Source organism: Dipodomys merriami, unplaced genomic scaffold, assembly GCF_024711535.1.
Source record: "Dipodomys merriami isolate MVZ:Mamm:240054 unplaced genomic scaffold, mDipMer1.0.p SCAF_40, whole genome shotgun sequence".
NCBI classification, from domain to species: Eukaryota; Metazoa; Chordata; class Mammalia; order Rodentia; family Heteromyidae; genus Dipodomys; species Dipodomys merriami.
Genome location: NW_027205604.1, coordinates 7,923,746 through 8,159,595, shown reverse-complemented (window position 1 = coordinate 8,159,595; position 235,850 = coordinate 7,923,746). Strand labels below are relative to the sequence as shown.

At 42.7% G+C, this 235,850-nt stretch overlaps 4 protein-coding genes and 1 non-coding gene across 6 annotated transcripts; 2 read left to right on the top strand and 3 right to left on the bottom strand.

Moving 5' to 3' along the window:
- Positions 1-11,491: 11,491 nt before the first annotated feature.
- On the bottom strand, positions 11,492-13,045 carry LOC138806525 (basic salivary proline-rich protein 2-like). The gene has a single exon (XM_069991958.1). It carries the CDS (start codon positions 13,043-13,045, stop codon positions 11,492-11,494), a length of 1,554 nt encoding a protein of 517 aa, XP_069848059.1.
- On the top strand, positions 12,266-43,465 carry Skil (SKI like proto-oncogene). Of its 2 annotated transcripts, none has more exons than XM_069991903.1 (7): positions 12,266-12,461; positions 14,043-15,802; positions 32,097-32,194; positions 33,926-34,158; positions 37,056-37,285; positions 37,857-38,081; positions 39,159-43,465. In XM_069991903.1, the coding sequence occupies exons 2-7, from the start codon at positions 14,714-14,716 to the stop codon at positions 39,315-39,317; spliced, it is 2,034 nt and encodes a 677-aa protein (XP_069848004.1). In that variant the 5' UTR covers positions 12,266-12,461; positions 14,043-14,713; the 3' UTR covers positions 39,318-43,465. The 2 variants fall into 2 exon arrangements, with proteins under 2 accessions (XP_069848004.1, XP_069848005.1); XM_069991904.1 differs by lacking the exon at positions 12,266-12,461 and adding an exon at positions 13,033-13,098.
- A 1,133-nt stretch (positions 43,466-44,598) lies between these two features.
- Positions 44,599-44,725, bottom strand: LOC138806548 (small nucleolar RNA SNORA40). The gene has a single exon (XR_011365919.1). It is a non-coding gene; the product is annotated as a small nucleolar RNA SNORA40 (small nucleolar RNA).
- An 8,826-nt stretch (positions 44,726-53,551) lies between these two features.
- On the top strand, positions 53,552-68,172 carry Cldn11 (claudin 11). The gene is made up of 3 exons (XM_069991902.1): positions 53,552-53,977; positions 56,740-56,904; positions 66,840-68,172. Exons 1-3 carry the CDS (start codon positions 53,752-53,754, stop codon positions 67,070-67,072), a joined length of 624 nt encoding a protein of 207 aa, XP_069848003.1. The 5' UTR covers positions 53,552-53,751; the 3' UTR covers positions 67,073-68,172.
- Positions 68,173-94,259: 26,087 nt separating this feature from the next.
- On the bottom strand, positions 94,260-202,325 carry Slc7a14 (solute carrier family 7 member 14). The gene is made up of 8 exons (XM_069991901.1): positions 202,234-202,325; positions 143,392-143,850; positions 125,132-125,368; positions 122,571-122,788; positions 114,577-114,723; positions 110,570-110,778; positions 107,253-108,130; positions 94,260-95,167 (listed from the first exon to the last, which is right to left on the bottom strand). Exons 2-8 carry the CDS (start codon positions 143,693-143,695, stop codon positions 94,845-94,847), a joined length of 2,316 nt encoding a protein of 771 aa, XP_069848002.1. The 5' UTR covers positions 143,696-143,850; positions 202,234-202,325; the 3' UTR covers positions 94,260-94,844.
- Positions 202,326-235,850: the final 33,525 nt, after the last annotated feature.

Below are 235,850 nucleotides of genomic sequence, written 5' to 3'. Positions count from 1 at the left end.
AAAAAGAGTAATTGCACTAATGAATCAAAACCAGCCCTTCAGGTCAGGCTGTGTCAGGTTAAGTCCTTGAGGCCCTAGCGAGGGATTGTGAACAGGGTGGTGTCTTTTATTTATGTGTTGTTTGTTGTGCCAGTCCTCAGGCTTGAATTTGGAGGGTGGGTGCTTGTCTCCAGAGCTTTTTCACTCTAGGCTAGCACTCTACTCCTTGAGCCAGAGCTCCACATCTAGCTTTTTGGTGATTAATTGGAGATAAGAATCTTATGATGGGGGAGGGGGAGGCTGGGAAGGGATGTGAAGGGTAAACAAAGGAGGAGGCTGCAATGCTTGATAAGAAATGTACTCATGGGCTGGGAAGGTGGCTCAGTGGTAGAGCGCTTGCCTTGCAGGCCTGAGGCCCTGAGTTCGATTCCTCAGCACCACATAAGCAAAAACAAAAAAGCCGGAAGTGGCGCTGTGGCTCAAGTGGTAGAGTGCTAGCCTTGAGCTGAAGAGCTGAGGGGCAGCGCCCAGGCCCAGAGTTCAGGCCCCACGACTGGACCCCCCCCCCAAAAAAAAAGAAATGTACTCATTATCTTGCCCATGTAATTGTAACCCCTCTGTACAGTATGTTCACAAAAAATAAAAATTTAAATTAAAAAAAAAAAGAATCTTATGAGCTTTCCTGTCTGGGCTGGTTTCAAACTGTGATCCTCAGATCTCAGCCTCCTGAATAGCTGGGATTACAGGTGTGAGCTACTGGCACCTAGCAATCGCGGTGTCTTTTAGAAGACCTTGGTAGAGCAGCATGTATTATGTTTTTCTCTCTAGTAAACAATACTAATATATGTCCTTGTTATTTCCATTTATTCATCCACTAACATTGTTTGGATGACTTTTGTAAGAGTACCTATTGAGTCAGAGAGCATGTAAAAAACATTTTTATTTATTTACCCTGATATACTTTTACTATTGTTTTTCTTGTTCTGATCATACTGTATTGAACATACCATGAATATAATGTCCCTTTTTATATGTGTAGAAACATACAAGAACTCTACTCTGTGTGTGTGTGTGTGTGTGTGTGTGTGTGTGTGTGTGTGTATCATCAAACCCGAGGCCTCAGGTACACCAGGCAGGCCTTCCTGAATCAGAGCTTCACACAAGCGCCAAAGTTTATTTTTGTGATTGGCTCACAAGAGGAACCTTTGCAATCTTGTTGTGTTCCTTGGTTTTATGTGGAGTGGTTTAGGAAAGAAATTTAATATTATTCTGAGAAATAGGCTGATCTCTAGAATGTTTATTATTATTTTTTAACTGAAGAAATGGTTAGGGCAGGATGACCATTGTGAGGGAGATTAGAATAGGAAACAGAAAAAAGGGTGTGGGGTGGGGGAGGAGAGAAGGAGAGAGGGAAGGAAGGAGAGAGAGGGAAGAAGAGAGGGAGGGAGGGAGGGAGAGAGAACAGAGAAAGCTAGTTAATTACATGTGGTTTCTTTAACCTAATTTTGTAAAATTTTTTGCCAACTGCTGTGGAGATGCAGAGCAATGAACAGGACTCAGTGGGCAGTCTGGGCGTCCTGTGCCACAGTCTGTCCTTGGTCATTTTTTATTTTTAAACTTAACTTACTGTGGAGCTTCTCAAACTTAAAAGGAGAAAAGTACATAGGAACCCTTTGGTAGTACAGATTCCTAGCCAGGCTCTGGTGGTTCACATCTGTAATCTTAGCTATTCAGGAGGCTGAGATCTGAGGGTAGTGGTTTGAAGCCAGCCCAGCAGGAATGCCATGAAACTCTTATCTCTAATTAACTACCCCCCCCCAAAAGCCATAAGTGGAGCTGTGGCTTAAGTGGTAGAGTGCTAGCTTTGAGCAAAACAGCTGGGGCACAATGCCCAGGCCCTGGGTTCAAACCCCAGGACCATCACAAAAGAAAGAAAAGAAAGAAAAAGGAAAGGAAGAAAGAAAGAAAGGAAGGAAGGAAGGAAGGAAGGAAGGAAGGAAGGAAGGAAGGAAGCAAGCAAGCAAGCAAGCAAGCAAGCAAGCAAGCAAAGAAAAAAAAAAGGAAGGAAGGAAAGAAGGAAGGAAGGAAGGCAGGCAGGCAGGCAGGAAGGAAGGAAGGAAGGAAGGACACATTTCCTGCAGCCATCCCCTTAAGTTCTAATTCAGAAGTTCTGGGCTCATACTTAAATGAAGCTCCTCAAATGGTGCTGGGAGAGATTCTTGGTACATCCCACTTTGAGAACTATTGCTTTGGGGATTTGATAGGTGCTGTGTAATAGGAAATTAGGATGATAAATACTATTTAAAAACACTGGTATTGCCAGACACCAGTGGCTCATGCCTGTGATCCTAGCTGCTTCGGAGGCTGAGATCTGAGGATCAGGCTTCAGAGCCAGCTCGGGCAGGAAAGTCCGTGAGACTCTTATCTCCAGTTAACCACCAAAAAGTCCATAAATGGAGCTGTGGCTCAGGCCACAGTGCTAACCTTGAACAAAACAGCTCAGGGACAGCAGTCAGGCTGAGGTCCAGTCCTAGGTAGCTGAGTCGCTGGTGGCAGTTATAGGGTTGGATTGTGTGGCTCACAATCTGGAGTTCAAATCTCCAATATAGGAAAACAAACCAAAAAAACCCTAAAGAAACCCTACTGGTTATCAGCTGGGTATGGTGATTTCCACCTGTAATCTTAACTACTTAGCAAGCTAAGGCAGAGGGAGACTGTGCCTCAAAATTTGAAAAAGAAACTAAAACCTTGGATGTCAGTTCTGGATCTCAACAAACAACTTTCTTACAGAATATATGAAGATTTGTGTTGCCAGTACTTCCCAGGTAAGAACACTATCGGCTCTTTCCAGGACCTTTTTTCTTTTTAATTCCCTCCCCCTACTCCCCTACCCCCGCTTGTTTGGTGGTTTGAACTCTGGACCTGGGCACTGTCCCTCAACTCTTCAGCTCAAAGCTAGCGCTCTACCACTTGAGTCACAGCAACATTTCCATTTTCCTGGTGGTTAATTGAGATAAGAGTTTCTTGCCCTAGTGGCTTTGAACCTTGATCCTCAGATCTTAGTCTCTTGAGTAGCTAGGATTACAGGTGTGAGCCATCAGGGTCTGGCTATTTTTTTTTTTTTTTTTGTATGAGTTCTTTTATGTTATCTAGGCTGACTATAAACTCCTGGGCTTAAATAGTCTTTATATCTTGGCCTCCCAAGAAGCTGGGATTACAGTCATATACCACAATGCCAGGTTTTCTATCATCCTTTATATTGGCCACATCAGTCTCATAGTTTTCCATTTTTAATCTTTCTTTTCTCATGTTTAAATTGGGCCATAACAGGACCTTTGGAGAATTTTCAGTTTGTCTTTCTCCTGCTTTGGGAAATACTGTTTTGAAGCTAAGTCCCTGGGTCAGGTCAGGGAGTTGGGAGGTCATCTGGCTGTCTTCCAGGGATCTGACCAGACTGATGTTATCTTATAACCTGGCTCTTTGCCTTAAAAGTTCAGGCAGCTGATTTTGTCAACAAACATTGGATCTGGTCTATGAGCAGGTTCACATTAACCAGACTCCTAGCGTTAGAATCACACAACCTCATACCATGTCTTTGTTTAATTAATTAATTAATTATTTTTTTGGTCCCAGGTTTGGGTTGAACTCAGGGACTGGGTGTTATCCCTGAGATTTTTTGCCTAAGGCTGACACTCTGTCATTTGAGGGACAGTTCCACTTCCAACTTTTTGGTGGTTAACTGGAAATAAAGAGTCTCAGGAACTTTCCTGCCTAGCTTGCTCCTTCGAACATGATCCTTAGATCTCAGCCTCCTGAGTAGCTAGGATTAAAGGCTATGCTACTGGCACCCAGCTGTTTACACTTAGGAAAAGAGCTACAATATTTACATTGGCACAGAATCTCCTCCCCCACATGCAGATGGCTTATTCTTGGCTTATGAAGCCCAAGAATAAGCAAAGTTACATCACAGGTAGGAAATTAGAATAAAGAAGGCTAAATTGCTTTCAGAATACCTTTTGGCTAATTAATTTCCTCAAATGAGAAAACATTGCCTTTTTGTGTGTGTGGGTACTGAGACTTAAACTCAGGGTGCTGCTTCTTAGGGTTTGTTTTTTTTTGTTGTTGTTGTTGTTTTATCTTTGTTGTTGTTTTTAGCTCAAGGCTGGCAATCTACCATTTGCATCTCATCTCATTTCTGGAGATAAACGTCTCACAGACTTCCTGCATGGCTAGCTTTGAACTACAGCCCTCAGGTTGCAGCCTCTTGAGTAGCTAGGATTACAGGTGTGAGCTGCTAGCATCCAGTGTAACTTTGCCTTCTGAGGGATATATTTACTTTATAGATTTAGTAATGCAATTGAGTGGGTTCAGTTTTCACTCTTAATATCTCACAATGAAGATTAAACTTCAACATGAACTTTGGGAAGAACAAACAATCTGTATTCAAACCATGTCATCATCTTAATATATACTGCTCCCCAAGTTATTGTCCTTTAGTGTTTCTGCAATACTCACTTCCAGTTTTCTTTTTTCTCCCTCTCTTTTTTCCTTCTTTGCTCTTCATTTTGTTTGTTTGTTTTTTGTTTTGCTCAAGGCTAACACTCTACTATTTTTGAGCGATACCTCCTCCACTTCTGGCTTTTGTTTGTTACCTACAGATAAGAGTCTCCTCTTCACGGCATTTGATTCCGGTGCCCTGCAGCTTGTATATACATTTTCTAATTTGGGGAGGGGAAGGGAAATAACAAAATGCTGAAACAAGGATACAGGTTGACCCATTGTAACAGTGAGAAGTACAAGACACTATGTTGAAAATGAACTTTACAACTTGGGGGCGGGGAGGGAGGAGTTGAGAAGGTGGGGAGGGAAGGGGTGATAGGGGAAAAACAAAGGAGCGGGTAACAATGCTCAATAGGAAATATACTCATTACCTTACTCATGTGACTGTAACTCCTCTGTACAGTATCTTTACAATTAAAAAATGTATATTAAAAAAAAGAGTCTTGCCGGGCGCGGTGGCTCATGCCTGTAATCCTAGCTACTCAGGAGGCTGAGATATGAGGATCGTGGTTCAAAGCCAGCCTGGGCAGGAGAGACCATGAGACTCCTATCTCCAATAAACCACCAGAAAACCGGAAGTGGCGCTGTAGCTCAAGTGGTAGTGCGCTTGCCTTGAGCTGAAGAGCTGAGGGACAGCGCCCAGGCCCAGAGTTCAAGCCCCACAACTGACCAAAAAAAAAAAAAAAAAGAGTCTACTGGACTTTTCTGCTCAGGGTTGCTCATTGAACTTGGATCCTCAGATCTCAGCCTCCTGAGTAGCTAGAATTATGGATGTTACCATGCCTAACTCACTGTCTGCTTCTTCTATACAAGAAATCTTTTCAATATTCGATAACAATTTAATATGATAGTTACTAGCCACAGCAGCCACATTTTAAATACTCAATAACCACATGGCTACATTGGATGGGGCAAGACTTATAACTCAACATTCTGTACAGAAGGTTCTATTGGAGAGTATTGGTTTAGAATCTACATTTAAAAGAAGCAGCAAGAAGATCCTTAAATATTTTATATTCTAAGCCAAAGGCAAAAAAGTGTTATAATTATTTGATTTGACTAAGATTTGGCCTTTATAATTAAATCCAGTGATATATAAAATTGAAGTGGGCAGATATTTGCTGGCACATTCCATCCTTCTACTTCTTTCTCTGAGCCTGTTACTCTTAAATCACTTAGGATTCTCTGGGCTGAAGACCATAGATTCACACTATTGGTTTAAGCCCAGAAGAGTCGGTTCAAGGTTGCAGAACTATCCAGAGATAGAAATTCAGCTCAGCCTCTGGAAGAAACTGGAACCTAAGACTTGAGTCTTATCAGCACTCTGCTTCTCTCTGGCATCTGCTGCATTTAGCTCTAACTCTGCTGATTGGCTTACACTGCTCTCTCACTCCACAACATAGTCAGAATGACTGCCAAATGCTCCTAAGATTATATTTCTTCCATTCAATGCCCCAGCCAGGCTATAGTTCTCTCAGCGGTCATTCCAAACATCTTTGGGAAGGTACTCATTGGTGAGGATTGGCTCAGGCATCAATTCCTGGTTCAACTGGGGCTGGGGCTGAGGACAAGCTCAGCTTACACTGCTTGAAGTCCTGTTCTTCCTGGTGATGTGTGTGTGTGTGTGTGTGTGTGTGAGTGTGTGTGTGTGTGTGTGTGTGTTTGCGCCTGCATGTGCACTCTCACATGTTTATGTGTGTGTGTGTGTGTGTGTGTGTGTGTGTGGGTAGCCAATGCAATTGCCACGCTACCATTTGGGGACACAGTAATCCTCATTTGGCCTATCACACGAGCTCATTTTCCCTGGGCTTAATACTTCTTTTTTTTTTTTTTTTTTTTTTTTAAGTTTCTTTGTCATGTGTTCCACTACAAGGGGCCCCTGCTAGATGATTACTTAATGTGATACAGACAATAAACCATAGTAAAGAATTCAGTTGAACCCCACATAAGTTTTCTCGCTGAATAAATGATGATGAAATTGCCTACCTTGAAGATTCCTGTGAGGTTTAGAGACTAATGACAATATTATTCTCTTCAAAGAAAAAACGCTTTCCATTTAACCTGGGTATCGGAGCAGGAGAAGAGTGCTTGCCTAACATGCAAAAGGCATTGGGAAAGAAGAAAGAAAGAAAAGAAAGAGAAAGAAAGAAAGAAAGAAAGAAAGAAAGGAAGGAAGGAAGGAAGGAAGGAAGGAAGGAAGGAAGGAAGAAAGACAGAAAGGAGGGAGGGGAGGGAGGGAGGGAAGGAAGAAAGAAAAAAAGAGAAAGAGGTGAGGGGAATGTAAGAGAGCTGGTGGCTTATGTTTGTAATCCTAGCCACTCAGGAGGCTGAGATCTGAGGGTCTCAGCTCAAAGCCAGTCCAGGCAGCAAAGTCAGTGAGACTCTTATCTCCAATTAACCACCAAAAAATGCAGAAGTGGAGGTGCAGAGCTAGCCTTAAGTTTATGCCCCAGTACTGGCACTTGCATGCTCTCTCTCTCTCTCTCTCTCTCTCTCTCTCTCTCTCTCTCTCTCTCATCTCTCTCTCTCTCTCATCTCTCTCTCCTTCCTTCCTCCCTCTCCCTCTCCCTCTCCCTCTCCCTCTCCCTCTCCCTCTCCCTCTCCCTCTCTCTCCCTCTCTCTCTCTCTCTCTCTCTCTCTCTCTCTCTCACACACACACACACACACACACACACACACACAAACTTGGGCCTCAGTGGAAACAATAGATGAGAGAGATAGAATCTTTTAGTAATGCAATCCTCAAATCATACAACATAAACTTTCAGATCCTTTTTTCCCTTTTTATATCCAACTTGATCCTGCCTAGAACTCAGATCTGAAAATCAAGTAAAAACCCTTCACACATTCCAAGGGTGAGAATGTATCCATCTGTGATCTAGGCAAAACTTCATACCCCTTTCCTCATCTGTAAAACAGGATAATAGCTACTAGTTCATAAAAGAATTATGAGAATTAAGAGTTATGTAAAGTGCTTAGAACAGAGCCTAACAAAGTTAGACACTACATAAATGTCAACATTGATTGCTATCATTTGATTCCTTAGTTAAACTTCAGGTTGCAATATATTAGTGGTGGTTGGAAATACAGAATAGAATAGAATAGAATATCAGAGTGCTTGCATATATGAAAGTATTGTTATGGGTTAGGAATGTACCCAATCTGGGAGGTCTAGCATTATTTTTCTTTTTGACTAATTGAAATTGGTCCTAATTGCTTATTCGCATGTACACTAAGAGTTAGAGAATGAAGAGTAGAAGAAACTCCATGGGTGTTGTTCAAGTTCATTTGGTTCTAATTCTAGACCTGCCAGTGCTGAGCAATGTGTTTTTGGCAGATGACCTAAACTCTGCCTCACTGTCCCTTTTCTTCATCTTTTTTAGGGCCAGACAGGAAAGGTACTGACTGACTCTCTTACTCATTGGCTAGTACTCTACCAACTGAGCCATGCCTCCAACCCCCACCATCCCTTTTTTCTTTTTGTCAGACATGGGCTTGAGACTCTGGGCCTGAGCACTCTTCAGCTCAATGCTAGCACTCTAGCACTTGAGCCACAGGGCCACTTCCGTTTTTTCTGGTGGTTAGTTGAAGATTAAGAGTCTCATGGACTTTCCTGCCCAGTCTGGCTTTGAACCACAATCTCAGATCTCAGCCTCCTGAGTAGCTAGCATTTTAGGCATGAGCCACTGGCACCTGGCCATCCCTTTTCTTAAAGGAGTTAATTTCTAGCATGTATTACAGAAATAGTGAAATATTTTGAACTGCTCAGAATCCCACATTTCTACAGAGAAACCTCTCTCAGCTTGAAGCCTGGCAACATCACAGGCAAATGATTCCTGTCTTTTTAAAACCTTTAATTTGGAATAAAAAACTTCACCAAACTTCCTAAACATTTATAAAATTCATAGAAGTGACAATGAAATACAATCTAATGTGATGCTATTTTTGTTTGCAAATTTTAAAATGGAAAGTTTGCATATTTCTTTCTTTCTTTGGTCGGTCATGGGGTTTGAACTCTGGGCCTGGGAGCTGTCCCTGAGCTCTTCAGCTGAAGGTTAGCACTCTAGTGGTTATTTGGAGGTAAGAGTCTCCTGAACTTTCCTGTCTGGGCTGGCTTTGAACTGTGAATCTTAAATCTTAGCCTCTTGAATAGTTATGATTACAGGCATGAGCCACTGGCAACCAGCAACCCCCAAGTTTGCACATTTCTTTTTTTGGGGGGGGGGTCCGGTCATGGGGCCTGAATTCTGGGCCTGGGCGCTGTCCCTCAGCTCTTCAGCTCAAGGCTAGTGCACTACCACTTGAGCCAGAGCACCACTTCTGGCTTTTTTTCTTTTTGCTTATGTGGTGCTGGGGAATCGAACCCAGGGCCTCATGCATGCAAGGCAAGCGCTCTACCACTGAGCCACCTTCCCAGCCCAAGTTTGCACATTTTTAACATGATCTTTCTCTGTCCTTTTTGGCTATTCTTTCTGACTTTTCTCTTTTTTTTTTTCCTTTCTAATCCCCCCCCACCTTCCAACCTGAACTTATTTCCCCTGACATATATATATATATATATATATATATATATATATATATATATATATACACACACACACACACACACACACACACACACAATGCTATACCAACGATTTCAGTTGAACCCTGAATACATTTTCTCGTTGAATAAGTGATGATGGAATTGTCCTTTGATGCTAGGCCTAATCTTGTTTCTGTAATAAAGATAATCATTTGCTTTCAATGTTTTAAATTTTATATTGTATGATAAATTTCACTGATAGTTTCTGAAGATCCTCAGATAAATCTTAAAAACCGTGACTCAGAAAGCCACCCCAGCGGCACTTTCCCTGTACCTTTGAGGCCAAGACCTTGCAATTCAAGGGCAAAGTGAATTTTAATTTGGTACATCTTGTATTTTGACGAATCAATGGAAAAATATGTCCTCAAAGCTTGATTGGCTCTAGCTACATTTGCCTCTTATTTTTTCAAACTATTATACATAAAATCAGAGGCACAAAAGATCCTTCCAAAAACAGATTCCTTCAGAAAGCAAATCCAAAGGAGAGAAGAGACAGGGAATGCATCTGATTTTTCCCAGGTCTATTTACTGTTCAATTTATTTTGATTCTTAGGTCTCTGGACATTCCAGCAAGTACTTTTGTGGTTGGTAAGATGGCTACTATTTATCAACTGCAGTTTCAAAATCACTTCATTTATTTTTTTTAAACTATCAGTTATAGTGCTTTCTCCTCGCTAGACACAGGAGTCGGATGCAGAGAGCTGGCCAGACGCTGAGTCTCAGGACGGTCTGGCCGTGGGTCCTCAGCTCTTCAGCTAAACCTTCAGAACGTTCTCGGGTTGGAACATCCATTCCCCCAGACTCACAGATGCCGTTTCTCCATCCCCCCTCCCCCGCCCCCCCCCCCCCCCCGCCCGGCTCTGCACAGACATCATTATCTTTGCGGTGCTTCTGTCTCTATGGCAATAACAGATGGGAAATGCTGGGGAATTATTCATGTTCAGCAAAGGAGGCAGGGAGGGTGGGGGGCGGGAGAGGGGGCACGACCTGGGGGCAGGGCGGCGGGGGCGCGGGGAGGCTCGGGTGAAGGCTGGCTGTGGGGAAGGGGAGAGGGAGACTCAACGAGCCCGAGGAGGGCTTCCAGTCGGCCGATTCCAAACGTGGACCCCCCCCCCACCAATAGGGACCACCTCAAAACTGTAAAACAAGCATCGGACCACAACGGGGGCACACGAGGCTGCGGGGCGGTAGAGACAAAGCGCCCGGGTCCCCGCGGTGCCGCTCCCCGGAGGGTTTCAGTTCCTGGTCATGAGACGGGGTACAAAAAAGGGGGATTTCTTGAGGTTTCCAAATGTGACAGCAGCTGGGCGGAGCTCACCCCTCAATGCGGCCGGGTCACCCCGGGCGCGCGGCCCACGGAGACCCCGGATGGTCGCGGTCGAAAGCTCTGAGAGAACCCCGAACCCAGCCCCCCGCGAACGGTCACGTGTGGACCCCCAGCCCCCGACTAGGCCGCGTCGTTCGCCGCTCCCTTTCCGACCCGGAGAGCGGTCCGGCGGGGTGGGAGCTGGGAACCCGACCAGATGTCTTCTCTCGGTTTCGCCGGAACTTTGGTCACCGTCCTCCACGCCCCAGTCCTCTCCGGGCCCGGTGCTGCGGGAGGTCGTCCCGTCCCCCCCTCGGGGCTGAGGGAGGTCATCCCGCCCCCCCCCCGTCTGCCTAGCCCAGTACTGAAGGAGATCGTCCTGTCTACCACCCCCCCACGCCCGGCCCGGTAGTGGATAGAGACCCCCCCCCAGACCCGCCTGCCCTCCCCTCGGTGCCTAGATCGGTGCTGAGGAAGATCTCCCCCCCCCCCCCCCCCGCCTGCCCCGGTGCAGAGGTCGTTCCTCCCCTCCCCCCCGCCCGGTGCTGAGGGAGGATGTCCCGTTCCCCCTCCCATCGGTGCTGAGGGGGGACGTCTCGTCCCCCCCCCCGTCTGCCTAGCCCAGTACTGAAGGAGATCGTTCTGTCTACCCCCCCCCCCGCCTGGCCCGGTGGTGGATAGATCTCCCCCCTCCCCCTTCCCCCCCCCCCCCCCCCCGCCGTCTGTCTGGCCTTAGTGATAGAAACTCCCCCTCCTCCCCCTTCTGCCTAGCCTGGTGCTGGGGAAGGTCATCCCGTCTCCCGCCCCACCCCCGGGTCTGGCCCGATGATGGATAGAGGTCCCCCCTCCCCACGCCGCGCCCGCCTTGGGGGTGGATAAAGCGCCCCCCCCCCGGGCCTCGGCCCGCCGGGCCCGGTGCCGGATGGAGATCGTCACCCCCCCCCTCCCCGTCTACCCCGGTGGCCGATGGGGGTCGTCCCGTTCCGTCCCCTCCCCCCGCCTGGCCCGGTGCCGGATGGAGGTCAGCTGGGGGGAAGGCGTCTGGGTGGAGGCTGCCCGGGCTAGGCGCGGCCAGGCGAGGCGGGGGCCGCCGGGGCGGGGCGGGCGCTGCGGCGGCAGCTGGCAGGGCGGCCTCGGGCCGGAGGCCCCGCGGGGGCGGGGGGCCCCCTCGAGGCGGGCGGGCCGGGGCGCGGGGCCAGCGCGGGGAGCGAGGCCGGGCGGCCGCCACCCGGCCACCTCCCGGGCGGGGCGGCCCAGCTGCGGTCCGCGGGGCGGGGGAGGGCGCCCGCGCCCGACCGCGGGCGGCGGCGGCGGCCGGGGTCGCGCACAGTGCACTCGGCCGCCCTCCTCGGCTTCCCTCCCGCCCGGGCCGTCGTGCGGCGGCCCCGAGGCCAGGGCGCCCCCGGGTCTGGCCCGTCACCACAGAGCGGCGGGTGGGGCGGGGGCGGGGCGGCGGCGGCGGCGGCCCCAGACAGCCGGCTGGGCGACTCGAGGAAGGAGGGCGGGCGGCGGCGGTGGGGGCGGGGCGGGAGGGAACATCCTGTCTGCTCCGGGTGCGCCGCAGACAGCGCCCGCGCCAGCCGCCCAGACGGCGCGCGGGGCCGGGAGCGTGGGGCGCGCGCCCGCGTGGGGGCGGGGCGAACGCGCGTGCGCGGCGGCAGGGAGGGGGGGAGGAGGGAAGCCTGGGGAGCCAGGATAGGCAGGCGGCGCGCGCGTCCCCGGGCAGTGGGGGGGGGATAACTGGCGCGCGCGCGGGCGGCGGCGGCGGCGACGCCGGGTGGGGGCGCGCGTGCGCGCGCGCGGGGCCGCCGCTGGCTGCGCTCCCGTCCCCTCCCCCTCCGCCGCCCTCGCTCTCCCCCGGGCGGCCGGAGACGGCGGCGGCGTCTGCGGGAAGCCGAGTGTCTCCGCAGTGACGTGGGCGGGCCGAGGCCCGGTGACGTCAGAGGGCTGTGTGTAGCGATGTGTGTGGGGTTCGGAGCGGCGCCGGCACAGCCGAGGGGAGCGGGCGAGCGGCGGCGGCGGCGGGCACAGGTGCGGCCCCGGCTCGCGGGGGAGGGCGGGAAGGGGGGACGCGGCGGGAGGCCAGGGGAGCGCGGACCCCGGGGAGCCCGACGGCGGTGGCCGGGGGGGTGGCGGGGAGTTGACAAAGCCCGTCGGGCTTCCTGGGTGCGGAGGCCGGAGTCGGGGTCCGGATGCGAGGGTCCGGAGTGAGGTCGGGGGTCGCCTGGTGAACCCCCCCTCCCACCGCGGCGCTGGCCTCGCCGACCCCGGGCTTCAGACTTGACCGGTGCCACGGGGACCCGGGGGACCGAGACGCCGCCGTGCGCTCCGCGGGAAGCCCTGGGCGCGTCGGGGTCGGGCGGCGCGGGGACCTGGGCTTGGCGCTGGCTCGACCGGGTTGTCCCGGGTTGCCCCGGGCTCGGGTCGGGCGCGGGGTGACGGCGGGCGGCAGCCTTGGGGGGGGGGCGCCGAGGTAGCCCGCGGGGAAGTTGGGGGGGGCGGTGCGCGGGATTTCCGTGGCCCCCGCAGCCGGGCGGACACTTGGGGTTCCCCCAAGCTCGTGGATGGGGGTGGGCCTGGGTGGGGAGGGGTCTCTGACGCCCCCACCTCTCCATCCTCCCTGAGGTCCCGGGCCCCGACTTCCGCGCGGCTGTCGGGTGCGAGATGGGTGAGTGGCTTTTCGTGGCTGAGGGTTTTGGGGCGCCCCGGTTCTAGGTCCTGCCTCCTGCCCTCTTTCTCAGCTTGCCTTGGCTGAGGTGTCCCTGTGGTGGCGAAAGTCAGCCCGTGATGGCTGGTGGCTTTCGCCCTTAGTCCTTGGCGTTTGTGTTCAGGGAAATGGCTCCGAGTTTGGAAAGCAAAAAAAGAAAATAAATTATATTTTTTGGGGGGGGGAGTTCACTCACGGAGGAAATGGAAGAACCTTTTCTCCCTTCCCCCCCCCCCCCATTTTCCTCCGTTTGCATCCTTTGTGAGGTCTTGTCTGCCTAGTGCTTTTTGTCCCGGATTAGTCTTGTTCAAGGATGGAGATTCCCAGGCGAGGAGTCTTGGAGCTTTTGGCCTCCATTAAGCATTCGCTCACCTTTTGAAAGGAAAGTTAATTTTTTGCCCACATTCCAGAAGGGTAGTGTACACTGACCGGATGAATTATGCACTTGAGATTGTAAATTAGTTACATATGGTAGATACGTTAACTTGTATTTTTTTTTTTTTGGTGGGGGAAAAGGGGGCTGGTTAAACTGGTGAGCTTTTCTTTTGTAATTATATGCGATTGGAGAACTATGTAGGAGGTTTAAAAAATTAGTAAGATGGCATAGCTGATAAATCCTCTGGACAAAGTTTTGGAAGTGAGATGGTTGAATGGTTTTCCATCTCTGAATCTGTATAGCCTTCCTCCTCCTGAGGGATATATTGCTCCTTTTACTCACCAGATTGCTTTTCCATGTAAATGAAAATAATTCTGGTTAACAGGTATGTAAGTTGAAGAAATCACTAAGTGTCACCTTTGGTAAAGTGAACTCAGGTTAAGATTAAGGAACTGGTTTGAAACTGACCCTTTGGCCTCAGGAACAAACTCAACTATAACTCTCCTCCATCCTCTCTCTCTTCTTCCAGATTAATTAAAAGAAGAATGAACTAAACTCTGAAGATAACTGGGCAGTTTTTCTTTATCTTTTTTTTTTTTTAATTATAGAAATTCAAGGGGAGTCAGAAGTGGTTCTTACTGGCTTGGAGGTTTATACAAGTCTTCAGTTTGTCAGCATAGACCAACAGACCATCATTTTTAGTGGAGATATTTTCCTTCTCCTTTTTTGGTGTCCCTGGTGGCAAAAACTAAAATTGATTACATCATTTTGACTTGTATTTGGGCCTAGGTTTTATGACACAGTAATAGCTTACATTTTCCACATGCTTTGCTTAAAAACAACCACTAAACACAATCATTGTGTTGAACCTGGACATCTTGAATGGAGAAATTGGTAGCTTTATTTTAACACATATATTTGAATAAATCAAGAAAACGAAAGCCTTTTCAGATCTCTGCTTATGATTATGTTCTGTATTACAAGCAAAATGAGGAATTTTATAGCATTTGCAGTGACCTTGTACTAGAGGATAAGCAGAACCAATGCCAAGTTGCAAAATCTATTAGGAAAATTTCTCCTTGGAAATTAAAATTTCCTATGAGTAAGTCACAAGTATTCATTCACATTATTGTTTCTCTATAAGCAACAAAATGCAAATGCAAACCTCAGATTTAATTATTTAACCCAGTTAACGTAGCAATGGAAAATCTACAGACAAATTTCTCCTTGGTTCCGGGCTCAAATAAACTGAACGGGATGGGAGATGATGGCAGCCCTCCAGTGAAAAAAATGATGACAGACATTCATGCAAATGGGAAAGTGGTGAACAAGGTGCCAACTGTAAAGATGGAACACTTGGATGACTATGGCGATGCACTGATGGAAACGGATGGCGAGCATGGCAAGCGAAACCCTGTGACTGAACCTTTACATTTAAATCCCAGTTTGAAACACACACTGGCACAATTCCATTTAAGTAGTCAGAGCTCTTTGGGTGGACCAGCAGCCTTTTCTGCTCGCTATTCCCAAGAAAGCATGTCACCTACTGTATTTCTGCCTCTGCCAGCCCCTCAGGTTCTTCCTGGCCCACTGCTCATTCCTTCTGACAGCTCCACAGAACTTACCCAGACTGTTTTGGAAGGGGAGTCGATTTCTTGTTTTCAAGTTGGAGGAGAAAAGAGACTCTGTTTGCCCCAAGTCTTAAATTCTGTTCTCCGAGAGTTTTCACTTCAGCAAATAAATACAGTGTGTGATGAGTTATACATCTATTGCTCTAGGTGTACTTCAGATCAGCTTCATATCTTAAAGGTCCTGGGAATACTTCCATTCAATGCCCCTTCCTGTGGGCTGATCACATTAACTGATGCACAAAGACTGTGTAATGCTTTATTGAGGCCACGGACTTTTCCTCAAAATGGTAGCATACTTCCTGCTAAAAACTCATTGGCCCAGTTAAAGGAAACTGGCAGTGCCTTTGAAGTGGAGCATGAGTGCTTGGGCAAATGTCAGGGTCTATTTGCACCTCAGTTTTATGTTCAGCCTGATGCTCCCTGTATTCAGTGTCTGGAGTGTTGTGGAATGTTTGCACCCCAGACATTTGTGATGCATTCACACAGGTCACCTGATAAAAGAACTTGCCACTGGGGCTTTGAATCAGCCAAATGGCATTGTTACCTTCATGTGAACCCAAAATACTTAGGGACACCTGAGGAGAAGAAACTGAAGATAATCTTAGAAGAAATGAAGGAGAAGTTTAGCCTAAGAAATGGAAAGAGAAGTCAATCTAAGGCAAGTTTTTAAAAGTAGTAATTTGGGGGTAATGGGTAATGCTTTACTTTGAAATTGAAATTTTTTATAACTTTAAGAAACGTAATTGCTTATGCAATAAGAATCTTATCAGTGGTATGTTTGTATTGCAATTTTTAAGCTATAAAATATTTTTTGTATGTTTTCTCTCTTGAGTTCCCAAATAAGCAGGGAGAAGTAGGCTTACTGCCATTTTCAGATAAAGAGTGAAGCCAGAGACCGAGTGAGTGAGAGAGAGAGAGAGAGGGAGAGTGTGTGTGTGTGTGTGGGGGGGGTCGGTCTTGATCTCAGGTCTGTGAGCTCTCACTTGGTCTTTCTGCTTAAGGCTGGTGTTGTTCTACTTGAGCCACAGTTGCATTTTCAACTTTTTGGTGGTTACCAGGAGATATAAGTCTCACAACTTTTCTGCCAGGCTGACTTTGAACCTGTGTCATCAGATCTCAGCCTCCTGAGTACCTAGGATTTTAAATGTGGAGCCAGGCAGAGTGACTTTCATGTAGATAAGGAGTGAAGGAATTGGGACTTTGGTTCTCCTTGGCACATCCTGCTTCTTGATGACTAAATATGCTTTTCTAGGACTCAAGGTAATTTACACTGTGGTGTTATCTCCCTTTGCAAATGTTGTCATGGTTAGCCAAAACAGTTCTGGTGGTAGGCTCAGGGCACACCTGTGGTTCTGATGCTTTTGTGCTTGGATGGTCAGCTTTGATCATGTTAAAAAAAATAGAACATGTTTCTCTGAAGAATTTTCATTCCAGAAGTCAAAAATAATTTTAAAGCTATAATTAATATTATGATACAGGTTAGAATACATTTTATTTTAAAGTCTAGTGTAAAATCTTATCAGCTACTAAGAGATCTTAATATTCTCATTGAATTATCCTATCTAGTAGGATAAGCTAGTATCTTAATTCTGATTAAGATTTTGGATGCCTAGGAAATAGAGAAGATTTGATCTAGTTAATTTTAAGTATTTCCTACTTGATTTAAAATGGGTATTACATAATAATAACATAGCACAATCTGTTTAAAATGTGTCAAGCATTGTTTTTTTTTAATTTTTTTTATTGTAAAGATACTATACAGAGGGTTACAGTTACATGAGTGAGGCAATGAGTACACTTCCACTTCCTCTTGAACATTGTTACCCCCTCCATTGTTTTCCCCCTACCATCCCAAGCATTGTTTTTGAGCTGTTTCATAAATAAAATTTTATTTAAGTCTTACAGGAAAAGATTGACCATGATTTAAGAATGTTAAAATTTCTTCACTATTCTGATCCTTTTAAATAATGCTGTCACTTTCTGTACACGGAAGAAATGAAGTATATCAAATAACTGCAGAACATTCATAGCAAAGTCAGAGTTTAGATAGAATTTAAGACTAGGTGTTCCATGCCTTATGATTGTGCTCTTAAGGTCTTGAGGGAAATTTAGCGTAGTTTTTAACGCAGTAGTTTTTAAGAGTGAGTAGTTTGCTTCTGAAGCTTAGTAAAGGCAATTCATTGTAAACTAATTTAGCAGAGGGTACCCTTGAAATTTCTTGCCAGTGGCTACTAGATAAGTTTATATTCTTCAGGCAGTTATTAACTGGTTTTTAAGCAGGATTGACTTGAAGCCAGTACACCACAGTAGGAAACATGCTTACAACTGTACTTGTGCAGGGCTGATATTCCTGCCCATGGATGATACAGGGCTGCAAATGTGGAATGCCCCTTTTAATACTTCTGTCTTGCCCCCCTCCCAGGCTACCTGGGGGCTTAACCCTTATAAAGGCATAGCTAGCTGCATTATTTTCCAGATACTCTCATTCTAATCTTCATTACTCCAAGCATTTTTGGGATAAACTACCTTGCCTGTTCCTGTTCCGTGTTTGGATGAAAAAAAATAGCTAATAACAAAAAACAAAAAGACAGTGATGAATTCACTTGGGTATATGTGCTAAAGTTTGGTTAATTAAAGTCATTCCTCATTTTGGTTGAACCCATGTATCATTCTATTATATATTAATATAAATACATTTTTTATTTTGGCAAAGTGTTTTTCTCCTCCATTTCTTTTCTGGTGAAGATATGCTGTAGTTTTGTTTTGTGGTGGTCGGGGGGGCTTGAACTCAGGGCCTGGATATTGTCCCTGATACTTGTTTTGTCACAGAGCATTCTACCACTTGAGCCATAGTACCACTTACAGCTTTTTCTGCATAGGTTATTGGAAATAGGAGTGTTACGGACTTTCCTGCTTGGGTTGGCTTTGAACCTCAATCCTCAATCCTCAGGCTCACAGGTGTGAGCCACCGGTGCCCAACTATGTTGTGATATTGCTTCTAATTTTATGTGAATTGGAGAAATTAGGAGAATTAAGGATACTTGTAACAATCAGATCTTTTTAAGAAAATAATTTTTGATTTGTGATTAATGAATACTTGAGTGATTTTCTTTAAAAAAAATGTCACTGTACGTATAAGCTTACTCCTGAAAACATTATGAGGTGAAGGTTTGTGAAATTATTTCCTTCCCACAGGTGATCTGGGTGTATAATGGAGAAGAATCAGTTGAATGCAGGTTTTCTGACATGAAATCCAGTCATTTTTCTGAAGCAAGTACAGTAGTAGAAACTATATTTTGAACAATGTTAACTTTTCTTATCAATTTACTTTAGTGGTTCTTAAATTCTTCACTAACCTGTACATATAAACTAAAGTATTTAATTGGGAATGGGGCAGATTGATAATCCTTGACTGAGGAATATTTTATTTCATTTTTATTTAATTTTATTTCTGTTTGTGTAGTTGGTTGCCATAACTCTGCCCCGGTGGCTCACATCTATAATCCTAACTATTCAAGAGGCTTAGATCTGAGGACCAGAGCTCAAAGGGAGTCTTGGCAGGAAAGTTTGAGACTCATTTCCAATTAACCAGAAAAACAAAAACTAAACCAAACAAACCCTTAACATCTAGAGCTCAAGCTCTGACTGGCGCGCGCGCGCGTGCACACACACACACACACACACACACACACACACACACACTCTCTCTCTCTCTCTCTCTCTCTCTCTCTCTCTCTCTCTCTCTAAACCAGGCCTTTTAAAAACATTTAATAAGACTGTGCTAAATATTACATTAACCTATTATATAAAGGACCTTATGTTTAGTGTGAATACTAATGCAGTTTTGTATGCTTATATAGTTTATATAGTCAAAAAGAAACCTGAGGAAGTGGTGCTGTGACTCAAAGTGGTAGAGTGCTAGCCTTACCCAAAAGAGCTTGGGGACAACACCCAATCCCAGAGTTCAAGCTCCATGACTGACAAAATGAAAGAAAGAAAGAAAAAAGAAACCTGAAGCCGGGAATTGATGGGTGATGCCTGTAATCCTAGTTACTTAGGAGGCTGAGATCTGAGGATCCCAGTTTGAAACCAGACTGGGCAGGAAAGTCTATGAGACTCTTATCTCCAATTAATCACAGAACAAGCTGGAAGTGGCTCTTGGGCTCAAGTGGTAGAGCACTAGCCTTGAGCAAAAGAAGCCCAGGGATAGTGCCCAGACCCAGAGTTCATGCTTCAGGACTGGTAAAACAAACAACCAAACAAACAACCAAACAAAAACAAAACCTGAAACTCAGTAGGCACTTGTTTGAAATGTAGCAACTTAAGGGATGGAAATTGTATTTATAATATCCACTAGCTATTTTTACATACCTAATGGCTGTTTTGTTTGCAAAGCTAGGACTTACAGGTAGGAGGAATAAGTTGAGTAAGGTTAGTGTTATAAGTGAAAACTTGAATTTATTCTTGTGAAAACCTGAATTCTTTGTAGAAAGAAAAGATGTGTGTATGTGTGTGTGTGTGTGGGTGAGAAAGCTTGTGTACACCTGTGTGTATTTTAATTTTCTATCACATAACATTTCTAATCTTCACCTGGAAACCTGATGTAGTCAGTTGTGTAGCCTCATTTTACAGAAGAGGAATTGGAGGCACTAGGAGGCTGGGGATCAAATTCAGGTGTTTCCGAGTCTGGATGCCATACTTTTTTTTGGTTGTGGTACTTGGGGCTTGAACTCAGGACTTCTTGCTTTTGTTAGGCAGGTGCTTTCACTTGTGTGGAGTGAGCCATACTCCAGCCCTTTTGCTCTTGTAACTTGTGAGATACAATCTTGCTTTTTTTTTTTTTTCCTGGTCCTGAGGCTTGAATTCTGGGCTTGCTTACTATCTCTGAACTTCTTTTGCTTGGGGCTAGTGCACTATCCCTTGACCCACAGCTGGACTTCAGCTTTTTTGTTAGTTGTTTGTAGATAAGAGCCTTTCCAGGCTGGCTTTGAATCACAATCCTCAGATCTCAGTCTCCTGAGTAGCTAGGATAACAGGTGTGAGCCACCAGCACCTGGCTTGATCTTGCTTTTTTACCCAGGGAAGGTTGGACCCTTTTCCTCCTACTTATGTTTTCTGTATGTCTAGGATGACAAATGCGTAGTGCTGTGCCTAGCTTTTTATTAATGCAGCTGGGGGTCTTGTTGAGTTTTTGCTGAACCTTGTTTGGAAACTCTAGCCCTCTGATATATGGAGTAGCTGATGGCATTACAGGCATTAAGTACAGCACCTGACCCACCTCAGACACTTGACCCAATTCAGTGGAACAAGGGGAGACTTCAGTTGAAAGAGAGGGTATTTGGCCATGTCTTCCAGGAAGCTTCTCACCCACAGACATAGGGTGTTTGATCCTGAACACTTGTTTATTCGTCATTGATTTGCCCTCCAGCTATGATATTTGGGTATGGGGGAAGGATGCCCATGAGTACTAGGGTTGGATGCTGTCTTATTCAGCTTGGCCTGTCAGAAAAAAGCACTACAGATTGGTCAGGTGGAGGGCTGAAACAACAGATACTCCTTTCTCACAGTCCTGGAGGCTGGAAGTCATGATCGAGGTTGGCAGGGCTGTTTTCTGGACCCCTAGAAAGTACCTTTTAAACTCTCTTGTTATTCAAGTCATAAATATACATGATTTTAGACTTGCCTAGGTTTTCCTTGCTGACTTTGATCTGAGCTATTTGTGCTTTTTTTTAAAACCAGGAAATGATTATTGTATTTAAAATTGTACAAATAAGCAAAACAGTTGCATTCCCAATTATTTTTCACATCTTCAGTGAGTATTCAGCTAAATCAGAACTAGATCAAATACATTTTTGTCTATGGAAAAAAGGTTACAAAGTGAAGCTATCATTTGTACATAAAATTTGAAGGGTGGTATTTACTTAAGATTATTTTCAAGTACATTAAAAGAGAACCTTTATAGTTGAGTTTGGCCAAGGTCAAGGGAACAGTAGATAAACACATTATAAGTGATTCTTCACTGTTAACAGCATATGACTGGAAATCTTTTGTTTTGGGTCCGGGTCGTGGGCCTGACTCTGAGCCTGGGCGCTGTCCCTCAGCTCTTCACATCTTCACCTCAAGGCTAGCACCACTTCCGGCTTTTTTTTTTCTTCTGCTTATGTGGTGCTGAGGAATCAAACCCAGGGCCTCATGCATGCAAGGCAAGCGCTCTACCACTGAATCACCTTCCCAGCCCTCTTTTATTTTTTAATTTTTATTTTTTTAAAATTTTCCTGTTATGGGGCTTAAACCTTGGGGTCTGAGCTCTGTCCCTGAGCTCAAGGGTAGCACTCTACCACTTTGAGCCACAGTGCCACTTTGGGTTTTCTGGTAGTCAGCTGAAGGTAAGAGTCTCACAGACTTTCCTAGCTTTGAACGGCAATCCTCATATCACAGCCTCCTGAGTAGATAGGATTACAGGTGTGAGCCAACAGCACCTAGCTGTGGCAGTCCATTTTTTTTTTTTTTTGGGTCCAGTCGTGGGGCCTGAACTCTGGGCCTGGGCGCTGTCCCTCAGCTCTTCAGCTCAATGCTAGTGCTCTACCACTTGAGCCACAGCGCCACTTCCGGCTTTTTTCTTTTTGCTTATGTGGTGCTGAGGAATCGAACCCAGGGCCTCGAGCATGCAAGGCAAGCACTCTACCACTGAGCCACCTTCCCAGCCCATGTGGCAGTCCATTTTAATAAGTGTATTACTAGTATATTAAAACTAGAATGTGTAAAATTCAGATTGGTTTTAGATAAAATCATATAGTTTTTCTTTTTTTTTTTTTTTTTGGATCTGGTCGTGGGCCTGAACTCTGGGCCTGGGCACTGTCCCTCAGCTTTTCAGCTCAAGGCTAGCGCTCTATCACTTGAGCCACAGCGCCACTTCCGGCTTTTTTCTTTTTGCTTATGTGGTGCTGAGGAATCAAACCCAGGGCCTCAGGCATACAAGGTAAGCGCTCTACCACTGAGCCACCTTCCCAGCCCCATGTAGTTTTTTTTTTTTTTTTTTTTTGTCGGTCGTGGGGCTTGAACTCCCCATGTAGTTTTTATACTGTACTTTCAGAAAAATAATATAGAGCATCTGATGCATATAGATGTTCTAAAGATAATCAACTTAAAATTTTTTCTCTGGTTGAGTGTGAGGCTCAGTAGGAGACTATAGGCTTTTAGCATACATGAGGCCCCGAGTTAATTCTTTAATTTTTTTTTTTCCTTTTTGGTGGTGGTACCTGGGTTTGAACTCAGGCCCATGTGCTTACCAAGCAGATGCTCTTATCACTTGAGCCACAACCCAGCCCTTATTTATTTATTGCTTTCGTTATTTTGCAAATCTGGTCTAGGGCTGGCCTAGACTACAATCATCCTAATGCTGCCTGTGCAGCTGGAATGGCAGGCCTAGTTCATCATGCTCACCTTTTTTATTGAGATAGAGTGTTACTAACATTTTGCCTTGGTTGTCCTTGTACTGCAGTCCTCCTTATCTGTACTTCCTGAGTAGCTGACATGACAGCATGACAGGCATGAGTGCCCTCTAAAAGCATGTTAATAATTTCATTTCGTTTCATAGTTCCATTTATTTTTGCAGAGATCATTGGAGTTAACATAGTAAAAAAAAAATCCTCCTCTTGTACTTTAGGCTAGAAGACATGTTTCTTGGTATAAACCTAAAGAAGATTAAGCAAGTACACTAGAAAAAGTTTGTTAGCTACAAAGTGTAGTTAGTTCAAGCCCCAGTTTCTCTCTCTCTCTCTCTCTCTCTCTCTCTCTCTTTCTCTCTCTCTCTCTCTCTCTCTCTCTCTCTCTCTCTCTCTCTCTCTCACACACACACACACACAGAATGGTTTGCATTAAAAAAAATGCTGGTGGCTCATACCTGTATCCTAGCTACTTAGGAGGCTGAGATCTGAAGATCCTCATTCAAAGCTAGCCTGGGCAGAAAAGTCTGTGACACTTACCTCCAGTTAATCAGTAAAAAATATTGGACTGGAGGTGTGGCTCAAGTGGTAGAGCTCATAGTAATAGAGTGCCGAGTGTCAGAAGAAAAACCTGAGCAAGAGTACAAGGTCCTGAGTTCAAGTCCCAGTACCAGCACAAAAAGAAAACAAGAGCCGGGAGCTAGTGGCTCATTTCTGTAATCCCAGCTACTCAGGAGGCTGAGGTCTGAGGATCAAGGTTCAAAGCCAGCCCGGGCAGGAAAGACTGTGAGACTTTTATCTCCAATTAACCACTCAGGAAACTGGAAGTGGCGCTGTGGCTCAAGTGGTAGAGTAGTAGCCTTACGTTGAAGAGCTGAGGGACAGCTCTCAGGCCCAGAGTTCAAAGCCCCATGACTACCACTACCACCACCACCACCAACAACAAAAAGAAAACAAGGTCTTAGGATAAAAAATGTAGGAAGTTATCTCTTTGGTCTATTTAGCAACACTGTGTGTTGTGAGCGTGTGTACACACACACACACACACACACACACACACACACACACACACTATCCAACACACACACACACACACACACACACACACACACACACACACACACACACACACACTCTATCCAAGTAGTCTTTCATGAGAGAAGTAAGCCTTGCAGAAAATGATTTCAGTTCTCTCTAGAGTAGTACCGAGGACCATTCAAAATGTGTTTTAGAAAGGCTAATTTATTATATGCAATATATGCTTTGGGGCATTTTTAATTCTCTTTAGAACTTTTAACTCTTGGGACTTGAGAGGGTCAGGAGGGTCATGAAATCAACTTAATGGGTTACCAGGACTAAAAAAGAAACATGAAATAGAATAAAAAAAGAATGTATATAGTGTGTCTCCTGGTCACATGTGTATGTGTGTATATATATATATATATATATATATATGCTATATATAATAAAGTAATATATATAATATATAGCATAGTATATTAAATGTTATTTGTAGCTTATAGTATTTGAAGACCATAATTAAAAAATATTCTAAAATAAGGTGGAGATATAAAGCTTTAGATTTCTTTTTTTTTTTTTTTTTTGGGTCCGGTCGTGGGGCCTGAACTCTGGGCCTGCGTGCTGTCCCTCAGCTCTTCAGCTGAAGGCTAGTGCTCTACCACTTGAGCCAGAGCGCCACTTCTGGCTTTTTTTTTTTTTTTTTTTTTTTTTTGCTTATGTGGTGCTGAGGAATCGAACCCAGGGCCTCAGGGCCTCAGGCATGCAAGGCAAGTGCTCCACCACTGAGCCACCTTCCCAGCCCCAAAGCTTTAGATTTCTATACATTAAATGTTCTGACAAATTTTTTCAGTAAAAATGTGTTTATGATACTGAAATTTCCACATGGTTAGCTAGATAGCTAGTGATAGAATGCTTCTAGCTAAAGGCCCTCCCAGTACAAAACCAAAACCAAACTGAAAATACAGTCCCCTGGCCCCCCAAAGCACCAGGATAGCCACATAGTTTTAATATTAAATGGATTGAACTCTAAAGAATTACAGGATATATATTTTTTTAATTTTGAAAAGTCTAAGGAGTTAGGATTTTTATCAGTTCCTTCATCTTATGAGGGGAGTGCTACAACACACTTTGCCAGAAGGATTTTAGGTAATAGTTGTATGCTTTACTCTAAGAGCTTGAGCCCTTGCTTTGCTCTGGAACATCGTTCAGCACTTCAGCCTAACATAGGTTTAGTGAAGTATGAGGTGAGTCTGATCTTGCAGCCTGTGGGGCAGCAAACATTTCTGTGACTTCTGAAGATGTAGCCTTGATGAGTTAGCACATACCTATTAATGATTACAATAAAGGGAGCCATAAGACTAACCCTTAAAAATCTCCTACTAGCTATTTGTTATCTTGCCACACAATTCATTGCAGTTGTGGAGACATGTCACTCACATGTTGGCACTATTGAGGAAACTTGAGATCTGAGGTATTTGGTTTCTTTCAGTAGTTGTTGGCAGCCGTTTGGTGGGGTGTGTTTTATATACTTCTTAAAATCATTTGACCACTTGTATGTCTTAATGTTGTAGATGGTGGAAAGATCATGATAGGAACAGTCACTTTATACTTAAGAAGTTATTTTCTAGTTATATATCCTGCGATGTATTTAATAAGTTTGCCAGTGGTTTATTTGGGGCTAGCCCCAAAATAATGTGGACTTACGTTAAATAGCCCTTATGTATTCAGTAGGAAGCTAGACTGTTAAATTACCAAACTACTTGTTTTGAATACAACAATTTAAAAATGAATTTTGAGTTGTGCATCAGTGTATGCCTGTAATCCAGCTAATCAGGAAGCTGACATCTGGAGCATTGTGGTTTGAAGCCAGCCCAGACAGCAAAGTCTGGTAGATGCATTTCTAAAATAACTAGCAAGGGGCTGGGAAGGTGGCTCAGTGGTAGAGCGCTTGCCTTGCATCCATGAGGCCCTGGGTTCGATTCCCCAGCACCACATAAGCAAAAAGAAAAAAAGCCAGAAGTGGCGCTGTGGCTGAAGTGGTAGAGCGCTAGCCTTGAGCTGAAGAGCTGAGGGACAGCACAGTGCCCAGGCCCAGAGTTCAGGCCCCACGACTGGACCCCCCCCCCAACAAAAAATTAGCAAAAAAAAAAAAAAAAAAACTGGGCTAAAAGTGTGACTCAAATGGTAGAACACCAAACATGCAAGCTAAGTGGGTGCAAGGCCCAGAGCTCAAATCTTAGTACCTTCCTCACAAACAAGACTTTTAATCATTTGTAGAACTTTAAAAATTCTATTTTTTAAAAATAGGTTTTTTTTTTGCCAGTCCTGGGGCTTGAACTCAGGGCCTGGACACTGTCCCTGAGCTTCTTTTTGCTCAAGGCTAGCAGTCTTCTACTTGAGCCACAGTGCCACTTCCAGCTTTTTATGTTTATGTGATACTGTGGAATTGAACCCAGGACTTCATGCATGCTAGGCAAGCACTCTACCACCAAGCCAACTTCCCAGTCCCTAAAAATAGTTTTAAAAGTTGATTTTTGTTGGGATTTTGGAAGTCATATTGAGCCATTCTCAATTTTTTTAGTTCATCAGTGTTTGTCATTAGGGCTTAAAAATGATAATATTCTGATGTAATTAAAAACTAGAATGTCACTTGAAAGCAAGGTTTTTGAACGTTAGTCTAGGACTTACAAAGTTTTTTTTTTTTTTTTTGGGTCGGTCATGGTGCTTGAACTCTGAGCCTGAGCTCTGTCCCTCAGCTCTTCAGCTCAAGGCTAGAGCTCTACCATTTGAGCTACAGTACCACTTCCGGTTTTCTGGTGGTTTATTGGAGATAAGAGTTTCATGGATTTTCCTGCCCAGGCTGGCTTTGAACCGTAATCCTCAGATCTCAGCCTCCTGAGTAGCTAGGATTACAGGCATGAGCTACCAGCGCCCTGCTACAAAGTTGTTTTTTTTTTTAAAGCACAACTTGGATATTTGTATAAGAATAGTGATGAGTTTAAAAAGTAGTGACAAATATGACTTTTTAAAATGAAATGAAGCCCTATATTTGTCATTGTTGTAAGACTAATAACTGTGTCATCAAGATACAATAGTTCTTTATTAAGAAATTTGATTATCAAAGGATAATGTGCATAAAGTCATAGTTAGGATGCAGGATTTAGAGAAGCATCAGTTAAACATTTCCTAATTTTCACTTGTTAAAAATTAACTTTCTGTGCATATTGGTTTGTTTAAATTTTGCTTTTATAGATATTATTTGGTGTTTAGAAAAAGAATCTTTGGACTGAAATAACATATCTGAAATGTTGTTTATGTGTGTAGAGATGCCATCTGTTCATTTGGGGAAAGATAATGGTGGGAAGTTGAACAATCAAAGCATTTAAAATACTGAGGCTCTAATCTGTCAAATGGTATACTTTTCTTTGCTGAGCAGTGTACTGTATTTTAATGTGTAAACACACAAAAGAATAAATTTTCTGATGTTGAAAGGTAACACAAAAGGCAATAGATTCTCCTATCTTGGTATCTGATTTCTATTTATGATCATAGCCTTACTGCTGTGCCATTTAATTATATTCTTTTTCTGAAAACCTAATTTGTATGTTGACACAAATGCAGAATAGATGAGAAAATCTGGCATGTCTGTGAATATTTTGTTGTATAATATGTGCTTTTCTTAATTGTTTTTAACGTGCAGTTAGGATAATTTGTAACAAATGTGTTTATGGTTTCCCATAGCATATTAAGGAAAATTAGCGTGCAGCACTTTATCACTGTTAGTGCTGTGCATTTTCCCATCACTTGTATTATTTAATTTGTATATCTGATAAAAGGCAGCCTAGAGACTTTCTGGGTCCTTCATTGAGGAGAAAGGTACTAAACGTGAAAAAGACTGTCTTGTGAATTTTACAGTGGCTAGTCATTGTGATTTCATAGTCGTGTGTGTGTGTGTGTGTGTGTGTGTGTGTGTGTGTGTGTGTGTGTGTGTGTGTGTGTGTGTGTGTGTGTGTGTGTGTGTGTGTGTGTGTGTGTGTGTGTGTGTGTGTGTGTGTGTGTGTATTGATTGTGCCTGGGGGTGGTCTAATCCAAGACCCTACACATACTAGGCAAATACTCTGTTCCTGAGATACCCTCCCCAAGTGTATTAAAGTCTACCCTACAAATTAATGAGCCATACTGTCCTTCAAAATTCACTCAATAGGGCTGGGAAGATGGCTCAGTGGTAGAGCGCTTGCCTTGCATGCCTGAGGCCCTGGGTTTGATTCCTCAGCACCACATAAGCAAAATGAAAAAAGCCGGAAGTGGCGCTGTGGCTCAAGTGGTAGAGCGCTCGCCTTGAGCTGAAGAGCTGAGGGACAGCGCCCAGGCCCAGAGTTCAGGCCCCACAACTGGACCCCCCAAAAAAAAAACCCAACAAAATTCACTCAATAAATTGATTGTTCTCTACTGGGTGATAAGTAGTACTGATAATACAAAAAACTGTGTGTGTGTGTGTGTGTGTGTGTGTGTGTGTGTGTGTGTGTGTGTGTGTGTGTGTGTGTGTGTGTGTGTGTGTGTGTGTGTGTGTATTTAACCTTAAATTGCTTTTAAATTGTAGGCTGGAATCAGACATTGGGTAGGGACTACATTTTTAAGATTATTAAGGGAATTTCCTTAGAGCCACTGATCTGGGACTCTCAGTGGATTACTGTAGGAATAGTGGGAATTAAGAGGGATATGTGCTTAAATGGATGTACTACCTGTTATTTAGATGGAGTGTACAGATATAAAACAATACTGGGGTTGGATTATGAGTAATGAAAATGACTAAACTTGTCAGATTTCAAGCCAAGGTCTTTAAAGAAGTGTTTGCTTGCTTTCTGAACATTTAGACTCCCATAGCTATACTAGGAAAAGCTTCACTGCAGAAGTCACTTTTAGCAATTTTTCTCTTGTTAAGATATTGGGGTTTGAACTCATTGGGGCCTTCTTGCGCTTACGACAAAGCAGGTTCTCTAGCCCTTTTAGCTTTTGTTATTTTTCAAACAGGATCTCACTTTTTAGCTGGGCAACCTGGACTGTGATCTTCCTTGTTTTTCCTCCCTGTGTTGCTGGGATGACAGATGAGCAACATTGTGCCCAGGCTTTTATTGATTGAGAAGGGATCTTGGTGACTTTCTGTCTAGGCTGGCCTTTAACTGGGATCCCCGCCCCCTCCAACTTCAGCTCCCTAAGTAACTAGGATTACAGGTGTGAGCCACTGTTCCTAGCTTAGCTTTCCAGATTTTAACTTAAAAGGTCTGAAAATGATTTATTGAGCAATATGTCTAGAATTGTTTCAGATGTAAAACTGATTTAAAAAAGGCATTTTCTTCATGGGCTTAACATTAACCATTGAATTCAAGATGCCCTTTGATGTCATGGATTTGTTAGAATAACTTATACATGCCTTTTTTAATACTGTTCCATCATAGATGATTGGAATAAAAAGTATTCTACCAATTAAGCTACTATTTTTATACACTAAGGTTTTTAAAAATTTAAATGGAATGCAGGGCAAGTGCCCTACTGCTGAGCTATTACTTTTTAATTTTTTAAAATTATTTTTAAATTTTTTTGTGTGCCAGTCCTGGGATTTGAACTCAGGTCCTGGACTCTGTCTCTCTGCTTTTTTTTTTTTTTTTTGCTCAAGGCTAGTGATCTACCACTTGAACTACAGCTTCACTTCTGGGTTTTTGTGGCTAATTGGAGGTAATAGCCTCGCTTGGAAACGTGATCCTCAGATCTCAACCACTTGAATAGCTAGGATTGTAGACATCATCCATCCATGCCTAGCCTCCAAGATTAAAAAAAAATGAATATGTTAAATTAAAAAAATTATTATTACAAAGGTAAGTACAGAGGAGTTTCAGTTACATAAGTCAGGTATTGAGTACATTTCTTAATTTCTTTTTGGACAGTGCCACTCCTCCCCACATTCCCAGTTTTTCCCTCCCACCTCCACCCACAAATGTCTAGTGAGTTACTACTGCTACATTAAACTTTTTTTTTTTTGGGGGTCCAGTTGTGGGGCCTGAACTCTGGGCCTGGGCGCTGTCCCTCAGCTCTTCAGCTCAAGGCTAGCGCTCTACCACTTGAGCCACAGCGCCACTTCCGGCTTTTTTCTTTTTGCTTATGTGGTGCTGAGGAATCGAACCCAGGGCCTCAGGCATGCAAGGCAAGCACTCTACCACTGAGCCAACTTCTCAGCCCCAACATTAAACATTTTTAATGCATTAATCTAAGTGGTATACAAAACATAATTTAAGTACATCATATTGTTTCAAGACTTAAATACCAATTACTATACTCTTTTTAGAAGTATGGGACAATTGAGATATATAAATAATTCACCTGTTTCAGGGGTCTCAAGTTTTTGCTCATTGAGGTAGTTTTTGTGTTTACATTTTATCTCCTTTTTAGGCTGTTAGCTGTTAGTTAACATTTATTGCTGTCATTTAGTATTTGTTGACAGAAGCATTTCTTTTTATAGTTTACTACCAAAACGGAGCTGTAGGCTGAGAAAACAAGTGATTGCTTTATTTTATAAATAAGCTGTTGAATTTGTTCTTATTCTCAGTTCCAACCTAATGATCAGAACTGTGATGCATATTTGGATCTTCAGAATATTTGATCAGTATTTTAAAAATATTTATTTACGGGGCTGGGAAGTTGGCTCAGTGGTAGAGCACTTGCCTTGCATGCTCGAGGCCCTGGGTTCTATTCCTCAGCACCACATAAGAAAAAGCCGGAAGTGGCGCTGTGGCTCAAGTGGTAGAGCACTAGCCTTGAGCTGAAGAGCTGAGGGACAGCGCCCAGGCCCAGAGTTCAGGCCCCACGACCGGACCCAAAAAAAAAAAAATATATATATATATATATATATATTTATTTACATGTAGTCTGGACCTTCACTGGAATAGTCAAATCCATTCGAAGTATTATTTTCTTTTAATCTTGTGATCTCATTCTTTCAAATTCCTTACTCAGTAATTTTTAACCAAAAATTTAGATCTCTCACTAACACCTCCCCCCCCCCCCCCCCCAGCGCGCACGTGCTTGCTTGCTTGCTTGCTTGCTTGCTTGCTTTTTCCTGTTTTGGGCCTGGGTGCACTGTTTTTGAGCTTTTTTTTCCCCCCCCTTAATGCTAGCATACTACCACTTGAACCCTAGTTCTAATTCCAGCTTTTTTTTGGTGGTTAGTTGGAGATGAGACTTTCCTGCCCTTGATGGCTTTGAACTACATTCTCATCAGCTCTCCTTTTTGACTTATTCTGCCTTTAACTCTTTCTTAGTCCTGTACTAAGAGTTCTCACTGTACTTGATTTGTCTGATCATCAACTCTCTCTACTGTCCACTGTGGTACCTGTCAGCTACTTCTTTCCTCTTCCAACAGTGAGGCTTGTTTTTAGCAAGACATTCTTTTCCTGTAAGCTTAGGGTAATGACTGTAATTTGAAGTACTTGGGGAAGCTTAGCAAGGGAGAACAAAGTATAAAGCAAGTCAAAGTAAGGGAGACGTTAGTGACCATAGGTGATTTATACCCTTTTTGCCTCAGTTTCCTAACTTTGGTTGTTTTATTTAAATATGTAAAATGGAGATAATGATACTTCCTTTGTGTGTACATGTGTGCTGATGTGTGCCCACCCATGTGTGGTTGGAATTCTCAGCAAGTGAATGTGTACTAACTTGCCAGTTCCTTTATCCTTTGTTTATAAGTATATAGCTTCAGTGCTTAAAAATTTGAAAGAGATTTCTAAGTTTCTGAGGAAAGATGGTTTACTGATACTTGTTGACAAAGAGATTTTCAGAGTTAAATTGGCCAAAGCACTTATTGCTCTAAAAGGTGATCTAGTTAGTATTCTAACAAATACTATGGGAATGGTATATTGTGTACTTGATTATAGTAGGAAGAATAATCAGAATTTCTTAACATGGTACATTTTCAGAGTGCTGTTGTTAAAAATGAGGAATTTGTTGTAGCCCATGTTAACACACTGAAACTTGGGACACGACAGCCCTAATGAGTCTTTGAGTCAAGGTGATTAGAAGGATACACAGCTCAGTAGAAGATGGCCCTTTGTGCTGGGCACCCATATCTCATACCTGTAATCCTAGCTACTCAGGAGGCTGAGATCTGAGGATGATGGTTTGAAGCCAGCCCAGCCAGGAAAGTCATGAGACTCTTATTTCCAGTTAACCACCAGAAATGCTAGAACTAGAGCTGTGGTTCAAGTGCTAGTATTTTACCCTTGAGCACAAAAGCTCAGGGACAATACCCAGGTGTCTGAGTTCAAGGCCCAAAACTGGAACTAAAAAATTTAAAGAAAGAAAGAAAAAAAAAAGATGGCCCTTTGGTGGTAGAGAACTTGCTTGGAATGGGCACAGGCCCTGGATTTGATCCCTAGAACTTCAAAAAAAAGTTGCATTTTACCCTCAAAAAGCTTACCTTTCCACATTTTTCTACAGACTGATACACCACCAGGAATGGAATTACAGTCATGGTATCCTGTTATAAAACAGGAAGGAGACTCTGTTCCTCAGACACATTCATTTTTACACCCCAGGTGAGTGGATATGCATTCATCCAACAGCTTGTTGCCATTTACTGGTCTAGGAGCTTAGTTTTAAGGTTTCTCTTTAATAGATTATCTTTGAAAATTCACAAGCAAGGAATTTAATATCTTTTGTCTCTTTGTCATCATAGGAAAATCATAGGGAATTCGTATTGGTTAGTTACTCTTATTAGATAAAGCCCAAAGAATCTAAAGAATGTTAATTGTACTGAATATGTGAGACAACCGTTACTGGTGTTTGTATGCTATTTCTAGAAATAGGTCATTTCCTTTCTGTCCCAAGTGAAACATGAAAGTTGTCTTTTTTATTTAATTAAATGGCTTTACAAAAAGGTTGCAGTTCCACGTGTCAGATGAAGAGTTAAACCAGTTCTTCATGTTGGTGTGTAACTTTTAAAACTAGAAAACTTGGAGCTTTTATAATAGGCACATCTCTCATATTTCATATTTTATATTTTCACATGGGTTATAAGTATAATCTTCTGTTTATTGAATCCTAGATTTTGATATGCTGCTGTAAATCTGATCTCTCCAAGCATGGGGAAGAATTTCAGTCTTATTTATTATTGCGCAAAATCAGTGATATATCTATTGCATTAAAACTTGTCAGGTTTTTTTTTGTTTTAGCAGAATACTCTGCTTTCAGATGGAAAGTTCATGAGATTGATAGGAACAATACAGATGTCCTATACACACATAAGAGGAGCTTATCTGATGAAGTATTAATTAAATAGTTGCATATTGTTTTGGTAAAGATTACATGTTATTTAAATACTTAGCTCAGATTTGTTTCATGGTCCTTGCAGGTAATCTAGGCACTTTTATGTGAGCTTTGAGAAAATGGAGCAAAACTCAGTCTTAATTTTGTACAACTTGTTACCATTTTATAGGTAGAAAGTACAAATTGTATTTTTATTTTATTTATTTATTTTTGCCAGTCCTGGGGCTTGAACTCAGGGCCTGGGCACTGTCCCTGAGCTTCTTTTGCTCAAGGCTAGCACTCTATCACTTGAGCCACAGTGCCACTTCCATCTTTTTCTGCTTATGTGGTACGGAGGAATCCAATCCAGGGCTTCATGCATGCTAAGCAAGCACTCTAGCACTATGCCACATTCCCAGCCCTAATTGTATTTTTAAAAGATTGCCTTGTTGGGATTGATAGTAGGAGAACTGCCTAGCAGCCAGGAAGCATCCAGAGTGCCTGTTTTCTCTCTGAGCTGTTAACAGTGGACCCTAGAAGCTTGTCATTGGCCTGTGTGGGCCCGGTTATAACAGTGTAGTGGGTGATTAAACAAACTGACAAAGACAAGTGTTCTGCCTTTAGAGATCTGTGGGCAAGAAAATACTCTTCAAAGTAGCATGTAGCCTGTTCTCTTTCTAGAGTAAACTTGACCTACTCAGCTGCTAAACAGCTCTGGAAAGTACTTCATGCTTTAGTTCTCAGCTGGGTTTATAGGAAGAGGAAAAGACTCCTTTTCTTTTCCATCAAGTATAGTTAGTGCTTAGAAATAACTTGCAAAATGATAATTCTAAGTAAGTTTTGGTCTCCTAAAGTGCTGCTAATTTCCATTTATCATGGATTCTTTATTTTGTGAATTGCTAGATTGTCTTTTTGGTAAATGAAAAAAAATTGAGTTTAACTGTAGAAAGATAGCACACATCATATTTTTACCCAAATGTAGTATGTAATATTTACCTTATTTTGTCTTTCTTTGTTTTCAGCTACTACTTGTACATGTGTGATAAAGTGGTTGCCCCAAATGTGTCCCTTACTTCTGCTGTGTCCCAGTCTAAAGAGGTCACAAAGACAGAAGCAACTAAGACCATATCAAGACAGTCTGAGAAGCTTCACAGCAGTAGTAAACATCAAAAAACAGTGTCTTATCCAGATGTCTCACTCGAGGAACAGGAGAAAATGGATTTAAAAACAAGTAGAGAATTATATAACCACTCAGGTAAGTATTCAGGAGGTATATTTAAAAAATGAGATGTCTAATAGAAAGCACACTTATTTTGCATTTTAAGAGAAGTTTTTTATTCTTTGAACCTCAGTTGTTTCACGGGTCTAGAATTTTCCAGCCTGTGGAGGCTATAGAAAGACTGTGTTATGTGGCTTCATACTGAAAGTGATTCTTGTAGTTTTCTTCTTTTGGCCAAATTTTGCAATAGGTTTCTATTTTTCTTAATTTTCTATGGATTGATATTTAAGAAATATATCGGTGACAGTGTCCAAAAGGAAATGTATTTTTTATTAACTTTTTTTTTTTACTAATTTTTATTGAGATTAAGTGAGTACATAAATTTCACACTATTGTGAGATAGTGATACTTAAAAGTCACAAACAAATTTTAACCTTCACAAGGCAAATTGTCATTATCATGGTCTATAATGTTTGTGAATTTTATGAGCTTTGACAGTACAGCTATTTCTTCCACATTGGGTGATATGTACATTTCTTTCCTTTTGCTTAGTGTAAGGTGTTAAACTTTCCCTCTCATTCCCTCCCTCCCATTGTTGCCCTTGAGTTGCTTAGTTCATTTTCATCAATGTCCAGTGAAGCTGATGAGCCCCTCTGTTGTATATTTTCCTATTTCTCTCTGATTCTGTGTCCTTCTCCTAGCTTCCCTCAGATAGATAGATATAATAACAATTTTTTTTTTAAATTGTGAGAGCACTTAGTTGTGGAACTCAGGGAAATGTCAGACTCAGGAACTGAGTGCCCTAGGAATCAGGCAGATGTCCGAAGTTTAGAATTCTGAGTGGTCATCTCAGAAAAAAATCTGCTTATTCACTACACCTTGTAAATGTTGTGGATAAAACAAGACCTGTCCACTCCACTGCCTGTTCTCTTCCACGTTAAAAAAAAAAAGTGGTACAGCTTTGCTTAGTGCCTTGCTTGTGTGAATTATTTTAACTATTTTCATAGGGAATTGAGATTCTTGTTTTTTTTATTTTTTTTTTGGTTGGTCATGGGGCTTGAACTCTGGGCTTGGGCGGTGTCCCTGTGCTCTTCAGCTCAAGGAGAGCGCTGTACCACTTGAGCCACAGCGCCACTTCCAGTTTTCTAGTATTTTTTATTGGAGTCTCATGGACTTTCCTGCCTGGGCTGGCTTTGAACCGCTATCCTCAGATCGCTAACTAGGATTACAGGCACCCAGCTTGGGTTTTTGTTTTTTGTTTTTTAATATATACTTTGACTTTTTTACCACTTGGTTTTCCTTTGGATTGAGATATGGTAAGCAGTAATTCATTATGCATCATTATGTCATATTTGCATTGTATTTTGTTTCCCAAATGAATTTCAGTAATTTAAAAATAATTGGAATGTAATTTACATGCCATAAAACTTAAAGTGTACAGTTCATAACTGTCACTATTTAATTGGAGAACATTTACATCACTCCACAAAGGAACCAATCCTCTAATGACTCCTCAGGCTCCTTATTCTGTTTTCTGTCTTTATGAACTTGCTCACTCTGGACATTTTCTATAAAAAGAATTATATAATCTATGTTGCACGTGTTGGTACTTTTTTTGTAGCTTAATATTTCATTGTATGGCTGTGTCATATTTTGTTCTTCAGTTGATGGGCATTTGTAATGTTTTCACGTTTTGCCTATTATGAATGATGCTGCTATGAATACTTGGGTACAAGTTTTAGGGTAGACATATGTTTTCATATTAAAGGCTGGAATTGCTGGGTCATATGTTAACTGTGTTCATACTTTGAGGGACTCTGCAATTACTCTCCAAAGTGACTGCACCATTGTGCATTCTCTAGCAGTTTGAGAGAATTTTGAGGTTCGCACATTTTTGTCAACATTTGTAACTATGTGTCATGATTATTGCATTGTCAGGTGGTACCACGTGGTTTTCATTTGAAATCCCCTAATAATTGATGATCTTGAACATTAAAAAAAAAGTTTTCCTGGGTACTAGGTATTTTCTCAGAGGAAAGCATAATTTAGATCCTTTGTCAGGATTGGCTTGTCTCTTTTCTTTTGAGTACTAAATTGGGTTATATGTTACTTTTGAGTACTACGAGTTATTTTTGTATTTTGGATTCTTACCATGTAAATAAGTTGTCGTTCTGTCACCTTTTCATTTTATTGATAGTGACCCTTGAAGCATGTAAGTTCTTAATTTTTGTGATTTTTAACTTTCTTAATTGTGATTTTTTTTTTTTTTTTTGGTCGGTCATGGGGCTTGAACTCTGGGCCTGGGCGCTGTCCCTGCGCTCTTCAGCTCAAGGCTAGCACTCTACCACTTGAGCCACAGTGCCACTTCCGGTTTTCTAGTGGTTTATTGGAGATAAGAGTGTCACAGACTTTCCTGCCTGGGCTGGCTTTGAACCGAAATCCTCAGATCTCACTCAGCCTCCTGGGTAGCTAGGATTACAGGCGTGAGCCACTGGCTCCCAGCTTTAATTGTGATTTTTAATTTCTTGATTTCTGTAGTCTTGTAGTAAGCTTTGAAATTGGAAATGATGGGTCCTCAAATTTAAAATAAGCTTGTCAGTTTCCCTGCAAATATCTGAATGAGGATTTTTGATAGAGATTGAATTGAGTAATGGACCAGTTTGGGAAGCATTGTCCTCTTTACAGTATTGCCATCTACTCTGTTCATTCCATGAAAATGTGATACCTTTCTATGTATTTAGGTTTGCAATTCTTTCAGTAGTATTTTGTAGTTATCATTATAAACATATGACACCCATTGTTAATTTTTCCTAAGCATTTTATTTTTCTTGATTTATATATAGAATTGTCTTGGATTTCAGTTATGGATTGTTACAGTGACTTTTAAATGGTCTTATTCATATTTTCTAACTTGATTTTTTTTCTGTTCAAAGATCCATTGATCTCAAATAATTCTGCAAGTAAGAAGAAATCTGAACCTACCATTGGCAACTTAGTAAGAGACACAAGGAAGCATGATGCTGCAGCCTCCTCTCCACTTCCTGTCAGAGATGTTACTTGTGAAGATGATAAGGGAAAAATCATGGAAGAAGTAATGAGAACTTACGTAAAGCAACAGGAGAAGTTGAACTCAATTTTACAAAAGAAGCAACAGCTTCAGATGGTAAAATTTGTATTTAAAGTTCTATCTAAAGTTCAAGCCCTATGACCAACAACAACAAAAAAGAATAATTAATAGTTGTTAAAAGATAATTTCTAAGGGTTTTAGTGTGAAAGTCAAGAGGAAATGGTGAAACTGTACTTCAGATTATTTAGTTTTATATTTATAAGCATTTTTGACATGTTATTTTTTTTGTTGTTGTTGATCATGGAGTTGGAGTGGGTCTGGGCACTGTCCCTCAGCTTTTCTGTTTAAGGCTAACACTCTACCACTTTGAGCCACAGCTCCACTTCATTTTTCTAGTGGTTAATTGGAGATAAGAGTCTAATGGACTTTCCTACTTGGACTGGCTTTGACCTAGGAGCCTCACATCTTAACCTCCTGAGTAGCTAGAATTACAGTGTGAGCCCACCCAGATGACATTTACATTTTTAGCAACAACAATTTTAATAATTGCTTCAATAGAGAAGTAATATATTACAGATGTTAGATATTCTCTGACGTAGTTTTTCTTGAAGTGATGTTTTAAATATGCAAATGAAGTAAAAATTGTGACATGATTTTTATATTATAGGAAGTGGAAATGTTGAGTAGTTCAAAAGCTATGAAAGAACTCACTGAAGAACAGCAGAATTTGCAGAAAGAGCTTGAATCTTTGCAAAATGAACATGCTCAAAAAATGGAAGAATTTTATGTTGAACAGAAAGACTTAGAGAAAAAATTGGAGCAGGTAATGAAGCAAAAATGTACCTGTGACTCAAATTTAGAAAAAGACAAAGAGGCTGAATATGCAGCACAGGTAAGAATAATTCAGTTTGTATATTGATGCCCTTTCAACAAGGAAATGGAAACTATTACTTTTTAATTTAAGGAGTTACGTTGTCTGTATTGTAGTTTGTAAAATAGTTCATTGTGGTAAATACAACTTTATTTGATATTGTTCACAATTATTTTTTGACCTTTTTTTAACATTTATTAATTTTCTGTAATTCATAATTTACTTGAATTACTAATCTCTAGTTATTTGATTATAAAAGTCTATGTTGTTTCTGGCTGGAACTTTAAATGCTCATAGAGCACTTGCTTTGCATTCACAAGGTTTTGGATTGGATTCCCAGCATCAAATGCATGAATGAATGAGTAAATAAATAAACCAACAAAAAACTAAGTTATGTAAAATGTATACACATAGATATTTAGGGCCGCAGTAGTGGGGTTGAACTCAGTCTTTATCTTGTAGGTAGGCCCTCTTACCACTGAGCCATGCCTCTAGCCCTGATTTTTGCCTTATGTTTGAAATAGGGCCTCACTTCCTGCTCCCCTGCTCATCTGAACATGATCTGTTTATGTAGATTTCCCACTGTAATCCAGGATCAAAGGCTCACCCCACTATGTTTTAACTCTCTATTAAGGAATCTTGGGGACTTTTCTGTCCCAGTTGGCCTTGAACTATGTTCCTTCCCATCTCAGCCTCCAAAATAGGTAGAATTATAGGCATGAGCTACCAGCTCCTGGCTAAAATTGTATTACTTTAATGTAGTATATGGGCTTTCAGGTAAAATAAACAAAGATAAACTGTTGGCTGCTACATTGAAAGTTCTGGTGATAAGTAGTAGTGGCTTGCATTGTGGAGAACAAATGCACAGGAGCTGGCTGTAATGAGAGGTGTAGGAGAGCATGGGGTAGTGAGCATGCAGGAGGTGTATTCCCTCAATCCATTGTCATGTCAGATGTAAGAGGACTTAAGGGATTGTGTAATATGCACGAAATAGCTGATTTTGTAAAAGGTAATTTATTTATAGGTCTTAACTATAAGGAGATTAAATGGGAAAAGAAAACAATGAAAGCTGACAGATTTTTTTTTTAAATCACATAGTTGGCGGAACTGAGACAGAGACTGGACCATGCTGAGGCTGACCGGCAGGAACTCCAGGATGAACTGAGACAGGAGCGGGAAGCAAGGCAGAAGCTAGAGATGATGATCAGAGAGCTAAAGCTGCAAATTCTGAAATCATCGAAGACCTCAAAAGAGTAGAAGTGGTTGAGAAGGTTCATCTGTGGATTATGGACAGCGTTTCTTTTTGTTTGTTTGTTGCTTGCTTTGGTAATTGATTTCTGAGCATCTTATCTGCATGAAGATTAGACATTCTGTTAATTTGTAGATCAGAGAGCCAGAAGAGATTATATATTAATACATACATTTTTACATTTTCCAAATGAATGAAAATGTGGTTTCATTGTACTTTTTTTCCTTGTCAGCTTGGTAACAATACTATATAGTTTCAACTAGTAGATAATCAACCTGTATTTCTAATGCACACTTGCAGTTGTATACTTTTTAAAGAGCTGAATTATGTGATGGAAGACAGCTGGGTCAATTGCATTATCCATCTTTCACACTGAATTTTAGATACAAGTAGTAGCATCCGAATTCCAGTATGTAACAAAGTGCTACTCCAGGAGTTGAACCTGTTTTTCTCATTAATAGTGTCTCCTAAGTTGATACAATATACTTATTATTATATACCACATTTACTTTGTTTAGACTATAGAACAAATTTCCACCATTTTTCTTTTTGATGTCTCTTAGAGGCATTCTGTTAATGAAGTTACAGCACACCCCCTGGACATGACGGGAAGGGTTACATGCTTTAGTATGCTATGCTGCTAAACACAAGAAGCAGCTGTGATTTAAGTGTGGTTTTATTTAGAAGAGAGAGAGAGAGAGAGAGAGAGAGTGAGTGTGTGTGTGTGTGTGTGTGTGTGTGTGTGTGTGTGTCTATGTTTTGAAGTGACTTCAGAAAAAAAAATTCTGAACTTTTAATAGTGATATTGACAATAATGTTCTTGAGAAAAGTGGATGCCATTGATGTACATTAGTTTCTATATAGTCCATAATCCTCCTGTACAGTTTTATATGTAGTCTTATGTGGATCTTAACTAAAATTTATATAATGGATTTGTTCCTTTTAAGTGATAAAATATTAAACACCTCAAAGGTTATTTTGGACTTTTGTATGTTTAAATATTATGTTATCAAAATTGCACGAATGGACCATTTTCAATTGCTCTTTAATAGAAAACCATGAATTTACAGACAGCTAATAGGTTATTATAGAATACTTTAAATACCTATTATTGAAAGGTTTATAAAATAGATTTCAGATGACAAAGGAATTTCATAAGTTGGGGAAGGGCCACACCTGCACTTTGTTTTTTCTCTCATTTTCTTTTTTGCACAGAAAAGTCTATCATTTTTAATATTAAATATCACATTAATAATGAGTAATTCTTAGGTTAAAGTTACTAGGTAAAATTCTCAGTCTACAGTTATTTTAAAGAAAAAATTTTGACTCCCACAGCACATTATCCCATCAGGTTTTTTCTTAAGGTACTAGATGAAACTATAAAAAGCTGAATTTACTTTAAAAAGCAATTAGCTTGATGAAGGTTATGTGCTGTTTCAATCGTAGGTCCTCTGATGGTTTAGGACTTCAAAACTTACTAGGTTATAGTGATTGGTTTTATATTTTGCTTCATGGTACTCTCATCTGCAAAGGACACCTTTGTATTTCCCCAAATGTAGTTTGTTTTCTAAATATTTTCTGATCTAAATATGTACTTTGCATTTACCATATTAACCCTATAATTTAATTTGTTGATTCTTGGAATTTCCTCAAGGAGGAAAAAAAATGTTAAAATGACCATGTACCCCAGTGCCATTTATGTACACCTGGAGAAAGAAAAACAATAGACACATAAAGTAGTTTTAGTTAGGTTGTGAATTGATTGTAAACTCAAGTACCTGTAATTTCATTCATCTAATTAGCTCAAAACCTTTCTGCTTATGCTACTTAGCAAATGATAATCTTTAAGTTTAAACCTAAAACTTCCAAGATACTTTGCTTATTCTTTGAATTATATTTTAAAATTCTAAGTGGGCATCGAAACACCATTAAATTATACACTGTTAAACTAGAATTGAGTAAAGAAACCTTTTTTTCTAGTCTTTGATGACTTTGTAAGATCTTTACTTTCCCCAGAGGATATATTGATTGATGTGCCATAGGTTTCTGTCTACCTTCCTTGAAGATTATTTTTTGTCAATATGTAAATATGTCTTATTATTAAAAGTAACTTTAAGTTAAATTGCACCACATAGCTTGAAAAATAATGTAGAGATTTTGTAATACTTTAAAACTGACCTCTGCTAAAATGTTCATTTAACACCCTTCTATTCTTTGCATGCTCATGTCATGTGCTAGTTGCTATCTTAAAGTTTGTTTTGGTGTTTTGTGTGCTATGCCAAGTTCACTAAACAAGCAGATTTTCCCTTAGATTTCATATTTCTGTCTATATATTTATATATGCATTTATATATATGCATATATTTTAAGGTAAAACAAGAATGGTTAAAACGTACATTAAGTAATGGCCTATAAAGTTTTCTGTAGCCTTTCAGGAAGAAAGACAATATTGGAAGTGGGTGATGAGTGATATTAAACTAGTTTGGGTGGTGATAGTTTTGGTGGCCTAAACTTTTGTGAGGAAAATGAACTAAATCTATAAAGGGTGTAACTGTCACTTAGAAGCTTGTAAACATGCTCACAAGTGCAACTTCTAACACTCAAAGAATAATCAATGACTTAGGTTTGGTTTGTGCTTTAATTTTTGTAAAGTATATTCTTTTGCTTGGAATTTCTGTGTCCTCTGTAGTTAGGATGTTTTTGCTTCTTGAACTGATTTTTATATTTAATATATTACCAGTTTAGATATTAAGCCATTTGTACAGGAATAAGGAAGAGGGAAAAAATCATGTACAGACTGAATTATAGAGCTGTCACTATAGTAGGCAAAATAGACCAAGTACTATGATGTTTGCAGGTGGCCCCTTCTGGAGATCATAGCAGAAGGAACCCATTCATTTGCACATCTGTGGCTTCTGTATCATGGAGCATGAAATGATAAGAAACTCAAGTAATACAGAAAGTGTTTCCCTGTAAGTAGTGGCAAAGTAGTACTGAGGAATTTTTAGTAGCTTCTGAAGCTTTCTTCTCAATAATGACCCCGTTTGATTACTTAGGGAATCTTTTTATTTGCCCTTTATGCATTTAATTCACAACAGGAAATTAAAAATTTATATGAATTTGTGCTCATACTGTACATCTATTCCTGTGCTTGGAACTACTTGTTAATAGTTTTTATTGAAGCTATCAGCAATAAGGAACATAAAACTGCTGTATTATACGTTGTGGAGTTGAATAATTTAAAACCAGCTTAATTTTTTTTTCTAGAATAGAATACTTGAGCATTTCCACTGTGGAAGAAAGCATATGGGTATTTTGTATTGCATCTTGTTTTAAAAGGACAGTCCTTTTTTTTTTTTTTTTAATCCACTTAAATGACTTCTAAAATGTGTAGTGTAATTTGGAGCCTCTTTAGAAATAGAATTAAATATGTAGTGCTACTGTTTTGAATTAGAAAGTGATCAAATGTAAAAACATTTAAAAAATTAAGCCCAGAAAACAAATAGTGTTTGAACTTAGTTTAATATAAATTTGTAAGATTTTTTCTTCAATATAGATACCTCACTTGAAAATAAAGGAAGCACAGCATACTTAAAGTAGTTCTTAAAAAATCATCCTATTAAAACAGTTGCTAAATTTAGGACATCTTTTGGGAAGTTAGAGTTTATGAGAAATACAATATACCTGCTTTTAACTATCTTGTTAGAAATACTTGTTTTATCCTGATAATTTTAAGCCAACACGGTAGTCTTAAATTGTTTCTGAATTTCTAACTGGTGAAAGCAGTCAATGAACGATTTGTTTGGCAACTATTGAAACAACTTGATGACTATATTGACCACAATTCAACTTATAATTTTGCCAATGATGTACAGTTTTCTGATTAAAATTGCTGTGTTGGTTGCATTACATGACACAGAACTGTCCTCTACCTCACGTGAAATAAATATTTTATATGGTTTTACTAAAAATAAGACTCATCTATCTGGTCATTTAGTTTACAAATTTTGAATTCTATTTATTGAAACATGACATACTGTGCTCTTAGCTTATACCTCAATTGTATTTTGTGCTGTTTTCCATTTTCATGCCTTGTAAATAACTTGTATAGATTGTGGATGAAATTCCAAATAAAAAAGTTTTAATGCCAATGAAATTTGATCCCGTATTAGGCTAACTTTCCTGTTCTCAAAGACTGACATTTTCTCCATTTATTTCTTTGCAGTCTATGCATTACACATTAACATGGAAAACCTATTTGATTATACTATTTTATTATAAAAGAGAACATTTCATATAATTCTAAATACCAGCATTTTGTGACAATTGGACTTTTGTTTTAATATCTTTCCCAGGTCACAATATAATCTTATCTATGAATGATCTATGTTATCCATAAATTTAGTAATTTAAAGCAACAAATGTCTCAGTATCCAAGGGCCAGAAATCCCTGAGCAGGTTGGCCGAGTGGGCTGAGGAGCTGATCTAAGGGTACCGGGTCCAGTTGGGGTACAGTCAAATGAGCTTGATAGCTGGAGGCTCTGTTCTCAAGTCACAGCTGTTGACAGGCGCACAGTGTGTATGTACCTACCTATGTACCGCATTCATTGTTCTTGTCACAGCCTCCAGGGGGCTGGCTTACACAAAAGCCATCCCTTCTGAGTCACACACAGTCACTGTTGTCCTGTGTTAGGGGTAGGCCCTGAAGTCCAGTTCTGCTGAATGGGAGGAGGCTCACACAGGGACATGAAATAGCAAGAGGTGGGGACCATCGCAAGGCATTTTAGATTATGGCTCCAAGACTCTATCTTAATTTTGTGTGTGTGTGATGTATGAACAAAATTGGCCGACTTAGCTATTTTAAACATACTTAAGTGGCAATTAAGGATATTTATTGTGTTCCAAACTTTTATCCCAGATTTTGTACCTTTCACATAATAATTCCCCATTTCTTTCTCAGCCCTGATAAGTAATTTCTGTCTGTGGATTTACTTCTTGCACATAGGTAGAATAAAAATATTTTGTTTTTGGCTTATTCCATGTACCATGATGTATTCAGAGTATATCCTTGTCACTTGTATCAGAATTTCATTCCTTTTTGTGGTTCATTATGTATTTATATCCCTTTATATATAGTTATTCCATTGATGGACACTTCTTTCTACCTTTTTTTCCCAGATGAAAACTAAAATGTTACTAAGTCTCAGAAGTATAAATTTGCTTTACAGCAACTTTATTCTCAGAGCAACTGAGTTAACAAACCCTCACATTGCCAACTGTTGGAGGAATCAGATTCCTTCTTACATGTACCAAAATCTCATGTCAGCAATGAGTTCTGGGTTGCAAAAGAGGATTTACTATTTACACCTGTCTGTAAGGCTTTGTTACAAATTAGACAGACAGACAGACAGACACACACACATGTGCTCTCTTTCTACTTTTTAACTTGCAAATAGTGCTGTCAATGTTGACTGACAAGTACACGAAGTCCCTACTTTGTGTATGTTTGTGCTGATCCTGGGGTTTGAGCTCAGGGCCTGGGCACTGTCCCTGAGCTTCTGTGCTGAAGGCTAGCACTTTATCACATAAGCCACAACTTCACTTCTGGCTTTTTGCTGGTTAGTTGGAGATAAGAGTCTCATAAACTTTCCTGCCTGGGCTGACTTCCAACCGCAGTCCTCAGATCCCAGCCTCCTAAGTAGCTAGTATTACAGGCGTGAGCCATTGGTGCCTGGCCAGTTTTACAAGTTTTTTTGTTTTTGTGTTTTCCATTCAAAATCTATTGACAGAAGTATAGCTAGGCCAGCACTGGTGGCTCACCCATGTAATCCTAGCTACTCAGAGGGCTGAGATCTGAGGATTACAGTTTGAAGCCAGCCTGGTCAGGAAAGTCCGTGAGACTCTAATCTCAAATAAACTACTAGAAAACCAGACATGGCATTGTGGCTCAAAGTGCTAGATGCTAGACTTAAGCGAAAGTCTCAAGGACAGCACCTAATGCCTGAGTTCAAACCCCACAGCTGTCAAAAAAAATTTTTTTTTAAGAGAAATATATCTGGCTCCTTCAATCTTGGTTTCTGTTTGCATGGAATTTCTTTTTCTCACTCCCTCCTTTATTCCCTCTCTCTTCCTCAGATCTCAGCCTACTGAGTAGCTAGATATCAGGAATGAACCATCAGTGCCTGGCCCCCTGTGTCTATTGTAAGCTTACCTGTAAGTTTCTGCCCTGTGCATTTCTGAGGAGGCTAGTAGCAGACGCAGTATTGTACTTGAGGAAAGTTTGGTCAGACCCAGAGCTCACTATTGGAATGTGGATGACCTATATTTTGGTGAAAGCAGGCCTGAGGTGCTGTGGGGGTTCATAGGAAGAGGCCAGGAGGCCCGAAGTTAGAGATCCTTGTGCTAAGCAAAACTTTTTTTTTTTTTTTTTTTTTTGGGTCCGGTTGTGGGGCCTGAACTCTGGGCCTGGGTGCTGTCCCTCAGCTCTTCAGCTCAAGGCTAGCACTCTACCACTTGAGCCACAGTGCCACTTCCGGCTTTTTTTTTTTTGCTTATGTGGTGCTGAGGAATCGAACCCAGGGCCTCATGCATTGCAAGGCAAGCACTCTACCACTGAGCCACCTTCCCAGCCCTAAGCAAAACTTTTGAATGCATAGAGAGTGACTGAATGGAGAATGCTAAGGAGTTGTTTGGGTGGGATGGATGTTTCATGGGGAAGGTGTGTGTGTGTGTGTGTGTGTGTGTGTGTGTGTGTGTGTGTGTGTGTGTGTGTGTGATGTATATGTGTAGCTTGAACTCAAGGCTGCACACCCTCATTTGGCTTAAAAAAAATCACTGAAGGCTGAAAAGCAGCTGCTCCATTTTGGGCCTTTTGCAGGTTAATTGGAGATAATCTTTTGGATTTGTTTGCCCAGGCTGACTTTGAACTGTGATCCTCAGATCTTAGCCTCCTGAGCAGCTAGGATTACAGGAGTGAGCTACCAGTGCCCAGCTTAAAATATTTTCACTTTAAAAACTAAAATGGAACCTGGAGCAGGTGGCTCAAACCTGTAATTGTGGCTACTCGGGAAGATAAAATCTGAGGATCCTGATTTCAAGCCTGTGGGGCAAGACTGTCTCTGAGACTCTTATCTCCACTTAACCACTTGAGAATTGGAAGTGGTGTTGTGGTTCAAAGTGGTAGAGCACTAGCCTTGAGCAAAAGAGGCCCTTAGTTCTAGCCCTATGACCAAAAACAAACAAACAAAAACACCCAAGACAAAACAGCAACAACCAAAAAAGGTAAAAGTGTCCAGGCACTCTTAACTGAAATGTAAATAAAAAGAACTTAATTGAAAAATGTCATAATTTTATTAGATAAATGTTTCTAAGTGGGAACAAAGAATATATTTTTTAATCTTGATACATATTGCAAACTACTCTGGAAATGGGGTGTGTTGGTGATGTTGATATTTTGTAATTTTTAGTTTGGTGTTAAAAATAAGCAAATAATTTTTAAAGCATTATTGCATTTAGTTTTGATGGCTACTTTATAAACACAATTTTACTAGTTCTCTAATGTATTTAAATTATACAGAGGCCAATGTAATTAAAAATGGACACAAGTGGTTTTTCCTTCCTTGCTATTGTTTCTCACGTATTTTTAAGGTACCATGTGATTTTTTTTTTTTTTTTGCTTTGTATGTTCTTCCCCCATGGTATATAACCCCTGTTTTCACTTTATTTGATGTTGGTATAATTTGGGAAGGGGAAGGGAAAAAACAAAATGTTTAAATAGGGATACAGATTGATCCATTGAAACAATGAGATGTACAAGACGCTATGTCGAAAAATGAACTTTACAATTTAGGCAAGGGTGTGGGGGGTAGAGGGGTGGGTTGGGGGGGGTTGGAGGGTGTAGTTGAGGAGGTGGGAGGGACGGGATGGTAGGGGAAACATAAAGGAGGCAACAATGCTGAATAAGAAATGTACTCATTACCCTGCTCAGGTAACTGTAACCCCTCTGTACAGTATTTTCACAATAAAAAACATTTAAAAAAATGAAGTAGGACATGAATTTTTAACACTGGGCGTACACAGAGAATCTCTAAATGAGGTTTGTTCAGGACAAAATTACTCACTGGCGGTACTTGAAAACCTATTTTGTGTTAAGATTTTATGTCATAACTGTGAGTGTAATTCCCAAGTAGAGCCTGCTACAGAGTAAGTAAAAATCTTGCAATTTAATGGTCCTATCTCCAAAAGTAATGTTATAATGACCTGGTAGTTTTATATCCTGAAGCCTTTCTCCTATTAAGAATGGTAAAAGCCCAGTGTCAGTGTCATACTACTCACCTGAAATCCCCAGCAACCTAGGAAGCTGAAGCAGGAGGAGGATCATAATTTCAAGACCAGTCTGGGCTGCAAAGTGAGAGTCAAAGTCCAAAGGTCTGGTCATGGGGCCTGAACTCTGGGCCTGGGTGCTGTCCCTCAGCAATTCAGTTCAAGGCTAGCGCTCTACCACTTGAGCCATAGCACCACTTCTGGCTTTTTCTTTTTTCCTGCTTATGTGGTGCTGAGGAATCAAACCCAGGGCCTCATGCATGCAAGGCAAGCACTCTACCACTGAGCCACCTTCCCAGCCCATTAAATAATTTTTATCTAGTATTAATAGGGACTACAAGAGCCCTCTAGTGGCCTAGGTAAGTTTTGCAGAAATATCTGTGGAATTAAAAAGATTTGAATTCAACCTTTATGGCTGTGAAGGAGGCCTAGAATGATCTTGGCTGCTAAGGAAACCTTATCTTGTAGTTAGAACAAAGGGATATCATTTGATTTCCTTTCCAATTCTTGTTTATGTGCTCCCTGGTTATGAAACACTTTCGATTTCACTGACCTGTTTTACAAACACTGTGTTTATAAACAGATTTACAAACGACTGGTTATTTTTGGAATAGAAGCTAATATTTATTTGCTTACTTATATATTTATTTGTTGTGACTGGGGATTGAACTCAGGGCACTGGCATTATGGCGAGCATTTTTCCACAGCCATGCCCCAGCTGAATGAGCTAATATTTATTGAGTACTCTGTGTTAGTATTCCCCCGAGCATTTTACATACATGTGACACTTGCTTCTCACAGTTATGATGAAGGTTAATAGAAGCTGACAGCTGGTGACTCACACCTGGAATCCTAGCTACTCAAAAGGCTGAGAACCGCCAGCCTGGGCAGGAAAGTCCATGAGAATTTTATCTCCAATTAGCCACCAAAAAGCCAGATGTGGAGGTGTGGCTCAAGTGGTAGAGTGCCAGTTATGAGCAAAAAAGCTAAGTGAGAGCTGGAGGCCCTGAGTCCAAGCTTCAGTATCAACATATACATGCACACACATACATATACACATATACACATGCATACACATACAAACATACATACATACATACATGCACACACATATACATACATACACACACATATACATACATATACATGCACACATACAGATACACACATACACATACATATATATACATACACAGATACATATACATACACACATATACACACATCACACATGCACATACACACATACACACATCTACCCACATGCATATACATATACACACATATATATACACACACACACATATACATGTATGCACGCACACACATATACATACACACATACATACATATACATGCACACATACATATTCATAGACACATATACACATACATATATACACATATACATACACAGATATACATACACACATATATACATACACACATATACATACATATACATGCACACATACATATTCATAGATGCACACATACACATACATATATATACATATACATACACAGATACACATACACATATATACATACACATATACATACATATTACACATACACACACACAAGGCGAGAAGACTCAAACCTGAAACAGATTATTATGTCTGTTCATGATTTTGGCTTATCTACAAGCAGGAGGAGGACAAATTTGGGATAAAATGGCTTCTGTAGTGATTGTATTATTAATGTATGATGAAGGCCAAAAAATGGGACTTTGAAAGACACTTTTCTCTAGTAGTTCATTTTTATTTGATTTGATTTTTGTCAGTCATAAACTTGAACTCAGTGCCTGGATGCTATCCCTGAACTTTTGTGCTCAAGGCTAGTGCTCTACCACATTGAGCCACAGCACCACTTCCGGTTTTCTGGTGGTTAATTGGCAATACGTGTCTCACAGATTTTCCTACCTGGGCTGGCTTTGAACCATGATCTTCAAATCTCAGCTTTTTGATATAGGTGTGAGAGTCACATAGTGCTGAGCTTGACTTTTATTTCCTTCCTCCCTCCCTCCCTCCCTCCCTCCCTCCCTTCCTCCCTCCCTCCCTCCCTTCCTTTTCCTTCTTTGTCTTTCTTTCCTTCTTTCCTCCTATGGAGTATCTCTAAGTTTTCCTAGCTAATCTTTAAACTTCTGGGCTCTAGTGATTCCCTCATCTCAGCCTAATGAATGCTGGAACTACAGGCAAGCACCACTGTGCTAGGGTTAATATCTAAATCTGAAGTCCTAGATGGAAGTATTATGTAAATATGATATATTTTGCTGGTGGAATTGGCCAGAATCTCAAGATAACTGTAAAGCATTTCTTCTTGTTTTATTTGGCACACATTAGTTAACATGGGGGATTTCATTGTAACATTGTCACCCATGCCTATAATATATTCCATTCAATCTCACCACTCTCTCTCCCCTCCCCCTTCCTAACATGATTTCAACAGGTTTCATTGTTCTATTTTCATACATTCAAACTATCTACTTTGACAACTATACTCATCTTAGTTCACCTTATAACTGGGGACTTAAAAAAAAATTGGTCATGGGTCTTGAACACAGGGTCTGAGTACTGTCCCTGAGTTTTTTTTTTTTTTCTCTCAATGCTGGAGCTCTACTCCTTTGAGCCAGAGCACCACTTCCAGTTTTCTGGTGGTTAACTGAAGATAAGAGTCTTATGGGCTTTGGTGTGAGGGCTTGCTTTGAACCACAATCCTCAGATCTCAGCCTCCTGAGTAACTAGGATTACAGGTGTGAACCACCGGTGCCTGGAAGTAACTAGGGACTTTGAAAACTGAGAGGTGAGCAGCACATACCTTTCCCATTGAGAAAGCTCTATTTGTCTAGAGGTTTCACTTTTCTTCCTTATGTGCCCTTATATTGCCACCCTGGCAAAACTTAGTGTTTTGCAAACTCAATTTCTCTCTCTGTCTCTCTCTGTCTCTGTGTCTGTGTCTGTCTCTCTGTCTCTCGCTTGTTTTGACATATTCTCTATGCTGTGAATTTGTACTCTAATTCTAAAAATATATACATGTGGAGTTTTGTGTCATCAAATACTTAAAATCACAATTTATCTTTAAAAAGAGGTCCTATTAGGACTTTATTTGTAAATGAGTAATCTTACATAAGTACTTTCATATGCATCTTCAGGTCTCATGTTTGGTTTCCTGAGGAGGTGTACTTTCTTCAGGACATGGAGAAGGCTGTCATAGACACATGCATCTTGCAGTTAAGTCTAATTATTATTTGGCATATTGAAATTGTTTCTGTGCAAGACAGGAAATGTTTTGTCTTTTTTTTAACCAGCATGCAATGATCAAAGATAACCACTAGTGGGCGCTGAGAGCTCACTCCTTTGGCCCAGTGCTCTCTGAGGGAGAGTAGGAGTCTTTGCCTTGCAACCTGCATTAGCAGCTCTAGTTGGTCTGCTATTTTTAGATGCAAATGGTAGAAAAAGAGCTAGCCCTGACCTTTTCTTTGTTCAGTACACATCTGCATTTTGGAACATTTGACTGACCCTCTACTCATCCTCTTGAAATAACTTCAAGTAACAATGAGATGAAGAATCATTTGCTAAGTCATAGACTCACATTTTCCCTAATGAAAAGAACACTGGGCTCAGGGTCAGAAGTCCTGAAATCAGATCTCATTCATCCATTTCTAGTTTTGTTATGGATTGTGAGGAGGTGGCACAATACAGTTTCCCAAGAGAAAAACGAACTGAGGTCTTCCTGTGTTTGGCTAGTCTGATCTGGGATTCCTGTGTGCAGAGAGACTCACTGCCACATTGAAAGGGCATCTGGGGCTGTGTGGGTGTGGAAAGGCTGGTCCTAATCAGAAGGACTTGAGGAGTAGAGTTACAGCACAGACAGGCATGTGGATGATTTTAGCACTGGTTGGTTTCAGCGACTTACTGTACAGAGCAGCTTGCTGTGGACCTGCGTCTTCAGAGCCTAAGAGCAGAGAGCAGGTGCTGCTGATAGCCAAGGATTCTCTCTGCTTCTGTCTAACCCGTAGCTCCAAGTTTTCTGGGCTTCTATGGTCGTCTGACTTCCTTTTGAATATATACCTTTTCTCTCTTTATAGCTCATTTATTTAAACATCTTTCTGACATCCCAAAGTAGCATTTTTGTCCATTACACATAGATGTAATGACTTCTCTCATTCAATAACGCTAATAATAACCTAATTGTTTAGCTTCATCTCTTTCCAAGTAGTAGAGGCTGGCTTGTTTCTGTAATTCACTTGGCTCCTGAGTGATCACTGCCATCCTCCCACTGGCGTCCATCACAGAGGCGGTTCTGTTTGGGCATTTTGTTTCTTTGCTGTTTCCATGGAAACAGATACTCTTCTCAAGGCTAATCTTCTCTTAAAGAGTTGACTTGTAATGACCCCAGCATTAGAGACGATAAGGAAGGGACACTCAGTTCTCATGATTTGCCACCCATCTCTCAGGTTTTAGAAGATACAGCAGGAAGTTTACATGCTTGCTAAAATCCTTCACACTTTCAAATTGATTAATTGAGGTGTGTGTGTATGGGGGGGAGCAGTGGCCCAGATGGACTCATCAAGGGATAGATTAAGATGCTTGGCACTGGAGGCCCATGCTTGCAATCCTAGTTACTTAGGAGGCTTCGGTCTGAGGATTGAGTCTCCAAGCCAGCCTGTGAGTGTTTGTGAGACTCTGATCTCCAATCAATTACCAAAGAACTGGAAGTGGAGATCTGGTTGAAATGGTAGCACACCAGTCTTGAGTGGAAAAAGCTAATGGGCAGTTACCCCCCGCCACACACACACACAAAGGAGAGAAAAAGATTATTAAGATAAATACCATTCAAAGAGGTCTTTTCCACGTGATGGAAAGATGCAGATAAAGAGGACTTAATTATTTTGGGTTTTGGTTCTGTTTTGGCCGCACTGGGCTTTGACCTCAGGGCCTCCCATTTGTCAGGGCCCAGACTTGAGTCACATTCTCAACCCCTTTAAACAGGGCTTATTTTTGGGTGCAGGTCTTGGATGCTGTCTCTGAGCTTTTGTGTCCAAGGCTAGTGCTCTACCATTTGAGGCACAACCCCACTTCCGGCTTTTTGGTGGCTAATTGGAGATAAGAGTCTCAGGGAGTTCCCTGCCCGGACTGGCCTTGAAATGGGATCCTCAGATCTCAGCCTCCCAAGCAGCCAGGACTACAGACAGGAGTGCGCCACCAGCCCTGGCCAAAGAGGGCTTTCTTGAATGCTCAGACAAGGCGGTGCTGTGTCTCTCTCTAGGGCCGGGCGGGAACCTGTGTGCAGCCCGCCGGGCTCCCGAGGTGTGGAGGTGCTCAGAACCTGGCCGTCCGTTCTTGCGCACGCAGTGGGCCACGCGGTCGCGCGGGGCCGCCTGAGGCCTGGGCTCCCTCTGGAGAGGAGCCCCGCTCCCCATGCCGGTTACCGCGGGGCGCTGGTTGCCCAGCCTCCGGTAGCAGGTAGCGGTGGCTGACATCAGGGCGCCCGCGGAGCCCTCCGACTGGAGACAAGGCACGGGAGGGGAACGGAGGCCCGGAGACGCGGACCGGAGGGGAAGACCTCTCAGCGTCCCGCGGGGCTCGCCCCCCGCCCCCACGTCGCACCCCGGGATTCGCCCCCCACCCCAGCCCCGCGCGCCCCGCGCCCTGCACACTCTTCCCCGCCGGGCGGGGGCGGGGCACCCCCACAACCAGCCCCGCGATTGGCCATCTCCCCCCGCGGCCGCCTCCGATTGGCGTTCGCTGTCCGGGGGGCACGGGATTTTAAACAGGGGGCGGGGCGCCCCGTCCACACCCCGCCCCGCGATTGGCCGTCTCCACCCGCGGCCTCTTCCGATTGGCGCTCACGGTCCGGGGCCCCGGGGTTTTAAAGAGGGGGCGGGGGCGCTGCGGCGCTTGGCCGCTGTCCCCGCCGTCCCCGCCGTCCCCGTCGGAGCCGGGTCCAGGCCGCTTGCAGGTTCGCCCTCCCGCCCGCCCGTCCGCCCGTCCGCCCGTCCGCCCGCCAGCGCGTCGAGGGCGCACCGGAGCCGGCGCCGTCCAGCCCGGGGCAGGGGCGCAGCCAGCCAGGCTCGAGGCGCGCGCGCGTGCGGGGCACGACGTCGCGGCGGCCACCATGGTGGCCACGTGCCTGCAGGTGGTGGGCTTTGTCACGAGCTTCGTGGGCTGGATCGGCGTCATCGTCACCACGGCCACCAACGACTGGGTGGTGACCTGCGGCTACACCATCCCCACCTGCCGTAAGCTGGACGAGCTGGGCTCCAAGGGGCTGTGGGCCGACTGCGTGATGGCCACGGGCCTGTACCACTGCAAGCCCCTGGTGGACATCCTCATCCTGCCGGGTAAGCCCTCTCCGGGGCCTCGGCGGCCTCCCCCTGCCCTCCCCCCGGCCTCCCCCTGCCTCCCCCCCCCCCCCGCAGGGGTCTGCTCATAATCCAGCCGTGGGGACGGCGGTGGGGCAACAGACAAACCTTCTAGAAACATCGGTGAGGGGGGGGGTTCAGAGACCTAGGGACTCATGTCTGACCCCCCCTCCCCAGCTCCACTAAGCCCCGAAGGACGCACGAATTTGGGGGGTGATAGCGGGGATCTGGCCGGTGGGGCTCCGTCGGGGAACATCGCCGTCGCCCCACTCACCGCAAACAACTCCCCCGCGTCCCTCCCCCGCCACCGACGGCCCGGGCCCCGCATCCTCCCTGCACACAGCCCTGACCCCTGGGGGTTCCACCCGCGGATCCGAGGGGAACGGCGGGGGAAAGAGCGGAGCGACCGCGGCCGCCCCGACGCCGCCCGCGCGGCCAGCGTCCCGGCCCGGCGCCGGTTTGAAGTCACACCCCGGCCGGGTGAATATAGCCAGGGTCCCCGCCGCCCCGTGGACGGACGCTCGTCCCGCCCCACCCGGGGCGCCGGCCGGCGTGGACGGCGGGCGTTGAGGACGCGGAGACTCTCAGCGGTGAAGTTGCGGGGCTGGGGGGGGGGGGCGCCGCTCTGCGCATGCTCCCCAGACCTGACAGATGGCGCCAGTTCCTCCTTCCCGCTAGCTTCGCGATCGCGACCCTGTTCTCTCTCATCTTCCGTTGGATTCCCGGGCTCCCGAGCTAGGTTCTCGTATTACAAGCGGTGCCCTGCCGCTGGGCACCCTTTCAGGGTCCCCGTGGGTCCCCACCCTCCTCTCTAGTCCCGATCGTCACGCACGGAGACTGGGCGCGCCCGGCCTGGAGTCAGCTTCCGAGTTGTGGATTTGGTAAACCGGGCTAGGACCCCGGGCAGAAAACCAGATGACCTAGGACTGCGTGTTAACCTAAGGCGCTGTCTTCTTCTAAATATTAGAATCGCTTTAAAAACCGAGCCAGGACTTCCTTGAAGGTAGTAGATGCTCCATAAATGGTAGCTCGAATTTTCTATACAGGCAAAAGCCCAGGTGGCTCACGCCTGTCATCCTAGCTACCCAGGAGGCTGAGATCTGAGGATCACAGTTTAAAGCCAGCCGGGGCAGGAAAGCCTGTGAGACTCTTATCTCCAGTTAGCCACCAAAAAGCTGGAAATGGTAGCATGCTAGCCTTGAGTAATAAAGCTAAGGGAGTGCACTCTCTCTCTCTCTCTCTCTCTCTCTCTCTCTCTCTCTCTCTCTCTCTGTGTCTCTGTCTCTGTGTGTCTCTGTCTCTCCCTGAGAGCACCCACAGTGTTAGTGTGCCCTTGTCTGTCTGCTTTTTGTCTGCTTGTCTGCTTCCTTACTCAATATAACTCCACCAAATTTTCTTTAAAAAAGAAAAAAAAAGCTAAGGGACAGAAATTAGGCCACAAGTTTAAACCCCAGTACTGGCACACACACACACACACACACACACACACACACACACACACACACACACACACACACACACACACACACACACCTTTGACTGTAGCATAAAATTATTTTCTGCCTCCTTCCTCTGAAAATGAGGCACACTGAGCCGCATTCAGCGCTGAGTGGTTTGCTTTCAGAGAACACAGGCTAAACTGAACAGGAGGAGTACATTTTCTGGCGGACCTCCAATCTCTCGTTCTCTCCCGTCCCTCACACTTTGGATGGGGGCAGGGACAGTCCTCAGTCTCCATCTTTTGGCTTCCAGGCATAGACTTGGCACTGTAGCATGTGGACAGGCTGTGCCATGATTTTCAGACCTTGGGTTGCTACTGTTGCTGGGCTCCTTTGTGTCCACTCTGGCCATCCTCCAAGCTGCAGGGAGGGGTGGGGCCTCCAGTCTTGGGGCTCCTCCCTGGGGGCCTCCAAGTCATTAGGTACTTGAGTCTCATTAACACTGAGGTGGAGATGGGCAGTGGTTGAAAGACAGGATCTTGCACAGCCTACCTTGCTGAGAGACAGTGTTGGAATTGAGATTTGGTGCCTGAGACAGATTGACTGGGTTTGGTATGAGGTTCTCGCCTGTGACACAGAACTGTGGTCCATTTCTTGACTTTGTCACCAACTCTGTCTGCCTCACTCCCACTATTAGCTCTAACTCTACCTGAACAGAGAAAATAATAAAGGCAACTTTTTTTTTTAAGAGGGGGAAGAGTGTCATAATGAGAATAAATACATTTAAAAGTGAAGCAAGAAACTGAAGTCTGTCAGAGCCTCTTAGGACCTTGGCAGATTTAGTCTACAGAAATATTGTATCTCTTATGGTTTTTCTCTGTGTGTCTGTCTCTGTGTCTCTCTTTCTGTCTTTCTTTTTTTGTGCTAGTACCAGTGCTTGAACTCAAGGCCTGGGTGCTCTCATGTGGATTTTCCACTCAAGGCTGGTGCTCTACCACTTGAGCCACAGTTCCATTTCTGGCATTTGGCCAGCCCGGGTTGGCTTTGGACTGAGACCCTCATGAGCCTCCTGAGGAGCTAAGATTATAGGCCTGCGCCATGGGCGGCCCTGGCCCTTTCCTCCTTTTGATCTTGAGTTGCTTCACAACAAGATCCGTAGAAGTGCTACGGATCTTGGGCAACTTAGCACATGCTTAATCTAGGAATGGGAGAGAAGCCAGTGGGGCGATTTCCTGTGTCGTGGGATTGGGGCTCTTAAGACGCCCACTGGCTGCTGAACCCTGTCTGTGCTCTCGTTCCCAGGTTACGTGCAAGCCTGCCGCGCGCTCATGATTGCTGCCTCCGTTCTGGGTCTGCCGGCCATTTTGCTCCTGCTGACGGTGCTCCCCTGCATCCGAATGGGCCATGAGCCTGGCGTGGCCAAGTACAGGCGGGCCCAGCTGGCTGGCGTTCTGCTCATTCTGCTGGGTAAGCTTCCTGCCTGACCTCCTGGCACCCGACCGCCCAGTGAACCCCAAGTGTCGCAGAAGCGGCAGTTGCTGCTTCACGGAGTTGAAGAGAAACATGAAAGGAGGTCAGGAGGCTCAATCCACCAGCTGACAGACTCCCCGAATCAGTAACTCCTTTCTGTGCCCCAGAAGTTCACCAGAGGGATAAGAAATGTCCCTGAGGGGCACTGAAGGTGGAAAGTTAAGAAGAAAAGATTCTCAGGCCTTGTGGTTCATGGATGTAATCTTAACTGCTCAGGAGACTGAGATCTGAAAATTCACGGTGTGAAGCCAGACAGAGCTGGAAAAAGGAAACAAGTCCATGAGAATTTTTCCCCCCCAGTCATGGGGCTTGAACTCTGGGCTCCCTTTTTTTGCTCAAGGCTAGCACTCTACCACATGAGCCACAGTACCACTTTGGCCTTTTCTGTGATTCATTGGAGATAAGAGTCTCACAGACTTTCTGGCCAGGGTTGGCTTCAAACTGCGATTCTTAGATCTCAGCCTCCTGAGTAGCTAGGATTACAGGTGTGAGCCACCAGTGCCCAACTCCATGAAACTCTTACCTCCAATTAACCAGCAAAAAGCCAGTAGTTGAGCTGGGGCTCAAGTGATAGAGCATTATCCTTGAGCAAAAAAACCTCAGAAATAGTGTCTAGGCTCGGAGCTCACGCATCAGGACCCGCACACACACACACACACACACACACACACACACACACACACAAGACAGGAGGAGCACAGCCACATGTTTTGAGAATTGAGAAGGTGGTCAGACCATGGATGGAGGGAGAGACAGTTGAGTCGGAGGGCAGAGCCTGTGTTCTCCATGTGTGCGGTGAGGCCTACACACAGAGGACTGATTTAATAATCTAGGAAGGGTTCTTCTGGCTCTGCTGTCTTTGGGGATTTCATTTCTCTCCATCCCCCCCTCACTCTTAGACTCAAATTTTTTTAGCATGTTCCAAATCCATATAGCTGATAGAGGATATGGATTTTAAGAGCAGGAGCGTGTGTGGCAATGTGTACATCAAGTTGGAGAAAATGGCCTGTGTATAGGTTAGATATGAAGTCACCTTCTCCTGGGCCCAAATTCCCATTTCCCAGTGAACCCGTCAGATGTGGCATGAGGGGAACAATGCCATTTGCTGATGTCACTTCCACCTGGCGGTGACACCAGTATGGTGAGAGGATGTGGGGGGGGGGTGTCATTTCCCAGGGTTGGAAATGGGTGGGGTTTGCAGGGGCTGGTGAAGCCTTGGAGAATTCAAATGTGTGTGTGTGTGTGTGTGTGTGTGTGTGTGTGTGTGTGTGTGTGTGTGTGTGTGGTGAGCCAGGCGCCCATGACTCCTAACTATAACCCTAGTTACACAAGAGGCTGAGACCTGAAAGATCAAGGTTCAAAGCCAGCCTGGGATAGGAATGTCTACAGGATTTCATCTATAATTAACTACCAAAAAAACCCCAACAATGCTGAACTGGAGTTATGGCTCAAGTCAGTAGAGCACCAACTGTAAGCAAACAAGCTGTGAGAACTTGAGCGAGTCCCTGAGTTCAAGCCCCAGTATAGGCATGAGTGCCTGTGCACAGGTGTGCATGTGCATACACACACACACACACACACACACACACACACACACACACACACACACACACACACACACACACACACACACACACCCCAAATCTGTGTGTGCTGCACAGAACAGCAGAACACTCACCACCCTCCAGTTTTGTCTAACTTGCATGCACTCCTCCTTTTCATATTGATTTCTTGCGGCCATGTCTCTGGGTTCAATTCCCTTTTCAACAGGAAGGCAAAGCTGCCCAGGTGGATTGGGCTGTGGAATGAGGAAGAAGCCCTTTGTGTTCTGCATTCTTGCTGCAAGGCTCTGTGGAGGGCAGACACAGAGCTGAAGGATGGGTCTGTAATCTTACGTGTTTACCTTTAGAAATTCTGGCTTTTCACTTGAGCATTATGAAGGTCCACAGTGGAGAAAAAAACCTATACAAACAAGCAGAAGCCCCACTGAAGATAGAGGGATAAAAGCAAGGTATAGAGAGACATTTTTTTTAAAATTCCTAAAAACAACCAAATTGTCTGGTTATTTGAGGATTAGGGGAAGTTCTCAGTGTTTTGAAATTTCCTAACTTAGTTTATCTTTTTTTTTTTTTTTTTTGGATCCAGTCGAGGGGCCTGAACTCTGGGCCTGGGCGCTGTCCCTCAGCTCTTCAGCTCAAGGCTAGCGCTCTACCACTTGAGCCACAGCGCCACTTCCGGCTTTTTTCTTTTTGCTTATGTGGTGCTGGGGAATGGAACCCAGGGCCTCATGCATGCAAGGCAAGCACTCTACCACTGAGCCACCTTCCCAGCCCCTATCTTTTTTTTTTCTCTTTGTATTGGTGCTGGGGCTTGAACTCATGGCCTGGGTGCTGTCCCTCAACTCTTTTGTTCCAGGCTGGCACTTTACCACTTGAGTCATGGCTCTACTTCCAACTTTTTGCTAGTTAATTGGAGCTAACTAAGCTGACTTCAAATGACGATCATTCGGATCTCAGCCTCTTGAGTAACCTGGATTGCAGGCGTGAGCCATTGGTGCCTGACTTTTAGTTTAACTTTTAAAGTTGGTCTCAAAGAAGAATTATGTGACATTGGGCCAGGGAGTGGGTGTGTATCTCTTACTCCCTGTTTACTGTGTCCAGTGAACTGACGGGGAATGTATCCTTGAGTGATCTGCTCCCCCCTCTTCCCAGCTGCTCACAGTTACATCTGCCGTTTTCTCTGCCTCTTGGATCTCTGATTTCTGCATGGGTCACCGCTGGTCTCTGGGCTGGATATTGTTTTGTCTGGAAATGTAAAGCTCATTGTCTCAAGTGTGGCACCTGCTGATGTCCTCCAACTCGTTCCACCCCAGAGCCCAGCGCCTTGTTTTCTCTCTCTTGGTGGTGGGTGGAGGAATCAGAGTGAAGGCTCCCTTTGTGTCGCTTTGCCTGAGAGAAGCTGGTGCTGGGCCCGTACTGGGTGCTGGGGTCACCTGATGGTGTTCAAGCTGACCAAAGGAAAAGGATTCACCCTGGAGTAGGGGACCTGGGAATGAGGTCCTTAGCTGTGTCATCCATGGTCTTGAGATGGTAGCTGGAAATGCAGTCGAAGCCAGTTCCCCCTTATCCTGAATATCTGTAGCTATTTTTTTTTTTTTTTGCAAGCTCCATCTTAACAGCGTGGGTGTGATGGTGTGAGAATTCCTGCTGTGATGAGGGAACAGGAGGCCTGAAGCAGTGGCTTCTTAAGCCAGATGAGTAGCTCAAGCAACAGCAGGTGCCTCAGATCTGGGGGGAGATCTGAAGCGAATCGGCTCTGTATGTGGCTTCACAGGAGTCCCTGACAAGGTGGGAGGTACGCATGCCCTGCCTGTTCTAGCTTGTTCGAGGGACTCAGACCCAAGCGTACTGACTCAGGAATCCACTGCTTTTTAGCTGTGTGCATCGGGACACTTACTTCACGGCTCAGCTTTTCTATACAATGAGAACAATAATGCCTCCTTCTCAGATTGGTAAGAACAGGGAAACGATGCATGGAAATAATTTAATTGGGACATAGGAAGTGCCCTGTAAGTGGTTACTCCCATTATTATTATTATTATTATTGTTGTTGTTGTTGTTGTTGTTGTTGTTACTGTTGACTTCTAGAAGATCTAGTGCTGACCCAGAAGATATCTGGGGATTCTCCCAATCACATCTAAGTTCTGCTGGGCCTTCTCCACACACAGAACTGGTGAGGAGAGAAAAGAACCTGTTTCTGGAAGCATTAGTTCAGGTCCTGGCCTGATAGAAATATTTTCTTGGGTTATTCTGTAGAAACTAGGATGTGGGACTCAATAGTTGGAAACATTTGCTTGTCTTTATCATGAAAAGCCATTATGAGGCCGAATCTAAGTTCTCACTCAGAGTGAATGATTCTTACCTGGCAACCAGTTAGAAGGGACTTTATGTGGATGTTTTTTTTATGAAACAAGATGGGACTAGAAAGGATAGAATTGCTTCTAACTGGATCTCTTACATCTTTTTTTTCTTTTAAGTATCTGGTCTCAGTAATACTTTATTTGCAGTAAAAAATTATTTTTAACATGGATCGTTCAGAGCAATAGTGAATTGTAGTCCATTCGAGGGAATGGGCAGATATGATACAAATTCATATCTTTATCTATAGATATATCTATATTTATCGATGTCTATCTATGTCTCTGTATAATTTTTTGCCACTACTGGGTCTTGAACTTGGGGCCTAGGCAATTTCCCTTAGTCTTTTAGCTCAACCCTACCTCTCAACCACTGGAGCCACAGTTCTACTTCCAGCATTTTTTTGGTGGTTAATTGGAGACGAGAGATAAGCCAGCCTGGGCTAGCTTCAAACTGTGATCCTCAGATCTCATATGCCACATAGTTTCTACCACCCAGAGAGAAATGAATTAGTTGAGGGAGTATGTGTCTAAAGTGGATGAGTTTGGATTGAGATGCTTTTTTTTTTTTTGGATTGAGATGTTTCTAACTAGGCTCCTTAATGTTCTAAATGAAAGATCTCAGCATTCTTTGTAAATTCAAGGATTCCTTCTCCCTGTAGGAAATCTGATTCTGGATGTATGACAAACACAGAGTGCTGGGTACTGGTGGCTTGTGCCTTTAATCCTTACTACTCAAAAGGCTGAGATCTGAGTGGAAGAGCCAAGCCAGAGAATGAGGCCCTGAGTTCAAGCCCCTGGACCAGCACACATACAACCACACACACACACACACACACACACACACACACACAAAGGCACACACACACACACACACACACACACACACACACACACAAAGGCACAGAGAGAGATAGACAGAGACTCTAGGAAAAAAGATAATGATACATGGAATAAAAAATAATGGGAAAATATTGGAACTAGGCCAGGAAAAAGAGAGATCCAAATATTCCACTGGTTTGATGATGAGTGTAAATACCAGATCTCCCTAGCGCTTGCTTGTATAAGTGCAGTATCACCTCTGACAGCTGTGTTTTCTTATGTCAACATTTTAGAAAATGACAAATGAGAAAAAGAAAAGCTAAAACTTTTCTAGTTTCAAAGGAGAAGAGAGCAACAAATTAACTTAAAAAAAAAAAAAGGAATCTGAAAAGTCTGAGTGGTAAAATTCCGATCTTGTTTCTAGAGACTTAATTGAAAAATAAATTCTAATAACATAAAATGAGAAAGCATGAAAATTTCCCTTCCACTTTTCAGTGTTCTTGACCTTATAGGTAACTGATTTTTTTTTTTTAGGAAAACTCTTTCTTTGTAGTTCATAGATAACAGAACTGTTCCATACTTTCTTTTTCTTTTGTCCACAAATAGAAGTATGTCTACCCAGCTTCTATTAAGAATGTCAAAAATTAGTACTAGTTTTATTACTATTTTACGTGGTTTAATAAAGCAGTGACTTGACTTGCATTTGTTGCTGGTCAACACATATCGCTTTCTCCCTTTAAGCCAGTGCTAAAATTGAGCGAATTCTCTTTTTTAAAGTTTTTAAACAATTCTCATCTCAAGTTCAACTGAAGGTTACTGTTTCCAGCAAGCCTCTACTTTCCTTTCATGTTGTGTGGTGGCCTGTCCTCTCTGAGTGGTTTTGATGTGGTTCATTGCTGAGAGCCACAAGAATTCCACCAGAGTTCATTTATCCACTAGGAAATAAAGGGCCTACTGGTATTCATTTACTTTGTTTTGCATGCATTAAGAAGGAAGTTTTTAATGAGGTAATTCATGAGCCAGTGGCTCTTATCTGTGTTGAAGTCACATTAAAGTTTACAATTTTGGAAGTTAGCTGGGCTATGTAGAAGGGGAAAGTACAACTGAAATAAGAATACCTCTCACTTGTCCACCCATCCACCCATCCATCCATCCATCCATCCATCCATCCATCCATCCATCCATCCATCTGTCCATTCATCTATATACCCATCTGTCCATTCATTCATCCATCCATCCATTCATCCATCCATCCATCTGTCCGTTCATCTATCTATCCACCCATCTGTCCATTTATCTATCCATCCATCCATCCATCCCATCCCATCCATCTTTCATCTATCCATCCATTTATTTACCCATCCCTCTTTTTCTTCTCTTCATGGAGTCCAAACAGCAAAACAGTGAATGTTTCTAATACACTGTCCTGCTTTGCCTCATGTATATGGGCTTAAGGTTACATTTTAACATGTCCCTATTTCCATATAAGCATAAAATGTATGCATATATATGTATAGTGTATTGCTCAGATTCATACTATTATTCTCCTTCTCCTGGTCTTGCCAAACATTTTTCCTGGGTCTCCTCCCTATCCTTCCCTCCCCTCTCCTCTCCTCTCCTCTCCTTTCCTTTCCTTTCTTCCCTTCCCCTCTCTTCCCTTCCTTTCCTCTCCTTCTGTGTGGGTCCTGGGTACTGCCCTTGAACTCATTTTTGTTCAAAGCTAGTTCTCTATCACTTGAATCACAGCTCTACTTCCAGCTTTATTGTGGTTAATTGGAGATAAGACTCTAGGGACTTTCCTTCCTGGGCTGGCTTTGAACCTCAATCCTGAGACCCCAGCCTTCTGTATAGGCAGCTGGCATTAAGGGTATGAGCCACCTGCACTTGGCTTTCCCCTTTTCTAATGAGTTATATTACAATAACTTAGCAAAATCTCTGAAACATGTAAAACCAACTGTTGGTTACTTTTGGAATCTTAAGTCTGATTCTTTTCTTACCTGAAGGTAATCTTATTTTATTACTTTGCTTAGGAAGTGGGAAAGAATTAAGTGAATTGAGAGGCAGCATTTTGGTCTTACTCTATAAAATCTAAACTAAGGCTGAAAGTTGTTTTGTGAAATGTGGGGAAATCTTTTGTGATGGCATTGTAGGAGTTAACACAAAGTAATCAAAACAACATAAAACTTAATTTGAACCATAAGCTGTTTTGAAATAAGTTAATTGTTTATGGAGATTGATTGGATGGACTGTATGTAATCAGTTGTTTGGGAATGAAACCTTTTTCCTATGTAATTTAGCTTGTCACTCCCTGCTCTTTTTCTCTAAACAATTGGTGTTTGGAAGTTCTTGCCCTCAGCAGATCAGATGCCCACTTTGGGGGGTCTGGTGTGGGTGCCGGATTGTGTGTTGCTGTGCGAATCTATGGTAGTTGTGGATTCTGAGTTCTCTCTGGCTCGAACATTTTAGGAAACGATTTCTGGTCCTGTCTTTATAGAGAAAAATGCTATTATCTGTGCCTCATCGCAAGATTGACACAGTAGTCAAGAAATGCTTCAGGAGTGCCTGATTTGGAATTCATGGCTAAAAGAAGAGAGAGAAAAAGAATCCTCCCTGTCTACGAAGTTTTGGCAGCCCTGGGCTTGAACAGGGGTGGGTGTTGGGGGAAGGAGGAAAGGCACTCTAAATGTTGGTCTTTTTTTTTCATGGAAAGAAAATCTCTCCTCTTGTGGTATCTCCTATAACAATGTTACAGAAATAGGCGTGCTTGTGTTTAATCTGTAAGAGAAAGGAAACCATTTACTGAAAATATTTTAGCTTTTTAGGGCAGGTCCAGTGCGCTAGTTTGAGGCCAGCCAAAAATTAGCAAGACCCTATCTCAAAAATTTAATACACAGAGCAGCAGAGAGGGAATTTAGCCTTTCATTTAATCAATGCAAAGTCCTTGTGTAGATCATAATTAATGGGGTGAACTTAGGATGCTAGCAAACTATATTTGGACAATTAAAAGTTCCTTAAATCTCTTCTCTTGCCAATCACTTCTACTTGTGGGTTTCATACTCTTTTGTGGTGTGTGTGTGTGTGTGTGTGTGTGTGTGTGTGTGTGTGTGTGTGTGTGTGTGTGTGTGTGTGTGTAACTATGTTACAGTCCTCCTGCGTCAGCCTCCTGAGGGCTGGGGATTACAGGTGTACACCATCATGTCTGTCTGGGCCTGGGATCCAGAACATTTTTAGGATTGGAATCACATCTGTTTATTTATATTCAGCATGGGCATGGTCTTCAGTCTGTTGTTAACAAAAAACTCAGTGAGATAGTTTAAGGTATTTCAAAGCCTGTAAGACATCAATCTTCCCTTCAGTTTAAGAACAAATGTATAGGCTATTCTATTTGAGAGCTTGTGTTAAAGAAAAAATGTATTATTTTCTCAGCGGGCACAAAGGATAGGTTAGAAAATTAGTATGAGTAAAAATTAGGGAAAAAAATCCTGCTGAGCTAGAAGTGACAAGGCACCCAAAGTGGCAATGCAGTGTGTCATCTTGAATTCAGGGCCTGGTGCTCTTCTGCTTGAGCTACACCTCTACGCCTGGATTTTTGCCCCCCCCCACCCCCCGGACCAATCATGGGCTTGAACTCACGGTCTGGGTGCCATACCTGAGCTTCTTTTGCTCCACTTCTGGTTAAAAATTTTTTTTGAGTAGTTTAGGGAGATACAATCTCATGGACTTTCCTACCTGGGCTGGCTTTGAACCACGACCCTTAGCTCTCAGCCTCCTGCGTAGCTAGGATTACAGCCGTTAGCCACCAGTGCATGACCGGCTTTTTGCTGTTTAATTGGAGGTAAGTGTCTCAGCTTTGTCTGTCTGGGCAGGCTTCTAGCTGTGACTCTCAGATCTCAGCCTCCTGAGTAGCTAGGTTTATCGGTGGGAGCCATCCAGTGTATAGCATCTTAACCTATAAAATTAGAATCTAAACCTTGGTGAAAGATCTTAAGTTCTACCATCATGAAAAATATCATTGTAAAATTCTTGTGTAGATGAATTCTTTTTTTAAATTTTCTTTTCTTTATTTTTTATTGTGAGAATACCATACAGAGGAGTTACAATTACACGGGCAAGATAACGAGTACATTTCTTATCAAGCATTGTTGCCTCCTCGTTGTTTCCCCTTCCCATCCCTTTGGATAGATGAATTCTTTTACTCACAGAACTGTTCATTTGTGTGTTGGGATTTTGTGATTGTGAACAGCAGAACAAAACTAACTCAGATACTCACCCGGTCCTCCAATCATGTCCAACAATGTTTGCTGTAGCAAGAAAAATGGCAGCCGCTTCTTCAGGTCTTTGCCATGTGAGCTGACAGAAGTAAAACAAATCAAAGGGAACACTGAGGTGGGTACCATCTTGCTTCCCAGCTCTGATAGCTCAGGTCATCTAGTCATTCAGCTAGTGTACACTGAGATCATATAATGTGCCTGGCATGAGGAGATAGTCTTCAGGAAGGACCCTTGCCTTCAAAGAACTTACAGCCCAGCACATGGGGAATACATACGCAAAGAAAAAATGATAGTATGACTAGGTAAGTGGAAGAATTAGAATGGTATCTAAACATATAGAGATAAATATATATTGTTTTGAACCTAAATGATGATTTCTAGGTTTGCACTGGGGGATTTCTTGTCTTTGCCACCTGTTGGGGAAAAAAAAATGAGACCCTATAGTTTAACCCATTTTTTTTCCCCATTTCATTTTTGTTTTTGTTTGTGTTGGTTATGGGGCTTGAACTCAGGGCCTTGAGTTCTCATTTGGCTTTTTCCCCTCATACATTCCACCACCTCCACTTCCAGCTCTTTACTGGTTAATTGAAGATAAGAGGCTCACGGACTTTACATCCCCAGGCTGGCTTTGAACCTCGATCTTCAGGTCTCAGCCTCCTGAGTAGCTAGAGTTCCAGGCGGGAGTCAATTCATCCTATAGATTCGCACTTGGAGGTTGCCCTGGCCGAGAGAGAGCTGTATGGCTAGTGTTTCGGGGTGGGGTAGGCGCCTGGCGGGTGTGTGTGCCCGGGGGTGGATGCCTCTGCGGGGCGCATGCAGGGGTTCGCACCCATGTGGAGGACCTGCTCTCCGTGTCTCCCCAGCTCTCTGTGCCATCGTGGCCACCATCTGGTTCCCCGTGTGCGCCCACCGCGAGACCACCATCGTGAGCTTCGGCTACTCCCTGTACGCGGGCTGGATCGGCGCGGTGCTGTGTCTGGTCGGGGGCTGCGTGATCGTCTGCTGCTCCGGAGATGCCCAGTCTTTCGGTGAAAACCGTTTCTACTACGCTTCGGGCTCCAGCTCTCCCACTCACGCCAAGAGCGCCCACGTGTAAGCGCGCTGCGGCTCCACCCAGGTGCTGTCGATTGGGGGCCCTCCCCTGGGCCTTGGGTTTGCTTGCTGCAGTGTGTGTGTGTGGGAGGGGAGGAGGGTAAGGCGGGGAGGGCTCCCCTTGGGCCAGGCACCAAAGCCACAGATCCAGAGGGCACCCGGCCTGGCATGCTCTGTAGTCTTCGCGCCTCTCCGCCCCACCGCCCCTTGGGTTGCCTTAAGAGAAATTTCTAGTTTAGGTCACGTCCATAGTATAGTTTTCTCATGTTCTCGCTCCTCTTCCTTTTTTTTTCTCTCCCTCTCCCTTCTTGGACGTTCCTTTGTTGTTGATTAAAAAACACACGACTATTTCGTTTCTCTCTAAATACCTTGCAAACATTTGCTGAATCGGGTGTGGATGGGGGGAGAAATAAAAGACCACGTTTCCAGCCGTTACACAGGACAATGGCCACCTCCGAAGACCTGTGCATCCCAGGTCCTCTCCTCCTAAGAGATAGCAAAGGCTTGAAGTAGGAACATGCGTGGGAGGGAAGGGAAGGGAGTTGGGGAACTTTCTCTGCATGGGAAAACTTCCCTATCTTGAAGGGTGAGAACCCTTAGTTTGTGATCTTCCATTTATCTGTACATACTTTTTCAAGATGGATCTTTTTTTTTTTTTTTTTAAAAACACATAACCATGGTCTTCCTGAATTTCTCAGTTCATCAGTATGAAGGAAATGAACCAAGCAGACTTTTAACTATGCAATACATAACAATACAAGTGAGTAGACCTTGAGCTGACATTCCACCATACTTTTTTTTCTTTTGATTTCCCAGGTTTGTATGATGATATCTTTATTGTTTCAATCCTACTTTTTGCATATGCTTCAAATTAACACATTTTAAAGCTTTTTTTCCCCCCCTCCCTGTCTTGCTTTTCATTCCATTAGCCATGTTGAAGTGATATGTGTAACATAAGCTGTACTGTTGAATTTGGCTTGTACGGGTGTAAACACTCATGGTGTATCAGTTTCTGAGACACCCCCCCTTCTATTCTCCAAACACGGATGGTGCATTTTGTTCTTCAAGTGAAATCTGTGCAATAAAATAACAAACTCTGCAAAACCAGTCTTGGCTCTTTTGTTGCATCCAGAAGTTTTATCTTTGGATTTGAAAAAAAAAAAAGCTCAGCAATTGGTTAGATTGAATCTGATCAGTAATTGAGAAAAACCATTCTATGCTGACTTGAATAAATTTGGATGTTATATTTTATTAAGTGTATCATGGTGCTAATGTGTGATCATAAAGATACAAACCAGAAGTTCATAGAGTTTTTTTCTTTTTTGCTGGTCCTGGGGCTTGAACTCAGGGCCTGGGTGCTGTCCCTAAGCTTTTTTGTTCAAGGCTAGTGCTCTACCACTTGAGCCACAGCTCTGCTTCTGGCTTTTTTCTTTTTGGTAGTTTATTGGAGATAAGAGTCTCATGGACTTTCCCGCCTAGGCTGGCTTTGAACTGCAATCCTCAGATCTCAGCCTTCTGAGTAGCTAGAATTATAAGTGTAAGTCACGCGCTCATAGAGTTTCTTAAATGGAATAACTTTATGGTTTCTTGATATTATGAATATTCAGCCACAGCACATCAAATTTTAAGTCTGATACAGTTAAAAATCCTTAATGTCCTTGGAATATTTAGTACAGAAAAATAAACCCATTATATTGAACCTTTAGTTATAATACTCACATGGACTTTGTGCAAACATAAATATGTAGGTCTTTGGAAATTTTGAATACAAAGACACATTGAGTTGACTTCTATTTTGCATTCCAGTGTTTCTGTCAATTTATAAGAAAGTGGATTACAATCTATATTGGCAAATTTCTCCCAAATAGAATACTAATTTCATTAACTTGTAGTTTAACCATTGGCAAACATTTCTTTGCAAATAGTCATTTAGGATAGTCATGTGCAGAAAATTGTGTGCATTAAAGCTATTATAGCCTACTTTAGACATAGTTATATCTAAATTACATAGGCAGAAAAGACAAGATTCCTCTTTACACAAGTATTTGTCTTGCAATGATCCAGTTTTCATAAGGATCTAAGTCATGTGACTCTATTAGAGGGCCTTTCTTACCTCATTAGAACTTGTTAGAGGCAAGGTACTACTGGTAGCTCATGCCTGTAATCCCAGCTATTCAAGATCAAAGTTCAAAGCCATGAGACTCTTATCTCCAATTAACTAGCAAAAGCTGGAAATGCAGCTGTGGTTCAAGTGGTAGAGTGCTAGCCTTGAGCAGAAAAACTAAGGGACAGTGCTCAGGCCTTGAGTTCAAGCCCAGTACCAACACAAGAACAACAACCACCAACTTGTCAAGGTAGTCTGCAAATCTGAATGGAGCAAATGGCTAAAGGGGAAGGAGAAGTAAAGCGTTAGGTCCACTTGCTTCTTCATCACAAAGCAAGGGCATCATCAGGCACTGTAAGCCCTCCTCTCTTCGGGACTTGCCACATCTCACGTGCTTCCTTCCCTAGTCTGCAGGGGAGCTCCCTGAGTTCCAGTCCTCCTGAAGCATGAGAGGGGAACCTCATGTGTCCCTTAGCTTTTGTTGTCCAACAATAATCAGGGAATCCCATTTTGTAAGTGGAGGGTAAATGTTCATATAGTCAATTTGAAATGTTCTAGAAGCCATCCTTTTTTTTTCTTCCGATTTTTGTGCCAGTGTTGGGGCTTGATCTCAAGGCCTTGTGCGCTTACCTGGCTTTTTCATGTAGGCCTAGAGCTCTACCACTGGATCTACACCTGCACTGTTGGCTTTTGGCAGTTTACTTGGAGATGAGTCTCTTGGATTTGTCTGCCCAGCTGTCTTCAAACGTTGATCCTCAGATCCCAGCATTCTGAGTAGTTTGGATCATAGGCAGGCTCATGCCTGGCTACAAGCCACAATTAAAAAAATAAAACCATACAAGTGAAATTAATGTGAAATCTATTTTACTTGATATGGTACATCAAAAGATGATTGTTTCAATGTACGATCACTTCATGAGATATGCTGCCTTTTTTATGTTGCGTGTTTTGGTTCCAGGGTGTTTTTTTTTTTTTTTGTACTTACAGCATATCTCAATTTGTACTAGCCCCATTTCAAGGAGGCTAGAACACTGGCTATTGGACTGGATAGCACATTTGTGAGACAATTCTGTCTTGGTAATCGACAAGAGGAATTCAATCTTGTTTTACCTGCTCTCACAGAGTTCTCTTAGACTTTGGCAATTGTAAGTTTTTGAACAATTAGAATAAAGCTGAAACAAGAATCTCCCAATCATAGGTAATGACAGTCCCAAAGGACTGGAGCTATGCAGTTGAGACCTGTTTGTGTCAGGTGCTGCCTATGTTTAATCTTTCCCCCAGTCCTGATAGAAAGGAGGAAAGTGAGATGTAAAGATAGGGTTATGGCTACTGTGAAGATCTAGAAGGGATGCAAATTGAACAATACTCCATGGGAAGAATTCTTTCTCATGTTTTCCTGGGGTGTGATTAGCTGATCATTCCTTGTCCTCTCTCTAAGGGTCATTAGGTTTTGGGCAGGCGATTTTGAGAATCAGAGAATCCTGGCTCTCCTCTTTCCCTGGCCTGTTCTGCAGAGACACCATGCAGAAGAGCTTTAGATTAAAATGACCCAGCCCTCTTCCTGCTTTCCAAGAATTGGATGGAAACTAAATTAGAGGGGGGAGGAGAGGGAAAACTGTGAATCGAGTCACAAAGACAGCACTAGAAAGCAAAGCTTGTGTGAAGAACACAGCTTCCATATTTGCGCTGAATCGGTGACTTGCCCAACAATAGAACAAGGTTTGGCTGTGTCTGCGTGGCACTGTGTCTCTGTACAATGTCTACCATGCGATCGGTGCTGTCTTCAGTGTTTGTCAGGACACTTCTGCTCATGACATCATGCCGGGAGCACAGGGAGGCCACTGTGGGCCGGCCTCAGAGCTGCCATTGAGGCCTTCCCACAAAAGGCTGTGTGAGGCCAGATGTGCGTCTGCCCCGGAGAGCGACCCCAGCGGGCCCAGCGGGCCGGGGACCCTGGCACATGCTGCTGGGGCTTGAATAACAGCTCTTGAGGAATGGACACCGCAGGCTCTGCGAGCTCCAGCTCTGTGGCCCCTTCGGGAGGGGGAGGGAGCGGAGATGGAAATGGAGAGCCTGGAAAGGAGGAGCCAAGGGAGCGCACCAGGCCAGCCTTGCTCACTGCACAGCCCTGGATCGCCACAGCTGGGGGGGGGGGTCTTGCTTTATTTTCCTTAGGTTGAATTCTATTCAGCTGTGCCTTTCCATCTGGGATGAGAGCCAGCAGAGATCACCTGAGATCTCGTGGGGACCCAGCTGCAGATTCCGCAGGTGCATTTCTGAACAGGCTCTGAGAGAGCATGCTTCTGGTCCCGGAGAATACCTCCAGCTGGCCCACAGGCCGGCCGTCCTTAGGCACATCCATAGCAAATGGTCCCTTTCTAGAGGGTGACCCTGGAATAGTGCTTTGCCTTTTAAGATTATTTTGGAACTTCACTGATCAGTGCTGATTCTGGTGTAGAACCAATCATTTGGCTTCAGAGTTTTGTTCCTCACAAACAGAAACACCTGGTTGGGTATGGTAGTACATGCCTGTATCCCCAGTTAGTTGGGAGAATTGAGGTTTGAGGTCAGCATGGACAAAATGTTAGATTTACTCTTATCTCAAACAAATCGGGAGCCTAGGAATCTGCATTCTACTCCAGTTTCTCTCCAGATAGTATCAGTCTTTTGCCTTTTACTAAATGGCTTGCCAGTTTATTCTGGTCCATCCTGACGTTGGAGACTCATGGAAAACAGTTGAGTGAATGAAGGCCAACGTAGTTAGTCCAAAGTCATGTTGCTAAGGCATCATTTCACATTTCCGGGGACTTTATTTGAGTGTGGTGGTTTGTGGGCTTAGAGAACTGTTTCTGGAGCTACTCCAGTAGAGTGAGTGCTGCCTTTGTCCTAGTGATCTCTCATCCTGGTGTTGAGTTCAGCATCTCATTGAGGTTAGACCAATCATGGTACCTTTCACCATTGAGGTGACTGTGACTGGCCCAAGAGATCAGAATTTCATCCAATCAGAATGCACCTGAGCACATCCTTCATTGGGGCTGTGAGTGAGGGCACAAGTCCTCCTTGAACTGAATAGAACTGAGAGGAGTTGAGCCTGGAAGCTCTCAGTTACTGTTGTCCTCGCTGTGGAAAAGCTGAATGTGGGAAAATGAGGTAAAGATGCAAGGAGAAGTAGAAGCTTAAGAACGTGAGTTTATAGTATACAGGGGTGGGGACTGATTTCACTGTTGCTGAAGCCAGCTTCATAGATTACCCTTTGGATCTACAAACCAGAGGTGAACACTCACTGTACCTTCTACCCTCTACATTTTTAAATTTTTAACTTTTAATTTTTTGGTGCCTGTTCTGGGGCTTGAACTCAGGGCCTGAATGCTGTCCCAGAGGGCTATTTATTTATTTATTTATTTTAGCTCAAGGCTAGCGCTCTACCTCCTGGGCCACAGCTCCACCCCCAGTTTTTTGATAGTTAATTGGAGATAAGAGTGCCATAGACTTTCCTGCCTGGGCTGGCTTGGAACCAAGATCAAAAGATCTCAGCGTCTTGAGTAGCTAGGATTTCAGGAATGAGTCACTGGCTCCTGGCAAACCCTTTAGTTTTCCTACTTGGGTTCTGTCTATTATAGCCCAAAGCATTTGGTCAGATTCTGATTATAGACAAGGGTCGACAATATCCGTGAGTTTTCTTTGGGACCTTATGGCTTTTCTTAAACTTGCTACATGATCAGAGTGGGGTCCGGGCCTTCCTCGGTTGCTGAAGATGGGTGTGTGATCAAGCCAATCAAATGCTCTCCTGAAATTTCTCTTAGTGAGACTAAGAGAGGAGCCTTTTCTTCTCTAGTATCCACAATGACCAACCATCCCATGAAGAAGCCTGTCTGTAGGGAGGGGGAGGAAAAAAAATTCCTGGAGAGAAGGGAGTCCAATGGTGTCAGGTCTCTGATTCTAGGTGACCATTAAGCCAGCACCACAGTGCTTTCTTCAATAAAGCAAAGTCCTCAATGGCAGTGAGCTTTCTGAGCTGTTTGGCTTAGACTTCAAGCATGAGGTGGTCATGTATCTGGTTGCTGCCTCTGGGTTGCTTCAAGAGGGTGAAGTTTCACTTCATGTCTATCCTCGTGGAACCCACAGATGCCAGCTTCTCTGGCACAAATAGGCCTGGCTCATAGATTTTGTATTTATTCATTTTTATGCCAGTACTGGCATTCAAACTCAGAGCTCTCACTTGACTTTTTCTGCTCACAGCTGGCTCTCTACCACTTGAGCCACACCTCTAGTTCTTGGTTTTTGCTGTAAAATAGAGATCAGAGTCTCCAGGATTGGTCTTTTTTGGGCTGGTGTCCACCCATAACTGTAATATATCAGTTTCCTGAGTAACTGGGATTACAGGCATGAGCCTTGGGTCATTTGTGTGTTTTGTATATTATTCTTTTCCTGGGAGGTGAAAATGAGGCTTTCCTCAGAGGAATTAAGATAATTTTACTCAGAAAAGGAGACATGGGTGCTGAGAATATTCCAATAACACATGTCTATTATACTTACAAATACCCAATAGTGTCATTCAAGAACAACTTCTTCCTCTTCTTCTTCTTCTTCTTCTTCTTCTTCTTCTTCTTCTTCTTCTTCTTCTTCTTCTTCTTCTTCTTCTTCTTCTTCTTCTTCTTCTTCTTCTTCTTCTTCGTGTCATTCAAGAACAACTTCTTCTTCTTCCTCTTCCTCTTCTTCTTCTTCTTCTTCCAGTCCTGGGACTTGTGAGGACCTGAGCACTGTCCCTGAGCTTCTTTTGCTCAAGGCTAGTACTCTACCACTTGAGTCACAGTGCTGCTTCCGGCTTTTTCTGTGTATGTAGTACTGAGGAATTGAACCCAGGGCTTCATGCATGCTAGGCAAGCACTCTACCACTAAGCCACATTCCCAGCCCATACTGAACTTGTTTTACATTCACTATCCCACTCCATCGCATGATTTCTTGGACGAGAGAATCAACTGTCATGAAACCAGGAACAATTTACAAAAACAGAATCGTGGAAAATTAATTATAAATTTTTAACTCTTTCCCTAAGGCTATTTATGTTTTCAGTAAATCTAGAAAGCTTATATTAATTAAGCTGTCTCCCTCATTCTGCCTTCTGCTCAGAATAGAACAAAATTCTGAATAAGTCGACCTTCAGCTCCAGAATTCATTGCTGTGCTGCCTTTCCTTCTGGGTCTTTTTAGAGCTTGCCAATACCTGGATTTGAAATACTGCTTCTATGCAAACAAATTTACAAACTCTTAGAACTTTATGAATCTTCAAATAGATTTATGAGCACCTGTTAAGTTTGACTATTTATTTATTATTCATTTGTTAATGAAACATTTAATCAACATTTGCTACATGTCTGTCACGTCATTAGCCATCAGATATAAAAAGGAAGCAGAAAGATACCAACCATCAAAAACCCCCCAAAACACTTCCCAGCCTATTATTGGTGGTATCAGGTAGGTCATGAATAATACCATTTGTTCCTTATCATTCTCATCTTTCATCTACAGTGGTAAATTACACTCTGACACAGGAGAAAATAAAAGGATTAACAAAAGCCCATTTGAGAAGTTCCAGAAGATTTGATGTATGAAGGTATATGTAGATCTTCCTCTCATCGCACACATTTTCTTATTAGTGTGGAAAACTCAGCCAATCCCCAAAACTTCTAAAGGCTAATAGCTGAATTATGAGAAAGCCTGGAGTTGTGTGCAGAACAGCTTCCTAGGCTCATGTGTTAGTGTGTTAGGTTCTGTGTAGATGAATATGCCTTCTCTTCTTATGGTTGTAATCAAGGTGAAGGTGTCAATCCTTTGCTTGGCTGAATGATTTAAAAACTCACTATCAGGATGCTTTGTGGATGTCGCAGACCCGGAGCGCTGTCCAGTCACTTGACTGTCCGTCCGGCTGTCCGAGCTGGTTAGATGGGGCTCCCGTCAGTGGCAGGGGGACGCTGCACCCTAAGGCTTTCCTCCAGGTAAGCCCCTGGACTTGCGGGGGCTTCCTCCACCTGCAGAGGACAGGCCTAGGACTCAGGCCTCAGTTTCCTCCATTCAGAAGCCGGCGCCTGAATTCAGCACCTGTGTTTGGAGACCAGGGGGAAGTCTGGGGGACGGAAGGAGAGAGAAGCAGTGTATGTGTATGTGGGGGGGAGGGATGGCCAGGTGTGAGGATGGGGTGCAGTCCTGGCCTTAGCTTCTCAAAGCCGGGAATGCCCCTGGGCTCTGAGCTAGGCCTCAAAGGTTCCTATCTGTAATATATATATATTTTTTGAGAGGGAGGCAGTACTAGGATTTGAACCCAGGGCTTCGTGCTTGGTAAGCTCTCCTGCTTGAGCCACATCCCTGTCCTTTTTGCTCTTTCTTTTCCTTCTTTCCGCAGTCCTGAGGCTTGAACTCAGGGTTTGGATGCCATCCCTGATTGTTTATTTTCTGTGTAAGGCTTTCTACCACTTGAGCCATGGCTCCACATCTGGCTTTTTGGGTGGTTCATTGAAGATAAGAGTCTCATGGACTTTGCTGCCCCACCAAAGATCTCAGCCTCCCAGGCAGCTAGGATTACAGGCATGAGCCACCTGTGGCTGGCTTGCTTTAGTTATTTAATAGTCTTGCATTTATGGCTATCCCCTCCCCACCCCACTCAGACCATGGTCCTCTGGATCTCAGCCTCCGGTGTAGCTAGGATGACAAATACCCCATTATGCCCAGCTGTTAGTTGTGATGGGGTCTTTTGAACATTTGCCTGGGATGGTCTCTGTCATCTTCTCAATTTGACCTCCCAGGTAGCTGGGAATTAAATGTGAGAGCTACCACCCCCTTACGAAGGATTCTTTTTGTTGTTGTTTTGTGCTGGTCCTAGCACTTGAACTCAGGGCCTGGGCACAGTCCCTAGGGTCAACCTCCCACTGTCCCCCAGGCTAGCAGCGCTCTAGGGCATGAGACACAGTTCTACCTTCAGCTATTTTAGTGGTTAATTGGAGGTAAAGAACCTCATTGGCTTTATTGCCTGGGCTGGCTTCAAGTCTCCATTCTCAGATCTCAGCCGCTTGAGTAGCTAGGATTATAGGTGTGAACCACTGGCCTTGGCTTGAAGACATCTTTTTAAAAGACAAATTGGAAATGTTTATAAGTACTTGGGAGATTCCTTCTATGCTCCTCAAGAGTATTTGTCTGAATGTGGAATCCATTTTGCACCGCTCATTGAGGCTCAACGCTCCAGCTGCTTGTGTCTGCTCATAAGCCTCAGGACCCTTGCACCTGCTCCTCTGTCTGCTTGGTGTCTACACTGTGCTGCAGGTTCTTGCTGAGGTGTGAGCCCCAGTATTGCCCATTTCTCCAGTGTGGTCTAGAAGAGTTGAGGTCTTAAGATCGCAGGGCCAAATCTAGCTTCCAACCTTACAATAATTATTTCCGTACTTGGTTAGGAACGGGGAAAAAAACCCCGGAACAATTAACACAATCTCCTGGTGTGTGCATACTACGAAAGTTAAATTTCAGTATCTATAAAGTTTTATTTAAAACTAAAAAAGAAATCAACAACAAAAAAACCTCACTGTCCAGACGCCAGAGCTCAGCTTTCTGCTTGCATAGCTATCTTGGCTGGCAAGTGCATGAGTTATAGTTAGCACAACTGTGGAGAATTGAAGCAATGGTCTCCATGCTGCTTCCTGTGGATGGTGGAGGCTGCTGAATTGTCCTGAAGAAAACTGTAAAGAGTAATGTTGAAGGCTGGGCACTGGTGGCTCATGCCTGTAATCCTAGCTACTCAACAGGCTGAGATCTGAGGATCACGGTTCAAAACCAGCCCCAGCAGGAAAGTCTGTGAGGCTCTTATCTCCTATTAACCACCAAAAAGCTAGAAGTAGAGCTGTAGCTCAAGTGGTGGAGTGCCAGCCTTGAAGGAAAAAACTAAGGGATGGTGCCTAGTCTCTGAGTTCAAACTCCAGTATTGTCACAGGAGGACAATAGAAAGGGTGACATTGACCAAGATGCATTGCATTCATAAATTGATATGTTGAATTGAAAGCCCCTCTGCACAGCTACTTAATTAAAAATCATGGAGCTCTTTTTTTCAAAAAGGAGAAAAAAAGCATTAAAGATAATAAAAAATAAAGTCTTTAAAAAAATTCTCTCTCTTGTGTCAGTGTGTTTTTGTTATTTAATAACGGGCATACATTTGTTTGCATTTTGCAAACAATAGTTAATGGTTAATGGTGCATAAAACTAATGCCATTGTTTAAAATTTTGCTCTGTGTGTGTGTGTGTATGAGAGAGAGAGAGAGGAGAGAGAGAGAGAGAGAGAGTGTACTGGGGCTTGAACTCATAGCATAGGCCTTGAAGTTCGGTGCTAGGTGCTGTCACTTAGCCTTTTAACTCAGGGCTGGTGCTTTACCATTGGAGTCATATCTCCATTTCTGAGTAGTTAACTGGAGGTAAGCTCTCATGGACCTTCCTGTCCTGGCAGGCTTGGTGAAGTGTGATCCTTAAGTCTCAACTTCTTGAGTACCTAAGATTACCAATGTGAGTCACTGGTGCCCGGCTTAGTTTTACTCTTGATGTACCCACATTTCGCCAGTACTCTCCATGTTCAGTCCCGGATGAGAAGGAACTGGGGCTTGTGCTTTGCTCTCTTATAATCATCTCTTTCAATGGAAATTGAGTGACTCGTGTAATGGCTGAGCTGAAGTGAGACGGGAATCTCTTGCATGTATCCTAGAATTCCCTTGCCTTCTTCCTGTTTTTGAAGTGAGTCTGGTTTCAGTGGTAAGTGGGACTATTGGCGCCTTGACTAAGTCATAGATGTACATGCACACCCAGCTTGAACTCCCACTGCTTCGTGCCCAGCTTGCACACACCATGCGTCTGCCTGGATTCCGTGCTGGCAGGGCATGGCGGATGCCAGTAGGAGGGAAGAGTGGAGGTGGAGGTGGCTGCTTCAATTGCCTTTTCTATTGACTCCCATGCGCCGTTGTCTGCTTACAAACCTTATAAAACTTACAAAACGCAAGTTTGAGTGATGGCATTATTAGCAATTTTAACCGTTGGTCACAGAGCATTCCACCGAGAGCTGACTTTGAGGCAGAGACTTGTAGCTGGCTGGGTGCCCAATTCCAATTTTGATTAAATCTATAAAAAGAAGAAAATGGATTCTGAAGAAACAGGTAGCCTAAGCTATGCCTTTTGACAATGCTATGTGTGTGTGTGTGTGAAGACATTGTCTTTTTTTCTTTTGCCATATGAAGAAATGAGGGTTCAGGAGATGAGCCAGGGTTACAGAGCCAATAAGTGTCAAAGGTGAGATTTGAACCCATGTCCTGTAGTGTTCAGGCCAGTTGAAATCAAAATGAGTGAGCACATTCAATTATTTTTAGCCAAGAAATCCTTGGGCTGGAAACCCCTGAGCCTATTAGGAGCTAGTATGCAATCAGGAGTTTCATAAAGAGTCCTTTGAAGTTAATCACTTTGGACTTGCATCTTGAAGTGAGGATGCTAGTTCAGAAGGTGTTTCTGAGCTACTTTCAATCCTGGAAGATCCCTAGAGGGCCACGGGCCTTGGCTTTGTTAAAGAAAAAAAAATTGAACCAGGATAGAGAAGAAGGAGAGCCAGGATTTTGATGTCTTAGTTATAAACTCTCTCTCTTAGCACAAGGAGAGGCCTGGGCCCAAAGCTGGAAGGCTGGCAAAGATTCCCTCAAGATATGGAATTTAGTTCTGATGTCATGATAAAAACAAAAGAATCTCAGGGGCACCTGTGGCTCATGCCTATAATCCTAGCTACTCAGGGGGCTGAGATCTGAGGATCCTGGTTCCAAGCCAGCTCAGGAAGGAAAGTGCAGGGAGAGACTTTGATCTCCAATTAACCACCAGAAAACTGGAAGTGGAGCTGTAGCTCAAAGTGGTAGAGCCCTCTAGCAAAAAAAGCTTAGGGACAGCGTCCAGGTCCTGAGTTCAAGTCCCAGGACCAAAAAAGAAAAAGGCGGGGGGGGGGGGAGGAGGGAGAAAAGGGGGAAGGCATCTCCCACTGTATGAGGCTGTAGTAGCTGTGGTGCTGCTGGCGAGTAGAGAGACATGGCATACTTGTCCTCCTTGATGGCCATCGCCAGAGCTTGGAGTTGTCCTGGGACCAAATCCAGCTTTTACTCCATAGCCTGTCAAAGAGTTATTCTCCATGAATGCATCTGAACCTTCCTTGAACCCTGGAATGTTCCAGCTAACACTGTCACTTGACTAACAAGTTCCATATGGGTCTACCACCCATGGTGAAAGTACCTTTCCCATTTGTTTGTCCTCAAATTGTCTCCCGCAGGCCGGCTGTCTCATCCAGTGTTTGATTGTTGCTGGGCTTGCTCTGATCACAGCACTTGAAAAGAACAGCCTTTGAGCTGTAACTTTTACTAAAGAACGTGGATTTTTTTTTTTTAATTATAGGCTATCTGGATATAGCAACAAGTGAATTAGCTTCAGATGCAGCCATCTTCTAATCTGTTAAATGGAAACAAAAGCACCGCAGAATTTGTGCAAAGAAAACACACCATGTTTTATTTTCACTTTCAAAGCATTAAATTGCTATATAATGATAAGCAATAAAAATGCCTCTTACTTTCCTCTCTGTTCTTTTCCCTAACTGCCTGGGCATTTTCTGGCAACATAGACTTTCATCATATTCATGAATTCAAATTAGTGTTCTTAGGGAAGATACTAAAATGTGCCTTTGTTCAGTCTGGTGAATTGGTTTAATGCCTGGATCATCAGGACTAGACAGAAAAACACCACTGAACTTCAACATAAAATTCTTCTCTATTATATATGCTATGTATTTGTTATATCTATTCATTATACATATTTTATTTAGTAGTGTAGTTCAAGTTCTAGGTTGATTAAATTTTTAGACAAGTTCTTTTCTCTTGCTTATTATAAACAGAAATATAAGTATGTATGCTATTCTGTGCAGAGAATTCATGTGACAATAACGATTATAACACTTTTTTTTTTTGTTGTTGGTCGTGGGGCCTGAACTCTGGGCCTGGGTGCTCAAGGCTAGCTCTCTACCACTTGAGCCACAGCACCACTTCTGGCTTTTTCTGCTTATTTGGTGCTGAGGAATTGAACCCAGGGCCTCATGCCTGCAAGGCAAGCGCCTGAGCCACCTTCCCAGCCCTTATAAAAAGATTTTTATTCTTTGCACTATTATTAACTATCTCTTCTGGCTATAGATGTTTATGTGTATATTGAATTATTTAGGGCTGTGCAACCATGCTAATATGTATGGTATGAAATGTACACAAAATATTCAAATAATAGGAAAAGGCAAAAGTAACATTTTATTTTGTTCTATATTATTTATTCAGGGTAAAAACTTTAATATTAATGAAATTATGAGAACAATACTTCCGAGTCTATGTTATTTAATATTTGGGATAAATATTTAAAAATTAGCAAGTTTTAATGATTACTTTTTTTTTTTTTGCCAGTCCGGGGGCTTGAACTCTACCACTTGAGTCATAGTGCCACTTCTGGTTTTTCTGTGTATGTGGTACTGAGGAATTGAACCCTGGGCTTCATGCACGCTAGGGAAGCACTCTACCACTAAAGCCATATTCCCAACCCCCCCCCCCCTTTTTTTTTTTTTTTGCTGTGAAAGACGTGCTGGGGATTGAACCTAGGACCTGAATGTGTGCTTTCCCACAGAGCCCCACTTGCAATCCCTAAATGATTTCTTTGGAAAACAATGTCTCATACATAGAATCATATTAGATAGAATGTCAGAAAGTTGGCACACCCTGTGTCATCTTCCATCATCAATTTTGCAAAGATTTGTGTTCAAAGCAGACAACAATTCTCCATTTTCCTTAATGCCTTTAAATTTTGGCAAACTAATCAGAATAGGTTGCATTTTCATATTTCTAACCAATTATTTGAGAACCCAGGGAGACTTGATTTATAAGATCTCTCAACCAGACTTAAAAGTTCTGTTACTGTATATACAAAATTGTAGGAGTATTTTACAACCAGCATATATTACTTTCAGTAATAAGATACTTGAATGTCTCCTTTCAACTTAATCACTCCATACATGAACTGCCTTTGAAAAGCAATTACTTTGTCGTGAGTTGTTATAAGATCACAAATTACTAGTGTTTATTTTGTATTTCATTTTTTTCTTATGGGGGGGCAAACTTTTGTACTTTTGACTTCGTTGTTTTTGTTGCAATAACTTATTACATTCTTTTCAAGAATCTTTCTAAATGACTATTCAAGATTAGCAAGTCCTGGAGGTAGTTTGGTAAAAAACATAAAGCAATCTGTCAGTCCTTACCAGTATGTATTTTGAAAATAATCATATTTGTGGCAGGCATGGGTGAAATTCTGTTCAATCTGACTTAAATTTTCACTGAACATTTTCTATGTGGAAGGAAACATTACCAAGGCCACACAAGGTATATTTTGCTTGATGAAGGATTAAATTCAATATTTACAATGAAATACACAAACATGCATTTGTCTCTTTAAACTGTGACTTTTGTTCAAGTGTGTGTGTGTGTGTGTGTGTGTATATGTGTATGTGTGTATATGTGTATGTGTGTGCCAATACTGGGTCTTAAATTGAGGGTCTGGCTGCTATCCCTTAACTGGTAAGGCTTGTACTCTACCAGTTGAGCCACAGCTTTACTTCTGGCTTTTTGTGGTTAAGTTGGAGGTAGGAGTCTCATAGACCTTCTTGCCTGGGCTGACTTCAAGCCAGAATCCTCAGATCTCAGTCTCCTGAGTAGCTAGGATTGCAGGCATGAGCCACCAGCATCTGGCTTTTTGTTTTTGTTTTTTTTTTCATTGATATTCAAAACAAACATTAGTATTCAGAATTGAACAACACAGTCCTATACCTCATAATGAAGTTTCAGCCAATGACAGACTGCATGTATCATGATGGTCCCCTGGCATATCTCCTTTAGAACTGTTGCAGCCATATATCAGTTATATGGATATAAGTATTCTGTACAATATTTACACAAGGGTAAAATCTCCTGATGATGACACATTTCTCAGAACCTATCCCTGTCACTAAGTCTGGAGTTTACACTAGCACACTCCATTATGAATGAGACTGTTCCCATGTTGTTCTTCAGAGATCAATGCCTTAAAAATCCAAGCCTGACCAGCAGCTATGGGACTCTTGGCTATAACAATGGCGATCATATTTTTAATATGCTTTTCCCTTAATTAAGCATCTGTATGTATGAAATGAATGATACTTCCATCCTCAAACCCCTTCCCAATATGCATAATTGAGGCTGGCATCCAGGCTAGTGAGCTTGGCTGAGTGTGGACTTCTATCATACATGTAGCAGCAGCCTTGAATGACCATGTGCCCCTCCAGGGCGCAGCCAGCGCACGGTGTAGCCCCGGAACAACGGCTTCTGTTTCTTGTGTGCTTGCTTGGTGAGAGGGCTCAAGGTGACTCCAGGTTTGCCACTCAGGACATGGCCAATACTTACCAAGTCCTTTATGACATAGGAAATAAAGATTAATCACATCTTATTTCTGGTAATAAACATCAGTGTTTGGGAGAAAAGTTAGAAGAAAAGAGAAAAATACAAAGAAGAAAATGCACAAAACATCACAAATCAAGTATGATCTCAGAGGAACTAATAGTTGACATTTTATATAATTTCTTAAGTATTTATTTATTATTTACTGTTAGTTGTGGGGTTTGAACTCAGGGCCTGGGCACTGTCCCTGAGCTTACTGCTCAAGGCTAGTGTTCTTCCATTTTGAGCCACAGCTCCACTTCCAGTTTTCAGGTGGCTACTTGGAGCTAAGAATCTCATGGACTTTTCTGCCTGGGCTGGCTTTGAACCTCAATCCTCAGATCTCAGCCTCCTAAGCAGCTAGGATTACAGGTGTGAGCCATCAGCCCAGTTAGTATTTATTTTTTCTCTATAAAAACACATTTTCATATCTAAAGGATACAATCTTTATCCTTTTTTTTTACAACTTAGTATAACTAATAAGGACTTTTGCTGTTAAACATTTTTGAACATACTTTTACCTGGCTGCACAGGATAGATGGTATCTACAGGACATCCTTTTGGTATCCTTGAGTGGATTCTTGAAAGCAAACCTCCATTGCTATTGAGGGAAGACTGTTGGGTTATTCTGTGGCACTATAATTAATTTACATAACTTCCATTTGGAGGCATCAGGTTGATTTTTAATTTTTTTTATATTTTCCCCCATGATCATAAATATATCCTTTGGCAAAAATCTTTAACGATATCTGATTATTTATTTTCTTAGGGTCAATTTCTACAAGTGGGCTCAGAGGAGCTGACTTTTGTCAGAGAGGTGAACAGTTGAATATTTAAATAGAGTGGTAGAAATTGTGTTCTATTTTGGCAAAAACACAGGGAGGGCCTCGGGTTGATGAAGGAAAAATGGAACTTGTATTTATTCAATCCTTCAGCAAATATTTATTAAATGTGTCTTGCTTCTCAGGCTGGGCAATGGGGAACGGAGGGAGCAGGAGAGACACATTCCCTGAGCTCTTGGCTGGGCCCCAGGACGTTAGAAATCGTGAGTCAACTTGATGAAGGATGGAGAAACAAAAGCAGTGGCTTGTCAGAGTTTCTGTGGCCAGTGCTGGAGAACTGGATCCAAGCCTCTCTGCAACATACCAGCCATCTCCCTGGTACAATGATCTTGGGTCTTCACTTTGGGGCAGGTTTGTGGTGTCTTTCAGCTACTACTGTATTTAGGTTTAGCTGTGCAAGGACTCTAAGTGAATGGGGTTCCAAATATGTCTTTGGTACCCTGGCTTCTCCCTTCCGTCCCTTTCTGGAAATCCCCACCCCTCCCAGGCACCCTGGAACCGCACAATCTTTTCTCATGACACATGAGAACCTGCTTTCTGAGCAGGAGCTAATGGGCTCAGTCCTTCATATCTCACAGGGGATAAGTGAAGACATTGTGTTCCTTCTTCCATGGGAGTTAGATTCCTTCTCCTTGAAGAATGCCAGGCTATGTTTCCAATGGAGCAATTCCAGTCTTTCAGGATACAGATAAGGCACAGATGCTTTTTCTCTACTGCCCTCAAAGCCCACAGCTTGCTGTGGGAGAATCACTGGCAAACATCTCTCCTTTTCTACCCTTTCATCCACCAGGGTTGGCTGATCGGATCTCCATCTTCTTACGTGATACACAAGACTGGGTGGGAGGCAAAGTCAAGGACATTGGAACTGGTCTTGAATACATTTAATCGGATTCTGTTAACCAGGGTTGTTTTGGAAATAGAGAGTCTCAAACTGGGAATTCCCACTGCCACCCCTCCTGGATACACCCCCTCACACCTCCAGGAACAAGGGACCCCACAGTCTTTTTCTCATGACATAGGACAACCTGCTCTTTGAGAAGAGGATTCATTAATTAACTTCTCTTTTTTTTTCCACACCCCACCCTGCTGGAAGGAAATTCAATCACAGTCTTTTCACCACCAGAATTGAATCTGGATGAACTGTTTCCTCTTTGCCTTCACTTCCAAATTGCATTCTTGTCTTGGCGTTTGATGTTAATTAGAGTCACAAATCATTTATATTTCCCATTTCTGGAAGACGGCCTGCCACCATGCTTATCTCATTGAGATAATTGACTCACAGAAGGCTGGTTCCTTCCTGAAAACACTCTAAATGGCTCTGATGGGTAAGCACCAGGCTTGCCCACATATGTAATGGAAGCTGGGAGAATTTGACGTTTTTGGATGGCAGAAACAGGGGCACTTGGTTGCCACCCTGGATTTGATGGAGGCCAACAAGCATAACAGATCTACCCATGGGTGTGGCAGGAAGGGCATGTGGGCAAAGAAGAAGGGAATTTAGCTCAAGGAAGACTACCAGCCGGCCAACTTCAGAGAGAAAATGTGGGAGAGCTGTAAATTCAATGTTTGGGTGATGGGATGGCTTAAGTCGCTAATGGGGTATTTAACTTTAAGAAAAGTTTTGTTGGGGCTGGGAAGGTGGCTCAGTGGTAGAGCACTTGCCTTGCAGGTATGAGGCCCTGGGTTCGATTCCTCAGCACCACATAAGCAAAAAAAAAGAAAAAGCCGGAAGTGGCGCTGTGGCTCAAGTGGTAGAGCGCTAGCCCTGAGCTGAAGAGCTGAGGGACAGCGCTCAGGCCCAGAGTTCAGGCCCCACGACTGGACCCAAAAAAAAAAAAAAAAAAAAAAAAAAGAAAAGTTTTGTTGTTGTTGTTTTAGGTTATGGCCTAAGGAAAAATGTTTTAAAAGTAGTCTTGATGTCTAATTTTTTTCACTGATGCTCTACTACTTGAACCACATCTCCGCTTCCAGCTTTTTGTTAGTTAATTGGAGATAAGACACTCAGATTTCTTGGCTGCAACTGGGTTTGTACTAAGATCCTCACATCTCAGCCCTCCTGAGTAGCTAGGATTATGTGTGTGATATGCTGACATACCCTTTTAATTTTTTCCCAACTTTTAAGATTATGATAAATATCTGTAGCATACACTTTGCCATCTTAGCCAACCATTAAATGCACAGTTGAGTGGTGTTAAGTACACTCACATTGTCTTGTGACTATGACCACTACCCTGTCCTCAACTTCATCTTCAAAAACAAAACTCTGTTCCCCTAAACAACAATTCCTTCTTGTCCTTCTGAGCCTTGGCAATCACCATGTTCTGTCTCTAGATCTCTAGGTTTCTTTTTCAATTCTCCTTCATTCCTTCTCCCCCTCTCCCTCCCTCCCTATCTCCCTGTCTCCCTGTCTCCCTGCCCCCTCTCCTTTGCCCTTCCTTACCCTTCCCTCCCCTCCCTCCTAATTTTTTGCAGTATGGGGTTTGAACTTAGGAGTTTGTACTTTATAAGCACCTGAGCCACATTTTCAGCTACATTCTCTTGATTTTTGTCTGCAGTGTCACTTAAGTGGGCAGCTTTTGCATCTGTTTTTGTGATTGGTGTGTTTCACTTAGCATAATATCCTGTTGTGGTGTGTGTCAGTATTTCCTTCTTTTATAATGTGGAATATTCCGTTGTATGTATTACTACCTTTTGCTTATCCATTAGTCCACTGATGGACAATTGGGTTGTATCCAAATTTTAGTTCTGTGAGTAATGCTGCTATGAATATGGGCGAATAAACATTTGAGACTTTGATTTCAATTCTTTTGGATCTATCTCTCATCTATCTATCTATCTATCTATCTATCTATCTATCTATCTATCTATCACTTTTCTATATTAATAGATCATATGATGATTCCACTGTAGATTTTCTGAGGTTCACCCTATTATTGGCCACATTTGGAGGCACCATTGTAGTTCTCATCTGTACCCATAAACTCTGTCTTATGAGATTGTGTCAGGACTGTTCCCAGACACCATTTTGGAGACTAGTGACATGCATGAGAGAAAATACAGATGATTGAGAATTTATCTCAACTATCTAAATGATGCAAAATGGAAACTCAATTGTGAGTCTGTAAAGATGACCCATATAAAGTTTGTTTTCCCTAGGTAGGCAGCCTTTCACAAGGGAGACCAGTGTATGAGTTGTAGGAAATAAAGGTGTGCACCTCACTTGGAGTAGAAAATGCATGGCCCTACCACACCCTCTACCTTTCCTCCAGATATCAACTTGGAGCAACAAAAGATAAAAAAAATTTAAGTCATCATTAGTGGAACAGTATTGGGTTTGGGACTTAGGCAGATCATGTGTTTCTAGTTTGTACTTTAAAAGAATGGTAACAAGTCATTGAATGTTCTGTCTTAATTGTGAGATGGTGCTGAGGATGAAGAGGGCCTGTGGCTTACTTCTTTAGGAGTCGGCACAGGAAGTGATTAGGTCACAAGGCAGCTCTAGTCCCAGTGAGAAGAAAATGGCCAGAGGGCCATGGAGCCACTCCAGCGTCTCCCAGTCATCCACGAAAGTGTAACTCTGTGAAATCCTCCCAGAAGTGAAGTAAGTTTACACAGCTCAGATGTCACTGACTTCCTTCAAATGTAAGTTTTATTTAGCCCATGAGCTGTGCTTTTTAAAAATAGTTTTATTCTGAAAAGGAATTTTCCACAATAACGCAAAGTGAACGCATTCATCTGCTTTTTTTTTTTTTTTTTTTTTTTAGAAAGGATAATCGAAACACTTAAGGCAGGATTCACTTACATATCTCTTTTTCAGCATGGAAAAGAAACAGGCTGCAGGTGCTGGGTAAAGGTCAACATAATGTGGGAAACCTCTGTCTGTCTGTCTGTGTCTCTCTCACAAAAGCTTTACATCGCTATGGATATTTTATACTAAGACACTTTGCTCTTGTCTTACTTCATTAAGCCTTTTTTGAATAAAAGTTAAAGGCACACAGTAAAGCTTTATGCATTTATTAAAATATACACATTTTGGTAAATTTATAATTTTCCTTTAGTATTTTGATAAATCAATATATTGTCAACACCACATCATTTGAAAATAAAACACACTCCATAATACATCGGCATATTGTTTCTTTCTTCATGGTACATTACAACACCCCATTGTACAGTGCACCAATGGGAATTTAAAAGTCACAAAACGAACACACTGTTAACAAATACAGCAATTTCATACAAAAGAAAACCGCAGAGAGCAACAACACCAGAAATTACCGTCTGCCAAAATGCAAGTTGTACTTCTTAAGGACCAAACAGAAATGAAACAAGTTAGTGAGATCTACAAGCCATATTTATAACTTTGGCTACGAATTAGACACTTAACAGTTCTGTTCCACAGTGAGAAAAACTAGGATGCAGGTTTGTGTTGTCAGATGGGTGTGATGACATGGAATGAGGGCAGTAGCTGCTCTCTTTATAACCTGCAGCTCCTTCTCTTAGCCCAGACAGTTGAGGTATTTATGTGCCTTCACCACATTGTCACTGCTTTGGAACGTGGGGGGTCCTGATTTCCAGTGTAAATTCTCAACCTCAGGACTAGAGTGAGACAAGGGTATCAGCAACTACCAAGTCCAATCAACTGACAGGCATACAACACAGTCCGTACTTCCTGAAAAATCCACATGCCCCAAAATTTCCTTTAGCAAAGATGGTTGGGGTCAATGGCAGGAAAGCATAATAGAAAACAAAAAAACCAAACCTAACCTCCTGCTCCCCAGGAAATCCCTAGCATAAAATCGAGGTTGCCCTTAATCCCCCGTTCCCATAGAAAGCCTTAGGAAGGGTGAGCGAATGCAATCACCATATTCAATGTATATATGTGAAAGTGGAATCAGGCAAGTGGAGGGGAAAAGATGGCGCTGGGAGAGATGGGAGCAAATGATGGAAGGGGTGTCAAGGATCAAGATGCATTGTACTCAAAAATGGACACGTTGAACTAAAACCCTTCCACACAACTATTGAAGGATAATAAATAAATAAATAAATAAATAAATAAATAAATAACTAAAAATCAAAGCAAAAGAAAAAAAGAGAAGAAAGCCATTTTCTCTTTTAAGTAGGCCAATATGTATGGAATGTTCTGAAAAAAGTAAGAAATCAGAACTGTCAAAAGATTTCAAGCCCAGGGCTACTTCAATGTAGCTCCGTGCATGCATCAAGAGTGCTGTTGAATGATTTCTACACTATGCTAGTTGACACTGAAGAATACATATTCACTTCTGATGGGCTTTCAAAAAAGAGCGAACATTCTTTATTTCCTCAAGAAATCATTTTGGCAAAAGGCAACTGCCTAGGTATTTCAGAATGAGATGTGTGTTGAGGGAACACAGCAAGACTAGAGAGCTAAAACAAAGCATTTTAGAAAGGAAGATGCTCTCGAGGAGAAAATAAATATATGAAACAGCGTCTCCTCTGAAGTCTTAGAGAAAATCAAAGTAGGGCCAGGACTAAGAAGATGTACAGGAAAAAGGGAATTTGTGTGCTCATCACAACCCAACTGAGAAATACATCAGCTTCTGAGGGGAACAGGCTTTGGGTCCCTACTTATTGTGGGTTATGTGGATTGTTTTGACTATCATAAATAGTGGCTCTTTCATAGCCAGACCACCACTGGCTGACTGCTGGAGCCTCACTCTTAGGGTCTCCAAAGGGCCTGTCTAGACAAATGGGTCCTTAGGATTCTTAGAGGTACATGGAAACAGGGGAAGGGGATGCTGGGTAAAAACTGATGGGGACACGCCCACTGGAAACTTCTTGCTTCAATCTCCATGGAAATGGAGAGTGTTTATACTTCTCTTCTACTGGGTAGCAGTGGCTAGCTCGGCCACACACTTCCTCTGCTCTCTTCTCCCATAAGCCCTTCAGGCTATTTCAAGACTGTTCACCTGTGTCTGAATCTATCACATTGTCTCTCTGGGATCCCAAGTGTGTCTCTGGCTTCAGAGATATTTCTTGATTCCTGACTTCACACCACCAATCATTCTAGTGTGTGCGATAACCTTAGTGAACCTGCCCTGGGTTCTCTGGGAATTCCCACTGACATCTCAGGCCTCTTGTATAATTGGGTGGCAAAAGAGGCAGTGATTTCCTCTAGGCTTCTTGGTGGATTTCTCCATTGGCTTTAATTAGTTAATTAATTAGCTTCTTCTCTTTTTTTTAGGTCCAAGACCAAGACTTGGACTCGGTACTTGAGTTTTTCATTCATTGGCTAGCACTCTACTAATGGAGCCACACTTCCAACCACTTTTAGCTTTAATTAATTAAAAGAATTTTTTTTTGCTGGTTACTGGGGCTTGAACTGAAGGCCTTGGTATTGTACTTTAGCTCTTTTGCTCAAGACTGACACTCTACCACATGAGCCACCCATGCCTCTCCTTTTGGGCTTTTGGTGATTAACTGGAGAGGAAAGTCTCAGAGACTTTCCTGCCTAGGTTGGCTTTGAAATACAATCCTCAGATCTCAGCCTCTTGAATGGCTAGGATTACAACTATGAGCCACCAGACATGTAGCTTCAATTTATGGTACAAGGGAAAAGAACAGACTTCAACAAGCACAGATAAAAGGATATCAAGTTTGCAAGACATTTCTTGGTGTTTTGCTTTCTAAAAATTACCAGATCTATGTCCTGACCAGTCCTGAAGGATGGATTGTTAAATCCAGCAACTTTATACACAGGTGCATGATGAGCGCAATAGAGACGTGTGACAGTTTACTAGCTATTTACATTACTAAGAAGTAGAACAGGATTCTTTACCTACTTCTATGATTCAAGGTTCTTTTCTTAGTTCAAAATAGCCTAGCATCAAGTTGAGTGAAACTGAGAGCTAAGGTGTAACCATTTAGAGTAAATAGATTGAAACAATGGCTAGGTTTGGTTGTTGAAACTTACTGAAAAATTTAAAGTAGCTGTGAATATCTTTTTGGTGTATTTATGTTTAAAGACTATCCCTCAGTCCTGTTAACTATGAAATCCAATACAGTAGTCAAAGGAAAAAAATCATACATTGCTTTAAGATGGATGCCTTTCCATCTACTTGAGTCTGCATGTGCTTTGTTAGCTCCTTGCCTAGATAATGAAGCCACTGCCCAACTGTCTCCAAGTCTATCCTTCATGGATTCATATTTCCATCACTTCTCAAATAATTTGCCACCCAAACAGAGCCAACCGGCTCGACATTTGTGTTTGTATGTGGGTCTTTTCCTGCTCTTCTGGTGGCATTTAGTGTTCTTCAGCCTGTAAATCACCCATGAATTTCAATCTCCAGTCAAACTAGCTCTTTGCCTCCCCTTGATGGAGGCATAGCGCCATGTATAAGTCAGAGAACAGGCCGCCCACTGTCTATGTCTTCCTCATTCTCATCTAACCTGTAACCTTCAATATTGTTCTGTATATATTCCATTTCCTCTACTTCCTGAGAGCTGAACGTCTATTTTATTTATATCACTTTATTATATTACTCTATGCCGTGGCACAGAATAGGCACTCTGCAAATAATTGATGGATATTTCACTTTCATCCATTCATCTATACAATCATTACATACTATACACCAGGCACATGTAGCTGGTAGAAATCTAGCTTTAGATGTATCTCTGGATATTAGTGGTCTGTGCTATTTTTATCCTCTACCCTCATCATGGAAAGCTTTGTTCTTATCATGAAAAGGTACTTCTGGCCATTATTACCAATTCTAGCATCTTTTAAAGATGCCCCTTCACTGAGCAAATTTAGTTAGAGTACATCAAGGTTCTGCATTTGTGCACTAAACACACTTTTCATTTTGCATTGTCCTGTTTTTGTTGAATTCCTTACTTAAATCCTTTTGGTATAGTATAGAGTATCAACAAATAAAGGGAATAAAAATTGAAAAATCAAATAATTGGCTCCAAATCATAAATCCTCACACTGGAGCCTCACAGGAAGAGCTCTTGCTGTGAGGAAATGTTTAATAAAATAAAAGTCTCTTTGACATCCAGTCAAGAGGTCTACGTTTTAAGATACTTATTATAAGACAATCTTACTTTTTTATTTTTTGTGCCAGTACTGGGACTTGAACTCAGGCCCTTACATACTCACTTGGTTGTTTTGCTCAAGGCTGTTGCTCTACAACCTCCACTTCCAGTATTTGCTGGTTAATTGGATAGGAGTCCTGGATCCTCAGCCTTCAGCCTCCTGAGAGGCTAGGATTACAGGCATGAGTCATTAGCACCCAGCCATAACCTTACTTTTTAATGTCATCTCATGAACATAGTGTTTAGATATTGGTTAGGAAGACCCTTATTCTGTCCATCTGGTGGTTGATAGCATTTGACAACTGCTTTGGAAAATCTGGGACTACATCACAGGAGCCAGGAAATAGGGAAACCATATTTACCTATCTTAGAAAACTTTTCCTGCCAGGTTGAGTTGTGTTGAGCTGAGATTTCTAGAAAAATGACCCATCAGTTTTGGAAAACTAAAGAGAGCAAAGCTTGAAACATATAAGGATACTCTGAGGGTGGGCAGAGGGGGGAGAATGGCTTTGGAGATGAGTGTGGGTCATAGGACATGCAGGAATCAACTAACTAAAGCAAGTGTTCTCCCTTCCTAGGTTACCAGAATCACACACACCAGACACCAGGTTACTGCTCACTAGTGACAGGATTTAAAAAAAAAACAACATTTTGTCCCTTGGTATCCACTTTTCTTTTGAATTCATTTAAGAAGACACGGGGGCTGGGAAGGTGGCTCAGTGGTAGAGCGCTTGCCTTGCATGCTTGAGGCCCTGGGTTCGATTCCTCAGCACCACATAAGCAAAAAGAAAAAAGCCGAAAGTGGCGCTGTGGCTCAAGTTCTACAGCGCTAGCCTTGAGCTGAAGAGCTGAGGGACAGCGCCTAGGCCCAGAGTTCAGGCCCTATGACTGGACCAAAAAAAAAAGAAGACACGGATCTTCCATCTACATACATAACAAACCCGATAGATGGCAAAGCAGGCAGCGCTCTTGAGTCCTGAAGCCAGTTTAAAATTTTGCTTTCCCCCAAACAGTGAATAATTAGCTTTGCAATTAAATCCCCAAGGATACAGGTCACAAACCAGGCACTGAAACTCGGTGGTTAAACTTTAGGGAAAAGTTCCAAACAATGATTATAGAGGAATAAAAAAAGAACTCTAAGAAAACTGTAGTTCTTTGAACTTCATTGTATGCATTAGTTAGGAGCATGATAGGGAATTTGTTTTAAATCCTGTTTTAAGACAGCTAATTTCAGATGATTTTTTTTAATGTTAGGTTGCATGCAGCCCAGGGCCTCAGTTATGCTGGCTTGTTAAGTTTGGTAGTTTTATCTGCCATTATCTTGTATCAGGGGGCTCCTCTTTGAACTGCTGGGGCCCCTGGGTAGATTCTGTATTTCTCAGGCCTGCCACTAGCATGTGGCTTTTTCTCAGTCACTGTTAGTGAATGGAAACATTGGACTTCTGCCTCCTCTTTAGGACCCTACAGCATGCCAAGAAGGCACAAGTTTCAAACTTGAAGAAAGTATAGACTTTAATGTTCTGGAAAACCTTTAGCAGGCTGATAAACTGAAGAAGAGAGAGAGAGAGAGAGAAAGAGAGAGAGAGAGAGAGAGAGAGAGAGAGAGAGAGAGAGAGAGAGAGAGAGAGAGAGAGAGAGAGAGAGAGAGAGAGAGAGAGAGAGAGAGAAGGGATTTTCTGTGCCCTCCTCCCTTTCAGATAACTTTCATAGATATTTTAGTATGGCCAAATTGTCTTCAGATACATTGAGATGCACACAGGGTAATCATCCAGGAATAGAATTCCTGTGGTTTTCCTGCTGTAAATGTGCCTATCCATCCAGTTTCTAGAAAGTTCCTTTAAGAACCCTTCTTCTAGCCCCAACTCAACTCTTCTCAGGTAGCTCTATCTCTAGGCTTCAGTGATCTGACCTAGCTTTGGGAAATAGCAGGAAAAATACTCTAAAGGTAAGATAGCACCCCTTCTTTCCCCAGGGACAAGGTCCAGAATTGAAATATGAACTCATGGAATGTTATTACTTAAATAGCTGGGCTTCAACCTCTTTTTTGTTGTTTGTTTTCAGAGAAATAGCCGCCAGTGCAATGGATGGATGGATAGATAGATAGATAGATAGATAGATAGATAGATAGATAGATAGATAGATATTGAGGTTAAAAGAGAATTTAGAATTTTAGAAACATGAAGTAGAATTTGCAAATGATCTCAGTGTCTGGGTCACTGGACACTGTGAAGATCTGTATCTGATTAGAGAACAAATAGCCTACTTCTTCCAGACATATTAGTGCCATGAAATCATGCTCTACCTTCGCCTTCTTTTCACGGGCAGGAGCTGAGCATCTGGGCTGAGGGCAGGAACGATAGAGGGTGAATTGCTGGCAATGCCCTTCTGGCCTCCACTGCTAGAGACCATGTTTGTTTCTGGACATTTAAGTATAGTTTTGATGGTGCTCTGATCTGGGTGTTCACCTTCCTGCTGGAGATTCAAGCTTGCTTTACAGTGAACCTGGAATCTTCAAGGCAGACCGGAGTCCTTGAGAACTTGCTACATCTTAACATTATATTTTAAAAATTATGAGAACTTGGGTGAATAAAAAGAAACATGTTTCCTGAATGATTATTTTTGGTGTGTGTGTGTGTGTGTGTGTGTGTGTGTGTGTGTGTGTGTGTGTGTGTGTGTGTGTGTGTGTGTGTGTGTGTGTGTGTGTGGTTTCAGAACAAATCTGGTTCCAGGAGCGGCTCAGAGCTCAGCTGGGAATCCAGCTTTGCTTTCCTGAGGTCAGGTGACTAAATGCCGCATTAGGTCCACAGTGGCCTGCCTTGGGGGTGGGGGGGTCATCCTCAGGTGGGGCCTCAGAAGGGGGACAAGACGCTTACCACTTTCTTCCTGGGGTTTCAATAAGAGGTAAAAGGATTCCACCATCAAGGCAAAAGGCTAGGGAAACATATGCTGCCATCCGCTCGGATGGCTTGTCTAAGATGGAATTCTGTACAGCCTCTTGCTTATTATTGTGATTATCATTATGTTCACAAAGGGACCCAATCGAGGTCCTTCCACAGACTCATCCTGAAGAGCAAAAATAGCAAATGATAGGCTATGACTGAGGACTGGATTTGTGAAGTGAGAGTCCAAAAAAGTGTTCCCCCTTCTAGCCCGCAGGTTAATGTTTCGGAACATCGAGCATCTCCATTGCCACCCTCTGGCTTGTTTATTCTACTCTGGAGAATAATCTAACTCATCATTTGCAATCAGGGCCTCTGAGTTCTGTTTGTGTTTGCTTTTGCTCTTCGCTTTGCTACTCGTCCGGGTGTTTGCCTTCGCATCTGACATCTGCTGGTAACAGAAGCCTTTGTCCTCACCGGGCCCGCCCCAGTCGTCCAGGCTCTCCCCTTCCGTGGCATAGGAGAAGCCCTCCTCCACGGAGAAGGGGTCCTCCACGTCATAGCGCTGGTAGGTGCTTTGGTGAAGGGCTTCTTCCCGGGCGCTGATTTCCAGGGTGCTGTTCCAGATGCCGTAGCCAAAGTAGATGAGCATGCCTGTAGGGGAAGGCACAGAGGAATGAGCAGCAGCCTTGGGATCCACAGCAAACCCAGAACTGGAGGTGATCTGTGAGCCTTGATCTACACAGCACATTGGTTTATTAATTTTTTGGGGGGAGGGGTTGCCAGTCCTGGAGCTTGAACTCAGGACCTTGTTTAGCTTTCACTCAAGGTTGATACACTACCACTTGTGCTACACCTCCACTTCTGCCTCCCCTCCCCTCCCCGCCCCAGTTAATTGGAGTTAAGAGTCACTTGGATAGTTCTGCTTGGGCTGGCTTTGAACCACAACCCTCAGATCTCGGCTGCCTAAGAGCTAGGATTACGGAGCATGAGCTATGAGTACCTGATTACCTAGTGTTTTGAAAACACTTGAATTTGATGCTCGTGCAAAATTGGGAGATCCCATAACCAGGTGCAGTGGTGCACATCTGTAATCCCAGCACTGAGGATTGCTAAATCAGGAGGATTGCAAGTTCAAGGTCAGCCTGGGCTGTTTTGGAAACCCTATCTTAACAACAAAAAACCCAAACCAAAGCAACAAGGAACAACGTCCCCCCAAATGGCACAACAAAGTCCTCCAAAACTGGGGGGAGCTTGCATTAGACACCTCAAAATGTGCAGTTTTCCTTGGAGACCTGATCTCATTGCCTCTACATTCTGATGGGGCAGTTTTTGGCTGGATGCGAGATCTGCCCACCTCTTTAGACAGGATAAAGCCTTCGAGATCCCCTCAGAAATCTACTTCATCATTCACATGGCCGCCAGACAGAAATGTGCATTTTTTTCTGCCCTGGGTTAAATGTGTTTGAATCAACAACAGTACACTCCCAACCTTCCCATAACATTTATATTATTTATTACCTCTATTAAGGGCTCATACTTCACCTCTTAGCAAGATGCATATATTATTAGATGATCTCTCTTGCCTCTTTTCACTCACTAAGAGCATCCCGTATTCCTATCACCCCAGGCTGTCTACTTTCTGCTGGGTCGTTAGACTGGTATGGGTCCCTCTTACAGCCCTTAGAACCTCTGTCTGTGTGATTACCTGCACCAGTATTTCTATTTTATAGACTCAAAAAAAAAAAAAACCAACCAAAAAACAAACCCAACAAAGCCCTTGTCATTTAATGTTTGGTACATGAATGAATGGGAACACTCAGTGGGCAAAAAAACCCCTACAGATTTCTTTTTTTTTTTTTTTTTTTGTCGGTCGTGGGGCTTGAACTCTGGGCCTGGGCACTGTCGCTCACCTCTTCAGCTCAAGGCGAGCGCTCTACCACTTGAGCTACAGCGCCACTTCCGGCTTTCTGGTGGTTTATTGGAGATAGGAGTCTCACGGTCTCTCCTGCCCGGGCTGGCTTTGAACCGCGATCCTCAGATCTCAGCCTCCTGAGTAGCTAGGATTATAGGCGTGAGCCACCAGCGCCCGGCAAACCTACAGATTTCTATGCTGATACCATTCCAACCAAAGTATATTCACCTTTTTAGTATCAATTATATAACATTTGTATGGACCAATAGCTGAGAACCTCTGGATTGAACCATGCCTGACACTCATTCTCCTCCACCAGATCATGCCATGCTTCGCCACTGAGGACTACTGAGACCACTCAGTTAGTTATGCAACCCTCTTGAAGTCCCTGGCATCCTCTTCTAAGAGACATCAAGGTGGCATCTTATCAGCTGCTTTGCCTTCCTCCCTCCCTCCCTTCCTCCCTCCCTCCCTCCTTCCTTCCTTCCTTCCTTCCTTCCTTCCTTCCTTCCCTCCCTCTGTCCCTCTCTCTCTCTCTCTCTTTCTTTCCTTCCTTCTTTCTTTCTTTCTTTCTTTCTTTCTTTCTTTCTTTCTTTCTTTCTTTCTTTCTTTCTTTCTTTCTTTCTTTCTTTCTTTCTTTCTTTCTTTCTTTCTTTCCCCGCTCTCTCTTTTCTTGGTCATAGGGCTTGAACTCAGGGCCTGGGCACTATTCCTGAGCTTTTTTCCCCCTCAAGGCTAGTGCTGTACTGCTTTGAGCCACAATTCCACTTCCAGTTTTAGGTGCCAGGGCTGGCTTCAAACCATGGTCCTCATATCTCAGGATTACAGGTGTGAGCCACCATGTCCAGCTTCTCATAGAACCATAAGATTTGCTTTCCTTCTTCCTCAGAACCTTTAGAACGCATCCTCCTTTTTGAATCTTGTGTTGTCATTTTAAGTTCTCATTTTTCCTTCTTTCTCTCGGATGGCTTTCTCCCTCTCCCCTTACCCCCCAGTGAAATCAACTTTCCGGGAGCCAAAGTAAGCAGAGATTTAGGGTCCTAATTGGTAATAAATCCTGGAGTTAATCATTCACAGATGTAGCTATTACTGCTCAAATAGCCACTTCATTTTTTGGGGGTATTTATTCTTTGCTGTCTGGAGGTGGGGTGGTCACCAGGGATAGATAAAAGTCTTGGGCAGAACTAGACATCACATTAGGCCCTTTTCTCAAAGGACCTGTGTGCCGGTCTTGGGGAGTGTCTGTTTTTGAAGCAGGTCTGGGGCCTGAGAGTGAATTTCTAGGGACCTGGTAGATCAGCAGGCGTACACTTTCTGTGGGTAATTATGCTCTTCTGTTGGTTTTTCTTCTAGACAGCCAGGGCCGGAGCCAAATCTTACTTCCTTTTTCTGCTTTAGATCTATTCTGTAATTATTTTCTTTTGGATCCCCTTCTCTGACCCTATTTGTACCATTTTTGGGCGGCAGCACTGAGGTTTGAACTCCGTGTGTTGTGCTTGCTAGGCAAGGGCTCTCACTAAGTCATGCCTCCAGTACCCCTCCCCCCGCCTCTCTTTTATTTGCTCTGCTTATTTTTGTGATACAGACTCACTTCCTGTGTGGAATGTGCCGGGATTATAGTCTGCCTACTTTTCACTTCCTGCAATAGCTGCAGTGCACACCACCATACCTGTTTCTGTTTCACTGGAGTCTCCTGAGGCTTTCTGTGCTAATCTGGAATTGAGAGCCTTCTCATCTCAGCCTCCCAAGTAGCTAAGAGGACAGCCATGAACCTCCACAGCCAGATCTCCTGTCCCTCAGCTTCTCTTGTCTGCCGCTATACAGGTCTCCACAGCTTACTCATGAGTTGATACTTAGTTTTGTTCAAGTTCCTCTGCCCCATCAGGTATTTGGGTAACGAGTAGATTCACATCATGGGGATTATCTAAAAACCTTGATGCAATTGCTCATAAAATCATAGATACTTGAGTTGGAAAAGATTGCATGTCACCTCTGTATTTTTTTTTTTTTTGGTCTGAGACCAGGACTCGAACTCAGTACCTGACATTTTTGCTCATTGCCTTGTGCCCTACCAACTGAACCATGCCTCTAGCCCTTCATCTGTGTATTCTAATTACTTCATTTTGTGGAACAGTGGGTGTGTTGTGTGGGTCTGAGTGGGCAGAAACAGCCTTGAATAGAGATAACGAAGGCCTCTTGCATATCCAATCTTCAGCCTTCCCTTCCCTGAGCTGGCTTATCGACTATGTTCATTGCAGTAAACATTCTGTAATGCTTAGGTCTCTATTTGTTCTTTGGGATCATTGGGCCTGGAAAGAACATGAGTGCATGTACACACACGTGCACACACACACGTGTGTATATTCACAGGTGTGTGCATGTACCTTGACTATAACCGCTTTGAAGAAGTGACTCTGTATAGACCTGCCATGTTAAGTGTTCATGATGGGCTAGTACCGTTTTAAGAGTGTGCTATTATGTCTTTCCATAAACTTTTCAAATCCAGGTGCTGTGAACAAGATCTGTCTGAGCATGACTTGACAAAGTTGTTCTAGAGTGTTCCATTCTGTCTTTGGCTTTGGAGTCAGCAGGGGAAAAGGAAAGACAGTCTGGGAAAAGTCCCTGTGAGAGGCAGGAGAAAGGATGGTGCAAAGAGACCAGTGGGGTGGGGCAAAGAGACAGAGAGGAACAAATGGAAGGGGTGAGGGGGGGAGAGGGCAGAGAAGAGAAACATGTAGGGCCATCTGTCACACATAAACAAGGGCTTTGTGTGGAGGAGTAAACAGAGCTGCTAAAAGCCTCCTGTGTGGAAGCAGAGGGTTTTGTTTCTGTGCCTCTCTGCAGTTGGTGGAGAGAATGATGCATGAGGTCTTTTCTGAAGACTTGGGGTGGGGGTGGGGGCTTCTGGGAATCCTGCATCTTTCAAACCACGTTGCATACAATGCTTCTGTGTGGGGCTGGCTGTGGCCAGGCCGCACCTCTGCTGTGTCCAAGGAGCTCAAAATGCACAGATGTACACAGAGGGGATTGTGTTTCCACTGTTGGCTTCTGTGTGTGTGTGTGTGTGTGTGTGTGTGTTTGTGTGCGCACGTGTGTGAGATTATGTGCCGCTCACAAGCAGGAAAAAACTTGGGCACCAAAGAATAAAGGACTGTCCATAGCCATGAGATGTTGAATCTTTCCAGAACTTTCCTTTTCCTAACTCAAGGATTTGGGACCTCTTTGGTTTATGTCTCCTACCTACCAGGGGAGGCTATGAGGTGTAGATTGATGGGAAGCAGTTTGGGTCTGTTTTGAGGAATCTGAAAAACATACCGAAAGTGGAACAAATAATAGAATACATTCCATGTTCTCCTCTCCTTCCCCCCCGGCCTCCCACCACTCCCTTGTTCTTTTTTCTCTTGAGGTTATTTTGAAACAAATCTTTCCCATCATAGGTTTAATTTATACATATTTCCATATGCATCCCTGAAATGGACTCCTTTAAAAAATGTAACATTATCACGCTCACATCTAAAATTACTAAGAATGTTTTGATATTATCTGATATCCAGCAGTATTAAAATGTCTTCAGAGTTACTAAGCAGCTGGGTAAAATTCTCTACATTATGAGTCTACACACTCACTTCTGTAACATTCTCCTTGCTTCAAATAGTTTCTGGAACCTGTTATTTCAGCTCTGCACTGGAACTGGCATTGAGTTCTCTGTTTTTATTTTTTTGGTGCTGGTCCCAGGGTTTGAACTCATGGCCTGGGCTCTGTCCCTGAGCTTTTGTGCTCAAAGCTAGTGCTCTGCCACTTGAGCCACAGTTCTGTTTCCAGCTTTCATGGTTATTGGATATAAAAGTATCTTTCTTGCCTAGGCTAGCTTTGAACACAATTCTCAAATCTCAGCCTCCTGAGTAGCTAGGATTATAGGGGTGAGCCACTGGCTCCTAGCTTTTCAATATATTTTTATTTTCTTTAAGTAGTTGTACAAAGGAGCTGCCATTCAACAAAGCAGTTTATGAATATAATGCTTCTTCATAGATTGGCACCCTCTGCAACCTTCTCCCCCATCCCTCCCAACCTCCCCCTTCCCTCAATTTTCTTAAGTTTATAGGATATGCATTGCATTTTTATTTTATTTCTTTTCTTTTCTTTTTTTTTTTGTCGGTCATGGAGCCTGAACTCTGGGCCTGGGCGCTGTCCCTCAGCTCTTCAGCTCAAGGCTAGCACTCACCACTTGAGCCATAGAACCACTTCCCAGTTTTTTCTACTTATGTGGTACTGAGGAATGGAACCCAGGGCCTCATGCATGCAAGGCAGGCACTCTACCACTGAGCCACCTTCCCAGCCCTGCATTGCATTTTTATGACTGCCTTATTTTATGACTTCCTTTCTTTGCATTCTCTTACAAACCCCTGTAGGTAGCATAAGTTTATCTTTTGAGGATGGTTTGGATCATTAGCCTAAGCCAGAAGTGTAACCAAGCTTGGAGGAAAAGGTGACTGATTCATAAATCTAATATGCGTTTGATGTGAGCATTTAATTCTGCTCTTTATGGATTTGCAACCTCACATCCTATAGCGTGCATTCAGGGACAAAGCTGACGAGCAGAAGGGAGCCAGTATTGGTGCTGTGGTGTCTGGCTCGGTCCTGATGGGTTGGCTGTGCTGCTCTCTAGGGGTGTTGCAGGCTCCCTATGGTTAGTAGTAAGCACAGAACGGTATCAGCATTTCAACAACAGACACAGCTGTGCCATGAAGTACAAGATAAATGTAGGCCTGGTGCAAGTCATGGCCAGGAGTCCTGCGACAGGCTGTGGGAAAGGGATGTATACAAAGAAGCCATTGGTGTCTTTTCCACACAGCAGTTCTGTGATGGAGAAAGTGCCTTGGAGAGCCTCAGGCTAGACAAGAGGACGGATCATGACTCTAGAAAGTGAATGGGCTTTCTTCATGGAGCAAGATACCTTGTGGCCTCACAGCCCTTTTAATACAGCTCTTTTATAAGCATGCGTCATGTCAGGCATTGTCCCAGAGAAGCTAAGACCTGCACAACAAATCAGCCATTGAAATAGCACTGGGACTTCTCTTAACTCTAAGCTGAGTGCTGTTCCTATCCCACCCAGTGGTCTCTGGAGGAAGGTTCTGGAATGCCAAATCTGCCTTCAGATGCTAAGGTACTACAAACAAACACTGACCGAACACTTGCTACTTAGGCGAATCCAGCCCTACTATGAGAGAAACAAATGTCCCCAGCCTACGAAGGAAAGAGGACTCCATGATAGGGGCAAACCCAGCAAAACCTCAACTCTGGAACAAGCCTGGCTGGCATAAGCAATGATGGCATATTCCCTATTCCACAGGAACAAACGTGGGTGGAATTTCAGGACCCTGATCTCGAGAGTCCCCGGGGAGCGCCTTAGTCCTCTGCTCCTCACCCAGAGCTCCGGGCAGTGGGGAGGTGGGCACCTGACTTCAGGCTGGGCAGAGTGGCCTCTTCATGGGATGCACTTTCCATGCAGGAAGCCCTACCCACAGATAGCCCAGACACTCTGTGAGGCCTGGAGTGCTTTTTATTTGGATTATTCGGAGATGAGCTTTCCAAAACAGACATTCAACAATTCAGGAATGGTAATGAGAAGGTGTTTTCCCTTTCTATCAAAACCCCTCCTACTTTCACTCTTCCCAGCTGTGTGTGTGTGTGTGTGTGTGTGTGTGTGTGTGTGTGTGTGTGTGTTTAAAAAATACTACCATGAATTGTTTGGATTATAATAACATTGCAGTTTGTTTAATATGGTGACCCCAGTTCTGTAGGGGACGGAAGGTGGGTGCGTTTCTCTGGTCCTACAACTGATCTAATATAAAGTCATGTGATTCTTGCTCAGTCGTCCATCCATAAAATAGAGGTGGGGCCTGTTCTTTGTTTGAGGTATACAAAGGCCATGGCAAGTAATGCAATTTTCCTCCAGGAAAGGAGAATCAGGAATTCTGCTCCTAACCTAACAAAAACCCAAGATCAAAGTGCCCACCTGTTCACTAAAGACACAGGAGAAGCTCAAAGCAGCAGCTCCGAACTGGAAATCACCAGAAAAGTCTGGGAGCTTGAGAATGGAAGCAAGCAGCTAGCCCACAATCTGAACTAATAATGACAAACAAAACCAAACCATGACAAGCAACAACGTGAGTGATTGTAATGCTGGAGCAAGACAAATGTCATCTGGTTAGGGCTTGAAGGCTATGTAAGCCTACACACCAGCTCCTGCCAGCTTGATACTGCTCTTACTAACTCTAGGGCCTTCCACCTCTGCCAGTCCTTTCTCCCTCTATCCTTTTGGCTCAAAGGTAGGTCCACATTTTGGCTGCCAGAGATTTCCTAGCCCCTTCTTGCCCATGCAGCTGCCTGAACATCAGCTCTGTTCTCCACTTCACTGTAGTCTTCATGACTTCAAACATTTTTTAAAAGATATTTTTATCACATTAGTTATACAGGAAGGGGGATTTCATTGTAATCTTTCCACACATGTTTATTACAATGTATTCTAATCAATCTCAAGCCTCTATCGCTCTTCCTTCTCGTTTCCCAAAACAACAGGGCGCATTGTTCTCTTTTCATAGTTGAAAGTCATCTATTTCCACTGTAGTCAACCTCCTTTGCCTTCCCCTGTGGCCCCATCCTAACTTTCTTGCTCTTCTTTTTGAACCTGAAAAGTTTGAAGTTGAAAATGCTGTTGCTTTTCTCCGCTTTCTGACATTGCAAGAAGAATTTCAGACTTATTTATGGGACATATCATCATGAGTTTGCTTATCCCAAAGGAAGAGGGGTAGAAGAGGGAAAGGGAGAAGGTGGGAGAATGCAGGCATGAATTTATTGTATATAACACAGAATTGGGAAAAATAAGTGAAGGGGTGGGTCGAAGGGTATGTGTGTAAAGATGTTGAAGGGATGACACAGATCAAGACGCATTGTATAGCCAGGTGCTGGTGGCTCACGCCTGTAATCCTAGCTACTCAGGAGGCTGAGATCTGAGGATTGCAGTTCAAAGCCAGCCTGGACAGGAAAGCCTGTGAGACTCTTATCTCCAATAAACCACCAGAAAACCGGAAGTGGCGCTGTGGCTCAAGTGGTAGAGTGCTAGCCTTGAGCTGAAGAGCTGAGGGACAGTGCCCAGGCCCAGAGTTCAAGCCCCAAGACCAACAACAACAACAACAAAAAATTCACTGTATGCATAAATTGCTTGGTTAAGTGGCAAAAAAGGTAAGGAAAGTGAGGGAAGGGGAAATGGGAGGGGTGGGTGAGAATGTGGAAAGACACTGATCAAGAGGCACTATTTTCATAAATTGCTTTGTTGAATGACAACTCATCCATGCAACTACTTAAAGAAAATAAAACATATTTTTTAGAAAGAGTTTGATGATTATCCTCTTTCCAAATTCCTGGCTCTTCTCCTTGCTTTTCTCATAGTGACCATTTCTAGTAAATTTCCAATAGGACTAAAAATGGTATTACAGGCAAAGACCACAACAGTGTGTCTTCTCTGTAGAATATATCTTGATAGAGGATTCATGAGGTGCAGATTTCAAGCCCTGCCTCTTCTCTAAATACATAGACAAGAATTCATCTTCCTCAGAGGGACTGAAAAAGATGCCAAATGAAAACCCACAGCTCCTAGAGAAAGGGTGCTTGGTGAGTTAGGTCACTAGACAAACTACTTATAAGAAAGATCCACAGGGCTCATTAGGCCTGAAAGGATCTGGAAAATTCCATCACAGTGTCCTTACTCCCTGAGACTCTGCTCAAACCCTTGAGTTCTTTGACAAATCAGTTGTTAATGGGAATCGATTATGTAGGTTGCTTTGTACTCATTTTCTTAGGATTAATAAACATTTAGGTTAGAGTTTTTTCTCATCTGATGGAAAAGAAACATGTGCTGGGTAATCTTGTTGGGGATTGTACCAATTTTACACTGTAAATTATGCTTTTCTGAAGGTCAAAAGCTTAGCAAAACATTGCTACAAAAATGTTATAATTAAGATTCATTTACAGAAGGTTGGAGCAAAAAACTGTGTCTAAAAAAGATTATCAAGCTATGACTCAGCCTAACCATATAAATCTTCATTTTAAAAAGTAGTTGTTTCATAAGAAGCTTCATTTTAAAAATATCTCACTGTTCTTCTCAGGAAACATATAAAGAGATTAAGAGGGGAGAAAATCGGATGTGTTGAAGCCTTAGAAGTTTAGAAGTGGCATCTTTATTGTATAAGATCATTAAAGTTTTTTATAAGCCAATTCGAGGTTGTGAGAGGGATTCATTTTATACATGCGAGAATTTCTGTTTGGAAAAAAGTTTGATAATTGGAAATATTTAATTAAATTATCTGTCCTGTTGGATAATCTCTTCTCTCTGGAGCAGTGACTCTCAAGCTAGAGCACACATTAAAGTCACTTAGAAGGCCTGCCAACTCTCCCACAGAGATTCTGACTTCGTAGACTTAGGTACATTCCACAATCGCATTCTAACCAGTTCTCTGCGAGATTGGTGCTACTGGTCTAGACTTCACTTGAAGAACCATTGATCTAGAGTGTTGTAAACTTTCCTGTACATTAAAATACCCCAGAAAGCTTTGATGAGTATCCTCATTGGCTGCACCAGCCTCACTGAATCAGAAAAATCTCTGTGTAGAGGACTTGGACTTAAAATGTTTCAGATGCAAACTCTAGTAGTACTGATGCCTAGCTAGGACTGCTCACCTTTGTTCTGGGTGAAAGTTAGGCATATGGCCACTTTTGGAAGTTATGATACCAAAAGTTGGCAGAAGGTGCCTGGAAATGCTATCAATTCTTCCCAAATGTGGTTTGTGGGCTGTGCATGATGACCAACTGGACACCAGTGCCCTCTGGCTGGCTGGCCTGCTCTGCTAGGTGGCACCTCCAAACCCAGTTGAGGAGAAGTTTCTGGAGGAGTTGGGAGTCGGTGTTATCTGTGAGATTACGACAATGCCCGGGAGTTTCCTCTGCTTGGTAACTCGGTCAGCACAGCACACACCGTGCTCTACTATGTGCAGGCCAGCCAGTCTACACCGGTGGACAATGAGTCATTTTAGATTTTAAAAAGGAAAACAAGGAATAAATATTTCTCATTGTTTCCCCCCAAAGCTTTTCTTGATTGAGCCCCCAAACAGCAATCAGTTCAAGGACAGCAGATTTCTCGGCCTTTTTATAAAAGAGGTCCAAAAAAGTTAGGTGATTTCCCAAAGTTATACTACAGGGGGGTGTGTTGGAGCTATTTGAACCTGGAACTCTGATACCAACATTAGGACCCTAGTCACCAAAAATGCCGCCAAATGCAGGGGTATTGTGTAGAATTAGCTATGGCATTTGTGAGGCCCAGTGAAAAATCTAAGAATTTGTATGCTCAGAAATAAAAAAAAAAATAAAGAATTCTTGCTCAGAAATAAAGAATTCAAGATGGCAGCAATAGAGCAGTAAATGAAGTTTGAGACACTGTGTACTGGTGCTATCATGAAGCAGGTATGAACAGTATTAACCCTACCAAATACTCTTATCAAATAAGAAGCAGTTTAGAGGCATCTGGTGGGGTAACAGGAACCCCGGATCTGTAGGTATATTGGATTCTAGGAAAAGCTCTTCCAATAGTTTCCTGTTGACTTGAATATACGACCTAATTTCTTGGATCCTCAGTTAGTTCTGGATGCCTATAATCCTAACTATACTCAGGAGACTGAGATTTGAGGATTGTGGTTCAAAGTCAGCCTAGGAAGGAAAGGCTATGAGACCTTTATGTCTAATTAACCACCCAGAAGACCAGAAGTGAAGCTCAGGGACAGCACCCAGGCTCTAAGTTCAAGCCCCACATTAAAGAAGAAAGAAAGAAGGAAAGAAAGAAAGAAACAAGGAAACAAAAAAAGAGAGAGGGAAAGAGAGAAAAAAGAAGGAAAGAAAGAAAGAAGGAAAGAAAGAAAGAAAGAAAGAAAGAAAGAAAGAAAGAAAGAAAGAAGGAAAGAAAGAAAGAAAGAAAGAAAGGGAGAGAGGAGGTGGTGACACCACCAGTATTTTCCCAACTCTGGTGCTTTATGTGACACATTTTTAGGTTAGTTAAAACAAAGGACTCAGGTCCCAGTTCTAATCTTGCCCCTGCTATATTCTGGTTATATGGTTTTAGACAAAGACCTTGATTTCTTCCTCTATAAAACAGAGATTATCAGGATCACTAAAGAAACAAGAAAAATAAATTTAGCATCGGTACTAGTACTAGAATTTTTTTTTTGGTTGGTCGTGGGGCTTGAACTCTGGGCTTGGGCTCTGTCCCTGTGCTCTTCAGCTCAAGGTGAGCGCTCTACTGCTTGAGCCACAGCGCCACTTCTGGTTTCCTAGTGGTTATTGTAGATAAGAGTCTCTCGGACTTTCCTGCCTGGGCTGGCTTTGAACTGTGATCCTCAGATCTCAGCCTCCTGAGTAGCTAGGATTACAGGCCTGAGCCACCAGCACCTGGCTCAGAATTTTTTTCTTAAACACAACTCACCTTTTCAATAGTAAAAAATATCACCTCTAATCTCTTTCTAAGAAAAAGTACTTGTGAAATAACCGGATCCCTGTGTATATGTAGTGAAAATGTATAATAATCATACAATATTATAGAAAGTTCATTCAAATTCCAAAAGCAGATGAAACAGTACTGGCCAGATGGCACAACACTCGGCTGACATATCATTAGATGCCACACACACACACACACACACACACACACACACACACACACACACACACACACATGAACCTTGATTGAGAACTCACAAGGCTGCAAAGGAAGTTGCTTACCTACAAAGCACCAGACCGCAAACCGGATCCAGGTAATGGTGGAGAGCTTTAGCATGAGATAGATGTTCACCAGCATGGCAAAGGCCGGCACGAAAGGCAGACAAGGCGCCATGTACGGCAGCTTCTTGGGGTTCTCCGGCTGCTGTAAGATCACGAACACCAGGGCGCTGATAAGCAGCACCATCAGGACCACGAGCAGGATGGCCCACCAGCTCTGCCCCGAGATGTAGTCGGAACCGAAGATGATGAAGGAGCAGAAGATGAACATGAGGATGAAGAGCAGCAGCACACAGATGGTCACCGTGCGCCCCGTGGCTGCCGTGGGCCGATCCATTTTGCCTGGAAGGCCCAGGCGGATTCTCAGGGTGTAGTAACGGGGTCCAATCAGCTTCTTCAACTTGATGAGATAGATGTTTTCAGACTCATCCGCTTCGATGCCCGTGGTCATGTCCACCGTGCCGTAGTTGGGGTGGCTGACGTTGTAGGTGGACTTGTCTGACTTCCCAATGAGCATCTCGTTGTCCCCCAGCGAGGGGAGGTTCTTGGCCCCACAGGGGTTGGTGGCTGGGCCAGAAAATTCTTCCCCTTCACTCACTGGCGAGCACACGTCCTTCTCGCAGTCAGCCAGAATGCCCTCCTTCTTCTTGGTGTGCTCTTCGGATAAGAACTTGACAAAGCCATCGATGTCACTCTCGGGTTGGTAGCGAAGGAGCAACACACAGACGGAGACCAGGGTGTAGGCCAGGAGGGTGCCGATGGACATCATCTCTATCAGGTCCCGCAGGCTGACCAGCAGTGAGAGGAGAGCTGCCAGGAACCCGGACACGATGCACGCCACCACTGGTGTCTCTGTGTAGGAGCTGACGTGGGCCAGGAATCTGAGGGCAGATGGAAGCAGGGTTAATGGTGTGCTGTATGGTGGTTGATTTGTGTGTGTGTGTGTGTGTGTGTGTGTGTGTGTGTGTGTGTGTGTGTGTGTGTGTGTGTGTGTGTGTGTGTGTGTGTGTGTGTGCGCGCGCACCTGTTACCTGGTGCTTGAACTCAGGGCCCCTGGGTGCTATCACTGAGCTTTTGTGCTCAAGGCTAGCACTCTACCACTTCAGCTGCAGCTCCACTTATGGCTTTTTTGGGTGGCTAATTGGAGATAAGCATCCCATAAACTATCTTTCCTGGGCTGGCTTTGAACGATGATCTTCAGATCTCAGCCTCCTGAGTAGCTCAGGTTACAGGCGTGAGCCACCAGCACCCAGCTGATGAATCCTAACCTGGACACTGTAGGGAACCAACAGTTTGGTGTAATTTTTTCCTCTGTCCTGCCCCCTCCAATTTGCTTCTTTCACTGCTTTAATTCTGTCTGCTACTCCTACCCCAGAGTGTGGCTTCTGGAATCTAACTTAGAGAGGAATCACTTTAATTCCTTGGTTTTTGAGGCAAGATTCTTTCCTAAAGTGTCTACTCACTATGTGATGGGAAGTCAATTGAATCTAGGGAATCTGTCAGATTTAAGTTAAAGCGTAGCCTTCCTTCCTTCCTTTCCTTCCTTTCCTCCCTCCCTCCCTCCCTCCCTCCCTCCCTCCCTCCCTCCCTCCCTTCCTTCCTTCCTTCCTCTCCCCCCCACTTTCTTTCTTATCTTAAGAATGATTGGTAAAGGCCAGTCAGACATCTGCTTGTGGCCTCTCAAGTTGTGGATTTGGAGTATTGGCATAATTTCTAACTTATTAGAAATATATGTTGGGCACCAGTGGCTCGTGCCTGTAATCTGAAGTTCAACTCAGGGAGCAAAGTTAGTGAGACTTTTAAAAATCTCCAGTTAACAACCAAATAGCTGGAAGTGGAGCTGTGGCTCAAGTAGTAGCCTTGAGTAAAAAAAATTCTAAGGGACAGAGCACAGGACCTGAGTTGAAGGCCTTGTACTAGTAACACACACACACACACACACACACACACACACACACACACACACACACACACACACACATTCAGCTTTTACCCAAGATCTATGACATCAGAATCTCTGAGGATGATGCCCTGTAAACCATATTTTAACAGAACCCCAAAGGATTCAACATTGCAGACAACACACTGCCAGGCAACAAATGTAGAGAGATTCAGTTGGCAAAAGAGCATAACATTTAAGAAGCTCACAGACAACAGGTTCAAATCCAGCTAGTCACCAACTGAGAAAGACATCCACAAGGACAATTAACTGGCAGGTGCTTTCTCAGCAGTTCGTGTAAATCTTAGGCTTCTCTCCCCCTTCCCCTCCTCTCTTCTTCCTGGTCCTGTCTCTCCATCCTCTTCCATGTCTCCTGTGCTTTCATGATTCACACAGGACCATGAGTATGTGCAGCAGTTCTAGCACCTTTCCTCTTGCTTTTCTTTGACAGGAGGAAAAGTGCTTTGCAGGTGATATGTTGTCATACCGTCTTCACAGTTGTCCCTCCTAGATCTGTTTAGCAACTCAAACACAGCAGCTGTGACTTGGTGAGGGCTTCAGGGGGTGTGTAGAGAAAATAGAACAGCGATGACAGCAGGTAGCAGAGATAAAGTCCTTCATCCAATTCTTTCTGCTTTCCTAGGAGCTCTTGGCCTTCTGTGGAGGGCACTGGGGACAAGAGATGGGACCCCCCTCCTTCATGTCACGGGGAGCAGGTGGCTTCCTGGCTGGAATTCTCAGGATCTGGGTTTTAGAGTGAGATAGCTCTGCTTTCAAATCTCTGCCCTGCATTCAGCCTCTGGGGGATAGGAGGCAGGATTTTTCTTTTCAATCCCTCTCATTGCTGACATGCTCATCTACAAAGCAGAGTTATTGTGCGAACTCGATATTGTGTTGTGTAACGGAGCACACAAGACACACGTGCGCAAAAAAAATGCTGGCTATTGTTGCTCCCGTGACTAGCTTCTCTTCAGAGAGTGTTACCCTCTGATTGGTGATAGTTGTCTTTTTCAACTTCAAAAAAGCTTTGGAGAGAGGAGCCAGTCCAGCCCTCACTGCAGGCCTTCGATGTCCCTTCAGTGTCACCTTCCATGAATCAGTGGCCCCCGCCATCTTCACAAGGGAAACAAGTATCCGAGGATAGAGAAGGGCCACTGGGGGAAACCTATCCATTGGCATGGGATGGAGGGACCAGGATCAAACCAAGGTGCTGTTTCACGATCTAAGTTCTTTTCACTCAAACTTTGTTCCAAAATCTATTAACAAGATCCCCAGTCTAGGGGCAAAGCAGTCCTCAAAATGACTGTCAGGCTGTGAGTGGGTAACAATCTCTTCATAGGTGCAACAGAGCAGAATAGACTTCATGGAGCACAGCACTTACCTGAAAAGGAGCCCATCTCCAGCCATGGCGTAAATGACCCTCGGCATTGGGAAGAGAGAGCCCAGCAAGCTGACCGTCAGTCCTGCAACTGACCCAATGGCCACTACAAACTTCGCAGCATAGAAGCCATGAACCACGAACATCTCCATGAGTGGGGATTCCGTGTCGATGGCATAATACGGCACCATCAGTGTTAAAATCATGCTCACCTGTTAGACAAGAGAAGAGATGGCTGGAGGGGACTGGCGTGGAGAGCGTGAGTGGATACACCAGGGGAAAGGGAGGTGGGAACTGACATGGAACTAGGGGTCTGCGGCTGACTGGCCTGCAGCTTTGTTTTGAGCTGGTCATTTGGCCTCTGCTGCTCGTGGCTTCCATGTTTTCTCCCCATGTGTGATTTTGGTGGATTGGACCAGATCAGTTCCCAAACTTCTCTGGGGTCCTTTCCTATTTGAGGACTAAATCTACAGGTATGTTCCCCTCTTGAGGGCAGAACTACAAAGACAGTATAATCATGCCCCCCGTCCCGCAAGGACAAGATTCTCATTTCTTCTACTCCTTCAGAGTTCTATAAGATCTGCCTCTCTCTTCCCCCCTCCCTCAACACTTGAGATCAAAACTCTAAAGTCAGGTGCCAGTAGCTCATGCCTGTAATCCTAGCTATTCAAGAGGCTGACATCTGAGAATTGAGGCTCAAAGCCAGCCCAGACAGGAAAGTCCATGAACCTCTTATCTCCAATTAACCACCAAAAAACCAAAGTGTTGCTGTAGTTGAAGTGGTAAAGCACTCACCTTGAGCTGAAGAGCTGTGGGACAGTGCCCAGGCCCAGAGTTCAAGCCCCACATTGACAACAAAGCCAACCAAACAAAAAAAAAACCCTCCAAAAATAAGAGTTTAGGAAGTCCACAGACAATTAACCAATAGGAGCCTAGTGAGAACTTATATTCCAATCCTCTCTCTAGCTTAGTTCTTGGAGTTGTGCAGGCCCCAACGAGATGATCATATCAGGACTGAATAGATCTAGTCTTTCTCAGAGCTATAGACAACTGTGGCTTTTGCTTAACTAGAAAACACTGATCTGGGGGCTTCCAGAATCTATCTCCCACATCAGTCTCTTCAGAATCAGACTCCGACAGTGTAGCCAATAGGAATAGGCTGAGGAATCCCCAAGCCTATGGTAACTAATCCTGACACCAAGAAGAGAGTTCAAAACCTGAAAGGGAGATCACTTCTTTGCCTGTTCTGCTGTAGCCTGATCCTCTAGGAAAGTCGTGGGCTGCCAGGGGAGAGAGTAGGTTGAATCAACACAGCCCTGCAATCTGGCTCTTCTCTGGTGGTGGGGTAGAATGTTCCTTAGGGAGGAGATGGGGGCTGATTCTTGTAACAAGTCATAAGTCTCCTGGCCATGCAGGTCAGGGTAGAGAGTCCAGGCTGGTGGATGCCTGGAAGGACCTTGTAGCCTATAAAGTATTATTCTAAGGCAGGGGCTGAGTATATGAGCAGTCATGACTCCCAGGGAAGGATGGAGGCATGGGGGAAGAAATGCAGGGTAGAAGAGCTGTCTCTGCTGCTCCTCCTGTCCTACCACCTCCTTCAATTCTCTGCCCACAGGGATAATCAGGATGGGGCCGGAGAAAGTCACCTGTGAGTGCAAAGGGGGAGATGCTACAATGACTAGATAGACAATTGAATGTCTACCAATCACAGCTGAAGCTACTCTCATGTTTTTGTGTGGCCTCCAGACAATGCTGTCTGCAGCCTGCCTTAACTGTCACCTGGCTTGCTTTGATAGCAAAGATGGGTTTGAGAGAAAAAAGAAGGGCAGGGCTGATGGGCCATACCCACAGCTGATAGCACCTTTCTTCACAGTGACCCACAAGTCACTTGGCATTTATTAGGAATATATATTTCTCAGGATTTAGCCAAGATTGACTGCAACAGAAGCTCTGAAGGTGTTGCCAAGCAAATTGGTTTTTTGTTTTTGTTGTTGTTGTTAATTTTTTAAAACTGTTATTGTAAAGGGTTATAGTTGCATAAGTTACAGAAGGGTTATAGTTGCATAAGTCAGGTAAAAGTACATTTCTTTTCTTTTCTTCCTTTCTTTTTTCTTTTTTTGCCAGTCCTGGGGAGTGAACTCTAGGTGCTATCTCTGAGTGTCTTTGTGCTCAGGGCTAGTGCTCTACCACTTGAGCCACCGTGCCACTTCTGGCTTTTTCTGAGTACTCTATTGGAGATAAGAGCTTCATGGGCTATCCTGCCCTGGCTGGTTTCAAACTGTGATGCTCCAATCTGAGCCTCTTGAGTAGCTAGCACTACAGGTGTGAGCCACTGGCACCCACCTAAGAGTACATTTCTTTTTGCACAATGTCATTCCTTCTTGCCCACAAACTGTTTTAAAAGCACCCTTAGCTGGGTGCCGGTGGCTCATGCCTAGTTACTCAGGAGGTTGAGATCCAAGGAGCACAGCCCAGGCAGGAAAGTCTGTGTGACTTTTTTTGTTTTTTTGTTTTTGGTTGGTCGTGGGGCCTGAACTGTGGGCCTGGATGCTATCCCTTAGCTCTTCAGCTCAAGGCAAGTGCTCTACCACTTGAGCCACAGTGCCATGGCTTTTTCTGCTTATGTGGTACTGAGGACTCGAACCCAGAGCCTCATGCATGTGAGGCAAGCACTCTTCCACTGAGCCACCTTCCCAGCCCCTGTGTGACTCTTATCTTCAATTAACCACCAGAAAACTAGTGGCTCAAAGTGGTAGGTGCTGGTCTTGAACACAAAAGCTCAGGGATAGCACCCAGACCACGAATTCAAGCTGTAGTACCAGGATACATCCACCACTCCCCTCCCCCGCCCCCTCACACTACCCTTGCTTCCAGATCTTTCCATGTTGTAGTGACCAAAGTGGGAGGACACTCAGGATGGGGAATGCTTGTGTGACCACACACAGAGTGGCTGCTCAGCGGGTTGTGTTTTCAGGGACCGGGGAGATGTTGAATGTGGTGGAGCTATTTCTGTGATAGAAATTCTGTCATGGGGACCAAGAGATGAAACATCAAAAGTATACAGAGGAATGACGACATTGATCAAGATGCATTGTATTCATAAATGGCTTCATTTATCAACAGACAACTACTTAATGATAAAAATTATATTAAAGGGGCTGGGAAGGTGGCTCAGTGGTAGAGCGCTTGCCTTGCATGCCTGAGACCCTGGGTTCGATTCCTCAGCACCCCATAAGCAAAAAGAAAAAAGCCGGAAGTGGCGCTGTAGCTCAAGTGGTAGAGCGCTAGCCTTGAGCTGAAGAGCTGAGGGACAGCGCCCAGGCTCAGAGTTCAGACCCCACGACCGGACCCAAAAAAAATATATTAAAAAAGTTCAGAAGAGCACCTTGGGGGAGCCTGAAGAGACAAGGCTGAAAGTTGAAGCCTGGGGGTTGTTTTTGGCAGGGGGAACCCCAAGGATGACTTTAAGCTGGGATTAGAAGACTGAGCAATAGCAGAAAGAAGTTACACTCCTCCCCTAATTTAAGGCAAAGAGAATCTCCAGAGGACAATGTATTCTCTCTCCCCACTCTGCCAGAGCCTTGTCTCTTTGCTTCTGGGAAGCTCTCAGAAGACAGAAGAGCATTGAGGGCTGCTCACAGAGCCCACAGTGCCTGTGCTCCCACACCGCCCGTTACTGCCAGCCTATGACCTGAGCTCCTTGGAAGGCAGCCAGCTTTCTGCATACCCATCTCCTAGGGCATGGAGGATGCCGGGAGCTGGTGCGGGGAGGGTTAGGGATGGAGACTCCAAGGCCAAGGCTGAAGGGAGGGCTTGAACTTCAATTCCTCTCTAGTTTGGGGTTTTGAGTTCAGTGGATAGGGTTTAGGGGGCACAAGACACCGCCACACAAACATCAGGAAGACACAAGGAAAGGACTGTTTATGGCAGAGGAGGAGACAATCCTAAGGGCATGTTTGAGGGTCAAATACAAGAAGGTAGAGGAGGGTCCAATTAGCATTGGTACTCACAGAAACATATGCTGTCAGGCAGATGACCAGGGAGGCAGTGATTGCATAAGGGATGGATGTGTTAGGATTCTTGGCTTCTTCTCCAGTGGTAGCGATGATGTCAAAGCCAATGAAAGCGTAGAAGCACGTGGCTGCTCCTTGTAGCACCTGTGTGGATGAGGGCACTTGTCAGGCTCAGAAAACCAGTGCTCTTAAATATGGGGTTGACGACTGCAGACCTTACAGAGGGTAGAGGAGGGAATATGGTAGAGCTGGTGAGATGTCTGTGTTCCGATCTACTAGGCTTTCTTGCTCTGGGACCCTGGGTAAGTTCTTCCTGAGTAAATGACCACGTCACCATGGGAGTTGAGGAGCACTGTAGACTCCAAGGAGGAAGCCAAACCATGCATGTTGGTGGGATTGGGTTTGTTCAGAGTGGTGTGTGTGTGTGTGTGTGTGTGTGTGTGTGTGTGTGTGTGTGTGTGTGTGTGTGTGTGTGTGTGTGTGTGCATGTGCGCGCAATCCTAGGGCCTGGGACCTGTCCTTAAGCTTTTTGCTCAAGGCTAGCATTCTACCACTTGAGCTACATCTCTACTTCTAACTTTTTGGTGGTTAACTGGAGATAGGAGTCTCATGGACTTTCCTTCTGGGGCTGGCTTTGAACCTTGGTCCTCAGATTTCAGCTTTTTGAGTAGCTAGTATTACAAGCATGAGCCCCTGGCATTTGGCAGGAGTACTGACTTTTCAGACAGAAAGAGATGTGTTCTGCCACATACTAGTTTGGAGACCAATGCCAAGTTCCTATCCTCTTGGAGCATAAGTTTCTTTATCAGTAAAATGGAGACAATTATAGTACTTAGTTTGTAGGGTTGTTATAAGGATCAAATGAGATAAAATCTCAGAATATAATAGGTGCTCAACGAAGATTTGCTTTTTACCACTACTATTACTATTATCATAACCCAAGGGCACAAATTCTTCCTTCTCCCTATCCTCTTCTTCCTCCTCCTCTCTCTATTTTTCCTCCTTCATTTAAAACTTGGCACATGTATATGAGGTACTGCCAGGGGTTGGGCACTGTGATGAGAATACATACCGAACACAAAGGGTGCTGAGTTTGATGTTGTGGGACTTGGGGTTTGGAGGATACTGAGAGCTCCCAGATGCAGCCTTGACAGTGGGACAAACTGAATGAGACTGAGAAGTATCTATTAACTGCAAACACAAATGCTTCCATTTCTTAAGGGATACAAGAATGGTTGGCATTTATTGATAATGGTTAGATGTTACAAAAATTATGATCGAGCTGGAAAGAGGATATTCATGAGCCTACAGTTGCACCTATAGAATTAGAAAGCAAGTATAGTTGAAGAAAAACTGGACAATTGGGAGAGAGCAAAGGAAGGGGTGACATTGCCCAAAAAGAAATGTACTCATTACCTGACTTATGAAATAACCCCTCTCTCAATAAAAAATTAAAAAAATCCAAACAAAATGAAGAAGGAGGAGGAGGAGGAAGAAGAGGAGGAGGAAGAGGAGGAGAATGAGGAGGAGGAGGAGGGGGACTGGATAGATCAATGACAAGGAACTCTAGGGTTCAATGGCATTAGTCCGCCAACAGAACCTAACTCAGATGATTCCAGTGAATGGATCATCAGTGAAGGGACACCAGTGAGCATGTGGGCAGGATCAAGGGAGTAAACTAGGGGGTTGAAGCAACCTGTGAGGGACAGGATGGTGTTTCTGGAGTCCTTGAGAGGTGGAGGGGTGGAGCATGGCTACCCACACAAGACAGTGGTGGGCCACTACTGGGCAGGAACATGCTTGTTCTTGCTCTCTACCTGACTGCCTGATAACTCTTTCCACCGACTCACCCAGCCAAGGGTCCTCTGGAGCATGCATGAAGGGCAGAGATGGAAAAAGACCTACATACCGACCAAGGTCAATAGACCCTACCTAACAATACACTGGTGACATGAGCAGATGATCACAGAGAAGGCAAAATCAGCAAAAGGTCATTTGTAAACTTGAATTAGGTTCTTCATTTTGATTATTTTTGTTTGTTTTAAAGACAGGATCTCACTCTTTAGCCTGGGTGGGACTTGAACTCACATCTTCTTACCAATGCCTTCTAAATCCTGAGATTACAAGTAAGTACCACCACACTAGGGTATGGGAGGTGATTTGAATGGTTATTCTTTCTGGCAGGCAAATGGGTAAATACACAGAGGTTCCATGAAATGATACTAAATGTAGGTATTTCTACAAAAAATAACCACTAAAACTGTTTTCCACTGCGCTTTCCAGATTTTTGATCTGGCCAGGAATGGATGTGGCTTCCAAGGGTGAGAATCTCCGTGAACAACATTGGTGGATGAGTGAGTGAACTTGCACGCACAGGTATGTATGTTTCATGGTTCACTGATACTTTATCTTCCTTTTTAAAACATTATTTATTTATTTGGGTCTGTACTAGGGCTTGAGTTCGGGGCCATGGTGCTGTCTCTGAACTTTATTTGCTCAAGGCTAGTGCTTTACTACTTGAGCCCCACCTCCACTTGTAGCTTTTTGGTGGTTAATTGGAAATAAAGAGTCTCATGGGGGCTGGGAAGTTGGCTCAGTGGTAGAGTGCTTGCCTTGCATGCCTGAGGCCCTGGGTTCAATTCCTGAGCACCACATAAGCAAAAAGAAAAAAAAAAGCCGGAAGTGGCGCTGTGGCTCAAGTGGTAGAGCGCTAGCCTTGAGCTGAAGAGCTGAGGGACAGCGCTCAGGCCCAGAGTTCAGGCCCCTCGACCGGACCACCCCCCCCCCCCCCAAAAAAAAAAGAGTCTCATGGACTTTCCTGCCTTTGAACTTCGATCCTAAGATCTCCACCTCCTGAGTAGTTAGGATCACAGGTTTGAGCCATTAGCTCCTGGCTTCTTTAGTAATTTATATCATTTAAATGGTATTACACTCCATTCTGATAAAAACAAAACAAACAACAAAAAAAGCTAAGATGTCTTCCCAATTTGAGCCTGGTATGGACGCTCAGGTAGGTGCTCTGGAGAAGGTTTGTCGTGCTCAGAAGCTGCCATGCCTTGGTTGCTAGAGGGCTGCTGCTGCTTACTTAAGTTGTCAAAAGCCATGCCATTTGTGGACTCAGGGTGGGGCTCTGGGAAAGCTGCCCCTTTGTTCCTTGCTGACCGTTGAGCAGCCTTTCAGATGAGGCAGTCCTCCCATGTTCTGTCTTGGCCAGCCTGCCAGATGCTAGGAGCTAATTAGGCACCTTTACACAGTGCACTCCCGAGGTAACAAGACAAAATTCCAACGTCAAAAGCATTGTTGGGTGCCCTCATGGCCCGGTCTATCAGCAGCCTTGTCTGTAGCCACAGTGGAATGTGCTAATAAGTTCCAACACATGGGTTCAGATGCGGAGACCATGAAAAACAGCTTTTCCTTTGTTTGAAAGCTGTCTGAATTTCCTGCAAATTCTTGCTCTGACCATTTTCCTGGGAGGTATTTGTGCTGCTAAAGTATCTTATTTGGATACAGAAAACCCATCAGATAGCATCAAGAACAAATAACATAAAGGGCACACACATCCAACCATGTTCAAGGTCTGAGAAATTGCAGATGGAAGAAGAGGTTCAGCTGAGGGCCAGAGTCACTTGATATAGGGGAAAATGTTTGTTGTTCTTAAGTTCTTCAAGACCAAAGAAGCAATTGACCCAGAACCTGTAAGTGAGTAAACCATTCCTTAAGCTATTTTCTTTGGAAGGGAAGGGGCTGGATCAGGGGGAAAGGGTAGGCTTTTGAGGGTTCTATTGCCAGAGGATTGATTTTTTAAAAAATTAACCCTTTCAAAGCACTTGGAAATGATTTGAAATCATGTAGTGGTGACATTATATAATCCCCTACATGGTGAGTTTCCCCATTTCATCCTATGTAAAGCTATGGAAAACCAGAGTGTTGCACTTCTGTATTCATCTCCTAATCAGCAGTATGCGTCAGGTTTCCCCATGGAATAAAGAAGAGTATATGTCATAGTTTGGTTGACGTTTGTTAGGTAGGAGTGGAAAATGTGTTCCTTATCTTGGTGCATGGAATGATCATAGAAAGTCGACAGGCCTTGAAAATTAGGATTTAAGTTTGCAGTGGCCTTGCTGGACTGGAAAACTGACCTGAAACCAAATTGAAAAAGAACAGGGCTGGGCCTGCTCACCAGGAAGGATATGTACTATGCTGAAATCCAAGGCCAAGCAGAGCCGATAGGATGAATCCAGCATCTTCACACTGGCCTGTGCTTTGTGCTCAAGCAATGTTCTCAGTTATGGCTGCTAGGACACAGCTGAGCTTTCTTCAGGGACAATTACTTTGTGCTGAAAATCCAAAATCCAAGCTAAGCATTCTGGTGACCACTGACAAATCTACTTAAGAGAGTAGATGTAGATTGGAGTGAAGTCACATGCAAGAAGAAGGAAAAAGAAGAGGAGGTGAAAGAGGAGGAAGAGGTGGGGGAGAAAGAGGAGAAAGAAGAAGGGAAGGAGGAGAAGGAAGAGGAGGAGGAAGAGAAGGAACAGCAGGAAGAAGAAAAGGAGGAGGAGGAGGTGGTGTGTGTGTGTGTGTGTGGGTAGGGTGCTAACTAGTCCCATGGGTCTAGTGTCAGGTTATTCCTTTTTTATTATGATATTTAAGAAGGCTTAGAAGGAAGGGGTCAACATGTCAGACATGAGATACTCTATTTAAAGGAGAAAGGGCATTGGAGCCACACAGCACTGGACAGAAAATTTAGTCATGGTGTTGACTGGCTAAGTGAACTCCAGCACTCTAGCCTCTTTGAGCCTTGCAATCTCCATTGTGGGGTGCGTGTATGTGTGTGTGTGTGTGTGTGTGTGTGTGTGTGCGCGCGCTTGCATGCGCGCACGCGCGTGCGTGCTAGGATCTGATCTCAGGGCCTTGTGTTCTTTTTTTTTTTTTTTAAATTCAATTTTATTTTATTTGTGAACATACTGTACAGAGGAGTTACAATTACATGGGCAGGATAATGCGTACATTTCTTACCAAGCATTGCAGCCTCCTCCTTTGTTTACCCTTCACATCCCTTCCCAGCCTCCCCCCTCCCCCGGGCCTTGTGTTCTTGTTTGTCTTTTTTGCTCAAGGCTAGTGCTCTACCACTTGAGAGAAACCTTCACTTCAGGCTTTGTATTAGTTAACTGGAGATAAGAAGTCTTGGATTTTTCTTCCTGAACTGGCTTTGAATTGCAATCTTCATATCTCAGCCTTCGGAGTAGCTAGGATTACAGGTGTGAGCCACCAGCATCTGGTATGTATTCTCCATTTTTAAGTTGAGGATAAACCATTACTTGCTTTCAAGTTTCCTGATAAGAGAAAGGTAACATTCACAGAACACAGCCCCAAGCAGCACAGGAGAGTCAGGAAATATGGTCTCCTTCCTCTTGCCAGTACAACAACTATTTTGAACTACAACATTATGGCCATCAAACAGTCAAGACTTTATTCTTTCTATTTTTTTCTAAGCATTTGGTGCAATTTGTTTTTTAATAGATGAAAAATGTGGGAACACTGAAGTGATCTGATTGCCAAGGTCTTACAGTAAGTCTGCGACCCAATATTTCTTAAATGGTTAAGAAAATGGTGAGAACATTTCCCCAGCAGCTACAATAAAAATGCATTTGAGTTCCAGGAAAGTATTCTTTCTTCTCATTCTTATAATTTGTTGTTTGTCTTCTGTGATAGGAAAGGAATCATTTGTTGTTTCTTTTATGTGATAGGAAAGGAACAATTTGTATCATTAGAAAATACAGACTAGAGGATCCAGAATGGGGTCAACAGTATTTCTTTGTCTCTTTCTTCTGGTTTTAACCAGTTATTCATCTCAGAGAGGGAAGACAAACCTTGTGGTTCTGTGGAATTCTTATAGATAAGCAGAAAAGTGGAAATGTTGGCTGCAGTTGCTTACCTCTCTCCATCGAACAGCATGCATGGTTTAGTATAAACAGAAGTTATTTTGAGTGTTCTCCCAAGAGTGATTTCTGATCTCTGGGTAGAAATCTTGGAGGAAAACCAGTCCAAGCAAAAACTACACAAGTCAAAGCCAGTGGAATTGTGGGCCTTCTTTCTGCCCTCAAGCACTAGGCAGAATGCCTCTCTTGGTCTCTGGTTACTTCAACATCTCTTCAACGAGAACATAGAATCTGCCAGCTGAAAAGCTTATGATTCATGTTCTACTGAGAAAGAAACAAAAACAAGATGCACCGGTGATCTTTACAAACAATTGCATGACACGAGCACGTTAGGTGATACTAGAGAAAGAAACCAGGTCTAACTTAGAATCACTGGCTGGCATAAAGAATTTGCCACTCAGCCTTGTTCATACTCCCGGGTCATGGAGATGAGATGTAAAATGTCCTTTTGGTCAGCCAACACTCTTACAACTCCCCAGTCCACACGAACCATGCCTCCGGAATGGGGTTTCTACCCAGAATTCTACTGAATCAGTTCAACTGTCCTCTGATCTCAGTGGAAGTCTCTTCTTAGGGTCAGATGCCTGGACTGGATTAAAAATCATTCTCTGGGTGACATTGATCAAGGTGCATTGTACTCATAAACTAACATGTTGAATTGAAACCCCTTCGCACAACTACTTAAAGATAAAAAAAAAAAAAAACACAACATACTGTCCTGGGTGCCGATGGCTCACGCCTGTAATCCTAGCTACTCAGGAGGCTGAGATCTGAGGATCATGGTTCAAAGCCAGCCTGGGCAGGAAAGTCTGTGAAACTCGTCTCCAACAAACCACCAGAAAACCGGAAGTGGTGCTGTGTCTCAAGTGGTAGAGCACTCGCCTTGAGCTGAAGAGCACAGGGACAGTGCCCAGGCCCAGAGTTCAAGCCCCCCTTCCAAAAAAATATTGTTCTTTTCCTCATTTTATACCTAGGCAAGACTCAACCCTTCCCTGGTCATCCACTCTCCGTAGGGCCTGTGGTACATTGTGTATTTGTGTACATGCCTACCTGTCTTGGTACACTGGAGAGAGATTTACAGAATTGAGGTGCTTCTGTATAGGATTTAGAGTATGAGAGTCCTGATTTTGGGTTCTAATTCTGCCACTTATACTGTGTGCTTAATAGCAACTTCTGAGTGTGAATCTTGAAGACCTGAATGGAAATATTTCTCTTCCAAGATTACTGGGATAATGGAATGAGATATTATGTCAGAAATAGCACAGTGTTAGCCATATTGTAAGAAGTCACAACATTGAGTCTATGTGATTAATTTGTGGTATATATGTGTGTATGTATACAAGTGTGTGTATGTGTGGATGTATGTATGCACGTGTGTGCTGTTAATGGGGCTTGAACTCAGGTCAGGTCCTGGTACTGTTCCATATCATTTTTTTGGGGGGGAGTCCAGTCATAGGACCTGAACTCTGGGCCTGGGCACTGTCCCTCAGCTCTTCAGCTCAAGGCTAGCGCTCTACCACTTGAGCGACAGCGCCACTTCTGGCTTTTTTTTCTGCTTATGTGGTGCTGAGGAATCAAACCCAGGGCCTCAAGCATGCAAGGGAAGTGCTCTACCACTGAGCCACCTTCCCACCCCCATATCATTTTTTGTTCAAGGCTATCACTCTATCACTAGAGCTATACCTCTGTTTCCAGTTTTTGAGTGGTTAATTGGAGTTAAATGTTTCAAAGACTTTCCTGCCCTGGTGGGCTTTGAACCACAGTCCTCAGATTTTAACTTCTTGAGTAGTTAGATTACAGGTGAGAGCCCTGGCACCTAACTATACTTTGTTATTTAGATAAAACAGACCTCAATGAATGCTTGGGAAACAAGCAACTTTACAGCAAACCAACAAACACTTTTTCAGAACACTCCCATTAATTCAGATAAAATGGATGAAAGAAGTACCACTATGATTCCTGAACAAAGCAGCATGTTCTTGAAATCTGTCATCCCAACGTGCAAGGCGGAGTGTGGGGCAGGTACACAGCCTTTAGGAATGAACTCACCCCTGACCAGCCGTGAGGCAAGAACTGGCCCTCCGCCCAGTATTTTCCATTGATGAAGAAGAGTCCTGCGATCATGATGAACACCCACACGGCCAGGTTCAGCACGTTCAGGACATTGTTGAAGCCCACGGAATTCTTCACTCCCAGTGCCACAATGATGGTGACAAGGACAGCAATCACCAGAGCCAGCAGGTCTGGGTATGATTCTTCTCCTTTCCCTATAGGGGAAAGACAAGAGTCATTACTGCCCAGAAGAAACAAGGGCCATGGAAACACCTGAATCTACTGCAGTCCATCTGTCCTCAGCTCTAACCCTACAGGGATGGTCCATCTAGCAGAATCTGTGCATTCTCTGCGTGTGTCCAAATGTGTGTGAGCACGTGTGTGTTTGTGTGTGTTCCCTACACAGATCTAGGAGTCTGTTTTCAGATGGTATGGTGGACAGGTAAGATGATCTGATATTCTGGAGCCTACAGTGGAATATGCGGTAAGACAATGACAAGGGATGGATGGAAACATGGCATTGAACATTCTGGTCTGGACTGTCCTGAGATATTGGAGATGTACAGAGAACTCTACCCTATTCTTGAAAACTGCTTTATGACTTCATTATTATTTATCGTATAGCTGGTTAGGTTTCTATTACTAGTTAGCAAATTTAGAAATGCACCTTTGAAAACCATTGTAGGAGGGGATTCTTTTTAAAACAATTAATGCATTTTTATTGTTATTGCAAAGGTGATGTAGGGAGAGGGGTTACAGTTATAAGAGTTATATAAGTCAGATAAAGAGTACATTTTGGGGGGGCAATGTTATCCCTTCCCCTGGCTCTCTCCCAGATTTTCCCTCCTGTCCCCACCCACAAATTCCACAAGTTGTATAGTTCATTTTCAACACAGTGCGTACCACTGATACATTTGTTCACCCTTTGTCTCACTCCTAAAGACAGATAGATGAACAAACAAGACAAAAGGAAAAGAAAACAAATACAGCAACATGTTTCCATTTCCTGGCATTTATTTCGATAAATATTATTTTATATGATCAGGTGCACATAGGTATTGTGCTTTTGTGTTTCTCTCCTAAGAATATCCTGCAAGAGGGATTTCTTTCCGTGTGTGTGTGTGTGTGTGTGTGTGTGTGTGTGTGTGTGTGTGTGTGTGTGTGTGTGTGTGTGTGTGTATGTGGTCACAGAGGGAAAATGTGCAGGTCCTGGCCTCTTGGCCTGGCCAATTGGCAGGGGGACTCCTGCCTTCCATGGAGGGAAAAGAGCATTGCTGCCACAGCCAGGAGACTAAATTCTGCAGAACTTCTTGCCAAAGCCAGGGGTGGGGCCTTGGTTCATTCCTCATCTTTCTGGACTTTACCCCTAAAATAAAGAGATGACCAGCCTAATTTTGGGGCCACAGGAGGCCTAAAAGCTTATGAACTCAAGCATGGTCTTTGTACTTGTAATCTTTTTTATTTTATTTTGTTCTGTGCTGGTACTGGCCTTGAGCTCAGTGCCTAGGTGCTATGCTTTTTTACTGGAAGCCAGAGCTCTCCTTCCAGCTTTTTGGTGGTTTAATTGGAGATGAGAGCCTCAGGGACTTTCCCACCTGCTATGAACTGGCTATGAACTATGACCCCCAGATCTCAGCCTCCTGAGCATCTAAAATTACAGGCACGAGCCACTGGCGCCTGGCTTTATGCATATAATCATGTCATGGTATTTGGTTCCTCAGCAATTTTGTCAATTAGGTTCTTCCTAATTGTTATATTACTGTAGGATGAGATTTTCTACTCTGAAAATTTAAAGTCAGAAGTGGTCTTGAGTCTGCACATTTTTGAGTGCCACTGTAATGTCATGGGTGGAGATTTCAACACCATAAAATCTTTTTCCATGCACAAACATATCATAAGAATCGAATAAGATTATTTTTAGGTTATGTGTATAAGAGATATATGAAACAAATAAATTTTGTGCTGTCCCTAAGATATGTAATCATGTTTAGGCAAATATTCTCAAGCCTGGGGAAAAATTTTAAATTCAAAGAATTAATAATAAACATTTCAGATAAAGAATGCTTAACCTCCTTAGATAACACTGTGGTGAGGGCATCAGTGGCTCACGCCTATAATCCTAGCTCTCAGGAAGCTGAGAGCTGAGGCTCATGGTTCAAATACAGTCTGGGTAGGAATATCTACAAGACTCATATCCAATCAATCACCAAAGAACCAGAAGTGGAGCTGTGGCTCAAGTGGTAGAGCACAGCTTTGAGCAGAAAAGCCAAGGGACAATACCCAGGCTCTGAGTTCAAGCTCCAATATAGACAGACAGACAGACAGACAGACAGACAGACAGACAGACACACACACACACACACACACACACACACACACACACACACACACACACACACACACACACACACACTGTCTTTAGGATTAGGAATTATTTTGCAAAACCAAACAAGAGTATTTAAAGTTCTTGGCACATTTTGCCAAATTGCACTGGGAAAGGGGAAGGCATTCATTTGGCTAAGTTTCTGTGCTGGGGAGAGAAGATGTTGGGGTCTCACCCAGGCCGTTGAGCGTTCCCACCGTGTCTATCATCCAGCCGCTGATGGTGTGATTCGCCAGGGAGTCAAACATGCTGCTCAGAGCACTGGCACCGGCTGCGGTACCAATCAGGTACTCCAGGATCAGATTCCAGCCAATGAAAAACGCCACAAATTCCCCGACAGTGACATAGCTGTAGGTGTAGGCTGATCCTGTGGTCTTGGGGACTCGAACTCCAAACTCAGCATAGCACACACCTGGGAGGGAGTCAAGCACACACAGATGGCGGAAGTCAGGAGACAAAGTAATCTCTTGGTGGTTAGTGATCTTGGTAGGAGACATTGGGAATGTCTAGACTCTAAGAACATATGCACAAAGATGAGAAGTTTTATATGCAGCCAGACATCCCAGAAGGAGGGGACATATTCTGAGAAGTGGATTCTTGGACGTTCCATTGTTGGGTGACTATCATAGAATTGTACTCACATAAAGCTATGATGTAGTCTACTACGCCCCTAGGCTATATGGTGTGTGTGTGTGTGTGTGTGTGTGTGTGTGTGTGTGTGTGTGTGTGTGTGTGTGTGTATTCATACATAATACATATGTGCATGTGTATATATTCATACTCATATTACTGAGACTGTTGAACAAAACAATATACGATTATGTTTAGCCAGGGGAAAATGATAGAACTAGTAGACTGAGTGAATATTAGATACACAAGGCTGCTGCTGGTGTAAAGCAGTACACTGCTTTATAGTAAATCTTATTAAAAAGAAGGGCATTCTAAAGTACAAATAAAACATATACCACAGTAAATACATATGCTGGCAACAGTTATTTATTATCATTATCCAGTATTATGTGCTACACATAATTGTATATGCTATACTTTTTTTTGAGATAGAGTATCCCTATATAGCATAGATTGGTCTTAGAATTTATGATCCTTCTGCCCCAGCCTCCTCAGTGCTGGGATTTCAGGTGTATACCATCACACTTGGCAGTGTTGTACGTTTATAAACTGGCAGCAGAGTACATTCATTTACACCGGCATTACCGCCAACAGTGAGGAATAGACATTACAACGTGAGTAGCAGCTACAATATCATGGTCAATGGGGATTCTCCAGGTCTAGAATAATCCTACTGGACCTCAGTCACACATATGTTCCATCATGGCCCTAAACATTGTTATGTGGTCCGTGAATGTATAATGAATCACTTTGAGTGCAATTCTAACCACTCTCCTTTAAAAAACACTTTTAAACGAAGGCAATCAGAATGTACTTGATTCCAGTATTGAAAAGCTGGTGCACCATGGGGGAGGATGTAGGAGGCCACAAGATAAACTACCTCAGTCCCAATTTTGTTGAGGACCAACCCTGGGGTTCTTGACCACACACCAGACAATAGTTCACTCTTATGTGAATAGAGAGAGCACATTTCTTTTCTTTTTTTGAAGGGAGTGAAATGCAAGCAAGCAAGCACACAGATGTCAAAAACATGAACACAATAAGTGATTCACTGCCATGTGATCCTCTCTCACCTCCCTGTGGAAGGGGCACAGGCCAGGTGGGCTTGGCTCTTGGGTTGGTTCTACCCTTTACATTCAGTTTTCTTATTTGTCAAATAAAAGTACTATGGGAAATGCTCTCTTAAACCTCTCCTATGTGGCTGGGTACTGGTAGCTCGTGCCTGTAATCCTAACTACTCAAGAGGTTGAGATCTAAGGATTGAGATTCAAAGCCAGCCTGAGTAGGAAAGTCCATGAGACTCTTATCTCTAATTAACCTCCCCCCAAAACTAAAAATGGAGCTGAGGCTCAAGTGGTAGAGCACTAGCCTTGAGTGAAAAGCTCAGAACAGTGCCCAAGCCCTGAGTTCATTCTAGGATGGGCACCAAAAAAATCTATCTATCTATCTATCTATCTATCTATCTATCTATCTATCTATCTATCTATCTATCTTTCTCCTATATGATAATATCTGTTGAGACTTGCTGCAAGAAAGACTGATATCACTTAACTCTTCTTTCATAGCTCATGTGTTGTCCTGTGTTATGGAAATGCTTAGGGGAATGGTCAGCCTCATCCCCACATTAAACAATGCAGGCTTCTATTTACATTTAGTTTGCAGGCCAATCCTCCTTCCTTTACTTTGTAAGAGTTTTCCAAGTTCTTTCCTAGACTGTCAGTTGTTACTTCTTTTTTTGGTGATCTAGGCGTTTGCCTGGAACAATCAGACCACCTCGTTCCCAAATTGCCGCTTCTGATGTTCAAATTCTGAAATGTAACCATTGGATGCTTCAACTGTTAGAAGGAGCCTAAAATTAAAAGGAAGAAGTCTGAAAGTAGGCCCCAAAGGCCTCCTCCATGAGAAGGGCAGTGATCATGTGAAGATTAAGAATGCAGGCCAGGTGATATTTTCCTGAAGGCTTAGAGGACTTTTGTATTTGTTTCAGGATTTTTGAGAGTTGAACTTGCACATCCAGAATAAGTTGATTTTCAGTGTTATGTGAAGAAGGATTTAGAAGGAAACAAATTTCTCCTCTTGGATAGAATTTTTCCAACTGATACTTTTTTTTTTTTTTTTTTGTCGGTCATGGGGCTTGAACTCCGGGCCTGGGCGCTGTCCCTCAGCTCTTCAGCTCAAGGCGAGCACTCTACCACTTGAGCTACAGCGCCACTTCCGGTTTTCTGGTGGTTTATTGGAGATAGGAGTCTCACGGTCTCTCCTGCCCGGGCTGGCTTTGAACCTCGATCCTCAGATCTCAGCCTCCTGAGTAGCTAGGATTACAGGCGTGAGCCACCAGCACCCGGCTCCAACTGATACTTTTAAAGCAGGCATGGATTTGACTCTTGATTTAACTTGCATTAAGCCAGTCATTACTGTAAGTTTATGTAATCAACATTCTTTCCACAGTACCCAATGTGCAAAATCAAATGTTAAAAACACTCAATTCACCATCAGAAGTCACTTGCCCAAAGTAATCAGTAAAAAGCCAAGTGATCATTAGGCCTTGTGAGAGACCAACCCCTTGCTGTCCTGAGTCAGAGGAAGAGGCCGTGGCTGAGCCTAGAGGAGGCTGACTTTGGAGCCTGTCAGTTACTTCTCAAGGGCCTGCTGGGTTTCTGATGACTATAGCTTGGAGTGAGTATGAGAAAAAAAAATCAGTCAGCCAATTAACACCTAAGACAATTTTTGCTCCAAAAGCTCTGTTATTTTGCATGTACTGTAAAGGGCCGTATAGTATTTTCAAACCCTTTTGAGTTGCTTGTATACAGGAATCCAGGCTTTTAGTGGGCACTAAAGGTTATTACACTTGACATTGAAGCTTAGTGATGAAGAGTGAGAATTTATAAGTACAAACATCTAGGGGGAAAAAATGGGGAAATTTTTGTCAGTCCTCAATGATTTCAAAATTACTGTAACATCAGAGAATCTGATTTTCTGGAAGAAATAAAAAAAAAAACACGAAAAGGGAAACTTTGGTTTTTTAATCTTAGAATATCTGGTAACTCAATGTCCAAGGTTGGATTACTTACCTTCACACGGGTGACTGGAAGGGGCCAAGTAGGTAAGCAGAGCTCTGTAAATTCATCAGTCTTTGGTTTCACAGCTTGAGGAAACTCTTACTTATTTGAGTTAAGAGGTAACACTCTGGAGAAAATACTGTAAACCAGTGACTCTCCACAAAGGTATGCTGACTCCCAGGGAGATTTTGGAAATCTTGGGAGCATCTCTGAGTCTCAAGATGGTTATGAACACTTGTGGGATTAAATCTATAGCGTTCTGGGTTGTGAGCCATTCTGCTCGGTATGGAGTTACCCCATGGAGTTAAAGGATTCCTTTTAGTCACACATTAACTTCTCAGGGTCCTAATGGGTATCTGGAAGCGCAAACTTGTTTATAATTTCTGGATCTGAATTTATGCCTACTTTAGATATAAACACAAAACTTATTTTTTCGTTTGGTATGGCGTTGGACACATTTTCTAGGATTGCAACAACTGGGGAAATGGAGGATTTGCTGTAATTTGTTTTGATTGGAATATCCTCAGAATTGGCCATCATTTTGGAAATCATGTTAACAGCAACTATACTCAGAGGGTTTGAGCAACCTGGGCACTAAGGGGGTTAGCATTTGTCATATTTGTGTTCACTGTGCTTCTATAAGGGGCTGCAATTTGCTGAAGGCTTTGCTTTGTCTCCCAATGTCCCCATGTCCAGTATTTACACAGAGAAATAACTATTGCTTTTGTTTTTGTTGATCCTGGGGCTTGAACTCAGGGCCTGGGCCCTGTCCTTGGGCCTTTCTGTGCTCAAGGCTAATGCTCTACCACTTGAGCCACAGTGTCACTTCCAGCTTTTTCTGAGTAATTTACTGGAGATAAGAGTCTCACAGACTTCCCTACCCAGGTTGGCTTTGAACTGTGATCCTCAGATCTCAGCCTCCTGAGTAGGTAGGACTATAGGCGTGAGCCACTGACATCCTGCTAACTGTAGCTTTTATTAGAAATGCCTTTACCTTTCACACATGGGGGATATTAATTAAGAAAAGTAAGTGTACAAGAAGACAGCATCACTTCCAGTTCTCAGTGGAGAATAGTAAAGAAAGCATTCAAAATGCTATTATGAAAATGGGGGAGGGTTACACTAGGATGGAGAATCACTATCCTAAATGAGAGATCAATATATAAATAATCTTCATTTAATTTGATAATTTATTTAAACATTTTTAACCCAAAGTTACCTTCCTAATCATTTTTGCCTTGCATTATTGGCAGAGCGATGTCACATTTCTTGAGTGATTAGAGAGGAAGAGGTGCATTTATTCCAAAAGGATCATCATGTAGCTGGAGAAAATTGATGTAGAATGCAATAATCAAGGTGCAAGCAGCCATCAGAGGGACCTTAAGACATCTGAAGGATTAATTTCAGCAGGCCTTCCGGGAGTAAGAGAGATTCCTAGTAATTCGAAACGGACATATTCACAACCACCACTCTTTAAGTAGACTGTAAACACATCCCAATTAATATTTTGTCATATCCCTAGTATTTTTTTCTCCCAGAGTTGAACATTGAACTCAGAGCCATATACATGCCAGGCAAGTGCTTTTCTGCTGAGCTAAGTCTCCAACCTTCCCTAGTGTTTTGCTATACTTCAATACCAGTTTTGCTTAACTGGACAAATTGCCAGCCAATGAACCATTACACTCAGAGAGGACTTACATATTGAAAAGAGGGTTGGGAATTTTTCTGTCTGAAATAGTCTCTGAATTCCCTCTTATGTCTTTCAGGTAATGTGTGATTTGGGGTTCCAAAACAGGGTCTTTTCAATGTGCAGGTCTTTCCAGGTCAAAAGTTTATGGTTCTGTAATATGTAGGAAGAAAGAGCCAGCCCGAGATTCAGTGCTCCTGGGCTGTCTTTGTTTGACGTTGAACTTCCAAATGGTGCCCCAGACTGACCAACAGCAAAGAAAATCTCTGTAGATTCTTGCCTTGCCTCTCATCTCCGGGTGTTCATGGCCTATCCTGGCTCTCTATGACTGTCCTACAACCAGGGGGTACATTCTCTACCCTCAGCGGCAGTCAAGGAGAAAGACCCAGATGGAAATAGGCAAAGGGTGGAGAAGAGCTTCTTCTCCTTAAAAGTTCTTTAAGGGGGACATTAGTAGCTCTACCTTTCACTAAAGAAACCACCAAAATATAAATATTTTTCTTCTCTTTCTTGTTTGTCATTTGTGGGGCTTGAATCGGGGACTGGGTGCTGTCCCTGTGCTCTTTTGGTCAAGGCTAATACTCTATCACTTTAAGCCATAGCTCCACTTCTGGTTTTCTGGTGGTTAATTGGAGATAAGAGTCTCACAGACTTTCCTGCCTAGGCTGGTTTTGAACCATGATCCTCAGCTCTCAGCCTCCTGAGTAGCTAGAATTAGAGGCATGAGCCACCAATGCCTGGCAATATAAGTATTTCTAAATAGGTATTCTTTTCACCTGGAAAAAAAGAAATCAGTGCATGTATTTGTATGTGCATGTATTTCAGTTTGCTTTGGCTAATTCCCTAACCTAATTACCAACTAATTTAACAATTTCTCTTTCTTTCTTTCTTTCCTTCTTTCTTTCTTTCTTTCCTTCTTTCTTTCTTTCTTTCTTTCTTTCTTTCTTTCTTTCTTTCTTTCTTTCTTTCTTTCTTTCTTTCTTCCTTCCTTCCTTCCTTTCCTTCCTTCTTTCCTTCCTTCCTTCCTTCCCTTCCTTCCCTCCCTCCCTCCCTCCCTCCCTCCCTCCCTCCCTCCCTCCCTCCCTCCCTCCCTTCCTTCCTTCCTTTCTTTCTTTCTTTCTTTCTTTCTTTCTTTCTTTCTTTCTTTCTTTCTTTCTTTCTTTCTTTCTTTCTTTCTTTTTCTTTTTTTGGGCAGTTGTGAGGCTTGAACTCTGGGCCTGGGCGCTGTCCCTGAGCTCTTCAGGTCAAGACAAGCACTCTACCACTTGAGCCACTTCTGGTTTTCTGGTAGTTAATTGGAGATAACAGTCTCATGAATTTTCTTGCCAGGGCTGGCTTTGAACCACAATCCTCAGATCTCAGCCCCCTGAGTAGCTAGACTTAGCCATTTCTTAAATAACTTCTAACTTCCTAATGGCCTTATTTTATGTGACATACATTGTTAAGTACCTAGTGAAGTGAGCACTGTAGTCAATCAATGCTAGAGACACAACCTGTGGGTAAGGTAGACCTTAAAGCATCTACTCTCCAATCAGAAGGGACTTAATAAACAGCTGACCCCATTCTCCAAGAAGTTAATACTACAGAGTATTTATGAGGTGCTTTTGGGTCTAGTAGGGAGTGAATGTGGCTCTTGGGGTGCATATTATTTGGCTCCTGGAGAAGCAGGGAGGAGGCAGAAAAGTGGGGTAGGGAAAGACTTTTGAGCTGCATCTTGAAGGGAGAGCTAGGATTTGCCAGTCAGAGAAAAGTTGGGAGCAAGGGGAGGGTGGAGGGCGGGGCTAGAATGGCAGGTACAGGGCCTGTGGGAATTACCCAAGGTAGGCTACAGAATAATGTTATTCTTGGGTGGGGACCTTTTAAATAGATTGATAGGATCTAGCTTCAAAAGACCATGTGCACACTTATTTCCTTAATTGAACAAAAACAGAGCTTTCTCTTGGTCGTAGAACTTTTTTTCCACTTAAACTCTTTTTTTGAGCCCAGTATAGAACTAAGTCAAGTTGGGAGGGTCTGCTCAGAAACTCCTTCCCCTCCCACTTCTTCAAAGGACCTTGAGCCTCTTCTGTGGACCCACAGAGCTGTACTGAGCAGGGGAAAGGAGTGGAGGTCAGCTGCTCATCCATGTTATTTCCTTTCTCGTAGATGGTGTAATTGAGCCCTGAAGCTGAAGTTGCATATTCATTTAATGGCAGAGCTGGGGCTCGAAATAAATCTCCTGATACCCAATTCTGCTCACTGTCCAATTCATTCATTCATTCATTCATTCACTAATTGGAAACATTGGTAAAGCCTCTATATATAGTTGTTAGATTTTAGGGATTTAAAATATGAATAGGGAGAATGGAGTCCTGGGGGGGGGGGGGATTGGGTCTTGTTGTCTAGTGGAGGGTGTTTTAAAGGGAAGGAGGATACCAAAAGATCTGAGCTCACGGTGGAGGAGGTTCTTGGAAAACCAGCTCTTTGGTTTCTTCCAGGATTCTTGGGATGTACAAAGCTTAACCATTTCCAAACAAGAACAACAAAACATAACCATTTGCTCTGGGGTGATGGGGTGGGCTGATCTAGCCAATGGATGAAGTGAGTCCTCATCCCTGAGGTCATTCACTTCTACGTGACAATTATCAGCCATCTCCTGGGGTCTAGCACTGGACTGCATTTATGTGACTTGCCACTGAAGCCCAAGCTTGTCTTTAAAAATATCCTCACCACGTGGGACCTATATACAATGGAATTTTACTCATCCATCAGAAAGAATAATATTATGTCATTTGCAGGGAAATGGATGGATCTAGAATAAGTCATATTATATGAGCTCTGAGAGACAAACAGCACATATTTTCTCTCATATGTGGAAGCTAGATCTAAAATACAACTAGGTATGATAACATACATAGGGCTCAATGCATGTACACACAAACTGACTAATGGAAGGTATACTTATGTACTGCTAAGAGTACCTGCTAATGTACTCTTTTTGTTGTTGGTGATGGTCACAGGGCTTGAACTCTGGGCCTGGGTGCTGTACCTCTTCGCTCTTCAGCTCAAGGTAAGCACTCTACCACTTGAGCCACAGTACCACTTCCAGTTTTCTGGTGGTTTATTGGAGATAGTGAAGGGTAAACCAAAGGAGGAGGCTGCAATGCTTGGTAAGAAATGTACGCATTATCCTGCCCATGTAATTATAACCCCTCTGTACAGTATGTTCACAAATTAGATTAAATTAAATTAACAAAAAAAGTTACTTGGTTTAGTATGGCTTATTATCTATTGTAAATGCTATAAAAGCAACTATTGACAGCAGTTGCCTCATTCCACATGATATATTGTAATGTTCTTGAGCTCAACCACTAACATTTCTCTATTATACTTTTGTTCCATATTTGTATTGTCTTTTAATAAAAATGAACCTTAAGTTAAAAAAAAAAAAGAGTCTCATGGCCTTTCCTGCCCAGGCTGGCTTTGAACCATGAACCTCAGATCTCAGCTTTCTGAGTATCTAGGATTATAGGTGTGAGCTACTGGTGCCTGGCACACTAATGTACTCTTTATCAGAAAGAATACCAGAAAATGTGTGAGGGAGGTAGAGGGGATCACAGGAGGAAGGAGGAAGAAGGATTGTATTCAAGGTACATTATATAAAAAATGAACTATGCAACTTGTGGGTTGGGAGGAGGAAAATGGGGGCAGAATGAAGGGGTAACATTGTCCAAGAGCATTGTAGTCATAACTTCACTTATGGAATTGTAACTTCTTTGTACAACACCTTAAAAATAACAATACAAAATAAATAAAATAACACTCAGAAGTCAAAAAAAATCTTCACCAAACATGGGTTTGGCTGAGATGGTTGTTACCCATTTTCTTCATTTTCACAAGGCATCTGCTTTCTTTTGTAAATGCCCAGCAAGCCTAAGACATTGTTGCATACATTGCTATGGTGGGTAGTCCTGAGGAAGTGTAGACTGGGAACAGGATGAGAAGAGGAATCACAGGGCCTCAGAGAGAAATGGAGTGTGAATTCTCTTGGAAGCATTTGTGTTTCGTCATGAATTCCAGATGGCAGGTAATGAAGTGTCTCCATCACTGCTGTCTCCCTTGAGAAAGAGCTTACTGGATTCAGAGAAATGCCCAGCTAGCTTCCAGCCATAAGGAGTTGGGCCCAGCCAGCCTACCATGGTGTCCTCTTTCCAATGCTCTTGGTGAACCAAGAGCATTGTGGGGTTCTTTTTCAGGGGGGATGTAAGGCTCTCTCTCTGTCTCTGTCTCTGCCTCTGTCTCTGTCTCTGTCTCTCTCTCTGTCTAGTCTACCTAAGTAACCTTGTTCACTTCATTGACTGTTCGAGAAGCCGACGCAATTTTTACAAATGTGTCTGGGAGAAAAGCAATTTGTCTGGGACTGCCAGTGTTTCTTTGTGTCCAAGAAACGACTTATGATTTCTCTGCCAAACCAGAGTCCAGGTGGACAGTAGCAGCTATGTTCAGGGGACGGGCAGCGTGATCAGTCAGGGAGGGCAGCACATCATTAGTTACTGAGCCTGACAGTGCTCCAATTAAAGTTGGGAGGGAACAGAGGGCTCCCGTGTCCTCTGAACCATAGCCTCTATACATCAACATTTGAACAAGAAGGAAAGAAGCTGTGCTTATGGCCAGAGAAATGCCCTCTAATATGGGTCAAGGAATCATGTACTCTCTTCTCTAGAAGGCCCTCAAGGAAAATCTTTCAGAGACTATGGTGAATTCAAGTATTCTATAGTCTGGTCACACTACTGTTAATAATTACAATTGATGTGATTCTCTTGTATTTCACTAAAAATATCCACAAACTGGGGATCAGTGGTTCACACCTGTAATCCTAGCTACCCAAGAGGCTGGGATCTGATAATTATAGTACGAGGCCAGACTGGGCGGAGAAGTCTATGAGATTCTTATCTCCAATTAACCAGAAAAAAAAAAGTGGAGCTGTGGCTCCAGGGGTAGAGTGCCAGTCTTGAGCAACAAAGCTTGGGGACAGTGCCCTGAGTTCAAGAAAAAAGAAAAAGAAAGAATCCACAGTTATCTGTTCCTTGAGTTAATCCAATGTGGCTCAGATTGGTCCTTTCCAAGCCTTAGTGCCCTCTCCTGGAAAATGGCAACAGTGATGCCTACTACCAAGACAGTTTTGGGTCTTCAAAAGACACATGGACAGTTCCTGACATAAGGTAGACACTTCTTCAATGGCAGCTATGGATTCTCTTTACAGGTGAGGAAAAGGAATCTCAGAGCTGCAGTTAGCAGACACTTCTGCAGTATTTTTTTTTTTATCAGAACTTTTGCTTTAGAGGTCAGACAAGGACAAGGGCAGGTATTTTTGGGAATCATCTAAAAAAGCTAGGCTAGGTCCTGTGCCTGTTCAATGCACTTCTCAACCAGATGTAAAAGTTCCTTCTTAGGTTTTAAATATTGAATCTGGGATTTTTATTCTATTCCATGACCTTAACTAGAAATTGTGACTGAGCCTGGTGTCAGTGGCTCATGCCTATAATCCTAGCTACTCAAGAGACTGAGACCTAAAAGTTCACGATTTGAAGTCAGCCTAGGCAGAAAAGTCTGTGGGTCTCTATCTCTAATTAACCAGCAAAATGCTGGCCTAGTGGCATGGCTCAAGTGGTAAAGTATCAGCAGATCAAGAAAGCTGCGGGTGTGAGGGGCCCTGCATTCAAGCCCTAGTAATAGCACCAAAAAGAAAGAAAGAAAAAGAAATGAAAAGAAATTGTGAGAGTGGAAAAATTTCCTAATTTTTTTTTTTACAAACCTCTCTTGTGCGAGCTGGTACCCCTTTGTCTGATAATGGAGCCACAAAGGTTTTGTGTACAGAGGATAAGAAGAATGAGAATGGAGCTGAGAACCAGTAATTCTCTATCACCCACTCAGATGTTCTTTAAGTCCTCCTCCTCCTCCTCCTCCTCCTCCTCCTCCTCCTCCTCCTCCTCCTCCTCCTCCTCCTCCTCCTCCTCCTCCTCCTCCTCCTCAAGGAGCAGGCGATGGCCATTTCTTAAGTAGATGAATGTTTCCTGGAGAGATCACAGCTGTATGAGGCTCTGGCACAGGGACCAGGCCGCACCCCATTTCCTGACAATGTAATGGGTAAAAGTGTTAAAGATGAGAGCCTTGAAGACACTCTCTTTCGTCTCCTCAGCTCACTTGAGGAGCATGTGAAACTGGGATTCCATGCAAGAGAGACACATCCCCAGCAGATGCCCAGAGAAGGTGAGAGACACCTCTGCAGGACCTTCCTAAAGACAAGAAAAAGCCTGCATGGCAGAGATGACATCTCACCATCTTTCAAACTGGGCCAACACGCAGGGAAGAGAAACAGAGAGTCCTTTGGGCCTGGAGACTTGGTGATAGCTCTTCCTTCTCTTTCTTCTGTCTGCTGCTCTACCTCTTTGTTTCTCCCTGTAGGAGCTGGCATCTACAGGGCATAAGGACTCATTTTGTATTTCAAAAGAAAGTGTTGCCATCTGCTGGTCTGTGGGGCAGAAAGGCTGGTCTTTTGGGTGACTGGGGATGGTAGTCTCTGTCACATACAGGAGAATGTGTTTACTCTTCTCACTGACACAATCCTGATTGTTTTCAAGTTGGCAGCCCCTGCTGAATGTAATGGCACGGTGGTTTGGTAGCTGCTTGTTGTCTGAGAGGATGACAACAAATGGAAGAGTGGACATGTTGGACATATTGGTGACTTCTTGGAAAAGGGAAAATATCTAGTGCTCTTGATACAGGATTTATAGTATTCAGCCACGTAAAGCCTCTCATCATTAGAACATCCTTAGAACTGTTTTCAAATGAACAGATATTTTTGTAGATTATACATATAAGAGAAAAATCCTTTTTTTTTCTTCTTATGTTGGTCTTGCAGCTTGAGCTCAGCCTGGGCACTATCCCTGAGCTTTTTTTGCTCAAGGCTAGCACTCTACTACTTTGAGCCACAGCTCCACTTCTGGTTTTCTGGTGGTAAATAGGAAATAAGAGTCTCACAAACTTTCCTGCCTTGTCTTCGAATCACCATCCTCAGATCTCAGCTTCCTGAGTAGGTAAGATTACAGGTATGAGCCACCAGCAGCTGGCTGAGAAATCCTTTATATTACTAATTTTCTTTCTAAGGCTAAAAAATGCTAAGCTAAGGACATTTGAAAACCAGTCTAAAGGTAAATAAATATAGCCCCAAACTATCACTGCATTTATTCTAAAATAGGAATTGCCTGGAGTTAATAGTCTCCAAGGACAAGTTTTGTATATCTATGCCTGTATACATACATGTAAATGTAGTGTTGTGTATTGATTAGTACATACTAATTTATTTATATTTATTAGCATTTTATATATGTATTTTTAGTTCCTTTGCGAGGGACGTTTTGGTCAGGGGGGAGATGTAACATAATGATCTGGGAGATATATAAACATGCAATATCTGCATGGTTATCAATGAAGCACAGGACAAAGGCAAATGAGGAATTCATTCTGTTAGTAGCCTGCTGTCTCCTTTTCTCCAAGTTTCTACTGAGAGAGAGAGAGAGAGAGAGAGAGAGAGAGAGAGAGAGAGAGAGAGAGAGAGAGAGAGAGAGAGAGAGAGACAGATAGACAGACAGACAGACAGACAGACAGAGGCAGAGAGAAAGACAGAGAGAGATAGAGAGAACTCTGCAGTGGTATCCTGTTTATTTTCCAGAATTTTTACTCATTGTATGCATTGATTTGCATGTTTTCATGGCACAGCCTAATTATGTGTTTGGAAGCACAACCCTCTTAGAGCAGATGATCCCCTCAGTGAAGAGTAATTCATCTTGGCTAAGTACCTTCAAGGCCCACAGTATTCCCTTTGTACAAGGTTCTCCTAGAGAAAGGGACGCAGGAGGCATGCTAGGAGTAGATGGAGGACTTCAGATTTGGAAGTAGTAACTGCTTATTTGCATTAGGAAATTCCCTGGCTTTGTTAGGTTGGGGCTAACGAAGGTTTTGTATAGAGAGGACAAGGAGAAGGAGAATAGAGCTGAAAACCAGCAATTCTCTATTTCCTACTGAAGTACTTTTTCAACACCTCCTTCTTCTCAAGGAGCAGGCAATGGCCATTTCTTACGTATATAATAATCAGGACAGGCATTGCTGAGTACTTACTACATGCATATGAAGCTCTTTGTATACACATATTCCCAAATAGTCATGATGTAGAAACTTAGAGATGACACACCGTAGACAGACAAGTAATTAGAACTTCTTAATCTTTTTTTACTTCCTAGAATGAGCCCAGGAACCATCCATGCGATGGGATGAGAAGGGAGCAAGGAAGAAAAGGGCGAGGTTGCTCACCGGAGGGAGGGACCAGCATGGGCCTCTGTGGCTTCCCAGGTGCCCTGAGGGCTGACAGAAACCCCTGGAATCTTCAACCTGCTTGACAAGCTCTGGATTAAAAGCATTTGCCAAGTCACACAGGAGTTAGTGACAGAGCAAGGCTTGAAATAGGATTGTTCAGCTGCAGGGACTAATTGCATCTGGCTCCAAGATGCTAGGCAAGATTGTAATGTGTGTATGGCAATAGGTCATAGGCCATAGACCTCTTTATTTTATTTTACTTTATTTTAATAAAAGATCTCAGATGTGTCACTTCAAATTCAAGCCTGATGTCCTCTTGCAGCATTTGTAACTATTTCCCAGGTGGTCTGTCTTCTCTCTGTGTGTAGATGTCCAGCCCTTTGTCCCAGAGACCTTTCTCAACATGCTTGTGCCCCAGCAGGTAGTCAGACCTGCCCATTGCCACACTGGGCGCTCTTGCTGTGCATTTTCTGCAGAGGGTATGCTGCAGCAGATAGAAAACAAGCTGAGGCTTTCCTGCATTTGCTGGAGGAAACTCATTCTCACCCTCAGCAATTTGAGAAACTGGTAAATTATGGTTAAAAACTGTGCTCACCTTCTCTGACCTGGCAGCTGACATCTTTTCTCCAAGGCTGTCAATGGAGCCTGAGATAGCAAAGCTCCGTGAACTTGACAACATTTCTTCTCAGGGCTGCCAGGTGTCAGAAAGACACGGAACTTAGAAGACATTTTCATGATCCAGATTACAAAGGTTTTTGGCCTTGCAAAGTGCGTTCCTCATCCATAGCGTAGAGTGAGGTAAGGCTCAATAAATGTGACGGTTTCCTTGATTGTTTGATGAGGTTTTCAATTTGGAACTGTGACTCACTCTACAGTCCTCTGTACACACCACCATACACTGACTTTGGGGAGAGACTGGTTTGGGAGGTAGGCAACTTGATGAAAAGATAGAGAAAAGAGGCAGTAGGAGGAGATGGCAGAGTGGAGACACACTCCAAGAACGTTAGAGGTCGTGACCTGCAAGAACCACAAGTAAGCGTCACAACTCCCTAGCCTGCCATGGAAAATCAGAGCCACGATTAGTTGACTATTTCAGACCAAATTCACCAGCAAGCTGGAGGCCTTAGGGCTCAGGCACCCTCTGTACAGACAGCTGTGTTCTCCTTTTTAGTTCCTCTCCACACCTGGAATACTGGGTTTGGCAATTTATTCAGAGCATTTGGCAATTTCTATCAGACATTTCTCGGTCACATTGGCTGGGTCCAGGTGTTCAAATAACTATAGGTCAAAGTTGCAAGGAAAGACTTCTGAGAAAACGTCATAGACCAGGGGGAAAAAGCTGGCGAATGGTCTGCTGCAACTTTCCAGACATGCTGAACTTGAACATGCTGACTGCACTTCCTGCAGCCATCTTGTGTCTTTTTTTTTTTTTTTTTTTTGGGTCCGGTCATAGGGCCTGAACTCTGGGCCTGGGCACTGTCCCTCAGCTCTTCAGCTCAAGGCTAGCGCTCTACCACTTGAGCCACAGCGCCACTTCCGGCTTTTTTTCTTTTTGCTTATGTGGTGCTGAGGAATCGAACCCAGGGCCTCAGGCATGCAAGGCAAGTGCTCTACCACTGAGCCACCTCCCCAGCCCCCATCTTGTGTCTTAAAGTCACTTGCAGACAACACCAAGGGTCTGAATGGCACAGGAGAAGATAGAGCAGACCAAGTTCCCAAGACTGTGAAGCCAGTGGCTGCCTCCCTCTAGATTTGTTGAACATTATAAGAAATTAAATGATCTCATTTTCTTTCTTAGGGGGTAGGTAGGCAGTCTTGAGCATTAAATTTAGGACCTTGTACTCATTTAGCTTACTTGCTCACAGTTGGTGCTCTACCACTTGGACCATACCTCCAGTCCAGCATTTTGTTGGTTGATTAGAGATAGAGTTTCACAAACTTTGCTGCTCAGGTTGGCTTCAAACTGTAATCTCCATGTCTCAGCTTCCTGAGAAACTAAGGTTCTAGCTTTCTGGCTTCCAATATATTTTTACTGCACCATATTTTATTAGATATCTTTTGCCAAATATTTCTTACAGATAGATAATTTAAAAATGACTATATTGTGCATGAAGCAGAAGATGGATCCTGTGCATATTCGCTGTTATTTAATCCTTACCCAATTTTTTGAGATTCAGCTTTAAAGGGTTGTGGTAATAATTGCATGCATTTAGGAGCCATTGGGCTTATATTATCTTGCCATTCCATTTTAATACTATTTAAACGAGAACTGGAGAGGGGGTGGGAAATCAAACCTGACACTCTTCTGCTCCTCAAGTTCATAGGAGCCTCTTGGGGCTAAGAATGGCCAGACGGCACTGGAATGGTAGCCTGGCTTTCTTTCATCTCCACCCAATGAAATCAGAGAAAGTTCATAAGCCATCCATCTTGCCTCCGCCCTCAGCCTCTCCACAATACTGTAGATGAGAACTAGGAAGAAGAAATGATTTTCTTTATCTGGTTTATATGCTGGGCATTTTATGGAAGCATATTTGGGCTGGGTGTGGGCATGAGGTCTGGCTGTGGCCTGTTGAGCTATTAAAGAATTGATGGGTCCCTGTGGACAAGGAGAAAGGCCCCAGCCCAGCTGCTTCCTCTGATAAGTTGCCCCCACTTGGGAGGGCTGTGGGCAGACTTGTTAGGGCCAGCTTGGAAAGTGACTGTGCTTTTAGAGCTTGTCAAATGGTAGAGAAAGTAAGCTCTCTCTGAGTCAGATTTGCTCCATGCTTTGAACCGGTTTGCAAAGCAGGAGGTAGGGGATAAGGACATCATGGCCAAGAAAAATCTCCCAGGATTCTGCTGACATAAGAAGTTTTAAGTTTGTTTCCTTCTTTGTGTGATTATGGCTGCAGTAGAAGACAGGTCCTAAGCCGGGCACTGGTGGCTCATGTCTGTAATCCTAGCTACTCAGGAGGCTGAGATCTGAGGATCACAGTTCAAAGCCAGCCTAGGCAAGAAAGTCCATGAGACTCTTTTATCTCCAATGAACCACCAGAAAACTGGAAGTGGCGTAGTCGCTCAAGTGGTAGAGCACTAGCCTTGAGCTGAAGAGCTCAGGGACACGCCCAGTCCCAGAGTTCAAGCCCCACAACTGACCAAAAAAAAAAAAAAAAAAAAAAAGACAGCTCCTGCAACCCAACCTTTTTCACTTCTTTCTCCTTCCTTCTTTCCTTCCTTCCTTTTTCTTTCTTCTTTCTTTCCTTTCCTTTCTTTTCTTTCCAAACCTTAGGCTCTACCCTCCTCCAGTTGAAGTAAAATTTTTGGGGGTGGACCTTGGGCATCAGTATTTTTAAAAATCAGGCACAGAATTAGAAGAAATTTAGAAGCAAGTATTAAAAGAAATTGAAAGGAAGGCTGGGAAGGTGGCTCAGTGGCAGAGTGCTTGCCTTGCATGCCTGAGGCCCTGGGTTCGATTCCTCAGCACCACATAAGCAAAAAGAAAAAAGCCGGAAGTGGCGCTGTGGCTCAAGTGGTAGAGCGCTGGCCTTGAGCTGAAGAGCTAAGGGACAGCACCCAGGCCCAGAGTTCAGGCCCCATGACCAGACCCCCCCCAAAAAAAAGAAATTGAAAGGAGAAGTCACAAATGGGGGGAAGTATTTGCAAAAATACACATCTACTAAAAGACGTTTAGCCATTCTGGACACTGGTGGTTCATGTCACTAATCCTAGCTTCTCAGGAAGTTGAAATCTGAAGGCTGTGATTTGAAGCTAGCCTGGGCAGGATAGTCCAGGAAACTCCATCTCCAACCCAGCAAAATGCTGGACTGGAGGCGTAGCTCAAATAGTGGATCTAGTTATGAGCAAGAAAATTAAGCAAAATCATGAGACCTTAAATTCCAGCCCTGGTACACACACACACACACACACACACACACACACACACACACACACACACACACACACACACACACACACACACACACACACACACCCCTTATATACAGAATTACAAAGAACATATATTAAGAACTCTATTAAAAGTTGTCACTAAGAACATCATAACTCCAATTTTAAAATGGGCAAAAGATCTAAATAGACACATGGCTGGCCAATAAACACATCAAAAAGAAACTCAAACTCATTTGCAATGGAGGAAACACCCTTCTGCTAATTTATGTGCCATTTTTTTCCCCTGTCTTATCTGTCTCCTTTCTCCACCCTTTCCACTGAGTGATTCGGGAGAGTTAAAATAAAATGACAGGGCTGGGAAGGTTGCTCAGTGGTACAGTGGTACAGTGCTTGCCTTGCATGCATGAGGCCCTGTGTTCGATTCCTCAGCACCACATAAGCCGAAAAAGCTGGAAGTGGCACTGTGGTTCAAGTGGTAGAGCGCTAACCTTGAGCCTAAGAGCTGAGGGACAGTGCCCAGGCCTAGAGTTCAAGCCTCACGACTGACACCAAAATAAATACATAAAAAAAAATAAAATTACAGCCATTAGAACACAACAGGGAATGAGAAACTGGGAGACACCTATATCTGTATTCAGAGACCAAAGAAAGGAGAAACTATTACAACTGAGTCACAGCCTAACTCTGATCTCCCTGGCAGCCAAGGCCAAAAGGGAGCACAATCAAATCCTTCATGAAATTGATTCATCACATATTACTTTAGATGAGAAAGCGGAGCAGGCCTCCCTTCCCCCAGGACCTCCGCACCCTGACCCTTACCTGACAGGATGGAGGCCACAGCGGCGATGATGAAGGACACGATGACACCAGGCCCGGCCATCTCCTTGGCCACCAAGCCAGACACCACGTACATGCCTGTGCCCACGCAGCTGCCAACGCCAAGCGAGATGAGGTCCATGGTGGTGAGCACCTGGGCCAGCTTGGTGCCGTGGGCTGAGGTGGCCCCGGTCCCCTCCAGCATGGACTCCACCGGCTTGGTGCGCAGGATCCTGGAGTGCATGGCGTACCAGGCCGCCCCCCACTGCACCCGCCGAGGGTCCAGAGAGGCCAGGAAGCTGCTCATGATGAGCGATGGGGTTGCAGCGAAGGTCAGCTGATGAGAGAGGGCCGGAGGAAGGCTCAGTGGATGCTTCTGGAACTCATGGAGTGAGGAAGGGGGCTTTCTGTCTAGGAAAGGTCCAAAGGGACCTCCGACAGCCCTCTTCTGGGCATGAAGGTCTGCAGGAAAAACACAGAGGAGGAGAAGGTCAGTGCATGCTTGAAGGTGACCACTACCTTGCCCTAACAGGTCTGGTGTATCCATGGGGACTTCCACCTGCCCCTCAGTGTCCCTTGCTGTACCCATGACAGCTGAAGCATGCGCTGTGTGGATTTGTCATTCTCAAGAGAGGGCTGAGTCAGGGCTGTGGTGCTTACTGTTTTAGGACCTTCCTGGGGTAAGCGCCTTCCCTTCTTTGGCTTTCATCTGAACTCTCCGAGGGGTACCAATGTCTCCCCTCTAGTGCAGAGGTGAAGATTGGATCCGTGGGTGTCCCCCCAGAGCCTGGGCCAATGTCCCACACAGAGACAGGACTCCTTTGTCTCAACTCTTAAGTATGTCTTACTTGGATTTACCAAGGCTTTGTGATTTTTGGGTTTATTCTCTGGGGATGCAATCCCATTTTTTTTTTTTTTTGTTTTAACATAAGGATGGAACAATTGGGCTATATTTCTCAGGAGGAAATACATGCCATCAGAGGGGTTGTTTTTGAACTTGACTTTTGGCCCAAACAAAAGATGTTTAGTTACGATTGTTATTTTTTTAAATTTACAAATGGTTGTGCAAGAGGGTTACAATGAACATGTCCATTGTGTGTTCAATGTCTGTTATGTCTCCACCCTTCTCCTGCCCCCTCCCACCTCCCACTTCCTCCACCAATCACACCAAGTTTCCCACTTCCTTTTCCACCTATGTGCATTGAGTATGATGATTGTATTGGTCCACTTTCCTTTCCCATTCATCATCCCCTCTCATGCAAAGTACATCTCAGAATCATTTTGTTGAACTGCTAAGACTTCCAAGGTGTACACCATGGGGTTCTTCCCATGCATACACTATACTTTAGTATATGCATGTGCCCTTGTGTGTGTTTACCTGGGAGGTTGTATTTGGGGTCTATGGTTCACATATGAGTGAAAACATGTCCCCTTTGACTTTCTGGGCTTGACTTACTTCACTCAGTATGACCTTTTTCACCTCCACCTGTTTTTCTGCAAATGACATTATTTCATTTCTGCTGACTGACTAAAATTCCACTGCATAGAACTTGGTAATTTGAGGGGATGGGTGGGGTTGGGAGAGAAAGGGAGAATGATGGAAGGGGAGACATTGATTAATATGCATTGTATGTATATAATAACCCCTTTGTACAACTACTTTAAGGTAACAATAATTAATTTAGAAATTTCACTGTATATATATATATATATATACACACACACACACACACACAGGTGTGTGTGTGTGTGTGTGAGACATTTTCTTGATCCATTTCTCTGCTGGAAGGCCTCTGCAATGTTCTATAGCTTGGCTATAATGGATTAAGCTGCAATGAGTGTGAGCCTGCAGGTGTGGGGAGTTGTTTCTTGCTGTCAAAGATGAAGGCTGTGAGGAGTGGTTCTGACACTGGGGCTGAAATGGTAAAGACATAGGACAGTGTCACCCATCTTTCAATATCTTGCTTATCTTTCCTGTAGTGATGATCTGAACTTAGAACTTAGCTTTCACATGCATACACACCGAGAATATTTCTGATGGTCTTAATATAAATGTACAATGAACTTTCCGGGAGAACCACTGTGGAATAAATCAAAGAAAGGTTGGGATTTGTTTAGTTTAGAATTTAAGTGGAGCTGTCCATCATTTCAGGAAGCCAAAGCCCATGGGGAAATGCCATAATATTACATTGCCTAGGCAGTGCCCCTGCACTGCCTGCCATTCCAGACTGGCAGGTTTACAGTGGTTCTTTATGTACAGCAAGCATCAGACAATGTCATCTGGCTGGGCCTGGGCATTCATTTATGGAAATATTTTGACTATGGGCAGGTTATCCCTGAATTTCACTTCAGGGAAGTGAAAGCATGGAAAAATGTTTAAGATGACATGTTGGGTATGGTAAGAGTTGAGAACTATGACATTAGGTGATTCCCTTCTTTCCTTCCTTCCTTCCTTCCTTCCTTCCTTCCTTCCTTCCTTCCTTCCTTCCTTCCTTCCTTCCTTCCTTCCTTCTTTCCTCCCTCCCTCCCTTTTTCTTCCCTTCCTCCCTCCTCCCCTCCCTCCCTCCCTCCTTCCCTCCCCCTCTCCCTCCCTCCCTCCCTCTCTCCCTTCCTTCCTTCCTTCTTTCCTTCCTTCTTCCTCTCAATCTCTCTCTCTCACTCTCTCTCTCTCTCCCCCACCCCCTCTCTCCCTCTCTTTCATGGGTACTAAGACTTGAACTCAGGGCCTCAAGCTCTCTGATTTTTTTGCTGAAGGCTGATCTCTAATATTTTAGCCACACCTTTACTTCTGGCTTTTTGGGTTGACTTTGAACCTTGAGTCTCAGATCTCAGCTTCCTGAGTAGCTAGGATTATAGGCATGAGTCACCAATACTTGTCTGTGTTTTATAAAGTTTGAAAAAAATTAAAAAATTCAAATATTTTATGAATCTACTTTCTTTGGAAGCCAGAGCTTTATAAGATTCTACAAAGAATTTCTGGAAGTATAGTCAAATGTTGATTCCAAGTGTTGTACTGATAAGTGTAGAGCATTTACATGAATAATAAGTACCTGCTTATGTGATCTCATACCCTTCTCTTCCTGCTAATGAGTCAGTGTCTCATTATGTGACCCAGACTGGGTTTCAAACTTGTAATCCTCCAGTCTTGGCCTCTGAGTGCTAGGATTATAGACATGTGCCACCACAGCTGGCTAATGCTAATAATTACTAAAATTACTAATTAGCACTACTTAGCACCGAATGTAGCAGTTTTCTGTTTTTTAAGGCATTGCAAATTCTAACTAATTAGGAGAATCAGGTGAGATGTGGCAGTTTGGTTCACAGGGTTTGGGTGACAGCTCTCTGGTTAAACTTCCTTCTATAACCTAGAATATCTGAATTCCTCTTCCTCCTCCTCCTCCCCCTCCTCCTCCTCCTCCTCCTCCTCCTCCTCCTCCTCCTCCTTTTCTTTCTCCTTCTGTTCCCGTTCCTTCTTTCCAGATTGGTAAAGCAATATGACACATGTATACTGAAAAAGCTGCTAGAATAGCTACTTTAGTTGCAGTCATGGGAAAATAAATGTAAATACTCATTTCATTTCAATTCATCCAGCGTATATTGAGTGCCTGTTTTGTAGCAAGCATGGTGTTTGGCTCTGGGCTCTGTACGTTTGGTTATCAGCCTCCATCATCAGTCTAGCATGGGAGATGATGCACACCAAAGTCACATAACAAGGGAGAATGTTTGTCTTGGGATTTGGGGGGTAGGGTGGAACTTACCTTTTTATTATTTTCTTATTATAAAACCTTGGCATGTTTATTTCAGAAAAATAATACAAAATAAATAACAAAAATTAAAAATGAGTAGAGAAAATGTTACTCACTAGCATCAGTCACCCATTCGTTAATTTATATTCTTTCAGACCCTTTTCTACATGAATATCTGAGCACATCTATTTATATTGAAGTGTTTTTTTATAATATGATCGTAAGCTAGGCACTGATGGCTCATGACTGTAATCCTAGCTACTCAGGAGGCTGAGATTTGAGGATCACAATTTGAAGCCAGCTGGGACAGAAAAGTCCAAGAGACTCTTATCTTCAATTAATCAGCAAGAAGCAGGACATGGAATTGTGGCTCATATGATAGAGCACCAGTCTTGAGCAAAAATCAAAAGCAAACAGATGAGTGTGTAAGGCCCTGAGTTCACATCCTAGTATTGGCACTAAAGAAATAAATAATAGGATCATATCATTTATTCTGACTTAAAACTTCCTTGTTTTGCTTTATAATGGGTGTGAATATTTCTATTTCCTCACATCTATAGTTTGGGAAATACTTTTTAAATCATTGAAGAGTCACGTCACTAGTGTTACTCAGAAAATTGGATTGTTGTCTTAGTTTTAGTTTGTTCATTCATTCATTAATTTAAAAAAAATGCACAGAATGGCTTCTTTGCAACAGTCCAGCCAGCCTTGGCAGCATTTGTGACAGTAAATCAGGCATCCAATATCTTGCTTACTTGGAGCTGACATTTGGTGTGGTGAAACAAGACCATTCACAGTCTTCCCAGAGAGGGTGAAGGATATCTTACAGGCTGAACTGTGTCTCCTGGAAATTGATATGTTATGTCCTAACCTTGGGTCCTCAGCATTGTACTTTATTTGACACTACAGTCATTACATCTGTAATGACTTGGGTAAGGATGAGGTAATTCATGTTGGACTAGGGTAAGCCTACTGGAGTATGCCTGGCATCCACATACACAGGGAAGATTTGAACACATGTGCACACACATATGCACAAAGAGAACACCTGAATATGAAAGCAGAGATTGGAGAGGCTCCACAAGCCAGGGAACACCAAGGATCGATCATTGGGAAACAACTAGAGGCTAGAAATGAAGAGCGATTCTTCCTATACTTCATTTCACAGAATGAACCAATGTTGGGATACTTCGGCCCAGGCTTCAGCCTCTAGAACTGGAATACAACACAATTCTGTCATATAAGCCACCCAGTCTATCATACCTCATTATGTCAGCCCTAGCTGACCAGCGACAGCTATAGAAACAATAAAACAAGGTGCGAGGGTCTTTGCAGACAGGACATTGGTTCCTGAGTGAGAAGGAGACAGTTGTACCAGGTGTGAGGGAAGAATGCTCCTGGCAGAGCAGATCCCCTAGGGAAAGGCTTCTTCCTGAGACAGTGTGACTTGTACTTGTACAGGGCCCTGTCAACTCATTCCATCCTCAGAACAAACCTGCCTTTTCAGGGGAGGCAAGGTGCAGTGTGGACATTTATCTGAGGCCAAGCTCTTGAGGGGCTGAGGCAGAACTTGAGCATCTGTTTTTGGGTCTTAGGTCTGTACTTCTGGCTTTCCTGCTTGAAATACACAGAAGCTGGGACTGCTGAGGCTGGTATGCTAGAATGAGCAGTTTGGATTTGACTCTCAATACAGTGCAGTACTATTAGAGGGCTGCAGTCAGTGAGCACCAGGAGATAGTCTACTCTGTAACAGCTCTGTAGCTGCTGTACGAAGTTTAGCTGGAGAATCAAGGCCTGTGTGGACAGAGGTAAAAAGGAGTATAGGGTATGGGCCTGCTGAAGAGGGTGACTGACAAGTGAACAGAATCTACAAACTAGTGCCATTCAACAGTTGAGGCATGGATGGAAAAGGCCACGGTTATTGGCCTTATGCTGCCGGCACTTCCAGGGCCCGATCCGCATTCCTGAAGTCTCCATTAGGTCTATCCATCGTTCCTGGATGCTTAGGAGCCTGTACCCAACCATTCTTCTGAGGAATTTCTTATGACCTGCCTACCACCAGGCTCCTAATGTCATGCCTGGAAACACTGACCCTTCTCATGTCTGGAGGAGGAGATAAAAGGAGACACGCATACCCCCCTCCCAGCAGCCAAAATGGACTACCGATTTCTGGGTCACATTACCTACTCCTCTGGGCAGCCTTTCTCTTTTGCTTTGCAATAAACTCTCTTTGCTTGAGTTGTTCTGCTGCTGCTTTTATTTCTCTACTGTTCCTGAGGACAAGGACCCACCTGCTAGCATGTCAATAGTGCCTGCACACAAGAATGTCACACACAGGATGGAAGAAGACAAACTGTCAGCAGGGTCAAGACTGGCTTTCTGGGCCATTGGAAACAAGACAGTGGCCCTGTGGTGTCAAATGCCAGTGGCTTCATTGCTGGGGTTGTTTTTGCTTATTCTTTTTTCCTCCTCTTCCTCCTCCTCCTCTCCATTTTTTTGGGGTGTGTGTACTGGTACTGGGCTTGAACTCAGGGCTTGTGTTTTTGCTTCTCTTTTTTGGTTACGGTTGGTGCTCTACTACTTGAGCCACACTTCCACTTCTGGCTTTTTGCTGGTTCATTGGAGTTAGAGTCTTGTGGACTTTCCTGCCTAGGCTGGCTTTGAACCTTGATCCTCAGATCTCAGCCTCCTGAGTAGCTAGGATTACAGGTATGAGCTACCAGCTCCTGGCTCATTGCTAGTTTTATGAGAGGCTTTCACAGTGTCTCTCAGAAATATCAGTGCCTATGTGCCACCCCAGAATTCGGATTCAATTCCTCCAAGGTGGATGTGTCTATATGCGGGGATTCTTCCAAGTTCTAACACAGCAGGATTGCATCTCCATGCCCTAACCAGGCACAATGACTCATTAGACTACCGCAGACTCGAGGTTCTCCAGTTTCCTTTCCCATCTTGAGCGGCTGGCTTTTGTCAGCCCCTGGTACAGGCAGTGACTGTGAATGCTTCTATCTCTGGACACTGGAGCCTATCTCTAGGACACTTATCTTGGTCAGTCTTTGATCAGATACTGTTAAGTGGACAGTGAGAAATAAGCCAGGTTTACAAGGGGAGGCCACAACTTCTATTTGCATTCCATATTCTGGGTAATTAGAAATTAGGGTGAAAATTATGGCTCATTAATTAGAACACAGGGTGGAGGTGTCACCAATTCCTTCCTGATTCAGTTCCTTCCACACAATTCCTCTGAGCCCTTTGCTTTATTGATACAAACAGGGGCTGGTGATGGTGGAGGGGGGTTGGCGGAATTTCCTTTCTCTGTAGGAAATTTACTGACGAGAACAAAATGTACAAAAGAAAATATGCTCTTAGGTGGCTATTGACAATATCCATATTCATCACCCCCAGAGTATGTTAATCAAAGATAGTTTTGGAAGCTCAGTGCTGTTGTCTTTCCAAGATGAGCAATAAATATGTGTTATGCTTTCTCTAGCACTTTAATTCAAGTTTCTCAAAACACTTCACAGCTCTAAGGAAGGCGGGCACAGCCCTTGGGAGGAGAAAGTCACCATTGTGGGGTTCGCTGATGAGTCTAAAGACTCATGGGAAAAGTTGGGTTTCAGGATGAAGATGATTATGGCTTAGAAGTTCACTGAATAGGTAGGATTATAGAATTAAATGGAAGCCTGCATTTGGGGGTGAGGAGAGGAAGGGAAGCAAGCCTTGCAAAACAACAAACAACCCCAAATCATTGCTGCCTGATTTTGTAAACACACTAAGGGATGACGTACTGTCAATCCTTTCTTGATATGCCCACTGAATGGTTGTTCTGCCATTGCTGGGGTATCTAGGGAACTCTGGCTGCCAGAGGCAACTCGTTCACATGGTTGGACGATTCTCATTGCTACAGAAGTCTTTTCTGATCAATGTTCCCAGAAAAAAGCTAGAGGGAAATGTCTCATCTGGCTGGACAAGATCCCCTCTTGACAAGATCCCTCCCACTCCTGTATGGAGGTCTATGGGTTCCTTCTCCAGCAGACTTAACTGCTGCTCCTCCTCCAAGCTGAGCACCTAGCTCCTGGTGAAGGACCCAGCTCAGGATCCAGGCTCTCTAGAGTCATTGGCTGCACTGGGCAGAGCCTCTCTGTGCTTCAGTTCTGCCATCTATAATACGGGAGGACATTGGCGCCTAGTGCCCAGCGCTGTGAAGAGATTGAAGTATGTAATGAGGCTTTGAGTGGAGTGAGAGACAGCAAAATGTCCTTCAGCTCTAGCCTTGATGAGGCCATTTGTTCTCTACTGTGGACTTCTACTCTACTCTATGGCACCAGGAAGCTCTCTAAGAGCCTTTGGGGTCTGTCTAGTCCTTATCCAGAGTGCCTCTCTCTCTCTCTCTCTCTCTCTCTCTCTCTCTCTCTCTCTCTCTCTCTCTCTCTCTCTCTCTCTCTCTCTCTCTCTCTCTCTCTTTCCTTCTTGGGTTACTTCAAGGACTTGAACCCAAGGCCTCCTGCTCTCACTTGTTTTTTTTCTCCCTAGGCTTTTTTCCTCCAGGCTGGTGCTCCACCACTTGAGCTATACCTCCACTTCCAGGTTTTTGCTGGCTAATTGGAGATAAGAATCTTTTTGAGGATTTGTCTGTTGGGGTTGGGTTTTTTGTTTTTTTTTTTTTGGTCGGCCGTGGGGCTTGAACTCTGGGCCTGGGCGCTGTCCCTCAGCTCTTCAGCTCAAGGCGAGCGCTCTACCACTTGGGCTACAGCGCCACTTCTGGTTTTCTGGTGGTTTATTGGAGATAGGAGTCTCACGGTCTCTCCTGCCTGGGCTGGCTTTGAACCGCAATCCTCAGATCTCAGCCTCCTGAGTAGCTAGGATTACAGGCATGAGCCACCAGCGCCCGGCTGGGGTTGGTTTTGAACCATGATCAAATCTCATCCTCGTGGGTAGCTAGGATTACAGGCAAGAACCACCAGGACCTGACTTCTAGGGTGTTTTCTGATGAAGCTTTTCTGGGTCCTTCCTGACTGCAAATTGTACAACTTGGTACTTGGACTCGAGGGACTCAAGGTTCCTTTTTCCAAACTGGAGAGAGTGGCTTTCTTCTTCCCGTTCCCCTTCCTCTATAGGGGCTCCTCAGCAGATTCCTTGGGCCTTTGTTCGTTCTCCTATTCCCCTTGAGTTCTTCCTCCAAGATGCACTGGTGGGCATCTGGGATGTGGGGGGCCCATCTGCAGTTAACCACCATCCCTGATATAATGATCCCCCTCTGACCTTGGTATCTGGAGCTGCTGGCTCAGCCATGTTTGTTGGTAGTTCTTTCTCAAGGTCCTTGCTCCTGTTGCTTTTTTCTTTCTTCTGAAGTCACCAGATATGGCTTCCTGTTTACACCCCATCTGTGGATGTGCTTGCATATCAATCACTCTGACTGTGCACAGGCAGCCAGGCACAGGTCAGTTGTAACTGAGTCTCAGGGGATGCTCAGCCCTAATAGAGCACTAGTAAGTTGCTTTGAGTTTTGAGCCTCAGGAATGCTTCCATTGTCTGCCATTTTGCTCGCTGTAACTGTTGATTAGCACCAATCTGCTTCTAAAACAGTCATCATGTATCTGAATCGGGTTTTGAAGCAGTATCAGAGAACTCCAAGTTTCACTCAGTTACACAATGACATTCGCCTCTTGCTGTGGCTTTGTTCCAGGCTGTGGGTTGGCTTTAGGGCTTTTCCTAAATCTGGGTTGTGGGCCTACTCCACATGTCTTCTCATTCTGGGATTTAGGATGAAGGAACAACCCCTACTAGTCATATGCTTCCCTCTGATGGCATAGGCCAGGGCCAAAGGCCTGGTACCTTTTCTGCTTTTGATGAGAATGACCACTTCTGCTGATTCAGTATTGATTCTGAAGTAAGTCCTTGGACACAGCCAAGATCAAATACATTCTCCTCTTAAAGGAGGCAGGTGAATCTCAATACAAAGAGTGAAGAAGAAATGAGTAGTAGTGAAGAGAAGATCTCACAGAGACTCTATTGTATACAGGGCAAAGCAATGTCATACAGGGGTGGTTCATTCTGACATGTTCATGTATGTATAGAAGTACCTTGACTAGACTCATCCCTTCCATCACTCTCCCTCACTCCCTACCCACCTTGATATTTTTTATCTTGAGGCTATCCCCCCCAAAAAAATTACAGTAATCTGTCTGTGTGCAGTATGATTTAAGAGTCTAATGTGGTCTTGTGGTGCTCTATAATGATTCTTTAAAGATAGAAGTGGGGCTGTGGCTCAAGTGGTAGAGCACTAGCCTTGAGCATGGAGAGACTTGGGGACAGAGCCCAGGCCCTGAGTTCAAGCCCTAGGAACAGCCAACAATAAATAAATCAAGATAGAAGCATTGGTTTCCCCTAGTGATACTTTGAATGAAAAACTCATTTGTTCTAGACACCAAGCAGAACAAAATGAAGAGAAGGCAGTGTATATCTCTGTTTGCTTGAAATAAATAATTCTTAAAAAACTCATCAGGATAATCAACAGGAGTTGATACAACAGGAGTTGGGGGTGTGATCTGTGTATCTTCAGGGGACTTATCTGGAACCTACTTTGAGGTGTATACAGAAGTTCATGCAGAGATCTGGTGGTATAGTGTTGAGATGCCGCCATTTTCTGCCAAAGTCACCAACAGTCTCACCAAAGTCTATCTCCTCTTCCATGCATCCTAGGTACAGGAACCCCAGGTCTCCGGGGGTGGGGACAGTCACCCCCACATTGTGATGTGTCCATGGTTTAACATTACTTTCCAGTCATCGTCATCCACTCTACTTATGCTCGGATCATAGGACTCTGTGTGATATCATGTGTTAGTGACTGTACATATAGTAATATTAACAAAGTCAAAGCCCAGGAAATGAAAACATTCTCCACCAATCAGATTTGTACTATATGTTTCAATCAACAGAAGCTATTAGGCCAATAAGAGAAATTACAGTGAGACACAACATTTTGGAAAATTTATATTCAAGGTGATGTCAGGGGTACAAGTGTGTTCCAGATCCTCTCACCAGCCCATTAGCAGTATCCTGGGGAAACAACTGGCACGGAGCCTATCAAAAGCTCCCTAGCCCTGTGGTTGAATTGGTCAGTGTGGGAAGGACTGATCAGGAAGGCAGAAGAGAAGGAGGTGAGGTATTTATACCTCATTGCCCTTTCCATGTAAGTAAGTGTTGGCTGCGTCCATCCTTTAGAGACCATACCTCCTTCCAGGAGGCTGTCACCACAGAGCTCCTCTTTCTCTCTGGTCCTGATAACTTTTTACCCCTTCTTCTTTTTGGCAGAGAGAGGTATTAACGCTTCTAGTCCTTGTCACTGAACTTTTCCCATGGGTTTCTACCTACAACCTGCACCTTTCTATACAGGTCATGAACTTTGCTCAAAATACCAGAGTGGAGTGTGCCGAGTGTTTCTTGCTGGGACCTACAATGCTTTATCTTGAAACTGGGAGAGACTGACAGTCGTCAACCCTGCCTTCTGCATCTTCAGAGAGACTCAGTTTGAAGTCAAAACAATGTCTTTGAACAGTTGGGATTTTGACTTTACTGGGCTATTTGGGGCAGTCTCTTTTAAAATTTATTATAAGGGTGATGTACAGAGTTGGGGCCATCTCTTAAAATCTCTGAACTGTAATGTTTATCACCTGAAAATTGAGAGTACTATGGAGGTGAGTACCTTCCTCTGGAATTTGGGGATCAAAAGTATTCTGGGTTTTGGAGATTTTCAGACTGGGATATTTGCACATACTTAATGAACGACCTTGGGGATAGAATATTAAGTCTAAATATGAGATTAATTTATATTTAATATACGTCTCATATTCAAAGCCTGGAAGTAATTTTATAAAATATTTTAATGAGACCTTGAGTAAGCCATACAGATGATAAGGATTCTGTTTTCTCATTTAGAGAATGATGATGATTTACGGTGTGTGTGTGTGTGTGTGTGTGTGTGTGTGCGCGCGCGCGCGCGCGCATGCGCACGCACGCGCCAGAACTGGTGCTTGAACTCTAGGCCTCTCACTTTTGCTTGACTTTTTCACTCATGGCAATGCTGTACCACTTGAGCCACAGCTACAGTACAGCTTTTTGCTGGACATGTGTGGGGGTACACTACTGCCCCTACATACCCTCTAAAAATCGCCCTTACCTTGAGTATATATCTCTATTTCCATATTATTATTTTTTTGGTCGGTCATGGGCCTGGGCACTGTCCCTCAGCTGTTCAGCTCAAGGCTAGCTCTCTACCACTTGAGCACAATAGCACTTCTGGCTTTTTCTGCTTATGTGGTGCTGAGGAATCAAACCTGGGGCCTCATGCATGCAAGGCAAGCACTCTACCACTAAAACATCTTCCAGCCCATCTATTTCCATATTTGATGGCAAACTGTCACCTCTCCTTTTTTTTGGGGGGGGGGGTCCGGTCGTGGGGCCTGAATTCTGGGCCTGGGCGCTGTCCCTCAGCTCTTCAGCTCAAGGCTAGCGCTCTACCACTTGAGCTACAGCGCCACTTCTGGCTTTTTTCTTTTTGCTTATGTGGTGCTGAGGAATCGAACCCAGGGCCTCAGGCATGCAAGGCAAGCGCTCTACCACTGAGCCACCTTCCCAGCTCCAGACACCTCTCCTTTTTTTTTTATCCAGAGAAAACATTTTTTTACCTATTCTCTTCAAAATTAAAACAAAAACTTAATCAAAATCTACCTTCTGTGTCTCAAAAATGCAATCAGTAGACTTATCCTTCCTGCTACTTGCAGACATACAGCTCATGGGCCTGTGCACTGAAATGATTTAACCCCCCCCCCCCCCCCCCCCCCGCCACATGCCAGCCAATGCAAGTGTTCTGATCTCCAGGCTGCTGCTTTCCCTTCTGATCCATATCCAGGAAGGTGAACACAGCAGCTTGTATTTTTTTGTATGATATTAAGTTTGGTCTAGGCATGGGATAATCTCTATAGAGGAGATTAGACATCTGTCCACTTGTGATGTTCTTTGTACATTTTTCCTCGTGGGTGCCAAGGGAAGAGAAGAGAGTGATCGAGTGGCCCTCAAAACTCTTCCAAGTAACTTGCCCTCAAATGAAATTGCCTTTTCCCAGCCTAGAAGCTCTGGGTGTCTTCTAGATGCATTTCTTCATATTATGTCCCAGCTAGTTTCCTGAGGGCTGCTCAGGAAAATTTTTAAGTGGAGAAAGCTCTGCAGCTACTCGGCCTGGATATATTAAATAGAATCTCACTTAGAGAAGCTCCCGCCTAAACAAGCAACTGAATTTGCACAGACTTTGGGGCTCTGAGTGTGGAGCCTAGAATGGAAACTTGTTTTTTCCATTCACTGTGTCTCAGTTTGTACCCAGGCCTCATGTATTTTGGATTTGGTAATTTTAGAGGCCATCTCTTCAGTTCACTTTTATGGCCCTCAAAGAAAACTTCTAGCATTCTGGAGTTTGCATAATGTTAACCAAAAAGGTTCCTCAAATTTCAAGAGTGGCCATTTTATGTGACACAATCATCCGCAGACAAATGGCATTGTAATTTTCTTGATGTAGGTTATTACACATGCTCCATGATAAAGTGTGACTCTAACTAATCCACTCCATTCTGCTCTTGGTTTATACCAACATATACCATTTGCCTTAATGGGTTCAGGTGGATTTTCTATAAATATTTATGGAGCACCTGGAAAATATCTTGTAAGTGCAAGATGAAAAGATTTTCCTGGCTCTTCCAGAGTTCTCAGGCTGGCTGGGGTGACAGGCATGCAGAGATCATCTCACTATAATGACTCCCTCTTTCCTCACCTTCTTGTCCTGTTTTTTTCACCTTTCCCACTAAAACAATCCACTCTGCTACAATCTCTTCAGATTCAGCCTTATCCCAGCTATTATTAAATATATGTGAATGACTTGAGCCTCCTCCTCTTTCTGATTTTCTATGGAACTATTAACTGAGTACATACACCCCCATTGTCTAGTTCAACCATCAAGGGTTAAAATCTTTTCCTAATACCCTCCATTGGTTTTTGTACTGCAAGCAAAATGCAATCTCAAGTCCTTCCAATAGTGGCCTCCAGGGTCTAAATGTGGTGTCTATTTCATCTCTGAGTTCATCTCTGACTAGGCTCTCTCTTGGTTTTTATCACAGTGGCTTCCTTTCCATTTTTATGTATACCAAGCCCTCTGTTTCCTCAGAGTAGCTACACTTGTTATCACTCTTCAGAATCTTTTGACTCGGGTCTTGGCATGGTACACTCCTTATGATTCCAGCCTCTGTTGAAATATCGCTTCTGTAGATATTTTAGCTTCATCTAAACTGCAAGTGGCCCTCATTCTGTCTATCTATCTATCATCCATTGCATGTATTTTTAAATAATTAATCTTGCTATGACATTTATTTAAATGACAATGTTTTCATTGTCTACCTCTTTATAAATTCCTTGAGGTTAGGAAATCTTTCTCATTTTTGATGAATCTCCAGTGACTTGAGCAAGTACATAACCAAAGTAGGTAATCAACAAATCTTCCATAGTACTTGAAAGAATATTGAGCACAAAATAATTCTTTATAGCAAGCTATAATTTCCAAAAGTAGTTTGAGATAATCCCTGACTTTTTGAGACATCTGTTGTAACAGAAGATGACTTGCTTTGCTAACTACTCTGGGCATAAAAGCATAGGGCACAAAACCTTAGGAATCATCTGGTCTGAGCTCCAGATTTTACAAATGAGAAAACTTTCTTTTCATCAAATGTCTCCACAAATCCTTTTGGGAAGCTGTTATCTAGAAATATTTCTGTCTAATTATAAAGAAATTATCTGTATGGTTTTTTGTATCCCTTTTATATTCATTAAGTCAAAGGAAGACTGAATTGAAAATCTACTGTCTTGTAGTATGAAAATATTTAATAGTATAATATTAAAATTTGGAGTTAGAATTGTGTGTGTGTGTGTGTGTGTGTGTGTGTGTGTGTGTGTGTGTGTGTATGTGTGTGTGTGCTGGTACTAGTGCTTGATGTCAAAGGCCTAGGAACTGTCCTTGAACTTTTTCACTGAAAGTTAGTGCTCTACTACTTGAGCCACAGCTCCACTTCTGTCTTTTTAGCGGTTAATTAGAGTTAAGAGTCTCATGGTTTTTCCTGCTCGAGCTGGCTTCAAGCTATGATCCTCAGATCTCAGCCTCCCGAGTAGTTAGGATTACAGGTATGAACCACCAGTGCCTGGTTAGAGTTATACTTTTGAATGTAGTGGTCTCATGAAGCTCCTTGGAGACTTCAGACATTTACCCAATAAGTGAGGATATTTACTTTACTTTTTAATTTTATTTAGTAAAATAGGTTGTTTTAGTAAGTAAAAAATCTTACAAATTAGGGAATGTGTAGCACAGAAGAAAAGGCAGCTTTTAATCTTTACTTGGCTTCTTTCTTTTGCAGATGGGAGGAAAATAACTGAGATCTTTTGACAGCTTGTCAAAGATCACTTTAAAATGCTTTTTGCAATGGAGATTTTCATTGCCTTGTAGGTGCACTGTTCATTCTGGGCTTCTCGAGTGTTCTTTAAGGAAGGTGCCTGTCCAGCTCGCAGAGTACACCCTAGATTCCCAGCCCAGAGAACTCCTCTCTGTAAGCAGGATCCTCTCCCACCTATCATGTCTTTTCATTAGGAAAGCTGAAAGCTAAAAGAACATCTCTCAGCACTAACAGCCCTGCTTGTAGATGCATGCCAGACTTCACTTGGTGACTTTTAAAGGAATTTCCAACAGAGCAGTCATTCAACTGATCAGTGATTGCCTCTATACTGTTGAGTTCCACATTTTCAGCCTGCAAGTTCTTAAGTGGGAATTCTTAGTTTGAGGTGCTAAAAGTTGAAACCAGGGCGTGGGACACACTAGCCATGTCTCTGCCACCTAGCCACATCTATATCCAGAACGTATTTTTTATAGAGTATGGTAAGGAGCAATTGTTAATGCAAATATAAATATTCAATACTATAACTAATAGTAAAAAAAAAAAAAACCAATTCAAAGAGATGTGTTCAACTGGGCACTAGATTGCTATCTTAGCTATTCAGAAAGCTGAGATCTGAAGATACCAGAATGAATCCAGCCCAGGCAGAAAAGTCCATGAGACTTATCTCCAATTAACCAGCAAAAAACTCAGAATAGAGGTGCGTGGCTCAAGTGGTACAGCACTAGCCTTGAGCAAAATGCCAAGTGAGAACACAAGGACCTAAGTCCAAACACCAGTACCGCCACATGCACACACAAAAAAAGAGATATTTTCAAAGTGGAAAGATAGTGGTTAAAAAATAAAAATACTTATTTCTAATAAAGGAATGATTTTGATTGCCACAAAATACAGTGGTAGATCTGCAATTAAAATTGAAGTCATCATATGTAACCAGTGGCTATTACACTGGACAGCATGGCTGTACAGAAGGTACTCACTACCTCAGACAACATCTGGAATGTGGTGCAAGCCTTTGAAGAGGTCATGGAGCCTCAGCGAAGCTGGAATTAGGAAGTTGAAGAACAAGAATGGCAGCCTCTAGAGCCACCTGAGTTGGCTACCAGCCACGTCTGTCCCTCTCTCTCCTGCACACCGCTTTCTTGGCTCGTCATCTCTTTCCAAAGACGATCTGAGAGAATATCCTTCTCCCTTCTCCATTATCCATCAGTTTCCTGTTCCCTTCCTCCATTATTAATGTGGTAATGGGAGAAGAGCACCTCAGGGCCTCATGCTACACGTGAGGGCCTGTGAGGTGGCCCCGCTCGGTGACCAAACTGGAGCAACTCAACCTGATGTCGAATTGTGTCCTCCTCTTAACATCCTCTGGGTAACCTCGAATGATTCTTTTTTCTTACATTCTCCCCGATTCTTCCTTCACGAGTAACAAATTTAGGCATTAAACAAAGTAGTCATTGGTTAAAGTTATAAAAGTGTATCTTCTTCAAATTTAGCTATTTTAAAGTTTACTCTCCTTTGCAAAACACACAAACAAAACCCTTGTTTCTCTTAGATTTATAATAGTTAAGGTTATTATTCCAGAAACACAAACAATTCGTTTATGTTTATGGCTTCTTTCCTAGACCATTCTAAATAGAGCAACTTCATGCCAATCAGTGAGTAGAGTAAGTGTGTGGTAGTCTCCTGTGACTGTTAACATTCAATTGAATTGCTTTCCTCTACCTTCCCTAAGTGACTTGGGACTTAACAGTGCAGGATACTTAACTTCAACCACTGGGTAAAGTCAAATACTGGTCCCACCTGGGTTTAAATCATTCACACAATCTCCCTCCTCCCCCACCAAACTGGCACAAATGAATTGTACCAAGGAGTTTCACTACAATATTTCTAAGATCTACTAAGATCAAATTCACTCTTTTGTTACCTATTCCTCCCCAGTCAATGCTTTTTGGAACCTTAGGGCTTTAGCAGATAGTAGCCTGCCCATCTAATCAGAAAGGACAATGACTGTCTTCTCTGGGGATAGAAGCTCACCCAAGCTTCATACTGGTGGCTCATGTCTGTCAGCCTAGCTACTCAGGAGGCTGAGATCTGGGGAATCACAAGCACAAAACCAGATTGATCAGGTAAGTCTGTGAGACTCTTATCTCCAATTAAATAGAAGGAGGAGAAGGAGGAAGAGGAGGAGGAGGGGGAGGAGGAGAGGAAGAAGAAGAGGAAAAGAAGAGGAAGAGGAAGAGGAAGAAGAAGAAGGAGGAGGAGGAGGAGTAGGAGGAGGAGGAGGAGGAGGGGAGGGAGGAGGAGGAGGGAGGGAGGGAGGGAGGGAGGAGGAGGAGGAGGAGGAGGAGGAGGAGGAAGTCGTAGTGGTGGAGTTGTGACGAGAGTGGTAGAGTGCCAGCCTTGAATAGAAAAGGCAACAGATAGCACCTAGGCCTTCCCTAACCTCCAGGCTGACAGGCTAGCTCTAATGTTACCTGGTAGTCTGGGCAAGGCAGTGTTTCCAGTGACCTGGAAAGTAGAGCTGCTGGAAAACAGCTGAGGGAGTGACTGAGGGGAATGCTCCTTTAGGGCAGTGTAAACATGAGGGGAGGGTATTTCTGTGAGTGTCTCCTTGATGTCCCCCATTCTTTTGTGACATATCCTGAATTTCTCAAAGGAAGACTGCCCTATGCTACAACATCTAGTCAACTGGTACTTAAAAATATGTGTTCCTAATGTTAGTAGTTTCCTATTCCTCTTGATTTGTTTAGAGAAAAACCAGCTCAATTTGTGGGGTGAACAGAGAAAGGGAGTAGGAAGACACTTAATAATTTCTCAAGATAACACTGTTATACTTTTTTTTATTGTAAAGATACTACACAGAGGGTTACAGTTACATGAGTGAGGTAATGAGTACACTTCCTCTTCAACATTGTTACCCCCTCCATTGTTTTCCCCCTACCATCCCTTCCCTCCCTACCTTCCCCAGGTTCTTTTTTTTTATATTGTGATTAAGTGATTACATAATTTCCGGAATTTCACAGTATTGTGGAATAATGACGCTCATTTAAAGTCACAAGTTCATTCTAACTTTCCTGGAGCAAATTGTCTATCACAGTCTATAACATATAATGGTGTTCACATGTTATACACCTACATGTGATCAGCAGCTTGGGGATATTTAGTAGTGGTTCGACCAGGTGAGTGGGAGTTCTTTGTTTCTTAAGTCCTGTTAGTTTTGTCGTATCACCTAACATTTTGGATTTAGCATCCACTTATCAGGGAGACCATGTACTATTTGTCTCTGCTCTTGGCTTACCTCGCTCAACATGATTCCTTCTAGCTCCATCCATTTCCCTGCAAATGCCATTATTTTGTCATTTCTAATGGCTGCATAATATTCCATTGTGTACAGATACCACAATTTTTGGATCCATTCATCTGTGTTGGGGTATCTGAGTTGTTTCCATATCCTAGCTATTGTGAACAGTGCTGCAATAAACATGGAGGTGCACGTGTCCTTGTATATTGGTTCCTGTTGTTCAGGGTAGATGCCTAGAAGTGGTATGACTGGGTCGTAAGGGAGGTCAATCTTTAGCTTTCTAAGGACCCTCCAGACTGCTTTCCAAAGTGGTTGTATGAGTGTACATTCCCACCAGCAGTGTAATAGCGTTCCTCTTTTTCCACATCCCCTCCAGCATTTGTCATTGGCTGATTTGTGGATGTGGGACATTCTGACTGGGGTAAGGTGGTATCTCAGGGTTGTCTTTATTTGCATTTCCTTCACCACCAGGGATGATGAACATTTCCTCATGTGTTTCTTTGCCATTTTTATTTCTTCATTTGAGAAGTCCCTCTTTAGTTCCCTTGCCCATTTAGTAATTGGTTTGTTAGGTTTGGGAAGGATTAGTTTCTTGAGTTCCCTGTATATGATAACACTGTTATACTTTTTTAGTGTGTGTGTGTGTGTGTGTGTGTGTGTGTGTGTGTGTGTGTGTATGGTGTATGTGTGTGATCATGTGGGGGCAGGTCCTAGTCATTGTCCCTGAGCTTTTTTGCTCAAGGCTAGTGGTCTACCATTTGAACTACACTTCCACTTCTGGCTTTTTGGTGGTTAATTAGAGATAATATTCTCATGGACTTCCCTGCCTGGGCTGTCCTTGAACCCTGATCCTCAGAGTTCAGGCTTCTGAGTTGCTAGAATTACAGGTGTGAGCCACCAGCACCCTGCTTTTGGTGAACATTTTGACAATATATTTGAGTGGCTATATGTCCACCTACATCATCTTACAATGCTGCCAGTTGCTCAGTTTCAGTATATTCAATAATGCTTTAAACTCTCCTGTATTGGCAATCAAAGCTCTTCTCATGTAAATTCTCCACTGGGAATATATTTCATAGACATGTCCATCTAGTTCCTTAGGCTAAAAGCCTGAAGTGGAGTAATAAAGTTAGTGGGTTTTTGCATTTGTTTATTCTGGAACCTTCTGCTATCTTTCTCAAAAGATGGTGCCACATCTGAGGGAAGATAGGAGGAGGATACAGAATAGAGGGAAACGGGAAAATATTCAACAGAGGGGCCCATCAGCTGCACTGGACATGGATGAAAATGAACTAAGCAACTCAAGGGCAGCGATGGGAGGGAGGGAATGGGAAGGAAAGAGGGAACAGCTGACACTAGGCTAAAGGAAAGAAATTTCTCCCACCCGATGTGGGAGAAATAGTAGTATTGTCAAAGCTCATAGAATTCATATACCTTACAGATCATGATAATGACAAAAAAAAATGGTGCCACTTTGTGCTCTGCCTCGTGTAATGTGCCCATGCCCATTTCTCTATGAAGACAGACCAACTTTTTTATCAAAGCAGTTCCCCTAAAATCAAACTTTACACTTGCACAACTTGAGTCGAGGTATCTTTGGCAAATGCCAAATATTTTGCTGGGTACTAAGGCCGCACCAATTGTAAGTCAGGGCTTCTCTTTCAAGCAGCTTTAAATTCTAACCAGCGTACCCAGATATTTCAATGCATGTCCAAAATCACCTGGGCATCATGTCAAAAAATGCAAATTCTTCCTCTGTAAGTCTGAGATGGAGTCTGAGATTTTATATTTGTAAGAAGCTTTCGAAGGTGCCCATGTCTGTGTATTTGTCTACAGGTACTTGCAAGCTTCTGTCTTAGCACTTGGCCCTCACTGTAGCTGCTGACTGTTTTGCTTTCCTCCACTCTATACCTAGCTCAGTTGTTCCTATCTTGTCAGGGTGTACCTGATGATCACTTAAAGGGAAAAAAAACCTAAGGAAAAAAGTGCGCAAATCCATACTCTCAAACGCTTCCATGGCATTTCTGAATCCTCATCTCAGAGACTGGAGCTCAACAGTTAGTGTTTTAAAGAAAAGCATTCAGTGTTGAAATTGCGGTTTGGTCACATTCTTTGTGATCCATGGGTGAATGGGCTCAGTCTACCTCACCACAGTGGACTTTTTAGCCCCTTGCACTTTTCCTTGGAAATGCTAGATGAACTCATTATCTCATTATTCACTATGCTCTTTTGGTCTCTGAATTCCAGGTGGGCCGTCTGGGCCTATCGTGGGCCCTGAAATGTTCCCTGTGTCAAACCAGACTCAACTGCTGGCCTTCTGAGCAGCAGCCTTGTCCTCTTTGGCTCCCTCCAACGTTTATAATGTATAACAGAATGCCTAGCTACTTTGGAGGCTGAGATCTGAGAATCAGGGTTCAAAGCCATTCTGGGCAGATAAATCTGAGAGACTTGGATTTCCAATTAACCAGCAAAACCCTGGAAGTAGAGGTGTGACTCAAATGATAAGCATGCCAGCTTTGAGCAGAAAAAGCCAAAGGAGAGCAAGAGGCCCTGAGATCAAGCCCCAGTACTGGTACACATGTGTACACACACACACACACACACACACACACAGACACACACACAAGTATCACAATATGACATTAGTCATAACCTCATCAACTTAAAATACCCACAGGTATCTTCAGTTGATCATCCTGGGGGAAGGTGCTTAGCCCAAACAGCAACATGAAGATTGCATCTTATGTGAATAAACCAATTCCCCTGGTCGCCACCATGTTTTACTTTGTTCTCATGAGCTGGACACAAATTGCACCTAGATAAGTCAGCTAAAAGAGCATTTTCCCTGAGATGCTCTGACACACAGAGTGCAGGAGTCTGAATGCGAGCAAGAAGTCGAAAGTCATCTAAGCTCTCCACAAGGAATCTTTATGGTTGCAGGGGTGGAGGCCACATGGAGGAGAGCCAGAGCCCAGAGAGATACTGAAACTGGGGATGCCGTGGTTCTGCCTGCCTGCAATTTTATGTGCAGAGGGGACAGGATGAGAGCCCTGGGCTATAACTAAAGACTAGTTGTGACTGGGCATGTGGCTATAATGAAATGTTAATCTGAAAGTAGGTCAATGGTCCTCAATTCTATTAGCCTCAATGCCTCGCTTTTTAATAGCATTGCATTGTATTACCAGCGTGATGGGGGCACCGCACCCATCCCCTCAACAAGCTAAGTCCATAGATAATATAACCAACCCTCACATATTCCTTAGGAAAAATCAATATACAATACACTCACTGTAGTATGAAGCAGGACTAGAAGGCAATTAATCTCAAATAAAATGCACTTCGAGCTGTAAATGCTCAAGCACAAAATAAATGAAGTGCTTAACTTAGCATCTCTGCATAGAATCACTATGATTGCAATAGCCATGGATGGTTAAGCTGTAAGGTGTCGTGGCAAAAGCTGTGGCTGAAAGTGATTTTCTGAAATGGTAAATATGGGAAATGGCGCTGTGGCTCAAGTGGTAGGGCACTAGCCTTGAGCTGAAGAGCTGAGGGACGGCGCTCAGGCCCAGAGTTCAAGCCCCAAGACTGACACAAAAAAAAAATCACTCAAAAAAAATTCACTGAAATGGTAAATATGCATAAACGTCTAGTCCTTTCCCTGATTTTGTTGCCTTTCCAAAAGAAAAAAAATCATAACCTATACATTTTTATGTTTATTCTTATTTACGCATGCTTTTACTTTTAAAAATGGATCTATGAAATCCATAGACATTAAAAAATTGAAATACAACCCACATTCTCTAAACTTAAAAATATGAACAGAACAGGGTACCAGTGACTTATTCTTGTACTCCTAGCTACTCAGGAGGCTGAGATCTGAGAACGGAGGGTTTAGAAGCCAGCCAGAAAAGAAAGCTGATGAAACTCTTTTGTCCAATTAACCAGCAAAAAACTATAAGGGGCCAGTGCTGGTGGCTTACACCTGTAATCCTAGCTATTCAGGAGGCTGATATCTGAAGATCACAATTCAAAGCCAGGCCAGGCAGAAAAGTCCCTGTAAGATTCTTATCTCCAATTAACCACTCAAAAACTGGTAGTGGAGCTATGGCTCAAAGTGGTAGAGTACTAGCCTTGAGGAAAAGGGCTCAGGGACAGTGTCCAGGCCCTGAGTTCAAGTCCCATGACCACCGAAAGAAAAGCTGGAAAGGGGCATGTGGCTCAAATGGAAGAGCACCAGCCTTTTTTTTTTGGGGGGGGGGTCTGGTCGTGGGGCCTGAACTCTGGGCCTGGGCACTGTCCCTCAGCTCTTCAGCTCAAGGCTAGCGCTCTACCACTTGAGCCATAGCGCCACCTCCGGCTTTTTTCTTTTTGCTTATGTGGTGCTGAGGAATCAAACCCAGGGCCTCAGGCATGCAAGGCAAACACTCTACCACTGAGCCACCTTCCCAGCCCAGAGCACCAGCCTTCAGTGGAAAGAACTAAGGGATATCTCTCAAGCCCTGATTTTAAGCCCCAGTACCCAAACACACACACACACACACACACACACACACACACACACACACACACACACACACACACACACACACAGAGCACAGAACTGTGTGACTACTGCAACAATCTAATTTCAGAACATTGTTATTACTGCTATCACTCATGAACAGGTACTCCCATTACTCCTCCAAACACTAGCCAACTTCCTGTTTTAATGCCTTTGCCTACACTGGACATTTCACATAAAATCAAGACTACAATATGTGGCCTTTTGATCCAACCCGGTTGGTCACTTAGCATGTTAGCAAAGTTCATCCATACTGACTTATATATCAAACCTTCATTTATCTTTATAGGTCAATTCCATTGTATGGATAATCTATGTTTTCTTCATTTCTCCATTCGTGGATTCCATTTGCATTGTTTCCATGATTTGGAAATTAGAGTAATGTTACTGTAAACATTTTGTGCAGGTTTTTGGGTGTACCTATACTGTATAGTCTCTTAGGAATATACGAGGGATAGAATTTCTGGGTCATGGGCAAAACCAATAGTTTGAGAAACCGTGAACCTGCATTCCACAGTAGCATCACATTCTACACCCCATTAGCAACATATGAATATTCCCATTCTCCTTTATCCTTTTCAATACTTGTTATTGTCTATCTTAAAAAATCCTCATTATTATACCTACCATTGGGTGCTTTCACACTGTGATTTTGCTTTCCATTTCTCTATTGACTAATGATTATAAGCATCTTCTCATATGCTTACTTGGCCATTTGCATATACCTTTGAAGGAATGTCTCTTCAAACCCTTTATCTGCTTTAAGGCTGGGTTATTTGTCATCTTACTGTTGAGTCATGATCCTTCTTAGATATATGATTTACAAAGATTTTGCTCCATTCTGTGGTTTACCACTTCTCTTTCTTGTTTCATTTGCAATGAAAATTTTTTATTTTAAGCAAGTATAATTTGTTATTTTCTTTTATTGCTTAACAACCTTGCTTGTCTAATCCAAGGTCACAGAGAGATTTAAGTTTATCTTTCTAGGAGGTTTTATTTTTGTTTTTAGTCTTAGCTCCTACAGTTAGGTCTTTAATCTACTGTGAGTTAATACATATGTGCACATATAATATACATAATATATGCATGTATTTTATATATTATATGCATTATATATATAAAATAGTGTATGTGTATATAATATAACATATACTATATATTGTTCTGTATGAAATATATATCATATATACTACATACTATATAATATACACTATATATCATATAGATACTATATATGTATCTATCATAAATAAATATGCATTTATTTGAGAAGATAGGAAGTCTGAATGAGTAACTTCAGGGAGTCAAAAGGGGAAAACAACAGGTCTTTTTTTTTTTTTTTTGGTTGTTGGCCTTGTTGTTATCAATGTACTATATCTAGTTCTTCCTTTTTACTTTATTTTATTTTTATTTTTCCTTTGTTTTATACCTGGCAATCACTGCTTTTTATTTTGTTACCCTTTGACTTGGAGAAGGGAAGGGGAATAACAAAATGGTGAAACAAGGACAAAGGGTGAACCAACGCAATAATGATACTCACAAGGCACTATGTTGGAAATGAACTTTACAACTTGCGGGGAGGAGTGGGAGAAAAACAAAGGAGGGGGTAACAATGTTTGGCAAGAAATGTACTCATTACTTATGTAACTGTAACCCTTCTGTACAGCACCTTTATAACAAAATAAAATATAATGAAAAAGGGGAAGCACCCAATTCAAAACATCATCATCACCATTATCTTCTTCCTCTTCTTCCTGATCTTCCTCCTCTTCCTCTTTATTATCATCATCATCACCATCATCATAACAGCCACCATACAAAGTCTTCCAAATAGTAGAAACTCTCTACTGAGGCAATGTCTTTCAGTTGCATAGGAAAGAAGTGGTTTAAAATCCTAATAACCTATGTGAGTCTCTCAAGGCAGGGGTGATGTCTGGTTGAAGGTGAGCAGTGGTCATGTCAACGTGAGAATGTGTTAGAACTTAAGTGAGCCACAGCACAGAGGCTTTGGAGACAGGACCAAGTGGGAGGAGACACTTGCTGAGGGGCGGCTCTGAGATGATGGCACTGGAGCCTACCACGGTCACCAAGCCTCCTGGCACAGTTCTACTGCTCAGGTGGCTCTTGCAATTTGTTTTGTAAACAAATAGATGTTATATGGGAAAAATCTAAAGAAATAAAGCTAATTGACGGAAGCAGAATTGAATTACTATGAATTCTCCTGCCTACAGATGGCGCGGTGAATAAGTTAGCATGAATAAGTCCAGAAACTTTGTGCCTGTCTAATGCTCTCCCACCACACACACTTGGTGTCAGTACCAGGGCTTGAATTAAGGGCCTACATCTCTTGGTTGACATTTTGACTCCAAGCCAGGGCTCTACCATTTGAGCCATGTCTCTACTTCTGGCTTTTTTGCTGGTTAATTGGAGATGAGTCTCAGATTTGTCTGCCCGGGCTGGCTTCAAACTGGGATCCTCAGATCTCAGCCTCCTGAGTTGACCAGAATACAAATATGAATCATTGGCACCCGACTTCTAACCCATTTTGGTGTGACTTTGGAGAGTCAGTTGTTGGGGAAAACTGCAAACTGTAAGGTAAGAAGAAGAAGAAGAAGCAAGTAAGGAACAAGGAGACGTTTGCCAGCTCTTCTCCCACATCCAGTGTCTGTGCTGGGTCTGGCAAAGGGTGATTAGAGCATTGATTCTATTACATCTTCCCCTGCACCACCATGATATGCGTAATGCAATTCAGAATGAATTAAGCCATGAGTCAGATGGCAGCTCCCGGCTGGTTAAGCAAAGGGCAACGGTTTCTATAGGGAAGTTTATTCATTCAACATTCTTTCTCCATGTTTCCTTTTGTCAGTACAAAGTCCAAAGGGCCATGCTGACGTCACAGTATATTGAACTGATGTTTCCTTCTCCCACAGAGAGGTTTCTTGGGCCCAAACAGCCAGCACCCGGCCTCACGATGTCCCTATTTAGCTCTATAGGTCCACAGCTTTGTTTCCCAGAGCACTCAGCTGCTTTAGCTGCCCCGTCCACCGCACTCACAGGCTAGCTGGACTCTGCTTGCAGTCCCTTCCTCTCTTCTTCATCCCATGGCTGATTCTCCTCCTCAAGTCCACCCCTTACTATCACATCTTTGCTCAAGAGCCTTTAACACTGTCTGGATGCAAAATCCATGAGACTGCCCCCTTTAGCTAGGCATTTTCCCTAGCTGCATTTCCATTCTCATGGTCTTTCTATGAGAATAGCATCCATGGAAAATGATTTCCAAGGAAGTTACAGAGCAGCTGGGCTCCAGCTGGGACATAATCCCAGCTACTCGAGAGGCTGAGATCTGATGATCCCAGTTTAAAGCCAGCTGTGGCAGACAGCTCTGTGAGACTCTTATCTCCAATTAACTAGCAAAATGCTAGAAATGGAGGCATGGCTCAAGAAGAAGACCATCAGTTTTAAGTGTGTGTGAGTGTATGAGAACCAAGAACATAAGGCCCTCCCTGGCTTCAAGCTCTAGTACTGGCATGCACGCGCACACGCGTGCGCGCACACACACACAATGTGTACATATACATATATATTGCTGGTTAGTTAATTATAAAAGTTATACATACTCATTGTAAAGTTCGGAAAACATGGGTAGAAAATAATAATTACCTATAGTCTAATGCCTAGAATTAGCTACTGTTAGCATTTTGATAGAAAATGGTCCAAAATTATCCTCCAAATGAACATGTATGATTATATCCTGTCATTTTTCCTTATTAAAACACTGTAAACATTTGCTTACATCATTATATCCTTATAAAACATAATTTGAGTGGATGTTCAATGTCCTATTATATAGCTGTGCTATAATTGTTATAATCATTCATCTAGTGTGGGTGTTGTTAGACATTTAGGTTTTTTTACTTTTATCAAATACCCATTATTATAAATAACACCATAATGTGCTTGTTTGCATATAAATCTTTGATTACATTTTTGATGTTGGTCTAGAGGAGTCTTTTAATGACGACACCTTACAACTCTTCTGCTTGTTACTCTAGTGATTTCCATGCTTGTTTCATCTAAGCTAATAAATATCTCTCTTGCCTGAACAAACTAGGACATAGTTTAATTCAACCAGTATCTGTAGTGGGCATACAAGATGCTACAGATGTTGTCTGAATTTACAACACCTTACTTTCTTGAGCCATTTCTTCAGATGTCAGAAGAAAATGCTGAATTATGTCACTTTTTTTTTTTTTTGCCAGTCCTAGGGCTTGACAGGGCACTGTCCTTGAGTCTCTTTGTGCTCAAGGATAGTGCTCTACCACTTGAGCCCACAGTGCCATTTCTGGCATTTTCTGAGTAGTTTATTGAAGTAAGAGTCTCACGGACTTTCTTGCTCAGGCTGGCTTTGAACCATGATCCTCAGATCTCAAACTCCTGAGTAACAAGGATTATAGGCGTGAGCCACCAGCACCTAGCTATGTAATCTTTTAGAAATAACCTTCTCTGGTTTTTGTGCTTTTAGACTTTAGCTAAGGTATACCTGAGATATACTCACAAATAGTTGTGATCATACCCTGTGTGTGTGTGTGTGTGTGTGTTCCAGTTCTGAGGCTTGAACTCAGGGCCTGAGCTTTTTGCTTAAGGCTGGTACTCTACTACTTGAACCACAGCTCTACTTTTGGCTTTTTGATGGTTAATTGGAGATAAGTGTCTCACAGTCTTTCCTGCACAGGCTGGCTTTGAATCATGTTTCTCAGATCTCAGCCTCCTGAGAGCTAGGATTACAGGCATGAGCCACGGTTGCCAAGAGCCTACTCTATTTCTTTGATAGGCTTAGGATGAATGGAAATCTAAGTAAGGACTAGAGGTGAGAAGTCCATGGAGTGTGTATTTCTTCCATCTTAGCTTCTGTTTCTGTGAACTTGGGCAAGTACTTCATCCTTTCTGGATTTCAGTTCTTCCTCTGTAAGTGATATTAATTATGACTACTCTCATGGTAGGAGGACTAAATGGGCTAATGCACATGGAGCTCCTGGTAAGACAAGGGTCAATTGCCACAGCTATTATAGTAACGACATTTCAGTATCACTTAGGCATCATGTCCTGGAGAAGGATATTGATCCCCTATTTCAGCATCAGTACAGTGTTTGGTGAGTCACCGTGTAAGCCTGTTTCCTGCATGATTATTTGAAGAGTGGAATCTAGACATTTTTTTTCTCCAGAAAAAAAAAATCTAGTTATTGATTCAGCTCTCCATAGACAGGCACATCATTGATTTTTCAGGTAAGTTATTTTATGAGCTCCATTATTTCTCTGAACTTTATCCTACCAGACTATCTTATCACTATCATAACCTTTGTTACAAAAGTAGTAAGAAATAAGCTGGGTGCTGCTGGTGGCTCACATCTATAATCCTAGTTACTTAAAAGGCTGAGACTTTAAGCCAGGCGCTGGTGGCTCACGCCTGTAATCCTAGCTACTCAGGAGGCTGAGATCTGAGGATCGCGGTTCAAAGCCAGCCCGGGCAGGAGAGACCGTGAGACTCCTATCTCCAATAAACCACCAGAAAACCGGAAGTGGCGCTGTGGCTCAAGTGGTAGAGCGCTCGCCTTGAGCTGAAGAGCTGAGGGACAGCACCCAAGCCCAGAGTTCAAGCCCCACGACCGACAAAAAAAAAAAAAAAAAAAAAAAAAAAAAAAAAGGCTGAGACTTTAGAATTGTGGTTCAAAGCCAACTGGGAAGAAAAGTCTATGGGGCTCTTTTTTTTAAAACCAATTAACCATCAAAAACCTGTAAGTAGAGCTCTGGCTCAAGTGGTAGAGTGCCAGCCTTGAGCAGAAAAGCTAAGGGAACTGGCACAAAAAAGTAATAGCACATGCATAAATGGAGACTCATTTAAAAGTAGTTTTCAAGTGGCCTTTGTGGTCCTTTTAGTTTAAAAAAGAAAACCTCACTCAGAGGATGAATCAGACTTCCAATGGGGTTTCTCAGCCTTTGTCCTCCAATGGTTTCCTGGTGAACTGTGGAGCACAATTCTCCTAAGTATATGTATATTTCTGTAGTAACTTCCTGCCTTTTTGGAGGAGTATAGAGATAAATTGGTGCTTCTTCTTTCTAGGTATTGGTCATCCAAAACACACACACACTCTCTCTCCCTCTCTCCCTCCCTTTCTCTCTCTCCCTCTCTCCCTCCCTTTCTCTCTCTCTCTCTCTCTCTCTCTCTCTCTCTCTCTCTCTCTCTCTCTCTCTCTCTCTGTGTGTGCCTGCCAGTCCTGCAACTTGAATTCAGAGCCTATGTGCTATCCCTGAGCTTTTTAGCTCAAGGCTAGCACTCTGCCACTTGAGACACAGTGGTTAATTGGAGGTGTCTCATAACTCTTCCTGCCCAGGCTAGCTTTGACCTGTGATCCTCAGATCTCAGCCTCTGAATGTCTAGGATTATAAGCATGAGCCACTGGTACCTGGCTAGGATTTTCTTTATAAAAATATGTATTTATTGCTATTTTCAAATAGTTATACAGGAAAGTTAAATTCAACATGTTGATTTATGCATGCAATGGATCTTGATTAGAGTCACCTTTTCCATCCTTTTCTTCCCTTACTCCTTAGTTCTAGACAGGACTTTCTAAAAGATGCATTTTGGGGAAAGGTGATCCTGGCAAGGTGATCCTGGAGCTCATTTGTTCAGACCTCCCAGTGATGGGCAGTTCTGCTGCTCTCCTAGCCTGAGTTCTCAGAGAGCAGAGTGGAGAGATGCAGCAGCAGAACCCGAAAGGGGCCCAGCAGAGGAGAGTGTGGCTCAGTGCTTGCTGTAGGGATGGGTGGTTTCCAGATCCTGTGGCTGGGTCTCAAATGGAAGAGAAGACTGAGCTCTGAGCGCCTGCCCCCCCCCCCCCCGGCCCCTAGCTGGCTTTGTTCAGTGCTGTCATCCTTGATCCTCTGAATTATTCCGAGCAGATGGAATGAGGTGGAGTCTTCAAAATTGATCTTTGACTAAGAAACTTGATAACATGATTTTGGGGGAATGTAAAGCTGTATTAAGACAAATTTTATATTTCTAAGAGGGTCAGACATCCTTTGAACAAGATATTCCTGTGCTAAAAGGCTGCCTGTACCCATTGGTAGCCTTATGGTTTGGGATAGGTTACTTTCCTTCCTTAGCCTGCCTGCTTGCCTTCCTTCCTTCCTTCCTTCCTTCCTTCCTTTTCTTTCTCTCTTTCTTTTCTTTTTTCCTCTCTCTGTCTCTCTGTGTGTCTCTCTCACTCTGTCTATCTTTCTTTCTTCCCATACTGGAGCTTGATCTCAGGGCGTGGGTGTTGACCCTGAGAGATTCTTGCTCATGGACAGCGCTCTACCGCTTGAACCACAGCTCTGCTTCGAGCTTTTTTTTGTAGTTATTGGTTACAAAAGTCTCATAGACTTTCCTGCCCATGCCCAGGCTGGTACCACAATCCTAGATCTCAGCCTCCTGAGTAGCTAGGATTACAGGTGTGAGCTGCCAACACCTGGCTCGAGGTTGTGTATTTTTTTTGTAATGTAGCTCAGTGGCAAAATGTTTGCCTAGCAAGTACAACATCCTGGGTTTGATCCCCAGCACCAAAAATGAAAAGATTAAAAACAAATACAGTTTTAAAAAATATCTTCAATTTTCTTATGTACACATTGTGGGTCATAATAACATGTCTCTTACAGAGTTATTGTGGGTAATCACATGCAAACACTGTTTTTGCACAGTCTAGGCACATTGGAAGTGCTAAACACCAGGCCTAAACAAAACTCATACCAGCCTTTTGTTGTTGTTGTTGGTGGTGGTGGTCATGGGGCTTGAATGTTGGGCCTGAGCGTTGTCCCTCAGCTCTTCAACTCAAGGCTAGCCACAGGGCCACTTCCCCAAACCAGCCTTTTTTATCAATTAAAATAGTATGGCTTGAGGAAGTTTTCAAGGAGCCTTAATTTGTAGTTGTCTCTCACAGGTCCTAAGAATGCTCTGTGTGAGAGTTTCCAATTTGGTTTCCTAGCGTTTAGTTCCCTGAGTCAGACTCCCAGGGCACTGCCTCTGTGTGGGGGTCACAGGCGGGTGTGGGGGTGACAGGTGGGTTCAGGGGTCATAGGTGAAGGAGACAGGCTTCTTGCTTTTATAAATCTCATACTCGGCTGCTTGTCACCTTCATGGTGAAGATGTAACAAGACTGGGAACGTGGGACAGGAAGAAGTGGGCATAGAAGCATCTAATTTTCTCTGTTCAAATCCCAGCTCTGTTACCATGCATGTGGCCTTGTCATTTGAGTTTTCCACATTTCACTTTGACTTTTTCCTTTTGTAAAATGGGGATAAGAATTGTATCTGTTCCAAAGGTATCATTGTCATTGTAGTATTGTAATAACAGTCTAATACAATTGTTGATTATAATTTATCATTGATTTTCATCTAATACAATTATTGATATGATTCTTAGAGTTGCATATATAATCAGTAAATACTTTATGATGATGATGATGATGATGATGATTATGAGTAAAGGGCCATGCATTCTTGTCCTGTCAGGTAATTTTGTAAGCCTGAGAAAGACTCACACTTCCGAGTCAGCCAGGAAGAGGGTTGCGATATTGCTGGGCTGGTTGCTCCTATTATGAGGGAAATTGGGTTAACCTATACACAAAGAGAGGGGGAAGGAGGAGTATTTCTGGAATACAGAAATTCCACTAGGTCATCTCAGCCTTCCCATGTCCTATAGTCTAAGTCAATGGAAAATCACATGAGCCTAACTCAGAACCTTAGTATTCCCAACCTGGAAAATGAGGGCTTAACTATTCAAACTCCCCTTCAGATTTGCAATGCTTGTGTTCTAAAACCTATTTCTACTTCTCTCTTGCTGTGTTTTGTATGCCAAGGTATCTGGGCAAATAGCCAGTTTTATTTTCAGATCACCGTGGTTGAAGTGCGTAGCTCTGTAATAAGACTGTGTGGCTGAAATTCAAACAGGAAACATAGCTTCACTTTGTATGAAAAATGTCAAGTGACAGCATTAAACATGATGTTTTTCCTACGGTGTCATTCTACATGGAGAATTACAAAGTTGGATTTCAATAACTGGGCTTTGCTTTTTTTGCTGCCTTTAAATGTAAGGTTATAGTATAAAATTGGGGTGTTTAAGCTTCTCCTTACACCTAAGCACAAGGAGGGGTAACTAACTCCTTCCTGCAATCATAGTGCTTCATCCTGCTATATATAAAATGAGCGACGTTCTGAGAATAATGTTGGAGTCTAGCTACATGGAAGACTGCTTTATGAAAGAAAGTAGAGGAGAACGATGCAAGAGGTAATGATGATGCAGATGCATTGTACTCATGATCTGATCTGTCGACTTGTATAACTCCTTAAAATTTAAAATTAAAAACAAAACAACAAGTGATAGATATTACCTTCCAAACCTATATCTTACAAAAAAAATCACTAGTTAGTATGTCTATCATTTGCTAGTATTTATTTTCATAGAGAATCTGTTCAGACAGCACATCAGTGAGTTCAAAGGGTTTTTCTAACTTTTAGACTAACTCAGGGGGAAATATAGAATGTAATTTTTTTCTTTTTCAGAAAGGAAGACTGTCTCTAAATTAAAATGGTTCCCAAAATGATAGTAAGATCGCCTCCTGGGGGACCTAGAAAAGATGGATTTTTCTTAATCCAGAGAACTAACCAATTTTATAGATATGATGCTATCCATTTTTCTCAAAATTTTGTTACCATAAAAGTAATCTTTGACAGGTGCCGGGGGCTCACACCTGTAATCCCAGCTACTCAGGAAGCTGAGATCTGAGCATCTCAATTCAAAGCCAGCACAAGCAGGAAAGTCTGAGTCTTTTACCTACAATTAACCAACAAAAAGCTGAAAGTAGAACTGTGATTCAAATGGTAGAGTGCTAGCCTTGAGAAAAAAATCTTCAATGACAGCACCCAGGCCCTAGTTCAAGCCCCAGGACTGGCACAAGCCAAACAACAACAAAGCAAACATTGACACTGCAGAAGATTTATTAAGTAGGGGCAGAACTATAATCTATTATCTTGATTCACTTAGCTATATGTCATTTTAAAATTATATAAAGGATGCGGCATTCCCAGAGTAATTTTTTGCTCATTTCTTTTTCTCTGGCAAATTAATTTTCTCCCTTAAACACTCATTAGTTTTCATTATTCAAAAAAAGGATATTGATTCATCCATGTTCTAAATTAAATGTCATAGTTTTTTTTAAATTACCAATCCCAATACTTGTGTTTAAAAACAAGCAAACAGATTTAACTGGCAATACAGGCTTCTCTCCCCCATCCCCCTTCTTGTCTCATTGGCTTGAATAGGAAACTTCATTGTAGCTGGCTTTATTAAATGGGCGGGGGGTGGGGGGAGGAGAAGAGGGAGGTGGATTCTCACATAATTAACAACCAACAACCAACTGAACCAACCTCTGAGTCTACAAGAAAGACTAGCTCATCAGGCCACCTCTAAGGCCTGGTTCAAGTCATCGCCAGTTAAAATGGTTTAAAACCTAGGAGTTGTTTTTATCAAATGTTTTTGGAAGTATGCAGCAGTATGGAATGAAGAAAATCTTCATATCTTTTCTTTTGGTATGAAAGTTTGAACTCAAGGCCTTGTCCTTGCTGCTTGGTTTGTGTTCTACCACTTGAGCCATGCTCTAGCCCCACATTTTGTATTTTTTTTTTGTTTAGTTTTCTTCCTGGGCTGGCTTCAAACCATAATCATTCAGATCTCAGCCTCCTGAGTGGCTAGGATTAGAGGTGTGAGCTACCAGCACCTAACTGCTTTCTTTTCTTTTCTTTTTTTCTTTTTTCTTTTTGGGTCCGGTCGTGGGGCCTGAACTCTGGGCCTGGGCACTGTCCCTCAGCTCTTCAGCTCAAGGCTAGCGCTCTACCACTTGAGCCACAGCACCACTTCCGGCTTTTTTCTTTTTGCTTATGTGATGCTGAGGAATTGAACCCAGGGCCTCATGCATGCAAGGCAAGTGCTCTACCACTGAGCCACCTTCCCAGCTCCTCTTTTCTTTCTTTTTTTTAATAAAAAATTTTCTCATCATTAATTTCAGAAGAGAGGAATCACTTAAAGCATTATCCCAACTAAATTCACATTTAAATGGAACGTTAGCTAGCAGGGAGGGAAGGGACACACAAGAGGTTTGCATGTGCCTTTATAATTTTAGCATATTCAATGTGAGATTCTAAGAAACCTAGCTTCACAGAAAAGAAAATTTCCCTTCTAACATTGAGATTCTGTCAGCAGAATAGAAAGTGCAGTAGTTGTAAATCTCCTTGACATCACGACACACTGAACTTTAACAAGTAGTAGTTGGGGTTGTAGAAAGAAAAACATACTGAGAGAAGATGCATTCAATGTATATAACTAAAAAAAGAGTTATTATAAATAGCATGTATTTACCAGGGCACCAATGGCTCATGCCTGTAATCCTAGCTACCCAGGAGATTGAAATCTGATGATCGAGGTTTGAAGCTAGGAAACTGTGATATTCTTATCTCCAATCAGCCACCAAAAAAGCTGGAAGTGGATCTGTGGCTCAATTGGTAGCATGTTAGCCTTGAGCAAAAGCAGCTCAGGGACAGTGCCCAGGTTCTGAGATCAAGCCCCATGACCTGCACAAAATAAAACAGTATGCTTTTCAAAAAAGCTCAAAATGCTACGGATAGATGTATAAGAACAAAACAAACAACACAGTAGAAAATGGGCATTCAGAAGGAATAAGAAATTTACAGAAAAAAGCAATCTATACATTGTGGGTGGATTGCTCCCAAGTAGTGAAGTCTTGTGGCACTATTTGGAGGCAGTTGAATTCCAACAGTGCTAACTCAGCCATGCCCAATGATGAGACCATATTGAATGGGTTGGGAGGAGATGTGTCTATTTGGGAGAAGTAGGACCTGAGTGTGTGACCTTGAATGGTGCATCTTGATCCCAGGGCCTTCCTCTGACTCTTCCTCCCTCCTCTCTACCATGAGGCTAGCCATTGTTCTATATCACATGCTCCTCCCATGTTATTCTGCCTCACCACAAACCAGGAACAATTGAACCCCTTGAAACTGAGTGCCAATAAATCCTTCTTCCCTGAGTTCATCATCAACACCTTCATCATCATCATCAAATTCAAAGACTCATAAAAAAATCTCATGGAAAGATTTTATGAATTATTTGAAGCTGCTCTTTAAGCAACAATTTTAAAGTCTGCTGACACTAGATGCTGGTGAGCACACACAACGTATAATAACATCATTTCTCTTCAGAGCTCTTCATACCTTACACACACTAGACCAAGGTTACAGGTCATGAGAAACAACATCAAGGGCAGAAAGTGGCCTGGCGCTGTGATTCCTGCCAATGGATAACATGGAAACTCTGAGCTTGGTATTTTTCATTTCTAGTGATAAGCTATCCTTGATTCATCTGACTTGTTTTACCCCGGCCTATCCAAAACCACTTCTACCACATATCTGGCACTTGTAATTGTACATAGAGAGAAGATACCCCACACACCTGAATGCCTATGGTGAGTCACTTCATCCTACTTTTCTCTTTCTTCTGAGCCTCCATTTCCTTCTAATGCTTTCCCTTTTTCATTCTCTGAGCTTTAGTGGGCAATATCACTTTTTTTTAAATTGTGAAAATACCATATAGAGGGGTTACAATTACATGGGCAAGATAATGAGTACATTTCTTATCAAGCATTGTTGCCTCCACCTTTGTTTCCCCTTCCCATTACCCACCCCCACGTCCCCCCCCATCCTCCCCCCCCACCAAGGTTGTAAAGTTTTTTCGACATAACATCTTATACATCTCATTGTTGCAATGGGTTCACCTGTATCCCTAGTTAAACAATTTGTTTTTTCCCTTCCCCTCCACAAATTATACCGACATCAAATACAGTGAAAACACCTGTAGTAGAGACTGCACTCAAGGACTCACAACTACTTGAGCCACACCCACAGTCCTTTTGCTTTGTTTTTCAGATTGAGTCACAGTAACTTTTGTTGGAACTGGCCTCCAACCTCCATCCTCTCTTTACCTGGTGGATGCAACTGTAACCCCTTTGTACATCACCTTTATACTAACAATTTTAAAAATTAAATAAAAAGCAGTTAAGGAAATACGAACATTCTAATAAAGAATTCAAATGGCATACAATTAAAACAAAACGAACAAACACAACCTTCCATCCTCCTGTCTCTGCCTCCAGAGCAGGCTGGATTATGCTACCCTGACTTCTGAAAGCACATTTTCTACCTTAGAATCCCTTTACAGTCTTGACCTCATAGCTGTTAGCTCCCTGAGGACATGACCTATGCTTCATTTCTATTTTTAAAGTTTGAGGGAAGGGCTATTATTGTCCAAAAATAAATGTATTCATGACCTGACTTATATAACTGGAACCCCTCTGTAAATCACCTTTACAATAACAATAAAAAAAAGACTTGACAGTCTTTTCTGTCTCAAAGCATTTTGAAAGCATTTAAACATGAACCTTTATCTGTTACTGTGTTGCCAATGTTCCTCATCCCTGCCCCCAGAGCTCCTAGTTCCATCTTGGAGTCTACCGAGGATGCACAGTGGTTGTTCTTGGGTGCGTGTTCTTGAGTTCTTGTGTTTTCTGTCACTCTTTCTCCTCTGCCTTCCTTGTTGGATGGATCTTCCGGGCTTCTGAAAGTTCTCCCCATTGCTATCATTTTTTTTTCCTCTGCTGCTTCCTGTTTGTGGCAAAATAATCCTGGACACAGGCTTGGTTCAGTATTTGGTGTTTTTTCCAGAGTTAATCTAGAACCTAGCAACCTTATACTTAATATTTGTTCAATGGTCCTTACACTTTCCAGTCGGAGTTGTTGTTATATCTTTGCATAGAACATAGAAGCCATCTCTGCTCAAATGGATTTGATTTGTTTGCCTCAAACCTCAGTTCTTCCTAGGGTGTCATAAAAGGAGCACTGGACTAAGAGTCAGAAAGAATGCCAGGCTTTGACCTAAACTCGTAGAAAAATTGTGTGTTGTTAGACAAGTCCTTCTGCCTCTAAGAATCCCAGTGTCTTTGTCTACAAAGTGCATGTGGTATATCTGCTCTGCTTATACCACAGGACTGAGACCAAAAATAAAGGAAAAACATGATGTGGAAAAGTGGTAAAACTTTGAAAAGCTATCCATGCATGTTTCTGATTGCATATTTATGAATGGTAATATGATAATACACAGAGACTGGAACAAGATTCCCAGATGGCCTTCTTGAACCAACCACCCAAGCCTTGTGTATTTTGTTTCTGAGATAGGGGCTCAGAATCTTTGCCTGGGCTGGCTTCAAACTGAAGGTCCTCCTGTCTCTGCTTCCCAAGTAGAGGGCATTACAGGTAACCCCAACATGCCTGGCTTCTTATTCCTTTTAAAACTATGACTTGGAATCCATTGATTAGCCTCTTTCCTCTATGCCTCCCTCCTACCTCTCTCTCTAGCTTCTGATAACTATTCAATCTTTATTCTCAGTTTTTTAGTCAAGATTTTTGAAGATTCTACCTAGGAGTGAGGTCATGTGCTATTGTCTTTCTTCACCTGACTTAATTGTATTTAACATAATGACCTCCGGTCCAATCGATGCTACACCAAGTGATAGGATTTCATTCTCTTTTTTAAAGCAGTTGACTAGCATTCCAGGGTGTGCATATGCATTATTTCCTTTATCATTAATCAGTGGATGGACAGTTACATTGTTTCCATTTCTTGGATATTATGAATGGAATTCCAGTAAATTCCGACAGGTAGATGGCTCTGACACACTCATTTCATGTTCTATTGATACTTTGGATGAGTAGAAGCACCTTAGAGGAAGCTTTTTGGTTATTGTTGTTGTTAAAGAATCCCATCAAATGTCATCTTCTGTCCTGTCACTGTCCTTCCACTTTTTCACTGTATTTGTGATCATGATGCTTCTCTAACTGGACCTCCTCATGCATCCGCCTGCCTCTCCTCCACCGGTCAGCATGCACCACCCCCTCTGCACAAGTTCCCACGCACTGGCCTCTTCCTACACACAAGATGGGCTCACGTTAATTCAACCAACACTGATCCTTGAAGGTTGGGTGTAAAGAAAACTTTTGTACAGAGATACCATAATTCCAAATTAAATAACAAGGTTCTCTGTTTGGTTTTGAACTGCTTCCATCTGCATTGATTCCCAGTACATTCAATTTGGTATCTACTCCTGCACCATATTTTAGTCTTTGATGGGACTGTAACATAAGCATACAACTAGTAGGAATCTGGTGATTCTTTTATTATATGAAACGTACTTGGCTGGAAGTATTTCCATCTACAATTCACAGGTCCTTCAGTGGGCTTTAATAGAAAAAGCATGTGTGGGTACACAATTCTTGTCTTTTCTCCGTTTTGTTTTGGAGTCACTGTCCCTTTAAGCATGCCAGTGACCAGCATGGAGGAGCGTGAGACCTCCCTCTAATGTTGATGCCATCACAATGCCGTGGGATGAGGGTGTGGGGGGAGAATAGAAGCTTAGTTCCTTAAGCCAGCCCTGACCAGAAGGTGATCAGTCATATGAATTATAGGTTCTCTCTGGAGAACAGACTGATATCTGAGTCATTTCCAGTACATCTGAAGTGGCACTTCCTGTTGTGAGCAATCTCTGGTGATGAGGGTAGATGTCAGCACCCCCCCACCTCCTTTGTGAATGAGGCGCATGTGGACCAGACAGCACACGTGCTAGGGCTGGAGCTGGCAGGAATGACTGGATCTGACATTCTCATCTCACAGACAGGGAATGGAAGCACACAAGTGGGCCGCGGTTGGAGCCGACACTCATTCTACAGACAAGGCATTGGGAACGCCACAAATGCATCTCTGGTTGCATTGCTAGTTAGAGGCAGCAGTCCTAGGAAGCAGGGCAGTTCACTGATCTGTGGCCTTGTTCACGAGTTCACACTGTGGCTTATTTGAGCCATGGTTTCCTTACCCAGAAAACGAGGGTAACAGCTATTTGTAGGATGAATTACCTTAATTCATGTGAAGTGCCTGTACATACTACAATAAAATACAGAAACTATTAATATTACTCCAGGTGATTACTGTCAAGCCACTGCTGTCTCTAATTGTAATGTAACTTGCCCTCTCTATGGCATGTGTTTGGTGATTAAGTCTTTCCTCATTGTACCAGCTTTGGGCTATTTGCAAACCCAGGTTTCCTATAGGCCTATCTTGGGAATTAAGTGGGCTTTTTTGTTTTTCTTTATTTATTTTTTAATACTTTTTATTGTTAGTATAAAGGTAATGTACAGAGTGGTTAAAGTTACCTAAGTCAGGTAATAGTTCTTGTTGGACAATGTCACTCCTTCCCTCACTGTCTCCCAGTTTTTCCCATCCATCCCTGCCACACAATGTCTAGTGAGTACCACTGCTACACTTGTTTACCCTTTGTCCCTTGATTTGTGTGATCCCCCCCCTTTACCCTCCCCCAAACCAACAAATGAACAAACAACATGAAAAGAAAAGAAAACAAAAACAGCAACAGAGGGAAAACCTCATTTCCATTTCCTGCAGTTAGTGTCCATAAATGTTATTTTAGATGGTTAATGCACGTAGGCATTGTGCCTTTATGTCCTTCCCCTAAGAATGTCCTCTTATGTATGGTCTGACTGTGTGTGAATGCCTAGAGTAATGTATAATTTATTATGTTCTGGTATATTTTAGGCCTAGTGTCTGCATATGAGAGAAAGCATGTGTTGTTTGTTTCTCTGAGCTTGGCTTACCTCACTTAACATGATTTGTTCTAGGTCCATCCATTTTCCTACAAGTAACATAAGATTATTCTTTCTAATGCCTATGTAAAATTCCATTGTGTATAGGTACTGCATGTGTTTTTGAATCCACCCATCTATTGTAGGGCATCTGGGCTGGATCCATAGCTTGGTATTTTTCTTTTATGTTAAAGGATCTCCAGGACCTTAAGAATCTGGTACTTGCTGTAGCATTCCAGATTGTCAGGAGGAAACCTCTAGTCTCCTTAGGTTGTTAGGACCACAAAAAAAGACATTCTACATTCTTGTCCTAGTATGTCAAGAGCAATGTCTCTTGTCTCAAAAAGAAAGAGCCAAATTGGCATTAGCAGATGGTGTAGTTTCCAAGCAGTGGGTGAAGGACGCCCTTGCCCGGGGATGGTTGCAGAGGAAAGTAAGAAGGCATGGAAGACCCTTCTGATTGTAGCTCTGGTGGATGAGAGAAAGGGAAGGTGTAATTGTTCCCAAATGCAACAGTAGAAGAAAAGACGTGTGAGTATTCTAACCTGGCCTTTTCCTTGCAAGTAAAGCCACAAGGATCCTGCTGACATATTGGAACCTGCAGGCCACACTCAAGTAGGACTTCTGTAGAGAGGAGGTCGAAGCTGTGTGTGTGGGGGAGAGTGCACACGCACACATACATGCACAGAGGCTATTTGCAAGTTAAGCTAGGGCAAAATGGGCTTGAATCATTTTCCTCTTTGATATTTTTCCTAGGAGAAGAGAGTGACAACAGTCACCCCCATCACCTTGCTGGGCCTGAGGGCAATCAGGAGGGGTGTTTTCTAGAACATCTGGGAGCCTTCTGCTTGGCAGAGGAAGGAGTAATTAAAAAAACGTCAAAAGGAAGATGAGTTCAACTTCCTCTCCTTGCTGATGGAGGGTCAAGGGTCACTAGCAGAACAGTGCAAGGAAGAGCAGCTGGCTGGGCCTTGGCTCTTCCCTGACCCGAGGATAAACAGATGAACTCAGCTTCTTGTCCCATTGAAGCAACCCCTTCCCTGCTGGCACCAGAAAAAGAAGTCACCGTGGAAAGGGGGAAAAATACTGGATTGGAAAAAAACCAAATACTGGATTTGGAAAAAAACCAAACCACGAAGGGTAGAAAAACAAAGTGTGGAGTGTTGGCATTTCATACAGCGGTCCATCCTTGGAATTAAACTGAATTGAATATGATCCATTAAATGCATCTTTAAATGGATAATGTTCTGCTGATGTCATACACCTCCAAGCTCAAAGGAGCCACAGCAAGGATCTGTGGTGGTTTTTCTGTTTTACAGATGAGGAGGAATCCCAGGTTCAGAGACCCAAGGGGGCTTGTGTAAGGCGAGGGTCACACAACCAGAGGTAGACTGAGCTGAAACCACTGCCCCACTGTACCTTTGCTGGGGCTTCCCTGGCACTCCAAGCGTGCAGAGGTCATCCAGTGTCTTTCCCTCTCTACCCTCTGCTCTTCTATAGCAAGCAGAGTAACTCCTACCAGCGAGACAGAGAAAAGGGGCCACCAATGGAGGCCTCCTCATGATGCCCAAGAGAGAAAGGAGTTCTCTCTCTCTCTCTCTCTCTCTCTCTCTCTCTCTGTCTCTGTCTCTCTGTCTCTGTCTCTGTCTGTCTCTCTGTCTCTCTGTGTCTCTGTCTCTCTGTCTCTGTCTCTCTCTCTGTGGAGTTGGGATCTTCACAAACAAGTTGTAAATGATGTGGTTTATCACTAGTCCACAAGGCAACAAGGGCCCCTGGTTCTACAAGTGGTGAAATGCACTTTATCCTATACCATCTCCACCATTTAATCTCCTGACCTGATTTGTAGTTCAATCAGTCCATCTGTCTGTCTGTCCCTATCCTTTTCTCCATCTATCTCACTCACTTCCATCATTCTTCTGGTCACAGCCACCTTTGGTGGCGTCCATTGGCTGTGGCTTACCATTTAGTGATATTAGCTCAGTATTCAGTGTCCAGGGGAGGAGAGTTTTGCTCATCTAATTGTCATTAAGCTTGTAATGAAATGCTTCTCTAAAATACTGCAAATAGTTGACTCCAAAACTCTTCCTGGAGAGGACTACACTAGAGTTTACTTTCAACAAAGGCTGAGACTTTGATATTAACATTGAAAGCAATTTTGAAACAGTTCCTCTGTGCGGCGTGATGTGGTCAGGTCATGGACTCCCTGCGAAATGGGTATCATCCTCATTTTTTAAAACTAGAAATTGGCCCCGAATGCCTGCTGAGCTGCGAGTTTAGCTTGGCAGCTTTATTTTAGTTTCTAATGACAATGATTTCCTCTTGATTTTTGTTTTTGATTTCATACTAATACAGGCTTCCTCTCCCTTTTCTGAAGAGCAGAAAGGTGGTCTGAAAAGCTTCAACATGGTTTTCTGAATATAAGAGTCCTCTAGCCTTGGTGAAGGTAGGATTCATTAGCTTTATGATGATGCCTTTTACAAGTGGTCTTGAGAAACTAAGGACAAATGGAATGATTCCGAGTCCAGAAGAGCTGATTATTTTTATGCACTTATTATTCCCACACTCAGGACACTGGTCAAGCTTTTATTGGAGAAACTGGAAAGGTAATGTCACTTTTCACTACCCAGCAAATGCCCAAACCTTCCCGTACTTTTGAAAGCATACTATTTCCCTCTATTTCTTTATTTTATTGACAACTTTTGTTATTCTCCCACTCAATATTAATATACTCCAACCCATCAGCAAGATGAAACTTTAGCACAGTCTTAATCGGAACAGAATGGCTTTTTAAATGACTTGTTTTCCCTTCAGATCTCCTACTTTGCTTAATAAATTCTCCTTCTGCTATCAGGCCTTCGATTACAGCCTATTAGTCTTGAGTAATCAAGCCATCTCAGCTTTTTCCGAAAGAAATGGGTTGTTGGCACATAAAAATATATCATGAACTTCTAAAACATAGAGCACACTGCTAAGTGTTTAGGGCAAATTTGTTTTCTATGAGCCATTAGAGGAGTCCCGAGAGTCTGGTCTCTACTTTTCTAAGCAACAATGTGCATTACTTTGGCCAGCTGAGCCTGTAATTTTGTTTCCTTGACAGTTATGAGAAGAAAATTCAAATTGCTTCACTAATTAACAAAATGACACCAAAACAACCAGTCTTGAATATCATCTTACGCATAGCCTAGGCAACTGGAATGTCAGACTGCTTTTGTTTAAGCAACAATACTCTGGATTGCAGTCGCTACTTTTAATGTTAAATGAAGACTTCATCTTCTCCCAACCCCCCACAAGCTTTTGTTTTTAGACTATTTGTTGAGTGAATGAATAAATTATAAAAAAAGAGATACTGCTTCTCTCTTAGGTGGAATGATTGAGTTTTAGAAAATATATAGCTTGCCCAAAGTCACACACCAAATCTTTGCACTTGGGGTGTAAACCCCTCTGTTATGACAGACCTGGAATCCATGCTCACCACCCATGTATTCATACCAGGGCCTTAGGACTGATCTGTTTCAGAGAAAAAAAATTAATTATGGATGACCCATGTACCAATGGTTACACTTGTCATCCTTGCTACTCAGGAGTCTGAGATCCGTGGATCCTGGTATGAAGCCAGAAAGATCTGTGAGATTCTTGAGCTCCAACTAACCAGCAAAAAGCCAGAAGTTGAGATATGTCCCAAATGGTGAGCAAAATATCCAAGTGAGAATGTGAGATTCTGAGTTCAAACCCTAGGACTGGAGCATGTGTACAAATGTGTGTGTGTGTGTGTACGCATGTGCGCACACACACAAATAAAATCATGGCTGAACAGGGTAGGTGGAAGGATTTGGAGTGTCTGACCAAGTAACATTTCTTGATCCAAACCCTCTCTGGCTTGAGACTTTGGGTAAGGCATTTAGATTCTCTAACCCACATTTTTAAAATGAAAACAGTAATACTTACTTCATCTGAGGAAATGAGCAAGTGTGAATGATCATTAATATTGTCAGAAGTATTATGACATAGCTGCCAGCCTATCCTTGGCTTTAAAGAGAACACTTGATTTCTTGTCATATAGGAGCCACATGTCTAAAGAGATGATGTCATATTGGTCCAAGTCATCCTGGAGTTAGATGTGTAAAGAGATTACATCATGATGCTCCCATGCCTAGTGGCACCTGGATTCTCAAAGTACTCGGATGGCACCATAGCATTTATGTAAAACTGATGGATGGAACAGAGTTGAGTGTAAAAGGAAGAACACAGGCTATTAACTAAGATAGTATGAGAGCAGGAAAGTCTTGTTTCTATTTTGACAGTTAAATTCTATAATGTCATAATTCAGTTGTCTATATTAAGAATTCATTTCTGGCATGACAGTGTGTATTCATTCAGATGTTTTCTTCCGCTGCGTTCCCTGTTGGAGTAGAAAGTGTGTCAAAAGCTTTTGTGACTAGAGTAGAGCCTAAAATCAATCCCAGACTGTCTGTATACTTCGTGTCAGGGTAACCAGTCAGCTCAAGGGGAAAATAAAAATAGTCAGAAAGGCTGTTTGGCCTCTTTTAGAAGTAACAATGTTGTCTGATTTTTTTCTTCCAAAATCCTTTTGAAAGTTGATTCCTTCTGCATGTTCAAGATGAGTCATAGCTGCCTCATGACTGTTCTCTGCATTGAGTGATGAAAAGATAGAATTTCAAATGTCAGGGTCACACGTGGAGATTCTGCTCAAGAAGCCAGATCAGGACACCCAACAAAACCGGAACCTCAGAAGAGGAACAGACAGAGCTCAACATGGAAGGCATTTGTCCCTCACAGAAACAACTCAGCCATCCAGATGATTGATTCATGATTAGTTGATTCATAATTAGTCTCCTACTAAGGAGATACCATGTCACTAATACAAGATAAGCTATGAGTTATGGAGTTATAGCATGGTTAGAGCAGAATCCTAACAGAAATCAGAGTCACATGTAGACTAGATAAAATCTTTATCTTTTTTTTTTGAGACAGCATCATTTATCATGTAACCCACACTGGTCTCAAATTTATAATCCTCCTGCCTCAGCCTGCTAAGTGGTGGTATTACAAGCATGCACTATCATGCTCAACTAAATCTCCATTTTTGTTGTATGTGTGCTGGTCCTGTGCTTGAACTCAGGGCCTGGTCACTATCCCTGAGCTTCTTTTGCTCAAGCTTAGCACTCTATCACTTGAACCACAGAGCCACGTCCAGCTTTTTCTGAGTAGTTGATTAGACATAAGAGTCTCATGGACTTTCTTGCCTGAGTCAGCTTCAAACCACAATGTTCAGATCTCAGCCTCCTAGATAGCTAGGATTATAGGCATGTGCTACAAGCACCTGACTTCTAAATCTCTATTTTTTTAATTTCTTTTATTTTTATTTTTTATTGTGAAAATACTGTACAGAGGGGTTACAATTACATGAGCAAGATCGTTTAAATGGGGATACAGGTGGATCCATTGCAATAATGAGATGTACAAGTCGTTATGTCGAAAACGAACTTTACAACTTTGGTGCGGGGGGTGGGGGGTGGGGGTGGGGGTGGGGGTGGGGGAGGATTGGCGGGGGCGGAAGATGGGAAAGGATGGGAAGGGGAAACAAAGGAGGAGGCTAAATCTCTATTTTTAAACTGAAAGAATTTGGTGCTTCTCCACTTGGAGAAAAGAAGGAATAAGACCCCTTCTTTGATAGGAAACCCTTCTAGCAAGAGGGCTCTCACAAAGAATTTGTGATTTACACATCTGCTGCTCCCTGACTGGCATATCCCCTGAGCCGGTGTGGCTGAAGGGCTCACTTTACCACCAATTGTTCCTTTGGTTTTCATACTGGCTTCACAGGAGGAAGGGAACAACTTGATCAACATCCATGAATGTCTCCTACTGCACGTGGCAAGATACCACTGGGTCTCTTGGGATTTGGGAGCATGCCTTCCCTTCATTCACTCTTTTTTTTTGGGGGGGGTCCGGTCGTGGGGCCTGAACTCTGGTCCTGGGCGCTGTCCCTCAGCTCTTCAGCTCAAGGCTAGCACTCTACCACTTGAGCCACAGCGCCACTTCCGGCTTTTTTCTTATGTGGTGCTGAGGAATCGAACCCAGGGCCTCGAGCATGCAAGGCAAGTGCTCTACCACTGATCTACCTTCCCGGCCCCCTTCATTCACTCTTGACAGAACTGAAAACCAACCTGAGTTTCTGTACCTTAAGAAGCTCTGGGAATGAATGAAAATAAATTATGGAAACCAGCTAGAGGTGGGTTTAGAAAGAGGGCAGAGTGGAGAAGAAGCGGGGAGTATGAGTTTGGTCAAAATACATCAAGTATATGTGTAGAGATATCACAATGAAATAAATTCCTTTGTACAAATAATATACGTTAATTTAAGGGTAGAAGAAAAGAATAATCCCAGTGAGTGAGGAGCCTTGGGCAGATCCTTGCCAGAGAAAGTAATGCTTGGGAGATTTTTTTCCCCCCTCTATTGTATATCTCTTACTCTGGTTTTGTCTTAAAATGGTTTCTCAGAAGTAATTTAAACAAGAAAAATCGAGTTTCATGGTTTAAAAACAAATGTTATCACTGTAAACTCATGCTAAACGGAATACATTATCTTGATTAATTCGGCAACATATCTTGCCTAATCTTGTAAGTTACCTGTTTTCATTTTCTACGCCATGACTAGTCTTGCTTAAATCTCCCTCATTATTCAACAGTCAGTCTCTAGTAACCTTCCACTTAGAGCTGGCTTTGAGTAACCTTTGCTTTATTCTCAAATAATGGGAGCCATGGACCCTTCCTGCCCTCCACTGTTTGGAGATCACTGGCGTGTGTGTGTGTGTGTGTGTGTGTGTGTGTGTGTGTGTGTGTGTGTGTGTATGTGTAGTGATCGCTGCCTGATTGATGATCATGAATATCTTCATAACTAGCAAGTACCATAAACTCCTCCTCAGCCTGCTTTCTCTTGTGATGAATAGGCCTGTACAGTGGGAGGGATAATAAGTGGAAGGCATTATGAATAAGGTCCTGGATTGAACCTCCACCCATCCTTTTGGTGTGGTACAACAAATGTGAAGGGATTAGAGGGAGAAAATGCTGTTACCTCTGCTTGGGAAAGTGCAGTTTGTTGTACAAGCAAACACAGTATCCTGGCTGTGATTCTAGACACAATACTAATTTTAGCTGTGCAAAGTTGGGCAAGTGTCTCCAGCTCTCTGGGCCTCACGCTCATAAATAGAATAAGCTTAGATGATTTCTATTGGATGAAAGATAGAGAAAAGGCAGCCCAAAGGAAACAACAGATCCCATAAAACCTAAATATGTGCAGACTCACCTGATGATGAAGCAAACTTTAAGACTGTAAACTTGGATAAATTATTAGGATTGTGCAGATGGGTTAAAAAAAATTAGCCCTGTGACAAACAAAGGCTGGCATTCTGGAATCTGAAATCTGATCTGCAATGTCTCTGGGCATACATAGGTTCATCTTTCTGAAGGCTCCCTCATCTAGAAAATAGAGAGGCTGTGATCATTTATACACAGGCACGAACGACATATTATTTACAGAATCACTGGAGATTAAGATGCCTTCTGTTCAGGCTGTGCCTGTATAATCTCTGGCAGTTTGGAGGGAGGAGTCTGTGGAGGATGTGTGAGGTGGGGGAGGAGAGTCGTGCCCACTTGCTGGGCTGCTGTGTGTCTGCGTTTCTGAACAGGATGCTTGCCTGCAGGCATAGCCGGAGACACGGGTCTTATCTCCCCTTGGTTGTAAAGAAGAAACTAATAATAGTGAGCAATGGAAAACCCAGAGCTTCACCAATACCTAATGATCACACTGTGTGTGATATTGTCTTATGATCCAATGATGAATATAATGTCTGAAGAGGCACAAAGCAGGGCAGAGAGCTCTGTGGATGAACTGGATTCTAGGCTTTGTATTACTGCGAAGTTGCGAGCTGATCTGAAGCAAATCACCTAATATTTCTGGATTTTAATTACTTCTGCCATTTAAAAAAAGCCCAGGAAATAAAGGTTGAAATGATTTTCTGAATTTTCTTCTAGTTGCAAGATTACATTCCTTGATTTCTGATGTCTGCTGTGAAACTAGCCTTGAATCCCACAATATTCTTAAAATACTCATTAGAAACATGGTTCAAAGAATAAACTCCAGCCTGAATGAATCCATCCATTTCTCCTCACAATTCTTCAAATATGATCTCCAGGCAGGCAACCCAACCAGGTAAGCACCTTGTCCTGCACGTATACTGTTGCTGTTCACATTTCTAGCCTTTGTGAGGCTGTTCCTACTTCCACAATGACCTTCCCTCTCATATACCCACCTACGAAAACATTACACACTGTTCAAAGCACCCTTCCAATGTAATTTGTCTCTGAGGGGTGATTTATTCTTCCTGATCGACCTTGGAGATTCCTGTGTGCCATATGGGGGCATGTGTCATGTTGCACACATAATTAGTGCAGTTTCCACTGGCCAGAACATCAAATTTCTACTGGTAACTAGAGGGCAAGGATTGTAAGTTTGTTTTCTAGCTAGATCCAGACTTTTTATAAAGTAAGGCTAGAATCCAATGTCTCCTCAATAAACTGCAAAGAAGGTATTTTTCAGAAACAGGGTCTACTGATTTGGGGGTCCCTAAATCCAAACCTTTAGTCTAGGCCTTGTGTTACGGCCATGTGAACCTCCTGGGACTGATTGCCTCTAAGGAAATTGTTGAGGACTTCCTGTAGAAGCTTCTGGAAGATGTTTTTAAAATTATTGAGGTTCAAAGGATCCCACTATTTTACTTCTCAATGAAACTATTGGAAGCTTGCAATGCTTCTAATCTGTTTTAAAGCTCACACCAGCAAGGATAGGTTCTACCGGAAGTAAATTTCCTGGTTTCCAAAAATTGGAAAATTAGGGACAATGAGTAGTAGTTTTCAGGGACAGAAAGGTACAAGTAGTGTTTGGGGTGGAACACTTTTTATTCTGCAGTATTGTTCTGTGTAGTACAGTATTATTAAGTATTTCTGCTCTGATGATCAAAATCTAGTAGTAACCCCTTCCTCCTGTGTCCATGAAAAAAAAATCCCTTACTGAGGTAGTGTTACTGCCAGGTTGAGAACCATTGAATTATTAGAAATTAAGAGTCCTCCTATATTTTAAGTATAATTTTATGGATTTCCAGATGTAGATTCATAATTTTCTTAAAGACATTGATGTAACTCCTAACCTTAGTTCAGGACTGGATATCAGCAACTTAAGTGTTATTTTTTACAAAGAAGGAGAAAGGATGGTAAAACCTATCCCTTTCCTTTGTATTGACTAGATTACAAGGAGTTCTAACAAATACAATCTTCTTGGCATTTTGTGATATGAGGGGATAGATTCAATTATTCCTTTCTTAAGATAAGGACACTGAGTCTCAAAGAAGTTGAATGGGACTGGCTCCAGTTTCATAGCCAGAGCAATTTGATGCTGAGACTAGAAAGCAGCTTTTCTGACTCCTAGATCATTTCTCTCCCCACAAAATACCTAGAAAACCGCAGAGATACAAGTTGAGTTACGAATTCTGTAATTGCCTTTTGTATCAGTGGGATATGTAGGTCAATTACTAAGCCAGGAATTACAGCTTATCTATCTATCTATCTATCTATCTATCTATCTATCTATCTATCTATCTATCTATCTATCTATCTATCTATCTATGTGAATATATAGATATATATTCAGAACATTCTCAACTGATTTGCCATATTAAGTACTAAATGCATTCAAATCTATTAAAATGCATTAAAAATCCATAGCAGCAAAGACAGCAACAAAGACAGGTGCTGTGGTATATTTATGACTAATCACATAGGTTTCATGGGAAGAGAATGAGTTTCAAAACATGATTTGGGAAGGTATAGTGTTACTCTTGATCTAGACCTGCCTCCAGGAAATGACATTCTAGGAAGTCTACTTCTCTACCTTCTTAGCTCTTTAGCTTGTCACTCTGTCAAATTCCCAGAGGCAGAAGTCAGAAGACTCCCCTGAACAGTGAGGTCATGGTGGGCTGATTTCTGTAGCCCCAAAGGTAGTGTACCACCATTTCTGGTGGTACAGCTGTCCACGCTTCCTGGGGAAAGACAGTAGAGGCCTTCTTTGTATGCAGCTGCCTGCAGAGCACCAACATTCGATGCTGGACCACTGAAAATCCATCAATAGTATCAACAGCAAAAAACCACATTACACAAAAGCAATCCATATCTCCGCACAGCAACATGCAAATCACAATCTTCAGTTCCATTCACTTTCTTTTTTATATATACATTTTTTATTGTAAAAAATACTGTACAGAGGGGTTACCGTTACATGAGCAAGGTAATGAGTACATTTCCTATCAAGCATTGTTGCCTCCTCCTCTGTTTTTCCCCTACCCTCCTTTCCCTCCCATCTCCACAACTACACTCACGCCGCCCCTCTCCCCTAAATTGTAAAGTTCGTTTTTTCAACATAGTGTCTTGTGCATAAACATACCATGTGATTTTTTTTTTGCTTCTTTGTATGTTCCCTATGGTATAACTCCTGTTTTCACTGTATTTGATGTTGGTGCCCTGCATCTTGTATAATTTGGGGAGGGGAAGGGAAAAAACAAAATGCTTAAATAGGGATACAGGTGGACCCATGGTAACAATGCAATCCATTCACTTTCTTGATTGCTCTTTTAGGTAGAAAATGAAACTGAAATAGAAGTATCATGAAGAAGGGGCTTATGAATTTTTGGTGGACTATAAATGACACCTATCACTTATCTGGGAGACTCGTGCTTTTCCAGTAGTCATGAAGCATGGGGGTTACAAGCACAAATTTGGGGCTGGGAAGGTGGCTCAGTGGTAGAGTGCTTGCCTTGCATGCATCAGGCCCTGGGTTTGATTCCTCAGCACCACATAAGCAGAAAAGGCCTTAAGTGGTGCTGTGGCTCAAGTGGTAGAGTGCTAGCCTTGAGCTGAAGAGCTGAGGGACAGTGCCCAGGCCCCAAAACCGACAAAAAAAAAAAGCACAAATTTGATAGCTGTATTCAGGTTCTTCAACTACCTGCAGATCGGTTTCACATCTATAAAATGGGGATAATTGTTTTTAAGGTCACAGTAAATATTAGCTTTCAGTATTTTTACTACGATTATTGTTGTCAAGTAACATACTAGCATGAAATGTCAGAGCACCCAATAAATAGTTATATAAAATAGGAAAATTTTTGTGCTGGTCTTGGGGCTTGAATTCAGGGCCTGGGTGCTGTCCTTGAGGTTTTGTGCTCAAGGCTACCACTCTACCACTTGAGTCACAGTTCCACTTCGGACTTTTTTTTTTTTTTTTTGCTGGTCATGGGGCTTGAACTCTGGGCCTGGGCGCTGTCCCTCAGTTCTTCAGCTCAAGGCTAGTGCTCTACCACTTGAGCCAAAATGCCACTTCTGGTTTTCTGAGTGGTTTATTGGAGATAAGGGTCTCTCGGACTTTGCTGCCCAGGCTGGCTTTGAACCATGATTCTCAGATCTCAGCCTCCTGAGTAACTAGAATTACAGGCATGAGCCACTGGCATCTTGATTTCTTTTTGATTCTAGGTTTAATGAGGCAGAGTATAGGGTATTTGTGTCTGTAGCACTACCTAAAATCTAAATAGTTCCTCAATCTTACTTCTAAAATCATTAATAAGCTTCATAAGAGAAGCAAAACTTGTTAACTAAACTGTTCATGACCAATGAATAGATGCATGGTGTTTACACATACGGAAGGAGAGAAAAGAGACCAAAGTCTTACTTCTGCCTCTATTATTAACCTAGGGTGACTGCCCTAAATCTTGCTTCTCTGATTGTCATGTGAGAGAGTTAGGCAATGTGATAATTACAAATTTTTGGCATGATAATATTCTATGCGAATATAACCTCTAGTGAACAATTAATGAAGTGGAAAACTTATGAAGACCATTCTGTCAACAGAATTTTCAAACACCTGGGTGTAATTGTTTCTCTATCTGCTGCTGATTTGAAACCAGTCAAAGAAAAACAAGCAATTTAAAAACTGAAGCAGCCATGGGCACCAGCTTGCTCATTTGTAAGTCAGTTTATTGGGTTGGAATATTTTGCCTTCAGCCAAATGAGAATCAGTTAATTCTAAGCATTTGTTTATTGACTTGCTGGCATAGAATTACCCATTTTTCCTTCTTTTTTTTTGTTGGTATTCACCAGTTAAAACCCTTTAAATGCAGGCTCTGATATTCCTGAAAAAGAATGCTATTCTGTGATCCATCAAACTGATGCCATCAGCCTTCTAATTAATATTTGTTTTCATGCTGAGCTATGCTTCTGGATTTAGGGATAACAGTTCCTGCTATCATGAAGGATGACCAAGTATTCTCTCAAGAAAATGGCATGGCAGGGAGACATTGGCTCATGTCTCTAATTCTAGCTGCTCAGGAGGCTGAGGCCTGAGGATCAAATTTTGAAGCCAGCCTAGTCAGGAAAATCAGTGAGACTCTTATCTCCACTTCCTATCTCAGGAGTGGATATGTGGCTCAAGTGGTAGAGCTCTAATCTTGAGCAAAAAAGATAAGGGACAGTGCCTTGACTCTGAGTTCAAGCCCCAATATCAGCATGATTAGGGGGGAAAATGGCATGCATCTTTTTAAGGTAAAGTGAAAAAGAACACACATTCATTGAAGCTTTGAGTTTATGAAGTTGCTTCATCACGGTGAAATATAAGACTTTGTGGCTAATGTATCACTGGTTCCCTTGGTAAATTATTTATTAGAAGTTCTGACATTTCATGCTAGCATTTTACCTGATAACAATAATAGTAATAACAGCAATGATAATGATACTTAACACTTACTTACATAAATGGCAAGACATAATTCTGAGGGGCAGTCTCTGTCTTGGCCAGTACCACCTATGTCCTTAGAGAGATTGGAAGTATGGCTGTCAGGGTAAAATTTGAAATTCTATGTTTGTCTTCTGTTTTATTGGCTAAAATAGAGTGCCTAAGGAACTCATTTCTTGATAGGATGGGAAAGATGAGTGTATGGCATGAACTAATCTGGAACAATGGCTTCAATTCACCAAATATTTACTGGAGTTCAAACACCCTTGACTATGGCATTTCTGTGCCAATATAGGGAAATTTTCAATTACATTATTGGCTGCCTATTTTTTTTCTATCCAGAGAAGGAAATGTTCCAGGTCAAGTAAAATAAGTCGCAAACAATGCAGAGTATTTTATTAATAGAACCTGGCCAATCAGAAATCTCAGCCATCAAAACAAGCTACAAGAAGGCTTGTCAAAAGCTACTTTGTCAATTCTCTTTTTTTAAAAAAATTTAAATTAGAGAAATATTTTAAGCCACAGACTTGGAAAATTAACTTCTTTTTCAGCTCTGAGGTAATGGTATTTTTTTCCTTTCTAAAATCCAGGCTGTTCAATTGAATAAACAACTTTCCGATAACATGATTGTTATTAAAACCAACGTGGTCTGTGAGAGGCCAGAGCTGACAGGTTTATTCATTTTTCCCTTCAGTAACATAATTCCACAGGAAACCAAGGCCTGAGAATGGCATGCTTGCCAAACACCAGGGACTAAGAGTATGGCTCAGCTATTGCCCTAGCAAAGCATCTTACAAGGACAGTGTAAAGTCTTTGTGAAGACTTAAATCCCTAAGAAAGGAAATACCTTGTCAGAAAAGATGAACCAGAATCAAGTGCCTTTTGACCATACTTTAGTTTTGATTTTTCAGATGCTTTGCCAATAGCTAGTCAGTTACTTAGAAAGACAGACAGATAGCTAGCTAGCTAGCTACATATAAATAGATGATAAATAGAAAGATTCATAGACAGATAAATAGATAAGCAAAATGGCACCACAGAGTTTCCAAGATGAACTGCAATCAATATAATATAATTAAGAATCATCTGACAGAATGACTTCATTTCCAGGCCCTCTTCTTGAATGTCAGCCATTAAACATGGTATGTGGAAAGCATTCCACGGGGGGTATAAAAAACACTGAACAAGGTACAGGAGTAGGTACTATGTCTCAAGTTGGGAGTAAATGTTAGATGGGTGTAGAGAGTTCTACTTATGACACCAAAGATTTTACTTGAAGAAAATATAATATAAACACTCCTTTGTCAAGGCCAGAATTCTTAATGCAACCTCAAACATTCAGCCCATTGAAATGATTTTACTTTTATTTTTATCAATATATATATATATATATGAAATAGAATTATTTTTATTAGATTGATTTGTGAAATTAAAGACGCTTATTTCAATTAGCAACTAATAGAAATATTTCTTTTTAAGTACCTGTCTCACCCACTCCTATTCAGGAAGATGAATAATATTTTTGTTATTTCGAAATCCCTAATATCATGTCAGGATAACTACCCAAAAATCACTTAGCGTGGTTAGTTTAAAGGTAAAAGCTATTTCAAGCTACTGAAACTTCTTAGTTTTTTTTTTTTTTACTCCAGAGGGAAATGTTTGAGATCAAATAAAATAAATCACTAACAATTCATAGCATTTTAAATAGAATCTAGCCAATCAGAAATCTTAACAAACAATTTATTTCAACAAATTACTTTTCAGTGAAATAAATCCCAATAAAGGCAAATGTATTCATACCAAAGATGAAAAGCCTTTAGAAACATATTCAACTTAAACCACCTTAGTTTTATATGACATCATATCAATATGAAATGGTCACCAACTTTAGTCAATTATTCTCTACAAAGTATTTCATACTGCTACACTTTTAGCTTTACAATAGCCTTTTGAGATGGTTATAGAAATTCGTATCAACATTGTATAAATAAAAGGATAAAATTTTGGGATGGCTTTTTCTTGCAATTGGTATACCTACTACTTATCCCAGATCCTATGGTATTTACACACATACACACACACAGACACACACACACAGACATACACACACAAACACACACCACAATATGATTCATGAACCTGAATTCTGGAAAAGCAACACTATATTTTAAAATGAAATATAGGAATCCAGCAAACTCCATTCCTGGGACATTGTAATGTACATTTAAAATGGAATACATGAGCCAAATCCTGTGGCTCAGGCCTGTAATTCTAGCTATTCAGGAGATTGAGATCTAAGGATCACAGTTCAAAGCTAGCCCAGAGAGGAAGGTCAGTGAGACTCTTATCTCAAATTAACCAGCAGAGACCTGGAAATGGTGTTGTGGCTCAAAATGTTAGAGTGCTAGCCTTGAGTGAAAAAAGCTCAGGGTCAATTCCTAGTCCTTAAGTTCAAGGCCCATTACCGATTTTAAAAAGGGGGTGGAGGGGATTCATATATGAAACAACTCCAGGAACCACCAGCACCTTAAACAGAGGATGTGCTCTCCTTGCCAGCCTAATGGTCCTGGGTGCCTGGGGGTGCAGGAGACATATGTGCTAGGTGCACGTGGCTTTTTCTCCTTTATTGGCAGATGCTTCAGAGCAGCGTCGTAGAGCTTTGATTTCCTCCCTTCATTGCTGTAAGGATCTCGTTAGTACTTTCTAAAGCAGCATTGTCCAACAGAACTTTTATAGTGATGGAAATTTTCCACACCTGCACAATCCAATAAAGTAGCCAGCCATTCAGCACATCCTGAGCACTTGAAATCTGGCTGGTGTGACTGAGCTACTTATTTCTGAAAAGTTGAATGACTATATGCGACTGGTGGCTATCATATTGAACAGAGAGGTTCTAAACAGTCAGGCTCTGGTGCTCAGGGCCCAGAACATCCCAGAAAAATAGCACCTTTGAGGAATCAATTAGTGAGGTTATTCTTTAATTGTTGGTATGCATTAATTAGCTCTAGAGGAGGTTGAGGCAGAATATTGGCATTAGCAACACAAAGGCATATCAACATATTAAGAAAGGGTTAAATGGGGGATAATATGTTGTTGAAATATGAAATAGATAAAAGAACTGAGCAGCCTTTTGAAATAAATCTGAATGTCTGCAACTAAAATATCCGAGCAGGGTAAGAACCATCAATATAGCATAAAGCATTCTTCATGTCAATGCAAATACTAGGACTATAGGACCTTACCTAATAAGGATGGTATTTTACCCAAGGATGGAAAGAGAAACAGGAAGAAATGAGCAGAACCTCAGGATCTGCTCTAAGAGTGAGCTGCAGCTTCAGTGAAAGAATCCAATGAAACGAGATGAAAAGACAGCATGGATGAGCCTTGCATGTGGTAAGCATTTACAATTTTTGCTTCCACCTAGATCTTATCAGGGACTCTCCCAAGTCCCTCTGAAAGAATGGGAAGGTGCTTAGGGAAACTGATTTGAGGAAGATCATTTTGAGGGGAAGAGGAAGTGTAGACAATCGAAGGGCAAGTGAAGAGCTGACATTGTGTCATTCCTGTGGTGAATTGCTGCCACAAGGAACCTGTTCCTAAGGAAGCTCATCATAGTGAACCAGGCAGGTTGGGTCAGACAACACTGGAATAGTAAACCAGACAGAGGAAGCAGAAAGCAAAGACAGCTAAGTAGGCTGCTTATATCTTAGGTGTTTATGATGTAGTACTGAATATAGTTTACTGATGCTGGTATTCTTGTCAAAGATAATGAAAGAAGGATGAGCATGGAAGATATTTTCAGGCACAATGGTATGGGTAGATCTTTCAGGTTATTCTAGCCCTAAACTTAATGATATAATTCTAAGTATGAAATCACCTGTGGGCTCTGGTGCTCATACTTCCTGTATTCCTGTGGTTCATCCAAGCAAAAGTTGATTTAGTCCTGTAGCCTGTTTCTGTTTTACTGAAGTTCAAGTTGTGTGAACAGGTGGGAGGTGAATGGTATATGAGGAAAGGACTGGAAGAGACAATAGTGTGTGTGTGTGTGTGTGTGTGTGTGTGTGTGTGTGTGTGTGTGTACACAAAGAAAGCAAGCCTCCCTCTTTTGCTATTTTTAGCTATATAGCTCTATTCCCTTACAACAGCTATCCAAAGCCAAATACCAGAATGAGATGAAATGGCTTGGATATTGGAGGAAAAGCAGACTTGAATTTAAATCCAAACACTGGATTCAAGATTCCTAACTGGAAATTTATTATCGATGTGATGCTTCTGGTTAGCAATGACTGTGAAGTTTAGATAAGATAGTATTACCCTGCAGTTAGTAGATGTTCAGTAAATAGTCTTATAACATGGCTTCCCCAAACTGACATGCTGCTTTTCCCATGATATGTGAAAGACACACATTAAAAAGGGAAAAGGTGGGTGCCAGTGGTTCATGCCTGCAATCCCAGCTACTCAGGAGGCTGAGATCTGCGGATCAAGGTTCAAAGCCAGCTCAGGCAGGAAAATCTGTGGAACTCCCATCTCCAATTAACCACCAGAAAACTGGAAGTGGAGCTGTGGCTCCAAGTGGGAGAGCTCAGAGACAGAAAAAGCTCAGGGACAGAATCCAGGCCTTGAGTTCAAACCCCACACCCGGCAGAAAGAAAAGAAAAGAAACACACTAAGCGACTTAACATTTTATATCTGTTTATAACATGTGGGGAGGGGAGGAGGGTGTGGAAAAGGGGGGGGAGGGGAGCCAAACACAAATCCCAGTCTCATTTTTAATGAAACCACTCCCCCCGTTTTTTTTTTGAAACGCTCTGCTTCCTGAAAGCCACAACCATGTTTACCAAAACGGAATCCTTAACTGTGTTTTCAACACTTTACTGACAGCAAGACAGCCGCCCAAGTGAAGCAGGCTGGATCCTGGAGTGACACCAGCTTCTTGCTCTTCCTCCTAAAAGTGCCAGGAGGAGGCGGGAGGACAGACAAGCAGAAACCCAGGGGGTCCACACCAGACCCACCCTGTTAGTGGACCCCCCCCCCACCTCGCGGCTGCCCGCCCCCCGCAGGACAGCGGGGCTGGCGGGCGGAAAGCCACCGGCGGCGCCGCTCACAACTTTCAGCACCACGGACAGCGCCCCCGCCCCACGCGCGCCGCGCGCGCTCCCCAGCCCCGAACCCACATTTCCCGCGGCCCTGGGCCGGCTCCGGCCAGTCGCCTGCCCACGCCTCTCGGGCGACTGTGCCCTTCGCCGGGCCCGACCCCGTGTGCCTCTCTGGATCTCAGCGAGCCCAGCCTCGCACAGGTAGGGAGATGCGGACCGGCAGGGGCAGGCGGCAGCCCGGCCGCTCCATCCTTCCTTCCCGCATCTCCTCTCTGCCTCCCCCACCGGCTCCTCACTCTCCGATCACCGTCTCCAAAGACGCATTTGGTGACTCAGGAGCCAAAAGGGCTCTCGGGGGCCACCCAGCCCTGCGCTGGCCCTCTGGCTCTGACGTGCGATGGGGGGGGGGGGTCCGGGAGGAGGCGCCCTCCTCCCGCCCCGGGCGGGGAGCGGCCCCGGACCCTCGTCCCGTCCCGTGCCCCTCGCGTCGCTGTCCGCCGGCCGCGGACGCCCCTGCAGCGCACGACCCTCGGCGCGGCGTCCCGCTCAGCCGGAGTCCCTCGGAAGAGTTTGCAGGGCAGACATCGCCCCCGCCCTCCTCGGTGGCCGCCGTTCCTGGGGCTCTGTCCGCGGCCGCCCAGCCGAGGCGGGTGCGTGCCCAGGCGGGTGCCCAGGCGGGGAGGACGGGGCCCCGGGAGACCCGGACACGGCTCCCGGCCCGCTCCCGCCCCACCGTGCAGCTCCCGGGGATCGCACCCCCGAGCCTGACGCCCCCCCTCCACCCCCGATCGCGGGTGCAATGTGGGCCCGGCTCCCCGCCCGAGCTGGGCAGACCGTGGCCAGCTCCTTCCTCCTCTCGGGTGCGGGGGGACCCTTCCCGGAGGGCGCCCTCGCCAATCCGCGCCATGTTCCCGCTTCCTCCTCCCCCCCACTCCCCACCCCGATCGGGCTCCCGTTGGGTCGCGGACAGGGACGGAGCGAGGCGCGAGCGGGGCCCGGCACTCACCGGGGGCCGGGCCGCGCGGCCGGAGAGAGGTCTGCGCAGGGCGCGGGGCTGTCTGCGGCTGGGATCCGGGTGGAGGCGGTGGCAGAGGGAGGCCGGAGGCGGCCGCCGCTGCGAGCAGCTCCTCAATTATTCAGATGGGGCCCCCTCCGCACCCTCCCCGCGCCCGCCCGCCTCGCCCCGCCCCCCGGAGTCACATGACCAGGCCAGCCCCTAACATTACTGCGTCCCGGCCCCCCCCCCACCTCCCTCCTCTTCGTCCTCCCACTCCACCCAGCCTGCCACCCACGACTCCCCCCTGGACTTCCGGGCATCCAGGTGCAGCCTGGATGGCGGCAGGGGCCAGGACTGGGGACCATGGTCCACCCGAGTGTTAGGAAGGGATCTGCAGCCTGCCACCCCAGCCTGCTTCCTGGACTCCGAAAGCTTCCCTCTGCCTCTTCTGCCCTTAAACTTCATCCCAACCCCTCTGGACTACTGGAAAGAAAGAATGGGAAGATCGATTTCCGTCCTCAAGCGGACCAAGGGTAGCCTGGTGCTCACCACAGTCTTACATATGCAAAGGCCAGGGATTGGAGATTTTTGAAGACCCAAGAGGGATTTCAGTTTGTTACCACTTTGGAGCAGTTAATTTCTCCTAGCCTCTCTTCTCTTGCCCCACAGGATTGTCAAGGGATTTGAACATGATCTTATTCCTGCTGTAGTCCTAGCTACTCAGGATGCTGAGATCTGAGGATCGTGGTTTGAAGCTAGCCTGAGCAGAAAAGTCTGTGTGACTCTTATCTCCAGTGAAGCATCAATAAAAAAGCCAAAAGTGGTGCTGTGGCTCAAGTGTTAGAGCACTAGCCTTGAGCACAAAAGCTCAGGGACAGTGTCCAGGCCCAGAGTTCAAGCCCCAGGACCAGCAAAAAAACAAAAGATGAAAAACAACAAAAGCCTCTACAACTTCCAGAAACATACCTTGATGATGATGATGATGATGATGATGATGATGATGATGATGATGATGATGTGTGTATGTGTGTGTGTGTGTGTGTGTGTGTGTGTGTACATGTGTGTGTGCATGTGTGTGTGGTGTAATGAGGATTGAATTCAGGGCCTGGCACTTGATAGGCAAGTCTCTACTACTTGAGTCACATCCCTAATTCTTTTAGCTTTTAGCTTTTTTCCCTTTCTTTTCAGAGAGTGTCTCTTGCTAACTCGGACTGGGCTGGCCTTAAACAGTGATCCTTCTACCTCCATCTTTTCAGCAGCTGTGATCTCAAGTGAGTACCAGCATATTGTGGCTTGTTTATGAAACAGAGTCTTGCCAACTTTGGCTCTTACTTGGCCTCAAACCATGATCTTCCTGTCTCCCTGTCCCAAGGAGCTGGGATTATAAGCATGGACCACCACGCCAGGCTCACATGAATTTCCTGCAGCTTTGTCTAAGCCCTTAACCCATATAAGAGTGAGAATAATAAAATAAACTTCTCCAAAACCTGTTTGGGAAAATGATTGGCTGACTGGCCCTCGCCAGTGGGAACACTAAGGTTGTGGGTCTTCTCTGTACCCTAGGAGTCTTGGACTGTCCTCAGACAGAGGGCTAATCATGGACAGGATATTTTGCTAAGTCCACCTAGCTCAAGCTCATTACTACCTGGAACTAGCCTGAAGTCTTGAGATGCCTCCATAGTTTAAGGTTCTAAGTAGTCCCGCAGATCTTTTGGCATCCCCAAGATGTTGAGACACATTGCAGATGAAGAATAAAATTAAAGCATCAGAAGTTTGGAATATGAGTTCTGGCCTTGCCAGCTACTTATTGTCTGGTCTGGGATAAATCCCTCAGATTCTGAGTCTTAACTCTAAAATCTGTCTTCTCAATAAGTCGGTTGTGAGGAAGTACACACTGGGTCCGGTCCAGTCCCGATATATCATGGGAGTGAAGAGAAGGGAATCAGGGATTTACTAGACCATGAGCAGCCATTAAGAAGTCAGAGTGTCTCTGTGTGTTTGCAAGAGCATCTGGAATCTAGGGCTCTGTTGAAAAGTTCTTTTCGAGAGCTCCATGTTTTCCCTTCATTGTACTCTTCTCTGTGATGGATTTCTGGATTGACTCTCTATCCCCTTACACACCTGTCATCTTTAGAGCACCAGCTATAATCTCAGTGGTCCTGAGTATTTACTAGCTGAGATCCTCCTATGCCTATATTTTAGAATAGTAAAGTTTAGGTTTTAATACTTTTGCTAGGTAAAATTGATTTGGGTTGGAATCAAAAGGGTTTTCTTTTAAAGACAAAAATATTCAATATTCAAATTGCACAGCCAGGCACTAGTGGCTCATGCCTCCTAGCTACTCAGGAGGCTGAGATCTGAGGATGGTTGTTAGAAGCCAAACTTGACAGAAAAATCTGAGACTCTTATCTCCAGTTAACCATCAAAAAGCCAGAAGTATTGGTGTGGCTCAAGTGGTAGAATGCCAGCCTGAGGAAAAGAACCAAGAAAGAGCATGAGTTCAAGACCTAGTAGTAACACACACACACACACACACACACACACACACACACACACACACACACACACACACACACACACACACACACACACACACACACACACACACACACACCAAATTCCAGGAGTAACTTCTGAATACTCAAGAGTAGTGTGAATAGTGATGCAAATTTTCAACCCACTGCCAAAGATCCAGTGAAATGCTGAACTGAATTGAGAACTCTTAGAATACTCTATCTTCATGTAGATTGCAACCTCACGATTTGGTGTACTTCTTTAGGGATTATCAATCTAAAGCATGGGAGAATTCGCTCTTAATATTGCATGTACATCTGTGAAAATAGAAGTAGATAACCTGAGATGAGTGGGGTTAGAGAGATGAGAGAGAATAATGGAAAGGGTGTTATTGATCAAGATGCCTGGCACTCATAATCTAAAATGTTGAAACCCCTTTGTACAACTAAAGATAATTTATAAAAAGAAATCATCCACCTAGATATCCTTATATTTAGGGTAACCATAAGACCAGAAGATTTCAAAGATGCTCCAATATACACCATTCAAAAAACTATCCGGGCTAGGTAAAATCCTGCTTCTCCCTCCTGTGAAAAGAAAGGACAAGCATGTAGTTATTTAAATTGACCTCAGAAAAGGATGGTGTTATGAGCGGTTACGTAGATGATCATTTAACTGTAGAAAATGTTGGACAGTTTCGTAGAAATAGCTCTAGAACTCTGAATAATATTGTCAAATCAGGTTTGAATGTCCAAGTGAACTTTACTCCACACACGACAGAAAAGGCAGCTCGGGAGAAGAGATCTTGTACTGATTGCAATGCAAAGTTACACCTTCACAAGATTTCTTGATAAGGTTTCCCTTGGGTGCCTCTTCCCTTACTTATAAGCTGTATCTTTTGCCTGGTGAGTGTTGACTTTATCATAAGCTACTGAAAACACTCTCTGGCTATAAGTATAGCATTGATAAGCAGTTCCAAAGTTAAACAGGGAGACTACAGAGTGACTACTAATTAGATCTGGACAGTATATATTCTGGTTTTCTTGTTCCAGCGAGTACATTATGAAAGTTTTTATTCATTTATTATATTCTAGACAATCAGGATATAGCCATAAACAAGGCAGAAATGAGCTTACAGGCTAGAAAAGGAAGCCAGACCATTATAAAAGTAGTAAAGTTAAGTACCATCCTGGTGGCTCACACCTGTACTCATAACTACTCAGGAGGCTGAGATTTGAGGCTCAAGATTTGAAGCCAGCCTTGACAGAAAAGTCCATAAGACTCAATTTTTAATTAACCAGCAAAAAGCTGGAAGTGGAGGTATGGCTCAAGTAGTAGAGTCCTAGCCTTGTGGAAAAAATGAAAAACAAGTGAGAGCACAAGACCCTGAGCTCAAGCACAAAAATAAAATAAAATAACATTATAATAAGGAGGAAAGGACACACTTGTTAAGTTCCTCTCCAAGGAAGGGAACTTTAGCCAAAAGTATACATTACTAGCCCCTCATGATGGATGGTGGTTAGGCCAGGGGAAGATTTGCCAGATGCCTTAAAAACAGTCACCTGAGTTTCACGATTTGTAAGATCATTACTGAATGTTTTCTTCCTGAAGATCTCCAGGTTCACTGATACTCATAATTCTTACCTCTGAGCCAATTCAAAATTTCAGAAAGAAAAGATACTGCAGGGGCTGGGAATGTGGCTTAGTGGTAGAATGCTTGCCTAGCATGCATGAAGCCCTGGATTCAATTCCTTAGTACCACATAAATGCAAAAAGCCAGAAGTGGTGCTGTGTCTCAAGTAGTAGAGTACCAACCTTGAGCAAAAGAAGTGCAGGGCCAGTGCCCCAGGCCCTGAGTTCAAGGCCCAGGACTGGAAAAAAAGAAAAAAAGAAAAGAAAAGATACTGCAACAGCCTGGAGAGAGGCTGGTGTGGAGTTTTCTAAAGGGAGCAATACTTCTGGGTAGCAGGAGGACACAAAATAAAAAAGACAGGCAGAACCCAGCATGTTGGAGGTATGCCTTAAAGATGTACTAAACAAATAACCTGCTGTGGGAATTTTACTAATTGGACTGGAAATTCATTATTTATCTATGAATAAATTATCCTCTGGTTATCTAAATTCTAAGATGAAGAAAGGGAATGCTCACCTGAACATGCTTATTTTATTTCCATATTCATAACTATGTAATACATTCTTCTCATTCTCATTTATAAAAGCATGAATAAAGTTGCTTTATGCATGATGTTGTGGAGAGAGGTCAAGAGCATCAAGTCAATGGAGTTCCCTGACAGGGAGGGAAGCATTGAAATAAATGCTTCTTGAGACAAGTATGGTGGTTCATGCCTATAATTCAGCTACTCAGGAGATGGAGTTAGGAAGACCACGGTCTAAGATAGGACTGTGTAAAAGCGTGAGACCCTAACTATAAAAACAAAGCAAAAGGACTAAGAGTGTGATGCGTACCTAGCAAGTACAAGGCTCTGAGTTCAATTCCCAGAATTGCAAAAGCCAGAAACAAAAACCAACCAAACAAACAAAATAAACACTTCTTTAAACCCTACTGCATTGTTGGTGGGAGTGTAAACTTGTTCAACCACTTTGGAAAGTAGTATGGAGGTTCCTCAAAAGATTCTACATAGAGCTCCCCTATGAGCCAGCAATCCCACTTTTGGGCATTTACCCAAATGATTACAAACAAGACCACACTAAAGCTACCAGCACGACTATGTTTATTGCAGCATTATTTACCATAGCTAAGATATGGAACCAACCCAGATGGCCCTCAGTAGATGAATGGATCAAGAAAATGTGGTATATATACACAATGGAATTCTATGCTTCCATCAGAAAGAATGATATCACCTCATTTGTAAGAAAATAGATAGACATGGAAAAAATTATATTAAGTGAAGTAAGCCAGGCCCAAAGAAACATAGGTCCCATGGTTTCCCTTATTTGCAATACTACTATATGTCTGGGACAAGCAGAAAAGGGCAAAAGCTATGTACATATGACCAGATGAGATGATGTTAAGTGAAATAAACCCCAAGATAGGAGCACAAGTGGTTTTTTTCTTTCTTGCTATTGTTCCTAATATATTTATAATGTACCATGCGATTTTTTGTTTCTTTGTATGTTCCTCCCCCACGGTATAACCCCTGTTTTCACTGTATTTGATGTTGGTGTGCTGCATCTTATATATACACTTCTCTAGCTTGGGGAGGGGAAGGGAAAAAAATGATTAAATAGGGATATAGGTTGACCCATTGTAACAATGAGATGTACAAGACACTATGTTGAAAAATGAACTTTACAATTTAGGTGGGGAGGGGGAAGGGAGGGGGGAGTGTAGTTGTGATTGTGGGAGGGAAGGGAGAGTAGCGGAAAAGCAAAGGAGGAGGTAACAAGGCTTGATAGGAAATGTACTTATTGCCTTGCTCATGTAACTAACCCCTCTGTACAGTATTTTTACAATAAAAAACATATTTAAAAGAAATACTTCTTTAAGTTTGTTGGGTGTTTCATATTCTTTAACTATACTCACTTTTCCAAATTAATTTATTTTAAAAAGGTTTCTATAACTATCTTAAATAGACAATGGGAGCCTGGCACCAGTGGCTCATGCCTGTAATCCTAGCTGTTCAGGAGGCTGAGATCTGAGGATGGCGGTTTGATGCCAGCCCAGGCAAGAAAGGCTATGAGACACTTATCTCCAAAAAACTACTCAGAAAAAGCTGGAAGTGGCACTGTGGCTCAAGTAGTAGTGTACTAGCCTGGAGCACAAAGAGGCTCAGGGACAGCTCCCAGGCCCTGAGTTCAAGCCTCAGGACTGGCAAAAAAAAAAAAAGTAGATGATTGGTATGGGCTGCCTTAAATGCAAGGCAACTATCAACGATAATGAAACTAAAAAGAAATGCTGTTGCAATCAGCCTAAACACCTGTGCCTTCCTAGGAACCTAAGACCCACTTTCTCTGGTTAGAAGTGAAATCAGTCATTGTTAGTGACATGTTAAAGACACATTCAAATTGAGACTTTCTCCATAAAGTAATCAGAACAACTGGCACAAGCAGAAAAGAATAACTTCTCACTTTGCCATTACATGTCATTGAATGCCAAGCCTAACTGCCATCTAAGTCAGTTTTCACATGCACAGAGCCATCTCAGGCATTCAGTACATGTAAGAACTTGTATCTATCTTTCTTTCCTTCTTTCCTTCTTTCTTTCTTTCCTTCTTTCCTTCCTTCCTTCCTTCCTTCCTTCCTTCCTTTCTTCCTTCCTTCCTTCCTTCCTTCCTTCCTTTCTTTCTTTCTTCTTTCTTTCTTTCTTTCTTTCTTTCTTTCTTCCTTTCTTTCTTTCTTTCTTCCTTTCTTTCTTTTTGCTGGTCATGGGACCTGAACTCTGGGCCTGGGTGCTGTTCCTTAGCTCTTCAGCTCAAGGCTAGCACTCTACCACTTGAGCCACAGCACCACTTCTGGCTTTTTCTGCTTATGTGGTGCTGAGGAATTGAACCCAGGGCCTCATGCATGCAAGGCAAGCACTCTACTGAGCCACCTTCCCAACCCTGAGAACTTGTATTTCTAACATGAGCTCAGCCATGCTGATGTTCTGGGTGCTTAACCCACTCTGCTACAAGGATTTAAAGTACCAGTGGTTGGATATGTCTCACATTTTGGGAAAAGCTATCTTTTTAATTTTTTTATTATCCTTCAATAGTTGTACAACAGGGATTCCCCTTTTATCTTTTTTTTTCTTGGGGTTTGGACTCAGGGCCTGGGTGATATCCCTGAGATTTTTCTCTCAAGGCTACTACTTTGTGCCACAGCTCCACTCCCAGTTTTCTGGTGGTTAGCTGGAGATAAGAGTCTCACAGACTTTCCTGCCTGGGCTGACTTTGAACCATGATCCTTAAGTCATGGTTCAAATCATAGTATTACAGGTGTGAGCCACCGGAGCCCAGTTAAAGGTTGTCATTTTACAAAGCAGTTTATGAATACAAGGCATTTGATCAGTGTTGCCTCTTTCCACATTCTCACCTCTCCACCCATACCTTACCTTCTTAATTTTATACAATGAACTACTGGCTGAATTCTCTCTCCCGTCTCCTTTTCACTCATCTACTCCTCTCCTCTTGCCTTATTTTTTGGGGCTTAGACATTGTCAGGAAAGATTAACTCTTATTTTACAGATGATAAAAGTGAGAACTTTGAGTAACCTAAGGTCCTATTGTTAGTTGATGGAGAAGCCAAGAGTAAAACTTACCTTTCATAGGACTCCTGTCTAGAAATCAGTGCTTTCAGATCTATAAGGTTATTATATACTTATTAGGGAAAATAACCCCCTAAACAAAAATCACTACCATCATCCACAGCAACATAATCCACTTCTTTATGAAAATCATGACTATCTACAAGAACAAATTGTATTTTTTATGAAAAGAAAAACCATCACCATCATTAGCAAATAAACACCTTTGTCAAGGTTTGACCTGCACACTGTACTGTAGGTGATTCTGTGTTAATGAACACGACCCAATTTTTCAGTAGCTTAAGGTAACGGGAGTTTATTTATTGCTCAGTCCTCTGAGGTCACTGTGGACTCTATCAACTTGGTGTGATTCCTCTTCTTATCCCTGGCCAAGTTTTTCAGACCAGCAGGTTTGTCATTAGTCTGCTTCCCTCCTGGGTCATGCTCAGCACTCCAAGGCCAACAGCATTATAATGTCAGAGGGAACTTTGATGACTGTCACAAACAGTCAGACTAAAGTCAGACGCCCTGAGGGGAGGAACACAAAGGTGTAACTTTTCTGAACATTTAAAATACTATTTATCTAAAGGAACTCCACAGAATGGAAATGTGGATTTTTTTAAAAAAATGTTATTGTTATTGTTGGTGTTTGTTTTGGCTTTGTTTTTTTTTCCTTTGGGAGGGAGAAAAGGGGGTGCAGAAAGGGAAGGAGGAGGCTGAACAAAGGTAGTCATGCTATTCAATGGAAAATTAACTATGTAACTTGCGGGCAGGGAGGGGAGGGGAAAACTGGGGGAAAGTGTGAAAACTGAGAGAAGGGGTGACATTGTCCCTCATTACTTGACTTTTGAAATGGTAACTGCTCTGTACAATACCTTAATAATGACAATAAAATTATTATTTTATTTTATTTTTTGTCGGTCGTGGGGCTTGAACTCTGGGCCTGGGCGCTGTCCCTTCGCTCTTCAGCTAAGGCGAGTGCTCTACCGCTTGAGCCTCAGCGCCACTTCCTGTTTTCTGGTGGTTTATTGGAGATAAGAGTCTCACAGACTTTCCTGCTTGGACTGGCTCTGAACCATGATCCTCAGATCTCAGCCTCCTGAGTAGCTAGGATTACAGGCATGAGCCACTGGTGCCCAGCAATAAATTTATTTTTAAAAAGAGATTTGTTAAGAAAAATGGTCAGGGTAGCTGGGAGAGAGAGAAGGGCAGAGAAAAGAGGAAAGAAAATTAATGAAAGGAAACAATCACTTCTTAAGGGCTAAGTGTTAGGTCTTCTGTTAGAATATTTCCATGATTTCCTCAAAATATTCTCGTCAGGTTGTTGCATTCTTGCTTCACACACAAATAGCAGAGGCTCCTAGGAAAGGCTTATGGAACTCATCAAGGTCAAGGTAGAGGGCAAATCAGGATTAATGCCAGAGTGTAAGTCTAGTTCTCCTGGGATGTCAGAGAGAGTCATGCTTCCAAAGCCAGGCCATGTTGATCTAATGAATGGAGCACTGTTCAATGGACACTGGAATTCCTGGGATTCCATTTTGCAAAGAACCAAAACATCTGATTTCCTTGTGGCTATTCCAATGAAGATCCATGGTCTTCCTGACGTGAAGCAGCAAAGCTGCTCCTAAGCCACTGAGTGAAGATGTGTTCCTGAGTCCCCATCACCCCAAAGGCCAACGCCCCTCCCCCACTTGACATAATCTCTGTCTCTCTTACTTTTTTTGGGGGGGGGGGTCTGGTCGTGGGGCCTGAACTCTGGGCTTGGGCGTTGTCCCTCAGCTCTTCAGCTCAAGGCTAGCGCTCTACCACTTGAGCCACAGCGCCACTTCCAGCTTTTTTTTTTCTTTTTGCTTATGTGGTGCTGAGGAACTGCCCAGGGCCTCATGAATGCAAGGCAAGCGCTCTACCACTGAGCCACCTTCCCAGCCCAACATCATTTCTGTCTCTCTTGAGACACAATGCATTCCCATAAAAGCAGTGGTTGAAATACATAGCCTAAGGACATGATAAAATCCTATCTCTGAGCCACAATTAAAAATCTATACTAAACATTAGAAAGTTCTTCCCCAAATAAGGAGACATATCGCACAGCATAAAAGGAGACAGATGTTTGGAAGTGTACCCGAGCTTGGCTGCGGAGGAGGCAATGGGAAAGTCTAGTGTGGGTGTTGGAGATTCTTTTTCTGGAGTGTCAGTCTGAAATCCCTTGTACTGCTGAGAGCATGGTTGGGAAAAGCCAGGGAACTCCAGCATCAAACAGACCTGAGTTTGTATCCAGTCTCAACTCTATACTTCTGAGTTGTGGTATTTGGCGAATTATTCAAGTTTTCTATGTCTCACTATTCCATCCTGGAAAGGAGATAATAAGGTAAAGAGAATGAAGATTGGAAGTAATATACATAACTTGCCTGGAATATATTGTTGCTCAGCATTGTGGATTTGTCAGTGTAACCAATAATAAGAAATGAATATAAAGCAGATTAAGGAACTCAGCCTCTATCTACTTGGGAGAGCTTGGCCGTAGTAGTTCCCTGTTCTGAGTGTCCATTTGTTCTGCAGGAAAAGGAGACAGGCTCCTTAGCAGCCTTCCATAGACTCCAGTCTAGGAGCAGGAGTTGTGTGGTTTTTCTAAGGCAGCTGAAGGAACAGTTCTGGCAATCCGCTACACCTGTTGCAGCAATGAGATATGTACAGATCATGCAGAATCAAGGAGTCTCTGTATCACCCAGCAGTTACTCAGCCTGATAGCATACGATTTCATTTTCTGGCCATTGCCACCAGCCAATGACCTCTTATAGCTATAGGCAATAAAGAATAACCCTGGGGCAAGGGGTAAGAGTGCCAAGTAAGAATGGTTGTGCTGGGTGCTGGTGGTTCACACCTGTAATCCTAGCTAGCTACTCAAGAGGCTGACACCTGGGAATCACGCTTTAAAGCCAGCCCAGGTAGAAAAGCATGTGAGATTCCTATCTCCAATTAACCCACAGAAAAGCTGGACGTGGAGGTGTGGCTCAAGCAGTAGAGAGGCAGCTTAAGCCAAAAAGGCCAAATGAGAGCGTGAGACTCTTGAGCTCAAGCCCCTATACCACCACCACCACCACCAACAACAACAACAGGTGGCATTTTCAAGGCAGCAGCTACAGCAGCAGCAGCTTGGAATACAAAATAAAAAATACCAATAAACACAGGAGAGAATTAGAGAGAGAAATGACACCCACTCTAATGGAATTGTTTGTGCGCTGCAGTCTCAGGAGCCCAAGATATTGTCACCAAGTGGATAATGGGGTATACTGGTATTGGATCAATTATATCCACAGCAGAATCCCTTCATGAGGAGATGGACAGGCAAATCACTACCCTCTGAATAAGCACCTGTCACCTAAAACAGCGATCATTTTATTGTCAGCCTTTTAAAGCTCGGTATTCACCTGCTGTGTGGAAGCTTTCCCCTGTTTAATTCAATGACTTTTAGAAAATGAGAATATCTCATTCCATTTATTCATTTCTTTAAAGCTCTTAAGAAGCCCAAAGGCTGTGGAAAAGCATTGCAGCATATTAGATAAAAGTGATGAGACTATTTAGAAAAGGGGGTGAAGTTCTAGTCTTTATCTTTTCCATGTCCCAGCCGGGGAAGGCCTCAATCATCCACCAAGATGTCTGTTTTCACAATCCCCACTGAGGGAGAGATGACACCGTGAGTTCCCCAATCCATCCTTCCACAACACACTGTAGTACTTCATTATCCTCGTGCTAGCTGTCAGGAGCGACATTAGGAGGACCAAGGCAAGAACCAGCATGTCCTCCTGGAATGCTCTGGTCATTCAATCTGTCTTGAGGCTGGCCACAGACTTTGGACCTGGGCCCCTAGGTCTGGACATTTCCCCATGTGGATGAACACTGACTTAACTTCCAGATCTTGAACCATGACTAGGGCTCAGACAACCTGCTTGCTGCTTTCCAGTTCTGACTCTGCAGGTCCCACTTGTAATCATCCTTGTCTAGGAACTACATGGAAATTCCCCCTCCCCCCACCACACATACACACACACACATTTGGGTCTATGTTTCTATATCAGTGTTTAAAAAAAAGGTTTAAGCCAGGTGATCGTGGGTCACACTGGTAATTCCTTCTTAGTCCAGATCTGAGGATCAAGGTTCAAAGTCAGCTATGTCCTAGAGACTCTTATCTCCAGTTTAAGTGATAGAACTCCACCAGCATGGAGCCAAAAAAAAAGCCAAGTAAGAGCTCCAGGCCCTGAGTTCAAGCCACAGTACTGTACCAAAACAAACAAAGGGCTTGATTTTCTAGCATAGTAATGATCAAATAGGAAATACCTGTTTCATGAATGAGTTTCATAGGAGAAATAATAATGGCTTGCCTTCCCCTCACTTCAACCTGATAAGTATGTGCAATGGATTGCTTCATCCATGTGGTCTGTTTCCAGCTCTCCTGCTTCTCTGGGATTTCTGCTTTCCGCTGTGAAGACTGCTAATGGGCACAATGATACAGTGTCTGTGATTCCTTCCTATTCCCCACACAGCCCAGGTCCCCTATTCAGGCCCATCCATATACTGTTCCTTTCACTGCTATTTGTCTTGGAAACATTTGTATCAATTAATGGAAGAAGGACTTTAAGCTATAATGGGAAATGAGGCAAACTTAAAATCCTGTCTCACAATAGCTTAAACACTATAATCGTTCTGTCCAGAATACAGGCTGGCAATGGCTGGTTGAACAAGCAAATGCCCACCTCCTCTGCATTTCCGCTAGTAGCTTTCACAGCTCCAAGTCTTTACTAAATGAACTCTGCAGAAAACTTCGCCAGCTCATGTGAAAGCTTCTACTGGTGAGAAAAGCTCATAAAGCCAGAGAGAGTCAGTGTGAAAGAACAGGGGCAACACGTCAGCCTCCCCCCTCAGAGAAGGAGGAACCTCTGGCTGCCAGAGGACAGAACATCTAGTTAAGGGAGTGAATGTGAGTATTTTGAGAATCACTCCCTACACACACTTTCACCCCCCATCTCTTAGTGAGTTCAAAATAAATTGTAGACATCGTGTTTGTGTGGGCAAAGACTGGAGGAGTAACGGTCAAACAACCTTCAACGATGGGAGATGTGGAGATGATTGCTGTCGTCTGAGGCCTCCACCCGCATGACTGGGCTGATTTATGATTTGTTGAGGTGGATGTTCATTTGAACAAACTGGAGAAAATGCACATTTCAGCCTATGGAGAAATCCAGAAATCCCTCCCTGAACACTACTAACTACTATTTAATTTTGTTTTTACAAAAATTCAGGAACTAACTCTTCAATGAAATTGAAAGAGAAAGTTCACTACCGAACACATTCTATGAAGCCATCATAACCCTCATCCCCAAAACAGGCAGGGACTCATCAAAGAAAGAGAACTATAGACCCATTTCTTTGATGAACATCAATGCAAAACTTCTCAACAAAATTTTGGCCAATCAACTTCAACAATTCATCCAAAAAATCATACACCACGATCAAACAGGATTCATTTCAGGGATGCAAAGCTGGTTCAATATACGCAAATCAATTAATATAATTCATCACATCAACAGAAGCAAGGAAAAGAACCACAAGGTTATCTCAATAGATGCAGAAAAAACATTTGACATGATCCAACACCCCTTTATGATGAAGGTTCTGGAAAAATTAGGAATCCATGGAATATTCCTCAATACAATAAAGGCTGTATATGACAAACCTACAGCCGGCATTATACTTAATGGTGAAAAACTAAAGCCATTTCCTCTTAACTCAGGAACAAGACAAGGATGTCCACTCTCTCTACTTCTCTTCAATCTAGTATTAGAATGCCTAGCTACAGCAATAAGACAAGATGCAAACATAAAGGGGATCCAAATAGGGAAAGAAGAAGTAAAACTCTTCCTCTTTGCAGATGATATGATCTTGTATTTAAAGAATCCCACAGATTCCACTCCCAAATTACTCAAGCTGATTCAAAACTTTGGTGAAGTAGCAGGGTATAAAATTAACCCCCAAAAATCAATGGCTTTTCTGTATGCCAACAATGAGAAAAGTGTGGCTGAAATTAGGAAAGCAACTCCATTCGTAATAGCCCGACAAAAAAATAAAATACCTAGGAATTCACTTAACCAAAGAAGTGAAGAACCTCTATGATGAAAACTTTAAAAACTTGAAAAAGGAAATCAAAACAGAACTTAGAAAGTGGCAAAAACTCCCATGTTCCTGGATTGGAAAGATCAACATGGTGAAAATGGCAATACTTCCCAAGGCTATCTACAAATTCAACGCAATGCCTATCAAAATTCCAATCTCATTCTTCAAGGAAATAGAAGAGGCAATCCAAAAATTCATATGGAACAATAAAAGACCCTGAATAGCAAAAACGATCATTAACAGAAAGAACAGTGCTGGAGGAATATCAATACCAAATTTCAAACTCTACTATAAAGCCATAGTAATCAAAACAGGTTGGAACTGGCACAAGAACAGACCTCAGGACCAATGGAATAGAATTCAAAATCCAGAAATGAACCTACAGACCTATAGCCATCTAATCTTCAATAAGGGAGCTAAAAAAATAGAATGGAAAAAAGACAGCCTCTTCAGTAAACGGTGCTGGCAAAATTGGTTAACTACTTGTAGAAAACTAAAGCTAGATCCTTATATATCACCCTGCACCAGAATCAACTCCAAATGGATCAAAGACCTTGAACTCAAAGCAGACACTCTGAAAACATTACAGGATGGAATAGGAAAAACCCTAGGTCTCCTTGGTGCAGGCCGAAATTTTCTTACTAGAGACCCAGAAACACAACAAATCAAAGAAAGGTTGGACAAATGGGATTGCATGAAATTGCAGAACTTCTGCAGGGCAAATGACATAGCTAGCAAGATCAATAGAAAGCCCACGGGTTGGGAGAAGATTTTCACTAGCCATACATTGGAAAAGGGTCTCAAATCTAAAATATACCTGGAACTCAAAAAATTAAATCTCCCAACAACAAATCTTCAAAGAAACAACTGTCCAATAAATAAGTGGGCTAAAGACTTAAAGAGAAACTTCTCTGAAGAGAAAGAAGGATGGCCAATAGACACATGAAGAAATGCTCAACCTCCCTAGCCTTAAAAGAAATGCAAATCAAAACAACATTGAGATACCACCTCACCCCAGTTAGAATGGCAAAAATCAAGAACTCTAATAACAACAGATGCTGGAGGGGATGTGGACAGAAGGGAACCTTACTGCATTGTTGGTGGGAGTGTAAACTTGTTCAACCACTTTGGAAAGCAGTATGGAGGTTCCTCAAAAAACTCCACATAGAGCTCCCCTATGACCCAGCAATCCCACTTTTGGGCATTTACCCAAATGTTCACAAACAAGACCACACTAAAACTACCAGCACAACTATGTTTATTGCAGCACTATTTACTATAGCTAAGATATGGAACCAACCCAGATGCCTCTCAGTAGATGAATGGATCAAGAAAATGTGGTGTATATATATATATACAATGGGATTCTATGCCTCCATCAGAAAGAATGACATTGCCCCATTTGTTAGGAAATGGAAAGACATGGAAAAAATTATATTAAGTGAAGTAAGCCAGGCCCAAAGAAACATAGATCCCATGGTTTCCCTTATTTGCAATATCTAGTATATGTCTGAGTCAAGCAGGAAAGGTCAGATAAGTTGATGTTAGGGAAATGAACCCCAAGATAAGGACTCAAATGTTCTTTTCTTTCATACGATTGTTTCTAACACATTTATAAGATTATTTCTTTGTTGCTTTGTATGTCCCTCCCCCACGGTATAACCCCTGCTTTCACTGTATTTGATGTTGGTATAATTTGTGGAGGGGAAGGGGAAAAACCAAATCATTTAAGTTTAAATAGGGATACAGTTGGACCCATTGCAATAATGAGATGTACAAGTCGGATTGGGTGGGGGGGCCGGGGAGGGATGGGAAGAGATGGGAAGGGGAAACAAAGGAGGAGGCTACAATGCTTGATAAGAAATGTGCTCATTATCTTGCCCATGTAATTGTAACCCCTCTGTACAGTATTTTCACAATAAAAAAATTCAGGAACTCTTGGTCTCTTAAGTGGAATAGTGGTATATATTTTTTTTTGGCCAGTCCTGGGGCTTGAACTCAGGGCTTGGGAACTGTCCCTAAGCCTCTCTGTGCTCAAGGCTAGCACTCTACCACTTGAGCCACAGCACTACTTCTGGCCTTTTCTGTGTATATGGTACTGAGGAACCAAACCCAGGGCTTCATGCATGCTAGGCAAGCACTTTACCACTAAGCCACATTCCCAGTCCTTGTGATGTATTTTTATTGGTGAGTGGCTTAGCATAATGTTTTCAAGGTTCATTCATACCATAACAAAAGTCAGAACTTCCTTTGTATTGCTGGGTAATATTATTCTATTATATGGTATGTTAGTTACTTTCCATCACTGTAACAATTTGAAAAGGAAAAAGAATCATTTACTTCATGGTCTGCTGTAGCTGCATTGCCTTGGGCCTGAGATAAGGTAAAATATCAAGAAGGAGATGGAGTTTGAACCAGACTTGCTAATCTTATGTAGCACCCAGGAAACATAGAAAAGGGAAGGGCTGAGGAGAAGACACACCCTCCAAAGACAAAGTCCCAAATGACCCACTTCCTCCAATCAGGTCCTGCCTTCGAGTTCCCAGCATTTGTCATCAATGCTAACAAATTATAAATGTATCCATGGGCTAATCGATAAAAATCATAACCCTCCTGATGCAATCACTCCCTGAAAGTCCAATTGATTGGCCACAAAGGACTGGGTGGGGAAGGGCCACTTCCAATTCAAACCATAACACAGGAAGATTCTGTTTTCGGTTTACCCATTTATCCTTCACTGGATCTTGGGTTGAGTCCACCTTTTAGTTATTGGAAACAATGCTTATGAGAATATTGCTGTACAAATATTTGTTTGGGACTTGGCTTTCAATTCTCTTGGGTATAGATCTAAATCTGAAATTGCTAAACCATTTATAATTCTATCATTAATATTTTGAGATATAACCATGTTTTTCCACAGTGATTTCATCATTTTTCATGTGCTGTACTAATCTTTATGTGTTCTGTGTTCTCTATATTCTCACTAACGCTTGTTATTTTTAGTTGTGTGTGTGTGTGTGTGTGTTGTTTTAGTAGCCATTCTAACAGGTAGAAAGCCCACGGATTTAAACAAATACTAATAGTAATGGCTTACCTCTATGGAGTGGTAACTAGGTGGCAGATGCTGTTTAGGTCAGCTAACTCCATTCATTTGTTGACTTAGTTCACACAAACTCTGAGAGACCAAATTAAAGGTTGGATCTGATGAATGGGACAACTTCTGAACAGGTCCACTGTGGAAAACTCCTTCAAGGAACAGCAACAAATATTTCCTGAAAGCCTGCTATGTGCATGATGACCCATATACATAGATAATTCACACACCTACAAAGGCTGGACCTTTGAGATGAAAAAAAATAGAACCTTTAAACCCTAAGTTGCTACATAAAACTAAGGAATTCTTTTTTGTGTTTTATGCTAGTTCTAGGGCTTAACTCTGGGTCTCGGCCCTGTCCCCGAGCTTTTGTGCTCAAGGCTAGCACTCTACTACCACTTTTCTAGCTTTTTTGTAGTTTAGTAGAGTTAAAAGTCTTGTGGACTTTCCTGCCCAGGCAGGCTTTAAACCATGTTCCTCCTGAGAAGCTAGGATTACGGGCATCAGCCATCAGGACCCAGAAAGAAATTCTTTTTATTGTTGGTGGTGGCATTGTTGTTTGTTTTTGCTTTCTGTCTTTGTTTTGTTTGTTTTTCTGTATGGGGGAGCAGGAGGGTGCAGAAACGGAGGAAGGAAGGATGAACAAGTACATAGTACTCAGTGGACACTATTTGGGAAATGAACTATAAAACTTGTGGGCAGAGATGGGAGGAGGGAACTGGTTGGAAGTGAAGGAAGGGGAGACATTGTCCCCCAAAAATGTACTCATTACCTGACTTATGAAACAGTAACACCTTTGTACAATACTTAATAATAACAATAAAATTATACATTTTTTAAAAATAAAAAAATGCAATGGCATAGGCCCAGGGATGGTGTTTGTAAATAAACAGAGCACAAAGCTGGGAGGGGCATTTCCCAGCCTGCTGAGGTCTGTAATAGAGGAGACAATAAGGGCTTTCCAGTCTTCCCTATGGGTGGCTTTCTAAATGGAACGCACGTGTAACTGAAAAGCTAGGGACTTCAAGCACAGCTAGATCCAGATGCTCACATCTTGAGTGGGCACAGACTAAGTGTCTAACAAAAAAGTCTAACAAACTTGTAGAAGAATATCTTCATTTTTTTAAATTGCAAAAATACCGTACAGAGGAGTTACAATTACATGAGCAAGGTAATGAGTACATTTCTTATCAAGCATTGTAGCCTCCTCCTTTGTTTCCCCTTCCCATCCCTTCCCATCCCCCCCTGCTTTACCCCCCCCACCTCCCCCACCTGCCGCTCACCGAAGTTGCAAACTTTGTTTTTCTACATCTTATATATCTCATTGTTGCAATGGGTCCACCTGTATCCCTATTTAAACAATTTGTTTTTTCCCTTCCCCTCCACGAATTATACCAACATCAAATACAGTGAAAAGGGTTATACCATGGGGGAGGGACATACAAAGCAACAAAGAAATCATCTTGTAAATATGTTAGAAACAATAGCAAGAAAGAAAAAAACATTTGAGTCCTTATCTTGGGGTTCATTTCGCCTAACATCAACTTATCTGACCATTTCTGCTTGTCTCAGACATATACTAGTTATTGCAAATAAGGGAAACCATGGGACCTATGTTTCTTTGGGCCTGGCTTACTTCACTTAATATAAGTTTTTCCAAGTTTTTCCATTTCCTAACAAATGGAGCAGTGTCATTCTTTCTGATGGAGACATAGAATTCCATTGTGTATATATACCACATTTTCTTGATCCATTCATCTACTGAGGGGCATCTGGGTTGGTTCCATATCTTAGCAATAGTAAATAATGCTGCAATAAACATAGTCATGCTGGTAGCTTTAGTGTGGTCTTCTTGGTGATCATTCGAGTAAATGCCCAAAAGTGGGATTACTGGGTCATAGGAGAGCTCTATGTGGAGTCTTTTGAGGAACCTCCATACTACTTTCCAAAGTGGTTGAACAAGTTTACACTCCCACTTCCAGTGGCGATTGCCTAAGTCCCAGAGCTAACTCTCACTGGACTGATTGATGTCATTTTCTCATTCCTTGACCAATTGCTCAGTTTGGAGGAGTGGAATGTGATGATTGGCTGGTTTGTGATCTATGCTCATATAGTTCTGAGAGGTGGGGTTCACACCACATGTATCACACAAACTGGGAGTGGGGTTGGGACGCTGTTAGTAGAAGAACGATTTTAAGCAGGTGAAAAACAATTAGAGTACTTCCAAATGTCATGAACTATAGAATCCCTTTGTTGTTGAGATTTCTACACAGAACAGAGCAACCCTAAGTGAACTAATCCCAAGTATCTAATCCCTATGATACTCATAGTCATGTGCTGAGATTCTTAATTAATTTTGCTAAAGTTATTTGTAAACAAGGTTGGAAGATGTGCTGCCCTGCCTGATTTTTGCTCACCCTTCCCCCCCCTCCCTGCAAGTTTTGCCATATTGACAATCACAGAGAATAAAGTCCTTAGCAACACCATTTTATATCTGTTCACTGTTTTCTAGTCTAAATAGGTCCCACCCCCACCCCTTTCCCCTGTTTTATGTCTTTAGCCTTTAGATGTCATCAAATGAGGCAAATTACACAAGGACCTCAGCTAGCATCTGTCAGTCTTCTTGTGATTTGTTGTCAAAATACCATACCTGGTTCCCAGCTCTCCTTAGCTTAATCTGTCACCTTGATGGACTGGAAAACTCTTAATGAAGATATTAATTAATTTTGCCTTCGTGAACATGTTTTCCTTTAGGAAAGGGCTGCTTCAAAGGAAAAGACTGGAGAGTTCTTCTGAACTGTCAATCTGAAATGTGGCAGAAAGCAAAGAACTAGGCTCTAATTTATTTAATTTCAAGAACAAGAGCATTAGCCAGACAGCAGTGTCTTATGCCTGTAATCATAGCTATTCAAGAGGCTGAGACCTGGAGGATCATAGTTCAAAGCCAGCCAGGGCAAAAACAAGAATGTTTGTAATGAGCTGGGAAGGTGGCTCAGTGGTAGAACGCTTGCCTTGCATGCATGAGGCCCTGGGTTCGATTCCTCAGCACTACATAAGCAAAAAAGAAAAAAGCCAGAAGTGGTGCTGTGGCTCAAGAGTGGTAGAGCACTAGCCTTGAGCTGAAGAGCTGAGGGACAGCACCCAGGCCCAGAGTTCAGGCCCCATGACCGGACCCAAATACAACAACAACAACAACAAAAGAATGTTTGTAAGACATTCATCCTCAATTAACCAGAAAAAAGCCACACTGGAGGCATGACTCAAGTGGTAGAGCACCAGCCATAAAGAAAACTGGATGAGAGTATGAGGCCCTGAGTTCAAGCTCTGGAACTGGTACAAAGATGGAGAAAGAGAAAGAGGAGAGACAGAGAGAGAGAGAGAGAGAGAGAGAGAGAGAGAGACAGACAGACAGACAGACAGACAGACAGACAGACAGACAGACAGAAAAAGAGAGAGACAGAGAAACAGAGTGACAGAGACAGAAAGACAGAGACAGAGAGAGACAGAGAGACAGAGACAGAGACACACAGAGAGAAGAGGACATAGGAAAGAGTAATAGGGTGAATTTATATTACATCCATATGAAGAAATACTACATGTGACACCTTTGTATAATTAATTTATACTAATAAAATATTAAGAATAAAATATGAAAAATGAAAAAAGAATACCGCCATTAACATGGCTACTATGAGTATTTAATTTTTTTACAAGTAATTAATTTTTACCCTAAATTGTATAAATGTATTTTTAATATATATTTTTAAATGCTAGTCCTGTGGCTTGAATCAGGCTCAAGGCTGGTGCTCTACCATTGAGCCACACCTTCTCTTTCAGCTTTTTGCTGGTTAATTAGAGTAAACAGTCTCATGGATTTTTCTGTTCTGGCTGGCTTTTCTTCTCTCTCTCTCTCTCTCTCTCTCTCTCTCTCTCTCTCTCTCTCTCTCTCTCTCTCCTCTCTCTCTCTCTCTCTCTCTCTCGTCCTAGAGCTTGAACTCAGAGTCTGGGTGTTGTCCCTGAGCTTTTGTGCTCAAGGTTAACATTTTACCACTTAGCGCCATGGTGCCATTTCCTGCTTTTAAAAAAAAAGTTAATTGTAGAAAAGAGTCTCATAAGCTTTCCACCCAGGTAGGCTCTAAACTTTGCTCCTCAGATCTCAGCCTCCTGAGGTGGCTAGGATTACAGGCATGAGCCTGTAATAACTTGGGAATAACTGGAGAAATTCCACATGGAGGCCTCTATGATTGAACTCGACTTTAAAAGTATAGTTGCATGTATTAGGGAAGTTGTATTTTCTTGCAAGTAAAAGAAATCTTATCTTAAACTGGCTTAAAAATGGAGGACTTTACCGTGAGACTCTTACCTCCAGTAAACCACCAGAAAACCGGTAGTGGTGCTATGGTTCAAGTGGTAGAGTGCTTGCCTTGAGCTGAAGAGCTGAGGGACAATGCCCAGGCCCAGAGTTCAAGCCCCACAACTGACAAAAAAAAAATGGAGGACTTTATTGGCTATTATAAACTTCTGTTTGTTTTAGATCCTTTCTAAAGTAAAGATGACTAGGTAGATTAATAGATCATATGTCAGATAGGATTGAGGATTTGTCTGATTCAGTAATTTGACATAATGATGTGTATGTTTGTGTGTGTGTGTGTGTGTGTGTGTGTGTGAGAGAGAGAGAGAGAGAGAGACAGAGACAGAGACAGAGACAGAGAGAGACAGAGAGAGACAGAGAGAGAGCTACTTGTCATGCTGCCAGTGTCTGCAATGAACTCAGGCCTCCCATCTGTACCCTATACTACCCAGAAGGAGAGAGTATGCTGTTCATTCCTATGATTCCTCCAGCAGATACTTTCTCCATCTCACTGGTCTAGCTTTGGTCATATCCCTCTTCATGATCTAACCAGATATTCTTATTGTGTTAAATAACAACTTACTCTTGAAGCCAGACTTGAGATTAGTTTCCCATTACATATATGCAGGCAGAATGAAATGTCTAGTTACCAAGGAATAAAAGTTGGCATTGGGGAAATCAACTTCAAACAAACCCACTAAAGTAAATATATTTGTGTGTTCTCTCTCTCTCTCATTTTACTCATACTTTGAAATGTCACCTATTTATCTTCATTCTACAAGAATTTCTGGTAGACATGGGCCATTTATAGCTGGAGGATATGGGGATAAGAAGAGAGCAATGGGTTTAGAATTCAAAGTTTAAAATATGACATCACTATATTACATTTCTCTGGCTTTGGGCAGTCTCATCACATATCTGAAACTCAATCTGTCACTAAATATACAGAAAGAGTAGTCATCATATATATATATATATATATATATATATATATATATATATGCTCATCTGTCTATATCTCACAAAATAGCTATGATCAAAGAAAAGTCACCATCTAGTAGCATTTTCTAGCTCACAATGCAAGTGTAAGTTACTACTGGTTTGGATAACTGGCTTCATTACTATCAAATAGAGATTTCAGAATAACTGCTTGGCTTTGGGAAGGAGTCCAGGTCAAACCTCCAGTTGTACAAAGAGCAACAGTGGCCTTTAGCTATTCAATGCTGAGCACAGAACACAATAACTTGGGAATAACTGGAGAAAGTCCACATGGAGGCCTCTATGATTGAAGGAATTTATTTTTAGAAAAAAAAATCAGTATCCCCAGACAGTGTTGTGTGGGGAAAAAATGACACTCTATGGTATAAAGTCCTATATCGGAGATAAAAGTTCTGGTTTTGGAACCATCACTGATTTTCCATGTAACCTTGAGGCAATTATTAACCTTTTTGATCTTTAGTTTTCTCATGTGACAATAGTGACAATAATGCTGAGCCACAGCACTTGGGAGATGGTTATGTAAGCTAGTGTCTATACAGTATCAAGTAATGCTCAGCCACATTACCTGCTTAGTAAGTATTAACCCCCTGGCCCTCTGTAATGTTCACAAGTGGGTAACAATGAGGAACCTTGTCTATGAATCTTTTTTTCTAAGTCTTAGGAGTCTATAAAATTTTTGAATAGGATTTATTACTCTTTCAATCCTAGGGAAAATATATTACAGAGAAAGCTGGGATGTTTAAAGCCACACAGTGATTTCTCAACATCTGTCTTAACATGCTTGACTCTGGATTTTCATTTTCTTTGTATGGGTACTGGGGCTCAAATACAGGCCCTGAATACTGTCCCTTAGCCTTTTCACTCAAAGCTGGGACTCTATCCTTGACTCTAGGTTTTCAAAAGTGATTTCTCTAATTAGAATTAAATACAAACATATAGCCATCCACTTAAGTGGTACAATATCAATTATCAACCTAGTTTAAAAAATCCTTAGGCTTCTTTTTAGAAATATAACTATTATTCATTTTAACAATTCAATAGAATGGAATGATTTATTTATTTATTTATTTTTAATTGTAGAGATACTATACAGAGGGGTTACAGTTACATGAGTAAGATAATGAGTCCATTTCCTATCAAGCATTGTGACCCCCTCCCTTGTTTTTTTTCCTACCATCCCTTTCCTCCCTACCTCCTCCACTCCTCCCTCCCCCACAAAGTTGTAAAGTTCATTTTCAATGTAGTGTCTTGTACATCTCATTGTTACAATGGGTCAGCCTGTATCCTTATTTCAGCATTTTGTTATTTCCCTTCCCCTAACCAAATTAGAAAAATGTACATACAAGATGCAGGACACCACAGTGAAAACAGGGATTATACCATGGGGGAAGAACATACAAAAGAAACAAAAAAATCACATAGTATAAGTACTTAGCATCATCTTATATGGTCATATGTACATAGCTTTTGACCTCTTCTGTTTGTCCTAGACTCGTTATTGCCGATAGGGAAAAACCATAGGACCTATGTTTCTTTGGGCCTGGCTTGCTTCACTTAATATACTTTTTCCCAAGTCTTTCCATTTCTTAGCAAATGGGGTGGTGTCATTCTTTCTGATGGAGGCACAGAATTCCATTCTGTGTGTGTGTGTGTGTGTGTGTGTGTGTGTGTGTGTGTGTGTGTGTGTGTGTGTGTATGTGTGTGTGTGTGTATCACATTTTCTTGATACAGTCATCTACTGAGGGGCATCTGGGTTGGTTCCATATCTTACCTATGGTAGAATGGAATGATTTTTAGGAATTTAGAAAATCAATTTTGGTCTTCATATGTTGGAAGATTTCTACTAGCAGATGTAACCAGGAATTAATAATTCAGTGTTAGTTTCTGTAGTGATGACTCCTACGCCACGGCAAGTACCTTTGAGCCATCAGACAGGCTGAGAAACACATACAATTGCATTAGCAATGTACCTGCTCTATTTGAATACACATTTATGGAACATGCTAGCTTGCCACTAGAAAAATGCATAGGTTCAACCTGAGAACTTTGTTTCTGAACATGGAAATACTATAGAAATCTCTATCCAAGGGAGAATTCCAATTAGATGTATAGAAGCTGTAGTTATTATACAAGTGAACCAGTTTGTATTTATAGCCAACGGTAGATCTTTGTGAACAGTGGCAATTATCTGTTGTCATACCATTGCTGTGGTATTGATAGTCTAAATGTACAATGATTTACACAGACAATGTTGTCTATAATAAAGTATGTTTATAATTCAAATGTAAGCTGTATGGATTTGAGCAATTTGATAAAATTCTTCCTTTATGACTAAATATTGTGTTGGCAGGTGTAGTGACTTACTACTGCAGTCCAAGGTACTAGAGATTGGGAGAATAGTGGTTTGGAACCAGCTTCTCACAAACCTAGTGAGGCCTCCATCTCAGTTACTAAGCTGGGAATGGAAGCACACACCAGCAAAGCAGGTGTAAAATAGCAGGGGGGGGGAATAAATTAAAAAAATAAAATAGGGGGAGCATCAGTCCAGGTCGGCGGGGACAGGGAGAACAAATATGAGAACTGCTTTAAAATAATAATAACGAGGGGCTGGGAAGGTGGCTCAGTGGTAGAGCGCTTGTCTTGCACGCATGAGGCCCTGCGTTTGATTCCTCAGCACCCCATAAACAGCAAAAAGCCAGAAGTGGTGCTGTGGCTCAAGTGGTTGGGCGCTAGCCTTGAGCTGAAGAGCTGAGGGACAGAGCCCAGGCCCAGAGTTCAGCCCCCATGACCGACAAAAAAATAAATAAATAAAATAACAACAACAACAATAATAATAACTAAAGCAAAAAAAAGGCTGGGGATATGACACAAGTTGAAAATTGCCTGCTTAACAAATGTGAGGCTCTGACTTCAAACTTCAGCACCACCAAAAAAAGAAAAATAGAATATACAAACAAACAAATATTACATTGTTTCCTTCAATCTTGATATAAATGAATAACTTCAATTACAGACACTCTTATCTACTTATGCATATGCCCTTGCAGCAAACATCAGTCAGTTAAGTAAAATTCATGAATAATGATCTCATGAGTATTTGTGCAATTTGTTGGCACAAGTGCTTATATCCTCTAATGGCTTTTTTTTTTAAATTTAACTATCAGCCATAAAAATGCTTAGCACATCCAAGCAAGCTTTAAAGTGCTCTATTATTATCAATACTGGGGGTGTAAACAGCCATGGGTAAAGATGGCATGTGTACAATTCTAAAAAGCCAGTCATTTTCAGGATCTCAGCCTGTTGGTGGACTTTGGTCAAGACATTCCTCTCAGGCTTCAATAGCCTTTGGGATGGAAACTCTAAGCATCCATTTTAACTGATTAGATTGCTTTTTAAAACATTCACCAGAAAGTTCCCATTTAAAGGAAACAGCTGACATGCTGGAGCTGCAGATCAGACACAGAAGTCAAGGGATGTCTAATGTGTGTCAAGCAGGAAAATGGACACAATTGCTCAGGGAGAGAAGTTGTGACCCTTTCTATGACAACAGACATTGGCAAAGGAAAACACAATTTCCTCTGAAAGCAGAGAAAGAGGTGTAGGGGTGGGGTGGGGGGGGGGGAAGCCAGATAGTTTTTATTTTAGCCACTATGTAGAGTAGTGATATGGAAATGCAAGTACTTGTTAACTTCTTTCCATTCTCTCTGTTTCTCTGTCTTTCTGTCTCTCTCTCTGTCTCTCTCTCTCTGTCTCTCTCTCTCTGTCTCTCTCTCTCTCTGCAGGTCACAAGGCTTGAACTCGACCTGGATGCTGTCCCTGGGCTCCTTTTGCTCAAGGCTAACACTCTACCACTTGAAACACAGCACCACTTCCGGCTTTTCTGTGATTAATTGGAGATAAGAGTCTCATGGACTTTCCTGCCTGGGCTGGTTTTGAACCATGATCCTCAGATCTCAGCCTCCTGAGTAGCTAGGATTGCAGGCATGAGCTACCAGCCGCTGGAACTTGTTATTTGTTATTTGGCATTTCATGTTATTTTTGAAGTGCTGTCTGGCTTTGGGGTGTCTGTGTTGTGTGGATTCCACTATAGAAAGAAAAGGAATCTTTCAAGCTGGTGAGCATGCAGAGGCCAGTATCAAGCCAGGTGAGTCTAACACAACCACCAAATTCAAATCATGTTAAAGAATTGGGAAACGTGCCTGGAATCCAGAAGGCAAGCCCTTGATGTTATCTTAATCCCCTTTCCCCTCTTCGTTTGCTAGCCATTTGCCTGGTTCTTGTCTCTTCTCTGTGTGATGACTTGATGCTGGTAGTAAAGAGTTGTCTAGGGTTAGGACTCATCACACCCTAGGAAATGAATTATTGCCGGGAACTTCCTCACAGTCGTTAAAGAGTAACTTTTTTTTTCCAGCATCTAATTGGCCCAATAGACTTCATGCGACCAATCTGGATTATTTTAGCAAGGAAGATGGGCGTGGCCTTGACGTGATTCCAGTCAGTCTCTAGGGCTAGAAGGGCAGATAGCTTCTGGCAATACAAAGGAAGAATGAATTTCTGTGAAAATCAAAATTCTGTTGTGTGAGGAGGGAGAGGGAGGAGGGATGAGAGTACACAACCCTGTGAGTAGATTTTTTTTCTTTCTTCATTTTATTTTGCATTCTTTCTTTAATTGGATATGATTTTAGATGAGATGATCTGGAGAATGGAGATCGTGTGGTAGAGCCAGTGGTAGAGCAGAAAGATAGAGGATATGGAGCTCTTTAAGACTGCAAGGTTGCCAACCCAGCCCTGGCCTTCCCATCTGAAACTTTCTTTTATGTGAGAAAAATAAAATATATAATTCCTGAAAGCACCAGCCCAGAAAACCACACGGACACACAATCATGTACAGAGAAAGTGGTCAGCAGAGAACTGACAGGCTAGCTCTCTCTGGATGGAGAGTAGCAACCTGTCCTTGAGAATGAAGTTAAATTATTCAGGGCCAGGGAAGGCAAAGGCAGGACAGAGAGGCTGAGTTTGGGAATTTTCACTGAAAGTGGGAAGTACTCCGCAGCTGGACAGATCTCAGCCCACAGCATCCCTCGATGCAGCTGGAGGTAGAGATAGCTGTAGTTTTGGGAGGTGAGGTGGGGCTAACAATTATGGCCATGCCTGGCCTGGTCAGCTATTTGGAGGAAAGGGCAAAAGACCTAAGGTGGAGGCAGTCGAACCAAAATAGGGGAGGAAATGCTAACAAATCCTTTAAGCTGTTCTTATTTTCAGTATTTTAGTAGAGGTAGAACATACTGTTCACATGGTTTCTTCACTGACCACTGTATGATCATTTGCCAATAACATTGACATTACTGTGGCAATCAACGCTTACACTCAATCAAAGCTTCCATACACCCATGCAACAAATGGTTCTTTTATGTTGTTTTTAATATTTCGGTGCCAGTCCTGGACTTGAATGCAGGGTTTGGGCACTGTCTCTGAGGTTTTTTTTTCCCTCAAGGTTATTACTGAGCCACAGCTCCACTTCCAACTTTTTTCTAGTTAGCTGGAAGTAAAAGTCTCATGGACTTTCCTACCTGAGCTGGCCTCAAACCACCATTCTCAGATCTCAGTCTCCTGAGTATTCAAAGATTACAGATGTAAGTCATTGGCAAATGGTTCTTTTAAGTAAGTGCTTCTAATGAAATAAAATTACCACCCAGTTATAGCATTAGGTTTTCTTATTAATTTCATAGATAAATAGTTGGAAATTAAGAATATGCAGAACAGGTTTGAAATTACAAAAAGAAAAAGTAGAATGGGATTTATTCTCCCTAACATTTTGCTTTATAACAGTATGCATCAGAGGTTGTGAATCATGTAATATTTCATCTTCTTTTATTCAAGGAAAAGTGCATCATTTTGGAGTGAAGCCCATCTGTGCTGTTATACAACTAAGTGAACAGTTCTCAAAAATATCAAAAGCCATATTAACTTTGAGCCATTATTAAAGGATGTTTGGAGCTACTCATTTAACAGATATGACTGAGCGCTTTGATTTGAAATTGCCCATGTTTATGCTGGTGGTTATTTATAAAAAAATACTTTGCTAGGAAAAATAAAAGACATTTGTATGCAGTGTCTCTTAAGCTATCTTGAAAGATAGCATTCACAAATGGAGACTGACTCACAGTCTCTTGCTCCATCTGCAGAAATAATGTCATTTACCTTGCTTTCCGTCCATCTGACTAATTTGAGTCTTTACTCTGTGCTTGAATCTCTCCTCTTTTATAATGCCTGTTTGTATTTGACTTGGATAATACTTATTTTTTCACTAAGTATGCTTACAGTTTACTTGGTCTTTCTCTGATTTTTCCCTTTAGTTTGAGGAATTCACATTCCTTCCTTAGCTCCTGACTGGTAGAACTTCCTTTCCACCTTCCTTTCCAGCCATGCTCGGCTCTCGAAGGTCTCTTTGTGTGCATATAAAGAATTAATTTATTACTGTCTTTCATTTCAAAATGGTATATGTGAATGAAGGACTAAGAAAGTGATAGGAGAGTTCAATACTTGCTTTTGTGTTGAAAACTGTGTAAACTTTGGGTTTTATTTAGACTCAACACTGGGCTCTCCATCTCATTTACTTAAATAACCATTTGTTGAGCTTTTATGTGCCAGCATCCAAGCTAGTTACTAGAAATGAACAGGAGGAAGATGCATTCTCTGCTTTACAGAGATTTACTATTGAATGGGGAAGGCAGAGAACTAAACCAGAAATCAGAGTTCTCTATGGCAGGTGCTATAGAAAAGCTCTAGAAGAATCAGGAATTACCTAAAGCAATCCTTAGTTTTTATGGATTGGAAATGTTGCAGGCATTGGCCAGTTTGGTGAAAATAAACAGAAAAAATTCCAGTTAATCCTAAATAAGCCCCTGCTAAGGTATTTCCCTGTGGTTTTAGAATGGTTGAGTCCACAAAATGGTAGGGTCTGTTCACAGACAAAGAAAGAAGATTTCTGTCCTTGGTGCTGAAACAGATATTTCTGGGCAGAAGAGTAGTAGATCCTGTAAACAGCTCCAGTTTCTAACATTGGAGTGGTGTGTGTGTATGTGTGTGTGTGTGTGTGTGTGTGTGTGTTGGAGTCTGGGAGATGAAGACATTTACCTAGATTATGGGCTATAAAACAGGTGGGCACCCTTCACTTCGACAAATAGAGATGGCAGTGTTGGCAAGTAGTTAGCACAGAGAGACAGAGCCCAGGTCCTGCATGACCTCATTCCTTTTGTGATTCATTGTCTCCAGGGCAGGTGCAGTACACTAGCGGAGATGCTCTCTGCCCCCATGTCCTGACACAGCAAGTGTCATGGATACGGTGGAGGCAGCTGGGAGGTGGGAGTTTGGTACAACAGCTGCTCCCACCTTCCCAACAGCTACTGTCAGGGTCATGGCCAAGATCATCTTTATAAACACCACAATTCTGGAGACATCTTTTTTTTTTTAATATAACATTGCAGACTGGGCTGCCTTCCATCCCCTGGTCATATGAGGTCGAGCTTCCCTTGTCCCACTGGTCTCCTATCTGTTTTGTTTTGTTTTGTTTTGTTTTTCTCTCCTAAGCCAGCATGGAGTTGGAATAGTGAAGTAGAAAACTGGGCAGACCAGGAACTTGGCCATACACAGACCTGAAACTGAGTTCATTTATTTGCTATTTGTATGACTTTGGGTAATTCAATGATTTATTTATCTATAAAATAGGATAAGCTTAACAGAAAGAATCATAGTAGGAATTTACTGGGAAACAATAGATATCCACTAGTAATAGTTGTGGGGTTTTTTGTTTGTTTGTTTTTTTGTCGTTCATGGGGCTTGAACTCTGGGCTTGGCGCTGTCCCTGCACTCTTCAGCTCAAGGCAAGCGCTCTACCACTTGAGTCACAGCACCACTTTCGATTTTCTGGTGGTTTATTGGAGATAAGAGTCTCACGGACTTTTCTGCCCAGGCTGGCTTTGAAGCGTGATCTTCAGATCTCAGCCTCCTGAGTAGCTAGGATTACAGGCATGAGCCACAGGCGCCCAGCTCCTAGTAATAGTTCTTAAAGCTAAACATTTCCATTTCAGTATTATTTTTCCTCCTGAGAGTGAGTGTGTAGGTAGAGAAACTGAATGATTTTTTATTGGTACCAGTAGTGGAGCCTCATGTTCTCACTTGGGTTTTTTGCTCAAATTGGTGCTCTACTGCTTGAGCCACAGCTCCTCTTACAAGCTTTTAGTGGGCAATTGGAATCTCATGGACTTTTCTTTCTGGGTTGGCTTTGAATCATGATTCTCAGCCTCTTGAGTAGCTAGAATTACAGGTATGAGTCATGAGTGGCCAACCACCATTAACTTTTGGTTTGGGCCAATGCTGTAAGTAAGAGCAGTTTGAGAGAGGGGACCTTTTCTTTCTTTCTTTCTTTCTTTTTTTTTTTTTTCCTTTCTCTTCTTGCTAGGAAACAGGCTTCCTGGCAGCTATATGCTAGAATCTGGGGCAGTCAGCCATTGAGCCTTCAAGGTCTTTGAAGCTTTTTCCTACCCAGGGTGGTTAAACATGGGCTTCCACTCTTCTTAAGTTTCTGGTTCTACTTTTGCTCTCTGAGAGGCACAGTGAAATTCATCATAGTAACACCTACTCCATTCTGCATGATTGCCATTGCTTCACAGAAATCCATCCCTTCTTTTTTTTTTTGGTGTATTAACTTCTTCTTTCCACTCAAAGGCACCCATTCTTACTTGTTTTGTGGATAGCTTTCTAGTTCACTATTTATGTGTTCACTTACGCACAATGTCCTCAGTGAAAATATGTAATATTATTGTGCATGTGCTTTACACGGGCAAAGATAAAGTTTGGTCAGAAATCTCACTTTGTTTCTTAATTTCAATCAGAATCACTTTTAGCTGCATAATTAATTGTACAAAGGGGTTTATTGTAAAATTTCCATTGTATATATTGTTACTTTGATCACATCCATCTTCTCTATCATACTTTCTATTCCCCTCCTCTTCATTTTTCAAGAATGTGATGGGTGTTATTATTCTATTGTCATACGTGCATTGACATAATTAGGTCATATCCCTCCCTTCTTCACCCTCTCCTTTTACAACCTCTCTACCAGTGGTTCAATCCCAGACAGCCCCCTGACTCTCATTTCATATTTGTGTTATTATTTTATTTTTTTAGGTCTGGATCCTACATAGCAGGGAGGACTTGTGCTATTTGCCTTCTCTACTCTGACTTATTTTTCTTAACATGATTTTTGAATTTAATTTTGGCTGACTAATACTCCTATGTATGTATGTATGTATGTATGTATGTATGTATGTATGTATGTATGTATGTATGTAAATGTAATGATATATACCCAGGTTCATTCCATAGTGTGGCTATTGTGAATAGTTTTGCTATAAACTGGATGTGTAGGTATCTCTGTATGTGGCTTATATTCCATAATTCAGATATATGCCCAGGATCAGCACAACAAGATCATATATTTCCTATTTTTAACTTTTCTGAGAAAACTCTACAATGATTTGTATAGTGATTTGACAAATTTACATTCCCAGCAATAGTGTACACGTGTCCTTTTACCTGAAACTCACAAGCATTTGTTGTTTGTTTTCTTGGTGCTAAGTTGTAGGGTGTTTTTTAGTGCCAGTTTGCTACTTAATGGATTGAGATGGAATCTAAATGTTGTTTTGCATTTCCTATCTGGCTAAGAAGATTGAACATTTATGTATTTTTTGTCTATTTGTAATTCTCCTTTTGAGAACTGCCAGTATAATTCATCCCAAAGAACAAGTTAGAATGTTTTTTTTCTTTTTGTGTTTAATTTTTTAAAGTGCTTTATATATTTAGGATATCAATCCTTTCACAGATGAAAATAGCTGACAAAGATTTTCTCTTTATGAAGCTTGTCTCCTGATTCTGGCCGTTCTTCCCTCTGCTGCAGTGAAGCTTTTGAATTTGATTCAGTCTCAGGTTTACATTTAGATCTCTTTGGTTCATTTTGAATTAGCTTTTGTATAGAGTGAGATACTGGTATTGTTTCAGTCTTCTACTTATGGATAGCCAGTTTTTCCCACTCTATTTCTTGAAGAAGCTGTATGCTTTTCAGTGTTTGCTTTGGTCATATTCATAAAAAGATAAAAATCCAGATTCTTCTAGCTATGTGGACTTAGTTTTAGATTTTCAGTTTCATTGGTCTATGTGTTTATTTAATGTCGGGATTGTTTGAGACTTATGTTCATTGCAATGTACTGCTCTGGTTCATTCCATCAGAAGTCTAGATAGAGTCTTTTTCTTTTTCTCTTTTCTTTTGTTGGTTGTGGCGCTTGAACTCAGGGCCTGGGCGCTGTCCCTGAGCTTTTTTGCTCAAGGCTAGCACTCTATCACTTTGAACCATAGTTCTACTTCTGGTTTTCTGGTAGTTAATTGGAGTTAAGAATCTCATAGACATTTCTGCCTAAGCTGGCAGATCTCAGTCTCAAGAGTAGCTAGGATTACAAGCATGAGCCACCAGCTCCTGGTATAGGGTGTCTTCTTATGTATATACCACATTTTACTTTTAAAATGTGGTATAGTATTCATTTACTTGCATCCTTCTGTACTGTATGAGTTCTTGTGGGTCCATATCCAGGAGTGGACTTGCTCTGTGGGCTTAATTGCTTTATTGCTTTCTTTAATGGCCACATTAGTTTGTATTTTCATGAGCAGTGCAAGAGTTTCCAATTGCACACATCCTCATCAGGACTTTATATTACTTATTCCTTTTTTTGCTAATTGGATGTATATAAAGTGTTATATTTCTTTGAAAATTTTTTTTCTTTTTTTTGTCGGTCATGGGGCTTGAACTCTGGGCCTGGGCGCTGTCCCTCATCTCTTCAGCCCAAGGCTAGCGCTCTACCACTTGAGCCACAGTGCTACTTCCTAAAGTGATGTATTTCCATTGTTTTATTTGAATTTCTCTGATTACTGAGGTTGACATTTCTCTCTGCAGTTCTTAGCTGTTTTTTTTTTCTTGTGAATTATTGTTAATACTTGGCCATTCTCCTATTTTCTTGCTTTTTATTTCCTTGCAGATTGTTGACTTACTTGTATGTTGTAGATATTAACCAGTTATTCATGGACATTATAAATATCTTTTCTTGGACAATCACCTATCTGTTAATTTTGTTGTATATCTTGCTAATCAATTTTTTTGTATTCCATTGTTGATGTTAGCAAGATTTTCAAGCCAAGTTTTT

Excerpts from the sequence above, each read along its gene's own strand:
- LOC138806525 (XM_069991958.1), bottom strand. The coding sequence starts at position 13,045 with ATGGAGAGGTGGGGGCGTCAGAGACCCCTCCCCACCCAGGCCCACCCC.
- Cldn11 (XM_069991902.1), top strand. The coding sequence starts at position 53,752 with ATGGTGGCCACGTGCCTGCAGGTGGTGGGCTTTGTCACGAGCTTCGTG. Across the intron at positions 53,978-56,739 it reads GGACATCCTCATCCTGCCGG|GTTACGTGCAAGCCTGCCGC; the intron begins GTAAGCCCTCTC and ends TCTCGTTCCCAG. Across the intron at positions 56,905-66,839 it reads CGTTCTGCTCATTCTGCTGG|CTCTCTGTGCCATCGTGGCC; the intron begins GTAAGCTTCCTG and ends GTGTCTCCCCAG.
- Skil (XM_069991903.1), top strand. The coding sequence starts at position 14,714 with ATGGAAAATCTACAGACAAATTTCTCCTTGGTTCCGGGCTCAAATAAA. Across the intron at positions 15,803-32,096 it reads GAAAGAGAAGTCAATCTAAG|ACTGATACACCACCAGGAAT; the intron begins GCAAGTTTTTAA and ends ATTTTTCTACAG. Across the intron at positions 32,195-33,925 it reads CATTCATTTTTACACCCCAG|CTACTACTTGTACATGTGTG; the intron begins GTGAGTGGATAT and ends CTTTGTTTTCAG.
- Slc7a14 (XM_069991901.1), bottom strand. The coding sequence starts at position 143,695 with ATGAGCAGCTTCCTGGCCTCTCTGGACCCTCGGCGGGTGCAGTGGGGG. Across the intron at positions 125,369-143,391 it reads TGTGGCCTCCATCCTGTCAG|GTGTGTGCTATGCTGAGTTT; the intron begins GTAAGGGTCAGG and ends ACTCCCTCCCAG. Across the intron at positions 122,789-125,131 it reads GGGAACGCTCAACGGCCTGG|GGAAAGGAGAAGAATCATAC; the intron begins GTGAGACCCCAA and ends TTTCCCCTATAG.